Source organism: Haliotis asinina, chromosome 8, assembly GCF_037392515.1.
Source record: "Haliotis asinina isolate JCU_RB_2024 chromosome 8, JCU_Hal_asi_v2, whole genome shotgun sequence".
Taxonomy (NCBI): domain Eukaryota; kingdom Metazoa; phylum Mollusca; class Gastropoda; order Lepetellida; family Haliotidae; genus Haliotis; species Haliotis asinina.
Genome location: NC_090287.1, coordinates 63949741 through 64238098, shown reverse-complemented (window position 1 = coordinate 64238098; position 288358 = coordinate 63949741). Strand labels below are relative to the sequence as shown.

General features: G+C 40.1%; 7 protein-coding genes across 18 annotated transcripts; 3 read left to right on the top strand and 4 right to left on the bottom strand.

Moving 5' to 3' along the window:
• Nucleotides 1-25753: 25753 nt before the first annotated feature.
• LOC137294899 (interferon-induced protein 44-like) lies at nt 25754-80495 on the bottom strand. Its single transcript, XM_067826067.1, has 8 exons — nt 80434-80495; nt 70738-70860; nt 56282-56865; nt 37612-37667; nt 33548-33736; nt 28436-28582; nt 27554-27725; nt 25754-27156 (listed from the first exon to the last, which is right to left on the bottom strand). The coding sequence occupies exons 2-8, from the start codon at nt 70791-70793 to the stop codon at nt 26759-26761; spliced, it is 1602 nt and encodes a 533-aa protein (XP_067682168.1). The 5' UTR covers nt 70794-70860; nt 80434-80495; the 3' UTR covers nt 25754-26758.
• An 8907-nt stretch (nt 80496-89402) lies between these two features.
• LOC137294977 (ras-related protein Rab-32B-like) lies at nt 89403-111231 on the top strand. Of its 2 annotated transcripts, XM_067826212.1 has the most exons (9): nt 89403-89517; nt 90505-90537; nt 103135-103231; nt 103805-103861; nt 104171-104203; nt 104347-104374; nt 104686-104760; nt 106368-106476; nt 107691-111231. In XM_067826212.1, exons 1-9 carry the CDS (start codon nt 89412-89414, stop codon nt 107849-107851), a joined length of 699 nt encoding a protein of 232 aa, XP_067682313.1. In that variant the 5' UTR covers nt 89403-89411; the 3' UTR covers nt 107852-111231. The 2 variants fall into 2 exon arrangements, with proteins under 2 accessions (XP_067682313.1, XP_067682314.1); XM_067826213.1 differs by lacking the exons at nt 89403-89517; nt 90505-90537 and adding an exon at nt 100021-100341.
• Nucleotides 111232-112037: 806 nt separating this feature from the next.
• LOC137294398 (uncharacterized protein C1orf198 homolog) lies at nt 112038-119166 on the bottom strand. Of its 2 annotated transcripts, none has more exons than XM_067825401.1 (5): nt 118865-119166; nt 116878-116928; nt 115195-115789; nt 114450-114676; nt 112038-114108 (listed from the first exon to the last, which is right to left on the bottom strand). In XM_067825401.1, exons 1-5 carry the CDS (start codon nt 119132-119134, stop codon nt 114058-114060), a joined length of 1194 nt encoding a protein of 397 aa, XP_067681502.1. In that variant the 5' UTR covers nt 119135-119166; the 3' UTR covers nt 112038-114057. The 2 variants fall into 2 exon arrangements, with proteins under 2 accessions (XP_067681502.1, XP_067681503.1); XM_067825402.1 differs by having other exon boundaries at nt 114450-114625; nt 118865-119151.
• Nucleotides 119167-122254: 3088 nt separating this feature from the next.
• On the top strand, nt 122255-209672 carry LOC137295380 (ral GTPase-activating protein subunit alpha-1-like). Of its 9 annotated transcripts, XM_067826714.1 has the most exons (52): nt 122255-122486; nt 123057-123167; nt 150574-150623; nt 154679-154736; nt 155066-155109; nt 155283-155442; nt 156852-156884; nt 159425-159546; nt 159676-159811; nt 160144-160282; nt 160980-161235; nt 161579-161650; nt 162918-163052; nt 163761-164003; nt 164358-164431; nt 164551-164662; nt 165159-165281; nt 165675-165795; nt 166803-166943; nt 167351-167521; nt 167980-168003; nt 170690-170776; nt 171976-172161; nt 172715-172885; nt 173309-173493; nt 174130-174228; nt 174577-174732; nt 175655-175786; nt 176584-176709; nt 177086-177144; nt 177631-177739; nt 179442-179501; nt 181781-181891; nt 182253-182321; nt 182580-182690; nt 183295-183534; nt 183917-184066; nt 184723-184776; nt 185155-185302; nt 185906-186066; nt 186944-187125; nt 188524-188541; nt 189717-189824; nt 190348-190419; nt 190729-190852; nt 191320-191475; nt 191839-191997; nt 192590-192717; nt 194972-195087; nt 195569-195685; nt 202353-202443; nt 204467-204554. In XM_067826714.1, coding segments are annotated over exons 1-52 (6135 nt in total). In that variant the 5' UTR covers nt 122255-122362; the 3' UTR covers nt 204468-204554. The 9 variants fall into 9 exon arrangements, with proteins under 9 accessions (XP_067682815.1, XP_067682810.1, XP_067682808.1 ...); XM_067826709.1 differs by lacking the exon at nt 202353-202443 and having other exon boundaries at nt 171988-172161; nt 204467-209672; XM_067826707.1 differs by lacking the exon at nt 202353-202443 and having other exon boundaries at nt 204467-209672.
• A 903-nt stretch (nt 209673-210575) lies between these two features.
• On the bottom strand, nt 210576-211640 carry LOC137295350 (adenosine receptor A3-like). Its single transcript, XM_067826664.1, has one exon. It carries the CDS (start codon nt 211638-211640, stop codon nt 210576-210578), a length of 1065 nt encoding a protein of 354 aa, XP_067682765.1.
• A 6473-nt stretch (nt 211641-218113) lies between these two features.
• On the top strand, nt 218114-237962 carry LOC137294649 (uncharacterized). Its single transcript, XM_067825711.1, has 8 exons — nt 218114-218273; nt 223290-223795; nt 226423-226763; nt 228855-229058; nt 229661-229826; nt 230091-230204; nt 231066-231225; nt 237551-237962. Exons 2-8 carry the CDS (start codon nt 223479-223481, stop codon nt 237773-237775), a joined length of 1527 nt encoding a protein of 508 aa, XP_067681812.1. The 5' UTR covers nt 218114-218273; nt 223290-223478; the 3' UTR covers nt 237776-237962.
• Nucleotides 237963-251595: 13633 nt separating this feature from the next.
• LOC137294280 (spastin-like) lies at nt 251596-278583 on the bottom strand. Of its 2 annotated transcripts, XM_067825285.1 has the most exons (16): nt 278187-278583; nt 262416-262499; nt 261258-261341; nt 260405-260542; nt 258827-258984; nt 257703-257832; nt 256812-256876; nt 255741-255815; nt 255096-255167; nt 254597-254672; nt 253736-253827; nt 253099-253178; nt 252882-253004; nt 252521-252591; nt 251917-251957; nt 251596-251800 (listed from the first exon to the last, which is right to left on the bottom strand). In XM_067825285.1, the coding sequence occupies exons 1-16, from the start codon at nt 278581-278583 to the stop codon at nt 251678-251680; spliced, it is 1809 nt and encodes a 602-aa protein (XP_067681386.1). In that variant the 3' UTR covers nt 251596-251677. The 2 variants fall into 2 exon arrangements, with proteins under 2 accessions (XP_067681386.1, XP_067681387.1); XM_067825286.1 differs by lacking the exon at nt 260405-260542.
• Between the last annotated feature and the right edge of the window lie 9775 nt (nt 278584-288358).

Genomic DNA, 288358 nt, shown 5'->3' with positions numbered 1-288358 from the left:
TCATTCTGTACATTATTAAATGGCCTTTGATATGACATCGCAAGGTGTCTGTCTGCAACCTGCAGCCATGTTGACTCAGGGTCACGTGATATAGGTGGGAGGCGGATACACGCCTCAAATCTGACAGCAAATCGAATATCCTGTCATGCGCGGCGACTGTGCCTGCCAACTGCTACCCGTGAGGTGTATGTAAAAATCGTGAGCAAACAGCCTTCGGCCGAATCAATGCAAGTTCTGACCTTGGCTAGACCGCACAATTTAGTTAGAATGGTTTGTCGGGTCACCTAAAGTTGACCATTAAGCCCAACAATGCAGAGATATATACCAAGAGAAAGTCATTATGAGCTTAATGTGTCTACAACCATTGAAGAGTTGGTTCAGTTCAATCACCATTCAGACAGAGAAATCAACGACTTGCACTTGTAGATATTACACTGTAACCGTTACATGCCTGCATGACGGATAATGGGCTGTTCTAGGACCCATGTTTGTACGAGAAGGGTCTGTGGACAATCTCATTACTCATGTACAATACCAGAGCTGTATGAGTGAGTCTGGTTTTACGCCGTCTTCAATATTTCAGCAAACATCACGACGGGGAACACCGGAAATTGGTTTCAAACATTGCACCCATGTTTGGAATCGAACCGCGGACTACGGCATGAAGGTCGAACGCCTTAACCACTAGGCCACAAATCAAACCATGTGACTGAGTGAGTGGATCTGACATCGGTTTGAACACACGTCTAGTTATCTAAGGGCCTGACAGCTAACCTCGTGTGTGTGTGTGTGTGTGTGTGTGTGTGTGTGTGTGTGTGTGTGTTCGGTGTGCGTGTGTTCGGTGTGCGTGTGTGTGTTGGGGGAGGAGGTGGGAGAGAGGCATGGGTGTGGTACAGACAAACCTAGAACGGGGATTCGAACTCGCGATCCTGTGTTTCTGCCCTGCCTTAGGTACGCATGCAGCGACATGCGCTGTCTTAGACGACCTGTCATGCGAGTCCCAACAGGTGTTACTGGTACGAATTCGGTCCATAATATTTTTGACAAATCATTATGTATTATCCCATGTACGATGACACAACATCGGCAGAATCTGGCCTGATAAATCTTTCACCACTTAACATCTACAACACGATGAAGCTGATGAGGTTCTTCCACCTACTGCCTCTGTCTAAATGAAAGAAAATCTATATGCCTTGTTCGATTTACAGAATTGCGAGCGGTGAAGTCAATATGGCAGTCTCAGCAGACAAAAATAAGGGCTGCGCCACTGTGAATCTAAATCAAACGAGTACTCAGGATAATAATTTACCTTCTTTAGCCACAGAACAATATTGTATCTTATATAAGGGAATTATCGCACTTCTGTACAGTATAAGAGGGTAGTGTTTGTAATCTGGTAGTTCATGCCTTGGAAGAAACGAGCCGTGTCACATAGGGAAATACCATCAGGAATAACTCGAAATTAAACTTTTTTTTGATTTCACGTTATTCTTGAATCTTCAAAACGTCGAAAGATGCATTGATATGGACACCAGGATCACGAATTGTTGCTGACTGCCACTACCACTATCAAAACATCCGATGAAAGTTCAATTTCCTAAACAAATTCCGTACAAGGGAGCAGGGTGGTGAAACATGAAGAGAAGAGGACGACGTGGGCCGAAATGAAATCAAACGTGCTCGACTTCATTTTGTGTTGTTGTTGACGTTGTTGTTGTTTTCCTATCTACGCAAACCACTGGTTAAATTTATCACGGGGACCACATAAAAATCGTTTCCTGCCTTTCTCACCAAAAGGTTTAGGATATTAATTGTAATAATTTCTTGAATATTAGTCATGGTTTCCACTGAAATATGGTGATAGCTCGGCGTAACGGAATGATCCACCTCCACCATCTGTTCTCAGCGCAATCCCATCTTTTATGCCATCGTATTTTTCAATCAACTCTTAAACGATATACCAAATGCTGCTCAAGAGGTCTAATCCCAAATAATGTGATTCTGCACTGAAGTAATGCGTATTTCACCAACACAACATTCGTGTTGTTAAAGTGAAAGATCTTTTCTTAGCGGTCGTTAACTTTTCACAGAAAGTGTGTAAATTAATTCGTTAATCCTGAAAGTTTTTTATCGATTTATTTTCAGTGTTAAGTGTTCTGTTTACGGATGACCATTGGTCAGTGTGAGAACCCTCACTTTTGAGGGTTTGGGGGTTTGTAACCAGGAATCAGTGCAATGTATGTCTTCATTTCCAACCCTAAAACCACGTCCGGTCATAAAATGCACTTCTACGTTTGTGATGTGACTAAGGCACCTACCAGCTAGAGTTTAAGAATCAATATGCTATGTTCTTCCGAACCGGAAATAAGACACGTGATTGTCCATCAGGCATCGCGGACAACCGGAAAAGGAAATCAATGGCCTCCATTTTGACCAATAGTAACTATGACCATGGTCAGTGGACTGCTTTGTCAATTTAGTGACCGGCGTGGAGCAGCAGTTGAATGAATTAGGGTAAGGAAATTTGTAGTTTGATTGAGGCCTGATCTCTTGAGTTTGACAGATCAGGGTTGAGGGACAGGAGCTTGGGATGACCTCCGACAATTAAACCCTAACTCGCTTTACTTCCGGTCACTAGTTACCATACACGCAGAGTGTTTAGTCTGTCTTAACGAGAGGTGGGTGGGTTGGGGGGAGGCGATGGAGAGAGAAAGCAAGACTGAGAGGGATGGAGAGAGGATAGGAGAGGAAGAGGGGGGAGAGAGAGAGATAAATTCATGTATTTGTTTGTTACTTATTCTGTCTGTTTTGCAAACCTTTAGATGATGGGTAATTTTGTACGTGGTACTTGTACTAGTACCGATTGGTAACTAATCTGGATGGTACCTATTCTTTTCCTTTTCTGTTTCATATTATTTGTTTCATGTCTCACACTTCCGGTTTTAAAAGTTTCCCCGAAACGTGTAGTGATTTACATTGTTCAGCTTCCCACACAGTTCCCCCACCGTACAGGTTTGTCTCTTTCAACTAGGATTACAGATAAACCTCGTTGGGCATGAGTAGGCACACCAACCAATGAGGAAGCTGATTATGTCATTGCCAGAGCCAATATTTACGGCCATCTTGGCAGCATTGTACACGACCATGGCGCGCCCCTGTGCTCTGAGCGCAATGTCTGGTATGCAAAGTGTTAATAACTACCTTGAGATAAAATCAGGAAGGTGGCTACATCGGCAAATTGATGACACCCATTTTGGACTAGTGCCTTGGGTCTGGTCCTAGACATACTGTAGAATACAAAAGGCATCTCCGAGCCCAGTCTCATCAAATGAGGCCAGTTTTACACAGAACCTGGGATTGGTCCCTGTAGATCGGCTCCGACGCCTCAGTAATATATATAACAACAAGTTAAAGCCTTACTGGTTTCCGGTGAGACATTTGTGAGTCTATCTCGAGTGATCAGAGTTGCGTCCTACGCTACTCAATTGACCCTCGTCTCCAGGCCTGGGGGTCATGATCTCCGGAGCCAGGGATGGTAACTTTTAGCCAGCTTGGAACCCCCAGTCTTTTCATGATTGTGTATATTATCAGACACAGACTTCTTTCGTGTTAGGACAAAAACTAGTAAGCTTCCAGACAAAGAATCTACATATCTAACGCCAGTTTCCTTAACTGTAAAGCCTGCTGCAGACTGTTCAAAATAAACGCCTTTGTTGAATGTCCCCCATACATAAAACATAGATCCAGAACGTAGTTTCTGTATTGCATCGACAGTCATGTTGAGCTTTTATGTCTTCATTCAGAAACCATTTCTACTCAGCATCCTTATTGCACGAGAACCTACTTACAATGAGTGTCCGACATGAATATAACACGCGCCAGCAGTCTATAGATGTTTGTTGACAATGTGATTAACAGTTGAGGAACTGTTGTTTATGCTTGTGCCAAACCCCTGAGATGCTTTAATGAAACCACATAAACAGACAACGACGAGGTAACAAGGAAACAGTGTGATGTTTCCCTTCTCCAGGCTGGTCTCGTGCGCGTGGAATTACGATGCGACGAGTAGATCACGTGTTCCGGTGCCATATCGTTTAGCATTTAATAAAACGTTTCACTGCTCAAAACACATTCGCGCCTAAGGCCATTACCTTCTGAAAATAATGTAAAATTTATAAATAATATCCATTTGGCTATCCAACCACTTCAAATGCTATTGCAAATACACTGTTTGTTTTTGTTTTTTTTCTTTTTCTAGGTGATTCGTGTGTTATCACTCTCATTTAAGTAGGTTTTCAAAGACTTGGGACATTCTTCTGTAGATTTAGACACATATGTTTCAGACATTTTTTAAATGGCGGCTATATTGTGTTTATGGTTAACACGTATGTAATGACATTCATTGTCTATCAATTTTACATTTCCGTGTATTTTAACACCACACTTTCACCACTAACGCACTCGCCCACTCACTCTCCCACCCACTCACTCACTCACTCACTCACTCCAGTCTCTGTTGTGACAGTAGCAGTAAGGGGTGACGTGGTGATATCCTATCAGGTGTCATGACGCCCCGTGTAGGTGAGCAGTGCAGCTGTTTTAGCATCTACTGGTAACATACTGCCTGTAGCATATATTTGCATAAGCAGTCGACAGCTAGTGTCGGATTTATTTCTGTCTGTCGAATACTGTTCCAAGTAGCGTTAAGGCCTTACCCACCGAGTCTGTTATATCATATGTCGAAGTATTAAACAGAACATGTAGTACATGTATGTAAATATTGGCGAAATCAGGATGGAAAAATCGAGAGAATGTCGATTTGGAGACTTCAAAATATCTACAACATATGATGTGTGGCAGAAGTCAATATTCGGGCGATAACAGTTGTCTTTGTGTCACGTTGTCATTGCCACACACCACCAGTCACATTCAGAAGTCAGTGATGCATGTATTCAGTGACGTATGTGTTCAATTATGTATGAATTCAGTGATGTACGTGTTCAGTGATGTGCGTGTTCAGTGGTGTATGAATTCAGTGATGTATGTGTTCAGTGGTGTATGTGTTCAGTGATGTATGTGTTCAGTGATGTACGTATTCAGTGATGTATGTGTTCAGTGATGTATGTGTTCAGTGGTGTGCGTGTTCAGTGATGTATGTGTTCAGTGGTGTATGTGTTCAGTGATGTACGTGTTCAGTGATGTATGAATTCAGTGATGTATGTGTTCAGTGGTGTATGTGTTCAGTGGTGTATGTGTTCAGTGATGTACGTGTTCAGTGGTGTATGTGTTCAGTGATGTACGTGTTCAGTGGTGTGCGTGTTCAGTGATGTACGTGTTCAGTGATGTATGAATTCAGTGATGTATGTGTTCAGTGGTGTATGTGTTCAGTGGTGTATGTGTTCAGTGATGTACGTTTTCAGTGGTGTATGTGTTCAGTGATGTACGTGTTCAGTGATGTATGTGTTCAGTGATGCATGTGTTCAATGATGTACGTGTTCAGTGATGTACGTGTTCATTGATGCATGTGTTCAATAATGCATCTGTTCAATGATGTACGTGGTCAGTGATGTATGAATTCAGTGACGTACGTGTTCAGTGATGTATGTGTTCAGTGATGTGCGTGTTCAGTGATGTACGTGTTCAGTGATCTGCGTGTTCAGTGATGTATGTGTCCAGTGATGTACGTGTTCAGTGATGTATGTGTTCAATAATGCAGGTGTTCAATGATGTACGTGTTCAGTGATGTACGTGTTCAGTGATGTATCTGTTCAGTGATGTATGTGTTCAGTGGTGTATGTGTTCAGTGATGTATGTGTTCAGTGGTGTATGTGTTCAGTGATGTACGTGTTCAGTGATGTATGTGTTCAATGATGTACGTGTTCAGTGATGTACGTGTTCAGTGATGTATGTGTTCAGTGATGTATGTGTTCAATGATGCACGTGTTCAGTGATGTACGTGTTCAGTGATGTACGTGTTCAGTGATGTATGTGTTCAGTGGTGTATGTGTTCAGTGATGTATGTGTTCAGTGATGTATGTGTTCAGTGATGTACGTGTTCAGTGGTGCATGTGTTCAGTGATGTACGTGTTCAGTGGTGTGCGTGTTCAGTGATGTATGTGTTCAATAATGCATGTGTTCAGTGGTGTATGTGGTCAATGATGTACGTGTTCAGTGATGTATGTGTTCATTCATGCATGTGTTCAGTGATGTATGTGTTCAGTGGTGTATGTGTTCAGTGATGTATGTGTTCAATAATGCATGTGTTCAATGATGCACGTGTTCAGTGATGTATGAATTCAGTGATGTACGTGTTCAGTGATGTATGAATTCAGTGATGTATGTGTTCAGTGACGTATGTGTTCATTGATGTATGTGTTCAATAATGCATGTGTTCAATGATGTACGTGTTCAGTGAAGTATGAATTCAGTGATGTACGTGTTCATTGATGCATGTGTTCAATAATGCATCTGTTCAATGATGTACGTGTTCAGTGATGTATGTGTTCAGTGATGTATGAATTCAGTGACGTACGTGTTCAGTGATGTACGTTTTCAGTGGTGTATGTGTTCAGTGATGTACGTGTTCAGTGATGTATGTGTTCAATAATGCATGTGTTCAATGATGTACGTGTTCAGTGATGTACGTGTTCAGTGATGTACGTGTTCAGTGATGTATGTGTTCAGTGATGTATGTGTTCAGTGATGTATGTGTTCAGTGATGTACGTACGTGTTCATTGATGTATGTGTTCATTGATGTATGTGTTCAGTGATGTATGTGTTCAGTGATGTATGTGTTCAGTGATGTACGTGTTCAGTGATGTACGTGTTCAGTGATGTATGTGTTCAGTGATGTATGTGTTCAGTGATGTACGTGTTCAGTGATGTATGTGTTCAGTGATGTATGTGTTCAGTGATGTACGTGTTCAGTGATGTATGTGTTCAGTGATGTATGTGTTCAGTGATGTATGTGTTCAGTGATGTACGTCTTCAGTGAAGTACGTGTTCAGTGATGTATGTGTTCAGTGGTGTATGTGTTCAGTGATGTACAGTGATGTATGTGTTCAGTGATGTATGTGTTCAGTGATGTATGTGTTCAGTGATGTATGTGTTCAGTGATGTACGTGTTCAGTGATGTATGTGTTCTGTGATGTATGTGTTCAGTGATGTACGTGTTCAGTGATGTATGTGTTCAGTGATGTATGTGTTCAGTGATGTATGTGTTCAGTGATGTACGTGTTCAGTGATGTATGTGTTCTGTGATGTATGTGTTCAGTGATGTACGTGTTCAGTGATGTATGTGTTCAGTGATGTATGTGTTCAGTGATGTATGTGTTCAGTGATGTACGTGTTCAGTGATGTATGTGTTCAGTGATGTATGTGTTCAGTGATGTATGTGTTCAGTGGTGTATGTGTTCAGTGATGTATGTGTTCAGTGATGTACGTGTTCAGTGATGTATGTGTTCAGTGATGTACGTGTTCAGTGATGTACGTGTTCAGTGATGTATGTGTTCAGTGCTGTATGTGTTCAGTGATGTACGTGTTCAGTGATGTATGTGTTCAGTGATGTATGTGTTCAGTGGTGTATGTGTTCAGTGATGCATGTGTTCAGTGGTGTATGTGTTCAGTGATGTATGTGTTCAGTGATGTACGTGTTCAGTGATGTATGTGTTCAGTGATGTATGTGTTCAGTGATGTACGTGTTCAGTGATGTATGTGTTCAGTGATGTACGTACGTGTTCATTGATGTATGTGTTCATTGATGTATGTGTTCAGTGATGTATGTGTTCAGTGATGTATGTGTTCAGTGGTGTACGTGTTCAGTGATGTACGTGTTCAGTGATGTACGTGTTCAGTGATGTATGTGTTCAGTGATGTATGTGTTCAGTGATGTACGTGTTCAGTGATGTACGTGTTCAGTGATGTACGTGTTCAGTGATGTATGTGTTCAGTGATGTATGTGTTCAGTGATGTATGTGTTCAGTGATGTACGTATTCCGTGAAATATGTGTCACACAGGGAAGCGTGAAGCTGATTTTCGTACACTTGTACCTATATATACAAATACACAACTACAACAGATGGGTGAAGTGGTCCTGTGCTTGGCAGCTCTTCGAATGCTCTACCACTGGAAATCAGAAATTGTCCCTCTAAAGATTATTTTCTAATTGAATTAATCAATCAATCTCTCTATCACTCACCCACATTTGTGTATGACCTCAAGAACACAGTGGTCGTGTTCATGGTATTTTACGGCTTGCGTAAACAGATTACTGAAAAGATGCATCTAACTTAACTGATACACTGCCCAGTTATATAACTACGTGTTCTATAGTTTGTATTAACCGGTCAGTGGACATGTTTCCATCATGTAGGAATGAGTCCGTGTCCTCACGGCTAGGACGAGGTGCTGCCAAGTCATGTCACTTATGTTTAATGACATGCCACGCCAAGTTACTGACATGTAAGTAATACTCAGGGGCAATACGGACATTATCCTAGACATATCGATATATGCAAACCCACGTGCGTCAACAATATAGAATAATCCATTTCATTTTTCACAGCTGACTACTATCTTAACGGATCATTCTCAATCAAGAAACATCGACTGGTTCCAATGAAATGGGTCTGTGGCGAGAGGACAGAAGGCCGTTGCGGGGGCGAGACATTGGTGTTTTATTCTGACACCCCAACAAGTGCCAGGCAGCTTGCATAATCTTCCCCTAGTGTGTTGATTTAGTATCTGTCTTCCCCAGCACAGGTTGCTGCAGACTGGGGTATCTCATGCCCGCCATATGTACAGGATATCAGCTCGCCCGTGGGAAAATGTTTTTCTTAAAGGGACATACAGAGAATCTCAGCCCAGTGTCTTCCAAGATCAAGTATATCGGGTTGATAACAGCTACAAATATCAGAAGCTTGCTTAGGAAAATTTCGCTTTTTCGACGAATTTTGCTTAAACTGAGCTTGGTAGGCAGGAGGTAGACTAACACTCAGTCTCTGACTATGTATAATGTTCATAGTAAGATACAAACCCTTCAAATTTGAAATGGAGATCCAGTCAGATGGGAAACACAAAATCTGAACCTGAGGAAATCAAGACTTGCTTCATTTAGGGCCTTAGCATTATAGAGAGGATTGTGCGGTAGGGAAAACAACGTGGTTTAAGGATTTTGAGACTCACTGGGCACGACGGTGATTCTCGGATGACATCATGAAGGTCTCCAAAGCCTTATGATGCAGTTTCACTGCAGGCATGTCTTGAGGAAATGTCATTTGATGCTAACCAATCTCGATCTCAACTAAGCGAAGCGAGTTTTAGATGATACAACATTTAAACAAACTTCATGCAGAACGTGACATTCGACTGTTGACGACTCTTGGTTGCTACAGTACGGAAATAGTACAGTGCAGTAAACACTGTGATGGGGATCACAGGTGGCCCTATTATTTAACACTTTGTGCAGACCTGACTCACTCTTATAGACCCTACATCATTTTCCCCATTACCTTGCCCACCCTGCAATGCGAAAGCCCTAAATGAAGCAAGTCTACTTTTCCTCAGGTTCTGAATCAGACTGCGATTCAGATTCATTTCATTCAGTATTTCGGGACTACAGGCCTAGAGCACAAATGCACTTGGTGGTGACATTTCTTGCATTGAAAACATGTTTCAAATAAATTGCAAGAGATTTGAAGACATGAATATTTTTAGAATAAAAAGACGGGACAATACAACCCCTGTAGGGGTTGATGGAAATGATAGATACTTACTTCGTAAATCTAAATACTTGGTACACATAACCATTACATGAAATTCACTTTCGGTATTACCATATTACCGATATTACACGTTTTACAAATGGTTCGTTATCATCACTGAGAGTTCATTTCGATTTGCGTGAATAGTGAATTCTAAAATCATGAAAACCAATTCTAAATTTACATAACGCCCGAATTAAAGATTTATCTAGTACATTCATGATATAAGACTCCGGTTCTATCAAAGATTTATCTAGTACATTCATGATATAAGACTCCGGTTCTATCAAAGATTTATGTGAATAATCGTATTCGGTATCACCCGTGTCAAACGTGGTTCCTTTTTCACGTTCAGAGAATAAGCCTTAGCATACGTGACTCTGGTGTTTAGCGGGTGTTCGAACACCCTTGATCACGGCTTCTAATCAAATATTCGATCTATTTATGGTTCACGGTTTGCCAGCATTCTAATCATGACATTGCGTTTCAACGAAGTTCTAAAATGCTAACATCTTCATCACTTAGCATTTCCTGCTACATGACACCCGGTGGTTTAACGGAGCAGTGTTTCGAGCATTGATGAATCAATCTCACCGTGCTATCGACGTTCAGTTGTCGCGATGGTAGCGGTTGGCTGTTGTTTAACTCCGGACTACAAAATAATCAAGTTATATGACGACGATCTGTAAAGATCTAATAAGACCCAGACAATCCAGTGATGGATATCGTGAGAGTTGCAAAATTCGGATACGAGAATCTGTATCAAATGAGTAAGCGAGTCTGTCCACCCGATCCCGTTAGTCGCCTCTTACGACAAGCCCGTTTTGCTGAACACTAGTACTACGGGAATCTCCACCGGGGTTTGCATGTTTAGATCCTCGCAAATCCTCTTCACAAAACGTATATATCAGTCGTTTGCTTCTTACTGTAATCTAAATGTACTACTGAGGTTGAAGGTTTGGTCAATGGCGCTTGCAACGTCATCGTATCGGTTATTGCAGATGACACTGAACCTCATTCAGTTTAGCAAACCCGATTCTGAACGCTCTGGTCGAGATTCTTTATTTGTTACACATCTTTGGGTGTGTGAATGATATTACGTATATGTGAGAGGTCAAATTAACGCTCCATGACGACTGGTCCCTCTCATTGATGACTAAACGACGGACTAATTCATTGATAAGTTTCACTATCCTCTGACATCTTCACCTGTGCAGTTTTCGAGAGTTGATAGAAGCTTTGAGTCGTACCCAAAGTGCATTATTGTCATTGACTTGTTAGTTTACGTGGAAACCTTCTTGGGGCAAGATCTCACCAGATATGCGTGAAGCAGATGGTCTGGTGGCCGTTACGTTAATTTCAACTGTCTACAGTGATAATGAGTATAGACAAAATTTTCTTTGATTCGATGCAAAAATGTTTCGATTTTAGGGTGTGTAAGATACAGGTTACAACAGTCGTCAGGTAGATGGTATCAAATAGTATCTGACACTCGTGTTGTAATTACTAGATACTGCCAACCAAGGCCGCCTTTCACGGCAGATAAAGCGTGGGCGATATCGAACGATATGTCACAGGAGAAACTGCATCATTATGTCGTGCTGACCATTGTGGTGTCATCGTTACCATGATGTCACATTCAAATGCCGTCACCTTTCTATATATAACCTATAGATGTAGCTTCAACTGTTTTGGACGATGAATAGAACTTCGCCCGAGTGTTTGTCTTTTGTTGTTTGTTTGTTGTTCAAACGAACACTCAGCAGTAGTCCAGATGAATGGGGTTGGTCTGTAAGTAATGTAGTCTGGCCCAGACAATGTAGTGATCAACAGCATTAGTATGGGGTTCGTCTGATATTGCTATAGTTGATATCGGACAGTTGGTTACGATTTACACTCGACCCATGTCCTCCGAAACAAAGACAAACGAATGGTAAGCTTGCGTCGCGTTACGAAGTGTCTCTATATTTCTCATTCAAACGAAGTGGATACAGCAGTGTCCCCGTTAATAGGGTCACGTTCTGTATGCCCCACGTTTTGTATGCCCCACCTTTTGTATGCCCCACGTTCTGTATGCCCCATGGCGTGCTGCTCTATGTTGTTTGCAACATAATAAAACCTTTCTATTAATCAACCATGTCCTGGTCTAGGTAGACTGGTTCTGGATGGCCCCGGTGATTTGATGGAACACCCTGTGCTTTATCCGTCAGTTATTCGGTGGAGACTTCATGTCCTCACTTATATGTACTTAAAGGGTTAACATTAAAACCAGGATCTTATGTTAGGGAAGATTAAATGAGTTTACACCGGTCAGACGATTTCCTTGCGATAAACCGAGTTGTTGAGTTGATTTGCATCCCACAATAAACATGGCACGGGGAATGTAATGCGTTTATTTACTGTAAGAAAAGAGAAATTTATTCATAAAACGTTCAGACATCGGGTCATCATGTTCAATGAAAGTGCTCGTCTTTCCCACGCCATCTTGTATACTTTACCCGGTGATGCAGATTGTAGATACCGCTGCGGTCTCATTTAGTCGGTGACCCCCTACAACCACAGTCTCCGGCGTGATTCGCACGTCGGGGGTACAGAACGACATTGGCACATCGATGTAAACAAACATATTTATATTCATTTATTTCTGTAATCAAACAAAGATGTCTCAGATTCTTCAAACCGGCTCTTGTGACAGTGTCGTCATACAACAGGGTTTTGTTTGTTTGTTTGTTTGTTTGTTTGTTTGTTTGTTTGTTTGTTTGTTTAACGCAACACTCAATATTCCAGATGCAGTGAAACGCCTTTGTATTGTGGTGTATCGAACTCTTGTCTGTCTTGAAGAAAATGGTTGGTCCGTTACTTCATTTTCAGAGCAGTTGTTTCGAACCCTGTATAAGTCAAAGTACTGTACTTTGTCCATTCCACGGTGTTGTACTGTTTGTGACGAGAGGCTATAATTCACTGATGTGAATCACAGAAGTGATCAGTATTGCAAGCAACAATCCACGCACCTGGGGCATAATGACACGCCCACCATGCTGCCGCTTCTGACCATCCAATCCACTCAGTTGCGTCTATCGAGTATCAGTAGCAATGGTTGCTGGAGAGAAATTGTAACGCGGCATATCGGCAATACCGTTAGGAAAATGCATCTGTATCGGAGACGGAACCATCTGATCGGTTGTAGACATGCAGTCCACAGTGTGAAACGGGCATTGCGAAATTGTTTCCCTTACCCTGTTACGATCCACAGACCGTGTGTTTAAATCCCAACCTCCACACGGTGGATATGATGTTTGATCTGAGGGCTCAGCAGTTGCTTGGCAATTTTGTGTCAGATTTCAGTTACGAGGGCTTGTCAAAAAGTTCTAGGCCTCCATAACTTCTACACAGGTGATACCAACTTATCTTATCAGAGTTGTTGGACAGTGTTCTTCATCAGCATTTCCAGTTATTTTACTCAAATAGATCAACTAGTTCGAAAGCAACAGGCTATTGAAGCATATTTGGGTATACAGTACAGTACAGCAGATTTGAGTTCGTCGTTACCGGCATAGCGTTTACCATGGAGATGTTCCTTCAGTTTTGGATATAGGTGAAAGTCGCCTGGGGCCAGGTCAGGTGAATATTGATGTACTGCAGACTTTGCCAATCGAGAGGTGTGAGACGAAGCATTGTCGTGTAAAATCAGCCCTCAACATCTCTCACGTTGGACTCGTATGTACACCCCAGTATGTTTCAATGACCTGTTGCTTTCGAACTATTTGAGTAAAATAACAGGAAATGCCGATGAAGAACACCGTCCAACAACACTCCAAAGATCGGTTGGTGTCACAAGTCAAGAAGTTGTGTAGGCCTAGAAGTTTTTAATCGGCTCTTGTACTAGTTGACAGAGGCCTCGGCGGCTCATTGAAAGGTAGATGACCCATATATTCGAAGCACGTAAATTACCCTTGAAAAAATTGTTTTCGGAAATGTTTTAGGCAAATACATGGCTATCAGTTTATTGTCAGACGCTTTATGCCAGCATGGTCCCATGCAATATCTGTTGTGGTAAGCGATGTTCGAGAAGAGATTATTCGTGGTCTGTTTGTATAAACTCACAAGAACGTAGGGCTTTTTATACCCCACATTAAATCTGAGAAACCTTTGAAGGTTTTCCCGCAGTTAATATTTCTTCGACAGTACATGGGTGTTGCCAGACTCCAGGGGTGGTTGTCATGGCTTGTCTCTCTAACAGAACCATGCTTATCCAACATCTCTCATAACATTTTCAGCTCAAGGAAGTTGAGATATGCTTTGTATTTATAAGTGGGTTCCTTAATATTGCACGAACAGTACGGCATGAGTCTCTCACTTTTGGTCGCCTGTTTAAGCGCATTGTCGGGAGTCAGGTGCATGCCGTTGTACCACGGACAGGCCACAGGCAAGTTGACGGTACCAGAGTTGACACAGTGACGGTATCGCGTCATGGTTGATGGTGTACCAGAGAGTTGACAAGGTGACGGTATCGCGTCATGTTTTGATGGCGTACCAGAGTTGACAAGGTGACGGTATCGCGTCATGGTTGATGGTGTACCAGAGAGTTGACAAGGTGACGGTATCGCGTCATGGTTGATGGTGTACCAGAGAGTTGACAAGGTGACGGTATCGCGTCATGGTTGATGGTGTACCAGAGAGTTGACAAAGTGTATCGCGTCATGTTTTGATGGCGTACCAGAGTTGACACAGTGACAGTATCACGTCATGTTTGATAGTGTACCAGAGTTGAAATGGTGACAGTATGACGTTATGACTGATGGTGTACCAGAGTTGACACAGTGACAGTATGAAGACATGTTTGATAGTGTTCCAGAGTTGAAATGGTGACAGTATGACGTTATGGCTGATGGTGTACCAGAGTTGACACAGTTACAGTATGAAGACATGTTTGATGGTGTACCAGAGTTGACAAGGTGACAGTATGGCGTCATTTTTCATAGTGTACTAGAGTTGACACAGTGACAGTATGAAGACATGTTTGATAGTGTACCAGAGTTGAAATGGTGACAGTATGACGTTATGACTGATGGTGTACCAGAGTTGACACAGTTACAGTATGAAGACATGTTTGATGGTGTACCAGAGTTGACACAGTGACAGTATGAAGACATGTTTGATGGTGTACCAGAGTTGACAAGGTGACAGTATGAAGACATGTTTGATAGTGTACCAGAGTTGAAATGGTGACAGTATGACGTTATGACTGATGGTGTACCAGAGTTGACAAGGTGGCAGTATTACGTCATGTTTGATGGTGTACTAGAGTTGACAAGATGGCAGTATTACGTCATGTTTGATGGTGTACCAGAGTTGACATGGTGGCAGTATTACGTCATGTTTGATGGTGTACCAGAGTTGACAAGATGGCAGTATTACGTCATGTTTGATGGTGTACTAGAGTTGACAAGGTGGCAGTATTACGTCATGTTTGATGGTGTACCAGAGTTGACAAGGTGACGGTATGGCGTCATTTTTCATAGTGTACTAGAGTTGACACAGTGACAGTATGAAGACATGTTTGATAGTGTACCAGAGTTGAAATGGTGACAGTATGACGTTATGACTGATGGTGTACCAGAGTTGACACAGTTACAGTATGAAGACATGTTTGATGGTGTACCAGAGTTGACACAGTGACAGTATGAAGACATGTTTGATGGTGTACCAGAGTTGACACAGTGACAGTATGAAGACATGTTTGATAGTGTACCAGACTTGAAATGGTGACAGTATGACGTTATGACTGATGGTGTACCAGAGTTGACACAGTGACAGTATGAAGACATGTTTGATGGTGTACCAGAGTTGACAAGGTGACAGTATGGCGTCATTTTTCATAGTGTACTAGAGTTGACACAGTGACAGTATGAAGACATGTTTGATGGTGTACCAGAGTCGACAAGATGGCAGTATTACGTCATGTTTGATGGTGTACCAGAGTTGACAAGGTGGCAGTATTACGTCATGTTTGATGGTGTACCAGAGTTGACAAGATGGCAGTATTACGTCATGTTTGATGGTGTACTAGAGTTGACAAGATGGCAGTATTACGTCATGTTTGATGGTGTACTAGAGTTGACAAGGTGGCAGTATTACGTCATGTTTGATGGTGTACCAGAGTTGACATGGTGGCAGTATTGCGTCATGTTTGATGGTATACCAGAATTGACAAGGTGGCAGTATTACCTCATGTTTGATGGTGTACTAGAGTTGACAAGGTGGCAGTATTACGTCATGTTTGATGGTGTACCAGAGTTGACAAGATGGCAGTATTACGTCATGTTTGATGGTGTACCAGAGTTGACAAGATGGCAGTATTACGTCATGTTTGATGGTGTACCAGAGGTGACAAGGTGGCAGTATTACGTCATGTTTGATGGTGTACTAGAGTTGACAAGGTGGCAGTATTACGTCATGTTTGATGGTGTACTAGAGTTGACAAGATGGCAGTATTGCGTCATGTTTGATGGTGTACCAGAGTTGACAAGATGGCAGTATTACGTCATGTTTAATGGTGTACTAGAGTTGACAAGGTGGCAGTATTACGTCATGTTTGATGGTGTACTAGAGTTGACAAGGTGGCAGTATTACGTCATGTTTGATGGTGTACCAGAGTTGACCAGAGTTGACAAGGTGGCAGTATTACGTCATGTTTGATGGTGTACCAGAGTTGACAAGGTGGCAGTATTACGTCATGTTTGATGGTGTACTAGAGTTGACAAGGTGGCAGTATTACGTCATGTTTGATGGTGTACTAGAGTTGACAAGGCAGTATTACGTCATGTTTAATGGTGTACTAGAGTTGACAAGGTCACATCATCACGTCATTTTTTATGGCGTTCCAGAGTTGACAGTTGCTATCTAGTCGGTATGAGTGAAATCAGTAATATATGTAATCTGTGTTTCCTAAATATTCGCTATTCGAAGTGTACGTATTTCTGTGTATAGATATATTGTCCTGTATGTCATCTGCTTCTCACATTTGATGATTGCCTTTCTGTCCACTGAACAGTCAGTGACCTGTTGATAATCTTTCTTTTATGGGTCTTCCATTGGACTTCCTTGACATTCCGGGAGAGAGGCAAGTGTTCGTCTTGATTATGTTGAGCCTTACAACGAGATGAGATACAAACAAACACCGTCACGCTGCCTTTGTGCTGACGAGGCGGAGTTGTTAGAACAGGCTTTCTATATTCCACTCACGTGCAGCGGGAAGCCTTAGTTCATTTCCTGTCCCTTCTTCACAAGCTATAAACTGTATATGAATAATACCCCCATATCTCAATATATCATACGCCAGGCAGGTGCTCGGTGGCCTGCCAATTCACTCGGAGCCACTGCACCAAAGTGAAATGTATTAGTGTGCAGTAAGTCCACTAAACAGACACGTTGTATTGTCCGACGCATCCCTGTAGTGTGTGTTTATTCCAGGGGAATTACTTATAACTGGATAAGGAGCTACAAGTATGTACTCTAGTGTGTCCCACAGTCCCTGAACCACATTTCCCCCCTACTTCCAAGTCCTCCCTGCAATGCAAAGCCTTAAATGAAGCAAGTCTAGATTTCCTCAGTTTCATATTCTGAACTGAATGTCTGGTTTCCCTGGGGCTTCTTTACAAATTATATGGGATAGTTTGTTACTATCAAAATGATATATTTCCAGAGACTAAGCATTAGTCCAGTGCACTGACTTCATTATCCTGCCTAAACTGGAACACGTAAATTTTTATGTCCATTCACCGAATCTGTAAACTATGAGGCAGTTGACGACCGGCGACAATAGTTAAACACGTAGTGCAATGATTCTCGGGGAGAGCGTGGTGAAAAATATTTGTAGCCTTCACCTTACTTGTTATTCTGTCCTACCCCTGTCGCTCGGGGCCTGGATCAGCAGTCCCCAAGGCCGGAGGTTGCTGAGTCAGTCCTCCAGGTTGGTGTTAACTAAGTCAGTCCATGCTGGTGTTAACATTCATTCAGTCCTCCAGGTCGGTGTTAACTAAGTCAGACCTCCATTTCGGTGTTGACTAAGTCAGTTCTCCAGGTCGGTGTTGACTAAGTCAGTCCTCCAGGTCGGTGTTAACTAAGTCAGTCCTCCAGGTCGGTGTTAACTAAGTCAGTCCTCCAGGTCGGTGTTAAGTAAGTCAGTCCTCCAGGTCGGTGTTAACTAAGTCAGTCCTCCATGCTGGTGTTAACAGTCATTCAGTCCTCCATATCGGTGTTAACTAAGTCAGCCCTCCATGATGGTGTTGACTAAGTCAGGCCTCCAGGTCGGTGTTGACTAAGTCAGGCCTCCAGGTCGGTGTTAAATAAGCCAGGCCTCAATGATGGTGTTAACTATGTCACTTCTCCATGTCGGTGTTAAATATGTCAGCCCTTCATGATGTTGTTAACTATGTCAGTTCTCCATGTCGGTGTTAACTAAGTCAGCCCTTCATGGTGGTGTTAAATAAGTCACTCCTCCGGGTCGGTGTTTGCTAAGTCAGCCCTTTATGATGGTGTTAACTACGTCAGTTCTCCATGTCGGTGTTGACTAAGTCAGTTCTCCATGTCGGTGTTGATTAACTCAGTCCTCGAGGTAGGCGTTGACTAAGTCAGTCCTCCATGATGGTGTTAACTAAGTCAGTTCTCCATGTTGGTGTTGACTAAGTCAGTCCTCCAGGTCAGTGTTGATTAAGTCAGTCCTCAGGGTCGGTGTTGACTAGGCCAGTGCTCCATGTTGGTTTTGACTAAGTTCTGCATGTAGATGTTGACTGAGTCAGTCTAACATGTGAAAGAATTCGCACGAAGCACAGACACTAGTGAGGCATCACAGAGACCGGCGTTAATCACATGCCATGGGTGTGACAGGGTGGTGGAGTGGCCTAGTGGTAGAAACTTCCTCACTAGAGACCCGGGTTCCATTCTCCACATGGATACAATGTGTGAAACCCGTTTCTGGTGTCCCCAGCCGTTCTATTGCTCTACTAATATTCATATTTCCCCATTCCCTCTTACTCACTCACTCACTCACTCACTCACTCACTCACTCACTATGCGTGTGACTGTAAGTAGGACGCGACCTCCAACACTGATATCCACCTCGTCTACTTTTGTTTTGTTTTTATGTTTTTACCTTGGTCTAAGGATCACCAGTTTAAACGCATGGACATGTTGACGAGTTGAAATCGGTTGGTCCACAAATATAGCGTTAGGAAAACAGTACGATATTGTATTGTTAGTGCCCATGTAAACGCTTTACTCTCTGTTAATAGCCCCTACACGCTCGTCGACTCGTGTTGATTAAAGAGTCGCTACCTAAACGGTAACAGCCGGAGTTTAAGCCCAGAATAGGTCGGTGAGGGCAGAAACATGCAAATATGCTGTTAATGACATGGTACAGCATGTCTGATTGGCGTGAGTGAGTGAGTGAGTGAGTGAGTGAGTGAGTGAGTGAGTGAGTGGTCGAGTGGCTGGGTGGGGGGTAAATGATTGTGTTCTGTTTGTTTATCCCTTTACGTACCGCTCAGCAGTAGTCCAGCTTTTTGACGGCGGTTTGAAAATGATCGTAAAGCGAGAATTGTTGATTACTAATTCTAACCCGGATCTTCTTGGGTGAAGGGGCTGGCGGATGGCTGAAGGAATGAGGTCATTGTGACGCAAGTCCGTGGACAAACACCGCACGCTGTGTCGAATCTCACGGCCATTGTTACGCAGCGTAACGAGCGACGACTTGTGTTGAAGATTTAACGAGTGCTTCAATGAACGTTTGGAATATGCTTTTGTCACAAGCTGCTGTTTTTCCTTAGTATCTCGCAGGCATTACTAGATGACTGTGTCGTATAAATATTACTCTCTCTCTCTCTCTCTCTCTCTCTCTCTCTCTCTCTCTCTCTCTCTCTTCCTCTCTGTTTGTTTCTGTTTTTGTTTGTTTGTTTGTTCTTATTGTTTGTTAGTTGTTCTTTTATTATGCTACAATATGCGTTATTAATTATTATTATCACTGCGCGGGAATTCAAACCGGCGGGGGATTCGATGGGTTTACGATCGAAGGGAAGCAACTCTTATTCAGGTGAGGCTGCTTAAGAGCGTCCATAAAATCATTGTACAGTTCTCTCCCTTGGGTTAAAAAGGTCAGCAATGTCCCCAGACACAAATGTTGGTATGTTGTTAAATAATTCACTGATGCATGAACTGAGGCAGTATCGAATATTCATTAAGGTGAAATATATCAGATATAGTGGAATAATAATTGCAGTCTTTATGTTTCAGGTGGAATATATCAGATATGGTGGGGTAATAATTGCAGTCTTTATGTCTCAGGTGGAATATATCAGATATAGTGGAATAATAATTGCAGTCTTTATGTTTCAGGTGGAATAAATCAGATATGGTGGGGTAATAGTTGCAGTCTTTATATTTCAGGTGGTATATATCAGATATGGCTGAATAATCAATACAGTCTTTATGTTTCAGGTGGAATATATCAGATATAGTGGAATAATAATTGCAGTCTTTATGTTTCAGGTGGACTATATCAGATATAGTTGAATAGTAATTGCAGGTTTCAGGTGGAATATAGCAGATATAGTTGAATAATAGTTGCAGTCTTTATGTTTCAGGTGAAATATAGCAGATATAGTTGGATAATAATCGCAGTCTTTATGTTTCAGATGGAATATATCAGATATAATTGAATAATAGTTGCAGTCTTTATGTTTCAGGTGGACTATATCAGATATAGTTGAAGAGTAATTGCAGGTTTCAGATGGAATATATCAGATATAGTTGAATAATAGTTGCAGTCTTTATGTTTCAGGTGAAATATAGCAGATATAGTTGGATAATAATCGCAGTCTTTATGTTTCAGATGGAATATATCAGATATAATTGAATAATAGTTGCAGTCTTTATGTTTCAGGTGAAATATAGCAGATATAGTTGGATAATAATCGCAGTCTTTATGTTTCAGGTGGACTATATCAGATATAGTTGAATAGTAATTGCAGGTTTCAGGTGGAATATATCAGATATAATTGAATAATAGTTGCAGTCTTTATGTTTCAGGTGAAATATATCAGATATAATTGAATAATAGTTGCAGTCTTTATGTTTCAGGTGAAATATAGCAGATATAGTTGGATAATAATCGCAGTCTTTATGTTTCAGATGGAATATATCAGATATAATTGAATAATAGTTGCAGTCTTTATGTTTCAGGTGAAATATAGCAGATATAGTTGGATAATAATCGCAGTCTTTATGTTTCAGGTGGACTATATCAGATATAGTTGAATAGTAATTGCAGGTTTCAGGTGGAATATATCAGATATAATTGAATAATAGTTGCAGTCTTTATGTTTCAGGTGGACTATATCAGATATAGTTGAATAGTAATTGCAGGTTTCAGATGGAATATATCAGATATAGTTGAATAATAGTTGCAGTCTTTATGTTTCAGGTGAAATATAGCAGATATAGTTGGATAATAATCGCAGTCTTTATGTTTCAGATGGAATATATCAGATATAATTGAATAATAGTTGCAGTCTTTATGTTTCAGGTGGAATATATCAGATATAGTTGAATAGTAATTGCAGGTTTCAGGTGGAATATATCAGATATAGTTGAATAATAGTTGCAGCCTTTATGTTTCAGGTGGAATGTATCAGATATAGTTGAATAGTAATTGCAGGTTTCAGATGGAATATATCAGATATAGTTGAATAATCAATACAGTCTTCATGTTTCAGGTGGAATATATCAGATATAGCTGAATAATCAATACAGTCTTTATGTTTCAGCTGCTACAGTTAAATACTGGTCAGGGCATATTTTGCAACATCTAACAGCGAGTCAGAAGACTTGAAGGCGTTCAGTTGAAGTCCAGTTTATCCTTGTCAAGGTCAAGATTGAATAGGTGTGTCCATCTTTAACATTGTGTGTGATTGAGTTTGGTTTCACTCGCCGCTTTTAACATTATTTCAGCCGTGTCTCGGCGAAGGACATCAGAAATGGGCCTGACACATTGTGTCCATGTGGCAAGAGAGCGTTTAACTGCTAGGCTATCCCATCGTCTGTTTAACATCGTAATCATGTTGATCACGTGTATAGCACTGACAAAAATATGTCATAATAATTTGGGATAATCTGGAATTTGAACCTACAGACCCTGACTCAGTTAAGGATCGTAGCATGGCGACCACTAGGTATGGCTATGAGACCTTGGTGAAAGGATAACAATTCACAGTTCATAAGTAATAACAGCTATAGTTTATTTCATAAATGTATCAACCGTGCACCTTGAACACGTCTATGACATCCCATCATTGTTACAACGTTAACAGAACAACACTCCTAGGTCCTAGTCTCTAACAACATAACGTCATCTACACTGCCCGGCGGCGTCTCCTGTGACGCTGCGAGACGTCACCTTACACGACGTCACCGTGTTCGACGTCACACTCCTAGTAGCTGCCTTTATCATGTACCATGTTATGGAAGATGTTAAAAGTTCATAATGCCACTGACACAATTTCAAATATGAAAGCATGAATGCCAAAATATATAAATGCTCGAGTTAAGTTGTAAATAAAATATAGTCATAATCGGTTTGAATTAAGGCTGGAAAAATTGCTTGAGACAGTTGTTAAAATCGCACAGGTAAAATGATGATAATCCAGATTCGATCCTAATACAGTATGCATCTCGAGGCATTCCCATGGAAATAATGGATTGCTATTCTCATGCTTTGATATTTGTCTGAAACATTTTAGAGCAACCTTAAATTTGAGTGAGTGTTGTTTTGCGCCGCTATCAGCAATAGTCCAGCAGCACCACGGCGGAGAACACCAGAAATGGGCTTCACACAATGTACCCGTGTGGGAAATCGAACCCGGGTCTTCGGCGTGACGAGCGAACGCTTGAACCACTGGGCTACCCAACGACCGCTGAATAAAGACACGCGGAGCTGACACATAACGTCTGTGCAAATAGACAATCTACCCGCACAAAAAAACTTTGATATTTATACCATCACACGAACCTGTATGGTGACCTTGACCTTGTGTCATACATCCTCTAAGCTAATATCAACAACTAGTAATAATTGATGAAGAAGTCTGAGATTAATTTTATACCATATATACATATCCTCTTTGGCAACAGTGGACATCTTGTCTGACGTCACTCTGAAGAGGAATCTCTGTGGAACCAGGGGGAAGTAAACACTATGTCACTTTCTAAGTATTAAACAAGAAATATCAATAGTAGATCGATGAAGTAACAAAACAGTTCTATCAAACCAAACTAGATGTCATTAAACTCATCAGCTGTACAATGGAATCGTTCGGTGATCGGTTTAACTCACACGTTATTTTTCTTGCGAAAAAGTACGTGCAGAATAATCATACATATTTCCTGATGACTATGAACGTCATGTATTACACCGAAACAGTTTCTAATTTCAAGTTAAAACAGAAGTAAATATACATGAAAAAACATTGTATTATTACTTCACAGGTAGGTGCCTATCTCTCTCGGAAACAGTTTCACGGTAATAGACACAATACCAAATGTGTAACCAAGGTAACGGGAGGGTTGTTTATACATCTGTGGTTTCCCTTGCACACACCGTCGCAGGCTGTCAATATAGCTCCGTTCGAAATGTCTGGGTAAATCTTGGTAAGGATTTAAAAGGCAAATATTAACATATTAACTGGGAGATACACCATCAAAGAGAAATTGTTTGTCATGTAATATGAGTTTCATTTTATATTGATTTTTAATGATAGGTTTGAGTGACATCTAATAGACTAGACATTGTTCATTTTGGTGTTTACGGATTTTGCTAGGGAAACATTTGGTAGGGAGGTCGATAATATATACAAAACAATATGCATTATACGTTTTTTTTAAAAAAGATCTTTGATTATATCCGTAGGTGTAATTCAGACAGTGGATGCCGTTGCCAATCTAATTGTATAAAACAAGTCATGTCATTTTGATTAATTTAGTTTAAGTATTCTATTTTCAAGATTAGTGGCTCAGTAGACTAACAGCGCCCTGATATGCGATGCTAAAAGTCTGTATCGCCAAAACACGGAACTTAAGTAGCGCCGGGACATTTGGACCGGACCTACACTACGCCCTGTTACGTCATGGTATCAGACATGACATCAGGTTCACTTTCACACACGATGAAGGTGAATTATAGACAAAATGGCGATGATGAATTGATGAGATATACGCTTCAAATAGCTTGTTACATTACAGTCATTAAACTCACTGACAAAACCACGGGATCACACATACTGGACTTTTCAAACCGTTCAGACTTATGACGTACGTATAGACCCATGACATTCAGAATTGAAACGTACGTTTAGACCCATGACGTTCTGAATTGAGATGTACGTATAGACCCATGACGTTCAGAATTGTGACGTACGTTTAGACCCATGACGCTCAGAATTGTGACGTACGTATAGATCTGTGACGTTCGTTCAGAATTGTGACGTACTTAGAGACCCGTGGTATTTGCTCAATACGTACGGCGTACGACGTACCCTCCGACCTTTCAGGCCTGTGGTGTACATTGAGACGTGCCCTGGCAGTCTGCGATGTTCTGAGAATGAGAATGTTCATGTCATTTATGACATTATGAGACTAATGCTCGCATAATGCCGATACCAGAGGGCTATGATATCCTATATGTAAACTTTGTAAAACAAGTTATATTTCACGCAAATTACGTATATAACAAGAATATAGTGTGGATATAGGGATTATAACAATGTGACGGTAACGTTATATGACGTTAAAATGTCGTGATAGGAGACTGTCAGTTTTCCCCAGGTACTCCTGATCAACAATATCGGTGATGAAATAAGAGAGGCGGATGTACCACTGGCTGCCATTGTTCGAAAGGTACCACATTAATACACATCCCAGGCTAACAAAGATATATCCTAACAGTACGATTTGTCAAAACAGTAGTCGCTTCAATCAAGGCGGAGATCGATCGCCATTTAATTGATCTGCAATCATTACTAACAACATATCCGATGTGAATAACAACAATTCAGATTTGGAAATGAAACATTTTCGAGCAAATCTTCATCTGCTGGTTGCGGCAGACTAAGATATGTATGTGTACAGTAAAGTATATTTCACTTCCTGAAGTTGCATATGATGGCAAGTTGATATAATACTGACTTGGGTGGAGAAGCACCTAGATCATCCCTGAAAGATAACTGTACGCCATTTGTCTCGTCAACCTCTTTGGCTTCAACGCACAGCTGCTGGTGAACAGTTTATGCTGCGATATTTGGCTGCAATATTTGGCACTGGCGTCGCGATAACAGTTTAGCCCATATCCAATTTTGCGACGTAATTTAAATCAATCTTAAGCATTGCTGTGAATGAATTTAACATTGCAATGTTGCCTAGCTGCATTTCAGTTTACAGTCTTTGGATTGTTGCAGTTGGAATAGTGTCTCTGAAAGGTCATCGAATGACAGCTCGTAACGGATAAATATTAAAACGGTTTTAATACGAAGTGACATTAAATGTTAGCGCGACACGTCAGAACCCAAGACAATAATCCGGCGCGAAAAGCGTTATTGCTATTCTCCACAGTTGTTGACAGCGCATGTGGCAGTACACTTGCCCTACTTCATCTACAACGAATCGGCACTGAAAGATATCATTGCGGTTTATTGAGCAGAAATGATGAAAGATTCACTGGTCATAGACGATTATATAGGCGACCTAGAGGACTGAGCAAGAACAGGTTTCCGTATGATTGCGTTTCAATTAAAAGGTCTATTGGCAATGACAGGAATCAAGTCACCAAATTGTCACGTTACCATGGTTACGTATATATCTCATCAAGTGCAAGGGGCAGAAAAATTGTCAAGAGATCCGACCTAAGCTTATTTACGGACCGGAAATAACACGACCGCCATCTTGACTTGGTTTCTCTTTTACATGCTGCACTGATCGCGCTGTATTTAAGTATAGATATAAAAAATTGTTCGATGAATATTTATTTTAAAAAAGTTGTGCTTAGCCACTATGGAAACAAGTTCAACAAAAACAGATACACATCTATCGAAGACTAATTAACCGTAACACGAAGGGCCACCCAGACGTTACACAGACATGGAGCTAATGTCTAAATGCTGTAGCAGCAATGTTTAAACAGCCAACTATAAACACATCTATTGCGAGAGGGGACTTGCTGACACCACTTGGAATAAGGGGAGATAAGGTGAGCTATATATGTAAGTCACACTATGTACAACCGTACAGCACAACCTCTGTGCAGCCTGTCAACCGTCATTATTGTAAATATTGTACATCAAACATTGTGGCACTAGACACCCGGTGCTCTCATTGTCAGTGGGCGGTGTTTCAAGGAGTTTTCCCCACCACCGCCTAGTGGTGTCAGGTTATTGTAACAGATCAGTGTTTATGCGTGATATGTGTGGTGTTAATGCTTGCATTTACCACCCGAGTTCTTAAGACGAGGGACTATGGTACCAAGGACTTGGGATGTATTACTATTGTGTGCAAGAAACAGTGTATCTGTATGTTTCGTGACCAGGCTCTGAGGACGAGGAATTATGGTACCAAATACCTGGGGATGTAATACCATTGTGTGCTTGAAAAGAGGCTCTGAAAACTTGTGAGACTACGGTACCCCGTCTGTCTAAAAGAATAGACATAAGTTTGGCATGATATATTAGAAAAGGTTATTAAATCGTTCCATCGAGAAGCATTCGTGTACGTGGGTATTCAGCGATGTCAGCGATTTCAACCCCTTAGCATATGTAACAGCTGACTGTTAAGCCAGTAGGTAGAAAGAGGATGCACCCAATATTAAAGTTGAATTCACTGTACGTCAACCTTATTGTATAATCCCCTTGATCGCCAAAAAGCCGGTGTCGTGAACGAGGATGCCGATGGGGGTTAGGTGTGACAATTGGCCCTGGAACTCCTTCGAGGTGACCCCTTCCAGCAGTTGTAGTTGACGGATTCTTCGGACAGACACCTGTTGCCCCTGTATGCCTGGCTGAACAGGTGGATCTTGCCCTCGTGTTGGTCAAGGTAGTTATATAAGTAGTCGTCGGCAAACCTCAGCATCTGCCTCAAACTGAGCAACGCGGGGATGTCCACGTTCTGGTCCAGCTCCATCTCCTTCTCGTAGTTCTTTACGGGAAGCACGTGCGCACGTGGCAAGCCGACCAACTGTGCGACCTGGTCCACGAGTTCCCCGACGGTGGCGCTGCGGAAGATCTGGGAGAGGTCGCTCTCTACCAACAAACACGCCCTGTCGACTTTCGTAAGAAGAACAACCTGGGGTATACCTGTAATGAAAAATGCATTAAACATTTTGTACATTTAAAAGACGAAGCCCCACAAGATTGTACTTTAAAGATTAAAGTAACTGGGCAGTCGTAAGATCACTCTGCTACTAGTTGTAAGAAGCGATTTAACGGAACAGGGGTAAGGCTTTGATGACCATTGGCTACGTAGTAACATGCCCCGACTGATTAGATCCTGGCTCTAAATACCAACCACCTTTGATCTTTACAGGTTGGTATATCTGGAATATTGTTGACGCGACACTGATCATCTTACACTATCTCCCCAAATATCACAAAATGATGTATAAAGACATGGCACAATCCTGACCACACGACAATAGCGCCAAATTACTGCATTAACGGTTCCTCCATCAACGTCAGGGCAACGTCAACGTACCTCTCTGGTTGGCCCGCTGCTGTATTGACTTGATGGTTTGGAGAATCTTGTCGGGGAAGACATCCACGGTGCAGCCGTCAAGAACGAAGGCGATACAGTGGATCTTGTCGGCAAGGATGGGGCTCTTCTTGTAGCCAGCCGAGTCCGGAGAGATCGGCACGGCAGGGTTGAACTGAAGACAGAGCACCAGAGGAGATGAACGAATGGGTTTCATCTCAGCACAGGGATGTCTGGTTGGATACATAATTGGTTTGTTGTGGGAGAGGTTGGGTGGGAGAGTGGTAGCTTTGTTGCTTATGTACCAGAGTTTGAAAACGATTTTCTAAATCGCGTTTAGACTTCGTTCAGGAGTAACAAGGCAAAGATATCCCACCAAGAACAGAGTGACCACTCATGATTGAGGGGAAGGCCCGGTTGTTACACGTGAAGAAGGAACGCCTTACCGACTACATGTAACAATATTCAAGGTTGAAATGCAGTAATCTCCGTATGGAGTCTGTTTTGTCTTTTCACCCAGACACAACGTTTAGTCTTGCTTTGACAGCACTCTGACCTCAACGATCGTTGATATACCATTCTATATTTTGACGCCATAGTCATAGACCGCACCGCACACAAACACAGACACACAGACACGCACACACAGACACACACGACACACACACAGACACACACACACATATTCTCTCTCTCTCTCACTCACTCTCTCTCTCTCTCTCACACACACACACACACACACACACACACACACACACACACTGGATCCGCCAATGGTACCATTGCAAACACTTACACTATCTTTAAAATCATACATATTTGAGATGGTGTGTACAATAGTGAGTGCTAAGGTGACTACATCTTGAGCTAAATGGTTGAACTGACCTGGTATCTGTCTGGCAGATGACCATCCAAGATGGCGACCAGGTCACTGTCGTCCATCCCCTGACCCTCTTCCAGCCCTCGTGTGTCACACAGCCGGAACTTGAGGGGCATACACGACTCCGAGGAACGCACCTTGTACATCCGGAACTGGAAATCATAGGAACTGAATATTTCATATATTCCCTATAGCAACTGATCGTATATTTACTGTCTTGTTTGGACGCAACAAGGTTAAATTAAAATCACCACAATAAATCATACACTTCCTTTATAATTTGCTAGAAACATAAAACACACCATGGTACATGGTAAACATCCATTCAAATTACACAACGGATATGATTCTATTGCAGAAACCCTTTACAATGACACATTTTCTGACGGATAACATCTGTTGAATAAATTCAGCATCGACGCTGCCATAAGGTCCAAGGAAATGTTTCATTTACTGGCACCACCAAACATGACCAGTGTTCATTACTACTAAATGCCACTCAAAGAACTTAAAGAAACAACATGGCTGTACAGTTTCCATTGCCAGGCAATTTATTCTCTTAAATGCCCTGTAAGATACAATCTTGCCAAAACATGAGAAGGTATGTAGAGTTTGTGGAACAACACCCTTTTAAGGATATCTGGCTAGCTGGAACATATGTATGCGGTGATGGTGGGTTGAAGGGGTAGGCGTGGTCGGTTGTGGGTGGGGTGTCGGAGAGACGTACAGTATTGTACCTCAGTTGGAGGAGGAGGAAGGATGTCGCCATGTTACTAATTCATATCTTCACAGCAGCCGGGAGCCGGGAGCAGTTTCAAGGACTATTAGCAACGACAAACCATGCTAAAGTATTAAATCTCAAGATATAGCATATGCAGTTCGGGTTTCGCAGCAAAATGCGGATATTGATACCAAATTTCGTTACCAAAATGTGCAGGCGATCACCAGAACGCTGGTACTGCCACGGACGCGAAAGGAGTATTGTGGGTGTTAGTCATCATCCATTTTGTTCTGTTTTCTTTCCACTCTACTCCTACTCCAGAACCCCGAGAACAATCATGCTATCATTGAGCAGAGTCATTGATCAACTCTTACGTTCATGCTGCTCTTTTGGATCTGACATTTATGAAGGATTCCCTTCACCCACTGCCAACACGACCGAGGTTTGGTTTTGTTGCAAATTACATGAAACCAATAGAGAAAGATGTACGAAAGCGTGCATGGTTTCTGGTAAAGCGCGATTACACTGCTGGTATTGATTGTAGCTGTTTCCATCTCCTGTGGCGCTGGACATCGCCATCAGATAGGATATACATCGTGGGAGATATTCCCAGCGGGTATCAGCGAGTACATAGCCTGTCATTACCACTGAAAACGGACAGGCGGTCGGTTAACTACTTTAAAGCACAGATCCGCTTGTAGATTGTACACTCTAGGAAAAGGTCTGCAGCCGACGGAACTACGGAAGTAGGCGGAAGTCAGGTCCCCATTTCTTGAAACAAACTTAAGTGTGAGTTTTGACCTAAGATAGGGCTTTAACGCAAATTTTAGAAAACAGAGAAAAATGTATTTCCCATAATCAACTGAAAAAGATATCAAACTCAAACATAGTAAACAATTTGAGTTTGGACGGTGGGTTACTGTTGTGCTCTTTTTATTTTTAAAATGCAGTTGAGATAAACGTTCAGCAGTTTCAAATTGTCAAACTCAATCGGGACCAGAGGCCGAAGTACAAATCTGTATACATAGTAGAATAAATACAGAAAATATTATTGATTGTTTACCTCTTGCGTTATCGTTTCTTACTTTCAGTGCACTTATTTGATGTATTTCAAACGTCTTCATCACCACATCTTATCGAGATGCTGATAAATTTGTTTGCTTCAGTATTCAATATACGTGATGCTCATCTACACCTGGAAACTGTAGTTCTTTATGCATTTCCGTAAACTACACAGTTGTGTTAACGTTCATCTGTTGGAGACCCACTTAATGCATTACAGGGAGACCCTTGAAGACTCGGGTTAGGATTCATCTTCAGTAGCCCATGCTTGTCATAAAAGGCATATATCTCCAGGGTATACGTTCAGATAAATCTCCACCATACCCTGGCTCGCTGGCGTGGTTGACACAGTTGCGTAGATTGATGCACATGCTGTTGATCACATGATTGTTTGGTCCAGGTTTGAATATTTACAGACCATAGTCATGTAGCTGGAAAACTGTCATCACTTCATCACAAGCCTACATTGTTTTCCTTCATTATCATATCACAGCCTACACTGAGGTATCATATCGACCTGCCTACTTAGCTTTATACTTTTATCAGCCTGCCAACATTGTATTAAAAATCAAACTGCTTTCCTATCACAAAGGTCTGACTACGTTTTGTATCTTCATTTTCTTATCAAGCCTACCGTGTGTCACATTGTGATCATATACATCTGCCCACGCTGTGCAGCTGTATTTTCTTATAAACCTGCCTTTATTGTGCACCTAGTTTATCATATACACCCGCCAGCGTTGTATCAACCAGTTCACCTGGAGTGGGATCAATATTAACCTCGTATTTTGATCTTAGTTTTCATGTTATCAATCCCCACACCGCACTTACTTATCCCCCGATGATCCCGCTAATCCCAGAAGTAGCATACGTTCTCGCGGCACGGTCACAGTGAGTGAGTGAGTGAGTTAATGTTTAACGTCACATCGGCAATATCTCAGCCATATCGTGACGAGAACATTTAAATTAAATATATGCATATGGAAAAATCTGTCAACGGAGGACAGTAAAACAACTAGCATATCACAGTTTTAAGTAAAACTAGTATGGAAAGTTAAAACTAATAGCACTATTTAGACAATACATAATAAAAACAGACTATAGATCGCCAACAACTGAAGGTAGATCACCACACTAGGGACCATGGGGACTTACAGTACCTTTGCTACCTGCATGGACCCTAGTTGGATTTACATCATCCCCTCAGCTGCTGGCGATTGTACGAAAGGTTAGCCAAAATTAAAACAACATGAATACTACGATTAAAAACCTGGCAGACTTAAATTTACTGTGAATGTTTGTGGACTTACGTACCCTCTCAGGAGGACAATAATTTTACAATACTTCAACCCCCTTTGAGGGTACAGCCACCAACAATTCAAGTTACTAATTCAAACTACCAATCATTAAAATACATCTATTTACAGAAACATACTATTCAAAATTCACCCAAAAAATCAATTTCTTTTAAAAAACCTATAATAAAATGAGAATTAACGTTGGTAAAAAAATCCTTCATTGTTTTAACTGTAAAATATTTATCCCTTGTGACGGAGAATTCAACACAGTCAAGCAGAATATGCTTGACCGTGACTCTCTCATCACAAGGGATGCAAAATCGAGGATCCTCACCTTTCAACAGGTATGCATGAGTATATCTAGTGTGGCCAACACGACATCGTCGTAGTATGACCTCTTCAAATCTGGATTGACAACCCAAGTGGGTATAACCAATGTAAGGTTTTATCTCATGTAATTTATTTATACCCACTTGGGTGTCCCACTTCTTTTGCATCAGATCACGGATGTAAGATCTAATGGTGGCTTTGTAATCACTGTAGGGAATAAGAAGCGGTGTCACAGATTTGTTGAGTGCTGCCTTGGCAGCAAGATCGGCCATTGTGTTCCCTGAAATGCCTACATGGCTGGGTAACCAACAAAAGACGATGTCGTATTGGCCAGTAGCAAGATTATTATACAATTCAATAATGTCAATTAAAAGTGGATGTTTACATGATAAATTTTTAATCGCCTGGAGACAAGAAAGAGAGTCTGAATAGATTATATATTGTTTACGTTTAGGGTGTCTTTGAATATATTTGAGAGCTGTTAATATGGCGTTAGCTTCAGCTGTAAAAATAGAACTACTAACTGGTAATCTAGAAGATATTGTTCTGGATCCAATGACAGTGGCACAAGCCACAGCGCCACCATCCTTGGACCCATCTGTAAATAAGGATTTATAATTGCTATATTTATGTTTTAATTGATTATATTTTTGCTTATATTGTAATTCATTAGTCTCTGATTTTTTAAATGTGGTCAATGTTAGGTCTACTTGAGGCCTGACCAACTGCCAGGGAGTAGAAGAAAGAAGACGGGAGGGAGCTATGTTTTCCAGCTGAATCCCAGCAGCAGAAAGAAAAGGTGTAATTCTATGTCCCAGAGGCGGGACAAGAGAAGACTTTTTGTTGTATAAATCCTCATAAAGGGGATTGAAAACACAGTTATATGCAGGGTTAGAATGATTAGAGTATAATTTAGTAATGTATTGTAAAGCTAACTTTATACGGCGCTGCTCAAGAGAAGGTTCATCAGCTTCAACATAGAGACTGTCAATAGGTGAAGTTCTAAAAGATCCAAGACAAAGTCACATCCCAGTCACGCCGATACTAACGCTCCAAGGAAACACACTGTATATATAATCTCTCTAACAAGTAAAAGCCATGAAGATAAATAAACAACATATGAGAAAATATAATGTGATTACTTAATCGATGCTCCAATCAGCGTGACTCATTACCACTACCGCCCGCTGACCCCCATATTGGCAAAAATGAGCAGACAAACAGGTTTATCGTCATCGTCTAATGGCGCTTCTGCCGCCGTACCCATATCTCTGACCGCGTCAATATCCCCAAGCTACAGCCGTCCATGAAGAATGTGGAGACATTTATGAGAACAAAACCTAATGCAAATAAATATGATTTAGTTGTAATCAGGGGGTTTATTATGAGTAGATTCCTCTTGAGGACACTTAGTTTTACATGTTGAGCTGTCTATTACTATGCACATAATAAAAAATGAAATTTTGATGCTGGCGGTTGAAATAATAGTCGCAAGAGACAGCAAAAAGCTTGCGTTGAGATACATTTTCCACAAACGTGCCCCAATAACGTATAAGAGCTGTCAGATTTTTTTCTTTTTGTTAAATCCAGTACCATTTTCTATATGCCAAGAGACTCCTGGCTACAACCATGGGCCATACACGCTCCTGTTAATGTTCCCACTTGTAAAAATGTTGAGTTCGTGTTTCCGATGATTTCGAACTTACCATGGTAGTCAAGCTATGTTCGGCACTTCCGCTGCAGGCCTGACTCGTCACGTGACCTCTAAATATGGAGTTGATGGTGTTGAAGTAGCTGGATTTGCCCGCCCCGACTGCCCCGATCATCAGTATGTTGACATTGTTCACCTTAAGGCCGCCGAGTGGTGCATACAGGTCAATGTAGGACTTCAGTGCCTGGAAACATAAAGAATGAACCCGTGGTGATCGTTGGAATATGGTCATTTTTCCTACCTCACACATAAACGTCTTCTTCTGATTGGCTAAACGTTCTTCTGTTATTTTCAATGTACACACACTTACAAGCCAGGTATATTTCAGATGTATTTGAGCGTTTCCAGCTCAAGGAACATACAGAAATACCGAGGGACTCATTTGGTGACTCTTACTTGGCCTTTAAAAACCAGTGTGTGCGAGTGTGAATGCACATTTGTGTGTCATCGTGTGTTCATCTGCGAGAACCATTGTGTAATACATTTGGTGACCACGTGGAACCAATGTGTGCCATTGGGTCTACCTCTGGGCTCCAGTTTGTATGCATCTGTAAGGCAATGTTTGATGCTTTGCAAATCATGTAACATGTACTATTTTTTGTACTGTTATGGATAAAATTGTATGCTATTGTTGGGAACCATTGTCGGCCATTGTAGGCACCATTGTGTACTCTTGTATGAAGCCATATTTTGAATTGTCAACCTTTGTAGGAACAACTGAGTACTGGTATATGAAGCATCATGTTGACAATTGACAGCCTTTGTAGGAACAATTGAGTACTGGTATATGAAGCATCATGTTGACAATTGTCAACCTTTGTAGGAACAATTGAGTACTGGTATATGAAGCATCATGTTGACAATTGTCAACCTTTGTAGGAACCATTATGGACTCGTGCATGAAGCATTATGTTCACCACTGTCAACTGTAGGGATCATTGTGCGTGAGCCTTATATAAGCATGCAGTCCATGTAATGCCGTCAAAACTCGTGCTAAGCCTCTGCTTTTGCCACTGCAGAGTTGATCGTAGTCCTGTGGTGCACGATACACATGTAAGGTAGGTGTGTAGCGTCTGTAAATACAGTAGCTCCCAGATTCGATGTAAGACTACAGTGATGAAAGACGCTTTCATTCTGTTTCCCTGTTAAATACAATGGCTTAGCGAAACAGTCACTGTTGACATGAGCAGTAAACATGGTAATAGGAGTGGCATTGACACAGAACTTATAACTGGAAACTGAATATATGTTAGTGATCTTGAGGAAAGTAGCACGCCGTCTGATTGATTAGTCTTTGAGTTTTGTCCCATATACAACAAGAGCAAGGTGATCAAATCGATATCATTCCAAGGCTGAAAGGATGGTGCATGCTCTGAAAGCCTGGAAAGAATATGGTTTGAGAGGGATCTTTGAATGACACATGGTCCGTCGGACTGAGGCCCAGTTTGTCTGACTGGTACATCGTTTGGCAAATTGGAAGCTCTGTCCTCTGAATGGTAGACTGAAGAGTACATCGACTAAGGTTTTCGGCTTGATAGTAATGGATACATCAATAAAGTACACGCTGTCTAAAACCTGGCAAGGCACATCGATTTGTAAGGAGCTGGAAGAGCGAGATAGACCATCAATGATCTACTCATTGGGTCGGTGAGCACGTTTCACTGATTAGCAGCATACGCACTGGCGGCTCCATCAGTTCCACTGGCTCCACAGAGACTATGGGTATGTGGACCATGTTATTTAGGTTAGCCTGGACATACAGGAGGTGTTTTAGAACGTGTAGTCTAATCGTGGTGACTGCAGTTGCTGCTGTCCGTTCACATGACGTACCTGTGTTGTAACAGTTTCCAATATGACGTTCACGTGTTGAAACACCATCTCATCCCACTAATATGACGTTCACGTGTTGAAACACCATCTCATCCCACTAATATGACGTCCACGTGTTGAAACACCATCGGATGTCATTAATATGACGTCCACGTGTTGAAACACCATCGGATCTTACTAATATGACGTCAATGTGTTGTAACATCACCTGATCTCACTTATATGACGTCAATATGTTGTAACATCACCTCATCTCACTAATATGACGTCAATATGTTGTAACATCACCTGATCACACTAATATGACGTCCTCGTGTTGCTACGCCACCTGATCTGCTGATATCATTTGTACGTGATGCAGCATCAAATAATCTAACAAGTTGTCAAGGTCACACCACTGATATCACCACATGTCCATATTATGCAACAACTCCAAATTTCTTCTTGTCATCCTGGATGATTTTGTTATGAATCGTTCTATTTGAACTATTCTACATTTTCCCAAATAGCCATCACCGATAATGCATCAGTCACGTCTTGCATTAAGTAAGGTATTTGTTTTCTCTAACCATAATTACATTACTTCCAGTTCGGTGGTTAGTCAGTCACTCCATAAAACATTCTTACCGATAAAAGAGAAACCTAATGTTGCTGTTCTTCTTATGGTGGTAAATCAGCACTTTCAGAACTCAATTTATATCCTCATTAAGGGTCGACGTCCGTAATATCATGGAACCAATCGGTCATATTTCGCATATATAATATTTGAGCTATATAACAGTTCTCCTAATGGAAGGGTCGGTGACATTTAGCTGCGTAGCTGCATTCAGCGGAACAGCCATTCGCACACATATACACGACTGGGTTTCATTGCCAAGATTCATAGCTTGCAAATGAAAGTGGATTCATTCGGAACGGCAGTGACGGGATAACGATGTTGGGAGGGGTAAACGTATTTAGCCCGGTCAAACATCATGGATCTCTCTCAGCACACAGACCCGGCGGATTACACAGAACATTGCGCAATCAGCACCGTTTTCCCCAACTGTGTATCGATCATTTTATCCCCAATTTAGAACTTAGGAATTTATTCAATTATCAACGAGAATATTTATAGCTAATTTGGAAACTCATAATCAGACATACCAATTATTTAGATCATCTGTATATTAATCGATATATTCTGGGAATGTCATATTTCATTGAGTGAGGGAATTGGCCAGCTACAGGTCGGCGCTATATGTCGACTTCAGCGTGCTTTATTGTGTAACCCAAGTCATTCTGGGTGCTCATTATGGTCGCTGCTTCCCACAACGAGTTGATTATTGTACTCTGAAGGAAATATATTACATTATTGCCACAAACAGGCAATCTTCCGGTAATGATCATGAAGATTGGCTATACTCGCTCCATGTACCAGTACGTGTGTTAAGGCTATCCAGTCAATTATATCCGCTTTGTCTGCCATGGCCTCTGTCATGGCATAATGCAGCTTGTTTCAGACGTCGTGTTCATGCGACGTTTTCATGCAAGCAAAACCGCACATGCCCGTGTGTGTTTGTGTCTGTGTGTTTGTCTGACCGCCTGTCTGTGTGCCTAACTGTTTGTCCGTCTGTCTGTCTGCTTGTACGTGTGCAGGTGTACAATGGTTGTATACTGCTATCCCACTGAGATACAACACTGCAGTTTAACATGGATACCCCTCAGAGCTAGTGAGTGAGTTAAGATTTAACATCAAATCGGTTATATATCAGCCATATTGTGACGAAGACAATGTGTACAACATTTCGAAGAAACAAACCCTTGTCGACGATGGACAATAAAATACAGACTATCCCAGATATGAATGTAGAACAAGCATGTCAACATAAATAGTTTAATTCAAGAAGACAATGCAGTATAAAATACAGGCTAGAGATCGTCAATAGCTAATTACAAATCACCATACTGGGAACTACAACCCTAAGATATTCCACTCAAGCTCTGCCCTACCATGTCCTACCATGTCCTACCATCTCAGACAAGGTAACAAGCCACCATCTTTTTACGTCTTTTTGTATGACGTATCACCGGCTTTCCATTATCAATTCATAATGACCAATGTTGCTCTCTATACCACTATCACACAAAGTCTGTATATTACTATGCATGCGCAGATGATTATTTGTCTCAGCTCCCTGGTGAGTATGCTACTTGCTGATAACTATCTGGGATACAGTGTCGGCTTACCTTGGTGCTCAGTTCCGGTAACTTTCTCCACGGCTCCTCGCTTAGATCATTGCCGTCTGAAATAGAAGAAAAAGACGTCATTGCCGGCAGCACCATCGCCTACGCGTCAGCATGCATGTCCATTTGTGGCCAGTAGTCGAGGAATAAGCCAAAGCTCTGATCTTGTTTGAAGTGGGTGGCAATTTAAGACAAGGACCTCTCAGTGAAACGTTTCAAAGAAACTACTCAGTAAGACTGTAGCGAACCTCGTGACCTTTGCTGTGCCTTTGAATAAATAGCTAAGTACGTGGCTTGCTGAAAAGCGGATCAAAGTAGTACATCTTGCAAACAACAGCCGATATCACATATGTGGTGAATGCATCTATGATCACTGGAACAGACATCCGAAAATATTTCAGCATGAACACCCCTTTCACGATAAGTAAAGAATCATTGAAGTGGCTAGTTCAGGATAGTTTATCGTTCAGGGTAACCACTAGACCAGGATAGTCGCTTGTTGTTTAGAGTAAGCATTAGGTCAGGATAGTCGCTTGTTGTTCAGGGTAAGCACTAGACCAGGATAGTCGCTTGCTGTTCAGGGTAAGCACCAGGTCAAGAAATTCGCTTGCTGTTCTGGGTAAGCACTAAGTCAAGGTATTCGCTTGTTGTTCAGGGTAAGCACTAGATCAGGATAGTCACTTGTTGACAAGATAGTCGCTTGTTGTTCAGGGTAAGCATTAGGTCAGGATTGTCGCTTGCTGCTCAGAGTAAGCATTGGCGAAGAGAGTCGCTTGTTGTTCAGGGTAAGCACTAGGTCAAGATAGTCACTTGTTGACAAGATAGTCGCTTGTTGTTCAGGGTAAGCAATAGGTCAAGATAGTCGATAGCTTTTCAGGGTAAGCACTAGGTCAAGATTGTCGCTTGTTGTTAAGGGTAAAGACTAGGTCAAGATAGTCGCTTGTTCTTGGTAAGCATTAAGTCAAGATAGTCGCTTGTTGTTAAGGATAAGCATTAGGTCAAGATAGGCCACTGCTGTTCAGGGAAAGCACTAGGTCAAGATTGTCGCTTGTGGTTAAGGGTAAGGACTAGGTTAGGATAGTCGCTTGGGAGAGCAAGTGTATTTTCATGAAAAATACTACAAACGCACTGAGACGCTCCCCCACGAAGCTTCACATTGATCAGGACGTAATGATCACTGTTGATCGAAGGTAAATCGGTGAAACGTTTAATCTGGTGTTTATATATGGACGTATCTTCCTTCAGGGCCCACTTGCACAAAGCGATCTTAGCGCTAGGACTATCCAAAGCCTATGTTGGAGCATGGGAGTTACAATCATTGTAGCACTAAGATCGCTTTGTGCAAGTGGCCCAGGTTCCGAGTACTGAATGCACTAGGAATTACTGAAAACGATCCTTTAATCTAATGAGAGTAGATCAGCCCTAAACATAGAAACAGACAAGGTCATACAGAGCAATAGAGAAGACGGGTGTGATGCTGAATGTATCTAGTCTATCACAACCAGAAACACTTTAGACACCCAGAATAAATTAACACAACTCGAGGCTCCGGGTTTCTTTCGTCCTCGTCCTCTCTACATTATTGCATTATTACTGTTACATAGTATCTGAAAGTAATCAAGCCAGGACCAGACAATCCAGTGACCGATATCATGAGCATAGATCTACGTAACTGGGTTAACATGACATGCCTCAAAACCAAGTCAGTGAACCTGACCCCACTAGCGAGTGCAATACATGTATTTGGCAGGTGGCCATCGGGGCCCGCTGCCGACTGTAGGCTCTAAATTTAAAGCCCTGGATGAAATCTGCAGCCCTATATGTTACATTCAAACAATAAAATCAAAACAGACTACACAGTTTCTCACTGTGTCTAGAAAAGTAATAAGCGAAAAAAGCCAATGGCGTCGAGATCCTCGAAGTTTTGTTTGTTTTTAAAGACTGGTGTTGACATTCCTTTGCGGAAAGGGCTGAAATACCAGGAAGTGAAACTGAGTTATCGTAACATGACTGATCATGGATGATTCGCAAACGTTAATAAAGAAATAGATGTATGGAAAAGGTTCCAGTTTTAAAAAAAGATGACAGATAATTTACTGAAGGCCACAAGAGGCTCTCAGATATTTGAAACTGCTGGCCGGAGACAATAGCAACCGGCGCTGGGCCAGCGGTTATTTTGACTGGTGCCATTACCCCGTTACGACTGTCGCAAATTGCTGAAAACCACTTCCTAGTCAGATCCTCATTGGTTCATGACTGCAAGTGAAAATAAATCGTACGGAGGAGACCCGATACGCTTGGTAATAGCCTAGGACGCCAATAGATCCTTTGAACCGAGACTATGGTCATAACAGACTGACACAATGACCACTCAACTACCCACTGGTTAATATCTATGATACCACATACCCCTCAGACAGCGACACCAGACTGGTTATACAACAGTCTATACAGGACAATTACCGCCTTTGTTTTCATTGCAACACGCGGGTGAACTATTATTGTCCCTTTAACACAGTTTAAAGACTGTACTGAATAACTCCCCCTCAGCTCCAGGACTAAGACCGGCGCACGCAACTCGGGCAAATGGTTTGCAGCGTTTCTTGCAGTAACTAAACTGGAGGCAATTATTCTGTGGAATAATAATGGCCGTTTTGTCCCCGAAGACAAGCCAACAACTGCATTACCTAATCTGAATATTCTCCTGAGCTGCCGACCGCACCATCAGCTATGATATCAGTCCAGGGCATACTAATGTAAGATCGTAGGAATGTTCGACGGAGACACCTTTGCCATTGCCTGGAGGTTCCAGAGAGTTAATGTGAGTAATGGCACACGACTTGTATGGTAATAAGCAGCTGTATGCGATGCCAGGTCGGCCTACCTTCCGCTGCAACACCAGCACATAATGTAGGGCACCCTCTCGCTCTCGCCTTGGTTTATCTCACCGCTTCATCCTTCCAAGCCAATGGTAACTAACACAACATGACATTTTCCACGAAGATTAATATCCCATCGGAGCACTGGTAGTAAGTCACTATGCATTTGCCTACAGGGGAAATGGCCATATTCAACAACATGTTTTCGGGGGGTTGTTTTAAAATTACATTTCCCGTGTTTTGTAGCTATAACATTTGTTGACTGGTGGCAGTGGTTCTGAAAGAAACCGTTCTGACCTTCTAGAACAGAGCCACGCCCTCCAGGGGTGGGTTTCTGGAGATAAATCTCATGTATGGTGTCAGACATAATCGACGTCATGGCGAAGCCATAAAAAGCCCCATAGTGTGATTACATAGCTTAGGTATAGTCACATTGAGTTCCGTTGATGACAGCTAATACCTCAGTTCTGACGTATTGTCACAGGTGAGTAATATGATGAAGCTTCGGTGTCAATTTTAATGCTATGATTTGTCTTCGGTGCTAATATTGCCATGAATCCCTTGACAACTATGTTACATTTATACGATATGACGGGTCTTTACTATACCAATCCCTTACAAATGCAGAATAGAATAGGAGAGTATACACGTCAGAAATCACACTAAAGGGATTAATAAAAGTGTCAGGTTTATGGTAGGACCATATATTCAACGTATAGAAACACTTCATTGTCAACCACTTCTCGCATGAGATACATAAATCAAACGGGAATGATTTTCCTCCGAAGATAGCTATCTTTCCACGATTGGTTTGCCCAACAAGTGCATTCGGCTTGTGTCAAGCTTCAGCCATCAATCTACATTATGCATCTCCTCTGTCAGACTTTTTCAACATATCCTCTCCGTGTAGTAGTGAATGTCAGCCGCGTTGTCACAACATCACCGACGGGTCTGGAGAAAAGTTTGGCCGTTGGGGTGTAGCCACAAGGAACGCCCGTGTCCCTTTGATGTGACTGACCCGCGGGAGACACCACCAGTGAAGGTAGGGTCGCATCTGAGGGAGAGTTTAGGGGAGGAGCATGGTGCAGGCCTAATAAAGGGTCGGGCTAGAGCAGGGGGGTGAAGCTTGATTGAACTGGAAATGATAAAGGACTGAAGAGTGGATTTAGGCAGAGGTACAGACAGGCTGTGTCGGATGGGGTGAGGACTGTGTTCAGGGAGACTGGGGTCAGGGACACTGGGATCAGGGAGGGGGATTGGACAAAGGACGCGTTACCGAAAGAGCAGGTTATATATCACAACGACCTCCACCAAGGTCGAGAGGGGGGGGGGGGGGGGGGGGGGGCTAACGATCAGTGTATTGACAGGACAGGTCTGTGAGCAGACAAACACATGTAATCACATCTAGTCACATCTACTCACTGATGTTCTGTTTCAAGATTTACAGGCGCTGGAGATCAAAGACTTAAACGTGGTGGAAGTTTGACAGAGAATAGCATAGAAATGGCAACGGGAAACCAATTGATCTGACCTATTTGGCAATACTTTGCGTCTTTAGCATGCGAATTGAGGCGATATATGTACTCTCGTCTTCTCAACGAAGGCAGATCTACTGGCATCTATCACCTTGTGTACAAGTCTACTGGTTTCCTATTCTTGACCTTTGTACAAAGTGGAGGCCTCAACACTGACAGAATGGTGGTTAAAGTGATACCGTGTCTCATGTACACATTATACGTGTGCAGTATCGATGTTACTTCGTTAGATTAAGGTAAATGGAATGAGAGGCCAAATCATCATCAAGGAGCTTGTACATATATATTTATTACAACTTTTTCAGTGTTTAGGAACAAACGGTCCGAGTGTCCCCAAGTACTTTCATGTATATGAATGATCGGAAATGTTGTATGCACTAACATGAGCAAGTTTAAAACATTTTGTATGGAATCATTGTCCTCTCAGAAATCTGCTGAGGTTGTCAGGTTACGCACACGGGTTTATGCGTACTACTGACAATCATTATATCATATCAGTGGTAAAATCTGGGATTCGTACCCAGGATCAACAAATCCAGAAGACCTAATTTTGTTTAAAAGGTTAATGCCAGAGATAGCAATATTCCAGTAAGACGACTGTGGTCTGTGAAAACAAAAAACATTGCAGGATGATATTGGGCACTGCGAGTAGAAACTAGAGTTATTCCCCTTGATAAACGTGTCTGATGTCGACATGGAATGACTGGGCAAAGCAGTTCGGTACATCCGTGACCACTCTCAACAGATCTACTCACGCTGTGGCTGTAGAAATACGTCTCACTGTCAAGAGACGGAATTCTGAACACACTTGTGAGCATTTCATTAACACGGCACACGCTAATTGCATTAATGGAGGCTACACATCGACTTGGCACCTTCTCCATTGATCGCATCATTTACGCTGGTTGCACTACAGTAGGAACACTGTACCAGAACCAGCCGTATCAGACATGCAGACAAGCAGGCACAATTTGCAGGGTACCACGTGCAGACAGGGTAGAGTGATGTTAACAGGAAAAATGGGAGCAGAATGGGTCATCTGCAGACAACTCGGGGTCATTTACATATAGAATGTGAACATATATAGACAGGGTGGGCACACTACTTCCGGGGACTGATAAAGGGCAATCTACTTCCGCGAACTGATAAAGGGCACACTACATCCGGGGACTGATAAAGGGCACACTTCTTTCGGGTACTGATAAAGGGCACACAACATGCGGGGACTGATGAACGGAAAAGTTAATCTTCCGGGCAGTAAAAAAGGACAAGCATCTTACGGCTGTGACATAGGAAACCATCATTCCGGAGAATAATAATGATCACTCTACTTCCGGGCAATGACAAGATCACACTACTTCCAAGCAGTGATAAAGAATACGCCACTTCCGGGCAATGATAAAATCACGCTACTTCCGGGAAGTGATAAAGCATACGCTACTTCCGGGCAATGATAAGATCACGCTACTTCCGGGAAGTGATAAAGGATACGCTACTTCCGTGTAAGATCACGCTACTTACGGGCAGTGATAAAGGATACGCTACTTCGGGGGAGTGATAAAGATCACGCTACTTCCGGGCAGTACTAAAGGATACGCTACCGCGGGGAAGTGATGAAAGGAAACTATTCTGGGATAGTGAAAAAGAAACCTCCAGTCTAGAGACAATTATTCATTAGTAAATTTGAGATAGGACGTCCATGTCTTACACAGGAAATACACATGGCACAGTTAAGCAGACAGGGAAAACGTGTATTGATGGGAAGGAAGGTGACTACAAAACACCAGGAAGAGGAAGTGGACGTTCATACGCAAGAGAGTTGCTCCGACATACATACCGCTATAGAGATGCTCCATGACAATAGCCGTCATACACGCCAGCACGTAAATGTGCTCATTGATCGAGCTGCGTCTGTGACATGGGGATTAGGACATGCCTTCTGTCAGCTTCAGTACAGGCAAGGAAGGTCCCGCGTGAAGGAAACACCTGGATCGAAACACAGGCAAATGCCATAGCAACGGAGCCCATTGAAGCCGAGGCAACAAACTGTCCGTATTGACACAAGGATTCGTATTATTCGGAGATGTCCAAGCGTCCATTGTGATCGGCTCAATCCTATTTATTGGCTTTTTATTCGGCCACGTTAATGACAATTAACAATTGTGAGCCTCAACTGACTAGGTAGCGGCGTAACTGAACGCCAACAGTAAGCGTCATGTTACAACCGTAGAAGTGAATTGGGAGGTTTTCAAGTCGCATTCTAGATTACTGTACTTATGTACCTACGTGCGGGTACTGTTGACGGGGATGAGACATACAAAATTATGTGCAAAGGTTGAATAATTATTAATAAGTTTTACTATAGTTTTATTCAACATGACAAATGACTTACATTTTAGACTTGATTTCTGGTATGTTCCACGAATACGTCATTGTTTGGGATCGGGAATTAATGGTATTTACAGTAATAAGTAAGGTCGTCAGTAAAGCTTTATTCGTACATGTTGGCATATCTTCAACAGGTGATAGTCTTCGTCCCAGCAATATTACATGGCGATATGGCGTGAAGGTGACAATTGTGCACTCAATGAGTCTAGCTGAACAGTATTTCGGGTATATCGTTGTGCTCTACGTTAATGTCGAAAAGAAACTCAAGTGACACGAGCCTTAGATGTGTACTAGTTCTATACGCATCTTCCACAAGCATTGTATGGACTAACAGACAAATTAATGTTAATCATGCGGAATTTGGGATTCGAACCTCGATCCAAGATCTCGTCCCGAATGACACTCTATGTGGCTTAAGTTGCTAAAGCCTTTAATGCATGGATTCAGGAGGCAACATTGCAACACTGAAAGGGTGAGACTATTCACATCGATAGAGACGGAAATACAAACATGACGTCGCTGAGATTCGGAATCAGAACCATTGAGCAAAACCTTCACGTAAACATTTGCCGCGGAGATTTCCCAGTACTTCTAAGTCTGTTTGATGTTCCCGTGGAATTAAATCACTTTGAAGCAAATTTACTTGTTTACATTGATGCTTGACTGTGAAGCAATTGATAGCTTTGAAACATTAGAATACTTTGCCTGTTGCTTGTTAAACGCGAATCTCTGCTTCACAAATGCGGTTTAGTTGGGATAAATGGGATTCGCCTGCTATCTAAAAGCCAGGACATTAAATAAGCTCAGATCAGATTCACCTTCCCATCCCGACAGCCGTTACAAGGAAGTGTCAAAGCAAACTGTTTTTCATTTCTCGAATGTTCCGACCGCTCAATTTATCGCCTTTTATTGATTCTCGTTCCGTTTTTGTGTTCCCAGCAGGAGGTTCTGTGATTGGCGAGTTACCCGTCATTAGCAGTGGACATGGCCACTCTCCTGATCTCAAGCCCTCTTCTCTGTCCTCATGGCGAGTGTGGCAGAAATACTGCAATTATTGTAGCAGCCATGACCGAGCATTAAACCCCGCGCAACTGAAGGCTATATCAATATACTGTGTTATTAAGGATAGTCGTCAGGAAAGTAACACGTGTTTCCCATTCTTCCTTCTTCAAAAGATCATTACATGAAAACGACGATATTCATTATATAGTATCAAGAAAGTGAGATTTCATAGTAATGCTCTCAGAAAACTGCTGATTGGAGGCACTGGATCAATATGACGAAAGGAAAGCCAGAGTTCATCATTGCGTATCCTAAATGAGGAGATAAATATTACATGATAAGATCTTAATGAAATTAAGGATGAAATCAATAAGTTGTGTCTCAGCCCTGAAATCTCTGAAACCTTGTATACATTGGCTTATGTTTATCAATCGGCCAGAATAATACAGCGATTCTCCAAGTAAATAACTTGTTTCAGACAACAGCCACCTCCTCCTGTCATGCCTCCTACATACACATGTGTTTATACGTGGATGCTTGCGTTCGTGTGGGTGTTTGGGGTGGAGGTCTCCCCGTGGAAGGATGGTGGGTGCGGGGGGAGGCCTTAAAAGTATCTTACGTGAATGAGTCATGACTCACAGGTTTATGATAAAACCTGGTCGTTTAGGAGAGAATCCTCTGACATACTTGGCGTTACATTGATGTAACCACAGTTTTCTCTTCTGTAGTGGGTTTTGCAGATTTCCTATCGATCGCTTTGATGAGCGGCAGCATCTGGTTTGCATCAGCCTGATGAAGATATTCTTGAAACAAGATGTGTGAAAAAGCGAGACTAGCTATTAAGATACCTATTTTGCATGGGCGATGGTATTGTGAATAGAATGTCTTTCTTGGGAATAAAACATTTAAATCAGAAGAGAGTGAAAAAAGAAATGTGATCGTTTAGATTAGCGCCTGCTCAAGAACGGTCGTTCAGCAGCGTCAGTTCCAGAAGTGCGGGAATTACCGTCCATATCTTTACCATCATGGGTGGTATAATAGGCAGTACAGAAACACCACGAATCTAAATGGGCCTGCCTTCAAAGTAAAAGGCATATGTTTCAGGGTGAAGGCAATCTGGCTGGTGCAGACGTCGAGATAGGGAAACTGCTCCGAATTGACGAGTAGTTCCCGTGAGTCCTCGTTGACGGCCGCCGTCCTTTAACATGGCGGAGTCCATCTCGGTCTTACTGGGCGTTATATAAGCAGCTAGCAGTGTCATTACCTTGAGTGAGTCACCGTGTGGTCAATACACGGATCTGTATGAGTTATTGTGAAGTTGGAAGATGTGATTGAATAAGGAAGGAGAAGTCCTTAATGGTAAATTAATCAGGAAGCCGGCCACATTGATTGGTAGAGTTGTGCCTGTGTTGACCTTTTCAATCCCGCGGCCCAAGATGACCACTGACCAGATATTAAATACGATCCCGACTGAGATGATTGTAGGAGGACATATCCTGAGATGCGTCAGTTTGTCGATAACATGAGAAAGGAAATGACAGAGACCTAAATGGTAACTCCTAACAGAGGTTCAAGTACCTGCCCTGCGAGGCCTATCTGGCACCACGGGCTCAAGATGTTGACTGAAACAGTGCCCAACCCAGGTCGTCAGCTAATTCAACTGATTTGGTTTACAATGACTTTGATAATGATGAATGGATGCTGATGAATGTCTGGCAGGCTCGCATGTGGACACAAACCTTCATGTTCCTGAATCATATTAGAGTAAATCAACAGTCACAGCCTACAAGGCAGGCAGATGAGAAGACTTGCGGTACCCTTGCTGGATCGTAGGTCCAGTGAGAGTCACACTTCCAAGCTGAGGTATGACAGTACGACTGTCTTTATGCCAAGACTGCTCTGTGGAAAGGATTTGTGCACAATTATCAAAGCGGAGATTTTCCAAAACAGTGATTGTTGTTAATGATGAAATGCACCATGAAACAGGAATGAGAGAGTATCTGACTGACTGTCCGACTGTCTGTCTGACTGTCTGTCTGACTGTCTGTCTGACTGTCTGTCTGACTGTCTCTGTGTTGTGAGTAAGCACGAACCAGTTGATAAATGCTCCTTGTGTCAATAGTGAAAGCCACTAGTATCTGTCAATCAGTGCTGAATATACACCTAAAGTTTGCAAGAATTAGTCAACCTTCAATTAAAGGCTACACTAGGGTACACTAGGGTAGACAAGGGAACTGAGGTGGCAATGTATTACTTTGACAAATCGGAAATGATAGATTCCTTAAACGTCTAAATCTTGAGGATGAAAACACGTTCATCATGGCTTCATTATAAATGGCCCATTTGGTTTGGAATGGAACAGGTGGTGGACTTAATGACACAAATCTGAAGAACTCATTTACATAAGTACATAAGAGCCCGTGTAGGCACCTTGGAAGGTATTTCCGATTTGACTAATATCCCAAGCAAAGATAGAGTAACATAAGAAGATAAATCAGTTACACAGCAGGACACAGCTTGACATTATAAATTGGGACGAAGTGACACGCCCACCCAGTTTGAGATGCAGTGTTCCCCATCATCCCTGACATCAAACCTTTGATTTTCTTCATCTCCAATAACTGGAGGAACGTCTATCTGACATTTATTGCAGGGGGAGTGTGATCATATCTCATGATGTTCTACCTCGTGAGGTCTGCAAGGAAACGCGCTTCATCTGACGATGTTGAGAACATGAAAGAGTATTCAGTTATTGTTTTATTGCCACTCCGCTTTCGGCTTGTCTTGTGTTCAGGCCAGAGGGTGGATTGCTATTTACATGTGCATCTCAAGATCGAGCTCATCCAGTTTGAAGATGTTTGTACAGAACAAGAGGTTTACACACAATTAGAACAAAAATATGCCCATTGATAAATCAATTGGCTTCCAATATATGTGTTTGTTCTGCAGAAAGGAGATAACTTGGCGTTGAAACTGTAATTGATTTGGGAGTTAAAAAAACACACACGTTATCAGCCAGTGCGTCCGTTTAATCCAACCAAACGCCCAAGCGTATTTGATCAACGCATTTGAAAACTCATTAACTACGTGAAATCATATGCTTTTGAAAGAGAAAGGCACAAGCCTAAAATATCATGGTCAGACGGATCATTATACCATGGATCCTATAAGTATCCAGTCCTTGTATTTCCTTTCAACCAACACTTTGTGTCATCTCTGATTTCCAATTATTTAGTCATGTTATTTTAACTGTTACCAGTTTTGCCTTTTGCGTCCAAAATAATCTGTTTGTTCGGATAATCGAGACTGGTTATTCTTTGGAGTTGAAACTTTATATCTAACAACCAATGAAGTGTAATTGATGAAATATACACAACACAGCATAAACAGCTCCGATAACGGAAGCAACAGAAATGGTTCTTCTCTCTTGGAATCGATGACTTATGCAGTTCATCAAGACTCGTAGTCAAGACTCAACCTTCTCATAATGGTGACAAGTTGTTCTGAACAATGGCGTCATCTGGTGGCCCGCTGAGTGTTTGGGTGGTCAGTCAGAGTGGACACGGTCGATACCTCATCAAGGAGTGTACACAACGTCCTCTACATCCATCATCATGCTCTCCATCACCACCAACATCCGTTGCATACGCGAACATGCGACTCCGCACCAGTACGTGGTTGACCGGAAGTCTACCGGAAGTAGTGGCGCACAGACTTAGTGAGAATGTTTGGCCACACGTTGAGAGGATGACAGTCACCGTACTCAACAACCAAATCATTGGTTTATTGTGTGGAGGTATATCGGAAGTGTTGATGCACAGACTTAGTGGTTATGTTGAGACGATGACAACTCAGCAACAAGACAGAATATGATGACGTGGATACTAAGGATGCAGATCTACTAATAAATATTATATAGTGTCTGTATACCAATTAAAAATGCAATGTAGAAAAGAAATATTTTTGTCATTGCAATCCAGAGTCGTAATGTTTGATAGAGGCGGTTTTCCGACAGATGTTTTCCGCAAGTCGATGGGGACACTCGCTGTGCAGATTTGGGTCCCTTGGGTATTCCAGGCACATATGATCGTGATTTCGAGTGCCATTTCGTGCCGATTATCTTTCTATGTTTGTGAGCATGTATATATATCTGCATTACTTCTGGTTTTCACCCCATCGCCCCATTGTACGCAGACACACAGTCCAATAACCAGAATACGACTGAAGGCAGGCTTAAGCACAACTCACCCACTCTACCTATGATACATGTAGAGTACATTATGACAAATGCGACTGTTGTGTATTCACTCGAACCGTCAGTTCCCTAACAACTGGCATAGAAATAGCTAGTGTAGACTGGCCAATTGAACGCTACTTAACTAAATCAAAATTAATCCAATCTGGAACTTTTGAACGGCCTCAAACACATGAGTCCCTAAATCTCATTCACGTTCACAAGGATGTTGACGTTACAGGGCGACTGTGATCGGCGTCTCTTATCCCCGTACAAGTTAATTCCCCGTGAGAAACGATGAATTGTCTCCATTCAGTTAGGGTAACCAGTTAGATTGATTTACGTCATGTGGTTAACGGACAAACAGAGTGGCGTGTAAACAAATTCAAATTGCTGGGACGACCAGTTTATGCAATCCTACTCTCCACATGATTAATTTATGAACAGAAATTTAAAAAGGATATCCCACAAAGGACTGTTTCTGATAATTTGCCTATGTCATAACTATCTGATCATGCAAGGTCGCAGAGACGGATTTACTTTTTAAAAAGCGCAATGCATCCATGTGATGTTAAAATGCTGAATTTTATCCATGGGCGTCCAAATGTCTGTGCTTAGCGTAATTTTCATATAATAAACTGGACAGTTACTTGTACATCCTTAAATTGTAGTCATACATTGTTTCTGTAGTTACGTCAGTGAGTGAAAACGGGTCATTGTTTTGTGTATGACTTGCTGAACTTCAAACGAACCGTGTATATTTATTTCTAGAAAACATCGTTCCTTGGTCACGAACCAAACGCAATTTTAATAAACCTTATAACTTGGTTTAGTATACATAAACAAACATTGTTAATAATTCTATCGCTCAGTCAGTCATTAGTATAAACATCAAGACTATCAGCCATCTTCCGTCCTCCTCTGTCTGTGCTGGCGACAATACATCACCTCAGACTTCGAGTGACACACATTTCCAGCCATCGTTTCAACAATCTTATCCCGTTGAAAAATGTCAAAATGTCACATGGGGTTGATGTGTGACTTTCATCATCAACAATGAAGCTTAAGCCGAGTATGGACTTCAGAGATTTATCGACTAGTATAGACTGGTTGAGTTTCCCTGAAGAGGCTTGTTACTCTCGAGACCAGATGGGTCAGAAAGTGGAGAATCACGCCGTCAAAAACCAGTTTGAAAACACATGGAATCCCCATCATGGTAATAGCTTTGTCTGCTACGGTCGATACTCCGAAGGAAAAAGGATAATGGCTTCCAATTGACAGCAGCGTTAAGAGGAAGTAATATTTTATTTAAGTTATTTCTACCATTAAAAACCGGCCATACAGTGCTGGATGTGTGTGCTGATCTCTGGAGACAGCTATGCACAATGGGTTTTAATCAGCCGCATTAAGTTGAAGTGACGTTGACCCGTTTATGCACAATATTAGCACCAAAGGATGCTTCTGACCTATGGCATTTAAGCCTGGAAGCAGAAGCTCAAGACGCTGATTGGGGCTATGTCCTTCTCATAAATCTAAAACATAAAATAGTTACCCATAAAATAATTCCAGGGGACTTAGATCAGCCATGTGCAGATTTCGAAATGCCTGGTTCAAACATAATTTTGAGGATTTTTTTGTGATTAAAGAGTAATGCTGAATGAAATGGCGCAACCATCAGTGACAGGTACGTGCTGAGAATTCATCAGCCACGTTGTTTATGAAGCTTGGGTCAGAGTCGTAAAACACAATGTACCATGTAGCCATTTTGACAGAATTAGGGGTTGTTGCTTGGGGTAGGGGGTTCGGAGAAAGAGACAATACGTTCAAATTCTCAACCGAGATGAGATCAAGTTGGCAATTATGTGAAAATTAGATTTCTGGATCATCCGATTAATTGTCCTTCATTTGACGACAGTCGGTAAGCGCTGACGTTTCCAAATCCTAGAATGAAATTTGAAATATTCAGAAACTCGGAGCTGAGGTGAAGTTTAACAGGTTTTGATTTGAATGGTTTGCTTGTTTAATATCTCAATCAGCACATTCCCATGTATATCAATCCTGTGTGTAAAGTGTGTGTGGACCAGACAAACCATCACCTTATATAATAAGAACTGTTTATCAACTGTGCAGACAGCTAAATCCAATCACACCATTCCATCACAGTACTAGCAGCCGCAGACGACATGAACCAGCCGGAATTCCTGACGTCAGTTATAGTAAGATTGGTGACTGAGGGCCAGCCCAACCCACATGTTGTGAACATCTTTATGTATTAGGAAGTCTGGCTTCATAACTGATTGCTGGTCCTCATACTGATGACGCAAGGCATTGCTGCATGTGTCAACCACAGGTCTGTCCACTACAAACTCACCGCAGGCTTTCCGCTAGAATTTACTGCAGTGTTATTGAAAAGACTTTTCTAAAAAAACTTTAATATCCGCAAAAGAAGCATTGGCGTAAACCCCGTTGCAGACTTTAACTTTCTCAGGCCAGTAAATACAGGATGGCCGCTAAGTGGAGAGAAAATAACATTACATAAAACAAACTTTCTAAAATCATAAGATATTTTTCCTGAAAGCATTGCCCACTGTAAGATTCCTTTTCTACCATATGTATGTGTTTATGAGTCGCTAACAAATAGCGATACTACATGGTGTTCGCAAGAAGGTGGGCGTATCTTGCCTCCCGTATCACAAACACATGCAAGAGGAAACCAAGTGATCACCTGGTACATATAATAGCAAGTTCAGTAGTGACTTGAATTGGTTAATCTTTGAGACAGGTATATTTCTCTTAGTATGTACCTCTAAGGAGCTTTAGATTATAGCCCCAAAAGGGGAAAAGACATATTCTAGGGTATTAGGAAGTGAATACTTTTCACGCCACATTAACAGTTTTTCAGTGGCGAGAAATGGCTTCAGTTTAGTCAGAAAACTGTATGAAGTTGTATGACATGAAATCTGCAGAATTTCAGGCACACGTCACATTAAGGGGAAGAAACCGGCTGTTCTGATAAAAAAACACAAATATATTTTGTTAAAGAATATTTAACTTATCATCCAAAACTGTGTTCCACTGGAGGTATCGCTTGTGTGAGATCAGATAATATCTCCTAGGAGATATCGTTTGTACAGTTGATTTTGCACAATACGCTGGCAATGCTATAACGTCATGAACTTGATGACGTCACATGCTATGATACGGCTGCATTGCAAACCTAACGGCAGTACTGTGTTCAGAGATGTGCATGTTTCATTGAAAACTAATGAAGAATGATTTTGGATGATAAATAAAATCTCACCCTCGTCTCTACTGATATCAATTATATGAACACGCGTTGATAAAGGTAAACATGTCCTCGGCAAGCCTCGGATATCTTATACTTTATCAACTCCTGTTGATATATTTGATATCAGTAAACACTTCCGTAAGATTCTTTATTTCCTTTACAGATGCTAAACTGTAAGGGATCTTAAAGGGAGTATTTCCACCCTACAGCAGAAATGATTGTGTGATAATTGAGGCCACGCTGTAACTTCATCATGACGTTACGGGCCGAAAATGGGATGACCTCTAGCTGGACAGCTTTGAGCTATTTGACCCCTTTGTATTTCAGCTTTGATGCCAATCACCTAACACAATGTCTAATGAAAGTTACGGGAAGTTAGTGTTGGAAGATGGCTTATTCAGACCTGTTTTGAGATGTCTGATTTGCAGTTACCACGGAGCCAGCGCGACCGGGCTGACAACAAAATGTGACATGTTTTCGATAAAGGACGAACTGGTGTGATACTCTAAGATTGCAACTGAGAATAGATGATCCTATTTCCATGTTTTGATTGGCTTTAAACCAGATAGACTGTCAGAAAATGTGATGTATCTGCTTTGGTAAGAACTGCCAATACACCGAAAAAGGAATAGATGACCCGACTCTCTGCCACATAAACAGAGTTTGCACCATTTAGTCATATGGACTGAACGTTGTTGGTAGAGTCATGTCAGACATTGATGTTACTGATGCCTGGTTGAGTCCTCAGTTAACATGCAGGCATTATATGTGGGGCTTTAATCAACGCCCAACAACAGCGGGGGTAAGCAGACATCACTGCAACACACAGCATTCAGGCGTCACAGTTAGACGTGCTAGATACGCCAGCTCAGAGCGGTGTTTAGCGCCGTTACGTGCCGACCACGCATCTATTACCATCTGCCAATACCTGACAATGATGCCTCGAACAGTATACCTCACTTTACACACTTTACGAGCTGTGTGACAGTCATGATGGACGGCGGGATGTCACGATCCACGCAACAGCTACCAGAACACGAAAGAAGCAAAACTCCAAAACCTTCTACAATATATAGACATTTGATTTGCTAGTCGTGTTTTCAGTGACAAAAACTGCTAATGTAACAACCTGATTTACTTCTAACACATTTAACACACCAAGCGCGTTAAAGTGCAGAGCATAAGAAAGTATATGTTGTTGTTTGTTTGTTTGTTGGTGGCTAAAAGAGAAACAAACAGGTAGTATTCCGATGGTGATATATTTGACAAGGGAATCAAGGGGTTTTTTTTAAAGTTTCACGTTGCAATGTTTCAACGAGTTTTCCATTTGTAACGCCCAGTTTTCACATTTTTATATTAAATTACTAATTTCTCAATCTTCGACTGGACATGTCGCAGTTAACGTTATTTGTTTATCTCAGTTTCATTGGATAGTTAGATTTACCTTGATCAATGACGTAGGCACGTACTGTACACCTAGGATTATCGCTGAACAATGGTACTGCCAGATTTTGATACCCATGTCTCACAAAATCAAATTTCCCACACAGTGAAGGTCAAGGTCACACGGCAGAAACACCCCAATCATGTCCCCGAAATTGAATGTTACATTTGTTTCAGATTTGTAGAAGTCATGGCCTTGCTTAATCCGAAAATCACAGTCGACATCAATTGTCCAGGATACGTTAAAGTAATAAGTGTCCAAACATGTCTTATTCCTGATGTCTTGAACGTACCAAGCGTCGAAGCAGAGAATAGCCAGTCCCGATTATTGACAGATACAAATCCCAGTGTGAGTATCAGACTGAACAGACAGTGGTGAACATGGTCTTATAGACTGACCACTAAAATCAGTTATGGCCCCAGGCAATACACATGTAGTCATGAACCTCAATTGCATGATATTGACATCTTTCCGAATAACAAAAGTGATGTTATGAAACTATCACTGTGTTGAGGACACAAACAGTGTACTTTACAACGTACAGAAAAAAAACTATGAAATTCAAAAAGACGACAAGATAAAAAGACTATTTACGACCAAGACTAAAGTCCAATATAATAGATTCCAGAAATAAGCGCACGGTGGTGAGCTAAATCTCGTAAAGAAGTCATTTGAGGTCAAGGATATGCTGAAATCTTAGAGACCTTCCTTGTGCTTTAAACCGACAAAACTGTAAGGTTCACATGGGAAAAACATCTACTTTTCAGTCATATACGCACGTTGAAACATTTAAAAGAACTGTTTTTCAATCTGAAACTTTGGCGCTTGCATTTGGTTAGACGATAATTGCCTTATTATCATACTCTTCCACAAAAAGAGGGATGGGGTCACATCGAGTGACTCCTGTTATAGTCTGTTTGCAGTGAAAATGTAGCAATGAATTTCATTTTAAACCAAAAACTAAACCAAATAAAGTGAAATTAATATTGCGAATCCTAATAATTTTATCTTGCCTGTAGGAAATTTAAGTATTCAGAATTTTTTTCAACTTAGGATAAAATTTGTTTAATGAACAATCCTAGTTTAAAATCGTTATTATTGGTTTGTATTACAAGGGGGTAAGCGCAGAAAGTGTAAACAGCGAAACAAATGCACGTTCAGTACGTGATGAGCGTTCACGTAGACCAACCCAATTTGTTCTGGGTGTTTCATTTAAAATGCATACCCCTTGTAATGCAAAAAAATAATAATGAAACGATTTGAGACTATAATCATTTGGTAAACATTTTTTTATTCTGAGTTGAATAAAATTCTCAGATATAAATGTTCAATCGGCAATGTAAATTTATGAATATCCGCAATCTTAATTTTACTTTATTCGCTTTATTTTATTTTATTTTATTTATTTATTTATTTTTGTTCAACGTGAAATTAATCGGTACGTTTTCTCTGCATACAGGCTATAAATGGGATACATCTGTCCTTCCATACCGCCTATATCCACGGTCAATAAACCTGTGATGATAATGGTCACGAACAGTGAAAAATCACTCTCTGAAATAAACATATGATATGTATGTTTCAGGTTTAACCTGATTAAAGATGATGAATTGGTCGCAGTCACCGTGTTTTGTCACGAGATAGGCAGCATCTAACTACCTTCAGTCATCTGTAAAGACGTTTTTCTTTACTTATAAGTAAAGGAATATCTTCACTTCGACACAAGCGATGTAATTCATGATGGGCGCCACCAGCAGGACATGCTTGCCCGAAAGCACACAGTGTCATCATTAAATTCCAATGACAGTTCATATAATTCATATTCTGGAATTTGTTTCTCATGGTGGTCAAAATATAGTATTATTTAGCTCGACGTTCAATTATGTTCAAAATGTTGCCTACCTGTAATCTGGTAGACTTCCACATCGACAAGCTGGAGGTTGTCCGCCGTCACTGTTGTGGCGGTATCTCCCTGCATGTGGAAACTGGTGCCGAAGTTGGTACTCCCGTTTACCTGGAAATATTGGCCATTCTTTGGAATTGACCCACTGAACGCGAATAAGTCATGGCCACCTCCAAACGTTGGGCCGTACGACCCCAGACAGTATATTGCATTGGATCCGTTTTTGGCGGGATACTTTTGGGGATCAAACTTCCCCTTGAAGTATAACCGGAATAGGAACGCACTCTGATCTGTCAGCCACATGCCGCTGACGTTGGAGGTCCAGCTGAGAGCGGTGTAGCCTCCGAAGACGCAGTCCAAGGCGTTGTACAGTACAGTGACTGTGGGCCCTTTGTTGTCACACTTCTGATGGAAGAGTTGAGCACTGCATCCATCTCTTGAGGCTTTGTACAGCAGGTTAAAACCCTTGTTATCACCAAGCCACGCCGTCAACTGCTTCTTGTCACTCTTCTGAAGTACCTTAGGCACTTTACTACTGCTGGACGTCTTCATTGCACTCTTCTTCTTCGGGCTAGCAGCACATCTGGAACAGCGGGACACGTGAAATGTATATGTATAACAGGGCAGGAGTTAAGAAAGACATGTAAAACAGGGCTTGGAGTAAGTGAAGGCACTACAACAGGGCAGGAGTTAATGAGGACATGTAAAACAGGGCTTGGAGTAAGTGAAGGCACTACAACAGGGCAGGAGTTATGGAAGACATGTACATCAGGGTTTGGAGTAAGTCAAGGCACTTCAACAGGGCAAGAGTTAATGAAGAAATGTACATCAGGGTTTGGAGTAAGTCAAGGCACTTCAACAGGGCAGGAGTTAATGAAGACATGTGCAACAGGACTTGGAGTAAGTCGGGGCACTTCAACAGTACAGCAGGGCATGAAGTAAAGGGGATGTATGAACAAGCACCGGAGGCCTACATATCAAAGCGTCTAGTTTCTCAAGGACCATGATTGGTCTTCATTCTGTGAAATGGTTCAGTAAAGACGACAGTTGTCACAAGGTGTATTACAAAGACAAGAAGAACATTCATGTGTCAGGGATTCGCTTCACCCAAGACTGGTTAAATGAATAATGACTAACCACTATTATGTTTAAGCGTGAATTACAATCTGACAAAATAACCTTCACGTTCCACTCCAGTGCAGCAGCATGCTATTTAGAAAACGTCCATGTTCAGCTGCTATCGTTCTGTCATACCGAACAATGGTATACAGGTCAGAGATCTTTAAGAGAACCAGTAAAAATACGTTCCTGTCTTTTCTTGTCACTTAACATGTTGATCTCATTCCAGACCTAGAAAAAGGGCAACATTTTTAATCACGCTTGCGCCATTACTGTCAGCGTGATCAGCATACATTGCATGAGCTATACCAGGAAAACCACGTGTCACCCATCTCGCACATTCACGCACGCACGCACGCACGCACGCACACGTACAAGCACACACACACACACTTGAATCGTCCAACTGTCTCTGTCGTTCAAATCAACTTAACATGTTTGCAGATAAGTTACTAGTATAAAGAACAGTCTGTATGTCCCGTATTCTGTATTGGGTGCTCAGCAAAACAGCCTTGAAATAGCCCATGAAATGTGAGTTACGCCAAAGTCATATCGAGTGAACCGTTATTAATGCAGTTCTACCAAAATATCCTTTTCAATATGCGTAGGATATGGTGAAGAAATAGGAATTAATGTTGACTACATTTCATAGACAAAATTGAAAAGTGTCAAGATGTTTATTCTCAGGTCAATTTGTCCACAGCTTCAAAGAAATGTCGATTTCAGTTCATCCTCTAGAGTCTTTGATTCGACGGTTGGTGACCAAGGTTGTAAATATACCCACACAATATCCCACTTGGTATGCAACACTCATAACCATTTACTCTGAAAGCAATGTGTAATTACCTAACTGACGTCCAGGAACCTCAATAGTTTATTATGAACGTGCATGGAATGTATTGACCATTTCTACCTTGATATTGAGACTCGTGGAATTAGGACTGCCCATCTGGGAGAGCATCATGCAACCTCCGTGATGACTCATTCTACTGATTATCTACATTACTGGGAGTGGGTTTGTAAGTGGCCATCTGACAGCACGGAACAATGTTGAGTTGTGCAAGCTGCAAGTCCAGTAAATGTCACACCGCTGGAATGAAGAGGAAGAAGAATACGGTCAAGGACGGACTGGAACTAATGCCGAGTGAGTATTCCGGTCTCAGAAATCCCGATATAATACGTCTGTAAACGTGAAAAGACGGATTATAATACAAATGATTTCTCCTTCGCCATCAGTGGCCGATGAATGCAAAAAAGATAACAGAGTAAAGCAGCTGCGAAATGTTGATATCAACGTTTTCAACAATCGCTTTGAGGAGCTAAACCGTAAATACACTGGAGTATTCGTGAATCGTGGAAATAACACTATCGTAAAAATGTCCTGACTTCCTGTAGCGCGAGTGAAGTTCAGGGCCATTGTTTGGATGGCAAATAAACATGACGCGTGATTTTGACTAAAAACTATTACTGGACAGGATCGATCTAATCTCGAATCACCAGGAATAAGTGAGTATTTCAGCAACATTCCAGCTATGTCAATTCGTCGGCGCCAACTTCACGTGCAACTGTAGGAAGATACGTTTATTTGTATTCAAAGTAGACGACTTGAAATACGTAGAATATTTCATAAGATATTTGAACTTTCATGGCATTGACTGTCCTGAAATACATTTCAAAGGTGTGGCACTTATTTTCTTAAATACAGTCTCCAGATAAGCTGATGCACGAGCTCTTCATTAAATCCTTAAAAGGGATCATTAAAGAGACTTTAATCGGATCGAACGAGATAAGAGGGCGATCCACTGACTTGGCCGGAGAAGTCAAATATAACACTGACAGAGGGAGAACGTGGCCCGTGTATCGGAGTGAACACTTTCACAGAGGATCAAATACAGGAGAGGGGACATGTTGGATGTGACGATGAGCTCGGTTTGCTATATCACCGATAGACAAGCGATGTTAACACTGTCAAGATTGGCCTCTCAACCGAGCGACAGGTCAATTAGCCAATTAGAACGCCTCATAAAGTCCCCAATTACGCAACACCGTTTGCAGACACGTGGACAAATCAGCGATGAAGTTAGACTGCATTCATTAAAACAACTGCAAGTAATACGACGTCATGATTAGCATACGAATTTTCCATGTCAGATGATGATGATGATGATGATGATGATGATGATGATGATGATGATGATGATGATGATGATGTGGGTGGTGGAAGTGGGTTTTTCCCGGTAATGTTGTCTTCGGGCATTCGTTTTCCAAAACCCCAAAATACCTCCAGCTGTGACAGAGAATCAGAGACAAAGATATCGACAATATTAAATCCTCCCAGCATCCCTTGTTTTGAGTCTAAGGATGTAATGTTCGTGTGAAAGTGTGGACGTGGGTAAGGTGCCAAGAAGACCAGGTTCATTATGGACATTTAAATTGGTTTTAGTTGTTCAATCATTTTACACGTGACAGGAATACGTGCAACGTATTTTCTTGATGGTACTTAAATGTCCCTCTGACCATGATAGATCGTGGAACCTTCCACAACAATAGACTCTGAGATTAACACGTACCACTACTTTGACGACAGGTTACATCAGGATTTTAATTACACAATTTATCAACATTCAACGCAATTTAACAAGTGATCTGTCACTTACTAAAACCGCGGTAATAGTTTTTCCCTTGGGATGAACGAGGCCATGGTAACAGGCGCGTGTAGGGGTGGGTAACTAAATGTGCAGTCGGGTTTAATGGCGTGATCCTGACAGCATGTAATAGCTGAACTAAGCCACGGTAAACAGCATTAGAAAGGAGAAACCCTAACTGAGCTCGTTAAAATGTTTGTCTTCTTGATCCAGCAGCAGGGGCGGCTTCCAGCGTTCACACGTTCCCGTCTCTGCGGAGGAGCAACCTTTGATGAAGTAAGGCGGTGTTTGGGAATCTAATCGCCCTTAAGTCCACCAAGCTCGGATCTCCTGCTTGAGGATGGATCAATGGCGCTGACATTTCCATGCTGTTTGATACAACAATTGGCTTCGCACTAAGTGCATATAATATCTTTTAGATGTTGAGTCACGGTGGGTCATCTGAAGCGATGAAGCCCATAGTGAGAATTTGGGCGAAAGAAAGGTCAGATATGACTAGATGACATCCAAAGCTGTAATTATACAACCCAATAAATGCTTCTCATATCATGACGTATAGATGATTGGGCTGCCCTTGGCGTATCTCTGTTTGGCCATCTTGTGTTGTCCTGGTAGTTTTGTCCAGTATGAACCAGGCTGGTTGACCAGATATATTTGTCCAATTTCCAGTGAGCACATCTAATTACCGGTGACGGTGCTGGGAGCGACGTGACTATTGACCCTTGCACAGCGTCGCCTTCAATATCGGTAAATCAAATTATTTGGTATTGGCCTGGTGTTAACGACTTGTCAAATATTAGTCCAGGAATCAGATATTTAACATAAATAAAGGCAAGCTGACATCTCCATATTGCAAGATGTCAACGCGTTAGGATTAATAACTCTCCAGCTTTCCTCGTAAACACACGCTTTAGGAGATTACCAAGAATAGCTTTACCTTCCTTGAAGGTGTTGTTGAGCACATCCCCAGCGCCATCATTTTGTCGGGGTGTGTCTGTAAAGCAGATATCTATTTTTTTTCTCCTGTGTGATTTGAAGCTCGAAGGCTGGATAAGACAGGAGAGACCGACCAGTCAATCTCTACGTTTAGTACCAGGACTCTATACCTGTACCAATGATTGGGTCGATATTTCCTCATGGTACAGAGTACAAGCTAGCGGTCTGGCTTATTTACAAATTATTCCGCCGACCCGTACGGATAAATATTACCATCCATCTGTAGTTGGTTTGTTTATTCAGGAAACACTAACAATACTCGCCCGTTTCATCAACGGAATGTTTGCAGAGTGAGCCTTTACACTCTCAAAGGTCTTTTAGAAGCAGACAGGCATATTTACCACAAACAGAATGACATGTGACACAACCAGGTGTGTGTGAGAGTATATACAGAACAGTTAACACAGCCAGGTGTGTGAGAGAGTATATACAGGACAGTTTACACAACCAGGCCATGTAAGAGAGTATACACAGAACAGTTAACACAACCGGGTGTGTGAGAGAGTATATTCAGAACTGTTAACACAACCAGGTGTGTCAAGCTGAAATATTGTAAATGACAGTGGGCTGAAATACCGTCATATAATAGTAGGCTGAAATGCCCTCAGATGACTGTAGGCTGAAATACCGTCACATGACAGTAGGCTGAAATGTCACATGACGGTAGGCTGAAATACCGTCACATGACGGTAGGCTGAAATATCGCCACAGGACAAAAAGTTGAAATACCGTCACATGACAGTAGGCTGAAATGTCGCCATATAATAGTAGGTTGACATACCATCATATGACAGTAGGCTGAAATATCGTCATATAATAGTAGGCTGAAATACCATCACATAACAGTAGGTTGAAACGCAGCTGAGTTCATAAAGTAAAATACACATGAAATAGGATTATCATATTTATGTTAGAATTTTATCAGGATCTCAAACAAGAGCAAGACTCAAAGCCTGCACTAAGGGGTAGAAAATCGGCCATCTCGCGAGAGTCTCGAGAGAGTGTATCCAGCTCAGGCACACAGACGAGGGCCACTTCTAAGCGGGTCTGCAGGGCATTCTACGTGAGAGTGTTTTCTGCGTACACGAATATATTAGTCGACCAAGTGATGCCTTAACCCAAGGACATTATACTCAATACATTTTACACCAACGGCACGAACCAAATGCGTATTTTTCAGCAAATGTGGATTAAAGGTACGAATGAAACAATGCTTAACAGTACCTTGTTTGTCAATACATTCATCACAGTCTTCAAGAATTAAATAGAATCAACATCCTTGCAATTCGCCAGAATGTCTTGTTCAAACAAAAAAAGCCCTTGATGACAACAACAAAACTACCTCCAACGCTGTAGTGTAGCAAAGGACATCACAATCGCGATCGGAGACATTTTAGTCATAAATCGAAAGTGACTGAGAACAGCAGCAGGTCTACATACACCGGGGCTACATACACCACTGATACCAGGGACTACACACACCAGGGGGTGCTGACACCAAGGGCGTCATACACCAGGATGTACTGATACCAGGGACTACATACACCAGGGGGTGCTGCCACCAAGGGCTTCATACACCAGGATGTACTGATACCAGGGACTACACACACCAGGGGGTGCTGACACCAAGGGCTTCATACACCAGGATGTACTGATACCAGGGACTACACACACCAGGGGGTGCTGACACCAAGGGCGTCATACACCAGGATGTACTGATACCAGGGACTACACACACCAGGGGGTGCTGACACCAAGGGCTTCATACACCAGGATGTACTGATACCAGGGACTACACACACCAGGGGGTGCTGACACCAAGGGCTTCATACACCAGGATGTACTGATACCAGGGACTACATACACCAGGGGGTGCTGACACCAAGGGCGTCATACACCAGGATGTACTGATACCAGGGACTACACACACCAGGGGGTGCTGACACCAAGGGCGTCATACACCAGGATGTACTGATACCAGGGACTACACACACCAGGGGGTGCTGACACCAAGGGCGTCATACACCAGGATGTACTGATACCAATGACTACATACGCCAGGAGGTGCAGGCACGGGGTACCAGGGGTTACAGGTACCAAAGGTTACAGGCCAAGTAGACCGGTCAACCGGTCAGTGTGCAATCCGCATAGTGATCCGCATAGTGGTGACTACAAGACCATGTTTGTTATACGTGGGACACTATTTTCAGTGTGAGACAAATAATTCACACTGACTGAAATCCTACATTGCTGTGCGTACCTTTTCGCTTTTCCTAACTACAGTCTTTTCAAAAAGTTGATACATTCTAATCTTCAACCAACAAAAAATATTTCCAATTAAGATTTCCTTTGATAGCGCATTCTCTCCGGGTAGTCCTCTTTCTAAAACAGACTGAATGAAAAAAGCAAGTAATAAGCCGATTAGGTTCTTTTAAGCCCTCTGACATTTCCACATGACTTTTGCTCATCCCAACAGTGACTAGCAAATAATGTTTTGGGGCAAAATGACCTGAAACTTCTAATTACTCCAACACAGTGTGGTTGTTGGTTGAATCTCTGAACCAGGCTACAGATCATCAAGACAGCAGTGGCGATGACGCCGTTGGCTATACTTGATCCCGAATACTTCATCGACATCTAAAAACGAAGTGGAATGATGGTGTCGAGTCACCACCCCCTACGGGTCTCCTCCCCCTGTAGGTACCTCGGTACTTAGACATTCGTCTTTACAGATGTTCCCCTTTGCTGTCTCTTCTGCAGAGTCGCCAGACCGTCTACAACCAGACCTCGCAATAGGTTCAAAGACAAACCCATCCTGATATTGCATTGCCTTACCGAAAACGGTATCGTAGAACCCCGTAACAAGGAGAGAGATCTCTGTCCTCCAGGATACAGCCTAGCCTAATGAAATCGCCAAAGCACCATTGTGAAAACACCCTAAGCTTCCAGATACCAACCAATTTAGAGCAATCAAAGTCGGGGGTTAGTTTGAAGTTATTGTGTATGTACTGCATCACAGCCAAGGTGGTGGGATGGTAGGGGCTTCAGGAACAGCGTGTTATAGGCTGAGACTGACCTGATGAAGGAGGCAGACCCGCTGATCTCTAGAAATCTCAGTTTGCCCCTGTAATCACTGTCCTGCCTTCTTAATCAACCCCCGGAGTGAGAAACCAAACCGTCTGTAATCAATAGAACAATAGTGTTCAGTGATAGACACAACTGCGGAAGTCAGTCTCCAGCCAGCAGCCTATCGTCTCACTGTGCACACTTTACCCTGCCAATATTGCAGTAATGGCTTGGGAATGAAAACGAGATTGGACACTTTCATCTCAACACCGGAGAAGCAATAGATACTTTTTCATCTAGGTATTATGGAGATAATGAACGTGGTTAAGTTGTTACGAAACATGCCTTCTGCTTGGCTTTACCAGCCGATTGCCCGTATATTACGGTCAGCTTCGTTGGGGCTCATACCACGACACTGAAGAGAGTGTGAGCGAGTGATTTTACTCTACAGCACGGCAGCCAGTAAACACCAGAGAAACCAGAACTTTAGCACACCTCATGGGAACGATGGCAACAAACATCCATTGTAACCATCCAATCCTCCATTACCTCTTACAAGCAGGTATGAAGGCCTGATCTTCAGTGCTGTTCCCATGGAGATCATTGCATGTCAGGTCTCGAATAACACAATTATATATGAAGAACAGACTTATGATTAGTTTCTGGCAGCATCGCAGGAGAAAAACGGACTCTTTATACAGGGTGTTAAGAAAGAGATACTGAAGTTTTTGCAAACAGCATTGTGTGTGAAGAACAAGCTGTTGAGGTTTTCACACTTGCGCCACTGTGTATAAAGGAGTGAAGACCAACCCGTCCAAGATTAAACTAACAACCCTGGATGTGAAGACAAAGGATATGAGGGGAGATTACGCGCTCAACTGTCTATCACAAAACGAATATTCTGCTGTGCATAACCAAAACCAGTTGAACACTGGAATGTTAGAATGTCTGGGTCTTAACATGAAAGTATAACCTATTTTCTGTATAGCAAATAATACAGAAATATATATCTGCAAATAATATCACAATAGATGTAGAGTTGGAATAAAAATCTCTGTATTCCTTCAAAAACAAACCAGGATAAGATCGCTTCCGGTTCTGTGAACATGGACTTGTCTCAGGAGCAACTCTTAAAGCCGATTAAATACATTTCTCTTTTGTAATGTATTCATTTTTTATAAACTAATTCAAGTTAACCTCGTTCTACAAGTTGTTTTTGTAATTCTTTCAGCGGTTGTAAATGTCACCTGACACGTCCAATGGGTTACTGAGGCTATGACAGGAATACATTTCCAGGCATCAATCTCTTGTACAACAATGACATTTCCCTGGATCGCCTTGAGTAATGCTTCTTAAATGTGACGAAACCACGCAAAATGATGCGGTTCGGCAACAAATTCATCCAAGAACGCAATCTTCCGACAGCTTATTTCTTTTTGAAAAAAAATTTTGTTCAATAACGTTTCACGGTAACTGTCGGCATATTCCGTCCCACTTTGGCGATGAGGAGCACTCAAAGTGATCGCTATTTTATCATCATTTGCTAGATGGTCAGAGAGACGTGAAGACCCAAAACTTGAGTATAGATTGACGCCTTTGTGTCATGGAAAGAAAGAAGACAGCTGGAGAAAAAAGTTCCTTCCTTTTATATTAATTTTCTCCGTAGTTTTCTGACAGCCATGGAGACTTTTCTGCGCTGCACTGAACCAAAACCCAATAAGTGAAAAGCAGTTGTCTTTTCACTTTCAGAAGAAAGAAGACAGTTGGAATTGTCGGGGGAGGATTTTATGGGATTCCTGTCTGGTTAATCCGTTCGGATTTCAGAATCATATCCTTCCATGGGGATGTCAGCAGGCATATTTATCAACATGATTTATTAAGTCGTACAAGGGTTCCTGAGTTGCACCTCCGAATTTCAAAGCAAATACGATCTTATTTATGTCACATCCCAGCTCTAGCTTCCTGAGGCGACAGCTATCCTTCACTCGTCATCGATCCAGTGAAACTTTCAGCCAGTGATTATGTAATTTGTCTGGCGATAATCATAATAGATTAGCTTCCAACGTGTCCTGAAGTTCCAATAAGCCTGTCTTTTGTCAAGAATGTAAATTAGATGATTCTAGTTGCAATGATCTTTAAGAGATCGTTATCCTTTATCAAAACTGCCTCTGAAGCTATAAGCAATGGGATAGTGAACAGTTCTACTCGAGATACACAGAATAGGGTCTCATACACTACGTAATATAGTACACGCTGGGGTCATTAGTTTGACTACAATGTTCATTAGGATTGAATCTTAAGTAACAGTTTTGGAATTATTCCACCATAACACTCACAACATCATTAGGCAGTCTTGAAATTTTTAGGATTCTTCAGTAAAATTTGTTTATATTGATACTGTACTGATATGCGAGGAGTAAGCATTAATGTTCTAGACATGGGCAAGAGTTGTTATCATGTTATCATGCCTCGTCAATTATCTAGCTATCGTTCCAGTGGTTCTAAAACCTGATACAGATCGGTTGACTACAGATGTCACAGCAATACGATATTGCATGCCTCTCGCGTAACAAATTGATTCTATTAAGATTCATATCGCCGTAAAATAACAAAACACCGATGGTGGTCACGAGAGAGGCCTGTTTGTTATGCCCGAACATTTCAAACAGATTAAGTCTTTGATATTGTGTCAGTCGAAGAGTGTATAACTCCTCTTCCCTTGGGTCATGCAAGGATTATTGCCCATCGGAAGTTCTGGTTAGAATCGGACCACAGCAGCGTGTGAGGCGGCCATATGGATAGAGTGGTCAATCTGGTTGAACTGCATGCCATCGAACCCCATGATGTGGCGTATTGCTCACTATATCAGTCACTAGATTCGTTTGAAGGGCCCGACAATAAACAAATATAATGCATTTCTGGAAACAATACTGGCTGATAATTAAAAGATGGCCACATCAAATCAAAGAGATGATGACTCGAGTAGAACTATTTCTTTGCATGTGAGACAACCACGGGACATGAAGATCCGAAGCTAGTGGTCCAACATAACTTATACAGATGCAGCCATGTCCATTGACCTTGTCCCAAGGTCACGCTAAAGCAAGACCCTATAAAATTCTGCTTATTGTTTCTTTGATATTATAATAACATAAAGACCAGATAATTACCAGTTAGAACAGTTCAATTTTTTCAATTAAGCATGTACGTCTATCAATCGTTAAATTAACTTGCTATGGTCAGCGCATCTTGATATGACCCGTATGCGATGACGGCGTGGTGTTGGCTGTCGTCGATGCAGATGAAGACAGTAGGTTAGAGAACCTATAGCCTGTGGCGGTGGTCTGTCCACCTGCCAATCTGCTCTAATGAACTGAGACATTGTAGAGGATGTGGTATTGGTTGCACTACCTGGTCACGTGCCAGGACGATGCGTCATCTGGAACAAGCGGGTCCAGACATATGCTTCCATGCTGTTCCCGAGTACACTGTTATTACTCCCAAGTTAACTGATGGCCCTGGTCGTGGGCTTATGTTGCTTCTTTGATCAGGTGATATAACCAGTATCCATCTATAAAAGCTACCACGGTTTAATGTGACCTTTATTCAGTCTATAGCGATCAAGAACGTCTGTCCGTGTTTAATGCACGCGTGTCTGACACAAGACCTTTCATGGTCAACTGAACATCAGATGTTACCATGACACCATTGCAACTTCGCCATGTTTCATCGCCGTTGGTATTTTGACGTGGGTTGCGTAAGACGTTGTTAAATTTGTATCCCTGTAAACATCGCATGAACTGTTCAGTGAGTAGATTGGGTTGACATCTGTTCTACACCAATAAGCACCATGCGGTAACTGTTTCTACGGCAACAACTACCTACACCCACGTCACTCTTCAAATATAGCTTCCTCCCGCTATTGGCAGACTCGTCGTGATGTAGGGGAAATGCTGTTGAAAATAGGGCAGACCCCAATAGCACAACCTGTACATTAATCCTGGTATTCCCAAGATCTCCTCTGGTGAAACGTAGGTAGAAACAAAAAAAGGCCTAAGGTTAATTACGCCAAGTATCTTTTCCTTGAAAAGTCGTTTCAGTGCATGTCCCTGGAGTATCCAGTGCCGTCGCTTTTAAAGAACATTCATTAACCTCCATCATCTCGTCTGACCTGTAGTTTCCCCCGGCCAGTACACTTCACTTCTTCTGCTCACCATCCTGACCTGTGAGCTTCACCGTAAATTTCCCTCTTCCCCGCCCCTTCAACCTCGACATGAAGTGTCCCTGCTCCCTCGACCTGTAGGCTTCATCCCTTCTCGTCCCTCCATTTGATCACAACTCCCCAACCTCCAAACCAGGAACTACAGATAGTCTCCTGTAACCTTCAAGGTCGACCCCATGGCCTCACCCTTTCCTCTAACCCCGACCTGTAAGCTCTGACGTAACACCTGAAACCACAAGGCTCCTCGCTCTCCTGCTCTCAATCATCCAGCCGTCAAGCCCGAGCGTGTATCTTACCCCTTCTCCCGAGCCCCAACGTAAAGGTTCCACTAACATCCCATCCTCAACCCCGACTCGTAGACACCCGTCCCAACCTGTGTTCTCCATCGTACTCCTCCTTCGTATCCCACCTGTAGGTTCCACCGCCATCCCACCCTCAACACCGACCAGTGCACACCCCGCCATGCAGGCCTTATACTCCTCGGTGAATTGACAAGAAAGGGGAGGGAGTGTTTTGGGGGGCAATAGGAGGAAGATGGATGGGATATTGATCTCAAACTTCCCGTGCTGGCCTCAGCTGGCGACGCAGACCCAACTTGGAGTGTATCTCACCCGTCTCTTGCAGTCCAGCATCCATCTAGTTGAGGATTAAAATCGATATTTTGTGAAACTGTGGGGTACGTCTATATCAGAGGAGGATCATGGTAGTAATATGTCTCCACAATCAGACTGGTGGCAGTTTGGTGTGGTGATAGATGAACCTGGCGGAGCGCGTCTAATGATTATCCTGTATGTATATCGGCAGTCTGGCGTTGACGTACACAAAGGAGCGTTTTTGTGTGCACTGACCAAACATGAAATTTCATCTTCAAAATGATTGTATCATGGATCGGTTCACATGGGATCCCACGACCAAGGCGCTACAAGTTAATGATCCTCAATCACAGGTCACAAGTGTAATAATAAGTAACATACTGCACTCCTTCAAAGCTGAGATATAGATTTAATGCAACTTAGTCCCTAAATATTCAGATTTATGTACATGTATATCAACCAAACAATAGATAAAAGTGACAAATCCCTTTACACGTTTACAAGAAATCCGACTGTACAATTCTAACAAAATCATGAGTCTGTGTATATCTATGTCAGCATCAATGATGGTATCAGGAGTTTGGTTAAATGTAACCTATGCCGGTTTGTCTGTGGCACTCGTCACAAGCACATGCTAAGACAAGTCAATTGTTCACCTGAAAAAACACGGGAACACATGGTTGAAGACCATACAGCGGACTGTCCACGTCTATAACGTGCATATGTATGAAACTTTCGAAAGGTATGACTTTGTAAGGGCATGTGTTCACAACTGGACAGGTCTTTGTTGTATGACTTTGTAAGGGCATGTGTTAACAGTTGGACACTTCTTTGTTGTGTGTCTTTGCAAGGGCATGTGTTCACAACTGGACACGTCTTTGTTGTGTGACTTTGTAAGGGCACGTGTTCACAGTTGGACACTTCTTTGTTGTGTGTCTTTGTAAGGGCATGTGTTCACAACTGGACACTTCTTTGTTGTGTGTCTTTGTAAGGGCATGTGTTCACAACTGGACACTTCTTTGTTGTGTGACTTTGTAAGGGCACGTGTTCACAGTTGGACTCTTCCTTGTTGTGTGACCTTATAAGGGCATGTGTTCACAGTTGGACACTTCTTTGTTGTGTGTCTTTGTATGGGCATGTGTTCACAACTGGACTCTTCTTTGTTGTGTGACCTTATAAGGGCATGTTCACAGTTGGACACTTCTTTGTTGTGTGTCTTTGTAAGGGCATGTGTTCACAATTGGACACTTCTTTGTTGTGTGACTTTGTAAGGGCATGCGTTCACAGTTGGACACTTCTTTGTTGTATGACTTTGTAAGGGCATGTGTTCACAACTGGACACGTCTTCGTTGTGTGTCTTTGTAAGGGCACGTGTTCACAGTCTCGTGAAAACTGGCTTAGTGAGCTATCAAATAGTAGTGATACGTACACTCATGCTTATATATTCGGAACTGTAGAGCTGACATTTGACAAGGAAAGTGGGCTAAAATATAATGCGACATTTGCAGTATTGTATTTCAGCCTTATAGTGGCATCTTAAAAGTCTGCCGCCTTTTTATCATGCTGAAATACTGAAAAGAACACATGAGTATAGACAACTGCTGAACGATCGATATGCACGTGTAGGTGATTGTGATTGATAGATATCTATAAAAACACAACTGACGTGTGAATTTCAACTTGTACATTCAACCAGGTGAAGTCTCGCTACAGGTATGATGACCCGCACGAAACATCGCATTGAAAGAATCAAGTTAAAATCCATCCGTCAGCCTTGTGTTGGTGATGAAGAACTGTGGAAGGCATGTTATTACCCCGGATTACTGTCAGTTGTTTTCGAGCAATTGTTGACCTTTGCCGGACTCTGCATGACGTAGGTGTGTCCTCTCTGTCGACATATCTTTAGCTTACCATTGTGAGGCAGGCAACACAGCAGACTGAAACAAACAATACAATCAGTAAATGGCTTCATACAAATGTCACAGAGTCAGACAGGGACGATATACTCACAGACAGAAATAGCGCAACAATGAGTAGGATAACCAATATCGTGGGTATCCGAGCATATGTTTGACTTCTTCTTTCAGAGAGAGATGTATGCTCTTAAAAATGAACGCATGACCATCTTTAAAAAAACTACTGTCTTCAATTATCTGAGCATATGTCATACATTTTGATTGATACAAGAATGAAACCTGCTATGCATGTTCCATGATGGCAAAAATGACAATACTGACAGTAAACTCAGGCCACGTCTGATCAGTACCACCTGTGTGGCCTGTGTTCAGATATGACCTTTCTACATATCCTTTGCTCAGAGAATATTGAAATGTTGTACGAACAAGGACTCTCCAACACCCAGACGTCCAGTGGAGATGTCGCGAGCGGCAGCGTTCGCCATTTCCCACTCCAAGCAATTGGACAAGAGTATGGCAAAGTAACTGACAGCCATCGTTACTTCACGTGACCTTGCACATATATGATGCTTTTAAGTTCTTTTTAGTGAAATCCTTGTGCAGTCTTAGAAAATGCTTGTATAATGCTCTAAAATTTTAAATTATTGCATGTGTTCTACCCCAGTTAATGAACACGTGACTGACATCATTCAATTGATTATATTGCATGTGCATTCTGTGTTTCATGTATAAACATCGTTATTGCCTCGTATGCTTTCCTTTCTTGTGAAGAGTATATCATTTCCTGTCTGACAGCTGTGTACCCCATTTCACATTGCACTCTGTGTGACGCAAAGTATGTGAGAACGAATGATTGTTTTCCAGTCCATGTTTCATAAGACGAAGCCTGTGATTGGCATGACAAGCATCGAACAACCAAATTAGACACGCTTTACTAATCAAGTGACAGGTCCAGTTAGTTGCCTGTACAAGTGTAGGCTCCCAAGAACTTGTATTCCTCACCCTCCAGACTGACACGGTATGGTGTTGCATTAATGTGTAAAGAGAACATGTTGTGTTTTGCTCTATATCCAAACAATGCGTCGTCGCTTTCCTCAGCCACTCGTGAGGTCGTGAATTCAGAATAAGAAACGTCCAGGATCTCATTATACTGATTAATACACTAAATGGATTGTCAATCTGTATTCGTTGCTATATGGCTGAAATACCGCCAATTTATACGCAGACACTCTATTTGCATTCCTTATCGGGTAAATCAAACCTATACCATCAAAGGCATGAAAGGGAAATAGCGAGAAGCAGTATCCATCTTGAAAGAATATGTCAGATGCCAGCCATTAATGACTCTTCTCCAGAACGTTTATGTCTGGCAGTCAGAAATACTACTCCATGGTTTCAGGCTCTGTTCAAGGGTGTGTGTGATTTATTGAAAATAGGGCATATGACATCATTCACAAATGCGACGTGTACAATCACAACACAAAACACAATGCTGAGTCGAGCCGGACACAGGGTCATTACCAAGTCCTAGAAGGCTAATCCAATATATTCCCTATGGATTAATAGATGTCGCGCAGGGAGGGTCATCTAGCACAAGCATTAGTCTTTCATTGATAACCAATGTACATTAGACGACCTGGTAAGGGGATATAATCCACGTTGATTGGTCTCAGGGATGAGGATTAGGAGACTCTCTGTTTTGTAGACTCATAAAAGTACTTGTGTCCCGGATTCTGTCTTAGACACAAGAATAGATATATTATTAAAGGGTATATGTAGATCTTGAATAAAGGATGAGGAAACTATATATTGGTATGACGCATAGTTCTTAACAAGGAAGGCGACCTCCTTTCATCTGACAGTGTGTTAGAATGTATGACTATAGATTAGTGGCAGGACTGGACAACAAATTTCATGGCGAGAAAAAGACAAAAGACCATTCGTCCCACGAACTTTCCACGCTCATCTGACAAGGTTACATAACTCTCAGTACATCCAACTACGATCTAGCCCTGATATTTTATATTTGGTCACCACTTGACAGGGATCACACTGCAACTACCCCCTCGCGAAGCTCCTGCAACAATAATTAGCTTGGAAAATCTTGTGGTCACCTTAAGGACAAACCTTTTTCTTCATCGTTCTTACCTCAGTAATCGATCATCGAATGACGAATGTCGATCACCTTTTAAACATCTTGCAATTACCTCATTACAAAACGTCTCCTTCGGAGCACACCTTGCAGTCAACAGGCGTCACCAGGAGTAAGCATTCTCCTCAGTCATTGCCTTAACTATGAAGATCATTGTACTCTGAACCACTGATTATCTCATTAAAAGTACAGGCCTCAGTCATTGCCTTAACTATGAAGATCATTGTACTCTGAACCACTGATTATCTCATTAAAAGTACAGGCCTCAGTCATTGCCTTAACTATGAAGATCATTGTACTCTGAACCACTGATTATCTCATTAAAAGTACAGGCCTCAGTCATTGCCTTAACTATGAAGATCATTGTACTCTGAACCACTGATTTTCTCATTAAAAGTACAGGCCTCAGTCATTGTCTTAACTATAAACATCACTGTACTCTGAACCACTGATTATCTCATTAAAAGTACAGGCCTCAGTCATTGTCTTAACTATGAAGATCATTGTACTCTGAACCACTGATTATCTCATTAAAAGTACAGGCCTCAGTCATTGTCTTAACTATAAACATCACTGTACTCTGAACCACTGATTTACATATATCTCATTATGAATATAGGCCTCAATCATTGCCTTAACTATACGCATCACTTAACATTTACTCCCTAAACCACTGCCTTACAAGTATCTCATTATAAATATAGACTTCGCTCATCGCCTGGAATATAAATATCACGTAACATTTACGCTCTTGACCACTGCCTTACCAACATCTTACTATAAATATAGACCTTACCCCTAGCCTGGAATATAAAGCGTACATCACATTTACACTATCAACCACTGCCTGACAAACATATCATTATAAATACAGACTACACCAACTGCATGGAATACAAACATCACTTGACATTTACACACTCAACCACTACCTTACAAACACCTGCTGCTAAGGATCCTCCTCAATCTTTTGTCTTCCTTCTATTCGATACAGGTAAACAAGGCAGATATCAAGCCCACTAGGGTAAGAATAAGAAGTATCTTTATTAACGTGGCATTAATGCCACATTCAAGAAAATTCTCTTCTAAACGGCGCAGGGGCATCAATTATGTATCAACTATTTTCAGAGCATATCTGATCTTTGTTAGCATTGAAACTGTCTGCAGCATCTGCTGACTCCAGAAGTAACATGTAGTCACGCCTCGGCCTCCTCTTGACAGGCATTTTCCATTTAAGTCTGTCACTCCGTGTAAGGTTCAGTCAAGTCATAAGTCGACCAAAATGTAATCTATTTGTCGTGATAATCATAACGAATATTCTCCAACCAATTTGTCGTTCGTTTAATCTGTCTATTGAAGCGAGGCTTGCGATCTGCTAATTACGTGCAAGTTCAATTTGGGCCTCTCTCGTCCCTTTATTAGCAACGTTGACGTTTATCGGATGCTATAATTGAACGCTTGCTGTAAGAAAGTATCGAGGATCTGTCCCCAATGAAACATGATTGTAGGTCAGCAACAGGTCAGTTTTAAAATACAACTCATACAACCTTCCAATTTGCTGAGATAATACAGAGGGTATCGCCATGACTCACCCTCTGCACAGGCCTAGCCGCAGGTATATAGAGCTTACAATCAATACCACAATTATTTTTCTGGGGATCTAGTGGGGTTTTGTGGAAACATAATTCAAGACAAAAAATACATGGAATGGAGGTCTTGAGAGGGTTACATTACGGCTTCCGTGAGAATTTCAAGCCTCAAAGGGCAAAATTCAAGATGGCGCTTGTCAAAGAGCAGCAGACGATTAATCGGTCAAGTACTAAGCCAGTAGCACAGATGTCCGAGTTTGAAGAATGGGGTCGTTTGTCAGCTCACTGCATCATAACGCATTGCAAAATTTCTACCCTCAAGGTAGATGTTCGTAAAAACAAGTCGGTGCAGTTATAGCAAAGCCACCATTTACATGCGCGATCCATTTCGTTTCACCATGTACGTTCAGGTTTTTAAGTATGTTTTTTCGTCAATGCTGTGGCAATGCACATATAAACCATGCGATGCCCATGTCTGAAACTGGATTAAACGACATTAAACAGATTGTCGACAGCAACTCGAAAATGAGTATACACAGATTCACAGGTATAAGGTTCGAATACAGATAAATAGCACCACGTTCCTCCATTGCCTCGAGTTATAAAAGCCAAACGTACTCTCCAACTTACTCATTTTCAGTATCATTTTCAAATTGCCATATTATGCACACTGAAGATTAAGAATCATAAAACGAGAAAGGCGTTGCGAAAGCATGGTTACCTTCACCGCCATGAAGGATGTATTAAAGTCAGATGAGTTTGGTTATCAATCATAAAAATTAAAACACACATTGCAACTATGCAAACATCAATTATCAACAAATATATTTTCATTTCATGCATTCAAGGAAAAGTAATCCACCGAAAGATGTGTCGCTTCTTTATATATTTATACATTCCGAGACTATTAAAGCTTTGTTTAAGCGAATACTTGTTATTCAGTCTGCGATCCCTATTGAAGAAGCAAACAAAACAAGTTTTGAAACATGCTGGCTCTCTACATGCACTTTTTGAAATGGAGTCATTAAGGAATCATTATCAGCAAAACACATTCCTCTAAGTGTCCCAGCAGACTCGAACTGTGTGCCCGTGCTCCTCGGATGAGGCAAGATTATATTTAACCCAACGTTTGAAGATGGCTATTTTACAAGGATGCGTCTACTACTGGTTTCGCCAATTATGCTATTAAACAGGAACGAGTTCCAAAGAAACGGACAAATCTTTACATTGTTTTGCATGTCGATATTGAAGTTGCTCTGGACAATCCATCACCCTAACACAAGAGGCCAATGAGCACGGTTTTATCTGTGCCAGTGAGACGAGTGAGATTGAAGGAGAGTGTTGACGCAAGTAATCTGATAAGTTTCACACGATTCAATGACACCTGTAAAATGTTTTTTTTCTACTCGATTCTATTCGGCACTGAAAACATCATCCTGCTTAAGGCCACATAGAAGCAGCAGAATTCAGAGGTCGGATAGGATTAAATTTCTCTGCAGACCAAGGACTTCTTCATGCGTTGAGCAACATGTTGAGATGACTAAGAACGACTCGACTGGAATAGATATCGTGGGGTTTATCAAGTTCATTTAGCTCAGGCCTTCTTGAAGCTAGTTGAGACAGAAGTGAAGAAGTTTTTAAAATGTTGTCTTTCAAAACAGAAGTCATCAAACATTCTTGGTCTCAAATTACACTTCATGCGGGGCCTCTGAAACAACCATTAATAATTCCTCTGAGCAGTTTGAGTTTTTTGTGGTATTTGGGAATAAAGTCTTGACAGCAATCACAGGGTTGGAATCAGGGCGATATGACAGACGTGGAAGGATACAAGGAATAATTACAAGAATAGTTCCTGTTCGGGTATTGATCGTCGCAGCGTCTACCTGACATCACATATTACTGCAACTGATCCCGTGTGCAGCAGTGACAGCATGAGACGACGACTACGACTACGGTTGGGGCTGCTCGGGCGTGGCATGGACGTATTATGATGTACGGTTCTTGATGCATCACAGATTAGTGTGTAATGACGCTGACACGTGCACTTGGAGACTACCACGTTTTATCATGAATGTATAATTATGACAGATGGATTGCCATAAATCTCGTTGTTTGAACCCTCTTATCGTGAATGCCAAGCATGGGACGCTGGCGCTATTTATCCGCATGCGTCCTAAGGTATGATCCATATAGATTGACAGAAGCACTCAGTGTTCGTAAAGCCACAACATTACCATGTCTCATGGATCTCAAGTACAATGCGTTCCAAATTACAGGGCCATTTATCTAGGTCTGTAGCACACTTATGTACTTGTAGGGTAAGTTTGAATTGTTCCCCCTGAAAAGTAGTGATATAAACCGTCGAGGATGAGCTTGATTGTTGGCGTTTGTTTTTAAGCTCCATTCAGCAATATTTCAGCAGTATGACACCGACCCATAATTACTTTGATCACTTTATGCAGTGAACAAAACGCGATCCCTTGGGTCACAATGGGTGACAATGACAAGTGCGTCCCCGAGACTGACCAACCCATCCATTTGGTCCCCATGTCGGACCAGAATTTGTTGTGGGGACTACTTCCATTCCGGAATGGGGCAATGGGGTAGCCTAATGGTTAACGTGTTCGCTCGTCACGCTGAAGACCCGAGTTCGATTCCCTACGTGGGTACAATGTGTGAAACCCATTTCTGGCGTCCCCCGATGTGACTTTGCAGGAACATTGCTAAAAGCGGCGTAAAACTCAGCTAACTTACTCCAGAACCCCCTTGGTCGTTCTTGAAGATGAGAGAACACTTCATCAGTAGGACCTAGTTGCAGTGTTTACAGCTGAATCGTAATCTGGATATGAGCCGTTAATAGTTCTGACCTAGGGGCTGTGGTTTTGAAAGTCAAGAGGCCTCAATCTACCAGAAGACCAGGCTAAGGTTATGATGAACTTTCTATCACAAACAGTTATGGATAACTCAATTTAATGGCTGACTTTATTGTATCCGACGTTCGAATGCTGGAACCTGTATGTGCTGATTGCATGACGGAACGAGTCACGAACACACGGCGATATGTGAGATTGGAAGAGCTGGTAGTCAGCAATTAGATTGATGACATTATGAATTTGTTGCATGAGAAAGGGACATTACTGTGGGCTTGCCAGCTCCCCCGATGAGGGTGTGTGCGTTTGTTGGCTGTACTGACTGGCGAGTATCACCACTGGCGGGGGAGAAATTAACAGCTGTTTTCACGTGCTTGTATCATCTGCTTTGCCATCGTTTCTGATGTAACCAACGGATTATTCTAACAGTCCTTAGTTCAAATGTCTTTTGATGTAGTGGTCAAAAGTGGAGATTTAAGGCAGCTAACACTTGATGTCTGTTTCATCATGCATCTATACAATCAGGTGGCTGCATCAGATAGCTACTAAGTACGTGTTGATGACTGCTGATTTAGTAATTAGCACAGTTCCGTATTCTTGAGGGTTTTAAGGTCTTTGAAACATTTGTTGTGATTTGTAATATTTGATTTGTACTGATGACTGCATTCACACAGGAAATTACTGAAATGTAATAGATTCTGCATGTCTCGTGTGTTTCACGCTATCGAAAATAAACTTCACTGCTTGCCATATCATAACAGTACATGAATTAGTTAAATATATAATCAAGAATTTAACTAATTATTCAAGTTAAGGCGAAAACGTTAAATCTCATTTGGCTACCGATCATGCGCCATTCGGGGTAAGACGTGAAGCCATAACAGTGCATGAAACAGTTAAATATATAAATCAAACATTTTACTAATTATTAGAGTTAAGGCAAAACATAAAATCATTTGGCTACCGATCATGCGCCATTCGACTTAAGGCGGGTTGTGGCAAGCTTATTGTAAGAAACAATATGCTGAGTCAACCATTCGAGCTAAACCAGTTTTCGTATTGAAACTTGAGCCGATGGAAAGATTTTCTCATACGACATGGTCCTTGCCTTTTGATCGGCGCCTCAAGTAGACGCCTTCTCATAAGCACACACTGCTGAGTCGATCTATGACGTATTCAAACACACCACATTAAAAGTAATCCTACAAAAGTAAAGTCTAGTTACCTATTGAACCCCATGGATGGCCGCAGTGGGCAGACTGTTCGAGGGACAGGGGCCTAGCCTATAAGACAAGAACAGCATTGTAAGGTGCGGCTCTAGAGCTGCCATTTACACAGACGCGAAAAATATTGTTTCCCGTTCAGGATTATTTATATTAAATACATTGGAAAGTGACGCTTATAAGCGAGTACTGACTACAGTGACATGTACGTTCATGTCATGGCTACGGCAATCAACGTCGTGACCACAGACGGCTCTTCTAAACTGCCGGGCAAAAGAAGGAATGATTTGTAATCCTAGTTGATGTTGGATAAAAGTAAATGACAAATGGATAGGAGTATTCTATGGCAATGTATTGATACGGTATCGTAGATGTGCTTTAGACTGGAGCCAATTTTGTATGTATACTTTAATTTGCCTGGCAGTTTATCATCTCTGTACTTCACGAGCAGACAAGATGCTACACACGGAGACACGCGAGGTCAATAGTAACATATCATCGTATGAAGATTAATAGGGAAGGATGCAGACTCCATGGCATCAATAACAGGAAGCTGCATCAGCGTGTTTCCACCCGGAATCCGTGAGGCACAGCTTTGATATATAACAGTAGATGATTGCAATCAAAAGTATGGATCCCAGTACGTGACTTTGTTATTATTCCACCAATACCACAACAAACGGAGCTCTATATGGGCCGCACCATATAACGCTGACTATAACGTTAAGGCTGAGCTACAGACAAGCCCTAGAACCAGATAATGGAAACACAATATATTGCTTTCTCGTTCGACAGAAAATAGCCATCAGCGTAAAAAATACTTATCATTGTTTACAAAACTCAATTATCGGAGAAAGAAGCGAGTCGGCTTCCTAACCCTGAAATAAATTAATTACTGGATGGCTCTTACATCACTTTCAATTATAAGGTAAATGCCCTTACTCCTGCATCTTAGAGTTCCTAGTGGCACCTTAAAGCACATCTCCAAAGACAAGTCCAAGAACATGAATTGATCACAGTTCAAACTGAGCAAGGAATTGCCCTACTGTCGGCACCAATTCCAATTTTCTCCTCCCTTATAACCACACCGCGCCATGTTCTCTTGGAGAAACCATTTCCTTCATTTATAACACCGCGCTCTCTAAACCAAGGCAATAAAACAAACGAAGCATCCCTTCACCACAATGCCACGAAATTGAGAGCGCGTCCTTACAACCTGTAGCGCCGGACTACAACGGAATGTTGGGGGAGGAGAAGGCGATTGTGAGCCCTCCGTCAATCCATCGCGAGGCAGACTCACTTTCAGGGTATAAGGAAGCGCTCAGCAGATGAATCCGAATTAGTTAGCATTAAGTACTTCGGCCGCACGCTTGACCAAACACGTTGAACTGTCCAGGGATCGATACAGTCGTAGGTTAACTCCCTTGGGCATGTCATCCAAGGTTAGTGAGAAGTGGACGTTGGTTGTAAAGGAATTCAGAAGACGCGATATGAAAATTACATACACAACACGCTTATTTCGTCCTAAAAGTTATTTACTAACCTTCAGATAACAAGAATGAGAAATCGAAACCGAACTGAAACATCCTCGGTATCTTCTTCATGTCTAAAAGAGCTCATCGTTGACCATTTTCGGATACATCAAATCCTATAGATAAGACTCTTGAATGACGACGAGCGTGGAAATCACGCTCGACACACGCTCCTATCACAGCAAAACATCAGCAGATATGTGTATTAGAGAATATAGTTACACTTACCCTGTGTTTGATCGGGCAGTTGACGGAGGTGTTTTGATCGCTCCTACAGGTCAGTCTTTTCCATGTAAATACACGGTTAGAATAGCAGTACCAGGGTCACGTGACTCGGTGGACCCGGAATTATCGATTTCTACCAATTCTCTGACATACATTCATTCCGACAGCAGTTACCTCCCTTACGTCCTTGGCACTGGTTGTGGGAGTTATTGATCTAGTAATTAGAGCGAGTATCCAGGTTTTATAGTAAAGCGTTTACGCTGAGAATTTATGAGCATTTGATTAAGAGATCGAACGTTTTTTGTTTGTTTCATATGTGATGTCCTCATCAGTGGCAGAGAGGCACATGTCCCGGTAATTTTATCGTTTTTCACGCAGTTGGAATATTGTCGTATTTGAAGGGTTTTGTACAATAAGTGTTTACGTCTTCGGGAAGCAGAAATCCAACAGTGTATGGAAACCAGTTATCGACCGGCCACGTAAAAGCATATGCGAATTTCAGATATTTTCGAAGAACATGGCATACAAAAACGGCGTGGGCAAACGTGCTATGGGCGAGAACGATAGGATCGACAGATTCTTTGATGCTGGAACCAATGGCGGTACCGAGTCGCGCTGCGGCCTCCCTTTAATGGTATTGACCGCGTGAAGTGACGTCATCGACGCTTCAGTGACAGTACAGAAATTAGGATTGTGAATATAAGGCTTACGTTGCCGTATTTAGCTGACAGAAGCTTTTGGGTCACGTAAGCCGCTGTACACAGACCCATTCAGAGAAAAGATGGGTTAGATGGGTATCTGACAATGCCATTTACTGCCGGAACTCGGGAACATTTCAACCCACTGACTTGCTTCTAAATTAATTTACATCATACAAATTGGCTTTGAAACTTAAAACCTTGAAACACATCTGGCAATCTGTTTCCGACGAAGTTGAGAAAACAATGGGTGTCTTGTATTGGGGTTTTATGCCAATATGGATTTCATTTCTGATAGTTTCTTTTGAGGAACCGTGTCCTTCTTGATTTATTGATGGTCCTAATGAGTGTGATGTAAAACGTAATTTGCGTGTTTAAGTTGATTGTCGGTTTAATAGAGCCGATAATGTGGTGGTTGCTGAACGCTGAATTACCGTCTCTTGAACACTGAGTGTAATCATCGTTATGAGGGTGTGCAACAAGAGGGTCATTTCCGTGAAATTTAGCCATATGCATCCAATTGCACTCCTGATCTTGTTAGACTAGCTTCAGTACTAGAACCGTCTTTTATTACACAGTTGGACACAGTACGTTCTTTCGTCACATGATCTATCATAAACGCTACGGTTGTATCTCTCTATTTTCACTCTACTCTACACTCGATGTCAGTAGGTAATGATAAAATATGACCACGGTATGGATAAAGTAGCTTAAATTGAGGGATCCTTTGTTTTGTTTTTGTTTACTGTTTGTATGAAAAATATTGATTTATCTTGAAGCTGAGATGGCCTTGTTTGATGGTATTGTGAAAACTCGGGGTCGTGCAGCTTTGTTAATACGTTACCTGTCACAGTGAAAGGTTTTGGTGGATTTGAATGTTTCATTTTATCGTATTATTAAAACTGTTTTGATCACTACGATGAAAAACTGAGGGAACGAGTGACTACATTAACTGGATTTACGCTTCTATGAACACTATTTTCGTTCCTTCACTGTGTGACAATTTATTTTGGGAGGAAAATTTGAATTTCAAAGGAAGTAAAACATGACACAGGTCATAGGCGTTTAACACATTCATTCAAATGGTTATAGTTGATTATAAAAGCTTGATTATAATGAGCAGATCCTGTCACCATTATGGGACGCAACTGTGACGCTCGGGACTACTGTTTTACCAGGTCCTACAGCAGTGACGTCACTGATAGAGAAACATATGCCCCTGAGAGCGATGCTTTTCTGCTTTTGTTTTAGAATGGCCGATATACGTACAATCAAAACAAACGTTCAAGTTTGGGTAGTTAAACAAGCTGTGAGGATAAGTAATCAGCTGCTAATGAGAGAAATGTGGGTATGTGACAAAAAATGGCGACAAACAGAATGACAGAATGACCAGATCAGCGATCCGTCAGTCCCGATTTTAGTGGCTACTCTGAAGGTCAGCTAGCGGAGACATTGGTTGGATGTATTCACAGGGGACCTGTATTAATACCGGGGTCTGCACAACGCTAAAACCCTCGCAGTAATTACTCCAAAACATAACGGGTTACTGTGTCGGAATGCGCGGCCGCCTGTCGTATGCAAGACACTGGTAGACGGTCGTCCAGCCTCCATGAAACTCTTGACAAGGATCAGCCTAGTTCCCTGGGCCTGTTGGGCAAGAGTCCACACTCACTTGTCGGGCCTAGTCTGGCATGAAGCCACCACGTAGGGTTATCCGTTGCGGTAGCCACCTCTATTCCTGCCCTGTTTTATAAGTGTTGTATGCTTGGGGACCCAAAGTGGTCATTCCTTATTTGGAGTGCTATATCGTGTACTCTCCAGTTAGTACAGTTTCTATTAGATTTTTATTTCACCACAACATGTTTGTTTCTTAACGCTCATGGCAGAAGAGTGCACTAACACCCTATATGGGAGTATAGTAAGAACGTAATGGTAGTATACCGGTACATTATCCCTGAAGTTACAATACGAAGTGCGCATTATTTTTCGTCTAACATATCACTACACATTTTGAATAGTGCAGTCAAAGGTTATATTTGAGATTTGGTATTTATGTTGTTTAAAGCCGCACTCACCAATGTTTACTTGTGTTGTTTAAAGCCACACTCACCAATGTTTATCTGTGTTGTTTAAAGCCACACTCACCAATGTTTATTTGTGTTGTTTAAAGCCACACTCACCAATGTTTATCTGTGTTGTTTAAAGCCACACTCACCATGTTTATTTGTGTTGTTTACAGCCACACTCACCAATGTTTATCTGTGTTGTTTAAAGCCGCACTCACCAATGTTTATTTGTGTTGTTTAAAGCCACACTCACCAATGTTTATCTGTGTTGTTTAAAGCCGCACTCACCAATGTTTATCTGTGTTGTTTAAAGCCACACTCACCAATGTTTATCTGTGTTGTTTAAAGCCGCACTCACCAATGTTTATTTGTGTTGTTTAAAGCCACACTCACCAATGTTTATCTGTGTTGTTTAAAGCCGCACTCACCAATGTTTATCTGTGCTGTTTAAAGCCACACTCACCAATGTTTATTTGTGTTGTTTAAAGCCGCACTCACCAATATTTATTTGTGTTGTTTTCTACCTACGAATTTCTCATACGATGCCAGCATGAACCAACTCGGCGAGCATTGCCACCCAAATCACGCCTGTCACCTCTCACGACAAGAATGGACTTCTGAATTCTAACCCGGGTATTTTTCATAACATGATTCTGCCTTCAACAACGAGGACAGCATTAACCAGTGGGTTTCACGTAGCATCATCTTCAGATAGTCGAACCCGGGTCTTGGGAGTTACGAATCAAAGTGTGATCCACAAAGCTCCCCTTCCACACCTTTCACTTGTACATGACTAAACTTAAAGATCAGTTTGTTAATGGGTGATCATAACATTTAGGAGAAGAGAGATCCAAGAGTATGGTTCTCCTCCTTATAAGAGGCGAATTCTTAGGCGCAATAGAGTCATTGGTAGACTGACAAATTATATCTGAACTGACCTTAATACTTAATTATGTGTACACAAAAAAATTGAAATACAAATGGATCCAAGAAACAATGTCTACTTCCTGGAGCTGAGGTAATCTTAATTTGCAAAACAAATCTACACATGCGCTGGATTCAGGTTTAATCTATTCTCCGAAGGCTAGCACACAACTTAAGCAGAAGGTCTGTCTATTCAACTGAAGTGTGATATGTACCGCTCGGGACTAACTGTTTTCGCCTTCAGATCATTGCTTTCCGACTGCTGTTCTCTACGAAATGTGATGGAATCGTTCCCAAGACTGCCAGGATTCCTCCACAGACCCAGCTGGTGTTGCACCATTATCGTGGCCATTCAGCCTTTACTGATAAGTCGTATACTTGATAGACAGCACTTCCTCAATCTTGAAAAAGCCCTCAGATCATAATCAAATTTCATACCCTTTGCCAATAGTGATGACAACAATACAACAGTGAGTTGCAGTTGTGGAAAAGTGGTTCTCGGTAAAGTGCCCCTCCATTTCCTGGCTGGCAATGTTACCGGGTTTGTACAGACTGTAATCATTCCATTGCAGTGGTTCACTGACTAGTGGACCATTGTACCCCACTGTGAACTCTCGGTGCAGTTGATATCGCGGCTGTAGTAATTTATCGCGGTACAGATCTGCAGCTACACCATGTCTCTTGGAACAGCGGGAGCGGGATGTGACTTCCTCGGTCGGGAACGTCGCCGTCGAAGACGCATTGTGTTCGGGGTCGGCCATTCCCATCTGAGTTGACGTGGCTAATAGACGCAGGCCTTTCAGACTAAACTCCGAAGTAAACGAAGACGTTTCTGTGAATGTCAAAGCCAATCATTCTATCAATTATAGCTATTTCCGTCCTCGATGCTTTTGAGATTTCAGATTTGAATTTCACTCCATCAGCTGCCGTTTGGCGATGAGAACAGGAAATTGGCAATATGAAGTTCAATTAATATCAGTTCTGTTATTTCACACAGCTGCCTTGTGTAGTCACTATATTAATAAACGTTTAATAAAAAACCGACTGACGAGTTGCTAGTAACGATGAAAAATCTTAAACAGAATTAAATAAATGAAGCAAGAAAAAACACTTTCCATATTCATAAGACATGTCAGCTTAAAGCATGTGTTTATGAACCACTTTCAAATGGTGACGATACCAAGTGATTGCGAAAAGGTGAATCAGTCCTACACCACCGGTGGCAGCGCAAAAGATATCACAAATACAAAAACAGGTACATATAGCCGGTATGTAACAGTTGCCAAAACATTTCTTACAGTTCTAGCATTCTAGTTCTGCAGGGGACATATACTTGTAGTAACATAGTAGCCAAATGGTTTTGTAACGGGAAGATATACTTGTAGTAACATAGTAGCCAAATGGTTCTAGCGGGAAGATATACTTGTAGTAACATAGAAGCCAACTGGTTCTAGCGGGAAGATATACTTGTAGTAACATAGTAGTCAAATGGTTCTAGCAGGAAGATATCCTTGTAGTAACATAGTAGCATGCTGGTTCTAGCGGGAAGATATCCTTGTAGTAACATAGTAGCATGCTGGTTCTAGCGGGAAGATATCCTTGTAGTAACATAGTAGCATGCTAGTTCTAGCGGGAAGATATACTTGTAGTAACATAGAAGCCAACTGGTTCTAGCGGGAAGATATACTTGTAGTAACATAGTAGCCAAATGGTTCTAGCAGGAAGATATACTTGTAGTAACATAGTAGCCAAATGGTTCTAGCGGGAAGATATACTTGTAGTAACATAGTAGCCAAATGGTTCTAGCAGGAAGATATCCTTGTAGTAACATAGTAGCATGCTGGTTCTAGCAGGAAGATATCCTTGTAGTAACATAGAAGCCAACTGGTTCTAGCGGGAAGATATACTTGTAGTAACATAGTAGTCAAATGGTTCTAGCGGGAAGATATCCTTGTAGTAACATAGTAGCATGCTGGTTCTAGCGGGAAGATATACTTGTAGTAACATAGTAGCATGCTGGTTCTAGCAGGAAGATATCCTTGTAGTAACATAGTAGCATGCTAGTTCTAGCGGGAAGATATACTTGTAGTAACATAGTAGTCAAATGGTTCTAGCGGGAAGATATCCTTGTAGTAACATAGTAGCATGCTGGTTCTAGCGGGAAGATATACTTGTAGTAACATAGTAGCATGCTGGTTCTAGCGGGAAGATATACTTGTAGTAACATAGTAGCATGCTGGTTCTAGCGGGAAGATATACTTGTAGTAACATAGTAGTCAAATGGTTCTAGCAGGAAGATATCCTTGTAGTAACATAATAGCATGCTGGTTCTAGCGGGAAGATATACTTGTAGTAACATAGTAGCCAAATGGTTCTAGCGGGAAGATATACTTGTAGTAACATAGTAGCCAAATGGTTCTAGCGGGAAGATATACTTGTAGTAACATAGTAGCCAAATGGTTCTAGCGGGAAGATATCCTTGTAGTAACATAGTAGCCAAATGGTTCTAGCGGGAAGATATACTTGTAGTAACATAGTAGTCAAATGGTTCTAGCGGGAAGATATACTATTAGTAACATAGTAGTCAAATGGTTCTAGCAGGAAGATATCCTTGTAGTAACATAGTAGCCAAATGGTTCTAGCGGTAAGATATACTTGTAGTAACATAGTAGGATGCTGGTTCTAGCGGGAAGATATACTTGTAGTAACATAGAAGCCAACTGGTTCTAGCAGGAAGATATCCTTATAGTAACATAGTAGCATGCTGGTTCTAGCGGGAAGATATACTTGTAGTAACATAGAAGCCAAATGGTTCTAGCGGGAAGATATACTTGTAGTAACATAGTAGCCAAATGGTTCTAGCGGGAAGATATCCTTGTAGTAACATAGTAGCATGCTGGTTCTAGCGGGAAGATATACTTGTAGTAACATAGAAGCCAACTGGTTCTAGCGGGAAGATATACTTGTAGTAACATAGAAGCCAACTGGTTCTAGCGGGAAGATATACTTGTAGTAACATAGTAGCCAAATGGTCCTAGCAGGAAAATATCAGTGTACTGAACCTTCAAGCAGTGTTCCATCCCGCCTCTCCAATGTGCATTGTAATGTGTATAAAGAGTCTAATATCATTAGATATCAATATCTGCTTTTCAAATAGATCAACGTGTTATATAATAATTGCCATAATCCCCCAATATATCTAATCATACTGACATTGACGGATGTCCAATCAAGTCTCCCGTGGGGGCCTACTCGCATTGTAGAATACACTAATGCAATTGTTACTTTTATTGGCCATGTTGCCCGGGAAACAGCTCCCAATTGATCCCTTGTTCATGAAACGTTGTCTCAAGAATGGATAAGGCGACAGAAACCTACAAAAAAAAAGGAACTGGAAACAGTGTAAGGCTCTTCGTTGTGTTAAGTGATATGTTGAGACGTGTTGGTTTCTGCTTTCGCTGATGAAGTCAGATCTGTCTTTATAACCGGGGTTTCTGAAAAGCGTGTCCATGACTGAACAGCAGAACTGACGGAAGCGCCTGTAAAATCATATATAAGTGGTGGTGCACACAAAGTATTTCAACCGTTGACGTCGGGGGTCTGAACTCGAACGGTACATACAATCAGTAACAAATACTATAAAGCCGACAAACCTTTCATACAGACGCATATCCCCAGATCAGGTTGATGAAGGATCCAAACATAGCAAATATATATACACGTGGACACACATGTCGCAACACATGTGCCTTACAACCGTCATCTGCATAGCCCTCATATATTCAGTTTGTTTGTGTGGTTATATTGATCCTTGGGGTGCTCCATATACACTGCTTATAAAAACATGCGTGTCAGTATCAAAAGCGAGCAACACATTGAATACGGGTATCTGCCATTAAGCAAGTATGAAGTTTCAGTCAACTCTTCTAAATCTAGGGAAAATTAATTGAATTTGTTGTTGATAGGCAAATAAAGTCAGTGCCAAATTGCTCAACAGACATGTCACTTAGGGGTGATACAAGAGATTTTGTTCGACATCTATCGACTATCAGCCGACTCTCCAGAAACTGAAAACATCAGCTAACTAGTGATAAGTACCGCCAGCGTTCAGGTCAACCACGAGTGACGTTTACATGAAGGGGAGGGTTGGGAAGAGGGGGGGGGGGGGGGCAAAAGTGGCGGGAAGTCCTTCTTCGAATCACAAAACTTCAGCCGTCAAACTTTAGAGTCAAGGGGGTCAAGGTCGGCGTCACGGGAAAGGGTCCACTGATCGGACGAAAGTCGATGTCTTTTGTTCTTTACAACGGGATATCTTGAGCAGGTACGGTTCGGCGGGGTACATTGATCACCGTGTGGTGGTGCTTTTCACGTAACTGGCGTCCTAGACACAGTTGTTGTGCCATATTTAGATGACCATCCTCTGAACGCAAGGCCAGTTTTCATTGGCGACAATGCTGAGACACACGGTAATCGCCGTTGATGTTGTCAAGTACTACGTCAAGAGGAGGTAGTTCTGTACCATGGCTCGCCAAGAGTCCAGATCGCAATCGTGTGAAGCATGTTGTCGGCAATGTGGTTCGCAGCTAGGATATGTCATTTGAGCTCTTTTGAACAAACTACTGTTTTCGTTCTTTCAGCTTTCAAATTTGCCATTTTATAACTCCGTGATGGTCTGTTCACCCAGTCAGCAAGTTTTGCGTTTGGATAAGCTCTTTTCCAGTGGTTAACAGTTGATGAGGAGCTGCGAAACGTTTTCCATGTGTTTTTGTGCGTGTGTGCTCGGGCGCTTGCGTGCGTGTGTGCTCGGGCGCTTGCGTGCGTGTGTGCTCGGGCGCTTGCGTGCGTGTGTACTCTTATTCAGCTGCGATTTTTTAAAAGTGTCATTAGCCATAGAGAAACAAACAAATTATAATGTATAATTCAAGGTTATTCTGATATTATGATTGATTGGAAATCTGACACAAACTTCAAACTTCAACTTCGCTTATATCTTTTTTTATCATCATTGCAGCTACTCAAATTATATAGAAACATATTTTACAAAATATGTTTGAGTAAGTATTTGTTTACAACATTGATAACGTTTGAGATACCAACTGTTCCAACCTAAATAGTGTTCACAGAAATCCGAAACTTTATGCAGATATACATTTCAAACCATTTTCCAGTCATATATATCATCCCATGTTCTATTTTCTTTCCACATGTTATAAACATTCCTGAATAAGGTCTGTAAGTGGGCGTGGTCTGTTGGTTGTATTTGAATCACGTGAGCAGCACATGACCGTGCAAAATGGCGGCGGCCACAGCCGCTGACTCGGACGAAAAGTCGGCATCGGCCTCAGGTGGCGTTCAAGAACATTTGTATAAAATACTCGTAATCGGAGAGTTTGGTGTAGGTAAGACAACCCTTCAACTGTGCCGTGAAGTTCCACAACTTGATTCATTCATGACAGTCCATCATGGACAATGTCTACCCCGGTCGAGCAATCACTGTAGCTCAACTGGACTCCCCAGTCCCGTGAGTTCGACATGTCATGGCTAACAAATAGAAACCGCAAGTTGAAATACTTTTCCTCTATCAGGAGCTTAAACTATGCAAATAGTTTTTGTGGGAACATTTTGAAATCTGTACGATCAACGCTTTATCGAACTCTTTCATCAGCTGAAGGAAAACACATGGGTCATTCAATCGATAAAATCCACAGAAAAAGGTTTTCACCACAAACCACAAACGATGCGTGAATGTAGAACAGGACAATTTCTGATACACGTGAGCTTGTATTCTAGAAATATCATTATTCTAGCTGGTGTTATGAATGTATTCTGTCCTGAAAACTATTGAAACTGTACCTGGTTCACTTAAGTTTACATAATGAACACTGTCACTGATCTTGAAATACTACGACCTCATCGCTTACATGCTTGTTGTGTTTGCTGTATGTATTTCCTGTGTATGTTCCATGCTATCAGGTTTCTTCCTCTACCAGCAATACACCAACACACATCAATCACAATATTCAACAACCTTTTGTTTGACCAACACTATTTGTAATAACAATCTAGTATATGTCAACAACTCAGGCAATATTTTATGATAACAGTCTTTTCATGCAACAGGTGGGGATTTTTATTACTAGTTAAATTGACTCAAAAAGTGCCTCCAATCCTGTGGATCAAGATTTTATCTTTTCCAGGAAGTGTCATTAAAAAACTGCACAATGACTATGAGAGGTCATCAAAATTATAACGAGTAACAGGAAAGTGTTATTATTTTCATCACATTAAAACATCAAAAACCTGTGATTCCCTTCTTGTAATAAATGACGAATTGCTTCCAGAATAACTCTATTCAGTCACTCTATTTCAACATTTTATTTCCACAGGGAAAACATCAATCATCAGAAGGTATACTGAAGGTAAGATGGCAGGAAAATCTGTCCTTAGTTTATAATTGTTTTGCTTCTTTCAGTCCCATTTTACATACCAACTGAATCATTCTTTCATACATGCACACACTTTCAAACATCCATTCACATACATTAACCCACTTTCTTACACACATTAACACACACTGTCACACACTCTAACTCAGTTTCACATTCTCATACTGACATGATCTCACTTTCACACAGAGAGAAAGAAAACATGAGGGAGGGAGAGAGAGATCCACACAGATTCACACACACCACACCACACCACACAAAGACACATTCATGCTCACCCACTATCACTCACATGGTCTTGTCATATATTTACCAAGGATCTGTTTATAGACATTTATTTTTTTCAAAGAGCCCAGAGAGACAGGAGAGTCGTCAGGAATGGAACACTAAAAACAACAGAGATTCCTCCTTGGTGTAAACCTGACATGATGCATTGTCACCATGACGACACCACCTTCCGCAGACTTGTTAATGGCATTCACAAGCAGACCTCAATGTCTGAGTGTATACTATACCCATGAAGATCTGGGTTAGAACTGGTCTTCAGTAACCCATTCTTGTTGTATGAGGCTATTGACGGGACCAGGTGGTCAGACTCAATGGCTTGGTTGACATATTTATTCCAACTGCATGTATTGATGTTCATGCTTTTGAATGTCTGGTCCTGACTCAGTTATTTACAGACTGCCACCATATAGCTGGAATATTGCTGAGTGCAGCATTAAACAACAAACTAAACCAAAATTAGTGCATCGTGTTCCGCATCTCGAGACTTCAAGAATATGTTCAGTATGAAGTCAATGATCTCCTTGCAAGCTTTAAGTTAGGTTCTTTGCTTCCTGAAGATATGAACTCAGTAAATTATTTAGTGATATGATTTATTCCTCCACAATGTCTGATTCAGAATCCTACAATGCCTGTACTGTAGGTTTTCACATTGTGCAAATGAAAACTTACACTAGTTAAAAAACACTGTAAGTATGGCTTCATCATCTTTGTATGTTTACATATTTGATGCAGCGCTGTTGGAGTAATTACACATAATATAACATCTTTTCAAATAGCAATGTTTGATTCAATTTTTCTATGTAGAACAATGTATTTCCATAACTAGAGTGGCGCTTCTGACAAACAACAGCTGTAGAATCAATAGGGATGGGAGATAACTGATACATTGCAATTTGAACTACGCAATACGATATACAGTCGTGCCCCGTTTATCCGAACGCTTGTGTTTTTATTCAAATCGTCCAGATAAGCGAATTTTCGGATATCTGAATCACGGGTCAAATGTACAAGAAACGTACAAATAAATGAACATAGTAGGCATCAGACATAATCTTTATTGATTACACAGTGCATTGTATCAGTGCACACAAATTACAGTGTCTCATACCTGTTCATGCTCACTTGAAAAAGTCTGTCATAGCCTTCTGAACTGGCTTTGTAGAATAGCGAGCGGACTTTACTTTAAGTAACAGTTCAAGGTTCTCACCGTCGCCTGCACACTCGTAATAGCTAATTGTTGACTTGCCAGTGGTGTGACCGAATTCTGTGCCGAAGTGTCTACTAAGGGTTTCTAGGCTTGCTGAGGGATACTGCTCCTTGTATCTACAAATTTCTCTCTTTTCCCCCGCTGAAATGGCATGCCGTTTACGTTTGTTTGGTTGACTTGTCATTTTGATCGACTGACCCAAAAATGTTTCTCAGAGTAATTATAGTGACCTACAAATTGACACGCCTCAAAATGAACTCAGTGTCACCCTGCTACTCAGAGGTTGACTAATCTTCTCACGCTTCAAAGACTGCCGACTTCTTTCATGTTATGTCACGCGTTTCCCTCGGTAATCGCGTATGTAAACATACAGTGCTCAGCCATACGTATATACGAGACAGACAATGTACATAAGTTGGTGGTTTGTTTGTGAAAATGACCATACGGTTACGGAAACCGGATTTCCGGATAACTGAGTAATTTTACAACGTTGTGAATTCGTTTTAAGGAATTTTCGTTCGGAAGGCGAGTTTTCCGGATATCTGAGGTTCGGATATACGGGGCACGACTGTATTGAGGTACACCTCTCGTGAACTGCTTCACCTGATGATGTTGTATTTCCTTTACATTATTACACAGGAAAAGTTTACAGAATGGTTTTTGGTCCTAGAATTGCATTTTCATGACATTTAAACCATATAAATAACAGAAATAGATTGGTGCCGGCTGCAGACTCTCTTTTCGAGTTCCAAACTTTAGAGTGAAGTCTTCAGTTTGGAAACATTATCAGTTGCTCACTTCCAAAATCTGGCTCGTGGCATTGTTTCAAAAGAAAGAAAACAGTACTCTCATGACCATAGCTTTGTGTCATACTTTCACAACATACTGGACTACATATTGCAATATGCCAGGTGAACACATATCTTAGAACAGGCCTTCAGCAACCCATGCTTGCCATAAAAGGCAACTATGCTTGTCGTAAGAGGTGACTAACAGGATCAGGTGGTAAGGCTCGCTGACTTGGTTGACACATGTCATTGGTTCCCAATTGCGCAGATCGATGCTCATGTTGTTGATCACTGGATTGTCTGGTCCAGACTCGACTATTTACAGACCGCTGCCATATAGCTGGAATATTGCATAGTGCGGCGTAAAACTAAACTCACTCACTCACTCACTCACTGAACATATATCATAATATAACACAATACAAAAAATTTTGGCAATACCCCACACTAAGAATCACATGTGTGGCTCCATGACAGTCATTCAGATCATATATAGTCTGTAACAGAAATTCATCACAGACAAAAGATTGTTCATAGTGCCACTACAAAGTCAAAAGATTACAGACTATCATAAAACAGCCAATCTAAATAGATTGTTTCTCATAATCCTTTTATGTAGTAAAAAAGAAATCTATTTATCAACACTTGTGACATGTTGTCACTTAAATTACCCAGATGACCTAGAGTCATGGCTGTCGAAAGCTAACATTAGACGAAATTTTAGAAAATTTCTGCTTGCATTTAAAGATGAAACAACAACCATGTTAGTGCAGTCATGAAGCATGTCTTTCGTGAATGTATGTTCAGAACAATAATGCATTACATCAAATCCATTCTAAAAGATATTGCGACATATAATGATAGAACAAAATATATCAATCATACAACGTACAATTTTTATTTTTTATTAAATGTTATTTTTTATACTCACCTGTTAGAAAGCCAACATTGCCCATTTGACTGGCGCTTACTCAGTTTCTCCCATAACACAGTCTACACAAAGTAGAGACACAGGCTGTAGGTCACCCAGGTCATGAGATGACCTATACATGTCATTCCCTTGTCCAGCGAGGCAGGCAATGAAACCCTCAGGTGGGAAGGCTGGGCAGGAACTCCCGACTGTTGGGTTTCTACCAGGTAACTATAAAAAATGACATTTAATCAAAATTGTTATACTGTAAATCATTAAATTTTTGCGAGCATGATATTTTTGCGAAAATTGTGAATGACTTAAGCTCACAAAAATATCATGACGCAATTTGCTGGTAGAATGCAATGAATAATCAGCAAACAACCTGTCCTATTTTCGCTTTATTATTTATCTCTTATAAATCAACAATAGATCTAGACAATACATATATTAAGCAATGACAACAACGCGAAGAATGACTAATTACTAGCATTACTCACGTGTCACATGTCAAACAATGGATACCAGGGGCCCGTTTCACAAAACTCTCGTAGCCTAAGATCTTGTAAGTTTTCTCGTAGCCAATGTACCTCCTATACTGTAACACAGGAGCTACGGATGCTACGAGAAAAGTTACGAGATCTTAGGCTTACGAGAGTTTTGTGAACCGGGGCCCTGAACAAAAGTCACTCAATCTGTACGTCCGATACTCCAGACAGGCAGCAACCATGCAACACACATTTCTTGGAGACTGTTTGAAAGGCCGAGACCATCCAGCGGGCGTGGATAGCTTTCATGACACTTATCTGGAGATCAACAGCTTCGCCGACACTGACTAAACTGGTCCATAATCTGTGCCAATTTATTAGAGTCAGTCCATTTAATTTAATCCCTTTGAACTGTTTTAAGCTTATATGGCCTATGCAGCAAGTGTTGTTTTTAGGAAAACATCACTGATTGCATACATGCAGAAGTACTCCACTAAATGTTCAAGATTAGCGGCAAACTTTAATATGTGATTGGATTTACTTCAGATAAAACTTTCAGAGGCAAGTAAGCTTTGAAACTGTCAAACTGAACTATGTTTTGAGAATTAGGCAAGTCGCAAAAGTATCGTGAGGCAAAAACGTCTGTTGGTCACCACTCGCAAAAATATCATGACGCAAAAATTTCATGATTTACAGTATTTTGAACATACTTATCAGGTAAGAAAGCCAATATTGCCCAGAATGGCACAGAGGCGAAGGGCTGAGAGTGTGGATGCGAGACCTCGCCCGTACGTCTCTACATTAAGAAGAACCAATAAACCCTGAGGGGAGTGACCTTGCGGAAGCATCCGTCTCCGCACTAGAGGGCGGGTAGGACACAAACTGCTGCCCGGACACCTCCGCTAAGGAGTGGGGAGCAGACGGCAACCCTGGAAGGGAAACCCAACACAATAAAAGACAGCTCAACACCAAAGGAGAGGTGAGAAGCAACAGACATGTTTATTTAACACAAAAATGGTGGGGCGCTGAGGACCCCAGCTTAAGCCAAGGTGGACGAGACAGCCCTAATCTCATGTGGGTTAGTCTGAGCCAGAAGTGGCCTGTCCTGACACTTGTAGGCCTCTATGATGGCGGACCGAAGGTAGACCCCAAGAGCTCTCCTGTCAATCTCCCGTTTGCTCCTCTGGGAATGAGTCATGAGGGTGCTGGCCTTGTCATCCGCTCCTTAGGTACGAAGGCCTTGAAGGTTTCCGTATCCAGTATGGCACCTAGGTATTGGAGAGAGGTGGATGGTACTAGATCCACTAACCACCCTAGGCATCAAAGGAGGTGGATGACGAGGTCCCGTTGCACCTCGAGAATGGAGGGCAAAGGGTGTAAGCAAAGCCGTCATCCAGGTACATGAGGAATTGTACCAGGAGTTCGTGGAGGAACTGGACGATGGGTTGGGTCACGCAAGGGAACAGCCAGGGGTCGGAGGAAATCCCAAACAGGAGGACTTTCCATTGAAAGTGCCTGCCCCCCAGGATGAAACAGAGGTACCTGCGATCCGCCAAGTGAATGGGGATGTGCATGTACGCATCCGGGAGGTCGAGGGACACCATGTAGTCTGAAGGCTCCAGCAACTGCATGACTGATGGAAAGGTCAAAAGTCGAAAATATGGCGGCTGTTCGAGGTAAGAGGAGTTGAACTCATTCAAGTCATGAATCCGCGAGTTGCATTTGGGCCTGACAGAAACTGGGGAATAGAATCCGGGAGTCAGATCCTGAAGGGGGATTTTCTGAACTGCACCCTTGGAGACAAGAGACTCCACCTGTTCTAAGGTGAGTTGGAACCTGAGTGAGTACATCGGACGTTCCACTGGAGAGCAGGTTAGAGTGGGTGGAGAGGAGATCGGGATGCAGAAACCCTGCTCCAGGATTCGACACACGAACGGGTCTAGTCATAGCTGTTCAGGACAAAGAGGCTCAGGCTCGCAAACAGGCCCGTCAAGCGGAGGAATGATAGGTGGTAGAAGGACTGGTGGGCACGAAGAGTCAATTCTACTTGGGGGTCCACTTACCCTTGGTTCGCTTCCGGGGAGTGCCCTTGCTGGGTGTTTGGAACCAGTGGTTAGCCTGGCTGGGCTGGTTAGACTGGTTCGTGGGTCTTTGGCCACGACCATCCGAACAGAAAGTCCACCTTGCCCGTCCGCTTTCTAGGAGTGGACTGGTCCGGACCTGCCTGACGCTTATGGGGGATGGAGCCTGCAGAAGGTCTGCCACATGTCATGATCCGATTGGATAGATCCTGCTGCTGGATCTCATGGCAAGTGCGGTGGGCTTCTGGGATCTCCCCCACAAACAAAGTGTCTGACGGAGGGAGTCCCTAATCTCGAGAGGGAGATTAGTGCACCCCAGGAAGCCTTCCTGTCTAAGCGTCTAAGGTTGATAATGGCGACTGAAATCCTAGCAGCCGACAGGGTGACTCCGCCAGCTACAGCTCCACATGCCCTATACAGAGGCTCCTCGCCCTGCATCATCCCAGCCTTTTTGGCGTAAGTGGCCATAGCTTGGCAGACGTGAGCCACAAAGTTGGATCTTGCCTCCGTGTCCAAATGGATGAGGTGATTGTCTGACACCTTGTGGGGTATGCCTGCAGACGCATCTCGAGGGATGTCCGCATCCAAGGAGGGAGGATCTAGCAGAATGGGCAAGTTCGCCTCTGTTTGTCCGAGAGGAGGAGCTGAGGGATAAGGCGACCTGGTCCGGCGGAGACAACAGCCTCCTTCAATTCCTTGGCAGTTTCTTCTTCGTTTAAGCAGTGCCGAGGGAGGACCTTCTGAAGGGGGAGAACAGAGTCTTCAGGGCAGAAAGACTCTCCTCTTGCCCTAGAAGCAGCTGAAGGTTGGTCCTCTGCCAACACCACGTCAGTGTATTCGGCAATAGCCTCCAGCCTAGAAACTGTCAGAGACTGGAGTGTTAGGTTCCGGAAGGATAGGGTCGTTGTCATCCCCCACCTCCTCTGGAAGGATGGGAATAAGAGGAGGGTCTCTTGTGTCAATGAATACCATGGTGGAACGGACGAAAGGGTTCACTACTAAGGGGTGACATCCATTTAAGCTCCAATCCGAGGAGGAGAGACATCACAGAAAAAGGGTCTGATCAGACGGAAGGTCCGTCTATCCTCCTCTACTCTGCACAGGGGGTGGAGGGGAATGACAGAAGAAATGCCTAACAAAAGGTCCACCTAGGCAGAGGGTTCGTCTGTCCTCCACTACGCCGCACAGAGGCAGAGGGGTACAATAATAAATGGAACTAATGAAGGGTCCGCCCAGGCAAAGGGGTTGTCTGTCCTCTGTCTCTCTGCACAGAGGCGGACGGGGTTCGATAGTTACGGGAACTAACAAAGGGTTCGCGGAGGGGAAACGACAGTCAACTGACGGAGGGTTCATCAAGGTCCGTCTGTCCGCCTATCCGTCCGAGCACATGAGCTACACAAGTGCGAGAGTCCCGTGTAGCAAGAGGAGCACTGGCTGACTAGTGAATCGACAGCATGCCTAACAAACAACAATTACACGAAAGAGAAAACTTCCTAGTCACAAGTAACTAACAGCACTCGACACCGACTAGATAGGGGATAGTACAGAGAGAGACAAAAAGCAACTTTACTAATATCCAGCGCACAAGATAAAGCGGCCAAACAACACATCTTGACTCGCGTGTCTCTAGTAAGTGTACGTGTATAGGTGACCTACCACCCGTATGTTGACCTCGCATCTCTACTTTGTGTAGACTGTGTTATGAGAGAAATTGAGTAAGGGCCACTCCAGTGGGCAATGTTGGCTTTCTTACCTGAGAAGTATGTTAAACATATATATATTTGTCACTGGCCATCTGTACAAATGGTTTTCAAGGATTTTGTGGATAGGTAATATATGTAACATAAACTGTTGATAATATATACAAGGCTTATTAGTGTATCAGGACATCTTTACCAATACAGCAAAAACAGAATTTTGTAAATAGCTTCTATGTGTGACATGGCATGGTATGTGATGTGATGAACTTGTACATTGCATGCAGTGATGATGCATCTCCAGATGTTTTCTGTACCATGTAAACTTGTGTAAAATGGAAAGTAGTAACCAAAATATTAATAACAAAACTTCCATTGAAACACAAAACAATATAGATGTTTAATTAAAAGTGAATCTGCTTCCTGCTTGTCAAGGTTGACAGTATTGCCTGACTGAGGTTTACAATGCAGGTAAACATCAGTCTCTTGTCAAATACATGGCAGTATCACAGCTGCTGCTTCTATCAATCTGGAACATTAGTTACCATGGCAACCAAATTTTCCATTGTTGTTTTTAGTGTATTTAATTCTTTGCCTGAAATATCAGTTTTTTTGGCTGTGTGTTCCGCTAGGACAATGTAACCCTTTGCCAAGCATGTGATACCAGTTTCATCACTTTTAACAAAATGGCAAAATAAATGCAATTAAAGAGGACTGAACACTGTATATTCTTCCCAAAACAGAAACTGTTCACATTGTACAACAAAATATGTATTTGAACTACACAAAAATGAAAACAAGCCCAGAAATTAGTGAATTGAATTCATGAACACATGCAACTCATCTGAGCATCATGAAAAACTGCATGTAGGAAACATATGTCAAAAAGTGCTTTCATGTTGGGAAGCTTAATTGTTTGATGTTTGATCATTCGAAAAATTAAACGGCTGATGAAACACATCATGCCACGACTCACAACATTATGAGGCTACTGGGATTGTCCATTGGGGGCATGTCTCAACATCAGGTGGTTGTGCTATTCCACTGCCATAATATTACCAGTGTTGAGACTTTTATAAAATTGCTGATTGACATCGCCATGTCACAAAGCCACCATTACCGGATATAACCACATCGTTCCGTCATACAACCGATGCTGACATAATGTCATCAAGTAAACTGTCATAGGTTCTAACAATATAATGTCCATCTATTTTGGTTGTAGTGGAGGGGTTTTGATTTATATGATATATTGGCAAACCTAGTTATTGAACAAGATATAACAGTGAAATTATGGGGAATGTTATGCTCAAGCCTTTGTTATGGAAAAGAATCATGATGATTTTTGATGGGATAAGTGCACAACAGAGAACCTATTTAGTTGTTGTTCAGGGCAATGTGACAATAGTATTCTTGGATCAGTGGCAGTTCTGTTTCCTAAACATCATAGTCAGGTAACTTGGCTCCTTTTCAATTTCATGGGGTTATTTCTTTCCATCAAAATTCTAAATTTTCAGAAACTAAGTGTTGTCATATTGTTGTGTTATATCCATCTGATTTCATTAATTAAGAAATGAGAATACACAATAACGAATATACCACTTGCAGTTAGGTGAACTACATACGGCTTCAGTTTTGGGTTGTGGGATATGGTCTCATTCCCCACTTAAGGTACTGAGTGTGTTATGTATTTTGACTTTGTGTCAAGTATATTTCTCACAGAAATGCCCATTGGTACATACCTGTAGTACCTGTGCCAACAATGACCCCTTCCGCCCTAGTTGTCTAAAGTGCTACAGTTGGCCATTACCAGAATTACTTCAAACTTTCCGCATGAACCTGACATAATGTATTGTAACTGGAATACTGTTCGATGCAGTGTTAAACTCACTCACTCAGAACTATGTGAACAAGTTGAGTTGACTAAGGGTCTTCAAATAAAGTTAGTGATAGGTTTATATTGGAACATGAACCAAGCTGTCACAGACCTGTCCTGCTCATTTGCCAGGCAGATAGCGCAACGACAAGATAGCACTGCGCCAGACTCCCACAGTGTCGGGTGACACTGATGAAGTGGTGTAAATCAGAATGGCTAATTAACGTCCATTATTGCCACAATGGTATATTAGCTTGTCGCAGCTGTTGCAGCACTGATGCAAGATTACAAGCGCCATGCTTGTTTGAAGAATAACTGTAAAGTCATACACTGCCTTTCCTGACCTGGGACTGGACAGTCTCATCAGGGCATGGTACCATGGACACCTGAACATGTGTCAGGTGTCGGATGGTTGTGTTGGGAGTCTGGTCAGGATACACAGGTAAATCTGAGACATCATTACAGTCTGTTTATAACTGAGTCAGGCACGTAGCAAGTCAGTTTTTTCGTGTAAGCCCGATAGGTTGCAAAGCTTCATATTTAGATGATGTTGAGTTGTGGCCAAACTTTTTAGCAACAATCAAGTGTAAGAGTACTAAGACCTGCCTTTTTCACATGGTAGCTATGCCCCTGTGAGTCATTGTGAGGCTATTGAACTTTTGTTGTAGTTTCTGTCACTTACCACATTTTCACTTTCAAGTTTTTCAGTTGACATGAGTTTATGAGTGGGTTTAAAGTGTTCTATGTATGTTAGGGCTTCTCAGCTTGAGGTGATGCAGATCGTAGAGGTTTTATACCCATAAGGTCTTACCCCATTATCACTTTCAACCTTTGATTAAACCAACTTATATATGAGGTAGTTTGAGATGTGAGGTGTTTGTAGAGGTTGAGCACTGAGCAGTCATGTGAATAAATGAGAAAATCTAGACTTGCACATTTACTACAAGGCGATGGTGGGGTAGTCTAATGGTTAAAGCATTTGTTCATCGTGCTTAAGCCCTGGTGATTTACCATATGGGTACCATGAGTGAAGTGCATTTCTGGTATCCCTCACCGTTCACTGTGATATTGCTAAGACTGAGGTAAAGCCATACTCACTTACTCTCTCTTTCTCATTTACAGTAGGATTAGGTTGAACACAAAATTTTAAGGTACAGGAACTATGCAACAGACTTAGGATGTGGACCCTGACGACTGACCGCTCCATGATTGGTCCAGGAGTGTTGGAGTATTGGATGGGTCAGTCTATCTGTTGGTCATCCCTGCCATCAAAGGCCTTGCCCATCTACTGAATATTGGTATCAAGGCCTCAGTGCTAATAAAGTCCTTGCAACAAATGATGGATATCAACTGCTTCATCAATGTCTTCTCTGTAATACATAGTTTGTAGTCAAATAATTTTTTTTCACTCTCTCATGAGGTATTTTTTTTCAGTTTTCATTTCAGGTTTCAATATTCTTTTTACATTAAGATGTAATAAGCAATTCTTTCTGGCAGCCTCAGTGTGTGTCTAAACTGCTGGCTTAAAAAGACAAGGCTAAGAGATCTGTAGCCTCAGTTAATGACACTGTGATAAGATTGATCTGACAGTAATCAGTGGTGAGGAAAGTATCATGGTCATTAGTGGGCGGGACAATCTCTCTCGCAGTCCAGCTTCCTGCTGGGAGGATGAAACAATGACTGGAGAGCTGGGGGCATCAGCTAGTTTCAACTTGATATGTTTGATTTTTTTTATCATGTCTATAATGAACTGCATCAACTTTAAAGTGAAGACAGATCGTTGCTACGATACTAGCTTCAGGGCACTTGCTATCATCTTTGCTGAAATACTGAATTGAAAAAATGAAACAAAATCTGAAATCCATTTACAGTTCTGTCTCCTTTGATAATACAGCTTCTAAAATGATACACAGATGTTGCAATATATTGTTCATTTGTATGTAAATTGCAGTACCCTTGGACAGTTCTATAAGGCCAGACAATTTTATTTCTTGTTTTACAGATTTTTGTCCTCAGAAAACCTAAAGGCAGGAAGGGAGAAAAAATGAAAAAAGAAAAAGCCAATGAATGTAATATCCCTTTTAAATACTAAAAGTGTCTTACTTTTAGCAATTTATGAAGTTTGTTTTGGGCAAAAAGCAATGAAAATATAGATATTTTTAAGTTGACATTTTTGGCCAATAAAAACATCAAGATGTTATATTTTTGACTGGGAAACTTACTTTTTTTCCAGTGAATCCGTACAACAAGAAATTAAATCGGTCTCGCCTAAGATGAGAAAACTGTCAACATTATGATGGACATGTTGTATTCTGCAGAAATGGATTATCATTTTTGTTGAAGAGTGAACTGTACAAAATTCCGCAAGACAGCTGTGCAGGGGCGGATACAGCTTTTTGAGAAGTGGGAAGGTGCACACTTCTTTTGCACCCGAGTTTCAAGTGTCATATAACCAAATTTCATGGCAAAGGGGTGGTGCACACCCCTGCACACCCCCTCTGGATCAGCCCATGGCAGCGTGGTGGAGTCTGCCATGATTAGTTGTCCTGGGGAGTACAGTCTCGTAGTGGATGTCACACAAGATGCAGATGCTGTCAGCTGCTAAAATGACCGCTGTCCCTAGTGGCCGGAACATGACTTTATCAGTTCCGAGGTCGCTTGTGCACTGACATATCATTCATTGCTTCAGTGAATTATTCATAACATTTATTCATGTATGTCAGTGACTGTAAGCGTTGGTCAGATTGTATGCCAGATTACAAAAATTTCAGATTAAGCCTATTCCGAGCTTTAGGTATTGTCTGTTCTTTGTCCTTCTTTGTCCCTTACAACCTGTTAAGATCCGGGTTACAGAAACCGGTCTTCAGTAACCCATTCTTGTCATAGACGCAACTTACAGGATCGGGTGGTCAGACTCACTGACTTATATGTCATCATATCCCAGTTGCGTAGATTGATACTTATGGTATGTTAATCACCGGATTCTCTCATCCAGATTTGATTATTTACAGACCTCATCCATATGGCTGAAATATTGTCGAGCGTGGTGTCAAACAACAAACAAACCAACCAAATCTTTGCCTCTTACAAATCTAAGAATAAATAGTAATTAGCAACAAAGCTGTTTGTGTCTAATCAAGCTTCAGTTACTGCGGATCAGTTTTCCTGATGTGTGATGTAGTTCATGTACTTGCAAACAGATGGATTGTACTACATTGGATTGAATTTCTTGCAGGATTTTTCTCACCCAACTATAAACTGACCATTGGGGTGGACTTTGCTCTGAAGACAGTAGACTGGGACAAGAACACCAAGGTCAACTTACAGCTGTGGTAGGTCAGCTTACAAGTGTGATAGGTCAACATGCAACTGTGGTGGGTCAACTTACAAATGTGGTAGGTCGCCGTACAACTGGGGTAGGTCAGCTTTCAACTGTGGGAGGTCTATGTACAATTGTGATAAGTCAACTTACCACTGGGATAGGTCAACTTACAACTGTGATAGGTCAACTTACAACTGCGATAGGTCAGCTTACAACTGTGATATGTCAACTTACAACTGTAGTAGGTCAATGTACAACTGTGATAGGTCAGCTTACAACAGCGATAGGTCAGCTTACAACAGCGATAGGTCAGCTTACAACTGTAGTAGGTCAATGTACAACTGGGATATGTCAACTTACAACTGTGGTAGGTCAGTGTACAACTGGGATAGGTCAGCTTACAACTGTGGTAGGTCACCTTACAAGTGGGATAGGTCAATGTACAACTGGGATAGGTCAACTTACAACTGTAACAGGTAATCTAAAATCTGTGGTAGGTCAATTTAGACATCATACATACATTATTATTACTTTTTAAAACTTACATTTAGTTGTTTTAGAATTTTGCTGTGGTATGTTCCAGGGACATTGCTGGCCATGAGAGGTTTGGTCACATGACCCGAGTGTATTACAAATATGCGTAAGTCATCTGGCATTTCTGTAAAAAGCAAGTGACAAACTACTCACATGTCTGAAAAGTCAAATTATTATTATGCAGGATCTATTTGAACTTCATGGAAGTTCATTTTTTAAAAATAATTTGATTGTCCAGAAATGAAAAGTTTGCTGACAGTCTTGAAATCTCGTACAGTTTGCTTCATACAAAAATACACAAAATCTTTCATTTGTTATGTAAATGAATAAGTAGTTTGATAAAAATAATCCACCCACATAACACTAACAGAAATTTACCACTTCTGAACAATAATTTTTGTCATTTCATTTTCAGAATTGCAGCAATCATATGCTTTGACTTGTCCAGGTAATTATGTGTTTGAGTTGTACAATGTTTAACTGGCAACTGTTCTCATTTATGCTTCATTTTTGCTTGACATTTTAAATTGGCCAGATTTGATTGATTTCTCATGTCAAAAACATATTTGATTTTGAAACATTTCATTTCAGACCAGCCACATTTGATTCCGTTCTAAAAGTAAGTTGAATGTTTAATCAATATGCCATGCTCTGTTCAAACATCATTAACAGTTGGTGTTCAGCATGACTCTGCGACAGTCCTTGCAAATTATTTCTTTTTCAAAAATTCGCTGAAAAAACTCCAGAAGTACAAGCATTCCTTCTACTTTAAATCCCTTTTTGCCTTAAAACAACCCTTTTTCCATGTATTTTTAACGTATATGAGCTATAATTGTTGCTTCTTTCACACTTCGATACAATTATTTTTGAAGTTCATCTTGACATTTCTGTGGATGTTTTCTTCATTCAACTTTTTCTTTGGGTTTCTAGTGGCTGAATGATGTAAATTCCAAAGTGATGCTGGCCAATGAACAGCCTGTGCCAATAATGCTGCTGGCGAATAAGGTGAGGAGGATTGAACTAAGGCTGCTGCCATGATAGTCATGCCTCTTCCATCCCAAGGTGTAGCTGAGTATACTTAGGGCAGGTGACTCTGTACTTACCTGTTGGATTCCGCTCACTGAGTGTTTTATCATTATAAAGATCAGCGCTTATTTCTGATCACACACCCCTGCCAATCAAACACACCTGTATGATATACATTACTTTGCACATGTTTGTTCATTATACCTGTTTTCACACCTGTCACACTGTTCCCATTAGTACATGCATGTGTTCCCAGTTTTCCATGTGCCACACTGTTCCACATTTTACACCTGTTAGACTGTTTACACTTTTACACCTACCTCACCATTCCCAGTTTTATCATTCCAAGTTTTACATCTGACATTCTGCTCCAAGTCTTACACCTGGGACTGTTTACAGTTTCCACTTATAAGACTTCTTAGTTTTACACTTGTGAGACTATTTTTAATGGTACACCTATGAGACAGTTTACCGTTATTCACCTGTGAGACTGTTTACAATAAAACACCTGTGAGACTGTTTACAATATAACACCTGTGAGACTGTTAACAGTTTTACATTTTCCACACTGTTCTCAGTACTTTCTGAAATTCAGTGAAATTACCTGAAAACACGAAACTGCTTTAAAGTAAAACAGAGCTATAGTTTTTTTAAATACACAGTTACAGTACAGTCACACATGGAGCTGATGGGGCTGGGCGTGACAGCTGCCTGGTTACGCATGGCAACAGGCTATTACTGGATGGCAGCCACAAACACATGCCTTCACTTGTCTCACACTTAGTTCTGCCTCCCCTTCAGCCAAAATGGCAGGTTGTCATGTACTTGGTCTTCTGTATTCAGAATATGAATGCATAAGTATTAGTTTAATTCAGTTTGCTTTTATATCTGTATAAGATGAAATTATTAATTCAATAAGTATACGTCAGTTCTTGTGTTGCCTTGTGAGATTGTGGGAATATATTGGATTTGTGCTATGTCTTCAAGTCTTAGCTGACGTGATGCAATTTGAAGGTGTGATCTGTTTGTTGTACCAGTGGTCTCTGGGATCTGTTAGTTTTATCAGTGATCTCTGAGATCCATTATTTGTACCAGTGGCCTCTGGGATCTGTTAATTGTACCAGTGGCCTCTGGGATCTGTTAATTGTACCAGTGGCCTCTGGGATCTGTTAGTTGTACCAGTGATATCTAGGATCTGTTAGTTGTACCAGTGATCTCTGGGATCTGTTTTGTTGAACCAGTGGTCTCTGGGATCTGTTAATTGTACCAGTGAACCCTGGGATCTCTTTGTTGCACCAGTGATCTCTGAGATCTGTTAATTGTACCATTATTCCCTGGGATCTGTTTCTATGAGTGAAACATCTAACAAAATGGCAGACAACTACAAAGTTGTAAACAATGTGGGTTTCTTAAATGTTAGTTCTTAACAAATTATGATGAAGTATGTAATCACAATACTTGAATAAATATAGTAACACAAATGCTACGCAGATGGGTATTATTCATGATTTGGATGGATGACATATATTATGAATGTGCGATCTGTTTGTGTAGCTTGTGTTCTATACGGGCTTGATCTGTTGCAGTGTGACATTGAGGATGTAAATGCAGATGAAGACATCCTCAACAAGTTCTGCAGGGACTACAACTTTATAGGCTGGTTTCAGACATCAGCCAAGTCTGACATCAATATAGGTAGGTTTCAGACATCAGCCAAGTCTGACATCAATATAGGTAGGTTTCAGACATCAGCCACGTCTGACATCAATATTGGTAGGTTTCAGACATCAGTCAAGTCTGACATCAACGTAGGTAGGTTTCTGAAGATAGAAAAGGCTCTATCAAAAGTGTATAGATATGAGATACACTGCAGTTTGTTGATGAGGTCTGTTTAATCACAGGTACAGTATGTTAGAAATAGGTCAGAGCTGATAACATCAGCACTGATAAGATAAGAACATATCTGAGGTTGTTGTAATCAGTTACACTATTTATAAATAATACATTAGGCTGCCATAACATTTTCCCATGCTTGTAGAAAGATATTCTGATTTCTAGTTTGTATATGAGTAGTTTCCTGAATGTGTCATTGATTGGGCATGTTGAAAGTTAAGGAAATTGTGACCAGGCTCAGAAATATATACTTGAATATATACATGTGTAATCACAAGCATGGACTAGCCAGAATGTAAGAGAAGCTCCACTACAGCCAATGCTGCATTTGTAATGCTGTAAGTTGGGATAGGTGTATTGCTGTACACAGGTCGATTGAGAGTTACTTATACCGACCAGTGTCATGCATTAGTGAGTGAGACTATGTATTTAACCTTTGTTGCAAAATTTTTTCTGAATGTTTTTAAAACATATGTCCTCAGTAACAGAAATTTGTCTTCACAAGACAACTTCTTTATTGAAATATAGTGAGACTTTTAAATGTAATTGCTGACATCATCATCTAGCTGGTAATGGTGCTAGTGTCAACACCAAAACATTGCAAAAACATCTATTGCAATAGAGAAATTGTCTAGCCATGAAAATTACCATAACATAATGCATGAACATATCTTATAAAAATAGATTTGGTTGGTTTGTTGGTGTTTAATGCTACACTCAGCAATATTCCAACTATATGGCATACATCTGTAGATAAATGAATCTTGACCAGACAATCCAGTGATGAACAACATGAGCATCAATATATGCAGTCTGGATACAATGACATGTGTGAACTTAGTCAGTGAGCCTAACCACCCGATCCCACTAGTCGCCTCATATGACAAGCATGGGTTGCTGAAGATCAATTCTAACCCAGGTCTTCATGGTTAGAAAAACATAGGACACTGTGAATGCAGTTCTGACATTTCACGTATAGAAATGTAGAAACTCAGTGATATTTAATTTTCCTTCAGACAAATCAATGAACTTCCTTGTGGAGCATATCTTGTCCCTTCCCACGGAGAGCCAGCAGCCTAGCGAGCACGTCACCTTACAGTCCTCTGTCTCATCTAGAGATGACTCCCCTGAACATGCCCGAATTCAGCCCAGACAGGAGAATGGGTGCTGCAGTTAACAATGGCTGTATATTGTAGACACCACCAACAAGGGTCACCACTCAGCAGTCGAGGGGTGGTGGTCGTCAGTGACAGGTCAGATGTCAGTGGGGATACAGTACAGGTCATGATGGGGGTCATGGGGTAAACAAGATTTCCGGAAGTTTCAAGAAAATTGATATATGTGTAAATTTGATTTAGAATAGATTTTGGTATATAACAACGTAGGTGAGAGAAGGATACCTGCTTAACCTGGGTACCCACAAGATCCAGGAATCAAAAGTGGAAGGGCAGTAGCTGGTCATAAGGGGATAGTTTACCTTCTGCAATAAAAACGTGTTTTTCATTGTGTTGACCAAGTTTGGAAACAAATGGACTGGTTTGAATGGAGAAAACCACTGTTAGAGACATCATATTGAAATTAATCTGGTATTGTTTCAAATATTATTGTTTCATTACTATTAAGAAATCCACAATGTGATATGTAACATCCTGTTTGTAATTAGTTTTGAAAATAACAGGTAAGGTGATCATGCTGCTTACAAGATGTATCCTGAGCTCAATAGATGTACCACAGGTGTTGTAGTGATTCTGCTTGCTCATGTATATCTTATTTGTGATACCTTGTATGAAATTATAAGCAATTATATATGAGTTTTCAAAATGTGACAGATGTGCTGAAAGGTCAGTTATAGTTGAAACTTTTATGACATCTTTCAACATTATTCTGTTACATGCCCTAAATCACAGTTTTAATTTTTATCTTTTTATTTTCAACCTTGATGAATACCTCATAATGTTTTTCTTTCAAATCCAAATGACTTTGACATTTTAACTGTCATTATAGGAATTGACAAATAAGGTGGTGGGATTTACCTCCCTTGGTGGAGCTGGTGTGTGTACATGCTTGTGTGCATGTTTTGCAGAACATGTTCTAAGGCTGTTCAAATTGGTGAAATGTTTCTCAGGCATGAATGGGGTTTCATAGTTTAAAATGTCAAAAATAATATTGGATTGTCCTTATATCAAGTGTCCCTTTTTCATATAGTAATCATCTGCTTGAACAAGAAAGGCAGACTTTTTGATGATTTTTAATTGTTCCTGAAAACCACATGCCGATGAAACAATTAGTTAATTCATGAAGTCTTAGACATAATGGCCTGTGGCACTACCTACTTGACAAAGTGTTTTAACCACATATATATTAACCTGAGATCACAAAGGCTTGTAATGCAAAACAGTGGCAGCAAGGTATATATTGTTACGGACAGTTCTTAGCACCAAACGAAGTCCTAAGATGACATCACTCACAATGTATAAGTTGATGCCAATTGTTAGTGTTAGTTTTGTTAGTGACAAAACACTTTTAGCAATACAAGTCCCTGTGACTGAGAGAAAAAAAAAATTTTCTCTATAAAACTATTCACCTTTGCAGGTTAAGCATGTTATACGTTGTATTTAAATTTGTTTAGTGTTATTTAAATATATATTTTCCAGTCTAAGTACATGTTTGTATTACATATTTTTATGTTTGCCAGTGTATGAACTGTGTTGATTGTCATGCTTGACAAACTTATTGTTTTAGTTTCAAATTATTTTCAAAATAACTAAATTTTTATATAAGAATACAGTTTATTTTGTTATGAAATCATACCTGTTATTATGTGTATATTTTAAAGAAGCCTTTTTTTGTAATGTACATGTTGATAAGTGTTAATGTTAATGTTTCAGATGTAATAATTTATATTTAGGGGAGATAACTCTGTGATTTGTTTTACATATCCTGGTTGAAGTATGAGTAATATGTATGAAGCACCATTTCAGCCATCAAGTACTTTTTTCATTTTGTTTCATTTTTTTTTTTTTCTAGTTATATGTGGATCATTTGCACAGAATCTGGTAAGGGCAAGGGAGTTAAATTCTGATCAGTATTAGGTTTTACATTGTGGGAGGAAAGCCAAAGTGATGTCGGACAAAGTTTTTTGCAGTTTAGTGAACCTCACAAGCATGAGTATTATGCTGCCTGCTCAGAGTATAGATTTGTTTATCCTAGAGGCTAATGTGTCAGACTGGCATGATAAAGGCACAGATTTGGTTTCCTACATGGGGATCATGTATGAATCTTTTATTTGGTGCTTCCTCTGTGATATTCCTGAATAGAGATAAAAGCAGTGGAAAGCCCACTTCAGTCGTTAAGGGAATATGAGTGTGTCAGTAAATGCTATTACTTGTCTCTGTCCACAAAATATTTTAGCTACACCACGTGATTAGGTCATGACGAAAAGCAGCTACAGAACATGACCACACATTCTGACCAGTAAGGATAACCAGGAACAATAATATGGTTTGTGCTTCTCACATACTGATGGGGTATTTTAAAGGGAAATTTAAAGTAACATTGAAGATTGTTCAAGCATGTGTGCCTGCATGCATGCAGAGTATAGGTTTCACATGGTTACCCCACTCGGACAAGGTATGCAGACTCTGAGCTGACCAGTCGTTGTTTCACCACCTATATGCCAATCACCAGGCAGGGAAACAACAAGTATCACCTCTCCCTGTGGCATGGGCCTGAGCCATATGCTCTGTCCACCAGACTACAAAGATGGTCTCACATGATGTTTACAGGTATGTTTTGTTGTTTTACAGTCTTATCAGACATTTAATCTAAATATAATCCTGTTGTCTTGACACACTGGTCATATCAGTGATAGTGTCACTATCTGAACTGATCTCTCATTCAGTAATATGAAATACATGTTATATGGAAGCAGTTTCATCATTATAAAACTTACAGATAAACAATCAATTAAAATTAAGCCTAACTTCTTGTTTCACAAGAAGCAAGCGTGTTTGATGTCAGTGTGGTCAAGCTAAATATGTCTTCTAAACTCATGCATGATGACTGATCCCTAGCATGGCAAATATATATATTACCTCACCAAAGTGAATAATGATGGCATATTTGTAGGACCAATTTTTCAGATAAAAATCAAGTGGTTTTGTCTTCCATGACCATAACCAAAAGTGAATAAGAAATATATTGTCAGTATATTAATATATTATATTGTCAGTCTTCGGAGGTGTTTTTATGAGGAGCCAGTGGAAATCACATTATGACACAGTACAAGCTGTATATAATATGGTAAAAGTAAACCAAATACCTGACTCAAGATGTGATCATGTATTTCAGGTGCTTCACTGTAATACCATATATACACCAGTGTTCATCCATATACCCTGGTTTGTAAAGTTCACTGGGAAGACTGTTTTAGCCATTTGTATCCTATTTTGAATGTGATATCATAGACATATTAACTGATTTTGACAAGTAAAGATTTTTTATTACAAATAATTGTACTTGCTAGACTTTTTGCTTAATAAAGAGCTTGGCACATTTGTGGGTATGTTGTCTATGTGGAGTTGAAACAACTCGAAAGAAGTTGATAAAAATTCAACTTTTTTTCAGTTAAAATGTCATGACAGCAAAGATTAACTATAATCGCAGAAATAAATTGGATGTTCAGATGTACTCCTACGTTTTTATAATATACTCAAACATTAAGTCAAGGGCCCTTGCACACAATGTTCAACAAATACATGAAGAGTTCACATCTCTATATCAAATGAGTTGTCTCTCTTCCTCCATTACATGGTCAGTGAATGAATTGTGTGCAAGTTCTTCCGGAGCAGACTTTTCATCATAACTTCATTGATTATAGCAAAGAACATATAATAAATTCATCATATGGTTTAAGTCAGTATGTTTATGTTACTCCTGAGTTGGACAAGCAGTTGGCAACATATATATGGATGCTATGAATCTGTGCAGGTGAGTACTATTTGTACCTGTCACAAATACTGCAGCTATGAACTTTCATTGTTGTTACAACACACTCTGTAATATTCCAGTTAGGGCTGGGACAGGTCTTAATTTTCTACCCTGGTACTCACCCCGTTACCCTTCCCTACACAAATACCAGTTACGTTAACTCCTGACATCAAATTTGCTAGTAATGGCAATATATTCTCCAGCCTGTAGGTTAAAATCTCTGACTGTAAATTATATCTAAATCTTCAAAGACAATACAACCTTTTAACTATGAAAGAATAACATATTACATTGTTTAATCTATTAGTCACATGATAATAGTGTGGGACTGGGTACTAATCTACTTTTCATGATAAAAAACAAAACATGTCTCGGACTGATATACATATATTTATTGTTTGACAAAATCATAAATAGTGTCAATAATTGTGACCCAGATTCCAATCGTGTTAGAGGTATACATAAATGTATGTTTCTAAATAAATCACACACAAGATGTTTTCTCACAGCTCATAGAACAATGCTTCCCATTTGCCAGTATAATATTCCTGTCCATCTACAAAGACTAACTACTTCAGTGACATAATATTACATATTGTGTGCCATTTTTATTAAGTATGTTAAGATCAGATATTTCACTTCAGTATGACCCCTCCATGCATAAAAGGCCAGAGGACGGCTCCAGAGAAGGTGTTGTGTATGGTGAACCCTCAGGGAACTGAGGACAAATCAGTTGTCAGTTTCCAAGAGGAAGATTCTTATATCTGAATATTTCCATCTTGATCAAAGAAAACCAACACAGTTACACTCCTACAGTACTGCAATCTGGGTGAAGGTGTCAAGTCTGCTCACAGAGACAAACAACCAACCACCACAATATAATTACACAGCTCTGTTTGACAGTCTATTGTATTTGTTTTCTATCAATGAGTGAGACTTTAGAAACTGTAGTATCAATGACAACAGAGTTGACCAACTTCAATATCTCCATTCTTGCAATGCAACTTTTCAGTACTCAACCATCAATATAACCATTAATATTCTTTTTCAAAAGGGAAACTATTTGTGTACTTCACTCTATACAGATGTTAAAAGCTCAAATGCTGATGACTCACACAAAGTCAATGGCAACCTTCAGTGGAGATGTCAGAGAGGTATACTGAATTAACAGATCTTAATGAGATTGGTTATTACCATAGTGGTTAGTTAATTGTGCCAAACACAGCAAGAGGCAACAAAGACTAACCACACAGTAACTTGGTAATAAGTACATTTCAAGTAATATATGGATGAAAAATATCACATTTATGGTTCGCTGTTCTTTGGCCAAAAACCAAGCACAGTCTGTTTAGGGTGTATGATCGGCCTTGGCTCACAGTGAGAGATATCATAAGAAACAGATATTGTGGAGGTGAGGCAGCACCCAGACTGATTTCAAGATCCTGTTCATACTAAATATTTCAACTTGAATACCAAACATACCACAACAGAGTCCAGTATATCTCCCTGACAGTTCCGCATTAACATATTCAACACCTTAACCCACTCTATCCAAATGACTTGTGTGTTGAATTGACATGATTTCAGATCCTAAATTCTATATGTACAACAGTATTATGATAACAATCTGTACCTGCACAGTGTGAATTAACTGATACTGATACATCAGGATAACAAAATGAATTCTATAACTTCAAGGGTGACAGTGTAAATGGACTCTCATATTCAGAACACACATATCCATTGCTGAACCTTCACCGGGTAATTAACCCAGTGTCACAACAATTAACATGTATGTACCACAGTATATATATAAATCATTTTGATGGTTACCTCAACACAGACATATTGCACATACAGTCAACAACATGTTTCATAAAAACCATGGGTACAAGTTGTGGAAATCTCATCATGTGAGTAAGCAAGGCACAACATCAATGGTTCCAATGGTGGAAGGTTAAACATCATTGCATAAACAAGCTTGGGTATAAGTGTCGTAACCACCAGGAAGTGATGCCTTTGTCTCAAGCTATTATATCTTCAGTCACCAGAGATGATCCTTCTTTATCAAAACATGAAGTCTGTATTTAATCAAATCGCATCCAAGCCACACTTTTCAACAACAATAAGCACATAGCCTAATAATAAATGCTGTAAGTCCTTTATATTGTGAATATTCAGAATACAAATACTGTCAAAATTGACAAATTCAGATAGCTTTTCAGAACTCCTAAAAATTAGCTGATACCAGTGTTGAATCAAAGTTTCATTTCAAACATGTTTCATCTTAGTTTGTGTAAAAGATGGCTTTGAAGTGATTTGTACATTTCAAGTTAACAGTAATAATGGTAGTATCTGATCTGGGTATTCATTTTTCAGATGAGAGTTGTCACGTTACCAGTTGTCAAGGAAGTCAAATCCACTCTTCCTCAGGTCAGAGGCACTCTGAAATGATACCAATACATCATTCTACCCGATTATGATGACATTTGTTAAGCTACAACTCAACATTTGACCCTTTCTCTCCAACAAATTACCTCCTCATATGACGTTTACAACAATGGTTACAACCATTCCATCAAAATTGATTTAGAATCTATACAGGTTAATTATTTGTGAATGTGGGAGTACATTGTCATATCTTAAACATTGCAGATCTCTGCGAAAAAAAGCATTTCTCATCCAATTAATGACAATAGTTTTAGTTTTGAATATGTTCAAGTTTAAAGTCAATTACATAAACAATTGCTGCTGTAGAATTCAGATATTATTTCTCGATAACGTACCATCTCATTTGAGGTTTCCACTGCCACAAACAGCACCTCTTCCTGTTCCACTTCAGAAAGGTCTGGCTGATTGGGCAAAAGTTTGGCTGTGTGGTCAGGTGTGCTTTCAACAGAATGGTCGGAACTTTCCATACCACGGTCCATTGTCATTGCTGGGGGTTCCTCTGTCACCGGCTCTTGATGAGAAGCGTTTATTAAATCACTTGCTAGCTCTTCTTGAATAGATTCTAAAGAACACATCAGAAACATTTTCAGCTAATGTATTATGTAACAACCCATCAACTTCATTTTTTCTCTTTAACTCTTAATCACCTCATGCTTTCATCAAGTTTGAGGATATTAGCCAATTGGCATGATGAGGTACATAGAATTCCTGATTATCTGTCCCTAAATGTTAATCCTGAGTCTTTGGTGAAAGGATTCTAATATTTATTCATGAGGCACACAAAATATGTAATTCCTGAGAGTTTATTCTACATGTTACTCATTGATATTTAATTAGGCATGGCTGAAAAGACAATTAATTGAAGGGATCACCAATGAGAAGAAAACATAACAATTTTCTCTTCCAAAATTGTTTCACCAATGATCTCTTACAAAAACACTTCTCAAACAATGAAGCACTATGATTTAGTCTTTAACTGATCAATTTGTACTGAGACAATGTCAGACATTTATTACATACAATCACTCTACCATATTCTTATCTTATGGGTCCTATTCACTGATATAACAATTAACATACCTTCTTGCATGTCCTGTGATTCCTGACCAACAAATGTTGACCATTCGTTTGCCATTACTGGATTACTGAAAGCATTGTTGGCCTCGTCTGCTGTCTCTTTGATGATTAGTTTTTCTGTGGTCTCAATGTCAATTTCTGACTTGGAAAATGTGACTTTCTTTGGAATTGGAGATTTTGTCTTCTTAGCCTTTTCTGAGGTTTCTGAATGTGCTACAGATTCACTAATGACGCTACCGGAGCGTTCCGAGCGACTCTGATCACTGATGATACTCCCTGAACACTCCGACGTTCCATGTCTAGGTGTTTCTCGTACATCCTGCACACTTCCCTCAAAAGCTGGATTGTCTTCTTCGAGGGGACTGCTGGCCCTTGATGGGGGTTTGCTGGTCCGAGTGTCCAGGTAAGTTTGGTATTCAGACAGTAATTCACTTGTCCACTTCTCCTCAATATAAACAAACTGAGCTGGAGCAAGATTCTCTGGAACAGTCTCTTCAGCTTCAGTTTCAGTACTGCCAGATTTAGGTTTTTTACCTTTTGTTGGTGGTTTGTACAGATTCTCAGGTTCAAAATCTGACAGAGTCAGATCCTGCTGGCTCTGTAAAATTGAATTTAAAAATGCACCAGCGGTGAGATATTTAACAAACCAAATGAGTAACTTTGCCAAAATAAGGATTTGGAAATACAGTATGTACAGTTGATGCTAAGCCCCTTTTCAATCCAATAGCCTGATTTTGTACCTATATATTCCTTCTAGTTCTATATACTTTCCATACCTTTTGGTGTCAATGTGGGGATTATGATTACGATGATGACCTGCTCCACCAAGAAGACATTACATACAACTTGGGCTTCTGACATATGTCAAAAGTTACAGGCTAGATATAGCTACTTCTATAATAACATTCATTTCATGATCAAAATATTAATGATTATTCATGCCTTAAAAAATGAACTAAGCTACCAGTAGTTACTTCACACACTCTTAAGTCACTTCACTTGTCATGCTCAAGTGATTTTAAAAGGTTGATGAAGTATGTCATTATTCAAACATGCCTAATAAGGTAATGCTTCATTTGGCATCTCAACCAATATAAACATAAAAGTGTGTATACATTACCATTGATTACAGACTTCTTTTACAAAAGCAGAACAACAGAAAGGGCATGTAATTGTCTAGTTACTATTATAAAAGAGGTTTACAATTCAGTGATATCGGAAATACTTTCATCACTGCAGATCACTGCAAAAACGATTGACATGTTTTTTATAGATTTCATAAGCATTCTAATTTGTGTGTTTATAACAACAAATGAAGAATAATATCAGACTATGGGCAATACAAAAAAGCATCATTGCTGACAAGTGATATATTATTCATTCAGACACTGGACGTGTTAGACCATGTATATACATGATGAGGACGACAATATCAACTCCCATTAATCATTGCTAAGGGAAATTTAGTGGACTTTACAAACAGAATGCAGATTAAAATTACCTCCATAGAAAATGTATTGTGAAGCAGACTTTATGGTAAAAGTGACTCTGATTCATAATGGTTTAGCAATAAATCTAGAACTAGTAATTCAATCACAGCCCCACTATAAAAGCATGTCCAGAAAATTATGTTCAAATATTAAGTTAACAGTTATGTTTTGATATGATAATGAATGAAACACTCACCTTGCTCTTCCAAGAAAAAGGTCCTGAGTGAGCATCTCTCCATGTTCGCAACTACAAAACACAAAAGGAGAATAAACACTAAAGACAGCAAATGGTATTATTCATGCAGATTACACATAAAGAGAATAACGGGGTTCGATCTTATGAACTCACCACCCTTCGATTCTCACCACCCTCTGTTCCTCAGAGCCACTGAGACTTCTGAAATGAGCTCGTCAATTAATACAGTACAACCCACATGTAAACCTACAAACCAGCGTCTAAATACAATAAGTTCCGCTCTGTCAGTCACCAATCTCAGTAGCACTGAGGTAAGACGGAGGACTCTTGACCAGACGACCCGGGTTCAGCTCCCAGAAGCGACGTCATTTCTTTCAGACTTAGTTAGATTCTTAGTTAAAATCGTTAGTTATTTAGTTCACTTGAATGCTTACACCACTAACATTAGATGTATGAAAGTAGTATGTTAATTCACAGGAAGTTGCAGGTGACGAGAAGAGATGGACAGAGCAAAGTCGGAAGAAGAAACACGGACACAAAGTAGAAGGACAAAAAGGTGTTTTATTTTTATCACCGCCTCTCCCACCACTTTTTGAACATTACCCTCAAACTTCTAAACCCCCACTAAACGCTTTAACCCCCCAAAAATTTATGCCTGTGGCCCATTTAGAATACTACATCGGGGAATAAATCCCCCGGACCGCATTTCTTACTAAAACAAGAGGGGGCGTACAGGTGGAACTCTTTCCCACTACTATTACCACAAGCAATCAGAGGGCACCCCATTAACCCCAATCTTGTCTGCGTTTCTGTACCTCCAAAATCTTCAATTCGACTTTGTAAAATCTTATTAGGCTATTGGTAATGATTATTCTACTACCAGTGATGTTGACATTTTCAGTCCATTTAGTGATAAAGCCTGCCACTGCTATATACGATATGAGTATATGACTGGGCAGGTCTACATCACATTGTTTTTGATTTTCAGTTCCAATCAATGCCATAGGGTTAGATATCATTATCAGTTTCAAACCAGGTGAAGCACCTGAGTATATCATCTTGTGTTTTAGCTAATGCTTTACTAATGAACCATCAACACTAGAGAGTGATCATTTCCATGCAGACTACCATTTATCATTTCACATGTGTACAAATATGAACAATTATATGTCTGTTAGTCATATTCTTTTTCCAAAAGTTTGGAACTTCATAAACAAGAACTGGTTTCCCTAAAAAATATCTAACATAGGACCATCATTGGAAGTATGGGCTAATCACAATTTACTCATTTGGAGACTTTGTTTAGACAAATTTGTTCAAACTTATTGCCTGAAAGCGGTCAGGCAGCAGATGCAAATCCTATGAATTGGAGAGGTGTTGCCTAAACAAGTCTGAAAACATAATGGTCAAAAGGAGGTGGTACATCTAGAAATGGATCCAAAGACTCAGTAAAGTGTCAGTGATCATCTGGTATGCCAAACTCTAAATCAGTGATCAAATGGCTACAATCAGCATAACTGCTCAACTAAAAACTTCATATGAGCTTTGTTTTACCTCTGTTACATGCGTATGTGACTTAGGGACACACAAATGGACCCTTATAAATGTGTTAGCAAAAACAAAGTAGGAGCCGTTTGAAAATGCCATCGAAATCTAATTTCATCATGACCATCTGAACAATGGTGGAAAGAGAAAGAAGAATTTAGGTGCAGCACTAATAAATTATTGCTGCATATGTTAGTTTTGAACAGATTGACAATACAAGAAAAATTATAAATATATATTCATCCTGATAGGTGTTGTCTTTAACATTAGAATCTACACCCAAGCAATATTTCGATACTGAAAAAGTGAGCAGTTTAGCGGCCTTTTTTGCTTTATCATGTTTATAGATGTGGGCAAGTGGCCGACAAGAGCACCAAGGGGCCGCACCACTATTTGATTTGATCATCAGGTGAAAAGACTGCACAATTCCAGTTCTACTTACGTCGTTTTCATCGACCATGATCTTCTCCCCATTGGGAATCATAAGTTTGGGAAAAGATGGTGGAAACTCGGAAGCAGACGCCTCATTACGATAATGGTGTCTTATTTCAGAGTCCACAAAGTAGTCATCGATAATTTCTTCTTGTTCATCAATGGACAGGTTATTCCATCTATCGCCTAGATAAGATTTTAAACTCTCAGTCTGTCTATATGTGCGATTTCCAGGAAATTTATGCCAAGCAAAATATGCTGTCACCTCTGAGGTCGCCATTTTCCTTTTTTACTTATGGGTTGTTTCCCTTTGATCATGGTGTTTATAAAATATGGAATAGTCTTGTTTACGAAAAATGATCCTTATGTCCACTTTCGCAAAATAAATGTTAAGAAGCTATGATAAATGGTTATCGTTTGATATTTGATGTTCTGATAAGGAACTAGTTGGCATTGACGAAATATATTTGTTGTTTTTTTAAACAAATAGTTTATATCAGTAAACTTTTAAGCGAGAACAGAAGGACGTTATAGAGCCCTTAAATCAACTCACGTGTAATACTTGTTGGAAGTTGTCTTTCAAACGTTGCAATAGCATAGTAAATAAGGGTACTTTGCTGTTTGATTCTGAGAATTAAACATGACCGAATTCGTGAGAGAACTGTTGTAATACTTGTAACCTAATTTGTCTTCCCTTGATCATCATATAAGTATATCATGCAACACTATATGGGTAAATGTGTACTCTACATATACACTGGACGTAGACAATATTTAAAAGCTTTCATCACTGCATTCACATGTAAAGAGGATCTGCCGCGCAAGATTATTTAGCATTTGACATCCAACGAATTTTCTTAACTTTTTCCATTTGATGGAATGCCGATATTGCAGTTCCGTACACTAATAATGGTGACATTTTTAGTCAAATAAGATGACAATAACCTTTGGCGAATAAGGTTGTGTACGATTAATGTTTGATAAAGGTTGCTTAAACCATAACCGTATAACGTATTAAACCTGCTGCTTAAAAACACACTCGGCAATTTATACACTCTTTAAGTTGTACAAGTTTTCCTTTCAAATACCATATATTATTCAGCCGCAGACTTATCCTACAAGTTTCAATTATCTTTCTTTTTCAAAAACATTTTAACAACTCCTCACAAGGTGTCCGACTCAGTCTTGAATGATAGTGCAAGTCCAGACTGCCTCTGAGAAATTTTCCGGGTTGTTTTCTCTTAGTGTTTGTTAGAAAATGCTACAAAAGATAACAACTTTCCTTCCTCCCCTGGGGATGACACAGCTTTTTGAGAAAGATGGGTGGGCGGGGGTGTGTGTGGAGAGAGGGGGGTGTCACCCTACTGAGAAAAGTGTGAGTGTACACTTTCACTCAACTTGCAATGCAATATTGAATAACATTTCCAGCCTGGATCCGCTGATGCCTCTGACGGGACGAAACCGCCAGTCTACTTCTTCCCCCATCCACGCATATTTCGAGACGTTTTTGTGATTTTCGCATTACCAAACCTGTGGTTAAATATAATGTTACCGTTAGATGAACCATGAAGTGCGCTGTGGCATGAAAAAGTCATGCTCGTGCAGCATGGCGTAGAGCCGATTCACCGGGCGCGTGTTTTTCGTGATCTACATGTTCCTTTCCCCGCTGGCCAGTGCTGATTTGTCTTCGCCTGTGACGTGTTTTACTGTTCAAATGCAGTGAGTCAATAAACAGACGAGTATTTCAGACAAGACTCGAAGGGGAAAGTTTTGACAGTATTTGAGAAACGGTGCTGCATCCACATGCCTCTCAGATTTGTGGTGGAACATACAAGACAACTGGACACTCATTAGAGTAACTATCAACGATATGAGAACCAATCAACAGAAATGGCTGATGACTGATTTGTCCAGGGAGGCTATATATAGATTGTAGATTATCCCTGATTTGACCAGGGAGACTATATATAGATTGAAGATTATCCCTGATTTGTCAAACAGGCAAGTAACATGCCAATCTTGTTTCTTTAAGCCCAGTAGGCTGCAAAGCTATATGTGTAGATACTGTTGAGGGCTTGTCCGACCCTTTTTTTCGCGAAAAAGCTCTGGCTTTTCCTACAAAACTAGCTACGCCCCTGATAAATTACCGGAACAATGAAGTAAAATGATTTTGGATGTGTATGGTCAGAGGACAATCGGTAAAGAGAGTAAACTCTATCGGCTCAATGAAAGCAACATGATAAAACGGGAACAACAGTTTTGGTTATTGAGTCCATACTCAAGAGACAAGTTGTAACCGACGATGAAATCGATTGAAATTCTGTTATAATGGATATTTATGAACATGAACCAACCACTGGGCTTACGCAGACACAGAACATACTTGAGGGAAGAATACAATGTCAGACTGATACTGAAGTTGCGTCGAACATCGAATGAAGTCATGAACATCGATTTCGGAACGGGGAAACGATGACATTAATCAAGTCAGCGAGCCTCAGGTCTCGTATTTCGTCATTTCCAACTTGGCGGTTTGCTGAAGATCAATCCATAGCACATCTCTAAATAATGATAACACTTTTGATAATCTTAGTATGCTATAATTCATTTTATTGAGACTTAGGCTAAGTCATTGGATTTTTTAAATATAATTAAGTGCCCACGGGGGCTAGCTTTGTGGTCAAAGCGTTCGCTCGTCACGCCCAAGGCCCGGGTGAATGAAGGCGTTCCACAACCAGTGAAGCCCACTTCCACCGATTTTGGTGAAATATTGCTAAAAGAAGGCAAAACACAGTTCACTCCCATATTTCCGTGTGCATATTACCTTAAATACTTTCGGTAGCAGCGTACTCGTCTATTCCCGACACTCATAAGAGCGTCCGTATGGGTTTAGGTCCACGTCCTCAGCAACCTAGCTATGCTTGTGAGAACTTGTGAGTGAGTTCATTTGTACGCCGCTCTATATTCCCTGGTCTTCGGTGTGACGAGTGAACGCGTTAAGCATTATATGATATGCCCCTGGTAAGAGCTGTGAATGTTTGATTGATCACATGACCAATTTAAATGCTAGTGCCGAGGACTCTTCTACAGAAATTATTCTTAGCTGCATGTGTGTTGCCTCTTTGGGGACGGGTTCATTTCGCGGTTATTTGTAATGTGTTTCAAGGAAATCCAGCATGTTGCCAGTCAATTCTTTTTCTGTTTATTTTCCCGTTCACATAAAATAAAACCCTTCAGTTATATAACATATTGAAAACATTATAAATCTTTCAGTGTACTCGAAACGTTTAAACATAAATAGATACAGTCACAGGATTTCGATCCAACGTCAATGCCATATGAGTTCAAATGTCGCGCACTTGCGAACTTGGGAGAATTACCTCCCTTTCCACACGCATGCGCATTCAAGCGGAATCTCGCCATTTGTGAAAGGAGAAATTTGTTTATCAAACAGGTTGAATTTGCAAAATGGATATAGATCTTAAACGGATGAGATCCAAATAGCTAAATGACTTCGGCATTGTTCTTCAGGAAGACAGCCAGTCATGGCGATATTAAGAAATCAGCGCAGAAAGTCGCAGACCCGAAGAAAGATACCGTTACACGATTGAAACACCTTCGATCTGTTTTGGGTAGGTTGTTTTCTTCATCAACTGTCAAAAGTCAGTCATTTCTATCACTAGTTTAATTTCCGAGCTTGGGTCGTAGTTCCTAAATATAAGTATGTAGTAACGCAAAAATCCAGAAATGGCAACATTTCTTGACGCAAATAAATGTTTGCACATTTAAACAATTTCCTTTTGATACACAACAATCTGACAGTGATGTCAGTGGTGTAGTTCATATTGAAGGATTGAAAATTTCCAAGATAATGTGTGTCATGCAGTTTACTGGTGATACAGGGGAATGCTGCAGATCTCCAAGAATTACACATGAAATATTATAAAACCAGGGTTTCCCTTCAATTGTTTTCACTTTCATGACAATGCGGCTAGATACCAGAATACAAGACACCTTCTGCCATCTTTGAAAGCAAGCTACTGTAGTTAACGTTTGGTTAGGGTGACTTGACATCCGGTATTCTGTAACTGTACCGAATCACTAGACTTAAAGCACCAAAACCTGAATTAGTTAATAGAGATGTTATACAATGATGTTACATATGAAACTTTTGTCAACAACTTCTTGTACTTTTGTTCCAGAAAACTATGACTGTGTGGAAGGAAAGAAATTTTTCCAAGAAAACTACTCACACATTTACTACATCTTTTACGACAACTTTGGAGTTGTGGAGAATGATCTGAAACAGAGAGGTAGGAATCTTAATATTGTTAATAATGTCTTTTTCAGTTGCTCATCAAAGACATTTCAATATAGCCTGTGATGGCCATGGATGCAGTTATGTTCTTTAGTACAATCCAGCAGTCCTGTTTACTTTCTTATAAGTTGCCATTAAAAAACATAACAAGAAGACTACTAAATGCAGAGGAATAAATTTTGTCTGAAACATACCAAATCACAGGGCTGTGTATTGACAGATAAATTGTTTCACAAAATATTGTGATTCAGGTACTAGTATTGCTATACATATTGTGATACTTATGGCAATATTTTGGGAACTTAGTGTTTGACACTATGTGACATTAATTGTATGTGTCATTCATATTTTCTGCATTATACATCCCTGAAGATATATGTTATAGTTCTGATAACAGTAGTCTCAAAATTAAGTAGCATAGTCACTGATTCTAGTGTCTTTTTCTTTTTATTAATATGGTGTTAGTACTGTTACAGTATCCTGTAACAGTCATTAAATGACTCAGGAAAATGCTTTTTGTGAATGAAGTCTGTGTATATTTTTATTTAAGCCATAGAGATGATCACAAAAACATACCCAACATAAGGATTTACCTTGAGTCCTTTATTTGGAGGCCCTTGGGACTCTTAATTTTCAGGGGTCCTTGACTACAAATATGGGGTCCCAGACACTTAAATATTATTATCAATACAGCGTTATAATATTGTTGAATATTTCAGTCACTGTTATTGTATTATGTATCATGTTCATCACCATAATTAAACTACAAAAATATCATAACCTCGCTAGTGGCAGACTCAGTGATATCTGTTGTTACTTGATCATCATATGACAGAAAAGTATTTGGACTTTTTCTGCATCTGTGGGGATTGTGGCATCCTTTGTCAATTGTTACATGTGTAGGACGCAGGAATTTGTGTCCTGTAAATCCCTGGGTTCTCAGAAAAAGTATTACAATATGTATCATTTGAAAAGCATGTTGTGGTATACCAGTAATTGTGTGCATTCATACTAAATTAGTTTAAAAAATTGAACATGGAATGTGAAAATGAACATGCATGCTACTTGCATGCTATTGCATGCGCATGTTGAAGTTGGGATTGGGAGATTACTTGTATCCACTGTGCAGTGCTGAGTTCCAGACTTTGATTTAAGCATTTAGAATTCACACTGGTGCAACCTGAAACTACAGAGTACATCCTCATAGTTATTCCAACTTGCACCCAGTATATGTAGATATTTTGCTGTCCAAGAGCACAGACTGAAGTTGTAACAGAATGAAAAGGAACTGACTGGAGTAGTGGCTCTATTGTCAACAGAAATGTGATTGATTGACTGCCAGACTGTTCTTGTCGTTACAGTCAGATAAAATGTACTTATCAGACCCCTGAATTATTTTGTTGTGATGTTCTTATGTCTAATTCTGTGTTAAGCAGTTGGGAGCAACCAGCTTTTGTCTGGTACAACTATATTGTTACCTCCAGTTGCACCTGTTCAAGTAGGTTTAATTTCATTCAATCTGTAGACAGAATTTGTTAGCTTGCCAAACCTTGGTGCATATGACTGGTGGCAGTGAACCAATGTTGTCTCATGGGTTTGGGGTGTTTTTGAGAGAAGAATTTGGCATCCATGAAGTCAAGTTTATGGTCAGTACATGTCATATTGTAATGATGTAAACAATAGGAAAACTAGTATACTTCATTAGATAAAAACAGTGTTCAATAAGTTATGATTAATAATGGATACATTAATCAATAATTGTCTCGTGCCAGTGTTATGCATACTGTCAACATCAGCAAGTAAAGCACTGATGTATTGAAGCTTACCATTTTAAAGTACCCATATGTTTCTCACTTCTTCTGGCGCAGGATTTATTTATGACTAATTGTCATATTTACTGATAATATAATAAAAAGCGATATGATCCTTTGAAAACTTATCAATTGCGTTATATACAAAAAGATTTGAAAATACAAGAAATTAAGACAATAAACATGATAGATGTGTTTTTCTTCCCCAGTCATGAAACTTAGTTAGAGGGCATCTGATTTTCTACTAAATATGGTACCTTCTCCACCATTTGTGTTACCAGCAGCATGGAACTGGAAGTGCATGTAGCCTTCATACTAAGGTGGTACAGGCATTTAACCTCCTGGGATCATGTTGTATTGCATCAATAATGTGGTACAGTCAGGCCGCATTAGTCCGGACCCCGACAATCCGATTCCCACTATATCCGAACAATAGCTAACTGTAACCAATCTTGTTTACTATGTAAACTCATTACCTGTTGATTCAGTAATCAGGTGCTTCACTCTCCGTATCCGAACGTTAATCAGCGGTAACAGATTAGCTAATTACACATAGGTTTGCTTTATTAATCCGGCAGCACATCAAAAAGGTTGGGATAATCCCTTCACACCATGAGCCCCATTCAGTGGTAAGTGTTAAGTGACACTTGCAAGTTGAAGATGTCGTTAGTTTGTGATTTTGATCAATTAGTAGGTCTCATTTTTGGTTAGTTGGAGTAATACCTGTCATGCTTACTTCCTGTATAAAACACTGATCGTGTCAAAATGAGATCAAGTGACACTTGTCAGTCATAATGGCAAGTCCTGCCCCTAGGCGTAAAAGATGTGAAATTACTGCCACACAAGAAAAAAGAGAAAACCCTAAAGCCAATTTTGATCTTATGTGTAAACATTTTGGTCAAGAATTCAGACAGTCTATCGGCAAGAGCACAATTTCGGACATCGGATATGTTTTGTGATTGGTATGATCATTTGACAGAGAGATGCAATCACGTGGTTGACACGTGATCTCACTTCGTAACAATGCTGCCAGTCACATGTATGCCAATGTCAAACTGACCAACGTGAAAGTTGATTTCTTGCCCCCAAACACCACATCGCACATTCAGCCAACTTGTATATGTTCGTATGTTTTTGTATTGCCATGTCAAAGGGAAGTAACCCTACTGTAGTTGTGTTCATAAAAGTTCGTTTCAGTAGTCCGTACGCTTCACTATCCGAACGTTTTTGATGAAAAACAGACGTGTTCGGATTAACGCGGCCTGACTGTATCCAAAACCAGAAAAAGATTCTCTTTAATTTGCCTAATTGGAGGCCATTACTAATCATGGTGATGGATTTTTGTTTACAAAAATGTTAGTAGCTTTCTTCTGATTAGCATCGAGTAGCTTATTATCCCCCAAAGTGGTGCCTTTTGCTATTTACAAGTTTTTGTGATTTACTATTTTCTAGGTTAAACGTATCAGACATAGTCTCAAAAGTGAGAGGTGTGAGAACAAACTCTGTTCTATATTTTTCTGCAAAACTTGGTAGATATATCAATCAGAACCTGAACTGGTGCCTTTTGCTATATACAGGTTTTTGTGATATATTATTTTCTCTGTTTCCATGGAAAAGTTTCGGACTTACTCTCAAAAGTGAGAGGTGTGTTCTGTTTCCGGAGCAGAACTCAAAAACTTCTTAATATATGTCAGCGTTACTTGGTAGATATGTGTGACAGACCCCAAATTGGTGCCTTTTGCTATTTACAGGTTTTTATGATGTATAATTTTCTCGGTTCCATGAACACGCTGCTGACTTAATTTCCGGAGCACAACTCGAAAACCATTTCATATCTTTCAAAAGATCTTGGCAGATACATGAGACAGATCTTGAAATGGTGGCTGTTTTTATTACAGATATGTGGCATTTTTATTTTTCATGAATTCCATGGAAACAATTCAGACTTGGTCTAGAAACACATTAAGTGACTGTCAGATGATTTGTCCTTTCAAATATGTGGGGGCCGGGGAGATGTGTCATCTTCTGATGACACTTGTTTTACATTTGCTGCCAAAACATCAGTATTGTGTTTTCGCCTTTACATAAGTGATGTACTCAAGTAACAAGTATTTTGAATGTTTTGACAGAGTATTAATTCTGCCTTTTTAAACTATTTCCTATACTATAGAGTACTGAACACAAGGTAGTATGTTGCACTGTCCTATTCTGAGCAAAGCTATAGCTTTTCGTAGTTCTTATTCACTTTCAGGAGACCCTTCAGATAAACAGGATATAACAAACATTATGTAAATGTGAATCTGAGATAAACATGACTAAACATGACTAGACATGATGATAATTTCCTGATTCTAGTTATGCTGGGCACTATTTTGGATGCCAAGATAAAGCTTGTGTGACTGTGTAATAGTTTGTAAGCTTACCCTACATAACAATTAGCTTAGCACATTTATTTTTGGTTTGAAATATAATATGATACGATATAATAATTGAAAAGTTCTGACTATTTTTGCCTTATGATATTTTTTGAAGTTGACAATAATATATTGACTCATAATAGTTGAACAAGAACATAATTAACTTCACTGCAGACAGGAACGCTTAATTTATGGATAGACAACATCTTTATCGCAATAGATGCAAAAGATGCAATAAAGAAGTTTTCTGTCCATAAAAGGTATTCCTTTTCATCATACAATCTTCTAAATGTCACTTGAAGGAGTTGCACTGCAGCCAGTTTAATTGTTTTGCTCAGTCAGATCATCTCAACACTTCATAGAAACTCGACATTTACATAGATGATAAGCATGGTTACACAGGAGTGTAAGTAAACTTAATCTCAGTATTATTTGTTACACTCCTCTACTGAGTCTATCAAACGCTAGTAGGAGGTCACGTGAGGTAACCTTTGGGACTGGCCTATCTGATTACCAAATCGCGAAAGTGGACATTCAAACATACCTTTTGAACTTTACTTCAAAAGGTTTGTACCCGAATGATTTTGAATTTTGTAAGTCCCGTCAAACCCAAAGCAGTATCTGTTGTCTGATTGGTTAAATCCTTTCGTTCGTCTCGTGGTTGATCGGACTGTCATAGGTCACTCACAGGTTACCTGACGCGACCTCCTACTAGGGTTTGTTAGACTCCGTAGAGGAGTGTAATGAATAATACTGAGACAGAGTTTACTTAGACTGGGTTATACAAGTTACAGTCAGGGAACTGAGTATCAAGAAAATCGTCAGTTAGTACAATACACACCATTCCCTCTACTGAAAATTTTTATCCCCCTGGCATGTAATGCGGGGTGATATAGTTGACGCCTCGTCCGTCCGCCCATAATCATTTTGTTTCTGGAGCATAACTCCGAAACCGTTCAATATTTTTAGACCAAACTTGATAGTTATAGTAATTTCAGCCTATGGTTGTGCCTTTTGCTATTTACAGATGTTTGGCATTTATATTTTTTTTTGTTTTTTCATGGAACATTTTGGTTCTAGTCTTATGGTGGGGTGGGCTTCGTTTCCGGAATAGAACCCAAAACCCATTCAATATTTTTCTTTAAAACTTGGTAGATATATTAATCGGAACCTATAGTGGTGCCTTTTGCTATGTACATTATCTTGTGATTTATTATTTTCTTGGTTTCCATGGAAACGTTTTAGACTTAGTCTGAAAAGTAAGAGGTGTGTTTCATTTCCAGAGCAGAACTCAAAAACTTTTTAATATCTGTCAGAAAAACTAGGCAGATATGTGTGGCAGACCCCAAAGTGGTGCCTTTTTGTTTTTAAAGGTTTTTCTGATGTATTATTTTCTCGTTTCCATGGAAACATTTCGGACTTAGTCTCAAAATGGAGGGATGGGCTTCTTTCCCAGAGCACAACTCGAAAATAATTTCATATCTTTCAACAGATCTTGGCAGATATATGAGACAGATCTTGAAATTGTGACTTTGCCAATTACAGATATATGTCATTTATATTTTTCATGAAATCCATGGAAACAATTCAAACTTAGTCTAAACATAACAGTGAGTAACTCCTTTCAATGATGTTGGGGCCGAGGGGATATGTCATCTTCTGATGACTCTTGTTTTTAAATGTGCATATTTTAAAGTGAAGATAAACAGTGTTCATGAATGAGGTAACAGGACATTGGGTCCTGTAAGTTTCAGATGTCTGTCTGACTCACTGATTCACAGGACCCAAAGAGTAAAATTAGACACACATTTCAGATATAACATTTCTCATAATTGGCAATGAAATTACTAACATTACATAAAGACAAACGTCATAAACATAAATTTATAAACAGTGAACAAGTGTCACATGCCACAGATAACAACTTCAAACAAAGTTATTGTGATATATTCAGTCAGACACTGGGGCCAGCCGGTTGGGGGCTTCTGTCTGACAGTTTGCAAATCTGCAGGATTTGTCAGAGGGTCAGACACTATTTGTGAACACTGGATAAAGTTTTCATGAATTTACACATTCATATTGTGAAACATTTGCCGTAACAATAAATGCTCATAATATTTGGAACTTTGTGTATTCATTAAAGCCTAGGTTCTTATTACCAGAAACACAAATATGTTTTTTGTTGGACTGAAAACTTGATGATGAAATTACACAGCAGTATGTATCTACTCCTTTGGTTAGACTTATGAATGTTTTGTTTCATTACAAGCGTATCAGCCAGTTTTTATTGTGCTCACAGTGCTTCAGTTACAGTGATATGTTAACAAATTCCTATTATGATATTCAATGATTATTAAATCTGTGGAAGACAAACATGATGTGTGTGATGAGATTTAATTATGCAGATAGTGACTTGAACTACCATCTGTGGAAAACATTTAGTCTTGCATGAATTCATGAGGCCTCTTGACTGTGTAAACATCACATGCTATTAAATTTAATCATTTTTATCAAACTTCCTTCTCTCTGTACAAGGAAGTCTCTTGCTGTTTAGGGTTTTGCTTATTGACTGAATGCCTCTTTTGTTCTGTTTAGATATGAATTAGACTGCCAACTGTATGAATCCTTATAGTCTGCTTTGGTTAGTGTTGGTCATATGGTACATTCATTTGGAAATGAAGGCAATTACAGCGTTCGAAATACCTGCCTGTCCAACCATCCATGACAGTTTTTTTTAATAAGGACTTCCAGATTCTCAAATTCACCTGTCCAACAGTTGGGTTAAAATTTAAATCATTATTATTTTACAAGTTTTAATTTTATTAAACTAATAAATTAGTGTGTTTAGTGGGCAGGAAAGTTTTCATCAGGGCTGGCAAGTTTTACATTAAAACAGCCCTGTGGTCTGGCTGAAATTTTTGTAAGTTTCATACTGTGGCAATAGGCGTGATATTGATAACACATGGTCAGCATGCTCAGGAAGACAATGACCACAACAAAAATCTGTTTGTATGTGTGTACACCATCTCAGTGGCTTAGGAATCCCATCTTATTTGTAAATGATCTGTGATATGTTAGTTGTTATCTGTCTTAATACTCTATAACCCACATGAAATAGGACTACTTCAAATAAAGGTTTGTTTGAAATTGACCCACAAGTTATGTGCATGAAGTTTAATGGTGAAGGATTATGACAGACATTTAACTTCTATTGACATCAGACAATATCCTTTTATTGATCATAATTAGGATGATGACATCAGTCAGTATTCATCCAGACATAGCATTATTCTTCAGTTGACTTTCATTGTTAATTTTTTTTTTCTGTTGACTTCAGACATTTGTCTTTTGTTGACCTAATATTTTTCCACTGAGATGAAATTATTCTTCAGTTGATGCTCTTCATTACTCCAAAGGCTTATGAAAAGTTCAGAGTCACAAATGTGTACACCCCACCAAAGAAGTGAGTGAGTTGAGTTTTACGCCGCACTCAGCAATATTCCAGCTATATGGCAGCGGTCTGTAAATAATCGAGTCTGGACCAGACGATCCAGTGATCAACAACATGAGCATCGATCTGCGCAATTGGGAACCGATGACATGTGTCAACCAAGTCAGCGAGCCTGACCACCTGATCCAGGTAGTCTCCTCTTACGACAAGCTGAGTCGCCTCCTATGGCAAGCATGGGTTGCTGAAGGCCTATTCTACGCCAGGACCTTCACGGGTCCCACCAAAGAAGAAATGTTCAGTGTGATAGTAGTTAGTTTGACTCACTAACATTGTTTTTCATGGATATGCATTGTATATTGTATTTGTAAAAGAACCATTGTTTCAAATTCAGTAAATGTCAGCATAGTCAGCCCTGTCAGAGAATACCCATTTTGAAGGTTTATTAAGTTACCAATACTGTGCAGTGAGTCCATTCAACCAAGTGTCAGGTGGACTAGAAAGCTGTCTGTATAAACTGAAAAGATGTCTTCAAAGGATTGACGTCAGTTGGGCCTAATGTTAATATGAGATGATATCTTGTCACTTACGGATACACTATGCATGAACAGTGGACAAGTGCTGAAGGATTGCATTGAATATATTGTAATTAGTCTTCCTATTGATCATTGTGCAGTCAACAATGTGGGATGGTTGAAGGGGAATTATCAGTGCTGTTAGGGAGTGATTTGTAGATGTAAGTTCTACCCCCACACAGGCATTTTGAGGCTAAAGGAAGATTATCATGATAATTATTAATGAGAGTCTGAGTCATGTAGGTGCTGAGTTTGCTGTATTGGCCAGTTGGTGGGTCGGACAGCCAGGTTTCATGCTGAGTAATCCTATCACATGTCTGTCATTATTCATGGCATTGTACATGCAGTCTGATCCCTACTGAGTATATACTGTTAAGTAGTAATGATTCGTGAAGACATATATGTGCATTGTGATACTTACCACTACCCTAATTCACATAGCAGCATTAGTATTGCTGGACAAAATTTTATATAAGACTTATGAGTGAACTAGTGGAAGCCTTTCACTCATCCTCTAAGTATGGAGCTTGGCCTAGAGGACTGGACAAGAAAAGCCTGTTATCCCTTGCCATGGGTGTATTACAGAGTGTGGAATGTAGTATTAGGCTCTGTTCGTCTGTTCATAAATGTGGACGTACTTACGTATGAATTGGAATATCTTCACAACTGTTAACTAAATTCTTTTCGTATCTGGTAACTAGGTTCATCAAACAATGAGAAAGATCTCAGTCAGGTTTGGTGACTTAGACCTTCATTTCAAGGTCACAATTAACTTTACCTTTCACCCTTTTCTTCATATTCAACACAAAGCTTCATTTCGGGTAGGTGCAGGGCCCAGTTGATTTTGGTGACCTTCACTTAATTTCAAGGTCACAAAGACACTATGAAGACTTCAGCATGTTAGCCTGCCTTGTCAGTGGGATTCCTCAAGAACGGTTCACTGGAGTTTCTTTGTAAACTTTCAAGACTTCTCTTTATTACTATTTTGGTATATTTCATACACCAAAGTATGTGTTGAAAATATTTGTGTGTTTGAACAGCTACAGAACAATATATTGAGAGAGGTTGACAGGTCATGTTTTTGTTGACATTTAACTTATTTAATGACTTTCACGTTCTTTTTTAAGTTTAATTAGATACTTTGAGGCAGAGGATGATGTCATCTCAGTGACAATGCTTGTTGAATTTACATTTCTTATCATTTCAGTTCAAATTTGTACCGAAATTGAAACATTGAGATACCTTTGAAGGTCCCGGGGTAGAATAGGCCTTCAGCAACCCATGCTTGCTATAAAAGGCAGCTGTGCTTGTCGTAAGAGGCGACTACCGGGATCAGGTGGTCAGGCTCGTTAGCTTGGTTGACACATCATCGGTTTCCAGTTGCACAGATCGATGCTCATGTTGTTGATCACTGAGTAGTATAGGGAATGGGGGTTCTGGCTCACTTTCAAGAAATGTCTCTACAAAGCCTTATTTACTAAATAAGGCTTTGGTTGGGTCATTAACTCTTGCTACTATTACCCCTACTACAAAAAAGTTGGCGGTAATTACTGTGCCTTGGTAGGAGGTAACACTGTGCCGTACAGAGATAATTCTTCTCTTACAAATCCCCTACCCGGCCCATCCCTCAAGTAGTACAAGTTAGGTTCCTCACTTTGGCGGCCTATGTTATGTTTATATCAATGAAACAGTTTAATGTGAACCGCCTATGATCTCTTTGGTGTTCGTAATAAAGGCTTGCTGGGCTTTTTGTATTCCCTGTGCTATGTACTTTTTTTTCTCGTCCTCGCTGATAGCAGACTTACGAGACTTGGACCGAATATCTTGTTTCATTCCGTTATATTTTGTGAGTTCAGAGAGGATTGAACGAAACTCCTCTTCTGAGATCTTACTGTCAGAGAGTGCCGTGGAAATACGCTCACTCACTGTGTTGAGCTTTGCTTCGGCCAGAACCCTGATCTCGTCGTGTTTCAATGCCTTACGATACAGTCTGCGTGATATCAACTTAAGCGCCAATCCTGCCAACCCTGCCACCCCAGCTGTTATTTCAAAACCTAGCACTATAGGTGCAGCCACGATGGTGGTTAACAACCCAACGCCTGCCGCCCCTAGTCCCATGCTGGTTGCCATAAGGGCAGTGTCAGCCCCGTCCACGATATTGAAAGCTCTATTGTACTTTTTACATAATGCTTTTCGCGTGTCACGGTCTTGTTCTAGTTGACGTTTCACATCACATAACTGCCTCAAGCGGAACCCATCTACGGTTTCCAACGTCTTCGCTACTTCCTCTACGACTGGGTACAGACCCATCCTATAATATATATTTTGAAAGATATTTTAATTGGGTTTCAGTTAAAAATCTATCAATGAATTTGAAGTCTACAAGTTCTAGACCATCAGTTATGGTAATAGGTAAGAGGCTAATAGACTTTTCTGTTGTAATATAAACTCCATTACGGAGGCTTATTAAGTGGTTTATAGGGCCCGTGGGGGTATCCCGTTGTATAACAATACGACAATATTTGTGTGCGTGTACGGCATGCCAGCGTATTGACACCCCGGGTAAAATTTGGTGTACTATTGCGATGTTTTCCTGGTTAAAGAAGACTTCTATGATGAGTGTGAAAGAGGAGTATATTCTATCAACAAGATCTTTACCATAAGGATTATTGCTAAATGTTATTTTAGTTTTTAATACAGTCATTAACCTATTTTTCCCGTTACTTCTTATGGATAATAATACCTCCGGAATGAAATCCCCGACCCAGATACCGTTGTTCCTAATCTTAGAGACAAACCTATTTTCGTTTAATATGATATAAGGTGAGGCGATTGTTAAGTTGAGCAGCCATTCAGGCTCTTTTAAATCTGATAACGACACCCGTCTGTACACGTTGTCTTTGAAGTGCAGGATATATAATTCATCTTCCTCACCAGGCTGATCGAATCCCTCCGTGTCTCCTAGGTCGTTAAGTGTAGTGTTGGGATGATGACTGGTCATTATTATATTATTACGATATAATTTCCAACTGGTTTTCTGATAATAATTCAGGGGTTAACTTCATACCCATGAAGTGTATGTTGTCAGGCAGGAAGATATTGATTAGTGATATCTTGTTTTCCACGATCACGTTGACCCCCTGCAGACTGGTCTTGGAGCCGACACCCACCCGCACGTAAACGTTGCAAACTTGATACTGGTGTCGTTTCACCCAGCCGAGTTTGATCCCCTTCACGATCTCGACCTCATTCACCGATGGTTCCCCTAGGTAGACTTTGATGAACAATGTTGAGTTTGCTGGTAGACTCTCTAGTATCTTGATCACGCCTTCGAATTCAGACACCAACTGCAATTTCACGTTTTGTATGGTCGGTTTACTCGATAGCATGTGGGCTGCTATAGTGTTGACTGGGCTGACGACTATGCTACGTCTCTGAGTTGGGACGTAAGCCACGAGCAGGGTTCCATTGTTCACGACTTTGTTTAGGTGGTTGTCTTTGTTATCAGTGAACACGTAGGGGGAGACGAGTCTAATATTGAGAAACCAGTCGTTCTCGGGTAACAACACCCACTTGTCATCTTCGGTGAAGACGAGCATATATGGTTTGTTTTTGACGACGGTAGTGCTCTCAACATCGTTTAAGTCGAACAGTTTACCTCCGAACGATGGGTATATTACCCAATTATTATCACCGGTGTTGACAAGGGTGTACTTAGTGTTGACTGTTGCTCTTGTGGTATCTATCATATCACTTAGGGTTCCACCGGAGGGGATTTCAACGCGTTTGTAAATGTTGTTTTTCAGTTGCAAGGCGTACGATTTACCATCTACTCCGGGAGCGTCGAAACCGCGTGTGTCTCCGAGGTCGGAGATCCCGATATTGACGCATTTTTTCACTCCGGGCCCTTGTGCGCTGGTCATGTTACGTGAAGCGTTAAGCTGAGGTATCCTATATTTACAGGATTATGATTTATATCTAACACCGATATTGTCAGCTCAGGTATGTTGCCCTGGGTTAATCTCTTATACTGCCGTGGTGAAAACGACTCGGTTCTACCGTCGTTGAATTTCTCAGTTTTCACCGGCACTGCTCTCAGTATAGTGGAAGGGTGACCTCCTTGAATGTTGTACGTTGTGCTCACCTGATCGAGATGAATGTACAGCTCTCGGTACGGTACTAGATCGGGTAACTTCGTGCCTGTGACGGTTGTTGTTGGTTTTATCTCGTCTGGAGACATACCGAGTATCCTCGCTAATGGTCGGCCTAGCCTCAAGGAGGTTCTTCCGTTGTTGATTAACACCACTGTACCGTTTGAGTCGTTCATCTTGAGTTCGGCTCCCAGGGGTTTGAAGACCTCGTCGTTTAGAGAGCACACGCTGTAGTAGCCGTCAGTTATCTGACTGCGAGTTCCACTGACGAACAGCTTATTGTTGCTGATATTAATGTTAGTCCATTGCGGTAGGTAGGTGATATCGCAGAGTGCGACTTCGAGTTGACCTGACGTGTTATCGATCGCGTGCGTCAGCTGAACGGCCTCACCGCTCGTTATTCCTGGAAGTGTTATGTACATATTATAATATATAATTTATATATTATAATATGGATTTAGCACACTTGAAAATCGTGGTGAATGCAGATGGTACGGGGTTTAAAACAACCTTTATTAATATCTTTGAAAAATATATCGTGTCCGTTAATAACGCGCAGGCGGTGGTAAACTGGAATCAAAACCCAATGCAGTTTTGGCAGAACCAACTAAACTTTGCTGTGTGGTGTGCGACGACAGGGTCGGGTGTGACACCAGACTACGGTATAGACAAACTGAGTAAGGCGGTTATTTTGTTTCATATTTATTATCAAACGAGACGAATACTGAAGGAAATAAGTGCTCCTATCCCCCAAGATAAAGCGTGGAGTATGACGAATAACCCCTATGATAGACGCGCTTATGAACGTATTTGTGGGGAGTTTGAGATTCCAACGAATAAAGACTTTCGCCTTCCTGGTGTGAACCATGGTCTCGGTATAGTTCTCGTGTACTTCTACAGGTCCGGAACATATCAGGCCGGTTCTAAAGATGGTTCATACAACCCAAACCGTCATACATTTACAGGCCCCACAACGAATGAAAAGATCCATGTCAGCTGTATAAAGCAAACCAATCCTGATGCAGCCACAGCCTGGACTAAAATGATCTCAAAAACATCGAAAGAATTCACTCGTGCTGGTACAATACGCTTGAACGACTCGATTCGAACGTACGTGTGGGCGCTGTTGGGTGCGCAGGCGCAAACGCGTTTCAACATCATCGGTTCGGGAGCTGCTTTCGACACTCAGAAACAGTTCGTTGCCAACGTTGATGATACTATTAATTCTCCAGTTGATCTCCCGGGGGCCATCGACCGCTACCAAAAAATGTTAGAAAACGCCAGATCGAAAGTTAATTACGTGTTCGGCGTGGGGTTGTATATGGCTCCGAGTGATATGCAACTGAGAATAAAAAAAGTGTTGAATTATAACAACAAAATAGTCATAGCCACGAAGGATCAAAAGTTGGGTATCAACCCCGATATTAACGCCCACCATATCCCACACACCCAACCACGTGAAAAGGGTATAGTGGCGCCACCCCCAGAGCCTAAAGTTCATGTGTCCCCCACACACCCCTATATTCATGTGGGGGTACCCCCCTATCAGCAGCATATTGATAATAAAACAGCCCTAGTGGTTGGTGGGGTAGCTTTGGGACTTATTTGGTTAAAGATTTCTTAGCCGCTACGTACACCAGACCCGCCACGGCGACGATGGCTGCCCACAGGTTTTGACTGAGCCACATGGCAGTTTTAGACAGAGCGCTCAACAACCACGAGACGATGCTACCCAGGATGCCGGGAAGGGCTTCGGCGGCTTTACCAGCCAGTTTAGCTAGGCGTTCCCCGAGTTTTTTAATCCAGTCTTTAACACCACCGCCAGGGGGTGTGGGGGTAACTCCCCCCACAGGGGTTCCCCCCGTCAGTGACACCACCAGGGTTGATATGATGAAACCCAATGCAGTTAGAATGCTGACGATGGTGATCCCTTGCTCCCGGAACAATATCCGAATCCTGTTGGCTAAAGTTGTATCCTCATTCAGTATTCTATCGATTGTTTCCCGAATACGACTGATCTGGGATCGAAGCTGTTCACGATTCGAGGAAGCGGATTCCAATCGTGTACGTCTCTCGTCTTCTAAATCGCGTAGTCGTTCATTGATACGACGCTTCATATCATCGTTTTCAGTTTCGTTGAGTTTGGTTTTTTCCCTAGCGATGTGCTCGTCGATTTCGTTCAGTTTCCCCATGTTGTTCACGAGTTCTCCACGCACGCGTTTCACGGCTTCGTCTAAGCCGCGCAGTTCCCTTACCGGAAAGTCAAACCCCGGTAACGGTTTGTCCCAGTAGGTGCTCAACAGTTTTTCTATGCTGTCTGAGGCTTCTGTAGCACGCTGTGGTGTTATTTCATCTCTAGTGGTGAGGTGGGATCTGGTAGCTTGCAGATCTTCAACAACGGCCTTAGGTATTGTGCCAACGTAATCATGCATGTTTAGATGTTCACGGATAAATTCGACACCATGGCGTCTGGCTAGAGTTGACAAGGCCAGTGGTTTTTTATTGCGCTTGTTAACGAGGTCAACCCCTGGGTTAGACTTAAGACGTAGAACACCCTTTGTATCAATAAAAAAATTATCAAGGTATCGGCCCTGTGGATTAACGTAGTTTTTATCACTTCTTAAACTTTCGTAATAATCATCTACCGTTGTTGCCAAGAGTTCTTGGTTCAATGGTGAACTAGTAAATGAGGTCTCCTGCTCATCATCGAATGTCTGGGCACTAGCGCCCGGTATCTCATCCATAGGTATGTCTTCATCCATTAGTATTTAAATATATTTTATTTATATATAACAATGTACGGCAGAAAATTAGATCCTTTCAGAAGATTGAGAGAGCCATTAGGCGCCAGAGCCGTGCGACAGTCGGTGACCATCACCAACAACCCCAGCAAGATAGACCAGAATCAAACTCTGCTGGTTAGATTTCCAAACCTTGGTGAGAATGACCTCATTGTACCAGGCACTGTTAGACTGGCGTTCAATATCACGTTGACCTCCGACAACGACAAACGCGAGCTAGTGCGGAACGTGGGTCGAGCTATCATCAAGAAAACGACCGTCAAGATAAGCGGTAACGAGGTACTGAGCATCGACGACAGCGACGTGTTTCACTGCTACAAGGATCTCTGGAAAAGCGAGAGAGAACGAGTCAATGATGTGTACCAGGGTATCAGCAAATCAACCCGGGCGCGCATAGGGTATGTCTTCACGACAGACCAGCAAGACAAGCTATCGGACGGTGAAAAGGCTATCGCTCTAGCATACGGGAATCGATTCTGCGTGCCGCTCGACTTCGAGTTGCTCACGGGACACGCGCCGTTTTACCAGGCCGCGCTGGGTGATAGGCTAGAATACGAGCTCACGTTTAACGACTATAGCAAAGTAGTGCGTACGCCGAACGGTGATGAGGCTAGTTATGCCATAGACAACATCTCTCTGGAGTTCGACATGGTCACTAGCCCGGAGCTGGCCAGGCAGGTTCGAAGCCAGTACTCTGGGAAGATGGCTATCCTGTACGATCGCGTACTGAGACATAGATCAGTCGTGCGAGATAAGAGCGACACTGTGTGGAATATCAACCTGAACGTGCCGGCGCGATCGATGAAAGGTATCCTGGTCGTCCCCGTGGAGGATTACGATCCATTCCGGAGGGACAGCGAGAAGTTTTTCAACCCCGAGATTGAAAAGGTGGAAGTGACCATTGAGGGCGTGCCCAACCAGCTGTTCAGTCATGGTATGAGGCCACACCAGCAGTGGGATGAGATAAAAAAGCTACCAGTGGGGGATTACATAACAAAGGACCTGGACCTCGGCTCCGTGCAGATCGGTGAATACCTGACCACCAAGTACGCCCTATGGTTGGACATGCGATCCACGGATGATGATAAACTGCACGGTAGCGGGCGCCGTATAGATAACGGCAGCGAAGGGATAACCATCCAGATTACTAAGAAGGCTCAAACCGCTGGTAAGTTGAAATTATATCTGTACGTTATTATGGACGCGCAACTTAATATAGACAATGGGAGATTCGTGCAAGCCATCTACTGATGGGGGGTACCCCCCACTACCCACTGACCCACACTGCGCTATTATATGCGGGCAGACTGGCTGTGGGAAGACCGTTTTCGTCTTGGATATGTTGGAGGGTTACTACAAGGATGTGTTCGATAACATCGTTATCATGTGCCCTACTCTGAGCATGAATAAAACGTACGCGCGACCTTGGGTGATGACGGACCCGGACGTACACAAAATCGACCCTGGAACACGCCTGCAGGACTGGTTGAAAGCTCTTCACGAGAAATTTAAAGGGGAACCGACGCTGTTTATACTGGACGACTGCAGTGCTAATCGCGAGATAACAAAAAAGAGAGACATGCTATCGTACCTGGCCTTCTCCGGCCGGCATGCAAATCACAGCGTCTGGGTGCTAACGCAGAAGTTCAACTCGGTGTTGAAAGACCTCAGGGAGCAGACGCAATGGGTGGCCTTATTTCACTGCAAGGACAGGGATTCGTTTGAGGAGTGTTTGAGAGAGAACGATGTGATGAGTAAATTAGAACGGGAACGGGTGAAGAAACAGCTCGCTGAAACTAAACACGCTAAGCTCGTTCTAAAAACCGACCAACCAGTAGCATATATAGTATGCTAAGCAAAGCTAAGCAAAGCTAAGCAAAGCTAAGCAAAGCTAAGCAAAGCTAAGCATAGCTATGATATTTGAAGTATTTGTCGTGTGCAACTTAACCTTCATTTCTCTGTGTTTTGCCTGTATCGGGTATTATATAGTTAAAACTAAATCTTACTTGTTATATTATAAGATGGAGTGTGAGGAATTGCTCGAACAGTTGGGGGGTACCCCCAGTGGGGGTGTGGGGGATTCCCCCATGCGAGAGAAACTGGTGGCGTTGGCTGTTGGCGGCAAAGCCAAACATTACTTTGGAGACTACACCCCGGATAAAATTCACAAAATGTCAGCCGAAGAAATCGATAAGCTATACGCTAGATACGAGTCCCGGCTCGGAGCAGAAATGACAAAGACAATAGGATCGGCTATGACCCAGATATACACCGGTATTGTATCACACTTCCTTCCCATTCCACCAGAGCGCCGACTTTACCTGTGGGAGGACCTAGATAAAGACCCTTTTATCGAACACGCCGTGAGCTCTATCAGCTGCGGGCTGTACCACAAATATGGTATGTTGTTGGCTCCAGTGACGGCGGCGATTATCACGGCAAAACATTGTCAATTTGAGAGAAAGAATAATAATAATAGTATAGATGTCCGAGGTGACGGAACCAGTGAGTCCCGAGGTGACGGTGGAGACCCCAGTGGTGGTACCCCCCACACCCCAAACAGTGAGTTCACAGGAACCAGTGACGGTGGAGACCACTTCAACAGTAACCAGGCAGAAGAATCCTAAGAGAGTAGCTGCCGGTAAAAAACGGTGGTGTAACCAACATAAAGTGACCAACCCAACCCGACTGTTGTTGGCTGTAGGTGTAACTGCTGCCGTGGTTATAACATGGTTATACGTGGGGGTACCCTCCCACAGTGAGCCACCACCCACCCACAACAGTGGGGGTATGGGGGTATCCCCCATGGTAGACCCGCATATCATGTTATAATTTTAATATTTTTATATCATATACATAATGTCTGAGGGGAAAACGTTCGTCAACGACGCATACCACGCCACAGTGGTAGCCAGTCTAGCTGTAGGGTACGCTCGGTTGACTAAAATGGTGCTTAAACAACCAACTATCAAGCTAGATTTCAACCTGCAGGATATGGGTATGCTCATAATGAACCTTGGTATGGCGATGGCCACAAAAGACATCCTAGTAAAACAAGGAATAATACCTGATAATATAATGAAATAAATATAGGGATGGCCACGATAGCTATGATGGTCGGTGGGGCGTTAGTGAATGCCCTGGCATTTTCCGGGAGTAATTTCCTCTTCTCGAAACTACGAGATGATCACGCGGCTGAAATACAGGAAGAAAGGAAGCGGCACGATCTCGCTACTGAGAACTTACAAAAGGCACAGGACGAGTACGTTAAAAAACGCCTCCAGAGGATCGATTTTATTAATGAACAGCTCAAGCGTGAAAACCATGCCATTAAAACATTCTACGATGTCGATGAAGCAATGAAAGAATACTATCTACTAACTGGTAAACAATTGGAACCGCTCAATAAACCCACACTCGCTCAGTACTACACACCATCCAAGGGACAAATGAATCGTGAACTGGGCTTCATAGTGTTGGGTATAGCAGCTACTGCGTTGGTTGCGAAGCAATTAAACTAAAATACCTTTATAAGTAAACATGAGACCCGCTCCATACCGATGCGAATACATACGTATGGGGAAGACCGAGGCCTGTGGTAGGAAATGCAGGAATCAGGGGTTCTGTTGTTTCCATATGGGAAGTCCTAACTACACGTGTTCTGTGTGTGGTATCGGGGTTAAAGGACACTACTGTCTATGTAAAGCTCACGGAGCGAACGTAGTCAGACATCAACTCATCTACGAGAATAAAAAAGGCTATATAAAAGAACGTAGGCGACTGCTCAAGATAGCCACTTAAGAGTTACCTCCCCTTACTGTGAACCAATTAGACATTAGTTCTCTTAGGTGTAAACACGATGTCTACTGTAAGCGAGCTCAAGCGGGTCGCAAAACAGAGAGGTGTCATCGGGTATTCTCGAATGCGGAAGTCAGCATTGTTGAGATTACTAGGTTTAGAAGCCCCTCCTACGGTAAAACAATTAAAAGCTCAAGCAAAACAGCTTGGACACACGGGTTATTCAAACCTGGGAAGAGCCGGGTTAACCGCATTGTTATCACATGCCCCCGTAGCACGTCCCACTGTAAAACAACTGAAAGCCGAGGCACACGATTTGGGTTTAGGCGGGTATTCCCGTATGAGAAAACCACAGCTTTTAGAATTATTACGGCAGAATAGAGCTATTGACCTACAGTTCGTGAGCACTGAGCGCGCTGTAGGTAACTATTTGAGAGGTTGGCGCATGCACGTTGATAGAAACATAGACATTATAGATATCAAGCCTCTGATAGCTGATAAGGTCAACCAGGAACTAAATAATCTAGGAAGTATCAAGTTTCAGATCACAGTGAAAATGTCGCTCGATAAGCAGGTTGGGAGTACCACTGAGTATGTTCAGCCTTACTTCCGAGGTCAACAAGAGGTCGTCACACATGCAGAGACCATTGACGCATCAATCGATACAAGTTTTCAGCAGATACGAGAATACCTAGAACGCTATACACACTTGGGGTCCGGGTGGGCTGTAGATAAAATCGATAATGTCTATCTAGACATAGCTAACTACGTGCCGTTCAGAGGCGGGTCATACCTAGCCTTGCCTCCCTACTCTAGGAACAAACATGCCATAGTAAACGTTAAGAATAGAGGAAACGATTGCCTGAGGTTAGCTATCAGGTCAGCCTTATTTCCAGCTGGCAAGAATTCAGATAGGCTTTCTAGCTATCCCCAAGATGATGGGCTTAATTGGGATGGTATAGATGAACCCACCCCAATATCCCAGATCACTAAAGTAGAAAAACAGAATAATCTGGCTATAAATGTCTTTGGGCACGAAGGTAACACAACAATAGTACACAGGGTCAGCCCGGTGAAGGATCGTCAAGTTATCAATATATTCATGATCCAGCGAGGTGAAAAGTATCACTACACATGGATAAAACATCTCAGCCGGTTGTTGCACGACCAATCGGCACACAGAGAAAAGACCCACTTCTGTGAACGATGCCTACACGGTTTCAGTCGAGCTGATTTATTAGAATCCCACCGGGATGATTGTCAAGGTGTGGGGCAGACGGCCATACGAGTCGACATGCCTAAGGAAGGTGAAAATATCCTAAAATTCAGTAACCACAAGAACCAAATGTCTGTACCTTATATTATATACGCCGACTTCGAAGCCTTAGTTGTGGGTGGGGATTCCCCCACACCCCCTAGTGGGGGTAGCTTCACCCACAAGACACAAGAGCATAAAGCCTGTTCGTTTGGATACATTGTCGTCCGTTGTGACGGGGAAACGAAAGCTCCGGTAGTGTATAGGGGCCCTGACGCGGCTGAAAAGTTTCTAAAGTGTTTGCAGGAGGAAGAAAAAATTATTAGGAATGCATTGTATAAAATCGCTCCCATGCGTATGACCCTAGCCGAAGGCTAGCTCACGCTAGTAGCACTAACTGTCACGTGTGCGACTCACCACTTAACGGTGATTCGGTGAGAGATCACTGTCACATAACTGGTAAGTATAGAGGCGCCGCTCACAACGCGTGCAACCTCAAGCTTAAAATCAACCCTAAGACAATAAACATCCCCGTTGTCTTTCACAACTTGAGAGGGTACGACTCACACTTGATCATGCAGGCCATCGCGAAAATCGATGGTAATATAACGTGCATCCCCAACAACATGGAGAGATACATCTCCTTCAGCTTAAATGGACTTAGGTTCATTGACTCGTTTCAGTTCCTCCTGTCGTCACTCGACAGTCTGGTCAAGGCCAACAATACCTTCCCTATCACCGATCGATACACAGACGCCGAGACTCGACCCCTGCTTATGAGGAAGGGTGTGTACCCCTATGAGTACATGGATAGTTGGGCCAAGTTCACCGAGACCAGACTACCCCCTATTGACTGCTTTTATAGCAAGCTGAATGAGGCGTCCGTCTCACGAGATGATTACTCGCACGCGACTAACGTATGGAATAAACTGGGTTGTAAGAACCCAGTACTGCTGTTAGCCGACGTGTTTGAAACGTTCAGGCGGACCTGTTTAAAGCAGTATAAACTCGACCCCGCATGGTATTACACCAGCCCAGGTCTGTCGTGGGACGCCTTGCTTAAAAAGACCGGAGTTAATTTGGAATTGCTCACAGATTACGACATGCACCTATTCATTGAGAAAGGCTTGCGAGGTGGGATTTCCATGGCATCCAAACGATACGCGAAAGCAAATAATCAATACGTGAAAGGTTACGATCCTAACAAACCAACCAATCACATTCTCTACCTCGACGCAAACAACCTGTACGGCTGGGCCATGAGTCAGTATCTACCTACAGGGGGATTCGAATGGGTACCCCACGTTGATGTTATAGAGGTTGCACCAGATTCGAACAAAGGGTATATCCTCGAAGTTGACTTAGAGTATCCCAAGGAATTACACACATCGCACAACAGCTATCCCCTTGCACCCGAACGTATGAGGGTTAACCCAGACTGGATGTCTGAGTACCAACATAACTTGTCAGGTGGGCGTGTGACAGACGTTGAAAAACTCGTGCCTAACTTAATGAATAAGACCAAGTACATCGTTCACTATCGCAACCTACAGCTGTACCTGTCGTTGGGTATGAGGCTGACCAAAATACACAGGGTGCTCATGTTCGACCAGAGTCCATGGATGGAGCCCTACATCAGAATGAACACAGACCTACGAAAAAAAGCCACCAGTGATTTTGAGAAAAATCTCTACAAGCTCATGAATAACTCGGTGTTTGGTAAGACTATGGAAAACCTGAGGAAACGCGTAACCGTGAAGCTGGTTAGATCTAGTGAGGAAGACAAGCTCAGGAAATTGATAGCCAGTCCGGCATTCAACCGTAGTAAGATATTCACAGACAACCTGGTTGCCCTACACATGAAGAAAAGCCACATAAAATTCAACCGGCCTGTTTACGTGGGGATGAGCATCCTCGATTTATCCAAACACCTGATGTACGACTTTTACTACAACGAGCTCAAGAAACAGTACGGCGACAGGTGTGAAGTGCTGTACACTGACACGGATTCCCTGCTGATGGAGATTCGAACCGAGGACGTGTACGAGGACATGAAAAAACACCTTGATTTATACGACACCAGCGATTACCCTAAGACCCATACCCTACACAGCACGGTAAATAAAAAGGTCCTAGGTAAGATGAAGGACGAGTGTGCTGGCACGCCCATAGCCGAGTACATAGGTTTGAGACCTAAGATGTACTCCATACTGAAAGCCGACAATAGTGAGATCCGGAAGGCTAAGGGGGTTAAGAAGTATGTGGTGAAACAACACATCAAACACGCCAGATTCAAGGAAGCCCTGTTCAAGACCCGTACCTTTAGACATAAAATGAACACACTTAGAAGTGATGGACATAAGATATACGGACTTACTATAAACAAGACGTCCCTATCGCCTATGGACACGAAACGTTGGATAGCTATTGATGGTATAAACATATATATATATATATATTTACTACAGCCCGCGTGGGTACTGGAAAGGAGCTAGCGCAGTAGATAAGCTAGCTAAAATAGCGCGAGTACCCCCGGAGGAAGCCAAAGCGTGGCTTGAAAAACAAGCCCTGTGGCAGATCTATTTACCGGCACCACGCTACGTGCCTAGAAGGAGGTTCGGTATTAACATACCTAATAGCATTCACCAGGCAGACCTACTGTTCCTACCCCACGATAAGAGGTACAAGTATGCCTTAACCGTAGTGGACGTAGCCAGTCGTTACAAGGAAGCCGAACCCTTGACCACGAAAGATTCGGCCCAGGTAGCCAGAGGATTCGAACGCATATACAAACGCAGTCCGCTGACGTGGCCAACAGAGCTGCAAGTTGACCCCGGACGGGAGTTCATGGGTGCCGTGTCACAACTGCTAGCCAAACACGATACAAAGGTCAGGCGTGGCACGGCCGGAGCCCATCGCAGCCAAGCCATAGTTGAGAGATTTAATAGGACTTTGGCTGAGCGCTTGTTCGGCTATCAGTATGCTAGGGAGATGGCCACCCCTGGAAAACGATCGACTGAATGGGTCACGAGGTTACCCAAGGTGGTGTCGGCAATCAACCATGAAGTCACCCGTCTCACCGGTAAGAAACCGGCAGACGCTATCAAACTAAAATCAATAGTTGCAGAGTCGGCCGCTCCATTGCGTGGGAAGGAGAAACAGATACCAGATAGGGCCCTAGTGAGGTATCTATACCAGCCGGGGGAACACGAGGGCGATAGCCGTAAGCGAGCCACCGATCCTATATGGTCAGTCAAAACTTACAACATAGATAAAGTGGATATGAAAGCCGACGAACCTAACTTGTACTACTTGAGGGATGGGCCGGGTAGGGGATTTGTAAGAGAAGAATTATTGATCGTACCGTACGGCACAGTATTACCTCCTACCAAGGCACAGTAATTACCGCCAACTTTTTTGTAGTAGGGGTAATAGTAGCAAGAGCTAATGACCCAACCAAAGCCTTATTTAGTAAATAAGGCTTTGTAGAGACATTTCTTGAAAGTGAGCCAGAACCCCCATTCCCTATACTACTCACTGGATTGTCTGGTCCAGACTCGATTATTTACAGACCGCCCAATATGGCTGGAATATTGCTGAGTGCGGCGTAGAACTAAACTCACCCTCACCCTCACCCTCACCCTCACCCTCACCCTCACCCTGAAACATTGAGAACTGGTTAAGATTTACATTATCTATTTTCCACTTATTGAATTTGACTCTCCCAGACCCCAGATTATCTAGCAATTCGGCAGCTTTTACAGTACGCTAAATGGATGATCCTGGCTGTATGCATATGATTACAATTACTTTTGTTTCATGTCACAGGAACTTGTGTTACATTTTATAAATATTCTGTTAAGATTATTTAGGGGTGTGTGGTAGCCTTGTCAAAGTGCTTGAATCCCATGCCTGGGGTCCTCTGCTGTGATATTTGCCGGAATAGTGCTACTGGTGCCATTAAAAGGAACCTTTCTCACTATGAATATTTACATTGGCCAGTCCCTCTGTCATAACAAAGATCTTCTGCTAGGCCACAAGATGACCGGGAAACAACTGTGTGCTTGGAAACAACTTTGTCCTGGGAAACAACAGTTACTGTGTGCTAGGAAACAACAGTTACTGTGTGCTAGGAAACAGCTGTGTGCTAGTTCAGGTTTTCATTATTATGCATTTAGTGACAGTACACAACACGCTTCAACAGTGGAGTTCATTGACCAAAACAGATTTCATGGTACCCCTAACTAATAGCCTCAGCAACAGATAGTTCAACACAAAGTGAAGGTCTATTTCAGCACAAACAGTTGTCTAGCTGTCCTTAGTTAAATGTTGATGATGTCAGAATGTAGGTGTTCAGAATTGTGTATCAAAACACAAAAGCATCTACTTCACTGACCATTGGTGCTGATTCCAACATCGGGAGAAACTCTCTGATATGTCATACTATTAGTAAAGAACAACTAGAGGCTGTATGTGCCAAAAGCATGAAGTCTGAATTTGCTCAAGCATGGAGTAATGATGTTTTCAAGGACGGAATGCATTGGTTGAAGCACTGACAACTGTTCTGGCTCACACGAGAGTATATTCCTTTGGATAAATAATGATGTTGGATCTTGATGGAAGCCCTCACATTGACAATCAATCAGATGCATCAGAAACTACAGCCACTGACATGTTATAATCCCATGCAGAAATGCTCATCAGAACACTCGTTATCAGCATACAGTTGTGGGAACGCAGAAAAAATTATAGGTGCTTGAATGGTTAATTTGGATACAAATGAACCAAGCTGAGATTGGCTTGAATTGCAAGTGGAAAAGGAACAGTAGTATGTCAAGCCATACTTCTCTGTGAGTCTAGAAAGGGGTCAGAGGTATAGAAAAGCATGCCAGAGCGAAAACTCTTTCTGCAAAAGTGTCCAAGATCATTTGATTTGTAAATGCGAAAGAAATACTTTTAAATATCAGTGTAATTGATTTTGATTCCACACCTTGAAAGGTTCCCTGCAGAGATGAAAGCGTCATGTTTGCTCTTTGGCTAATGGGGATGACCTGTTAGCAGCAGCCGAATTCGTATAACAAGCAAATGGACTTACTCATTGATCATTTTGGACTAGAACAGTCACATGTGTACAAAGGTCAAACTTCCATGTAGAGAAGCCCTGATAGATCCAGAAACAAATGGAGAATGGTCTAAGGTTAATGCTCTTGTTTGTAATGAAGGCTTCCCAAAGGACAAACGTAGTGTTCTGTGGAGTGCTAACTGCTAGTGTGAATTTCCAAATCAGACCAAACATGCTGCATTACCCCCTGCACCCACAGGCCCTCATGTTATTGCGAGGATTTTAAAAAAAATAATATAAACATTTTGAGATGACTCCGACATGAAATGCTTCTCAGTACAATATATCTAGACAAGGCTGGACACTTTGGTGTACCCCACCTGCCTGCTTTGCCAATCGCTATGGTACTATCACATGCAATCAATTAAAACTTCATCTAAACATAATCACGTGTGATTGGCCTATTGACTCATGAAACTTACCAGTTTTTTTATTGTTATTTCTATAAGTCAATTGAAAGCTGATTTTGACCCTCAGCTAAATGATCTTGACACAAATGGCGGACAACTGGTTGTGTTAGTGAGGTCAGTAGACATAACCCTGTCCAAGTCAATTCTAAGACAGAAAATGGTGTCTTGACTAGATGATGTCCTGCTTGTCACTGCTAAACAGTTGAATGGATCTTCATTTTCCCAAATAACTGTGCAGATCTTTGTTTGTGGAGAGGTCTGTGTCAGTGACCTCAATATTTTGAAAGTCCCTCCGATCCCTAAATAGTAGCTGTTGTCAGATTGGTTTAATCTACGTGACCTTCTTGCATTTGATTGGACTGTCAATTGGTCACTCAAAGGTTACCTGACGCGACCTTCTACTAGGTTTTGTTAGACTCAGTGGTGGAGTGTAACGAAATACACGGAGACTAAGTTTCCTTTGACTGCTCAAGAACTACTCCACTGGGCCAAATTTGGTGTGAATTTGATGACCATGAAAGTATGTAAGTTTACTTAAGTTAATGACAATGACTATCAGCACTTGACTTTGTTCTGTTTAATTTTGTTGGAAAAACTTTAATAATGGTTGTTTTAATAATGATCATTTATGAATCAAAGATTTGTGGATCTTTTTTTCAATTTTGATATTTTGGCTAGACAAGACTTGCTAGATGAGATGAAAGTGCTTGCTTTGAACCATCTCTAAACTGTAGACTGTAAAGTCATAAAATGATCATGATTAAACACTATTTATCCAGTTACTTCAGTTTACTTCAACTAAGAGTGTTTTGAACTGCATGATAGCCTTAACTCACATAATGATCTGTCTCTGGGATATCTGGAAGTGGGGGCATGGCACCTCAATGGCAACGGTGCCGCATCTTCTTCATTATTGTATTTAGAACTCATCAGTAGGAGACACTGAAACTGATGCCTCAGTTCCCAAGATGAGAGGATGAATATGTATGAGGTTATCCCTGATATTATTTGCAAAGGGTTCATCTTAGGAATGTCAATGTTGGGAGCTGGTATTACTTTTCTTTAGTTAATTGAATACTGATTGCTGGACAGTCTGCTTTGGTTGATTAACTGGTCACTGAAATACGAATGTGTGTTTGGAACTGCTGAATGAACATTCAATCCTGTCAGTGCTCACTGAACAAATATATAAAATATTCTATAGACAATTATTGATATGAATTGAGGCTATTTCATCAAATTGAAATTGAAAAGCCTAATACCAGCCTCCTTACACATAACAGAATGGAACATCACAGACATCTATCATTTCCATTCAAAAGAGATGGTCCTCTAATTCAACCTTCCTTTTTCAAGGGTTTCCCTATTTCCCGGTTTCCTGACTGCCACACTGGAATAGAAAGTAGTATAGAGCACACATGCTTATAATATATGGATATTCCATGCATTTTTTATCAGTCCATATGCATATTACCAACTATGACTATATCAAAATGAAGTGAGTGATCCCACTGAGTTTGTAGTTAAATACATTTTTGTTGATAATGTTTATGTTGTGTGAAAGATTTGCAAATTTCTGTTATTTTCTAAGTATTTTCATTTTCTTTTGACAGCAAGCAAGGCCCATAGAGAAGAACTGGAGGCAATCTTGCATATATTTGAAGTAAGTGATCAGCATGCTCAGAATGTTCCTGAAAACATCACACTCAGTGTGTTCAATAGATAATCTGTTTTGATGTAAGAGATTCTCTTCAAGGATGATGAGATCACCATCAGTAATCAATAGACTTGACAGACCAGGTTTTCAAGCATGCTGGAGTGCATGTATTGTAAGTTTATTGACATGCATGTGATTTGTTCAGAATGATGGGATATTGCACACAAGATCCTGATAACCCATAAACGGATACCAAACATTATTTGCAGAACATGGATGACAGTACATCAAAATTATTCAGTGAAAGTGGTATTTGACATTTGTAAAGGCATTTTACACAACATTGATGTCATTTGCTGTCCAAAGATTTCTCTCTTAAGATATTTTTTGCTTAGTTTGCACTGAAATTATCAGCAATCCAGTTATCCCAATTAAATTTCACAGACTTAACAGCATTAAATTTCTAAATTTAACTCTTAAGTTTTGGAGAGATTTGATGACAGACTTTGTGTGCACCGTGTTGGTTGTCTATGATCCTCCTTCATGGGAGGCCATCATACATATATGGTAAACAGTAACATGGGCTCTATACTTAGAATCTGATGCATGCTATCGATTGTGTGAGGCTGTCAGCGGTCAACCTCGCTTCCTCTTCCCTGCTGATGTAGCTAACTACATCGTCTCACTCCATGACCTTCTGATAGCCTGCAGGCAAGAAGCAGGCACAAATCGGGCTCAAATTCAATAAATTTTCTGATTCAGTACACAGATTTTTCACCCTTGAAAAGATATGAGGTGATGTGTTGAAGTGATTTTTTCTTATTTAAGAAAAAATTGATGAGCATTTTCATGGGACTGAAATCAAGATGTGTACTTTGAGAGTTCATTCACAGGCCCATTATCATGATTATTGTAGCTGAACAAATACAGGTTCATGTCCGATGGGAGATTTTGTTGATATTATTCAGCCCGCCGTACATCTACCTAATCAATAGCCATCAGATTGATGAGCATTGGGGAACCATTGAACCAACCTTGGGTTTTGTGGGATTTCCAGATGAAATGGTTCATGGAGATATGATTTACAAATATATACAGAAAAGAACACATTGCACACGACCACTTATGAATTATGCTCATGTTCAGTTGTCTTCAGAACCTGAAGTTGCCACTGTTACAGGAAGCCATGTTGTTTGTAAGCATGGCAAACAAGTTTGGCTTGTCATGGTGTATTATGGGTCAACTTCTCAATCAAATAATTATCATAGTGGTTATCAATATCATGGTAATAACAATGTTGATATGACATTCTTTTAAGCAGAGATGCCAAGCTCTACGATTTCATCGTCTCTACAAATTTTAACTTCTAACTACGCCAATATGATTCCACTAGAAATCCTATGAAATTTGAATAAAATTCATTAAAATTTGCATTTATAGGCATAAACATCTATTTTCAACGATGAAATACATTTTCAGAGTTCACATACTTCCATTCATCAAATTTAATGACATATTGGCACTGCAATAGATGATTGCAAGTAACAAACGTAATTGTAGCAAAGCTGATTTCAATACCTTTGCAATTTGATACATTTAGTTCTGGCTCAAACAATTTAACTACATGACTGTAATATTTTTTTCTCAGAATCCATCATGATATTGTTTATTTAGTTAACTACTAATTTTATGGTCAAGCTACTAATTTTGAACGTGGAAACTATTATTTGCAATAATATGGTGTTGGCATCTCTGTTTTAAGCATAATTTCTGAAATGGATCATTACTTTCTGCCATTGATGACTGTTCTCTAAATCCACCATTATGATAATACAGGTAACACTCCCTAAAACTCTAAACAGAGCTATCACAATCAGTAATATTTCATCATGTCAAAATATATATGACCACAACTCCAAATGAAGATAGGGACCTAGGATATCAAATAATCCTTGTCTCAAAAAGATTGATATCTTAAGAAAATCTTGCCTAAAGGCGAAATGTGACACATTCATCACAGACTTACGTATTGAATACCATTCATGTACAATCTGAATTGGAGTGCTTAGTTGGTGTGCCCCACCCATCAGCCGATAGGCTGATTATTGTGTAGGACAGCCTACCTGTGGGAGATCTCCAGTCCAGCTATTCTGTGCGATCAACATGCAATGGAGGAAATTCTGATGCTGGCATCCCTGTTCACCCATCAGTGAAGGATCTTAAAGTCTCATTAAATGACTTTGTAGGTTTAACTCGTTAGTATAGGAGAAAACATGCATCTGAGGTTTTGATAGACAATGTAAAACCGGAGGTAGGGGGGGAACCCCTTGGGATTTCCCAACCCTGATGGTTTTACATTGTCTACCAAAATCGAGGAGAAATGTTTTCTCTAACATATATACCGTCAGTGATGAGTAATTACAATTTAGATAATCATTTAATGAAGCTGCATAGCAATAACTGAAGCACGCATAAAATCAATTTAATGGCAGTAACTATAAGTAGATAAATTAAAAACCCCACCTTCGTCGGCCCGGTGACCATGCGGTAGAGCATCTGCATATGGATGAGAGAATTGCGGTTCCAATCCTGTTTCAGAAACCTTTGTATTGTGAGTTTAATCTTGAATGATATTGATTTCAAACTCTCATGTATCATTTGTATGTTGATGTTCATGTAAAGTTAAGAAAAATAAAACCGGGGAAGCGGTCTGACTAACGAAAAGTAAAACCTGGGAAGCAGTCTGACTAACGAAAAGTAAAACCTGTCCCTCCAAAACAAAAACCTCAAATGCGGTTATTCTGGGAAAACAAGAGATGACCTAATATATAGTGAAAAGCACACTTTAGGTTTATATGATACAAATAAGCCCCGAGGGATCTCCAGCCCATGATGATTTTACTTTGTCTGCCAAACCTGAGAAGTGCTTTCTCTAACATATATACTGTCAATGATGGATAATTTACAATATAGATGATGATTTAATGAATCTGCCTACAATCTGAAAGTTGCAGTTCCAGTCTTGCATGGGAAAACATTTGCACTTTGAACTTAATCTTGAACAATATTTTTTCAGTTGACTTCAAACTATATGTCATTTGAATGTTGATGTACATATGGAGTTAGGAAAAGACAATTACAAAAAGTAAAAGGGAAGAGGTCTTACTGAAAAAACAAAAACCTCAAATGCAGTTATTCTGGGAAAACAAGAGATGACCTAATATTTAGTGAGAAGCAGACTTCAGGTTTATGTAAGTGAGACATGTCTCATTCCAGTCTTTCTTGAATTAAGTGATGACAGAGAGGACACATGTTTATTTGTTTGTATTTGAAAAATTAAATGCCAGTATAAAGTCAGCTAAACAGGAAAGGATAGGTTGATGAAGTACTTGCAAATATGTTAGAAACCACATGTCAGAATATTGCAATGGTATACAATTACACACTGGTGATGAGGTCAGTACCTGTTTTTATGGTAAAAAATAATATTGAGTGAGAAATAAGTCTGTGGTTAATATTGCTTTTCACGGGTAAAAAAACAACAGATATTGACTGAATTCACCAGTCTGTAACTGTTTTATTGTGTAATTACAGAAAAAATGCTTCTGAAAACCAAAACATGTCCATTTCATCAAGAAAAGTAATTTTATGTTCACTACATACCAATAGCATTATGTCAACAATACTGTGACATGTAAACAATGAAAATAGCCTCATATCTTGATGTCATAGTGCTCTCAGGTCTATGACACATATGGTCGAACCAGGGTTGGTCATGGTTTATGTATTGACAATCTGTCAATTTCATCACTGGTCTAAATCTTATGTTAGTTAATTATTTGCTCTTGAGTATTCCAACCATTACACAGAATTTGGGGAAATCCAGTTAAAGGAAATATTTTCTATTCAGAGAAAAATAGTATACATGTATTTCAGACTATTTCAAATTATTTGTGAATAGGTCTCTGAAGTATTGTGAAGTAATCCCCATGCTGTTTTGACTTTCATATGTGTTAACTGTGAACTATGCTGTGATAATGTTTTCCTGATCTTTCTTTCAGAAAATTCTCTTTTTCTTACCTGAGTTGATTCACAAGCGATGGATGTTCCACAGTATAGGTGTGTACTGGTTCACTTAGATGGAAGGGATCTTGAGTATATTCATTGAGTTAATAAGTCTGTGTTCACATTCTGAAAGTTTGAAGTATGTGTTCATTTGGGATTGAAACTTTAGTAGTTCTATTTCTGGATATATTTCAGATGATTTATGTTTATAGTCACCTAAAATTGTTGACAATCTCACAGTGTAAGATTTAAAGGTCCCAGAGGCCAGTTTCATAAATCCATTGTAGACTTGTATGTCATCAAATCTTTTTAACATGGTTCAACTTACAAACATATCACTGTGTGTGCAACTTGGTGACACTCATGTCTTACATCTCTTGTAGGCCGCGTCATGAAGAAGCTGCTTCATCCTGCCAATTCTATAAAGGTGAATACTTGGTGAAAGGTGTACTGTATACCTGTAGATGGAGTCCATCCTTCTTATTCAAACACTCAACAAACACCTCAAGAACATATACACATGGTAATTTATGTGCCAAAGTTCACCAAAAACTGTAGTGGTTTATGTCATCTGCAACAAGCATATATTTCTGCTTGCAGCTAAGAAGGGAGGGAATGCGTCTCTTCATCGTGTGGTACCAGATCCTGCAGGACAATGCTTCGGAGGAGTGTCATCGCATCTTCCTGCAGCTGGTGCCTGATATTGGAGATGGTGTGCACCAGGACATCCTCAACAACAAGGTGCCCCAACCTCCTGACAGTAAGTGTTGCCGGTAGCAGCTGGTGGGAGATGGTTGGGATCAGAAGGGAATACCTCATGTGGAAGTCAGTTATCATGGTGTGATGTTGCTGAATCACTCTCTAAGTATGTACTGCTTTATGTCCTGCACTTGAAGCATACAAGCGTTTCCACTGGCTTGTGGTTGTACTAATCAAGGGTTAGATATTCCACTTCAAAAGCAGTGTTGATTAACCTTGGTAGCCCTATATTAGGTTTCTAGCAGACATTGTGTGGAGTGATGACGGAGGATTGATTCACCTCACTCAAATGAACAGTGAGAAATGTATGAAGATTTTTAACAAGCTTTTTTTTTACTTTGAAGACTGCACATAATTTTGCATTGCTTAATTATTATGAAAAACCTGATGGTTGATATTACCAGTAATTACGTTGACCTTTCTGTACTGTCCACCAGTGGACACTTTTACCCTGGACTAGTCACAGATTGTGTTCAGTAATGTTGTGAATACCTATGTGGGGGAATAGATTCATATTACTCAATGTCATCATGTTTTTGTTGTCACCAGCTCTCTAGTTTGCATGCATGCTGTTTGACGAGGTTATATAAGAGGCACAATATGGTTCATATGTAATGTTATCTCATGACACGACCTGACACAACATTTCCTGAAATATTTGTCTTTGATATATGAATGCAGTACCTTGCTGACATGCACTGGATGCTGATAGGGGTCAATGGGTACATTCAAGAAATGTAGCAACAGCAGGATTGAAGTGCTGAATATGATGTATGACATAGGGAAGGATCATTCTGTCACACTATGTTACCTGCAAATAGCTCACAACAGCTAAACACTTATTGGTTTAACACTGCTTCAAAATGTATTCCAGCAACAGAAATTGATGTTTGCTCTATAGTCCTTCCCAAATATGTCCAATGGTGAAGGTATTATGGGAACTAGTTTTTTGACAATGTTATCCCCACCTGGACCCGTGGACAAGATAGTTTCTGTGCCTGTCTTGGTGTATTGGCTGAAAGTTGGAGGGTACCCTCCAGTGATGCAGTCTTAGACTTGTACAACCTAGGTAATGTTCTGACATACATAGAAACGCAACAGGGATGTGCGCAGGAGAAATATCTCTGCACATCGAACTGCAGTGCCTTAGTTGCCTGAGCCCCCCTATGCCCCAGACAGTGTAAACATGGTGATAATTATGAATGGTTGTTCAATTTGGTCAGTTGTCTGTAATAAAACAGTGTAATTGGAGGTACCACAATGAACATGTTAGCACCAAGTTACTGGAGTCATGCTTATAAGGATGTTAGTTATTGTGTGCTACATACAGCTAGTGAACATGTCTGGCTTGTCACAGAAGCATGGTGTATGACATGGTGTATGACGACACACTGTTTTCTGTCAATTTAGTTAATCACCAGTCTGGGTCCCTGCGGCCACTGTGTAAGTCTGTTTTGCTTCACTGCAATGTGCCACTGCATGAGAAGGGTTCTTGCAGAGTGTCACATATACCACTACTGACATATGCATGTTTTGTGTATTTTAAATACTTTCATAAAGAACTAAAGTGTTGATGTTTTCTCAAAATTAGTATAGATTACAATTTATATTATATCTGTATTCGTTAATTAACTAACTCATAATATCTTACATTCTATGAAACCTTGTCCATGCTTCTCAGCATATGAAAGGGAAGTTCTGTTACCGTCTATAACCTGTGATTGCCCTTTGAACTGATGAATATTTTATGTAAGCACTTTCTCTCTCAGTTGTCCTGGCAATATGAGCAGTAATTCGCTTCCTATTTATGCACCATTTTCAATGTGTATTGTCAGTTGAAATTATAAAATTTGTAGTTGTCACCTTTCTGGAGATATATATTCAGGCTTTCTGGCTATATTCAGTGCTGTGGTATCTTGTAGCATCTCCTCTGAAGTGATGCTTCATTCACTGTAGCTGCTGTGCAGTGTTTGGCTTGCAGTTGATAGTTTTGAGCATGTTGAGTGTAATTGTAGAAAAATATTTACCCTGGGTAAATAGTAAAGACGTGTGTTCACATCCCTTTCATGTGTTAAAGCACTGGAGTATCTGCCTAAGTCCAGTATGAAATACTCATTGGATTCCACCCCAACCCTGCTTCCTAACCTTGTTTTATATGTGTTTTTGTTTTAAGTGATTTGTTAACTCATTCATGAAAATGTGTGTCAGCTAATTAGATCGCCATGTTTCTTATTTGAGTAAATCTAGGCTAATATTTGCTTTTTGCCAGTCTTAATGTTAGGCACAACTATTGTTCAATACATTAAAGTAACATCGACAGAAGCTTCTGTTCTGTTGGCCTGTGGAAGTGCTTTCAAAGGAGGCCCCTGAAAAGTAAGACTAAAGACAAACTCTTGGTTCAAGCCATATTACATCCAAACTTGATTAGATTCAAATATTTTTTGTCAAGTGTGGACAACATTGAAAATACAAAGGTTTGAGTCCTCATACAAAGACATCTGCTTTTCATGAACTCAACAAGCTTAAACTTCAATTGTCATGTGTCTTTTCATGTACTTGTCACTTTGAGGAAACAGTTTCCTAATGTCTTTAAGTGTTTGACACCTGTTGCCGTTATTTTGAATGAGTGCCAACCTACATGATCCTACAACTTACATGATCCAACAGCCTTTTTCACAGCCCATTTTCCTGAAGTTGTTACATGTGGTACAAGGCTATGCAGCCAAGCTCCTCACAGCCACACCTCATTGCCTGCACATGACGTGGAAGACCTAATGCAGGAGTCACGCTCTGTGATGGAGCTTGCTTTGAAACACTGCACATTGCTTATTTCTGGTTGAAGCTCCACATCAATAATCAAATGTTAACTTCATTAAGTAATCTATGTTATACAGTATTAATAATATAAGTTTATTGACGTTAATTCTCACATTTATGATGTGTCATTACAAGTTTCTTAAAACACTCAAATGGTCTGTTGATTTTAAGTGACACAAAGTTTTGTAACTATTTCATTGTAACATCTTTTATCCAAGTTTAAGATACAGACAGGTAATAGGACATAAACACCACTTTTGTAGTGCTTATTAGCATTCCTTTGTCACATTCATCATGACATTTGACATGGCTGATTTATCATTAATGTGACATTACATGTTGACCCCGTTACTCTCTACATTGTCACAAACAGGATGTTCTTCCTGATTTCAGGCATCAATACATGTATTGCATGTGCAATAGAAATATATGCAGTTATTGTCATGTATAAGATTAATATATTCATTGAATAGATAAAGATATACAACGATTAATCAGAAGGTTTGCTATTCACACTAATGTCAGCATGATTGTTCCCACCCTTAAAACGTACCTTGGATTAATCTTTCAATTATTTAAATATTGGCTTTTGATATATACTTATATTCATTTGCATAAATGTGCTGTGTTTTTTGTGTGAGCACATGGCAGGATGCCTGCATTTTATACACAAACGAATATCAAACATAAATCTGTTCCAATAAAACTCTCGTTAATGTGTCCAAATCATCTTGATCGATGTAGAAATTGTTACCTAGCTGTAAATACTTTGTTAAATGTTTGTGGAACTAATTGAATTTTGCCAACATCTTCACTATTATGAGCTGTACTTTCCCACTATTTGTAACCTTAACTGTAGTGTGTTTGTCCTATCTGTGTATTACATTAATACAGGTGTTTTCCATACCATTCTTAACAAAGTAAGGACAACATGATCCTTTTTATTTCTGTAGTCATAAGAGTGAGTTGGAAGTGGTCAGCAATGTTGAACATGAAATTTAAGTTGAGGGGTGAGGATGGGATGTGTGTTTGTCATTGGGGGGTCACTTTGTACTTAAATTTAGGAATTATGGGGGTGTTATTCACATTAAAATGCCTCTCTGTAAAAATCGTCATAACAGCACTAGCCATTATGAACGGTCCCTAAAGTTGCACTTCACTTTCAGCCTGCAGTGGAGTGATTGCATCAGGGGAGGTAACTGCAATACTACCTGGAGCTGGTGAAAAGATTCCTGAGAATGTGACCAAGTACTTCCTTGATGCCCTACTTACAGTCATGGTATCTGAGGTGAGTCCATGTTTTCTAATATTCTTAAGACAGACATTTGCTTTGGTACATCATACAGGAGCATCATTTTAGCAGTTTCAGTGTTCACTGGTTGTTGGTTTGAAATCATCAATCATGCCTGTGTTCCAGGTGATCAAAATAGAGTGGATGAATAAGGACATGCGTGAGACCAGCTTCGTGTTCCTCTTTAATAAATTCAAGGACAGCTATCTACATTGGTTATTGCCTGAGTTTGAGATGAGGGACATCTACGAACCAGTATTAGGTGAGACACTAGCTCCACAGGGATCAGTCTAGTACTGCTTGCACTTATCAGTTAATCTTTTAGTTATTTATGAATCAGCAGACTGGGGTTGCTAGGGGCACTTATTACTTTAGTCCCTTGTAATTTATATGAGCTAACAGGAAAAATACTGTTGAATTTGTACAACCTTGGTGATTAGCATTTGGTAACCTGAAAGAAATTTATGAGATGATTGTTCTTGATCAGTGAACGTTTTCCGCAATATATAATTGATCACAAGTGCCTCAGATTCTCCAGGGTTGTAATCATAAGTAGTTTCTGGAAAGTTTACTTGGACAAACATGATGTTACAGACCTACCTCGAGTACGTACAATCCCTGAGATGATGGCGAAGGATGAGCCTGTCAACGTCACTGAGTGCCGGGACTCTTTCATAAAGTGGTTGGCAAACTTTACCCTCTCCACCAAGAAACCAGACAACAATCTTGTCAAGTAAGGCACATCAATTCAACATTCACATTACTCCTCACAACTGACCCATGAAGATTCAGGTTAGAATTAATATTCATTGACTCGTGCTTGTCGTGGGAGATGATTAATAGGATCAGGTGGTCAAGCTCACTGACTTGGTTGACATATGTCAGCATATCTGAATTGCGTAGATCTATGCTCATGTGGGTGATCACTGGATTGTCTGGTTCAGACAGTTATTTACAGACCGCCAGCATATGTGGAGTAAAACTAAACTCACTCACTCTTCACGACTGATCCTGATTCAGGAAAATTTGACATGTGTCATCACCATTTAAAGAGTCTTTATTTTACCAATCATGGCCACCACTGCAAGAGAACACCTGTTTGCCTGGTACATGATAGTCATAATATTGCTGGGAGATCCTGGTTGTTCGTTTTATGACATTCATTCACATATATCAGGTGTAGAATGTGAGAGACTTTAAATTATTTTGGTCTTAATTTCTGCATCTGCAAGTCAACACACAGAGACACAGTGTAATACACTAATCAGTTTCTAAAATATCTGCACTTTTGACCTTTTGGGATCTGCATTTTTGCCTCACATATTTCTCAGGAATTTGATGAAACATCATTTTTAAATTTTTAAAGAATATACAAAAGTCCATCCTGATCCTGGTAATGCACTGTGTAACGACTGTTGGATGTTTTTCAGAGGGCTATCATGTTCAGCTCTTGCTGAGGGTGGCACAGATGATGTGCCTGATTCATCAGAGGTCAAGGCCACCAACATGGAACCTATCCCAGGGAGCAATGCGAGCACATTGTCAGGTTCCAACTTCACTGAGAAGGACTCTGCTAACTCTAGTCAGTGCAGTGATGACCATAGTCTTTCAGAGTACGAGATAGTTCGCACAGTTCTCTACTCAACACGGGAAAATGTCAATATTGTACATGAATGCTTCAGACAGGTGAGCTTTGCATATGTCACAATTCTATTCTTTTTAGATGATGTTTAGTCATAGATTCATCATGCATAATCATATGATGTTTTTATCAGGACAACCAACTAATTGTTGATGAAACGTGTCACCATTATACATGTCATGTAACTGATGGAATGCAACTCGATAAATTATCTAGCTGTTATCACCTTGTATTGCCATAGTTCAGATGTCTCTCTCTTTGTAGTATTCAGTATACAACAGATTCAGATCAAGAAGTACTGGGTTTGGTAGGATTATACTTAGGTGTTTGCACCATGGACCTGTTTATTGTGTGATGAGGAATTATAGGTGCTTCTCTTCGCTGCAGGCTCTGTTGTTCTCGTTCCGCCATGCTGCAGCCATGAGGAAGGTGATTACAGTGTACAAGGAGTGGTTCCAGGTAGGTTGTTCACTGTCTGCCCCACCCACAGCATGCATGTTTAGTTGCATCGTTCTTACAGTTCTGTATCTGGGAGGGAGAGTCACAGGCTTTCATTTAAAACATCATTAAACAGGGGGTGGAGAGTTTGCATCATTGGGGTTGGTTCAGAAAGATTATTCAAATATACATTTTGTTGTGCTTATTTTATGTTACAAAAACCTGCGACTCTTCCAAGACTTCATTGAGTGTATGTTTATGTTAGAACATTACTCTTTTCTTGAACAGCAATTTTTATCTGTTTATTAGCGGTTTAAATGTTTGAATTTCATATGTAATGTCACATGATTCAAATTGCTGTCATACTAGTTTTCAAAGAGAATTGCCAAAGATGTGTCATAGATTAAGCTGTATAACCTGTAATAATGAAGCTAGTTGTCTTCATAGAGTAATAAAGCATGATGTCATAATGTAACAGATTGCATGAATATAAGTTTTACAAACTCTAGTATCTTAGCATGTCAGATATAAGAATTGTGTGTGTCAGTGGTGATTAGTAATTTCATTAAAACAAAATCATTAACTGTTCCTATTTTACAAGTTATGTCTACATACTAATTTCCCATTGAAATACTAGCATTTTACCTGGTGACATGGATTTTGTGCAATGTTTGAGTTAGTGTTAGTTTTCTCAAGGCATTGGCTGCATTATCATGGGTTGCACTTGACAAACCCTGATGATGCCGATGTGTCCGGATGTGATCCTTAGTGGAACGTAGGGGTCTTTTCTTGACTTGTAGGAATGAAATGCATCTGAGGCAAAAACTTTGGAGTATAGTAGTCCAGTCTTGGCTAAAAGAAAACCCCAAATGTGTAGATTTTTATGTACTTTGACCTTACTTGACAGAACAGAAGCTGATGATTTCGTGAAAGACTGTTCTTGTGATCAAGACGTGTGTAAGTGACACCTGGTCCCGGGCATATATTTGGGGTTGGATGGAGCGTAATTTCAAGAAACTGAAATTGGTGCATCATAATTTGAACTTCTGTCTTCTTCTGTTTTCGTTTTAACAAGCACTTGTGGTAGATATGTTTTCAAATTGAGTTTTTCGGATCAATCACCAGATGTGCATCCATTGTAAATATTTTAGAACACTCGCAGGGCAGGGCAGAGCAGGGCAGGGCAGGGCAAGACAAGGGCAGGGCAGCTTCTTGTAAGGATCACTCCAATGTTGACTACTTCTTGCTACCATTGTGCATGCTGCATGCTGTTTTTGTTTGTTACTAGCATGTGGACCAGCGGCCCATCTTCATGCAAGAGCCGTGCTCAGAGACGGGGCAGGCCCTCGACTCACAGAGAAACACTCCTGAGTTTCATCATAGTAGTCTATCTGACATCGTCGAGGAGGATATCTCCTCAGATGTACGTATTTAACAGAGAGTCTTATGGCAGGCATAGGTCTGATTACATGTTTTTAAACTCCTTCTAACGAAATAAACAGCAGTTTTCTGTTGTAACTGTCCAGGGTAAGGTAGTGAATTTCACTTTTGTAGTAGCTGAGGAAAACATACTGTATATTGTCATTTGCTTTACTGTGAAAGAACATCTTGTTGAATTTATTGACAGAAAAATGAAGAGAATAAAGTCTGAATCGTTTGAAAGACATACCACCCATGTGTATATTTTGTCAACTCAGCATGAGTGATTGGGTCGGAGACATGGAGAGTTCCTTTTGTTTTATCTAACTGCATGTTTTGTACTCATTGGTTAGTTAGAGTTACTCCGCTTTCCCATATTAACAGCTTCCATGATTATTTAGAGCAAACGTTTGTTTCATGTATCATCATGGTGTTTGTAGAAGGTTATTTCTCATTCGTGTTCTCTCAGTCTTCTCACTGAAGCAAGTTAAAAGTATCACAAACAAAATGAAACATTACAGTAGAGGAATTATGCTTTTAAAAACATTAATCATAGATTATATTTTGTAACATTATCTTGCTTTTCACATTAAAAGAAATGTATTTACATGGTAATATGTTGAAGCATGAAAGTTTTGTATTTATTCATCTTAAATTTGTAAATGTTGTAACCAGTAGATAACAACTCTATCATCAATGTCACTTTCCCCAGGATTCTCTAAGTGCTAGTGCATCATCCATCCCACGGCAGTCATTCTTGACTGACGGCCTGGAGAAACCGAAGTACATCCGTAATGCATCCTACCTAGGGGCGGTGCAGGACCTGGCTGACCAAGGGGAACAACAACAACTGGAGGTGCGCGCTGGGATGCAGAAGGTGCTGCAGGTCTTCATCACCAATGCTGCCAACATCTTCCTCCTTGACACCGACGATGACAGCTCACTGCAGGAACAGGTGCTTTGTTATTCCTGTGTGTAGTAAATATTAACCTAAGCCCTGAGCAATATGGGTATATTGGTATATTTTAGTACGATATCGCCCTAAAGGTGTGATATCAATCCCTGATGACGTCACCTTAGGTCACCAATATGGCTGATGAATGTTTGTCCACTAAGCAGACCATATTATCCAGAGGTGTACATACAGAATGTGCTCCTCGGTATCATTGGTTAATGCAGACACAACTCATTGCAGGAACAGGTGCCCTCTCCCCTTCAAAATATACTTAGAAGATACTATGGCAGTTGTATTTCCTTCAACCAGAAAGATTGTGTGCATGTCTAATAGTTTCCTTGCGGTGTGTTGCAGGTTGACCTATGTAAGAGAGTGCTCAACATCTACAGACATGTGGTCATGAATGTTCAGCTGCACCAGAAGACATGGTAGGTACTAAAGATTGTGTCACCATCTGCCATGATTCCTCTGTAGGGAGACTCCATACTCAAATGGTTGTTATGTAACTTATAGAAGTGTGTTGTTGATGGAGGGCATCTGTTTCCAGGGAGCAGATACTGGTGGTGCTGCTGCGAGTCACATCAGGCGTTCTCCAGACCAAGCCTCCAACAGAGAGGTACAGGACCATTGGTGGGAGGCTGGCTCAGCCCATCTTCCAGGTAGCACTTCATTCCAGAAACTTTAACCTTTTCATGTTGACTGTTGTACTTCACAGAGCAACTTTCTTACGGGCACTTGGCAGTTGTGAGTGATTTTGGTCCATTTCAGATATACTGGAGGTTAAGTAGTTCAGGAAGAGTATTCCATTAGGTTATATAGGTTATAGGTTTCCACCACTATTACTTGTCTGTAAGGTAACATTGAGGGTGAACTCCAAGAACTTGCAGCATGTGATAAGGTATTACTGTTGCTAAGATGCATCACCCTATAGCAACTGACTTTGCCTCGATGTGACAGAGAGATGTTTGTCATGTCGGCCGAGGGGTCAAACAGGTTTTCACTGACTTATTGCTATTCAAAATATTCCAGATTCATCCACCAATGTGGAATGCTTTATGCGTTCACATAGATTGGAAACACTGTCTTTTTCAATTTCACTCTTGAGACAAGGAAATAATTTGAGCATAATAATGTTTCTGTGTAACTTGATTACAGACGCTAATTGTTACTTGGATCAAGGCTAACCTAAATGTACTCATCAGCCCGGAACTGTGGGATGAGTTTTTAGGAGTGCTGTCCTCGCTGACATCGTGGATGGAGCTTGTCAAGGAGTGGGCGGTATGGTTCCTATCTCTTTTAAAGCTTCATATAAATGGTTGAATTGTTCATAATTCTTAGCAGGGGACTGTATGTTGATGGTTTTTGTAGAAATTCTCTCTCTCTCTCTCTCTCTCTCTCTCTCTCTCTCTCTCTCTCTCTCTCTCTCTCTCTCTCTCTCTCTCTCTCTCTCTCTCTCTCTCTCTCTCTCTCTCTCTCTCTCTCTCTCTCTCTCTCTCTCACAAACACACTCACAAACACACACACACGACTTTATGCTATTTAGTCTTCATATTGCAAACAAGATCAATTCACTTTTTAAAAGCAAGAAAAGTACATTTGTTTAAAATGAACTTTTTCATGTTGGTATAAAATTGATTTGCTCACTTGGGTTATGTTGATTCTGTTTGACAGAAAACAATGGAGACACTAACTCGAGTGTTAGCTCGACAGGTGTATGGCCTTGACCTCCTTGACCTGCCACTGGTTCGACTCAGCGAACAGAAGGAAAAAAGGAGACGAGGGCGATCACAAGGTAGAGGGACAATAAAACAGTGCTGATACACAATTCACGTTAAATAACACCCTTAGGTGGAAAACTGTGCATTGCAATAGCAACAACCAGCAGTGACACATTAATTAGTACAGGTGTTCTTTAACTCTTTTCAGTTGAACATATTTGCTGTATTTGATGTTTCTGTAAATAGCTGCTGACGTGTGATGATCCATGGTAGAACAGGTCTGCAGCAACCCATGCTGGCCATCTAAGGCGACTGTGCTTGTCGTAAGAGGCGACTAACGGGATCAGGTGGTCAGACTTGCTGACTTGGTTGATTCATGTCATCGGTTCCCAGATCAATGCTCATGCTGTTGATCTCTGGATTGTCTTGTCCAGATTTGATTATTTACAGACCGCTGCCATATGGCTGGAATATTGCTGAGTGCGGCATAAGACTCACTCACTCACTCCTTAAATTGCTGCAACATTGCTGATCTGTCATTGAGCCATATTTACTCACTGTGTTTGATGACATGGTATAACAGTGATCCCAAAATGTGAGACTAATGACAGTGAACCTAGTTTTACAGCTATATCATCCTGGTTATTGCGTCTAACGGAGAACTGAAGGTTGTGGGTTATCCCAGACCGCATTATACCAAAAGTAATTAATATATGGTCCTTGTTGGTCCCTGCCTGGCATTTGGCATTATTAGGTACAAGAAGGACTGGTCAGCTCAGAGTGTAATGAGAATGAGTGAGATATTCCTGTTTTACTGCGGCATGGTATCTCCATGAACTAGCTCTATAAAACCAGCTGAAGTCTGGACTAGTACAATCAGCCATACATACAAAGGCATGCAAAAGCTCAAGTCAGGGCTGGTACAGACAGACACATTACACGCATGCATATCATCATACGAGCAATATATTCCTTCATGGGGTGTTAAATCCCACCTCACCTCACCTCACCTCACCTCACCTCACCTCACCTCACCTCACCTCACCTCACCTCATTAAATATTCCTTTACTTCATTTTCAGATGGTGCTAAGGCAAAGGCTGCTGCTGAGAAGAGCTTCTCAAGGGGCTGGAGTCGAGGCGATGGGCATGTGAACCTCCGAGGATCTACCAATAGCGCCAGCTCAGACTCAAATTTTGAAAGGGCCAAGAACAAGAGCGATGGTAACATTTCACATGTATTGCTTACACCATACTTTCCATGCACTATAGAGTTTAATAATTAAATGTGTTTAAGTTCCAGTTATATTTAAATGTAGTATTTGAGTATTGTATTACAAAAGCATTAGATTGAGGACAACAAGTGTTTTTACTGTCAAGAATGTAGTTGCTGTTGTTTCCTGACATCTGTAATGTACTATGACTGCTTCCTCTGGAAGGTCAGAATTCAGAAATTTGACATTAACGTAGGAGCATCGTGATGGTTTAGTGTTAGAATTCTGTTCGTAACAATCCAAATACGTCAGTCAAGGAAAGCAGCAGTAGATTTACTCACCAGTCAATCACAGCCAGAGTAAAATCATCTTTGTTCCCACTTGGGAGGTTGTTAAATTGATTTTGCCCTCAAACAGGAGCTGGAGGATCTCGACCTCGACCAGACCTGCACAAGCAACGATCTCTCAGTGGGGAGCCATCTCCAGACCACTCCAGGTCAGGCTCCACAGCATCAGACAATCTGATAGTGCGCAGCAGCAGTGAGGGAAACATAGCCGACCCCAAGGAGTTGATCGAGAAGCTACGAGGTGCATAGTGACTCAGCTCTGTCTCATGTCTTGTTGGATGCTGTTTGCAAATGTGTTGTGAGGTGGTGTGCTCTTTACGGGGTGAATCTGAAAATTATGGAATTTAGCTCTAACCCTAGGTCTGAATTTGTTGTCAACATCCTGTAGTATTTCCAGAAAAGGGGAGTTTTGCTGCATCAAGTCGTTCCTTCAATAATAAGTCATTTTGAATGAGTGCCTATGTTGCAATTTGCCTATCACAAGTTATTTACACACTCTTTCATTCAAAAATTCAGAATGCTATGATTTTTTTTTCTGCACTTTGAATTTGAAATGTGTTAAATGATTTGACCTGGTTAAAGAGTTTTTGTAAAAGTCCTGTTTTCTCCTGTTTTGGTAAACAGCTTGTTGTGGGGAGATGATGAAACATTACACATATGATTTTTCTAACTTTACTTTGTGTCTGTTTTGGATCCAAGCAATCGCCCAAACAGGCACCCAAGGTAGTGTGTTTTGTAACAAAGCATGATTGTCGCAGTTTACTGGCATGTTTGAACTCATTTCTCTACATTCTGCATGACATATTTTTATCACATGGCTTACACTAAGTTCACATTTTATCCACCTTTAGTGGTGTAGGTGCTCAGGTGTACAGGCATTTATACAGTAGGCAGACTTACGAATGTAGCACCATTAGGAGCACTATGTAGGCAGTACAGGTTTTTTTATTGTTAAAACCAAATTAGTATGGGTATTTTTTTTGTCTGTACTTTAATTTCTTGATAAAGATTTTTTGGAATTATGTAAAATATAATTTTTTCTTATCCTGACTCCAGCTTATTTGCTTGTCTCCCTCTTCTATCCGAAGCATTAGTGGAGCACTTAGAATCCCATGAAGTTCCCTTCTTCAAAAGAATACGTAAAATCTTACTCACACCCTCCCTTTTCTCCATATTTTGGTGCAAGTATTGGTCACATGACCAGCCATGTTTGTCAGTCTCTCCTTCACCCAACAGGAAGGTTGTGTGGGTGACTTGCGTTCCCTATACAGCACTTTTCTCTTGTTTATTTCATTTCTTCAATCCAGAGTTTGCTGGATATGGTTTTCAGTCTCTATATTTAATTGTATGATGTAAAATTAAGGACAAGGTAAGACAGTATCCATCAGTCATGTCGGGTAAGGCAAATGATTGTGCTAAGAACCGTATGCTGATTACTACAGCTGATATTTGTAATTGTAGTGAGATGTCAGGTGTGTCTGTCATGTGTGACTCTCATTTGGTGCCTGACTCTACACCAGCTAAGAAGAGATCTGTGTTGAGGGAATCATCTGTATCACAGAGTAAGTGATCTTTGTCACAGAAGGAGATGTCATTGTCTACTACTGCCAAGGCTCGTTCCTTCACACAGGATATTGTGCCTCCAGGTGAAACTGGAATTTTTGACAAAATATGTCCATCAGAAGTACCTCTCACCAACAAATCCCAACCTGCCACAAAGGCAAGGACTGTTACTGCAACTATTAGGCAACATAAGTCATTGGATGATTTACATTGGCGCAGAGTCCTGCACCGAAGGATGGCAGCTCTGCCAATACCGTGCACCTACATTGTAGGTCAGAAGAGACGTGAGTATTCTCAGAAAAATACTCACCTTCATGAAGGTCTGCACATTCGATCCTTCATGGAACAGCTCACGCAACACACGTTTTTAATGCCTTGACGCTTCACGGAAGAGAGTGCTGCCCAGAAGTCCTCTGCCATTACTCATGAAGGCAGAACCTATTCTCAAACCCAGTTGAATGTTGAAGAGGACCTGCATGAATGTTTACGTTCTCATAGATCATCCCCATAACTTCTGCATCATGGAATCTGGATATATTCACGAATGTCAGTTCAGCAGTAATTCTCCAAGGAGGAGACTCTTCTAGCTTTCAACATCACAGTAGAAAGGATTCTCCCTTCAGAAGATCTCATTGTCATCAATGTTATGTATTATCTTCACCCTCTGATTTGGAAACGCATACACCTGCATGTAGGTACCCTTCACCGCTGTAGGATTTCTCAATGAAGTATCAGTCTTTGTGCAGATATAGGAAGCCTTCGCCTAGTACGTTCAAAGATTACCGATTTGAAGATTCATGCTGGTTAGATATTACACGAAGGAACATAAGCGTAGAAGATGAACATAAGGAATTCCACTGAGGACTCTCGCTTGGATCAGTTTTCACGAAGATATAGGAGGCCAATTGCACGCAGGAATTATTGGCTTGAAGATTTGTGCAGGATGGAAGGTGATACCAGTTGGACAAGAGGATTGCAGTGCCATCATAGTTCCCAAGGGGTGATATTCAGGACGTTTTGCAGGAAGTATCTAAGAAGTGGCATGACCCACCACCTTTTCCGGCAGATACTGTAAGCAAATCAGCATGAGTCAGGAGGCGGAAAAATATGTAATTTTCTAAATAAAATTCATATTTTATTCTTAGCCTGACTCATGAGGTCAACCCTTCCAACCTCCCCTTCATGTCACTAGGATTTCCCTGCAAATCCTTGTGTTTGGGCTACAAAAATTGTGAAGAGAGTGACAAATATATCCAGTCATGTGACCAATATTTGTGCCAAAATATGGAAGAAAGGGAGGGTACTCGTGGCTGAGTATGATTTTAGATCCTCTTTTGAAGCAGCGAACTTCAAGGGATTTCAGGTGTTCCCCTAAAGCTTAGAAGAAGGAGACAAGCAAATAATCATGAGTCAGGATAAGTATAAAGTATCAATTTCATTCAGAAAATTACATTTTCACATTTTTTTATAATTATATGAGTGTTCTGCTTGAGTATGCAGTATTCTTATCACTCTCTTTGATGAATCTTTCTTCGACATCACTTTCTCAAATGCTCACATTTTGTAAATATGTACTTGTGTTCCCTTGCATCTAAATAATACAGAAGTACCAATATTTATGCAAGAGCTCAGTTGGCAGTATGACTGTTGTGTTCTAATCATAATCACAGTTCTACAGTTACCAACATACAAAGGCCTCATGATCTTTAAAGGAAATAATACTACAACATGTTTTCAAAGCCAAATATTGAGATGGTTAGTGACTAAATGACTAGCATCTCTTCTCCTGTTTTTGTTCCTGCATGTGTTTGCCTGCCTGTCTGCTGTGTCTGACTGATGCCTCCAGGAGCCGGCTTTACTAGTGAATCTAGCAGGAAGTCCAGCATAACAGCATGTGCGGCCCCAGCTAATGGGGGTGTTGCAGACCCTGTAGGTATGTCGCAGACAAGGACAGATGGACACAGAAACATCACAGTTCATGGTCATTGTTAAACATGTGGCTTCAGATTGCTGGGATCCATTTCAATGTTGAACAATATGTCTTTTTGTTATTTCTCTTATACCAGATGTTTCATTCTCACTAGTAAAGGGTTACCTTCATTTCAGTGTGAAGTGTTTGTATTCAGTAGTGGCATTAGGCCAGTTTCAGTCCCGGATATCTTAGTTCTATCATATCATGCATGATTGTGTTTTGCAACTTCTGTGGACTTGAAGGGAACTTAAAGACTTACAATGAAGTTGATACCACCTACAGATGTGTCTTTTAATATGGGACTTTATTAAAAGGTATTGTCACTGATAGAGCATCAGAAGATTGTCTGAACTATCTGTTCTCTGAGGGCAGTAGCTTTGTAGGAGGTTTCAAGCCTGTAGCTACTCAGTAGGTGTCTGTCCTTCTGTACAGCATTGAGGAAACAGCTATAGTATAAGGCTGACAGTTTCTTTCAGAGCCTGAGGCGTGTTCATAACCACGAACGCTGGTGAGCGTGCGATCCTGAAAGCCTGTGCTTGGACAAGCACCCACAAGCGCATGTAAACCTTCCTCACAGCTACCTTTCCAACTGAACCAATATGGTGCCCATATGTAATGTTATTGAAAAGCAAGATTTATGGATGTTTTTGTGAATAACGTGACAGTTCTAAGCGTGTGCATGCTCCTTCATCATGTGCTATAATGTCATTCGTCACCACTCACCCCTTTCCGCAACCGCCAACAAGTATTTGGCTTGTCCTGAAATAACACGAATTGTTCACAAATAGTTTAATGTAACCAAGCGCTCGACTCCGTTCACTCCTCATACAAGCACTCATGGTTCTGAACACGCCTCCAGTTATACAGTAAAAGAGTTAAGGGCAAGGGACGTAACTCATGTTGATTGTCATATTGAGTTAACATTCAGTTAGAGTTTCGTTTTTAACTCTTCATTGATCTGTTACTCCTTTTGAATAGATTTTTTTTTAAAATTATGTCTGTTTACTGGTGTAGATTAAAGGATACATTTATCATCATGACACAAATACCACAGTGCATGTTACTTGAAGCCTAGGAGGTGCAAGCAATCAGTACACCACTGTTTTGCCGACAAATGCTCAGAGTATTAACAGTGACTTTAAATGCTTTTTATGATTCAGTCTCACTTTCAGGAGCCTCTGCCGCTATAGAGGACCACGAGGTTGCAGACATCACAGCCACGTGTACAGCGGAACTAGCCAGTGTTGCCAGTGGTTTCAGCAACTTCAGTCAGGAGAATGGAGTCTCTGATCTCAGCGCTGACAGCATCAGTCTGGAGAAGTCTGACTCAGAGACAGTAGTTCGGCGTAAGTTTCTCTCTCACAGCTGGATATTTTGGTTGTACGCGTCAAAGATTTGAACTGTGGAACTCAGTGGCTGGACACACAATCAAAGAAGTTAAATCAGCTGACAAGGTGTGTAAGCCATCTGTGGGATGCCTCCATATCTTAATGTAAATCCATGAGGATCTGGGGTTTAAATTCCTGGTTCTTGATCCAAGTGATTGGCATCTACAGTCTGTTCAACACAAGGTGGATGTATAAACAGTGCAGTTGAACTTTCCTTCGGGTTCAGTATCAAGTTAGTTTTGCTGCAACCACTGTATTGATTGATCTGTTTCAATAACATGATTGATTGAATGCCATTGTACCTCAAGGATCATTGATGTTACTCATGATGTCGGTTAGTAGTCCATTCTTTATTATTTACAAGTCATTGTGGCGTAATGCTTAGTGCAGCATTAATATGAAACAACCTAATCTTTGCAGAGAGAGTATCTTGAGCAGGATCTTGTGAGCACATTCAGTATTTGTTCTGTCAACATGAATCAATAGCATATTCTATTCTATTCATGTTAAGCATCAAGAACACCCTCCCCTGTATCTGTACGGTCCAAGTCTGGTTCTCGAACACCGTCACCTTCTGTGGAGTTGATCTCAGACAGCCAACATAAAGACAGTCCCACACCTGACCGGGACAGTCTCCACATCGACATGGTGGCAGGGCCGGAAGACACCTCCCTCAGTCGAGGTAACCAACACCAGACTTGGCACCATGTAGTTACACTGTCTTATGTTAACATAAATTCCCTTTTGCAGTTAGATAAAGACCAACATCCCCTCAATCACCATCACCAACCGTTCATTTGAAAAAACCCACATCTATTTTTGACCAGTGTCAGTAAAACAATAGTTACAGACACAGTTGTCAACTATTCATTCTGTGTCCATTTAAAGTTTGTCAGGATGATGTTAGGTTTCATAATTAGTTTGCCAGTGTGACAACATTTTGGAATTGCGGGTAATGGTTTTGTAAACCACTGGGATTGTTTTCAACCCAGTTACACTGTGCTGAGTTCTGACAGCTGTATCTACAAGTTCAGTTTTGACTAAGTTAGCCTTGATGGCATTGTGGAAGAGGATAATGACAGATGGTGTTGGTGTTGTGTTTCAGATTCCCTGAATGAGTTAAAGAGTGTGATGGCAGGGGGCGCTATGTCTGGCTGGATGCCAGATGTCGCAGTGGTGTTGTGGCGGAGGATGCTGGGATGCCTTGGTGATGTCAACCAGATACAGGACCCTGTCATACACGAATACGTCTTCGACTATCTGTGTGATCTAGCAGAGACGCTTATACGGGTGAGTCAGTCTGGGGAGCTGCCCTGATGAGATATGTCCCCATTAACTCAACATCTCACAGAAGGTGCACATTGAGGATTAGTTACAGATGTCACCAGACATAGATGATAGATGAAATAGAACAATACTCAATCACTATCTGAAAGAATTTCATAAAACAATGAAAACCTTTGTCTTATATGTATCACAATGAATATTTCCTGGCTAAGGGAGCCTAGTTTACTTAATGTGAACATGTGTAAAAACACATCTGAATTGTCCGTGATTTAGTCGGATGCTGAAAATTTCTTGCAATGCAAGGTTAGTTAATTCTAGCTGTATGTACTGGATGGATATTTATCTTGTTTAGTTGATAACAACTAGGAATCATAGCAAGGGAATCAGGACTAACAATTGTCAACCACCAGGAATTCCCAATTAATCCTCATGATGTACAAGACAGTGTGACACTTTATAACAAGGATTTTTATATATTGTACTGTGGTATTTATTTATGTCATGTTCTACATAAACTATTTTGTTCACTCTGCATTAAAGTAGTATTTTTGTTCACAGTAATTTATAAAACTGAAGCTTTTATAATGATCATGAACGATCCTAACTATTCTGTAAGAGCATTGTTGATACCCTTCACAGATGCGTGAAAACCTGGGTGTGACTCAGGACAACACCTCCTCACCTCCTCCACCAGAGTTGATACCACCCCACCACATCTTTGCTACATGGTTGTTTGAGGTAGGTTCAGAGTCATCTTCTGAATGTTTGAGAGGAAACACGCTAACCATGTAACTTCAGTTAACTTCAAGTCTTTCTTGTTCCAGTCAGTAAGTTCCTTCAGAGCTTACATATCATCATTAAACATTCTCATTAAATGATATATCACATACTGGTATGTATATCATACACCAAACTTGTCATCTTTAAGGTTTATGCTGTAGAATTGCCACCCCTTGAATGTATTTTAGGGTCTTTAACATTTGATCTGCCATGTGTTTGTGTATTAACATCACTGTGAGATGTCTGTAGCCTATTGCTTGCATACTTGCCTGGACATAAGCCTACATTGCGTGAGATGTGTTCCAGTGCCTTACTCTGAACAACAAGTACAAGAAGGGCAAGTTGCTGGCATATCAGCTCATCTGTCAGATGCTGGTGCGTCATCACGATGTGACACCATCCCAGGAGATCTTGTCTCACTTCTACTATGTGCTGCACCATGGGCTAGTGGCTGTTGACCAGGTTGGTAACATCTTTCCCCAAGTCATGCTTCTCCCACCCAAATGGGTTAGGCTATAGCCTGCATCACAGACAGGTCACTTTTGACCAGCTTACAGTCTAAGTAAACTTAGTCTCAGTACTTTTCATTACACTCCACTACTCAGTCTAACAATACCTAGTAAGAGTTCAAAAGGTATATATGAATGTCCACTTTCACAATTTGTAATCTGTGTTCTGATTGGTCAATCTCTCAAAGTTTACCTGACGAGACATCCTACTAGGTTATATTAGACTCAGTAGTGTAGTGTTACGAAAAGTACTGAAACTAAGTTTACTTCGACTGGACCAGCTAAGTGACCCACTCCCAGATCTCCTTTCTCCAACAACATGTCCTACGACACAGTCTGTTGCCTGTTGTTCACATTTGAACACCGCTTCCCCTCTACCCTTCAAAGTATGGAAAAAGATTTAATAAATACATGTATTGCATTCGTTAACATATTATATGAATGTCCATGTCTTACTATGTTTACAACACTAGTGTCTAAATGTTGGTATTTCCCAAGTGAGAGCGAGGGATATGCTGATATTTCGGCACAAGTGTCATAGCCATACTATGTCATGGGAATGAATATAATATTCTGTTCACTACCGAAGCCGTTAAATTGATGCAAATAAACCCAAATCTACTTTCAAGCACGGGCTGGCTACCTGCCATTGCCACATGTAGAACGCAACGTCACAGAAGAACCGTGACATCCTGGCATAGTTCATTTTGCCATGACAGTGATAATTTGCGCAAGGGCATCATGTGAAAAATATGAACCCTGATATGTTCACCCACATAAGTAATAAAAAGGTAATTTCTGATGTATATTTGCATTTGATCACCAGCAGCTCTGGCTAATAGTTGAATGATTTTTAAATTTTTTTTTTATTTCAGGATGTAATAAATGTATTAGTACGAAATAGCGGACCCAAGTATTTTTCTCTTCCACTTCCCGGCAACCTACTGCTCATGATGGATTTTGTACATGCAGCAGGGACCATCATTTCAGCTGTTGATGTCAAAGCAGTGAGTTTACCTACCTTCAGGGGAACATTTGGTGCAGCCATTCACAAGGATAGAGTCATCAGTCTAAGTGGCTTTGTTGAAAGCATGACCGCACGCCTCAATGATGTGGATCGATGCTCAAAGCATTGATCACTGGATACTTTGGTCCAGATTTATTTTGTACCTTCAGAAAGCTGGAATATTGCTGAGTGTGGCTTTTAAGTGTTTTCAGGACAGGTACAGAGCTTGTAAAAGCAACCTGTATTACTGACACTAAAATGTGAAAAGTGAAACACATCAGACACTGATGTTTCAGCTGTGATCATTAATTGATCATTAGCCAGCTGATTGTCGGTTCAGATCCATGATTCTGGGCCCAACAGATCCCTAGGTGTCAAAAACCTGATCCCAAGATCTTGACCCATAGGGATCCGCACTAGAATAGGTCTTCAGCAACCCATGCTTGCCACAAAAGGCGTCGTAACGGGATCAGGTGGTCAGGCTCACTGAATTGGTTGATACATTCATTGGTTCCCAGTTGCACAGATCAATGCTCATGCTGTTGATCTCTGGATTGTCTTGTCCAGATTTGATTACTTACAGACCACAGCCATATAGCTGGAATATTGCTGAGTGCAGTGTAAAATTAAACTCAGTCACTCACTCACCAAAGGTTTTCTATTTAAAGAGAGACAAATTACAGATTTCATTGCAAAATTTAGATGTCAGTAAGATTTTATGTGTGTGAACTATCTACTCCAATGAAAGATGTATAACAGTATGTTTCCTTACAGTGTGGTTCTGTTGTGTACTTTCAGCCCCCGCGTTCTGAGGCTGTGTCTGTACTTGGTGCTCTGTTGTGCTTTCCTAATCATTTCCTAGAGTTGCCAGTATTAAAGCCAAACTCTGTAGATATTTCTGTTTTAAAGTGCAATGAAATGAAGGTGAGTCCAAGACACAAAAACTGTTTCCATGAACATTAGTTCATTAGTTATGTATTCTCAAAAGAAGCTTGCATTCTAAATTTTTCTAAATTTATCTAAATTTAACAAAGGCGTTTACACTCTTCATGATGTAATGAGTACAGTAAAGAGAACAGTACATGAACTTTTCAGTTTCTCTGTTATGTTGTCATGCTTTCGATGATAGCAGTCATTTTCCATGTTTCTGAGAATATACACTCAGGAATGACATAAGTAATTTAGAGGCATCCAGAGCTTCCTTGTTGTGCCTTTACAGTAAAGCTATGTGTATGACAGTAAGTGAAACACTTTCATATCGCTGGACATGGACTGTAACTGTTGAGTTGCTTTATTTCAGGATACAGTTGTTAATTTATTGTTGAAGGCAGGGAAGAGGGAGCCAGCTGGTCTGGCCAGGTAAGCACCCTAATTACTGTTTTTGCTATGGAAAGGATATGGTTTAGATGCAGTACAAGTGTAACATTACTGACAAACTCCAAACCCTTAATTTGAATGACCCTCAAGCTTTCATTGCACTGAGAATGTGTTGTCTTAAAATATCAAACTAAACACTACTGTTTCTTTTCCATTTGATCGTGTTACTCTTCTTATAAAGGTGCCAGTATCAGAAGCATTCCTTGTGCTAAGATGACCTTAACTCCTATTGCTAACAAAAGTCATAATGCTGAGGTTGTTTTGTACAACAGCTGCTACAGGTACAGGTTTATGTTTATGTGAATATTTCTAGATCAGTAAACCATTGCCATGTTTCCATAATATCAGGGGACCCATTTGCCAAATAAAGAACGTAATTTATCAACTTTCTCCAAATGTCTGCAGGCAGTGATGATGATGATGACGATGATGATGATGATGATGATGATGATGATGATGATGTTTCAGATGTATCGCTGTCAGTAGTGTTGGTATATACTTGTATGAGGAGCTCACCCACGGCACACAGCACTCCAAGGTCAAGGAAGGAGTCCAGGTTCTGCTCACTGCATTAAAGGTAATGCCTTTGATTCTTCACCTGTAGTTGTCACGGTTCAGGACTAACTATGCATCGTTTATCCTATCAGCAGGCTCTTGCATATATCCAAGTCACAAACACAAGTTGAGGCACTCTTAGCACTGTGACAGGTGATTCCATATTGTCTTAGTCATCTGTAAGTTCTTGAGAGGCATGTAGAAGATGGTATTCAGGAATAAGACAAAATGTTATGGATGTCAACTTCATTTACTTTTCACTGTTTCTGGCCTATTCCTTGCCCTTTCGTCAGGTGGATGACGAAGGGACAAGGAATATCCCAGAAGTGTGTGAACATAACAAAGAAGTTGACATCCATAACATATTGTCCTATTCCTTGTCATCTGTTGTTCATGAAATCTCAAGATCAGGTTTGTCTCTTTATCAATGTTCCTTTGAAACAGATGTTGCATTGTTACATCATATTTAAAACCATCTAGGTAGTGGACGTTTTGGGATGATATGATGATTTATGGAGAGAATATTTCTGTGACAATATCTGTTTCACTGTAATATTCAATCTATGGACAACAGAGGTACATATGACATTTTATAGTTTATGGGTAAAGTACAATGAAACCTAATGAAGATGAAAACTGTTCTGTTAAATTTGGTGTTGCCATGGTAACTAAATGATCATTGCAAAGTTCTTTTTTATTCTGTGATCTAGCTAATATTGTCCATTCAGTTTTCTTGAACTATAGATAACTTTAAATATGTTCCATGTTCAGAAATATTTCAGCGGAATGTTATGTGAATGACAGAATTACCCTTTCAGTTTGTGAAACATATTTCTAACCAACAACTATTCACCGTCAGTTATGAAATGGTTTTCCAGTCCATTGACAGAAATTAGTTTGATTCAGTGTTGAATCATTAAATGACATCTTGACATTGACATGTACAGGGATGGAAATAAACAAAAAAAAGTCTAACAAGCTCACATTGTTACAGAGATATTTTTATTCCTCGCTAGACCTACAAAGGGTTAGTAGTTCTTATATATGCTAGACGATTTCCATCTCTGATGTGACATTAATACACTGAAATAGAGACTGAATGAGAAATAAATCAAACATTGGAAACTTTGTAAGAGCCAAGTGGTTTCAAATGGAAGTGAGAAAATGAGACAGTATGCAGAAAGTGTCAAATGATTTACAGACAAGACATGCAGCAGTTAAATGTCTACACCTGAATTTCCACAAGCCATGGGCCTACAATCAAACATTTATTTCTATCCCTGCATGTTGTATCACTGAAAACCAGGCTGAATTGCTTCATAATATTTGTTGTATGTGATAAAGTACTGTCTGCATGGTAAGCATTGTTCATACAGTGCTCCTCATGTAAAAAAATCATTCTAAATTTTACACTTACACTCTATTGGACTTTCAAATTTATTCATTTCTCTCTAAATTGATTTATATGGATAAATGATTAGATTTCTGTTAATGTCATCAAAATGTAAAATAAAATGTTTTCTTGAAAGCTGATTGACAAGATTGATACTTTTATGAAAATGACCTTACCTTATTTGACTTACATTTTTGTTTGATATTTATCGTTTGATAATAATATTTATAACTGCACATATTTCCAAACGAAACTGTACAGAAACTAGCATCCTGAAGTTGTGTCCCACAAAGTATTGAGAACGTTAAAGACACTGCAGTAATTTCTTCAGGAGTGTGAGAAACCACACGTGTCAAAAGGCTACCATCAAAAGAATGATGTGAATAGCAAGGTAACAGCATCTCTCCTCCCAGTCCACACTGCACCGTGTCAGTCATTGCATGACAGTCAACAGCACATCAAGCTTTCCTTTCTATAGACCTACCTGCACATCAACAGTTACATTGTACACAAGTGTTTTGCTTCCCAGTTAAAAACCTGTGAATCTATTATAAGCCTGAGTTATAAGTTGCATGTGTCCATACCAGTGTGTACAGTATTTTAGGAGCTGGAAGACCCTGTGTTATTGCCAGGTAAGCTTGTAAAGGTCCGTACACACTTGTATGTTAAAAAGACATGTAACACATTTATGATTATGTGTTTATGTTACAAGACATGTTATCATTTATTTGTATCAGATCCACCTCATGACTGTCATGGAACTTGTTATTATGATGTGACAAACTTTGAGCATCATGTCAAACATGTCATCCAATGAGCATGGTATACAACATGGGTTCAGACAAATCTGATACCTATGTTTGTGGATACAACACTGTTTGACAGTTTGTTCCCACTGTATGGGTATGACAAGTGTTGGTGACTACAGACTAATTTACTGACAGGAAACTTGTGAAATGTTCTTGTGCACATGCACCACCCAGCACTGCATCCTCACTGTTGCAGCAGCGGTCCACTGATGCGAACATTATCTTCCCTGTTCTTTCGCAAAACACTGTATTATATCCCTTTGACCTCATTGCAACTTATCCAATTGTACCTCTTCCACCCACGTGGTGTCAGACCAAAGGCAGGCTATTCAGGTTAGTATTTGCTCACATGATTTAAAGTCATGTGAGTTTATATTGCTGCCTTTTTGTCTGTCATGCCTCATCTTCTCAGAACCACAGGACCAATCAAGTTGAATCTTTGTGTTTACTCCAGCCGATGAATACATGTCTCTTCCCTCCTTCAGCATAGCTTTCTCATGTTTGACAACGTATTTATTAACAGTACTCTAGAGAAAGATATTTGCCATCTTTATGTATATTTACAATGACTTGCCAAACATTCTTTTTTCAAAATAGTCCTTGTTTTCCTTTATTTGATCTATGCCTTTTAACAATAGAGTTACCTGAAACCACCTATGCCTAACACTGAAGCCATTTTATTCAAAGTGTAATAAAATTTGATTTCTTTGTAATTAGTAGTTGGGCACAATATATTTTATGCTTAGCTGTATCTCAGTTGTTGACACAGTTTTGACCATGCTTTCATATGACTTAAAATGCATATTTGGCTGTCAGATACCACTGTTTCCCCTCATGATGGCACCATGTATTCTGTAAATCATTGTCAATGCACAATATATTTAACTATCAACACTTATGGCAACTTTGGTAAAGTGGTTGCCATTGTTGACTACAAAGAAATTTCTTGACATATCTTACAGAGCCTTTTTTAGGTTTAATGATTGTGCCTGATCAGAGATAAGCCAAGGTTCGCTTCTCCCTTGAGGGTAGTGTCACCAGGCATGGATGGATTTGGAATAAAGAGTCACCTTCATGACAAAATTGATATAGAGCCAAAGCACAATGGGGAGTTGACATATGTGATTTTCAAGACATTTCTGCACATGTTCCTAAATGTTGAGGTAGAGGTTGTAGTGAAGCACGTGGATCTCAACACTGTTGTGTACATAGATAAATATATTCATAGATAAATGGGCGTGGCTTCTGTACCAATGTCAGCATATCCCATCACTCCGTGCTTACTGTGACTGCATTTGGTTATGTTCATCAATTAATAATCAACCTTTATGTGAAATAACCATTTCAGCTGCTATATTAAGATGTTGTGATGCTGTATAAGGAACTTAAGTCTTAACATCATCTTTCTTTGGCTGAGATCTGCATTCCTTCTGGCCATCATGGGGCAGTGGGGTAACCTAGCCTAGCAGTTATAGCATTGGCCTGTCAGTTTCAATTCCCCACATGGGTCCCCTGCCATGATATTGCTGGAATGTTGCTAAAAGCAGCGTAAAGCCATACACTCAGGCCATCATGCTTGGAGACTGACATGCCATCATATAACTGCCTGCTCTAACCCTGATCCAGGGACATTATACCCCAAACCCACCTCATACTGTTGGGGTTTCAAGAATTCATATTGTAAATCAAACTGAACCAGGTATGTAACAGATGACAATTGATGTAAGTGATTGTTGCTGGTTTCTGAGCCAGATTAGATGTTCTTGTAGTTAATTTCCTACTGCTAGGGGCATGTCGTTGTTGGGGTCATGTCGGGGATATTTAGGCCATGTGTCTGACGTGTGGGTGTGTCTTGTTCCAGTGTGGGTACAGGAAGGTGGCCAAGGTGGGCTCGGACATGCTACTGTTGCTGTGTGATCACTGTGAGGTGTTGCTGACACACTACCCCTCACTACCCAGGACCATTGTGGAGGTATGTTGTGTCACATGACCACTGCCCTGTTGTAAAGGACCAGCAACCACATTCATTCCATGTTCTGTCAAATTGAGGGATTTAAACAGGTACATGGTGAAATGTTTTACTAGTTCATTGCACCATAGTGGATTGTTAGAGGCATCAGGAAACCAGATAGCTAGGTTTCACCTTCAACCAGTGCACTCCTTTCCTTCCAGAACAATTCACAAGGCAGTATGTCATGGCATTGAATGTGTTGTTTTATAAATGACTGTTTATACGAAGTGATGAAAGAAGTTCATCAAGCTTCATCAGTGTTGTCAGGTGACGAATGTGTCAGCATCAGTATCCATGACTATGTTACTTCACTTGTTTTCAGTTCATTGCTCAGACCATCTCTTCCTTGCTACAAGCTCAAGAAACATCCAGTGTAGAAGAGGAGAAGAGAGTCAGTGCTTTACATTCCCTCATTCCTGTTCTGTGACTTACATGCTGGCAATTGAAATGTTCATGCACATTGTCCACCATATTTAAAAAAACGAGTCCCTCCTGCCAGAATATTGCTGGAATATTGCTATAAGTGGCAGAAATCTAAACTCACTCATTCAGTTACATAATAATGTGTTTTATCATATAATGGATAGTATGACTGACGCCTACATGCTGTTAAATCACTTGTGCATGTTTGTTTACTGTATTTCTGCAGCTGATAGTGGCCATGATGTTCTGTATGGTGGAGTGGTGCCTGAAGATCCCCATGCAACTACTGATGGAGACCACAGATTCAGAGAGAAGCTGTATATACAAGGTCTTCAGGGTAGGTACCAGACTCAGTATAGTTGTTATCAAGGTTTATTGAGTGATTAATGCATTTAGTTTGTTGAAAAAGTATCATTAGGTACACTGCGGTAAAGTTTTCAAAAACTATGTATTACAACATATTTCTGTGTTCTGGTATTTTTAGTAGAAAATCTGTATATTGAGTGGGAAAGTTCTGCTATTAATTTTTTTTTAACCTAATATATACACAGAAATTCATTCATGCTTCGCCTCAAAATTGATTGACAAAGGAAAGGCAAGGACAGTTTTGCTGTTTCATTGAAATGTTGCCTCTTTCCATGACTTCATGAGGTATTTTGGTTTTTTCCTGTCAGGATTCTCACCTTTAAAGGGAATATTTATTTACTTGTTGACTCAGAGAAAGTGCTTTTTATCTTAATGGGATATCAAAGTTAAATTGTGGCTTAGTGGCTCAATGGGCGAGCATTAGGAAACTATCATTAGAATAGACTGCACATGCAGCCACAGCTTGTTTGCAATTTTGTTCAAGCACAGTTCAACTCAACTCCCTTCATTAACCTCACATCATCTCACCGTTACTTCACCTTACTTCACCTCACCTCACTTCACCTTTGATTCAGGTTCTCCACAGCGCGGTGACTGGCCACAGTGCAGCCTCTTTGTCCCGGACGAGTAAGTCCCTGGCGGATTTCATCCAGGATCTTGATACAGACAACATTGTGGACAGCCAGAGCACCAGCAGTGGTGGCTCTCCAAAAATGACATACGATGGGCCAACAGAACCAGTCACAGATCAGCCAAAGACCACAGATGCTCCCAGGAAGCCTGAGACTGACATTGTCAAATTGGCAGCAAGAACGGTAAGGCTTATAAGTACATCTTGAAGCTCCCATGTCCCTTGTAAATAGTATGAAGAATCTATTTAGGTTATGTCATGGACTGTTAATTTCGTTGTTGCCAAACATACCTTGTAGTATCATCATAAGTAACATCTCCTGTTGGTAAATTAATATTTACCAATTATAGCACTAAAGTCTGTTGGAAGTGTCATACTCAAACTGTATATAGTTTACCATTTGAGATTTGATCTTGACAACAGATACAAATGACAACCAACAATTCATTCCATTAAACAGTGGAATGAATGGTATCTGCGAGACAGTCAGCAAGCAGTGAAGCTGTACTGTCAGCTGTTACTGATGTGTACGACAATCAGTGATTCTTGTGACTCCTTGACTCCAGATGATGACCCACCTTGTGAACCACTTGAACCACTTCCCTATGGGTTCTGGCGCCGCTCGCCTCAACTCCAACGTCCAGGAACACCATGACATCCCCAACTATGTGGACGAAGAGCTGAAGCCAGACATCTTCTCTGCTCCTAATGTACAGGTAGGAACTCACCTAATGTCTAACTCACAACATGTTCTATGTGGTTGTGCCCTTACCTTTGTCACGATCTGTGGTAATTACAACACCAGATATTCCCAGGTATTTATAGTCTTTGATCTGACAGCAGCCTCTTTCCCTGCATCCCATATCTCGGGCCCATTTTACAAAGTGATTGTTGTGCTAAGACTGTCATAAGTCTTTGCTGATAACACACTAATATATTCACTGTCTGTATTATGATTTTATTAAGGATCATGTACCACCTTGATGGATTGCTGGAATAAATATTGAATTTATTTGTTAAAGCATACTTACGATCACTGCATGATCGATTTGTGAAATTGAGTCCAGTACCCAAGTTATATTTGGCTGACATGCTGCGATTTAGTAGAAGTACTGTCTGGAGCTGTCTCACAGCTTGTTGCTGTCTGGTTGCTGAATAATTTATTATCAGTATTGCATTCTTGTCAAAAGAGATGATGAAAGAGGACTGGCTTGGCAGACTTGGTGACCGTGGTATAGCTCAACTTTTGCTGACTATAGCGATAAAGTGTATTTACTTCTTAAGAAACATACTGCATTCTTTAAGAGATGATTAGTTATTGTGATTGTTTTTGGATGGTTTCCAAAGTGACTCATTTTTTATTATGTTTCAGTTCTTTGTTGTGAACCACAGAGCTTTGATCTCATTTGTTGAACTCCCAGCAGTGGTAAGACATCTTCAGATCTTTGTCACAGCTTTAGGAAGATATGCTGCTCTTCTTTGGTTAGGATATTGTGATGGTCCAGGTGTAGACTGATTGCTTTGGGTAGTCCCAAGACACATGGATAGCTGTTGCTGGCTCTGTGATCTCTCTGCCCAGTCAAGACACTTACGAAATAACTTCTTATTAAAGAAATGAGTCACATGCGTAAGAAATTATTGGGCATCAAGTCAGTTTTCATTTTAGAAAGGGCTATAAAAGATTTTGGATGCTTTATAGGACACAAACAGTTTGCCATGGACGCTCTGGACTTGTCTGCTAGTTGTTAATGGTGTTTATTGTTGTGTGTGGACATTGTTTGACTTGATGCTGTCACTGCCCCAGGATGCCCCAGGGGGTGGAGTGACAGCTGGTCTGTCAACAGCGCGCACAGTGTGTCGGGTGGTCATCAGGGATCTGAGTGGCAAGTACTGCTGGGAGAGCTCGGTTCTCTACAGCCCTCCATGGTGTAAGAAGGGTTCATCTCTACACAGTAAGTGCGGTCTCCATTTTGACATGTACACTTCCTTTTTAGGTGCAGAATGAGGGATCTTTGGGGATAAGAAGGGATTATTGTCATGGGTTACAATTTGCATCATGTTCATTGCTCAGACCATCTCTTCCTTGCTACAAGCTCAAGAAACATCCAGTATAGAAGAGGAGAAGAGAGTCAGTGCTTTACATTCCCTCATTCCTGTTCTGTGACTTACATGCTGGCAATTGAAATGTTCATGCACATAAGTGATTCACAAATTAGATAGTACAGCACTCAAATAATCAGTAGATTAATTTATTTTAGAAGTGTTAATGATAATCAACATTTGACGAACACAATGACTCAGCTATTCCTGTACCAGTGAATCTGATGGGTCACATGTCACAAATATATGGCAAGAGGATAGATAAGGGATCAGTAAAACAGTTTAACCTTGTCAATGCAGATAGCAGCATCCCAGGTGAAAGCATGTCACAAATTCTTGATAAACATGTCATTGTGATGGTGCGTGGTCAGGTGTAAATAGACATGATTAATATGATGACTCAAATTAATGTTTTGTTTTCCTGGATGACACCGACTGCTTTGTTATGGCTTCAGATGCTCAGACGCTGCTGACGATGACCACAGATATGGAGCTGGAACCCCTCATCATCCAGGAAGACTCTGACATCCATGTGCCGGAGGTCAGACCGAGACGTCCTCCAACTGACCTCCCTCATGCAGAAGACATGGGCAGAACGGAGAACTGTCTGGATGATGTGAGTCTACCTTGTCTTGGAAGATGTCCATTTTCCTACACACTTTTGACATTTGAAATTGATAAGCTGTATGAGTTCCGTAGTTTATTCAGTCTTTGTTTATTAACACATTAGTATATTGTTACGGTTAAAAATTTGCCGCGACAAAAAGTGTAAGAAATCCCCACAAAACCAGCAAAATATATCACTGGCAAATCTAAAATTTTCAATATTTCTGTATTCAGCAAAAAAAAAAGGTAAGATACAAAGCAAAATACACAGATTCACAGTAGAGGTTCTATGTACAATACAACTGAGTCAATTCGAAAGTAATGGGTCATGATATAATGTCAACTCACCAAAGTCTTGATGTGAGAGTGAGAAACAGTTTAGCGGAATGGAACACAGTGAACAGTCAGGCAGCCGTTATGTAGATCAAGCGTTAATGGAAATAGGCAGATATGTACTCCAGTTAATCTGTATCTGTGTCGACAACACAGCAGCTAGTCTTTATATCTACAGTCAATATTTCCTGAAAGTTCAAGCACTTATGACCATCACCACTAACATGGAATTCTCTAGGCCATCCTCTGGAAGTCAACAATTAATCAAGGGAGGCAACTCTAGAGCACTTCCTTAAAGGCCTTCAGTCAAAATACGAAACATACTGAACATTCATGATACAAAATGTGACCCATAATAGCTATCACTTAGAACACCAAACGTTGTGACCCAATAATAATTATTACTTAATTAATAATACAATTTACAGAAAGTACACTCTCACAAAAATATCATTGGCACTGTTGAAAGACTTCATTTAAAACTATGCTGGCTTTATGTTTATCTTTGTCATCTTCTCTGCAGTGTCATGACTTTATATATGGTTTGCTTTCAGCTGTTACGGTATATTGGTCATACCAGTCCTGAGTGTTTGCTTCGACTGGGAAACGCTCTGAATATCTCTGCACCAATCCCAGAAGATCTTGGTGAGCAGGCCGAGACAATGATGACAGACATGGTATTGCAGCAGAAAATTGCTGAGTTGGAGTACTACAACAAACACAAGTCTGACATGAGGTGAGTTCAGGCTACCTTGGGGTCTGTGATGATAGTTGTGTAGAGACTGTGTTGATCTGTGATGAGGGATTGGTTGGAGTCTGTGATGAGACTTAGGTTGAGGTCTGTAATGGGAGTTTGGTTGGGGTCTGTGATAGGAGTTTGGTTGGTGTCTGTGATGGGAGTCTGTGATGTTGGTCTGTGATGAGACTTACTAAGTACAAGTGCTGGTGGTAGTTTGTCTGTAATGTTGGTGATGATAGTGATCTTAGGTGTGTGGAAGTATGGATAGTTTTAACAAACTTTTATTTGAAACGAATTGATGATGAACAAGACTCGATTACAGACATAGAGTTCAGGTGTCTTTCAGCTTTGCTGACAAAGTGTATTTCACCTGCCAGGCATGCATTATTGAGACTGTAGAAAGAACAGGCACTGAAAACCTTTGAGTATCAGGACCAATGAGGAGCAGTGGTGACTCATTGGAACATATGGAAACTACTGCAGTTAGTGACTGTATTCTGGGAAGGGAGAGAGGTCTGGGACATTTTTAATGAAATAACCAAAAAACAAAAACCTTGAAAATATTCAGTTCCACAACAAAATGCATTGTTAATTTTCTTGTCTAGCACAATTTCACATTTCACTAAACAGCAGCCCTAAGAGATTCACTGATTGATCAGGGCAGTCCATGGTTTCACACTTCACTAAACATTTTTTAATTGATTCAACAACTCAACATAGTCTAACTCTTCAGACACATGTCCACAGTTTCCTGAATGTCAGTACCATATGAATGATATATAACTAATTGTTTTCACTTTCCACTGATGTGTGTTTGACTTGAAGCACATGTAGCAACACTCACTTGATGTCAACTACCAGGGACTACAGTTGGCTGAGTCGGATGAAACTGATAACTGTCTATAGAAACATGGACTAGTTTACATGTTCTACTGCCACTGAATACTCTTAAACATTTCCTGTTTTGATCTTGGTATATACATTTCCACAATGACTTCTGATAATCTCCTTTCTAAATTGTTGCTTGCAGCAAATACTTCTGCGGATATGCTGTTGTAACCTTAGTACATGCCAGGGTTCGTACAATCTTGAAAAAGCCAGGAATTGGGCGTTTAGCCTTAAAGAGCCTGGAAAATCTATTTTTGCCTTAAAAAAGTAAAGGTGTAAAAGCCTTGAAAAAACCTTCAATTTTGGTCTTGAAATTCTGTACAGACCCTGCATGCAAATCCACTGCTTTTATCTTAATGGCTGTACCAATCCCCTGAAAAGTCTGTGTTGTTTTACCCATAGTATGTCCAACCCAAGTTGCACTCAAAGCAGCTGTTTTCTTAGTTCTACTGAATGCCTGCCTGTTTCATGAGTTTACTAACAGCACGATTGGTTGCTCTTGTTCAGGCAGCTGGAGTCGGGACAGTAAGTGAAGTAGCCCCAGCCTCTCAGTGTGTCTCTCAGCTTACAAAATCATGGAAACCAAAACCAGTAGGGCTCATGGGATAAGGTAGTTGAGACCATCATTAAACTACTCTCTTACAACATTCCTTACATAGCAAAAGGATCATAACGTTAGATCCTGTGTAGCTAAGGTGAGTATTTATGTCATATACTTACTGGTGTTTATTATTTGAGAATTAAGATCTTATGGGTAGGTATCTGCGTTGCCCATGAGCCTTGCTGTGTGATATATTTTGTTCATTATTAATCTCTCACACACACTTCATAGGAAGGAAGGAACTCAAGTGTCACATTTAATGTCCACATTTATTTTAACCTACTAATTTTAAACACATCTCCATACCCGTGCAACGTTTTAGACACATGAACAGTTTTCCATTATTTTGTTAGTCTATTCAATGATAGGACCTGTGATATTTCTTCACCTCTTTTCTGTTATTTTTAAATCAGATTTTTTTAATGGGACTAATTTTTTTAGGCAGTTTTAGTCTAATGTTTATGATTTTGTACTAGATTTGTTAAAGAGACACTTTTTTTTTTTTATATAATGCACTCTATGTTATCAGCTTATGCACTGGTTGGTACTTCTTTAAAGTGATGTGCTTAGTTTTCTTTTCAACCTTTCTATTTATTTTTTGTACATTTCTATTGAAGACAACTGTATTAAGTATTGTAATACCTGAGATGTTGTCATGTTTTGTGTCTTACCTTGGTTATGGTGGATTTGATAACAAGACATCGTAATTCACTGTAATTTTGTCGTACATATCATTGATTGTTTCACCTGAGCTGGCTCTGAACCTGACCAGCTTGCACAACATATAATCATCATTAAAAGGAATACAAGTTCGTTATGCCTATTGTCTATAGCCAATATATATTATGTATACACTGTTGATTTCAGTAATAACCAGTTTGAATGTTAAAAGCAGAGAGTTATAGCTTTTGGCTGTGTTTTTCAATTTAAAATTTTATTTAATTTAAAATTTTATTTGGTCACAACCGTGACCAACATAATGATCTTTCGAAAGCCTACTTACATTTGAAAATATTGTTGTGTATATTATGTGCTGAAATGAGTTGTTAGGTGAATGTGATGCGAACAGACATGATAATATGCACCTTTGCCTCCTCAGCATGCTTGCTAAGCCCCAGCTACCAGCAGACATCCAGGACCCTGTCTCTCCCTTCCAAATGTGCCGCCTTGTCCTCAACCAGATGGGACTTCTCTCCTGGGAGAAAAGGTTTGGTTTTCGAATGTGAATTAAATTTATTCTGACTTTCACAGTTTGTGAAGTTCGTAGAAAATAATACAAATGAACATAATAGGTGTAAATTACAGTATTTAGTATGGGAAAGTCTTTTGTGTTGATAATGACAGTGCTGCTTTTCTTGTCTTTAGTGATTTACATATTTCTGGTCAGTGGAATTGAAGAAACACAACTTTTCACATGTTTTGTTTATTTACTTGGTTATTATCAGTCTGCAGATTCATAAGCCAAGTGTTTTAATAAGTGAGATCAGATTCTTGTGTATATAGAGCAGGAGGCCACTGGTTGTCATTGTGCCATGTCGTACTCCTATCAAAGGTTTTAGATGTTTAAGGTAGGGACATATACTTCTGTTAGTGTATGTCACCCAGATAGGGCAGATCAGATCAGTTGGCTCTCGTGAATATTACGTTAACTATAGTTATATGAATGAATGAGATGGTCTTAATCTGTTTTTTATATGTTTATATGTGTATGAAGTAGTGAGTGTTTTCAGATGTCACTTTGACCTGATGAAGAAGAGTGACAAGTTACTTCGAGAACTCAAGAACCTGGATAATCAAATGTGGTAAGTGTCATGAACAAGTGTTCATGTATACAGTCATGAGAAAGACTAGATAGCTGGGACTTTTGGTTGTGTGTGTCTTGGACAGGGGTTGCCATCATTCACTAGAACATGAATACTTACATGTGTACAGTTGTGAGACAGACAAGATGGCTGGGGCTGGTGGTTGTGTGAGTCATAGACAGGGTCGTCCTCAGTCACTCTAACATAAACACTTGTACATGCATGCAGTCATTAGACTGACACACAAGATAGCTGTTGACCTTTTATAAGATAGCTGTTGACCTTTATTGATGACATCTTTCTTCCCAGTCGCGAGACACACAAGATAGCTGTGATCTATGTGGCAGAGGGCCAGGAAGACAAGATATCCATTCTCTCCAACTCGAGTGCCAGCAAGGCATTTGAGGAGTTCGTAGCTGGCCTCGGATGGGAGGTAAGTAAATTAGCTTCAAACAAATTTTCTTTAATTGTCTATTTTTCTCCCTGCAAGTACGATGAGATAATACAAATCAGTTTGTCATTAATCCACTGCTGATCCACTGTTGGAAGTCAGATATGTTTAGTTGGTTAAGTTGGGATATTGTTTTCTGTATGCACATTGCGAGTTCAAATAACATGCCTTTGTGTACAATACATAACAATATCAGGTGAAGACAAAACAACAGTGATTGCAGATGCACACATTTCAATGCATGAGTGTATGCATACAATTCTTCATTGCCACTGTTAGTGTACATGACAGTGTTATTGTACATGCCAGTGTTAGTGTATGTGCCACTGTTTGTGTTCATGCCGATGTTAGTGTACATGCCAATGCTAGTGTTCTTGACAGTGTTAGTATACATGACGGTGTTAGTGTACATGCCATTGTGAATATGACAGTGTTTGTGCCTGTGTCAGGTGGACTTAGAGACACACCAGGGTTTCCGAGGTGGGTTGCAGGCCAACAAGACCACAGGGGACACAGCACCATACTATGCAAACTCTACGTGTGAGGTGGTGTTCCATGTGTCCACTCGGATACCTTCAGGCACCGACGAGTCCAGACATATCAAGGTCAGTCCTTTACAGCGAAACACCAAGTAATTGACAATTCTAAACATTCATGTCTGATGTGCTGTGGAGAAGTACACGATGTCTGTAAAGGAATGTGCTTCATCTTTCTCTGATGAATAGTTGAAAGTCACTGCTTTATGTGTTAAGAAATATTTAAACTCACACACATATAGTGAAAGTATCCAGTAATTCTGTTCATATTCCCTTACCCATAAGTTATGGTTATTTTCCATTTAGTTCATTATTACCCATTGCAAGTCACATTGTATTACAGTGTCACATTAAAACTGTATGTGTGTACAATTGAATACAATATCCAGTATGATTCCACTCCTATCTCAATCCAGCTGGATTTTTTTTCAGATGCGTCACTTAGGGAATGATGAGGTTCACATTATCTGGTCGGAGCATGTCCGGGAGTACCGGCGTGGCATTATCCCCACAGAGTTTGGGGATGTTATAATTGTGATATACCCCCTTCCTAATGGTCTGTACAGGATACAGATCAACAGGAAACAAGAGGTGGGACTCGACCTGTGTACACATTCCTTCCTTACTCATAGTGCTCTTGAACTCTGATTTACCTTCATGATACTGAAAGGGAACGAACTTGTGGTGATGTTAAAGTTGGTTATTTATTTATGCCTGTTGGTGTGTCCATTGGAATAAGTATGTATATATTTTTATATGCTCAGCTGTTTATAGTGACCTAAAGCAGCTTCTTTAAAGAATGCAAGTATTGCCTGTAACCCTGAGTGAGATGGGAAGTATTGGATATGATTGTAGATGAGGTGGGAAGTATTGGATATCATCCTGAATGAGGTGGGATGTATTGGATATGATCATGGATGAGGTTGGAAGTATTGGATATGATCTTGAATGAGGTGCGAAAGTACTGGATATGATCGTGGATGATATGGGAAGTATTGGATATGATCCTTAATGAGGTGGGAAGTATTGGATATGATCCTGGATGAGGTTGGAAGTATTGGATGTGATCATGAGATGGGAAGGATTCAATATGATCCAGAAGTAAGGGTAAAATATTTAAAGTGATGCAGAATAGGGTGGAAAGTACAGATATCCAGAACATGTATTGGGTATAATGTTGCAGGTTGGCTACTTTGGACCTCTGTTTGATGGTGCAATAGTGGACCACTTGGTCCTCCCAGGTCTAGTCCGAGCCACAGCAATCAACGCCAGTCGGGTCAAACGCTCACAACTGCCTTTCTTTCACTCATTGTATCCTTTCCTAGCCCTTGTACATAGCCAAGTCACGTATCTCTTATTGTTGTTCATCTTATGTACGTGCGAGTGCGCTCATTATAATGTCTATCTCTCTAAGAGCTTGTGACTTACTTTTGTATGTTTTCTATAGATTTTTGTAAGGTAAACAAGCAAGTAGTAACATTAATAGGGTTTCAAGGTTCCCCAGTACTTAAAGGTCACATATACTCAATGGGGTTACTGATCCTTAAATCATTTATTGACATCATTATAAATGAGACCCCGTCATTGAAACTATTCTTTTCGACATGTAATTACCTTAGATCAACCTTTTAACAACAGTGCACAATTCTCTCCCTTGAACGAAATTTCAACCAATCAGACAAGCATGCCTTCATGACGTGATATGAGGTAGATACCAATGTGGGTTGCTGTAGTATTCATCTACATTTCCTAGCATAGATTGCCGTGTTTATAGGTTTGTCTAAACCAGCAATTGTGACAGTTATTTTGAAAAATGAAATCTCTCTGTTTTCACAATCTACTGCCAATTAATCTTGTCACCCACTTTGCCTATTTTCCGAGATACGACTTGTTTTCATAGACAATTGTGTAAAATTTGTCACAATTCCCTTGTCATAATTCATAATGTTTATAAATCGTTCTTATAGTTCTGTTACAAACAGTGTTTTGCAAAATCTTTTTGATCATGATTCAAAAGCATCTTTAACTACGATTAGGAAGTAGTTTTGATCCTTAAACTTGATGAAAACAAACTATAATCTAATTGATTCTCAAACAGACTTTAGACTGTGACCCCTCGATTTTAAAAAATGGCACCGCCCAGTTGTGAACATCCTGCAGTCTTAGTATAAATGCTATTTAGAATTGTTTTCAACAAGTTAAAAAATCTAAGCTACTTTGTACTGGTAGTAAAATATGTATTTGATTGATGGATATAAGAATTTTGTATGATATTGCTTATAACATAACAATTTCACTCTTGGAAGTGAGGTGGAGGTCAATGCTTATAACATAACAATTTCACTCTTGGAAGTGAGGTGGAGGTCAATGCTTATAACATAACAATTTCACTCTTGGAAGTGAGGTGGAGGTCAATGCTTATAACATAACAATTTCACTCTTGGAAGTGAGGTGGAGGTCAATGCTTATAACATAACAATTTCACTCTTGGAAGTGAGGTGGAGGTCAATGCTTATAACATAACAATTTCACTCTTGGAAGTGAGGTGGAGGTCAATGCTTATAACATAACAATTTCACTCTTGGAAGTGAGGTGGAGGTCAATGCTTATAACATAACAATTTCACTCTTGGAAGTGAGGTGGAGGTCAATGCTTATAACATAACAATTTCACTCTTGGAAGTGAGGTGGAGGTCAATGCTTATAACATAACAATTTCACTCTTGGAAGTGAGGTGGAGGTCAATGCTTATAACATAACAATTTCACTCTTGGAAGTGAGGTGGAGGTCAATGCTTATAACATAACAATTTCACTCTTGGAAGCAAGATGGATGCCAGTATTATTGTCACTTGGACCACAACCTTGCTCCCAGGGGGGAAATTGTTCTGTTACAAATTGTATCAAGTGTGGTAGGTGTGGAACCACCCTATTTAATACATACAGGCTTCACACTCACCATCTACATATTTAGCACAAACTGTATGGTCCAGTGGAAATCTATGCATGGTAACACCATCACCCTACACCCCATAGTATCTGACAACAACACAGCGATTGAGCATGTCTTTGTTGATGTAAGGAAATAAGCAAATTGACAAGCTTATTAAACATTTTCCATGCAACTCACTGAAAATCCTCACATGATGTCACTGCAGGCGAGAGAGTTACATAACCTGTCTGTGGTTTCATTGGCAGGCGAGAGTGAAGCAGACGACTTTGTGGCAACTTTTAATCACTTGGTATTTATTAACCACGTTTTTTAAGAATGAATTTGGTGTTCCGCTGAAGACTAACCTTAAGTCTTTCATATGTAATGGTTAAAAGAGTCCAAAAAATGTTGGTATATGCATTCTTTATGGTGTATTTGAGAAACATCTAGAATGGGGGGTCAGGCACCGTCACTGTTTTGCATATGGTTTTTTTATTAGTAGTACCAGCTACAGTTATAGAATGGGAATATCGCTGACTTAGTGTTAAACAAAATTCACTGATGCATGCTGAAGTGGAGGGTGAACTATAGTATCAGGTGTAGACTGCCGTACATGCTTCCTTGACAGAGGTAAGTTATGAGGAACGTGCCAAGTGCCTTGAGACAATCATACAACAACACACGGAACACAGCACATTTGAGGACTTTGCTGCCCATGTCTTTGCTCCTGTGTTGCCAAATAACGGAACAAGTAAGTTTACTGTTGCTCTGAATTGTATCTGTTTTGGGAATTAAAATTTTTCATATGATATGAATGTCTATTTTTATAAACACAAAAATTTTCTCGTCTGTATTAATTTTACTGCATATATTTAGAACCCAAGTCATTGCGTTTATTATCAAATGCAGTAGACTTCCTCTATCTGAAATAGAAAGGACCAACCCTTCAGTCTTGAGCTATCATGTGATACGGTTTACAGATACAAAATATGAAAGCAAGGTTTCTTTCAGTTCTTTTTTTTTCGTCTTGGCTCTTCATGCCATCATTCTTTCTTGGAGTGAATACCGTCTTCTTCATCACAGTAATTTGTTATGACAGTACTACAAAGATAGGTGAAGAAGTCATGGGGTGTAGATGTCGTGCAAGAGACAGTTATTTCCTGTTAAAGAGATTATTTCCCATGTATGTGTGTGGAGTCATCTTTGATAAGTTCCATGTTGCCTGGTTTCAGTTTTGGACAACCAAATTCCTTCTGAGACCAGCAACACAAGCCTGACTGAACTGACGAGTCCTGAGCCATCAGTGCCAGTAGGCCAGGTGTCGCCTACAGGGATGAAGCACAGCCGAGGTAGGAAGGCACAGTCTGCCCTCTGGCAAAAGGGAATAGATAACCTCATATTCTTATAGCTACTTAGTTTACAGCAACACTTGCCATCCAGTTCTCCAAGCTGTACCCAGTTAAGTAGCAGCTTCACAGACTGTGAGAACATCATGCTGCTAACAAGCAGATACAGCAACATTGTGGAGGAGCTCTGATGTCCTCTGTATAATACTGAAGGGTACTTGGGATGGCCCTGTATGGGCTGGTCTGTTTTGTCATCTATTCCGCAGGTGATAACTTGTCCACCTACATGGAAATGTCTTGTCGACCTACATGGATGGCATGTTCCATACACATTGGTTCTCTATGCAGACATTGAAACAGGTTTTAGAAAACAGTCCTCTTGATACCTCGTGGTACGAACTGCCCTGATACACTGATGCACGTGTTCTGTTTGCCTCAAGGATCTCAATAGCAGAACAGCTTGAAGAGGAATGACTTCAAGGAATGCAGCTTCAACAGAATGGCTTCAAGGGCATAGCTTGAAGCAAAGCTGCATGTAGAGAAGTGGCTTCAAGAGGAGGCAGCTATCTCGACTGTCTAGGTTTTCTACAAGCAACATCTATGTGAATATTTGCCCTGTGTAAACTGTAGACCAATAAGACATCATCAGAGGGACCTTACTTTGTTTCTACCACAAACTCGGCTTCCTCAGCTTAATTTTGCAGGTGTCCTGTTTCTATTTCTGCTTGGGGTAAAGCTGTAATAATTCACCATTGTGATTCCATGCAACCACCATGGCATCTTGGAGGGAACATTGACAGTTTCAGTAATTTCAGAATTATCTTAAAAATAAATTGTCAGGGATTTATGAATCTGTATGACATGTATAATTGTCTCTTTTTGAAGGAAAAAATATCATTAATTTACTGACTTGTGTAGGTATTTTTAAATGTTAGAAACCAAGACAACCAAGTAAGCCACACATCCAGTACACACAACCGGGTTAAGATAATATTAAATAAGGTAAACATTTGTCAGGTCTGGAGACGCAGTCAGTGAGTCCACACATCGGAGTTCTAGAATTTAGCTTTATCCTGAAAGTAGAACCAGTATATTTTCTTACAGAACTCCCACAGAAGCTACAGCAATCAAGATAAAATAGGTGAATTATTACAACTGAAATTAACCAGTTGAACACCAAAGAAACAGGCAAAACAGGTTGAAATAGACAGTTAATGGAAGCGGAATGGAAATAATTCATGTTCCTCTAGTATAATTTGTCCCCTCTTTGGTCTCTGATGTTAATACACGTTTTATGGTGACAATAGTCATTATGATGAATAGAATAAGGATGTAATTAGTTAGATAAATGGTGCATGTTTTCAATGAAAATCATCAGGTGGTAGAAATTAGCTCTTTAAATGATTGAAAAGTGCTGATTCAGCATTATGTGCAATATCCATTTCTTCATCCATCCATCCTCTTAGGCATTACGTTGTCACTTTGTTTACAGGTGCAGAGTAACGTCAGAGATGTAGGAAACCTCTATTCTGCTTTAGATCTGGGATGAGCGTGGTCAGGGAACATTGATTAGGCTCATATCAATTTGTGTTTCACACTATTATAATCTCACTGGCTATTACGAACAGTATTGTGTTTCAGTTGTGTCACAGATCAAGACCCTAGTTTGTCAGAGCTATGTGTCCCATGTCTCATTTGAGTCTTGTGAGACCATTGGTTTTATCATGTTGAAAATATTTGTTTTTGTTTTCCTTGGATTAAAACACAACTGTTCACACAAAATCACATCTGTCTCATCTGTTGTGGATCAGTATTCAGAATGGAAGCTATAAAAAGGACTGCCTTCATATCCATTCTTTGAGTTCAATCACTTGCATGTGGGAGTATGTCATACTGATCACAGATATTTGTCAGACTTTGCAGTAGTTTATGGAAATGATACTCCAGTCACAGGATATATATGTTAAGATAAACAGAAGGGTCAGTTGTATGGTGATTTCTAATTAGGACAAAAGGTGAAAAAGCAAAAACAAATTGTCATACTGGGTTTTGTATGTACCACCCAGTGATACTGAGTTCAGGCTTTTCAGTGCACTGTGTTGAGTTGTGTCCCTTTCACAATGACGGGAGTAATGACTTGATTTAAACATATTTTATTCATTAAGAAAAGGATTGGGCACAAGTTATCCAACTTAGAAAAGTCCTCTCCAGCCAGTAATTCCTGTAGTCACCGTGGTAATGATCATTGGTTTGGCTGTACCCAGCCTGCCTGTATGTTTAACCACATTTTTTATTATGTAAGACCTTAATGTCACTTTGGACATTTCTCTGACTTTACTTGACATGCTGTGATACAACTGAAACACTGATCTGTGTGGCATTTCTTACACATTAACATACAGTTACACGTCCATTGTTTGTGTTTCTTAGAGAACTCTTACTTCAATGTGCAATGTATTTTCTGAACAGTCAACCTCTGTGAAAAAAACAGTGATTATAAGCAGTTTGTCTCTTTAGAACCATACTCATTTTATTCATTTTGTAGAACATTTTCTAAAACAACCTCACAAGTTACAGCTGTGCCATTTTCAAAGAAAGAGACAAGAAATGATATCAGGATGACAGTATGGAATCAACTTTATAATGTATGAACATAACATACCTACTTAGTACATATTTGACAGAGTGTCGTAGACAGGTTTCCTGTGGACATTGAGAGTAGCCTGACCTGCTCAACTTAGGGAAGAGTGATACCTGGAGTCGGGGAGAAGTACGTAGATTTGTGGACACCTGAAAAAGGAGCAATCACATTTGTTTGGTTTAGGGTCAAGAACCAGTGAGAACATTGTTTAGCGTATAAGAAGTACACTGTGTTTCTGTGGTTTCTCTTTAGTTGTAGATATGTACAACTCTAGACAGTTGTCATGAAAGTATGATGTCAGACATTTACTGTTTGGTTTAATGCATTATTGATTTATTTATGATTATTTATCATTTACACCTGCCATACGTGACCGAAACCTATGTTGTGTGAGTGTGTGTGTACGTACAATTTCAAGAGTACTCACCTCCCTTACTTAAGTCACAATGTACATGGCACTGTGCCAGAAGTGTTGCAAGAAAAATTACCACTGCTCTAAGTAAAGGTTAAAACCTGAATTGTTTTTGCTATTTTTTTTTTATTATTTTTTTTTTTTTTAGTGGTCTGTCTTGACATACGGGGTGTGACATTGTCATTTTGGAAAATAATTCACAACAGGCTCACAACTTCGGTGAGTTCCTCAAACACCACACCATCTTTCGTAATGCACCCCCAACACATACATCTAATCTGAGCTGGTACCTTCTGTGCGTTTAACACTCGGTTCTCCACTTGCCATCAGATTTTCTCCAAACATATACAGACATGTTCTTTCCCATCAAGTCAAGTAGAAAATGTCTCTTACTCCTACACCAAGCAATCTTCTTTGTTCTATTCACCTTAGATATTGATAGTTTTCCAATAGTGTATTTTCAAAATCATTGAAATGGAATCTTCTTTGAGCCATTCCTTCAGATAGTACGTGATTGTATACATTATTGAATTCATGAGTCTAATCAGTCAAAGACTACTGTTTGTTACGTTGCACTACACAAACAAGTCAGCGAAGAATTCTCTGGTCAGACAGTTAAGGCCAGCCACTTCTGGTCTTGTTTTCTACTTAAGCAAAGGCAGAAAATTTCTTCCTGGCTCTTGAGATGGAAGATTCATGTATCTGCAAAATCTTAGCTCTTTTTCAAAAATACTAACCTTTCTTTCAGCCTGGTTGTCATTTTATCTTCTAACAACAGCAATGATTTCATCTTTCATCAATGTAAACAGGATGCCGACTACTACTGTAGGTGCCAGGTGAAAAAGTGACCCCTAAAATATCTTATACCAAAATGTTATTTGGATGTAAACAGTGTAGAGTTTTTAGTCCAAATACATAACCGCCATCTCGGCTCAACACAACATCAGTCATGTTTCTTGCAACACTTTTGGCATGATAATATATATGAAGTAAAAACAGCTTGTCAAAAACAATTTGCAAGACTTAAAGTGTATAGGTAGTGCTCTGTGTTTCACACATTGGAGCCTTGAAAGAGGAGACATTCTGTAATTTTGTTCTCTAAAAAATATAGTGGATTTTGTCCAGAAAGTTCTCAAATATTTTTTGCTTTCAAAATTGTGTTAGATTATGTTGTCAGGGTATTCAAACCCTGTGTTGCCCCACATTACACTAATTCATCAGCTTGTTACTTGATGCCACAGGCAGCTATGTTGGATCTGATTGTGAGATGACTTGAGTGGTCGTGAGTGATTGTACTTAATCTGATACAGTACTCATATCAACTAGCAGTTGCTCTGGTCCACATTCACTTGTTGAAAGCCATGTTGGCTTTGGTATGAATATAGCAACAAACAGTTCAGACAAACTAGAGATGATTGAGAATATTGCCAGCCTAGGACCTTGGCTCAGTAGATATTTGCCCTAGGTTTTTATTGCTGTCACACACATGATTTACGCACATGGCAGGAATAGTGGACACACACAGATGATCCATACACGGCATGCACAGTGAAATTTGAGGTGGTCTGTCAGCGATCAAGAGTTATCTTCAACACCATCTATGCACAGTTAATCTTGTTATAGTTGTAATTTTTGTTAATGATTCTTTCATGAAATTAATTATTCAGTATGAAATCATTCATGAAATAACACAGCAGCCAAATAAGACAAGTACGTCTCAGCTGATGTTCATGTGAACCATTACCAGGAGGGGTGACTTCAGGCTTGTAATGCTGATAGTAATATCGTCAATGTGCATTTCAAGGGTGAATTTGAGAAGGAAGAATTGACCTTTGTAAACTCTACTCAGTTCTGACGTTTCTCTGAGAACATCAACTAGTGAGTGCATGTGTCAGTATGAATGTTTTACATTTCACAACCATATTGTAAGCATATATCTTAAGTTACATATCTTTACATTTTGTGACAGGTTGTAATTGACTCAATTAAGAATAATCCTTGTCTGGATGAGTCGAGAACCCTGGTCCATGTGAATGTATTTTAAGAACGTATGAGTGTTAAAATACCAAACTTTATCTGTGATTTTGATTGTGAGATTTTATATAAATCTTGTATGATAACATTAACCTTTGCACAGTGCTTATGTGGCTTTGTATCAATAATGGTTATTACTGGGATTTTTGTAAGAAAACAGTGATATAAAATAAAATATTCCATATGCAACAAGTCTTGTTTTTCACCATTGGAGTGCTGAGTTGGGTTTCTTCCAACCCGGTTATTCAAATATTATTTTGCTGGCACTGTTTCTACTTCAGTGATAATAAGTAGTAGGGAAACTCTTTTTAATTGAAACTAGATAAATGCTCTTAAGCTGTTACCAGTCCATGAGCTTATCATACAATCTTAGAAGAAAACCTTTTTGAAAACATGAAAATTTACCATTCATTTTTAACTTTAACTTTGTCAGTGTTATTGTTGTAAACACTATCCTTGTCAAAGATGTATAAAAGCACGAAATGAAGGTACAGTTGTGTGCAGGGGTAGGAGAACTGGTCACATCCAACAAAGTGTTCGTTGAATTACAGGACATAGTATAGTAACAATTAGCTGTTATCAGGATAGTTGCTGAAACCAACTCTTGCCTACTATGTTATAACTGCTGCATACCATTGATATTGACTAGCATTTATTGATTTGTAGCTCATCATCACCACACGGCACCAGGTGCCATATTCTGGCCATCTGGTTTCCGACGGCAACGCTCCAACAGCAATGACTTTGATACATTGTAGTGAGGAGGTAGTTTGTCCTAATTGAGCAAGTGTGGATGACGGGATGCTATTTACCGGCCTGTCCCTAGCTAGACTTTGGTTGTCACCGTTTGATCAATTGTTGTCAGTCTTGCGTCAAGTGCCAGAGTGGAGCTTTGTTTTGTTTCACAGCCATTTTTATTTGTTGATTATTGTTGTTTTTCTTCCATTTTGTAGTTGCTGCATCAAAGTGATGGTGGTTTAGATTGGGTTCTTTTGACTGTATGCCACTTCTCCCCTAGAAACAGACTATGGACAAAAGTACCTGTCTAGTATTGGATTCAGATAGAAACATGCCGGAAGGATTAGCAAGTAACCACACCTGTTTTCAGTCATCTATTCAAAGGATAAACAGCAAACAATATTCCATGATACTGAGTATTACATATAGTTTGTCTTTGAAGTGTAAATTACAAATTTCAGTTTTTCATGTGAAGTTGTTTCTGAGGAGAAGTGTGTAGACAGTGGATTGTTGCACCGTTCAGATATCATGCTTACTACTGTTTAACAACTGCTTAATAATGTCATAACATGTTTGTTTTTTTTTAAATCAGTTTGGAGACTTTGTGTTAGTGATGTCTGTGCCAGGTTCTTATTGTACTTTAAACATGCCACAAATTCACTGAGATCTTAAATTTCGAGAAACGAAAACATTTCAGTGCTATTTGTGTAATCCATTGAAACAGAAAGTGTTGGCATCAGATCCCCTGAATCGCTCCCAAACACGCCACTAGAACCCTCCATGCATGGCGTAGTTAGTTGTCATCCTCAGTTGTGTTTATTTGTTTTATGTTATGTTTGACACAGGGCTAGGTGCTCCCTCCTCTACATTTCCACGCGCTTCTTTATATAGTTCATGGATTCGACATATTCCTCGAGTTGGGGATTTGTTTACATAGTGAGTCCTGGAGGATTTCAAACTGTTTGATTCATTGCCTAAGCCCTGCGACCTGTTTGAGTTGTCTCTACACTCATCACAGTCCATGAACTGCTTGTTGAAATGAATGATCCTTGATCAGTGAGATCACTGTGCCTCTGGGTGTATGATTCGACAGTGCTGTGCCAGAACTTGTTAACCCAATGCACACAGAATGACAACATGTTATGCCACTTATTCTAGCCTAGCTAACGCCATTTGCAGTTTCATCTTTTGGGGAGACACAAGCTGTCTATTAGGAAATATGTTACGTAGTTTATTAATCACTTTTGACCTTTGACACACCACATACATAATTTGAAGGAAAAACCTGAAGCTTGAGTAAATGACAGATACAAAATCTGTTCCATTTGGTGGAGAAGAGACCTTAATATTTAGAATTATTACTGAGATTTGAAATTATTTCTTAAAATTCAGGTATTATCTTGACAATTTTTTTTTTTAAATTGTCAGTCCAAGATGTGAATTTTTAGTCTTTTCAGAGTTTTTTTTTTTTTTTTTGAGTCATGTCTTGAGCAGTTCACATATGGGGAAGTAAGTCAGTATTGACAAACATCTGGTTTCTGGAGGTGGTTGTCCTGAATATGCAGCACATCATATCTCCATCCAGCATAAATACATGTTCTCACCACTCTCTTATGGTTTCAGTCAGCTCCACCTATTGTACTGACATTTTGGCACATAGCATATATATACATAAAACACGTTATTAACATGAGCATAACACATAACCGTTATAAAAAATCACAGCCAAGCTGGACTAAGCATACTAACATGTAACAGTTTTGAGTAAACATTCCTAGCAATAAAAATTATACGAAATTAAATCGTGTTTTAGGCATTTCATTATGTTTAAGATGCATATCCTCCAAAATATTTGTCGTAAGAACAAATTTTGTCACTGTGACAAGGTGGGAATATAAATCAAGGTGTGTGACATTTTGAAAAGGACAAACATGAGGAAAGTATAATGTATTTTAGGGCCGCTTGTTTGAGTATTAATGAGTATTGGGAGACTTGACTTTATCACTTTGAAAACTCTTCTGAATTAGCAAGTGGGTAATATATCAGAGAAGAACTGAGTTACAATATGCTGGATAGGTATTCTTTGTTGACAAATGAAAGGTTTCTGCATGTCACGTATGGGGTTGTTTATCAGTATTGACAGCCAGGTTTCTGCAAGTGGTGTTGGTTGAGCAAAAGTCTCCTTTTTTCCCCTGAATCATGCTTTCACTTTGGGATGGCCATGGTAAGTCATAATTACCTTGAATTTTCAACAGTTTGCTTTGTTTTCAGTTTCTCTGCATTAGTTTATCATTTGACTCTTGTTCTCCGTTGAAGTTGCACATCTTTGAGAATGTAACAATCACATGCATGTATACGTGTTACTTTTAGTTGTGTTTCTTTATTATTGCATATTTTAGTTGTAGCTGGTGATGTTTCTGTTTCGATGGCATTGTAGATAATAGGTATTTGTGAAGTGACTTTTTCTCCAGTAACGTACAAGTCACTCTCCATGGTATTCCCAAGCAGAAACACGAAGTCAGGGACACTTTTCAGGCTCAGTTTTTGGCATGCAGCGTTTGACTAGTTTCAACTTTAAGTTTAGTTTGATTTTGTTTGACAGCATGTTTACTCACATCTGACTGCTGCTGAAGCATGCTTGTTATGGTATCCTTAAACTTTGTTCATTGAATTTATTCAGCAAATATTTGAATTATTAAATACAGTAATAAAACATTATCTGTTTATTGTGACAGTTTAATTGTTTGAAAAGAAATCTGTTGTAAAGCCAATCATTGATAAACTGGTTTACGAGGCCAATATTCAAATTAATAATTCATAAAAGAACTGCTGTTGACAGCCTGGGTAAAATTGTCTTTGTTTCTGGTGTAACTTAACCATTTATATTGGGGGCAGTGTAGTATACCAGTAGCTATTATTGCTGATTAGGGTGTAGTATAACCATTATTGCTTGTTGCAGGAAGCGAGTCTGGAACTGACATGGATGAGACTGACTCCAAGATGGTGCGGTCGTCTCGACGATGGTCTATGAGGAATAGGAAATCTTCAGCCTCGAAATCCAGCACCCCAAACCCCACCATCTTCACTCCTCCAGGAAGCCCTAAGTCAAAGAATAAGAAGTGATATCTTATATTTTCTGACCCTCATAACCATCGTGTTGGAAGTGGATCACAACTTCCCTTCTGGGGCATCTGTGAGAAGACATGTTATTTATTTCTAATCATATATACTCTTCCTGATAGTTGTGTTCAAGACGTTCTCTGAAGCTCACGGCATGGTTGTAGACTGTTGTCCTATTTAACAACACCTGACTGTATCTTGTTTGTGTACCTAATATGACATCTAAGAGACATTTTACCAGGAAAATATTAATACAGTCAACTTCAGATATGTTACAGTAAAGAAAATAATGAGCCAGTTCTTACCATCAAGCAGAAAATGTTTGATGGTGAGTAACAAGCTGCAAGTCACAGTTATTGAAGTCTGGAGTTTAGAGTAGCCATGTTTCCGAGTTAGTGTCCATTTTCTCAGGTGTTGTACATTGTGTAGCTAGAGCAATATTTATTTTGTTTTGCATATCGCCTAGAACTACTGCATATATCCCACGGTAGTAACCACAAATAAGACACGTTTAATCATATCAACATAAATTACTCCAAGATGATGACTGATATATGTCACAGTGACTTAAGTCATCAGTTACTTCAGTCGGTTCGTCATGAACATATATTTTTAATAGCATTACCTTGTCTTGTTGGTTGAAAGACATCCAGTATATAAACTACCTATAAAAAGCATACCTACAAAACATTGTTACACTGTATCTGTGCTTGAAGGTTAAATACAATTTGATCTGTTGAACATATTGCATTAAAATCTTTTAGATTAATTAGGAATAATGATGAATTATTTTTTTTTGTTGTGGAACTTGGTAATGTATAAGAATGTGTGCTTTGGAATATCATCTGTGTTTGTTATAGTTAGTTTAATGATATTACTGTGACAAATAGTTACATTTCATTAGTTTGACTATCAGTTGTTTTTCGTGCCAAATCTAATAGTGTCATCCTATTTTTCATATTGTTTTCTTTCAAATTTTTACATCCTTGTTTCGCTTGGTCACATTGTCTACCTGTCATTGACGACAGATAAGTCCATGCCATGTAGTACTACATGAAATAATTTTTTCATCATAAGATTTATATTTTGATATATTAGAATATTTAATGTTTTCAATTACAACTTCCATATCAATTTTCTATTTATACTTCATTAGGATTAGTCAAATTCAACAGTGTCAGGTACTATATTTTTTAGGGTATTGTTCAGACAGATAGCGCAGAGATATCAGATGATCAAGAAAGGGAACAACAAGGTGTGCTCTATGAATGAAGCACTACTAATACATACTTTTCCTGCACCTGATTTAGTGTGTCGTCAATCCTGATATTCATCTATATGTAGTCGCATCAAAGTCTATTTGACAAACATGTCAGTGTTTAGATGTAAGTAGTATATTGCGGAAGAATGCTTGTGGTTAATTTGGGTGTATTTGTGGCACTCTGTTGTTCAAATCCCAGATTCTGCCTGTGATGAAAGTTGGTATTTTAGTACTGTTAATATACTTTTGAGTTCACTTAGTAGATTCAGATTTCACGTTCGACAAACTGACAGCATCATTGAACCAGGAAGAGTCAAGGCCAGCCTTGGATGTCATGGCCACAAAGAGAATGCTTTAACGTACTTATGTTGCTACTTATGTTCTCAGATGGAGTGCTAGTCGGAAGATAATTTATATGCCATCATATCTTTCATATGTGCAATTATGCTTTGAGAATAGATATTGAAGACAGGTTAGTATGGAATATGGTTCACATCTGCAAAGGTATAAAAGTCTCTTGATGGAAGGTGTTCAAGCTGATATTCTCATACTTTTTAATCAATCTATGCAATTTGTAATTGTGTCATTGCTTTGTATTGCCTTAGCATTCTTGTATATATATACACATGGTCATGAGACATTTATGTTATGTAGTGTTAGACTGGAGCTTTAATATATCTATAGTAAGTTTAAAGGATTCCTGATTCTTCAAACAGCTGTTTCAGTTTAGATGCTTCTAGTAGAAATATCAGCTTACATATGCATTAAATGGTTCAAATACTGACATGCCATAATTGAACCATTTTGCATGTGTCCTACTAATGTATCTGTTTGATTATATTTATTTTACCAAATGATATAGGTGTCCTATACATCATGATAGAAGGTGTTCTGTACTTCTTATTGCATGGTGTCAGCCATAACAATGTATGTGTTATGTACAACAACAGTATTACAACAAAGATTTTTACCAAAAATTACGTACAGAGGATCCTAAAGACATGTTAGGTGGTACAGGTGGATGGTGCAATGTTTCCCTCAGGTCCCACTCAGTATGCTGTTGCATGTATTGTAGAGAAAAATCTGACTTGGCCAAGCTAGTTATTCTTGGCTCAAAATTATTATCGCTTTTTGGTTAGGTATGAATAGGGTGTCTAAGAACGCTTGACTGACTCGCCAGGATCTTGATCAGTGATGATGATGATGATGATGATGATGATGACAATTTGAGCAATGATACCTTGAAGACAAAATTGTACCAAAAAGGGAAAGATGAAAATGCAGATTTATTCATTGTACCCCTTAATACTGCTCCTCAAAAAAACGGATTTAGAGTTTTCCTTTTCAGAAGAAGTTGGTTTGTATATGTTTTATCTGGGTTTTTTTTTTTTTTTGTTTGTGTGTTTGGGGGTTTTTTTTAAATCATTTTCACGAGATCCTTGTCAGTTGAGTGTTCAAACAGTGGTAAGTTGGAGTTGAGACATTTTGGCAGTTGAGCATAGGCTTGCTTTTGATAACATGTCTATTTAATGCATGCAGTCATTTGTTATGACATTTCTTAATAGAAGTTGTTAGAATAGGACAAACAGTATATATACAATTTGATATTTATTTTTGGCTGTAGCTGAATTGTTTGAGGTAGGTGTAGTATTCGTTTTATTGAAGCTGAGGGGAACTTCTTTGTGTTGATAATGAAGAAACTGCCTCATGCCAGTGACCAGTATTTGACACATCAGCCATCTTTGGTCTTTTACATCAGCATTATGGCAATACTGATCTTTGACAGGCCTGTTGTTGCCATCAGAATTCCTCAATACAAAACACTAGTTTTCATATTAGCATTCGTGAAGTGTTATAAGAAATACCTTGGAAATCTGATTGTGGTGTTGATAAAGCGAGGGGAGATTCTCTACAGAACAGCTGATGTATGTGTGTGTATGTGTTTGTCTTCCTGTTGTGTTCAGATTGTACGCAGCCCTTGACGTTGACTCCAATCACACAGAGACTGATTAGATCACACACTAGGTGCTATATATGTCTGCTATCTACATTGTGCAAACATTGTATATTTTAATGCCACAATTTGACGAAAATAGCTCATCTGTACCTTTAAAAAAATCTAAAGAGTGAGGTCTGTGTGGGGTTAATGGGTCTGTTTTGCAGATGAAAAGGTCTGGGGTTTGGGGGGTTTTTTTTAAGAGTAATGTCGAGTTAAAATGTATTTTAGTGAATATCCAGTTGCAGAAACAACTGCTATGACTTGTACCCAGGACTGGAATGTTACTGTTCATACAGATCCCAGGTCCATCATTACACACAGCAACACTGTCACAACAGATAATAAGGCAGTTCTTTTTTGCACAAGAGAATTTTCTATAAAGTGTAGTAATAGGGTTGGGTGGTATACCTATGTTTGGATTTATCGTTGTGTTATATGCTGGTTTTCGGGGACACTTCAACTCATTTACCTCTAGAAATCAATCTACCCTCTATACTTGGGACACTGGAACGTTTCACACAAGAACACACCGTAGTAGACAATAGCTCAAGGGCTGTACACAGCTGTATGTTATTGCTTATGTTATAATGGTTAGCTTTTAAGTTTCTCCGTTAAAGGAAACTCAAAGTGATCAATTGCATTACACAATTCCCCATTCTCTTACTGTGACCATTGTATCATAACCCTTTTGTTATTTATTCAATCAAGATTCTGCTGTGAAATATATGGGATGTACTGCAACAATTTGTGTATGTTCAAGCTCACTTATTGCTCACATTATTATGAGAGTGACTGTTCACAGGGATGAATGAATGTTGGTAAGGTACTTTTTGTAGCCCTAGCATCTGGAGGGGAAGCACCATACTTGCAACATATGTCAAATTTGTTGGTTTTAACAGTGCAAAAGCTAGTTTTACATTTATCGAAAGTATTTTATTGTTGACGGTTCATTGCAGATTTAGTCAGTGGATGTGGAATGTCCATTTAGAAAAAGACTCTGTACTTCACATGCTAAACATTGTAGCTACCTTTAGGTTTCTGATGCCACTCAATACCTACATACACAGAAGCCACACATGCACAATACCACATACAGAAAATACAGAAAAGCCACACACTCAGTACCTACATATACAGAAGCCACATACTCAATACCTACATACAAAGAATCCTCACATGCTCAATAATACATACACACAAGCCACATGCTCAATACCTACATACACAGAAGCCACACACTCAATATCTACATGCATTTTTGTAGTAGCACTTCCTAGTTTTTACAACAGTGAAGTGATATTGAAGATACTAGCAGGAATCTTGCAGTAAGCTGCTGTGTATGTTCTGTCCATGTTGATATACCTCCAGTCCGTGTCTATGGTTCAGATCAAGTGCTGATATTATACGTTTTCTTTGTTTGTGTTGACCACATATCAATGTTTACTAGTGCAATATTCTCCCAGCAAAGAAGCAAACAAATGTCTTGCATGATCAATATAAATCACCTGCTCCAGTGTTACGTTGATAAGAATTTTATTTATGTCAGTACAATAATACTATTGTAGTTATGAGAAATGTGAACATTTAACCATGATTTCATATATACTCAAAAGGCACTGAAAAATTATTTAAATAATCAAGGGAATTACATGATTGTGTATCTTAAACATCAAGCAGTCGACAATATTCAATGTTAATTAACATAGGAACATACCAACATGTCTGATTGCTAACATGGAGCATTTGGCCATTTTCATTGTTCGAGAATAAATGTTTTGTTTTTTACACAAATGTTTTTCCTGTTGTTAGTATGTGCACATTGAAGTGATCACAAAGACGTATTGTTGTTGGAGGAGACATAAACAACCAGGTTGTGGGAAATTTACAATGTCACAGTTTACAGTGAAGAGTTGTTCCACATGATATGCCAGAACCCCTTGACCACAGGTTTTAATCCCAGACGTGTCCTGACCAGGGGCAGATACAGCTTTTTCAGAGGAGGGAGTATGCACACTTCATTTTCACCCGGACTTTAATGGTCATGTAACAAAATTTCTGAACAAAAGGTGGGTGGACACAACTGCACCCCGCCTCTGCATCTGCCTATGGCCCTGGTTTATCAGCCCTGTACCTACATTCACCACTCACCCTTGTGTCCTCCGGCTTTCTTACTACACCAAGCTGCCACATCATGTTATTGAGGGGATTATATATGTCCTGAGGAAAAGTTTTATCCTCCTCTCTGCTGGTTGTTAGAGGCAGCCAGTCAGTCTTGTAGTAAGAGATAACTGTTGTAATCCATATTCTGGCTCTTTCATCACTGTATGGAAGGGACGACATATTTTAACTACAGAAAGGTTTACATTGTTTACGGGTTTTCAGAGACAATGTTTCAGAGCTCTATGCCAGGCCTGCCCGGTTTCCTAAAAGTCACAGTATGTCTTGGTCATATATTCATTGAGTACAAACTATACGTTCACCATATGCTTATGTTCTTGGCTGGTGCATTGAGATGTCAGCTAAAAAGCCATCAGAAATGTTCAAGGACAAAACAACGCTGACAACATCGAAGAAATACGTAGAAAACATAGCAGGGTTGTAATTCTTGGATCTGCTGGATAACCAGCGCGAATTGACCAAACCGCACACTCATACCAGCCAATCCTTCGCCTCAGTCCTCACGGATAACTATTCACTGTGTCCAGTTAGTTGTGTTTCTGCTGTACGTTGATTAGAGGTGTACACTTTCATTTCATTGATGTCGTGGACTCGTCTTTTGGAACAGCAGATAATCTGGGCGACAGATTCCCTGTACGACCTGAACAGGCCGAAGAACAAGGGCAGTTTCAGGGCCATGTAGGTGTAGTTGATGAACAAGGCTGTGAGGCTGATGACACTGTCAACGTAGCTGGCTGCAGTGCGAGACTTGAGGACCATCTGGGTGACAACTACCGGAAGGAACGTTAGCATGTATATGATTCCGATGATGAGTATACTCATAGCCTGGCGGATGTACCTGGTAGTACGACAGTTGACATTCTTCAAGTTGCCAAACTTGCGAGCATATTGAAAAATCTTAACGAAACTGAAAATAGCAACACCTAGAGGTATTGCCAGAAGTGTTGTCAGGTCTAATGCTATAATCCACCAATCCGAAGACTTTTGGTCTGCTAAGAACATATGGGGCAGTGCTTTTGAGTCCTTAAATGTATCTGCTGTGACATCCAACAAAGAAAGGGCAATGTTGAACGCCCATGTCAGGGAAATGAAAACAGACACTCGTCTAATTGTAATATGCATCGCGTAGTCATGTGCCCGGCAGATCGCTAAACAAAGGTTGCACGCTATGGAAGCAAGCATTTGCATCGATTCACTGTAAAAGATGAACGCGAACATCCTCATCCACCCCAGAGCAAGAAACATCTTATAACCATGATACTTTGACGCGTCAGCGCAGCTGTATACCAAGAAGGTCACACCGACACCAATATCAGCAAGTGCCTGGTTACATATTAGCACACCCGCTATCTCTCTGACGCCTGTTATCTTGTAGGTGACGAATATGATGATGACGTTGTTGAGAATGGTGAGGATGTCAGCAAGGACACAGACGATAACGACAACGTAGGTGTTGATGCCATGCAGTTCCGGGTCTGTGGCGTTACCTTCCATCGATGATTCGGAATCACTTTTCTGATTTCCGAACTGGCAGAGACGTAATGTCCGACGTCGTGCGATCCATCTGACTGGCATCCATAACCACAATCGTAGATTCAGGTTTATGTCCAAGCATCAACAATGTGTCCCACTGTGCAAATGTCACTGGGCGTCGGTATCCATATCACACATTTCGAGTCCAACACTTAGACTCATAATGGTGCCGGATGCCTGAAACCCATGTTGTCTTCTTCATTTATGTGCTTCCTAAAGTGCCAACCGCTCTGCGCGGTAATCCCACAGTGACTAATGAACAATAAAGCTTCATATGAATATTTCCTCCGTTATCTGTGTGAGCAGGTGCGTGTTCCCCATCATTGTTCGTGTTTGTCATATAGAGCACCAAGATCTAAGAAGGGTCCATTTCGTCAGCAAGTGTAATGTGCTTAAATCATTTCAGTCTTTCGTGCCACAATAGGCGCCTATCAGCTCTGGATAGGATTTCTGATAATGGTCTCAAACCAAGCACTTGCAAATAAACGATAAGCAATTTTGTCCTTGTAGTCTCTCTCCCCCTCATTATAAGCACCACTGAATGTTTGTTTCTACCCGTAACGACCTGCCTGCCCACATCGAATGTAATTAAGCAGATGGAAACATTTCCCCAGCTGCTCCTATAATGGTTGCTGGTATAACGCACAACAGCGTCCTGAAACTTCAAACATTTGATAGGATGTATATATTCATTTGAGACAAGATATATCTTCATCTGAAACAATCACAATAATAGTTCATTCCAAACACTTATGAATTAGAAAGTGATACAGTAACATTTAACTGATTTTATTGTCAATATGACCTGGAATCGATTGCCAAACTGTCCGCCTTTGTATTGGTGCGATTTTGTCTACAGTGATGTGGATGGGAACATGTGATGTGATGTTTCATGGACGTGTTGTGTGAGTAAGGCTCGTATAGTAATCACCCAGCCCGGAAGTGGGTTGTACACCCTGTACTCATTTGGGAAATCGAACCGGAACCTTTGACTAAGGAACGCTCTCAGCATCAAGCTACCTACCGCTCAGGGTCAGGTGGAGCACAGGCCACACGGGATGGAGTTGAATCATGTTGGTATAGGGTTAGCTGGATGCTGAACTTCCTAGGCAATCCTAACTCCGGACTGTTTGTAGGACTTCAGTCTATTACAGAATTAATTGGTATATGTGATGTTTCCCGACACAATGTTGGAAATATGCCGTTGTTTGTAAGTAAATGTTTACCATGTAAGACGGTGTAATGGGACCATAAACCTTCTGTTGTCTTGCAGCATAGCATTTCTGAAGTAAATACTCCCCAGGAGATCTGCCAGCTCACAATGACCCACCGACCGAAAACTTACGCCCTGAGCATTCATTTGTGCTCTGGAATAACGCAGTAGTTTGGAAACAGTTGTTCATGGTCATGTCGGGGTTAAACTTCAGTGTTCACTGTGTCTATTTGTCAGTCAGTGTTGAAATGGACACATTCACACAAATGCATTTGCATCCGTTTCTTTATGCGTTAGTCGTGGATATCAGTCATTTACGTGACTTGTCTCCCTTTCGTGCTGACGGTATGACTTCTTGACGACCCTGGCATGTAAAAACACCGCAGATACGATCTACGATAGCTCATCTGTGCATAGTTACCATGGTGTAATCACCAGGACGACAACTCCACACCTCCGTTGTCAGGAAGAGACAGGTTATAAGTTTTTTGTGGCATTCCTGGCAACTAACCAATTTTTGAATGATTACTTTGTGAACATAGGCCTTTAAGATACAGAAATTCACATGGTACAGCTCATTCGATGCGCTGCTGTGCGACGTCACAAATTAGATGAAGTGAAGATACGATGGCTGCGGAGAGTAGTTGGATGGGGAATAAGACCGTGGTGACTCATGAGAAATTCTCGGATTTCAGGTTGCACCCACTGAAGCATATGTATGTATTTGTTTGTTTGTTTGTTGTTAAACGCCACACTCAGCAATATTCCAGCTATATGACGGCGGTCTGTAAATACTCGAGTCTGGAAGAGACCACCCAGTAATTATTAGCTTGAACATCGACTGCTACGTCATTGGGGTACGATGACATGTGTCAGTGAAGTCAGCGAGCTTGACACCGCTACCTATCCTGATAGTCGCCTCTTGCGACAAGGATAGGTTACTGAAGACCAATTCTAACCCGGACGTCCTTCACGATTAAATGGAACACATTTAGGACAAGTCGTGCTTCCCTTCTCCACCTTTGGCAAGTGACTCTGTTCACCCAGGGGTAATGTGACTGTTGAACTTCTACATCACGGTTCTTTTCAGGTTGCATATTCCCCATGGAGCTGATAATGAAAATCGGATGCACACTAAATGAGGCATTTGGAAACAGGACTTCACACAGTGTATCCACATGAGGATAATTGGCAATACAGGATTGTGAAGACATAGATGTAGCGTTGTCCTGACAGATGTATGTGGATTGTGACGACATAGATGTAGCGTTGTCCTGACAGATGTATGTGGATTGTGACGACATAGATGTAGCGTTGTCCTGACAGATGTATATGGATTGTGACGACATAGATGTAGCGTTGTCCTGACAGATGTATATGGATTGTGACGACATTGATGTAGCGTTGTCCTGACAGATGTATATGGATTGTGACGACATAGATGTAGCATTGTCCTGACAGATGTATATGGATTGTGACGACATAGATGTAGCGTTGTCCTGACAGATGTATGTGGATTGTGACGACATAGATGTAGCGTTGTCCTGACAGATGTATGTGGATTGTGACGACATAGATGTAGCGTTGTCCTGACAGATGTATGTGGATTGTGACGACATAGATGTAGCGTTGTCCTGACAGATGTATATGGATTGTGACGACATAGATGTAGCGTTGTCCTGACAGATGTATATGGATTGTGACGACATAGATGTAGCGTTGTCCTGACAGATGTATATGGATTGTGACGACATAGATGTAGCATTGTCCTGACAGATGTATCTGGATTGTGACGACATAGATGTAGCGTTGTCCTGACAGATGTATCTGGATTGTGACGACATAGATGTAGCATTGTCCTGACAGATGTATATGGATTGTGACGACATAGATGTAGCGTTGTCCTGACAGATGTATATGGATTGTGACGACATAGATGTAGCGTTGTCCTGACAGATGTATATGGATTGTGACGACATAGATGTAGCATTGTCCTGACAGATGTATATGGATTGTGACGACATAGATGTAGCATTGTCCTGACAGATGTATATGGATTGTGACGACATAGATGTAGCGTTGTCCTGACAGATGTATATGGATTGTGACGACATAGATGTAGCGTTGTCCTGACAGATGTATATGGATTGTGACGACATAGATGTAGCATTGTCCTGACAGATGTATGTGGATTGTGACGACATAGATGTAGCGTTGTCCTGACAGATGTATGTGGATTGTGACGACATAGATGTAGCGTTGTCCTGACAGATGTATATGGATTGTGACGACACAGATGTGGCTTTGTCCATATAGCTGTATGTGGATTGTGACGTCATATTTGCTATACATGTGTGTATATATGTATATAAGTGTGTTGCTATACATTCCAAACATGGATATTTGCCATAGTGTTTGCCTCAGTATTCAAAAATATTCCTCCCGTGTTGTTACTAGCGCTAACCCCTGAAGATCCGTGTATGAATAGATCTTCAGTGATTCATACTTGTCGTAATATTTGACTAACGGGTTCGGGTGGTAAGGCTCGCTGACTTGGTTGACATATGCCATTGTAAGCCTGTTGCGTAGATCGATGCTCATGCTGTTGATAACTGGACTGTCCAGTCCAGGCTCGATTGTTTACAGATCACCGCCATATAGCTGGAATATTACTGAATGTAGCGAAAAACTAAACAATGGAGTGAGTGGGTTTTGTGCCTCTTCAGGTAACATTCCTTCTAAGTCTCGGCGGGAGAGAGTATACACAACATGCTAGTGTGCATACAGGTTTCAAGATGATAAAATGCCGATTCCATAAACTGAGTCACTTTTATATCGGTAAACATGGGAATCAATGATACAACTGGAAATAAGGAACTGCATCGGACACCATTTTTTGTCACAGGCGTCAGTTCGGGAAATGAGTGAGTGAGTGAGTGAGTTTAGTTTTTACGCCGGACTCAGCAATATTCCAACCATATGGCGGCAGTCTGTAAATAATCGAGTCTGGACCAGACAACCCAGTGGTCAACAACATGAGTATCGATCTGCGCAATTGGGTACCGCTGACATGTGTCAACCAAGTCAGCGAGCCTGACCACCCGATTCTGTTAGTCGCCTCTTACGACAAGCATAGTCGCATTTTATGGCCTATTCTACCCCGGAACCTTCACGGGTCAGTTCGGGAAATGTCCCGTACATGTCTACTGTGATGTTTTTTCAAAGCTGTTCTCAGGTCTTGGCTGTTAATACGTGCAGCCATAATACGTACTCCATGCGAGTGAGTTTAGTTTTACACCGCTCTTAGCAATATTCCAGCAATGTCACAGCGGATGACACCAGAAGTGGGCTTAACACATTGTACCCACATGGGGAATTGTACCCCGGGTATTGGGTGAACGCTGTAGCACGAGGCTTCCCCACTGCCCCTACTTCATATGACGTCACAGTACTTCCACATACCATCATTATCAGACTGAGAGGGGGAAGAAAAATGGTGTTTGTCTCGGAAAGTGACGACATGCACACGTGGATTGTTAAACAACAAAAATACAACATATTATACAAGTCAGGTGATTTGGTTTTACTTCGGGACTGTCTGCAGAGGTCATGTCACCTGTTATCTGCCGGCATATTGCCCGTGATACAGCAACATTGTTCACAAACCTGAGAAAGTACCGGTGCAGAGTGAAGAAAATTGTTAAAGAACTGTAGGTTGGCCACGTAGTTAAGAGGTTCGCTTTTCACACCAAAAGCCTTTAAAGGTTCAGTCTTTAAAAAGGTGTAATGAGTCGAGTTTATTGACTGTGTCTCCTGATATTGCTAAAATGGTGTTAAATTGATCATAAAACAAAACTCACTTGGTTGACACGCGTGTCATCAAATCGCAACTCCGTAGATGCAGCCATGTTCGTGATGCCAGTCACTGGATGTTCTAGTCCACACTCCAGTAATTACAGATTGTTGTCATGAAGCTAAGTTAAAATTGCTAACTATGTGAGCAAGTAAGTTAACATTTACGACCCACTCAACATTATTCCAGCTATATGACGGCGGTCTGTAAATAATCAAGACTTGATCAATCAATCCAGTGATCAACAGTATGAGCATCAATCGACACATTTTTGATACGATGACATGTGTCAACCAAGGCAGTGAGTCTGTTCACCCGATCCCGAACGTCGCCTCTTACGACAAGCATGGATTACTGAAGATCAGTTCTAACCCGGATCTTTAATTGCAGTCGCAGCAAGCAAACAAACTGTCCACGGTTATGGCCGACAGCAGCTCATTGCAGTCATTCACTATGGCGTCCAACGACAATATGAGATTCCACAACCGAAGGGCTGTGAATTTCAGTTTAACTGTTAATGATGTTGCTGAAAAGATTTATTTTTCTGTTAAGATTGATGACACCCACCCCCTGGGTCGCCCCAGGTTCTTCCATGGGGATAGTGTGCTATGATCCCGGGTTCCAGTTTCACATTTTCAGTGGTTGTGATTTGCCAACACCAAATCTACAACAGACCAACAAGAATACAACTGACTGCGCGCTAACTCAGTGTTTTGGGGGGTTTTTTTCAATATTTTCTAGCGTGTAACATTTGACTCAGCGTAACTGCATGCTATCTGAAATCAATTCATGTTTATACAGATCGATTCTGTCACAACTGGCCATCAATTAAATAGTTCGGTGTCTGTATGCATTACACTCCAGTTACACTACAGCAAATTTTAATTTATTTAAGGCAAAACAATTAAATTCAATGGACATCATGTCTTTTGTAATGACAAAGAACACTGTCAGTTCCCCAAGGGGCGGGCCGTTTCAATTACAATAAACATCAACTGCTGTTTGTCTGTAATTTCATATTTATTGTTTAAATGTATTGTTAAGGTGTATTGTCTAGATTTATTATTCGCAATGTTATTCAGATGTACTCGTCATAATACTATTTATTTGTCATATGTACGTCATAATATTATGTATTCATCATATGCGTTGTTCAAATCAGAGAATGTCTCTGTTCAAATGTATTTTTCAGAGTTATGGATTAAATGTACTGTTTAACTAAGTTCGGGAAAATTGTCAAAAATGAATACAGATTTTTGTAGTTTACCGAAAACGTGAAATTCATCGGAATGATGAATCCTGTTTTCCTGACACCCATTCCCCGACTTCCACACTGAGTAACACTGTTGCACTGTTGTTGTTCACAGGCTGGTGTGCTACTGTTCCTTATATTGCTGTGCAATTTCCATTTCATTCCGGATCCCTCTTTTATGCACTTCAATCTGTTTCATGTCTCCCTTAGCGAAGAGTTCTTCCGGTTGAAAATGTCGACCCTGTCATAGTTGTAAATCAGAACAAAAGTAGATGCTTCTTTTAACTCTTGACGACACAATACCACAGGAAGACCTGTGTCTTTTAAGAAGACAGAAGAGTGTGATGTGTTGCAAAGGTACGGTGCTAAAACCGAACTAGATCGCTGCGTGTTACACTGTGATATCTGTTGATCCGCTATACGAAAATCAGGTTGGGTGTCGAATATCTTTAGTCAGTAACATGAATACGACTACAACTTTTATAGACTTTGGAGTGTACGCGGGATAACTTACATCATTGCTACGTTAGCTGTTATCTATAGTCACTAAACCGTTGCTTAAAAGTTTTATTGCGCTTGGCTTATTCTTTTGTTGCAGGTTAAAACTTACATACTGTAGAATCAGTAGAATCACAGTAGCCATTATGGAAGTTCGGGAAATGTTTTTAGTCGGAATGGAATGGTTCATGCACCTGTTTATATTTCACATATCTGTTGGTTAAAACGAGAGAATGTCTGGAGCAATTTTTTCAGTTAAATTCATTATGGATAACATCAAGAATAAGCTGCTCAATATCTTCACAGTATTTTGAGTCAGGGAATGGATTTATGAAGTGGTTTAAATGATAAGTCTTGATTTATACACTCTAACAGAGCTAGACATTACTTTTTGGGTCACTGAGTTATGTACCTGCTTGTGTGAACCTCTATTGTTTATCCTAATTTTCCTTTGCATAACCTAATAAACTGTACTCACCATGTACCAGACATTGCCAGCACCTAGCGGTAGCGCTTGCACAGCTTTACCTGTACTTCCGTTGTATTTCACACATTGACACTTACAAAAACAATAGGTTACAAAAGTTAAAATTACTGTGAGTATTTTAGATTGTAGACGTTACAAATATGGAAGATGAGGCCCAACACGTCTAGGTATTTTACATGACCATTAGTGTGGTGACATGAAATTTTCAGTCCATAAAAAATGCAGATTTTAATTTGCCTGAACATACCCATAATGCCAACACTCGATCACTTAACTTTGAATTCACCCAAATTTTCATCTCCATTTTATGGACTTGACAGATACCATGCAGATGATGCTGACAGAATATAACTGTCAGTTTTCACCTTTATCTTTAAGTTTTTTCTCCCAGAAAAGAAACATTTCCAAAATTGCAAACAACTACTCAAAATGTCAACTTTGATAAGTTCATCCTTGCTTTTTACATCTTCATATTCCCGTTAGCTTATACATGTATCAGCATCCATCAACATCCACAATGAGAGTGAATTTTGTTCTTTTGAATTTCTTTGTTTTAAACAAAATCCAATTATGAAATTTCGTCAATATGTCAAGGTTTGAAACACAATAATTTTATTACCAAATTTATGTCAAATTAGGTGAATGACAAAAAAAAAAATTGAAAAATGACGACAAGTGCACTTGGGAAGTTGTTGGGAAAGCACAATCTATGCCACTCCGCTTCCATGTTGACAGCGTTTCGGAGAAACATGATCGGCAACTGTAGACAAGCAGGAAATGTCGGTGAATAGCTAATCTATCATCAAGATGAATTTTATTTCATTATGTTAAGAAATAGTGGAGCAAATCGTTAAAAAACACTCAAAGATGGCAATAACTGGTCACTAGCCAGAACCCACCTCACTCAGTCTCATTTGGGTATTCTGCTATTTTCCATTATCTGTAAAAAATACAATAAGTTTTAATGTTGATTTTGGAGTTTTTTAGTTTATATTTAGTTTGTAATATGAGAAACATTTAGAAAGACAGCAAGTTGTCAGGTTCATGTGTTGAACCTCTCAATATACCTCTGTTATTTACCTGTCTACCACCACACAAACTAAGATTTGACATTTTTGTGTGTATGTGTCAGGGTAGAGATTGCGATCTGGTAGAATCGCAGATTCTGCCAGTAGAGATAGTGATCAGAGTACGTACCAGTAGAGATTGCGATCGTAGTCTCTGCTGGTAGAGACTGATTACATAAAATAACCTATACAGTCACAATCCCTACCAGTAGAAGCTCAAATCTGTCAAGGTAGAGTTTGCAATTCTACAGTTATGCAAGCCAGTGGATATTTAGAAAAACAAAATTTATTTTCATATATTGTAAAATGTAAACATGAAACAATATGTCACACCTTCTTTATATGTTGGTGTTGGTTGTAGGAAAATACAGTTTCTTAGGTCGTTGTTTGATCTTGTAGTTGCCAGGAAAAACTTAGTGACTTACTATTTTCTTATTGTAAACAATAAAAAAGTGAGATGGTTAAATGCATGCTGTTTTTAATCCCCCAACTCTTACGTCTCAGAGTCTCAGTTAAATGTAGGAAGTTCGAATGCATTCAGATGTAATTCAACTAATAATCAGTAATCATTATAGAAACACTGCTTTCCAGCGAGGTGGGGAAATGACCAGGCAATAATATTCTTAGGTGGGTAATGTCCAAGTAGGGAATTGCCCAACACCTACTCCTCCCAGAATGGACACAAGGGTCAAATATATGTGCTTGTATGGGCAGCTGCGTAAGTAACAGGTGTTGTCGTAAAAATCAAGGAGTAAAATGTTCTACAAAGTGTCACGCAGCCACAACTAACGTACGTCAAAATAAAGTTTAGTACTATTGCTATCTTCATTGTTAGCTGTTTTATAAGAAAGATTTGTGAATATTGTAATAAATGTATCTGTAACTGGAAACCTATAACTGAGTAAAATGCGTATGTTTCTTCAGCTGCTATCTTCATTGTTACCTGTTTTGTAAGTAAGATGTGTTTGTTGTAATAAATGTATCTGAAACTGGAAACAGTCTATACCTAAGTTAAATGCATATTATTATCCCCACAGATAAATCATGTCAATAAGTGTTTTACATTGTGTACACTTCTAACATGTGGAAAGGGTGCTTATCCTACAAGAATGGCCAAAATAACAAGACAGAAGGTTATTTAGACTTACAGCCTGGCCCACACTGCATCTTGAGTTTTCGTGAAATGACACAATACTAGACTTGGATATTGCCAAAATTTTCAAATTGTGCTATATTACAATATTTTTTGGTTTATTGCAATATGTATTGTGATATGTTGTGAAAGTGTAAGACATGATTTAGGTAATTATTGTTTCCTTTCTTTGAAACAATGCCACTAGCCACTGTTTCCAAATTGAACACTGTAAAGTTTGAAACTCGAGGAAAATAGCGTCTGCAACGGCCTCAGCCATTTTGGTTTGTTTATCAGCAGTGCCGATACCAATCTATTTTTTTATTTGTATGGTTTAAAAGTCACATAAATGCAGTTGTATGACCAATAAACATTCTCAAAACTATTAATATATAATAATAAAAAGGAAATACATCATCACACAAATTGCTGATCATGGTCTCAGAAATTGCCAATTGTAACGGGTGAACCGGATCGCGAAAAGTGTATCTCAATATATCATATGGTGAAGTTCATATTGCAACATACCGGTAGACTGGTATTATCACCCACCCCTACTCGATATGCAATACTCTTTTTTCAGGATCAATTCAGGACAGTGATTTGCTAAAATACTTTTTACTGCAATATTTTGTCCGTCAAACATCATAAAATGAATTCAAACAGTCATTTCAATTAACTGAAAAATCCCTGATGAACTTGCGTCTACAGGTTAGAATTGGTCTTCCGTAAACTATGCTTGTCATTAGAGGTAACTAATGAGATAAGAGGTGACCAATGTGATAAGAGGTGACTAATGTGATAAGAGGTGACTAATGTGATAAGAAGTGACTAATGTGATAAGAGGTGACCAATGTGATAAGAGGTGACTAATGTGATAAGAGGTGACCAATGTGATAAGAGGTGACTAATGTGATAAGAGGTGACTAATGTGATAAGAGGTGACTAATGTGATAAGGTGACTAATGTGATGAGAGGTGACCAATGTGATAAGAGGTGACTAATGTGATAAGGTGACTAATGTGATGAGAGGTGACCAATGTGATAAGAAGTGACTAATGTGATAAGAGGTGACCAATGTGATAAGAGGTGACTAATGTGATAAGGTGACCAATGTGATGAAAGGTGACTATGTCATAGTATCACAGTTATATAAATTCATGTTCATGGTGTTGATCACTGGATTATTTGGTTCACAATAATAGACAACAATCGTATTGTGTCCTGTGTATCATATTGATCATATTGATTATTTCTCCCCCAAATTTGGAGTTATATTTCAGCATGACATAACGTCATCATGCTATTATTTCTATCGTTATTGTTCAAAGGATCCTCTATTTCAATTTGTAATAAGTAAAGTGTTATGGAAATATGTTGCCGAGGAAACAGAAATCACCCTGCACCTGAATTTCTGTCACCTGTGGATGTAAAAGAGCTAAATTGGAAGCTCACATGTAAATTATACAAGATACCTTCAGCGATGCCAGTGTACAAGTGCCATCGTAAGTGGATTCATTTTCAGCATGTAAACAGTCATGTCAGTAACAGAAAACCCTTCCATGTTGAAACTTATGACTATATGAGATGGTTTTGTAAAATGTTGAATCAATAATCTATTTTGGGTAAATTTACAATAAAAGTCCTTTGATTTTAATGTGTATACTATATACCAGGTATTTTAACTAACATCATGTTATATTTTTGGTTCTAATCTTGCAAACCAAATTTGGTGTATTTTAAACTGGTCTCAGTGTGGTGTGGTACTTTGCCTGATCCTTTTAAAAAAACAAAATATTTAATGCAAGTTTTAGTGCATGTAGAACGTTCCACTATATGTTCAGGTGACATTTTAAGATCAGTGCTTCCAATGATAATATTGAAGCTTGTATAACTTCTGTAATGTTTTCAAAGAAAAGCGTAAAAGCCCTGACAGCATAAGAAACAGATTAAGGGGTTTCCTGAATTCTGTTGTTTATTCTTACTGGTAAAGTGTTTGCCTGTTTATGAAAGTGTGGTAGCCTGAAAGTCTTGTATATTATTATAAAACACGGTTGAGATTTGCCACATGGGTACACATTATAAAGCCCCTGTAGGTGCACACCCTCCAAGAAGTTTCTGGAATGTGTCAGAAAGTGACACAAAACCCACGATCATTATGCTTGAACTCCTTGTTCTTTCCTTTTCAGATGGATGGCTATTTCTCATGACACAGCCAGTATTAAAGGAATACATCATAGCACTTCCCAAATAACAACATGTTATCATCAAAATAAAGAAAAATAGATGTTCAGGAGTTGCTTCTGTCATCCCATTAGTTTGCCCACGACAGCTGGTAGGGCTTACAGCTGCTTATAAAGGACAACTACACTTCATAAATGCCAAATTGGCCTCTTCGAGTGATCAAAATGTCAATAAACAAGAGGAAGAAGACTCTCTTCTCTGGCTTCCTCCTGATAGGATTGGTGTACACAATTGTGCAGCTGACATATTACCAACAGGCCTACAGTCCATTACGGGTGTTGGCTAATGCAGAGAGTGAGGCAAGACGTTTACTCAAGTTCATCACTCTCTATCACTATCAGTGTAACTCCACAATCGGCAGTGGGAATGGCACGGCATGGAGGTTGTGTGCAGAACCTGATGTTGGTGTAAATGTTGATTCCACACTGCCAAAGATAGCTTATTCCATAGGGTAAGTCTTTATTGTATGTAGCTGATATGCATGTTTATAGATGTGTAAGTCATTTCACAAATGTATCTTGAGTCAAGAAAGTTATGACATGGATTCTTAGCAGTATGGTTTGCAATGACTGAAGCAGAAGTGACTTTGTGTCAGTTGATTGCGTGTGTCATTGCTCGCAGTGTCCACCATGGTAACCTGTTGTTGTTCAGACTCCATTATTTAAGGCCATCATAGAACGTCTTCGTATGGCAGTTTTATGATACACAGAAATAGTGTTGGGAATCCAAAACCAAATCCACTATCAATTATTGGAGGACTTGTGAACAATTATTGATTATATTTATATACATGTTCAATGTAATGACCAGTTTTAATTTTTTTTTCACCACTTGTTTTCTAATTAATGTTTGGGGACTTTTAGAACTAATAGTAATACTGTAATGCAATAGATGGAAAAGTTATTCATAGACTGGTTACAGTAATATTTACTGTAGTGCTGAATGCGAAACTATGAATAGAATGCGAATAGCTTCACGCTGTTGAACTTATGTTTGTTGGCAGATATTCCTCAAATTTAATGGTTAGTTTTCTTTATACAAGTGTCTTATAGTAAAACAACAAAATTTTTATTAATCCCAAGTATGATTTTTACAGTCGATAATTATTTTTAATCCTTATTGCAATAGATTTTTTATTATTTTCAATCATTGGAACACCAGTACACAGAAAGGAGGAAATTTATGGCTGACAATTTCTGTAATATGATTATGTGACGGACACAAAGTTTTGGAGTGTGTTCGTACTCTTATCAGGTGAATGAAACGTAAGAAGCTAGATACGTATCATGTATATGTACTTGTGAAACATCAAAGGTAACAAAGATGGGCACTTTAGAAGGAAAGCCAGTAGGTAATTGCCATCATATTTTCGGACAATTACTGATGTTAGGGAGTTTTAACAAAATACGCATCTCATTCAGTTAGTGTTTATGGAATAAACAAACATTCGTAGGAACACATCCATTACGCTCATTCCACAGACACTGACTGCACAAGATTTACATGCGAGTGAACTTACAGGTTCCCAGATTCAATGTTAAACGTTTTTAGTTGGTTTTTCAACATCGCAGATTACACACGTTTTGAGTTAGGTTAGGTTTATATTTTAGTTTAGACAATCAGTTGGGTTTTTTTAGTAAAGAAAGTTAGAAGTTAGACATTTCGAGGTTAGATTAGTGTGATATTAGTCGGGTGTAGAACATTAGCAGAGTTAGCATTTAGATACTAGGAGTTAGTAAATTTAGCTAAACCCCTAGAAATTCATCAACAAAAAATTTGAACATTTAAGCAGTACTTCACACATTCCTTTTTACGCATTGGTGTTATCATATTTAGTTCTTCAGTTGCTCATTAGACATAACTGTTATCACGTTTAGTTCCTCACAGACAATAAGTGTTATCACGTTTAGTTGATTAGATATATTCACACAAGAACCTTCAGAACAACTGATTTGTCAGTAAACATATAACACAACACTGTAATACAAGGGTCTCATTAAGCTGAGAAGGCTCGGGAAGCCATGCAGGATATGCATCAAATAGTTTTGTTCCAAATCTCATATCTTTGTTTTATCCTTGAATGTCTGCCATCATGGAAATATTTCATTCTTGATCATGACAAATGTCACTATTTCAGTACTAGCATGTCTGCTGTCGTTTTTCAGGTCATGGTTTAGTGATTGAATATTTGATATGTTCAATCTGAAATAACAGATGATTCTGTAGCTCAGTATGTATGTTTTTGTAGATAATGTTAACATGATGATGCATGTTATTAATTGTTAATATAGGAATGCACAGTATTATCAGTATTCTGCTGCTTACTACAACAGGCTTTTCAAATGATGCATGCCAGTGTGTACGTTTAGCGATGAGCTCCATATTGACACCACAAAGTCATAATGATATGCCTTGGGTACATTTGTGATATACAGCGAGGTACAGAACATTGACACCAACAGCCTTGTTCAGTTGAGTGATAAACAGATTCTAGTTCTGTGTAAATATCAAGACAAATACTGTTGTATTTTTCAAAAGTAAAACGTGAAAAGGAGACAATATTTCAGTGTCATACAGACCCAGAAACAATACCTCCATCATCAAGATCAAATAGCTGGTATCTTTTGAAGTTGCTTAGTGTGCACGACCTCAGTTGGACAAAGACTCTCCTCACATTCATTTTGCACAACATATTTTAGAATGTCAAAGTATAGTGGAAGCTGTCAAAACTGGCATTTGTCCAATCTGGCAAGTTATCAGCACCATAAAATCTCAGTCCCATCCGTGGCTTGTACATTTATCATCAGCTCTACAATCCAGCACATTGTCTAAACCAGATTATTTCTTCAGTCCCAATGAGTGCTGGTTTGGACAGCTTCCTCTGTATGTAATTCACTGATAGATATATAGACACTCAGTTCTGTTTGCACACAAGGTCAAATCAATACCATCTTCATGCAAACTGTTACAGAAATGAGTGAATTACAGTAAAATGTTTGTGTTTTGTCATGTTAATGGATTTAAGAACAGATAATGCTGTATATCATTGTCATAATCACAATATTTGATTTGTTTCAGACCAATGTGGGACTATGGATTTGAGACCCTTCTATCCAGAAACTATTCTTTCCAACAGTATATATTTTTGCATTACTCCATTCCCGTGGCATTAAGAAAATTAAATGGCACTCACATATTCAAGACAGTCATTGTTCCAAATGATCCAGCGGACTTTGGTCGCAACTCATATGAGACCCAGACACTGAACAGTATAACCAAGAAACTAGGCCATGGGCACATTGACATCATCAAACTGGAGGCCTACCTGGACATGAGTGATTCACACGAAGTCTTGTTCTTCCTAGTCAAAGATAAACTTCTCAGGGACGTGCAGCAGCTCCACATTGTTCTAGATATAGGTGAGTTGAGTGCTGAGTTCAGCAGCTAGGTGATGATGAGGCTTAGATTGGTCACAGATGACAGATGTACGCTTGTCTACACAGTTCTGTAACACAGTAGTGTCAAAGTTGAAGTGAGCCTTGTAATAATTTCCAGTTATTCCAAGGCTGGACACAAAATGACAACTAAACAAGGAATAAGCAGAATCCAAGTTTTTACTTCAAGACAACAGAAGTTTTACACAATAGTGTTTGGCTGTATCTGATAAAATTGCTGTGAAGGGATCCTAGGGTGGCCACATCGTCAAGGCACCCTCCCTTCGGCACCCTTCTTTTGCATTCTTCTTTAAGCCCCATCCCCTTGGAACCCTCCATTTGGTACACTATGATTGGAGATTGAAACCAGTTTGTCCCGATTGTGTTACTTGATTTGCTAACTTCATGCTTGCTAACTTTCATCATGTCAAGGCTCTGATGATATGACCATGATAACATTCAAACCACTCTAGGGAAGATTTGGTCACCAGTTACAGTCAGGATTGCTGACTTGGTTCTTAGGGTTTCGTCATAACCCAATGTTGGGGTTACAAAGACCACATCACTGCCCTCCCAGACCCAGATATTTCCAACCATTAGGATACTGCTTGACTATACTAGACTGGAAGTAAAGGACCAACTGAGATATGTTTCAACCTGAATATTCTTCTAACTGCGATAAGTATGGCTGATCATGTTTATTTTTTCTGTTGTTGTTATGGTTATTAAGATACAATAATGCCTACTTTGTCATCATATTGTATGACATTATTGTATCCCCTCCTGTACCATATTTGTCTACTGCCCTTGTCTTGCCCTGACACTAGTGACAGTGCCCTTTTTCTAGCCCTAGTGCACTTGTCCTTTCATCACAGTTCTCTTGTCTAGCCCTGACAGTGCTCGTCTTGCCCTGGTAGTGCACTTGTCCTGCCATCACCGTGCTCTTGTCTTTCCTTGACAGTGCTCTTGTCTTGCCCTGACAGAGCTCTTGTCTTGCCCTGACAGTGCTCTTGTGTTGTCCTGACAGTGCTTTAGTCACACCTGACAGTGCTCTTGTCTTGCCCTGACAGAGCTCTTGTGTTGTCCTGACAGTGCTTTAGTCACACCTGACAGTGCTCTTGTCTTGCCCTGACAGTGCTTTAGTCACACCTGACAGTGATCTTGTGTTGTCCTGACAGTGCTTTAGTCACACCTGACAGTGCTCTTGTCATGTCTGACAGTGTTCTTGTCCTGCCCTAGTGGTGGCCTTGTCCTGCCCTGGCAGTGCTTTTTTACAGCTCTGGTGGAGCCCTTGTACTCCCTGCGCTGTGCCCTTGTCCACCCAAAATAGTGCCTTGTCCTCCCAGATAGTGCCTTGTTCACCCCTGTTAATGCCCTGTCTTCCCAAGACAGTACCTTGTGTATTTTTAGTTAGTACCTTGTCATGAAATCTAGCTGAAACTCTTATTCCCTGAGATCAAATATTTTAGTCAGAAATCATGATACATATGTGAGAAATGTGTAAGGAAGAAGAATCCTGTTTCTACTCAAACAGTTGACATGACCAGCTGACACCCATTATATTGAATATGTGTTATACAGTGGAGATATTTTATCAATAATCATTCAGTGTAATACCTCTGACTTACATACACACTAACACTCTGTCTAGTGCAGCATATGTATATCATTGTTCACTGATTCAACACAGGTGATACCCAGCAGCTAAATTCGAAACAGCTAAATTTTTAACTCAACTGCATTTTTAAAATACAGAAGTCCAAACAATTAAAGAAATCAGTCCACCAAACTCAGTTTGTCTACTAAGTTTGAGTTTGATACCGATTTTCGTTCATTCCGGAAAAAGGATGTTCCTACATTTTCTCAAATTTGAGCTAAAACTTGAACTTAAGTCAAAACTCAGACTTAAGTTGGTTTCGAGAAATCGGGGCCAGAGCTTAAGAGCTTGTGTGGGGAAGAATAGAATTCTGGGTGGGAAGGGTAGAACACAGACAGGAATTGTTACTGTCAAGGTTTACAGGCGTGGAATGTATAAAAGACAGCTGTTATGGATGGAGTCTGGTGTTTTTATTTCAGACAAGATAGATGATGACTACTTGTACAACTGGTATCGCAGCCTGTATGTGCTGTTCCACGAGGCTGGCTTCCGTCTGTACCACACATCTGCATCTGATCACCTGTGTCTCCAAGTCACCATGATGGAGTCCTGTCGTTACTTTATGTCCTGGGTGAAGAACCCTGGACCCAGAACATTTATACTTTACCCCCCAGCCATTGATGGTGAGCCATAGCACTTGGTGGTAGGACACTTGAAGAGGGTTGATTGTCAGAAACTTGAAGAGGGTTGGTTGTAGGAAACTTGAAGAGCGTTGGTTGTAGGAAACTTGAAGAGGTTTGGTTGTTGGAAACTTGAAGAGGGTTGGTCGTAAGAAATGTGAAGAGGGTTGGTCATAAGAAACAAAAAGAGCTTTGGTTGTAGGGAACTTGAAGATGGTTGGGTGTAGTACTTGAAGAAGTTTTATGTCACTGTAATTGTTTGTAGAGGTGAGGTAGCTGAGTGGTTAAAGCATTTGCTCGTCATGCCGAAGACCCGGGTTCGGTTCCCCGCATGGGTACATTGTGTGAAGCCCATTTTCTGGTGTTCCCACCTTGATATTGCTGGAATATTGGTAAAAGTGGCGTAAAACTGAACTCACTGGCTCACTCACTGTAATTGTTTGTAATAGATATTTAAAGCCTGTTTTATTTGAATTCAGTTAAGCCATCAAGTACAGCGTCATGCTAGTTCTACATTGTTGTGGACATGTAGACATCTGATATCCCTTAACACAGTGGGGATATGATGTTTCACAGCATTTGAGGGATGGAAAATATCATTTCAGGATCATACGAACTGGAAGAAAAGCGGATTTTGGACTTCCTTGAACCCAGGGAACCCAATTGCCATGACAACTCAGAGTTTATGGTGACAGGCACTAATGGTATTTCTCTCTGTGATGACATGATTCAGAAGAAATCTCAGGAGCCATGCAACATTTTCATTTTTGGGTAATCACTATCATTATGAGATCTTCAAGTACTGTTTCCAATGTGTTAGATGTAATTATGGTCCTGGAGTCTTTTTCTATGGTATTTTAATCTAAGTCTTTAATTTTTAGCATCAGTGTTTTCTCAAGGATCTCTTATGATGTAATAGGGTGTAATCTATGTCAAATTCTGTTGTATTGATTGAGAATAGAGATCTGTGGATGTCACTGTTTCATTGACAGTTCATAGAGGAGAGTGTAATTATCAATGTGTTTATTGTTACAGTGACAAGCCAGTTGCCCCACCCTCCTCACTGTCTAACTTCAAGTCATGTACAGTTACCACCATTTTGCCAATCAAAATGCACGACAGTTTTGACTTCAAAGTCAGATCACACAGGTGAAAGATATGAAGATTTAGCTTTTTTTTGATGTTTTGAATAAATGATCCTGACCTAATTTGCATCCTTAACTTAAAAAAGCCTTTGTAGATACAACAATCTCTCTCACAATTAGCCAGAGGCATGATAGGCACCTGCTTCCTCGCAAACTAGGTAAGTATTAGTGTTGGGGATCAGAGGTCAATTATCAGAGGTATTGTGGTGAATGATTATCAAAATTAATTGAAGTAAATACATTTTTAAAGTAATCACCAATTTTAAGGGTTTTTCCCAAAGTTTTTGTCTAATTTGTTTTTTATTACTAGTACTGTCATTCTGTTAATTTATTGAACACACATTTATCAGTATATCCTATTATGTTCACTATAGATGTAAAATTTATTCATTCACAGGTTACAGTAACATTTACTGTAGTGCTGAATGTGAAACTATGAATAGAATGCGAATAGCCTTATGCTATTTAGTGCATGTTTGTTGGTGAATATTTGTCAAATTTAATGGTTGGTTTAGTTCATTCAAGTGTGTTATACTACAACAACAAAATTCTGATTAACCCGAACTATGTTTTTCACAATCAGTAGTTATTTTGAATCCTTCTTTCGATCAATTTTCAATTATTTTCAATCATTGGAACACTACTAGTAAGTATTCTATCAAAATAGGCAAATTAGGTCTGGATCTAAAATATACACTCTTGATATTTGTTCAATTAATTATTTGGGGGGAAAATACTTTTTCCTCTTGAAATTTTCAGTTGTTTAACGTATTGATGGAATGATCTTATTGGCCTTTTAGTTTTGTTTATCTTACACACAGCTTATCAGGCACTTGTCATATTATTGTCACAACTGTACTTACAGTCCTCGGGACAAATCATCTTCCCAGACCGAGGTGACTGTGTCTCTATCTGACCTGGTGTCACAACATCTACTTGCCAAGCACATCAATATCATCTATATCTCCCTCCCACACCTGTTCTGGGACATCATCACCCCCATGCTGGATATGGGAGCTCTGGAGGTGGGTCACTGTCAAGATGCAATAAGTAACCGGTGTTACCATGTTTACAGTTCAGTCATTTCTTCATAAGTGAATGAGGTCCAATCCTGAACACAGTTGTTATGAACACTATGTCACGTGACATCAACTGAAATTATGACACAAATTATTAGGCAGGTGACCTCTATAAAAGATCCATTTTAGTTTATGTTAATTTTATGATCATTACAGTTTTTTTGTTATGAAATGAATACAGTGAGAGCCCCCAGTCCCCAAATATCTGAAAAACTTGCTTTTCTTCTTTCATGTTATAAAAGTGACTATTTTTCCTTATCCTGACTCATGCTTAATTGCTTATCTCCTCTTCCTGGCGAAGGTAGTGGAACACCTGAAATCCCTTGAGGTTCCCTTCTAAAAGAAGCGGGCATAAAAATACACTCACCCACGAGTAGCCTCCCCTCCCGCACAGCTTATTGGCCACGATTATCACTCTCTTCCTAGCGTCCAACAAGGGTGGCTGGAGGCCCCTGGGGTCCCGTATATGGCGATAAGTTTTTCATTTCTTTGGTCCTTCAACTAAATTTGTGTTGTATGCAGTATTTGGCTTTTATATATGCATCATTATTATAAATTTTGTGATTATTGTGTCTTTATTTAACATGACTTAGTCTCAGTTGATGAAATCGTGTCTACAGTGTAGATTACGGCTGTTGGTAGTACAGCACTTTGTCCGGCATGTAAGCCCTTATGTTCTTCTGATACTCATTGTGAATTTTGTATAAATTTATCTGAATCAGAATTTATTTTATACATACGGTCTGTTCACAGATGTGTGAGAGACAGGCAACATCGACTCGCATTAGCCATGTAAAAATCTGGTGAGATAAATTTACGTAATCGTTTATTCATTGCTGCTGAGATTCATTCCAGTGATAAGTCAGCTGTATTCCCTAGGTTATGTCCAGGGTAGGGCAACTTGTCTTCTAAAACTCAGAAGAAACTGTCTACAGAGGCAGGGCCATCATAGTCAAAGAAATCCAAGTCATCAAAGTCAAAGTCCTCATCTTCCAGATCATCGCAGAATCAACATTCTTCGGTGAAGAAATCATTTGGGGAAGAGTTCGTCAGGATCATCGGCATTCAGTGAATATTTCTCACTCTAGGAGGGATAAAGTTAGACACCACCGAGAGTCATCATCGGCATTCAGTGAATATTTCTCACTCTAGGAGGGATAAAGTTAGACACCACCGAGAGTCATCATCGGCATTCAGTGAATATTTCTCACTCTAGGAGGGATAAAGTTAGACACCACCGAGAGTCATCATCGGCGTTCAGTGAATATTTCTCACTCTAGGAGGGATAAAGTTAGACACCACCGAGAGTCATCATCGGCGTTCAGTGAATATTTCTCACTCTAGGAGGGATAAAGTTAGACACCACCGAGAGTCGTCATCGGCGTTCAGTGAATATTTCTCACTCTAGGAGGGATAAAGTTAGACACCACCGAGAGTCGTCATCGGCGTTCAGTGAATATTTCTCACTCTAGGAGGGATAAAGTTAGACACCACCGAGAGTCGTCATCGGCGTTCAGTGAATATTTCTCACTCTAGGAGGGATAAAGTTAGACACCACCGAGAGTCGTCATCGGAGTTCAGTGAATATTTCTCACTCTAGGAGGGATAAAGTTAGACACCACCGAGAGTCATCATCGGTGTTCAGTGAATATTTCTCACTCTAGGAGGGATAAAGTTAGACACCACCGAGAGTCATCATCGGCGTTCAGTGAATATTTCTCACTCTAGGAGGGATAAAGTTAGACACCACCGAGAGTCATCATCGGCGTTCAGTGAATATTTCTCACTCTAGGAGGGATAAAGTTAGACACCACTGAGAGTCGTCATCGGCGTTCAGTGAATATTTCTCACTCTAGGAGGGATAAAGTTAGACACCACCGAGAGTCGTCATCGGCGTTCAGTGAATATTTCTCACTCTAGGATTGATAAAGTTAGACACCACTGAGAGTCATCATCGGCGTTCAGTGAATATTTCTCACTCTAGGAGGGATAAAGTTAGACACCACCGAGAGTCGTCATCGGCGTTCAGTGAATATTTCTCACTCTAGGAGGGATAAAGTTAGACACCACCGAGAGTCGTCGCTGGAGGAAGCCCTCGTCTCAAATTCAGAAGTCACATTGTGGATCATGGATGGCTTAAATTTAGTCTCACCATCTAAGGATTCCAATGAACTTAGTATGTACAAGATAAAGAATGATGACATCGATACGTTAACGTTCCTGCCAATAGCTCCCATATCTACGAACCCTGAGGCGTTGTCTACAGCATTTAAATCAGCAACCAAGTTTCAACAACAACATGCGCCACCATTCAATGCGCGTTGCTTACCTCTTCATCACATGGAGCCATTCATTAGAGCACCTGCTGTAGACGAAGGTTACAAGGTAATGCAGCAGATCCTACAAGGTAGAGGCTTGCTCAACTTGACACTACTACGAACATTTGTTGGACTAGCTCAATGTAGAGCCATCAACAAGACTCATTACAGAGTTCAGCAATCCTGCCAATGGGGAAGAGAGAATGATCCTGTCAGCACTTATTACTCAGAAGAAGGATCAACAGTTTATGTCCAAACATCTAGCCTCTACTACTGTGTCAACAAGGGCTTTTGTCTCCCTCGTCATGGAGTGAGAACTTCACAAAGTCTTTGTGTCAAGCCCCATGGTCTGCACCTACTGTGTTTGATGGGAAGATTGAAGACGGTTGCTCAAGATTCCAGGGAAGTCATGATGATCAAATCCATTGACACTTTGACTTCAGTACTTAAGCAGACAAATCTGTGTTACACTAGCAAGTCCAAGTTCTCCAGGGTACAAAGAGCGAGGGGTACAAAGAGCTCAAGGGGAGAAGTTATCGGAATGACTAGTCTTCCACCCCCAGCCATTCCTGTACATCCGTCTCAAGTGGGTGGACGTCTTCAACTCTACTGGAAGAATTTGGGAGGCCTCAGCGTCGACTGCATCATGAAAATTCTGTGAGATGGCTACAAGATTCCATTGCAAGATACACCACCGCTCACAAAACTACCAACTCCCATCATCTTTGCAGACAATCAACTAGACAAGTTAACTGATGCTATATCAACACTGTTGCAGAAGGGAGTGGTAGAAGTAATACAGCCACAGAGTCTAATGCCTGGCTTTTACTCCCCAATCTTCTTAGTACCGATGAAGAATTCCAGAGAGAAATTCCAACTTATTCCTCCAACAAGAAGGAATTCAACAAAAAGTTTCTACGGAAACCAGAACTCTTCAAGGTGTTACATCTTCCTCAGCTAAGACTCCTCATCCGACCGACAGACTGTCTAGCCAGCATATATCTGCAAGATGTGTACCTACATATCCCGATTCATCAAGAATCCAGGAAATATCTGTTCCTTTTCAGCGGTCAGCACTACCAGTGGACGGTCCTACCATTTGGAATATCTTCGGCCCCGTGGCTATTTACTCAGGTAATCAAACCCATCGTCATCTATCTACACCTCCGGGGGCTACACATTGCTTTTTACCTGGACGATGGCATAGAAGCACATAAAAGAGAAAAGTCAACTGAGACTACAGTTAGACTTCACAATCAGGCTACTAACACAACTGGGATGGTTAGTAAATCACCTAAAGTCGGAATGCAAACCTCAACAAGATCTCAAATTCCTCGGGATTCGTTTCATCACTACATTGAATCAGATTGTAGTCCCAGAGGACGGAAGGGTCAAGATTAAAAAAAATGATAAAGCAAGCGCTACCCTCTCCATTAACAATGGCAGTGTCTAGTAGGTCTCCTCACATCAGCACAAGATATGACCAGAAGAGGAAGACTGCAGCTGCGTCCATTACAACGTCTCTTCAATCTTCATCTCAGATTCCGCTCCCAGACAGAGTGAAGCCCTTTCTGCTTTGGTGGACTCTATGTTAGAGTCGGTATTCAACAACCATCTCTACATAGACGCATCTCTGCAAGGATGTTGAGCTCATCTAGAGAAAGAGGTAGCAGCAGGAATCGAGGCTCTTCACAGCAACCAGTTGGAAATGAAAACGGTCATTCATGTCATCCACCACTGGTCGATATCACTGAGAGACAAGCTATTGATGATCCACATGGACACCTCAACAGTGGCTTTCTACTTAAACAAACAAGGGTCAACGAGATCACCATCTGTACTTCACCTGACGTTTCAACTCTTCAATCTAGTCAATTGTTTGAACCTCCAAGTAAAAGCATACCATACCATACCAGGAGCCTGCAACATCATGGCAGATGCCCTGTCTCTTCCTCTTCATCCATCACCAACAGAATGGATGCTGCATTGAGAAGCGTTTCAAGTAATTAGTCAGGCATTCAGATTGCCGCAAATAGACTTATTTGCAACAAGGTTCAACAAACAGACAACAACCTTTGTGTCACTGGTACCAGATCCCTTAACCTGGGCAACAGACCCTCTCAGCATCCCGTGGGAAGGATTAAACGCATATGCGTTTCACACTCCAGTGCTTCTACCAAAGTCATTGAGAAAATCAGACAAACGAAGGGGTTACAACTGATTTTGGTCGCGCCTTACTGGCCAACGAGAGATTGGTTTCCAACACTTAAACAAGAGTTAGGACTACCAGTATTACAACTGCAAGGTCAACCAGACAGACAGTTCCGCATACCAGCCTTGTCTTCAATCCTGGGACCTCATGATACGCAAGACATACATTGCATGTACCAAGTCTAGAGGACAACGTTTCAGGCACCTATTTAAACCAATATCTACTGAGACACATAAGGAAGTATCCCACAACACTATCTCAGTGTGGATCAGAGCTGTTATACTATGAGCATATAAAGCAGCAGGATTGGAACCTCCGAGAGCCTCCAACCCGCTTGAAGTCAGAGCCCTAGCCTCTACACTAGCGCTACATGGGAATTGCTCGCTATCAACGGAGGGCTGCTTTTGGAAGTCAAAAACTGTGTTTGCCAAACATTACCTACAAGTCATAGCCACGGAGGACATCACTAGCATTCATCAGTTTGGGCCTTTCGTTGTTGCTCAGCAACTAACAGTTCCCCGAAGGTGCTGAGTTCACTCACCCGATTTATCACGTGACTTGTTGAAGCCAGACGCTTTGCGGAATATAATGGTGGAAAGTCCATGCGCACGTCTTGAACAGACTAGCATGAGTGATTATGACCCTGTACTCGTAATGAAGATACTTGTACATGAAGAAGTGTCGCAACTAGTCTCGATTGCAGTATCTTGACATTTAGTTGCATCAGAAACGAGCAGGATGTAAGGTACTTTTGATGTCATCACGTGTCAGTCAACGAAGACTTCTGCAGAAGACAAGTTCGACTGGATGTGATCCCCCAAGAATCTGCAATGAATAATAGAAGAACAGGACCGAATTATCACTGTTACAAGTTCCCAAAGGGGGGAAAATTTGGACATAATATTAGCAGACAGACAGCAAAATCCAGCATGGTGTGACCCACCGCCATTTCCGTGGGATTTTGTAAGCAATTAAGCATGAGGCAGGATAAGGAAAAATATTTAATTTTCTTAATAGAATTGATATTTTATACTTATCCTGACTCATGACAAAAGCCCTCCCAGCTGCCTCTCACAGACACACTGAATTCCTATATTCTCATGTCGGGCTATTTTTAGGAGAAAGTGATAATCACTACCCACTACCTTCGCCAGGGAGAGGAGATAAGCAATTAAGCATGAATCAGGATAAGTATAAAATATCAATTTTATTGAGAAAATTACGTTTCTATAATGGATATACAGTTTCCATTTCCGGACAGTAAATAATTTTACAAACCAACCGACTGAATGAACACAAACTTGACTAACCCGCACAAAGCTTTGATCTTAATCTGACCATATGATGTAAAGCGCAGTTGTCCCATGTGTCTTGACACGAGGCAGAGTCTGCCAATGATGATGCAAGGTCGGCTACCATTTCAACACCAAAGCCTGGATAATAGAAATCCAGATATCTCAATATTAGTTACCCATACAATTTGCTCAAATTCAAAATGAATGTGTCCAGATATACAAGGTCTCTCTGTATATTCCTTCAGATTTGAAATTCACCGCTGAACTTGTTTAAGAAATACATGCAAAAGAAATAATATTTCAAGATATGAAATATATTTGATTTACCTGATTATTGATTATTTTTATCACTTCGGGTGAACAAACAAATGAGAAATTTGTGATACAATTGTTCCTCAGATGTGAATGGTGTCTCTTTTAACATGTGCTTTCTCTTGTTTCCCCAGTTTGTGGATCAAATCACTGCTGATATTGTGGTGTTCGACTCTCTCATGGAAAGTAGTCCCATGGATATCCGCAGAAAGTACAGTGAACTCAGGAGAATAGAAGCCTACAAATTCCAACTGTACGAGATCACAAAGTTTACTACTAAGACTCTCCACTTCCAGCAACAGAAGTCACTATTTGGAGAGTGTTGCTACAGAGTAGCCTTCATCAAGTCCAACTTTTGAAACATGCATAGAAACACCAGGAAGATGGATGATTCCTGTGACATTGCAAACTATTTATTGATATCATCTGATCAGACATTTGTTTTCCGTCATAATTTCTTGCCTAAATATTCCATTATTGCAGCATCCACTGTTCTCATAATGAACAAGAGACATTGACAGTAGTAAAGATGATTCTGATTGGGAAGGAGAACTTATGTCAATCACACGCTGACTTTAGTTTCATCTGCTAATCTCATATATTCCCAACTTCCCCAATGCCTGCATGTCACTTGGACCTCGACAGTGACCCCAACACAAGCTTGCACTTGCAGTAACAACAATCTGTAGGGCAAGTAGCCCACAAAGCACCTGCAGGTAATACGCCCTCCACAGTGGTTCATAGAGCATATACAGTTTACATCCCCCACGGTGGTTTGCAGAGCACCTACAATTCATATGAACGCAAAATATGGCCACAGTAGCAAGTACTTATAAAGTGAATCCCATCAGGTGTGTCCAGAGCACCTGCAGATGCGTTAGTCTTGTGGTAGAGCAGGGTTACAAATCTATGTCATCTAATAGTAGGGGTCAACCATGCAGATGACATGCGGAAACCCCAGTCATACAAGATTGGGGTTTATTCTCTACTTGAGCTGTAAATGTTTCCAATGTTGAGTTCTCAGTAACACTGGTACTCCTTGCGGCTGTTCTCACAATTTCCACCTAAAGCATCATGACCATCAGCATGTAACCATGGTTACCCAGGCAGCTACCATATCTATGAAGTAGACAGCTTCCTGCCAGAGGGTTGATTTGGCAGTGCTTATGTTTGAGTAACGACTGCAAGTTAGAAAATGATTACTTTATAACATAAGTCATAGAGGGTTCCTTATATCTGTCCAGGCCCTTGCTTTGTGATGTTCTGTAGCATAAGCTTAGAAGGGTTTACAGGTACATTTAGTAACCACACAGCCAGCAGGGACCTTGAGTTCTAACAGTCAGTGATGTAAGCCTGGAAGAGATGATAAATATGTTTTTTTCCATCATCTTTTTAGTCTCACTTTTAGGTATTTGAGGGAATTGCTCAATTTTAAAATTTTGCTTTAAATAATCGTCCTGTGCATTGCATTTTGAAACTGTAGATATATTTCTGTCGTAAACAGTCCTGATTCTTCATCATCATGGCTGGCATCTGATGATCATTTGATTGAATACATCAGGCTAACAATAAGGAACAGTTCATAATTTATGGCTAGAGGGGTCACCCATTTTGTTCTGGGGAGGTACTGTGGAGGGGGTGTCATCACTTTTGTACACTTTTTGGGTGGATGTCATCGATTTTAAACATGACAAGCATGGGGGGTCACTTACTTCATAAATGAATTTTAGGGAGGATTATTCACATTGTGAAATTACAACTCCATAAAAATTATCATCACCCCCAACACCCAACTCCAGCCATAAATTGCAAATGGTCCCTAAGGAGAATATTTGTTGCCCAGTGACACTGAATGCTGAGTGTCTCCATGGTAACACACAAATATCAAAGGATATTCTGTTGGTACTCATGCTAGATACATGGTTCCTCCCAAGACAATCCAGTACACATTTCTCCCACAGTGACAGTGCGAAGATCATTCAAGGGAAACAACTCTCTGTCTTTGTTGATGTGCAGTAATTGGGTTGTATGCCCACTTCACTGACAATGGTTTGTGTGTGCCATGTTATGTTGGAGTATGTTGCTGATTTCATTGATTAACCTCATTCATTCATTCATTCATTCATTCATTCATTCATTCATTCATTCACTTACTCACTTGACTGATATGTTCGTTTCATAACATCAGCATTATTTCATGAATCACCTCATTTGTAAACTCCTTGTAGGGCAGTAGACAGAGGTCAGTGTGTGAAGTTAACCACTTCTTGACCTCCATATTGCTTGCTCGTGATAGTGTAAGTGTTTTTATTCCAGTTGTCAGTATGGTGTTTCCATTGCTTCTGTATGTGTGTTTAGTTTTGTGAATATGGATGAGCAACACACTGGCACCAAGTCCATGACTTGTTTGTGGAAACTGAATGTGTTCGCTATGACTATCTGGAATCTTTGTACCTTGTGTATAAGTGGAGGATGATCTCAGATACTTTCTCATGGTCATGTGACAGGATGATATACCATAACACCTACTCTACTGGCAAATGAGAATAAGTTGGACCAGTGCAGAAAAGGCATTTTTCGGAAGTAGGCGACGCATGGCAGGGAGCAAACCATTTGGTTTGTGAAAAGTAGAGCAGATGGAAGCTAGTTCATGTGTAGTGCCTGACAATGAAACTGATTCTTGACATAAGACTCCTTGCTCATAAGACTTACATGTGGTCGGTGTAGCACTTGATTGTGCAGAACGTGGGACCCCTTCCCTCACAAACGACAGTGTGCAGCACTCATACATGCTAATATACATCAGTTGTCAGGACGGTGCTCAGCTTATCCTTGTTTGTGAATAGATAACATGAGACCAGGGTAAGGCAAGGTGTTCATGTGGAACAAGTTTTTAAAAAGGCTGAATGTTGTTGGTACCCATGTGAGAGAGTCGTGATGTGGAGACCACATGGGATGAATAGCTGCAAAACCTTCCATACATTATGTACTTTATGTTGTGAGAAATGGCCAGCTGACCACTGTAGACGTATGTCAGGTTGTTATATCTGTACTGGTTGTTTCAATGCTGCTGCTGTTGCTGCTACTGTTGCTGCTACTACTGCTGCTGTTACCAGCACATGGAGGTCACACCAGCACTTCTGTGTTTGTGTCAGAGAAAACCTCTGATTACTTTCTGTTCCTTTCTCCTTTTCACTGAAAGGATGATGAAAATCTTTATATTATGCTGTAACTTTAGTTTTCTTCTGTTACAACTTTCATTTATAAGAGCTATTGCAAATTTAAATTTAGTCTGAGAACATATTTGTTATTTGCATGCTTCATTTTGGATCATCAGAAATACATCAGGACTGTTGGTGTGACTTCAGAAAGTTAACATTGTTGTGTTTAAACTGTATCCATGTCTGATTGATTGGTGTATTTTGAGGTATTGCGGTGATTATGCATCTCTTCATAATGGAATCAGTCTGAAAGAGGAAAACTGGATGTTGCTCTGTGCTGGAGAGGCTTCATGGCTTGCTGGCTCAGTTACTGTTGGGGCATTCACCATCATATTTTGTACATGGGATGATCTAGAAACACAGGATAAGTCATATTACTAACAGGCATTAGTGTCACTGGAATAGCAGTGTGAAGTAACACTTGGAAATATTCTATCTTTAGTATTACTATAAATAATATCAACTTACACCAAAGTGAAATATTCTGTAGGCTGTGCGTCACTAATGCAGCAATGCTTTTACATTGTTACTGGGAATAATGCTACATGAATTCACAGTGCCATTCAAAAACAGTCAGATGTGTTTTAGGTTGTTAGGTTGAGTCCCATTCGGGATTTGAACCCATGCTCGGAGTCTTGGGTAAGCTGTGGTGGCTGAGTGGGTCAGGTCACTGGCTTTGCTGGTGGCAGTTTGGTGCCAGCCTTTTGAGTGGGTTCAAATCCTTTATGAGATCTGTTCATAATATTGTGAGATCCAGCGAGACTGGTCATAAGATGTTTATATATGATTATTAACAGGTTCAGTGGATCAGAGTGCACTTGATTTCATACTCAGCTACTGGGAAGTATGCAAATCAGTATTTTCTGTGAAAGGTTAACATTCTCATAATTATCATATTCTACCTGGTACCCATATACTGCTGGGTGAACAGGAGCATGTTTCTAAGTGACTTGCCCAGGGAAGCACTATATGCACTTCAATATGAGGCACAGTAGTTGTAGAAACTCGACTTGAGGATTTACATTGTCATGCATCAGATTCTCCACAACCAAAGATGGTACCATTTGGATGAACAGTACACATGTAAGCAGGTTTTGAAGGTATATGTGTTTAGTCATCTCCTGTGCAACAAGATATGTGTCTTGTCCCAAGTACTGCTGTTGTCAGTGTGTATCAGAAAATTATGTTGGCAGTTGGTGACGTAAGCTGGATGAAAAACAACTGTTTTTCATTGAATTGTTGAGATTGTTGGTGATGCAAGCTGGGATGATTTTTTTTAGTCGAAACATGTTTTAGTGTATCAGTAGTTTTTGAACGGGGCAAGTATGTTTTATATTTTCCTTTCTTGTACAAGTACAAGAATTTGGTCTGTCAGTTGCATTTGTTCCCAATGTGTATACAGCAGCTGCCTGTTTGCATAGGAATACATTGTTTAATCAAGCCATTGTCAAGGCATTAGAAAACATCCTAGTAATATTACAGTGAATCCTGGTTAGGTCAGACCAATTTTATTTTTTGTTTTACGGATCCATCTTCCATATTTCTTCAAGACTAAGAAGAAAAAGTGAAAAGTATTTTTTTCCCACTCAAAAAATTAAATTCTAAAAATATTTTTTGATCCTTTTTTGCCACATATTCACTTCAAAAAATGCCAAAAGTAAAATACTTTGATTTTTAGAAGGAATATTACTTTGATTGATGATTTTATTTTTAAACCCTCCTGCCTGTAGGTTTTCAGAGGACAAAAATCCATAAAACAAGAAATATAATTGGTCTGACCTAAACTTGAAATCTTCAGGGCTGTCCAAAACAGATGGAATTATCTAAGACAAGGGAATATTGTCTGCATGAAGATTTATAGTTTTTGGGTTTGAAACATGTAACACATCCTGAGGCATTCTGCAGAGTTATCCCCCCTTGGCAGTTGGAGCTGCACCACAGTCTAGTTCAGAGTTGTGGCCCTTGATTGTACAAGGATGCATGCCAGTGTAGGATGATATTCTTTTCCAATGAAATGCTTACATGCTGTGATGTGAAACCTGATTCACTCCAAACCATAGCAATTCTGTGTCAGGAGCCATCCATTCAGTTTAGGGGCTAGGTTTACCTCTAGAACATTAGAATGTTAGATATGATAAAAGATGTGAAAACCAATCACATAATTATCTCCCACTGGATATTCAGAACATTCTGTAGCCCAGTTTCACTAGATACTATTACCCTACGACTGGTTATAATACTCTGCAAGTGTTTAACATCAACTTTTGACAGTTGTTTGTTTCATTGTAAGAATCAATTTCAAAAGAAACATTTTTGAGGTTGTGTTTTGTTGAGCAACTTGTGTATTTGTGAACAATTTTATTTTGCAATGGGTACTAGTATACAAGTATTTTATAGTAATCATCCTTTATTTATATGCTGATCTGTGCTTTTATCTGTCCTAAGGTTGAGCCAGTGGTGATGCATTAGTGTGGCTGGTAGGACCATATGTGTTACTGTGTCAGTGTGTCCGCAAACAGCTATTATCATTGTCTCTGATAAAGCAGGTTCTTGAAAAAAACAGCTGAAAAACCTCTCTTGCTCTGATTGTATTTGATTACCGAGATAATACAAAATGAAAACAGTCACAAAATGTGAAAACTTCAGCTGTGGTTCATGAAAAGATGTTTCCTCTTGGAACCAGTGACAATATTAATCCTGTATTCATGATAACACATTTCCCGGTCATATTTTTTACCCTAAAGTTGAGATCATGTAAACTATCTCCAAGATTCTGAGGTTTTCTTACCAGAAAGTGAAAATGGAGACTGAGAATCTGTGTAGCAGTCCCTCATCATGTTTGTTTTTACAGGAACCTTCTTCAAAACATTGATCATTCGTAGTGATGAAGTAATAAATTGATATACAACACAGGTGTTCGTGTCATAACAGATTTCTCTCTGCCACTAGTGTCAAGACTTGCTACTGGAAAAAGACTGGAGACAATACCCGACACTAGATACAACAGGGATGTCCCGTCCACCAGATATGGATAAGGAACATCCCTGCAATTAGATACTGATGTCCCAGCAACTACATATGTACATGTGGAATCAGGAACGTCCCAGCTACTAGATACAGACAGGGATGTACTGGAGACACCCCTGGTATCACATACAGATGCCCCTGCAGATGGTCAGCTAGGTAGAGAAGTCCCGGGGAATGTCCACTACACAGACAGTGGACAAGTCTGTCCAGATGACATTAGAACAGCAAATGTTATACATGTTTCTTGTATGTTGCTGCTATGAATTCTCCCTCTCACTCCCCTGCTGTGTCAGACAGACTACACTGACAAATGTTCCTCTGTGAAGATTTTATTTAGTTCAGGCTCTCATAAGCTTGTATTTCAGATGAGAGAAGGACATGACAAACTGTGGGACTACACATAAATGAAATGAAACCACTTAAAGCTCACAAGACAAACTGGCCTGCTGGTAGAAATATGCACAATGTATAACATCCTGTGACATAATGGAATTCTTCAATGTTGAATACAACATATGTGTAGTTTCAGCTGGTTATCTCCCTTGTTTGGTCCCACTCTCCAGTAGAAGTCTGGATAGACATATTTACAGACCCAGCAGAAGTACTTGAATAATGTTCTCATCCTCAACCCAACTGAGTACAGAAACAGACGTCACTCCAACATGAGCATACATGGAAAATGTTTCACAAATTCCGATGTACTTGGAACACTTAGGGTGTATTAAAGCCTTTGTAATCTAAACACCTGGCCAATTAAATACAGGTTTCCCCTAATAAATCTGTCAATGGCTGAAACTGAAATATATACTGAACTGCAAAATCATTTTATCTCAACCTAGCTATTTTAGTCCACATTTGTGTAACCTGGATATATGAAAAGTCAAAATGGAGTCAGTTTCATGTGTAAAGCTGATTAAAGGTCCACACTTGCTTGAATTTGGGTACAACTCAGATTTCTACAGCTTAGGTAGACTCTGTTTTACTTATTCCTTACGTGGTTCTCTATTCAGGGTTGGATTCTGCAGATTAGTCCTATTAATGCCCCTTCTTCGAAATCCGAAATGATTCTGAATCTCACACAGGTGGGATCTGTAACCTGTACAAAGCACATAGCATAGTCAGCAGTGCAAAGTTTTCAGCGCCATATTCCTCACAGTGTTCTTCCTGCTTGACTGTCACTTGTAATTCCTAAACATCAGCATTTACAACGGTCTTCACACAAAGACAACTTCATGAAACAGGGTCCTGGTCTTGAGTTTGGGCAATATGCAATCAACAAAGCTTTCAGGCAATTAATACATCCAAACATCAATACAAAACTAGTGGAGATAACAAATGAAGAAATCTTAATAGCTGTAAAATTGCAAATGTAACCTAAAAGCATTACCTACTAACAAGAATACTAGTAATCCATTAATTCTCAATGGGCCAACCATTTTACTTCACTTCGATCCAGGATCTGATTTGTTTAATTTGATACAATTTCAATACAATGGATCTAATGTAAGTGTCTTTTGTATTTTTCTACTTGGGGGAAAAACTTGAGTTGCCAGGTTCAGCAACACTTGACAGTATATATTTAATTGTAACAGTTGAAACAGCCACCATGATTCAGATGCAGATGTCCTATCAAAATAAAACACGATAAATGGAGTCCAAGCTCTACCAGAAGGTTGGCTCTGCTACTGCTAGACATGGAACCGGGGATGAGACGGCACGAGTAGCAAGGCACATGATAGCAGTCCAGGAGCTGTACTTTAAATACTGTCACGCCTTGTCTTGTCATAAGTTCATCTCAAAACTTACACTTAGCAGAATAAATAAAATACAAAATCAAGCACTTGAGAAACAATACAGAAACCTGCTGGATGGATTATGTATTTCACCTTCCACATATCACTAACTACATCAGGGAAGTCTGAACCTCGTCCTTCATTACATTGCCAAATTGATTTTCTAACAAAGATCCAAATTAATTTACAATATACATGTATTTAGTTTTACACTTCAAGCAGGCATGTTTAGCCTGCCTGAATTAAAGTCTATTATCTCTAAAATGGTATGTAAAATTTGATTACAATGCACAAATACAAGCTATCAATAATTATTTCAGTAAATAATGTGTACATTTTTTCAGTACATTCTTGTGATTTAGTAAAAAAAGACTGTCTGACCCAAAACTAATATATAACTCTTCCTGATAAAAGCAACTATTTTAATAGAGATATTAACTCTTGTATTTTAAATAGATGAGCTTATGAGCTTAAAAAAATAAATATAAAACTCAAATAGCACTAAATGATGAGAACACAGCACCTGCTGGTGAAGGAGAGTAAAATGGCAACTGGTGGTCACAGGGACAATATTACGCCACCTGGTGGCAACTGGAAGTGTTACTGTGTGAAGATGATGATGATTAAACAAAACATCCTCAATGTTTGGCGATAACCCACAGAAAGATGACACGCACCACACAACAAGAGTTAGATATGAAAACAGCAATGAATGTGCGTCTCACAAAATAAACACGAGCACCAAGATTTCATTGCGCAACACCCTACAAACCATTTGGAATGAATTTAAATACAAATATCACAATGTTAAATAAAGAGATTTGGTATAAAAATATACAAAAATGTACAAATCAAATATACATTCTAGACATAATACAAATAATTCCACAGAAATCTGAAATGAAAGACCATTTCATCGTAACTACATAAGTTTTCCTGCACAAAGTATGGCCAGGTGGTTGCTAGTCCTGCAACAATGAAATCTATGAAGCAAGAATTAACCATGCTGACATCAGTGCACAGTCACAAGGATACATCATTAAGTATTTGGTTTTTACCCAAACATAACTTTTTATTGAGTTGAAACAAATAATTAAGACATTCGACCCATGCAACAAAACATTAGGTAAAACGTTGCTGTCAAATCAGTGAAATACATTTTTTATTTTTGTTCCGACAAATGGTTTAATCATAATTTTATTTAGAAAGAAATCTGGGTCAGTATAAAAGCAAGTGGCAAATGTTCAAACAAATGATCACAACACGAACAGTTGAACATAACTACTGCAGCTAATGGAAACAGATGGCACGTCCATGCTGGTTCTCACAAAGACATAGTCCATGAAGCAATCAGTATCACGTTTACCTGACAGACCTATCGATAACTAAACATGACAAACTAGAATATGTCCTTTAACCTGTACCGTATTATACACAGAGCATCTGAGATCAGGTGTGAATAAGTACCGGTAAACAGTGTCAGCTAAATAACTCAAAGCCTGTCTTCATATGTACACTACTCAAATCTTGATAGAGATATCCGACATGTCAAGGTGGAAATTGAGAGGATTGTGAATAGTTGTCATGTGAACACTATCTAATACTGCCTGGCACTGTTCTCAGCTTTATTTCCAGTTGAATTTACAATTGTTGACATTTTCAGATAGGTCTGAGGTTGCATCCTTGCCAAGCATTGAGTAGTATATAACATGCAAACTCAACCAGAATATAATACACCATGAAGTTTAAAAACCCCGTTATTTCACGTGACTATTGGTAAATGACAAGACACAGTTTTTTGCTTCTGAGGAGGACACGAAATGGCAACAGAAGATATTTACATTATTAAAGTATCATCAAGATATTGTCACAGTTTGTTCAGGTATTGACATATACCAGTTCAGGGGCACTTGTCACTTTGATTGAATGGATTCAAGTTGGTGCCTTGAAAACCAAAATGGAAAACACATAAATACAAACAAACATCTACACATACAATTCATGCAGTACGACACCATCAGCCTCCCTGTCAGTCAACATCACAGATACACGTTAAGCAGACATGATAGCCAGGCAACCTCACTTGGTGATCCTGTACAGACACAAGTGCAACACCGACACAACACTGACATGGGAAGGGCCAGGTCTTCAACACAACACCGACATGGGAAGGGCCGGGTCTCCACCACAACACCAATATGGGAAGGGCTGGGTCTCCGGGTGATGTAGAATGTAAGGCAAACCATGCTGGTCCCAAGGGTCTCGCTCATTTTCACAAACAGCCTGCACTGCATCAATAATGGTTGAGCTGTTGTCTAAGAATTAGCACAAGCCTGTGATACGTTTTGAAGTGTTAACTATTTCTATGGTTATAAATTCAAGTAATTTATGAATCCAGATATTCGGTGGGATGTCTGTTGCTAAGTAAATCAAATCAGATTTACATCAACATATTACACTGCACATTGTTGCTTTAAGTAGGCCATTGTGGAATTTCACTGATGAGCTGAATCACAAACGTAAGATTAATGGGTGCACTGACTTCATGGTTTAAAACTGGGCATTACAAGCCTAACGCCACCCTACCCCACTCCACCCCACTCCCTACCCACAGATGCAACAGTAATAGTCCAGCTGATGTTCATGAGTGTGTCGCACGTTTGATCACACATCTGCTCCTGAGCTGATAATATATTTCCACACACCTGTTATCACCATCATTAGGAAATACTTGACCCCTCCCAACATCAAGCAGCAATACTTCCGTTACAACTACTGTCACAAAGGCTAATATTCAATTTATTTGGGTGTTATCTTTTACATGACTCTTACAGAAAAATGGATATACTTGTACACCATCTTAATCGTCAAAATCAGTTATTTTCCTGAGAATACAAATGATCAAATACTTACACGAGTGGTTCGATTGGCACATCAGTCCCCTCCTTAATTGTTAGGTTGTTGTAGGGGAGTAGCGCAGAAGTAATATCAACGTGAGACCACTCTAAATAAAGACTGCCATGAACAATAATGGAACACATTAAGTAGATTACTTGTCCCATGCTGCCAAAGAGAAACGCCATACATCTTGTCGTCAACCATGAACACAATATTATATCTACATCGCCTAAAATCACATTCTACTTCAATACAAAGCTCTCACCACTAAACACACACAAAACCTCACAAACATTGAAAATGAACTCAACATTTTTAAAATCTTCGATAACATCCTACAAGTTATTAACAATCATGCACATACACTTGAGTTTCATGAACAAAAACATCTCCTCGCCCTGTGCACAATAAATGAGGTATGAATATTTGTAATGGACCATGTTCTTGATGCCTTTAAACTTTACAAATCAACAGATTCAGGGTTATCAGAGAAGAGCAATCCAAACTTTAATGTCAATAGTTACTGATAGATTACTGAATTTTGAATGCTGTACTTGGCAATATTCCAGCCGTCTGTAACCAATCAACACTCTACCACTGAATCCAGTGAACTGACATCAATGTGAGCAGAGGTCAAGGTCAACGAACCTGATCATATGATCCCTATCTAACGAACGACACAGGTTCCTGGGGATCTGTATCTTTACAAAATTCCCAACTAAGAGACAAATGAGTGGAAGCTGAATCACAGCAGAACATACCAATAACTACTCATAATAAAGCCAAACTTTTGAGTTTTTGGCTTGACTTGAATTTTTGGCTAATTATTCCAAAGCTTCAGGTTGCAAAAATAGACAGCAAAATATTCCAATTTCAAATCAAGATTCTGATTTCCTTGAAATATTGAGAACGAGGGAAATATAAAGTAGGTGAGCAGGAGGTTTATGACAAATATTCAACAGGTTTATATTTTAGAATTTTATAAATATGTGTGAAAGATTTAGGTGTTTCAGAAACATTAATTATTACTAGTCAGCAGGAAGCATAACCGACTTTTCATTTTGGACTGTTCCTGTTTTTCACACTTTGACATTATTTTGTAATTTTCCGAACTACATGTATGTGCTTCATTCCTACAGTGTGAAGCCTGTTCTCTGTAGTTACCCTGAACTGCTCAAGTGACAGACACATGGAGGAAAACACTGAAACACAAATATTGTTGACTTCCTAGCGCATAGATTGCAAGACAAATGGTGCATCCTCTTTCACACCTATTGCTTGAAATAATAATCATAATACTATTAGAAATAATACACAAATATTGGCCTGTACACCTTAAAAAGGTGAAGGTCAAGTACACTTAAAAAAGGTGAAGGTCATGTCCTCCCAGTGAATTTAATGACTGAAGGTGAAGGTCGCCTGTATCATCTGCACACACTTGACCTTTATGTAACATGTATTGGAAATCGCTTCTACTAATAAGAACACAAAACTGAGCTACTGTTATGGATAGTACATAGTCACAATCCAGAACCTAATGCAGATAAAATTTGGCAAATTATTCGTAACTCATGACTGACTTGTCTCTTGGTAACATTTCAAGAAAGGTCTTGAGACAGTGTCTGCAATCATTTATTGCTGGACTGATTGAAAAAAGACCTGGTTAGCTATTCTCAATACGTTCTTAGCGCAACAAAATTCTTAAGCCCATTCTTAACACAATGGGTATGATCAAAGTTAAGGGGCCAGTACATTCCATCAGGGAGGTCCCTCAGTCACCTTGAAACCCTAATGTTAGTGTTGACACCAGGGGGCAGGACTTACAGCACCTTCTGTTGACACTTAGCAGCACCCCAATTCTAACAATGTTTATTTCTGACCAATTCAAAACTGATACAACTGAACTGCATCCTGCGATACAGCATGCTGGATAATCCCAGCATAAAGTATCTTCTCCCTGTGACAAACTGCCTAGTTGAGTAGTGTTGCTCTACAGACTCGCATCTACAAAAGGGACTAGGAACACTACCATGAAAGCACAATAATCCAGACTAGGACTAAAGGACATTTACGACTGATTAACATGTGTGCCCTCATAAAATATGCTCTGATTCAGCATTGCCACTTGTAATATACAGGTGAAGTCATAGAGAAAGAGTTGAAGTTTTAAAGCACAACCTTGTAATGTATAGGCGGCTATGGTGATATGGCTTGTATGTCCTAGCTTGGACTAAAACTGGTGAGATATAGAGGAACAGATGGTGTAAATATGGTTCATAACACCATAACCAGTAGTGAGGTATCACACACAAAATATGGTTTTAATAATTTAGACATCATATTCAGCATTAACACAAATCAGTTTTGGAATTGCAAAATTATCATATTGGTACAGGATGTCATGATATCTACTGATTTTCTAATAAGCAATTTACCATATAGCAAATAAATTTCATGATGCAAAATGTACCATATCTGTTATCTGCTTACTGCATAACACATGTGTATCACTGACAGCATGATGTAGTATATATTGCAAATTTACTAGATTTCATAGCAAGGAATGTACCATACTGGTAATCGATTTCATGATACACAACATACCATACTGTCAACTGATTACATAACACAATGTACCATATTCATGACAGTCTCCTCTACATACAGCACAGCAATACTTAGAATGTTACTTTCAACCACACTGTGTCCTTTACAACTAGAAGAGGCACCGGTTTTCCCCTTTCCACATCTATTGTTAATTATCAATTATCTTGGACTCAAATCAAAATGTCAGACATGTTTATCGAAGAGTTAACAAATGATAATATCAGGTAATTTGGAGTCACACAGTGTAATTTGGGTGTAATTTGGAATGCCTCATAGCTTGATGTTTGTAGATATTCAGCAGATGAATAGTCTCCAGTGTAAATCTCCAGTCTCCACTGCAGCACCCCTCACTGGATCCTTCGACACAGTGTCTGATTTTGTGTAGACAACAGTCTATGAAACATACCTCTCACCCATAAAATTTTTGGTATCACACATATAAATTATTTGTGCCTGTCTTTGTTTCTCCAAACCGTACCTGTCATAACAACAAAATTGTCTTTAGTTTTTACTACAAAATACAGAAAGTTCAAATGACTGACGTAAAGATATGCATTTCAAATATCATTCAGGTTACAACATAATTTGTTTCCAACACCTCGTGGCCCATGAATACTCTGTTGCCATAGACATAAACACACTGCATGCAGCTTTCATTGGTCTCTACACATACCAATCAGCCAATGACAAGGCTCCATGCTGTCATGTGACAATATCATGTGGTAATATCCCCGTATTCCCCGTTCCATCGCTCGTACTTTTCCAAGGTATCCAGTGGAACACTCCTTCGTATTCTCTTCAAGGCATCACCAAAATCTGACAACTGGATATTTCTCACCTATTAAGATACAAAAGGTATCAAATAGCATTTCTTATCACCATTAGCCCATATTTTAACCTATTTCAAGAACATTATCATCAAACCTTTTCTCGAGATGTAAAAATATCACATACCTTATTTGCATCTAAATTTTTCACTTCACTTATGCTCAGCTCTGCAAAAGAGATAAAAAAAACATTAAAGATTTTAGACACTCACTTTGCCATACATATAATACTAGTAATTACATTCTATCCAAAATATCACCTTCACTGTTAAAATATTATGACTTTCTTTTACTTATTCACATTTACTAATTTGCAAACAACAGACATCATTCCTAGTATCACTTATTTATTTCTTGTGTTTGTAGTCTCAGGCTGCTGTATGAGGTCTGTAAATAATCAAGTTAACCAGTGATTGACATCATGAGCATCACTGTGCACTTAGTCAACTTGTTACCTTATTAGGTTAAACACAACACATGCTTGCATTAATTATTACAGCTGCAACAAGTACAGACAGTGTTTTTGCATTACATGCACAACAGGAGCAGTCCTTTCACAAACTTTTCACTGAACGCCACAAATCCTTAAGATAATGAATTTTGAACTTTAACATGTGCCAAGTTTCACTGATACATGTTATTTGGCTCTTGTGGTACCATCTTGATAAACGTTCTTTATATGTAGAAACCAAAATAATTCTATAATGTGCATGTTGTAGACTAGTACTAACCTCTGATTGGCCCTAAAGCTGCATCTTTGGCCACAGCAGTTAGATCACTTCCAGAGTATCCATCTGTCAATCTGGACACACAGAAAGTGAAAAAGGAATCAGTATTCTAAACTCTGCTGTCAGAGAACAACCACTGAAGATGGCAGGTAAAAAATGGAATGTAATTGCCATAGCCTGTGAGATCATACATTATTCAGGTTAAGCCTGATATAGATGATTGTCATACTGTAACTGACCAAGAACATACTCCATAGATGAATTTGTACAATAAATAATGCTCATTTAGCAATTCTCACCACCTATATAGGCCCTGCCCTACACATAATTCTGTCATATAAGATGTTGATGGAGGTCTACTTACCTGGACAGATGATCAAGCTCTTTGGACGTGAGAGGATTGTCGTGTTTGACAAGCAGGTGACTCAACATCGTGCGTCGTGTGTCAAGGTCAGGCATTGTCACATACACACGCTTTGGGAAACGCCTGCATGGTGGAAAACGTGGACATGATGACATGAAACCTCAAAGAGTTACATGACCTGACAGAAACTAACTGGTACTGAGAGTTTTTAGCCCACCTGAGCACAGCGTCGTCCAGTTCCTGAGGTCTGTTGGTGGCTCCCATCACCAGCACCTTCTCCTCGACTCCACTCGCAACCTGCACACAGAATCACCGACCCTTAAGGGGTAAATAACAGGATAGGAAGTGTATGTGTTCTGCCTTAATATGGACAAATCCTCAAAATTGAGAACTGTGGCCTCAGTCTACCAGATGTAATACTTTGAAATATAATTGCTCAGCTAACAAACCAACTTACAGCTAAATTCACAAAAAACTGGACTAACACAAGTATATGTCTGAACAACGCACATATTATCATCCCAGCATTCTTAACTATTTAATCAAATTTGTCTGATAGACAATTTCTATGTTCTGAACACAGGACTGAATTTCAAGGCCAAAAAGCCAGTTTATCCCTCTCTAGACTTCATCCATGGGAAGTGTCTCTCGCTGGAACATGATAAATTTCATTGCCAAAGCTTGGTTCTACATTTTCCAATGAACGGTTATACACAAGACACCAAAATACACTGTTACCTGTTCCCCACAAACTAGTACACCATGAGAACGAGGGATTACGACTTGCTATGTATAGCCATATTTAAGTGTTCTGCATAGGTTGATATGCCAGATAACAGAATATTAGAACTTACACCATCAAACTGGACCAGGAATTCAGTTTTGAGTCTGCGACTGGCATCATTCTCTCCCTCTCTCCTCTCACACAACAAGGAGTCGATCTCATCTGAAACAGCCATGCCACACATACTGAAGGGAACAACAAGGGAACAGCTCTCAGCTAATGTCTTATCTAAAATATGATAGTTAGTACAAGGATGACTGTCTTAGACACTGAATAAACTTGCCTGTCTGTCTGTATACGAAGTAGCAGGAGAGCTTAAAGATATTTCCAAATTACAGTAACTTAGCATGTTTTTATCTGGCCTGTAATACTGTTTGGTTTCCTATGTCTTTGTCAGCAAATAAATCAGCTTACTATGTTCTACAGCAGAGAAAACATAACAACCAGAAAAACGTAATTCTTCATTTCAGTTTAAATATAAGCTTCAATACACTGTTCATCACATGAAGGACAAGCTCAGTACACTGTCACAAGAGACAAGCTCCCTACACTACTTTTCACATGACAGACAAGCTCACTACATCATTTGTCACATCAGAGACAAGCTCCTTTCACTGAAAGTCATATGAGAGACAGGTTCCCAGTACTGTTTGTCACATGAGAGACAAGCTCCGTACACTGTCACATGAAAGACAAGTTCCCTACACTGTGGGTCACATGAAACTCAAGTTCCCTACACTGTCACATTAAAGACAAGTTCCCCACACTGTGGATCACATGAGAGATAAGTTCCCTACAGTCTTTATCACATGTGAAACAAGCTCCCTACACTGTTTGTCACATCATAGACAAGTTCCCTACATCATTTGTCACATGAGAGACAAGCTTCAGAAACTGACTGTCATGTGACAGACAAGCTCCCTACACTGACCCATGAAGATGATGCTTGGCTGGAGTTCCCGGGCGGCAGCGAACAGTGTGCGGACAAGCTTCTCACCCTCTCCAACCTGTACAAATAAACAGACATCAGGCACAATATCGCGGCAAATTTCTCATTTTTCTCAACCAACTAATGTGTTATTAGTATCATCTTTTTCTGACTGGACGATACCTTGTGCCCACTTTCACGATATCTTTTCAGTATTTTATTTGTGTGAGATGCTGGCTTGCATGTCACGAAATTTCACTCAAGTGATAGAGTAAGGGAAGGACGGAGATTTTCAAACCTTATAACTAGTAGTCCCTAGCTGGGAAAGGGGATCAGTAGAACATGATCCAATATACATTGGTATGCCTCCTTGACCAGAGTTTTGTCAAATCAGCATTGGCAAAGGAGAGTCATTTCAAAGTACCTTAAGTAAACAAATCATATTGACATCTGAAAGAATGTGAAAAGTCTTTAATTTTCAAAACTCTGTAAAATCATATACCCATTTGGAAGTAAGACTTGAAGCAGAAATGTTGAAAAACACAGCATTGGACTCATTTGCCACAGCTTTAGCCTGAAACAAGATAATGATGTCATTTCAATTACACTCACTCCATGTATTATGCACACACTTAACATGAAAGAACCACCTGCTACCCCCAAGTTGCATCTTTGTCATCATTTTCAGTAGATTCTGGTGTTACTATAGTAACAACAATTAGCTACTACTTCTACAGGGCACCATCATCGTACATTATATTTAGGATTACACTTTCTCAGTAAAGCACAGATACTTTTGTTAGGTTGACCACATCTGGGATTCAAACTCACAGAGGCATCTAAGTGCCAGCTCACAAAGCCAGCAATCTAACCTGCTCAGCCAGCATAATAACAGACGTAGTGTCTGCTTAGGAATGAGCTTATTTTACCTCTGGAGTCACCAGAATCAAGTGATCTCTCCATCTTAATCTATATTTTGAGGTTAATCAAAATGTTCTCCATTATTTTACATAATGATCTATAGTTGTGTCAGATTTTTACCCAGAATATATGTTAAAAATGGCCACTATCTAGCACAGAATCCTTATGAGCTAACTGACTGTAACATGAAGATCACAAATGAATAAAACCTGGCTCCCGAACCTACCAGCATAGTTTTGCCGTTCCCCGGGGGCCCAAACAGAAGCAGTCCCCTGGCAGGAGCCCTCAACCCAGTGAACAGCTGGAAAAAACAAACACCCCCTCACTTACATATCTACCAGCACTTTCTGCTTGGCGCTGCAGACACTGGCACTAAACTGTTGCAATTATTGAAGTATTGTAGAAGCAAATGGAATACTGACTGATATGTATTTAGGCACTGCATTGATGCCATTTTATTCAAAACGCTGAAATGGAAACATTATTCCAACTACATTCAGCCATACTGTCGGTGAGGATGTTTGATGTAATGAGTTATATTTGGGATTACACTTTCTGGTACAAATTGTAGTACTTTTTTGAGTTGAGTCCCATCTGCGATTCGAACCCACACTCTCAGAGTCAGGCACCTAATCGCAGGGACACAGAGTCTGCCACCTAACCTGCTCAGCCACTGTGACTTCAACAAAGCCTGCAGTCTAGACTACCAGTTGTCTGACTTTCAGTAGTGGAAGTCGTCGTGGCTGAGCAGGATATGCAGGATTTTGAGTGCTGGTGATTAGAAGCCTGACTCTGAAGGTGTGACTTCGAATCCCAGATGGGGCTCAGCTAAAAAAGTACTAGTATTTGTTCTAGAAAATGTAATCCCAAATGTAACATATGTTACATCTGACCACTTTCTAAATGACATTATAGGATGTTATGATGACAAAATGAGAAAGCAGGAGAAACCTTCTGGAACTTTGCCAAAAGCTGTGTTTACAACCATACTCACTCACTCACTCACTCACTCACTCACTCACTCACTCACTCACTCACTCACTCACTAATATTTCAACAGTATCTGGGCTTCACATACTGTAGACACGTATGGGCATGAACACAGATCTGTGGCATTATAAGGAAATACTTTAACCACTGTGCCACCTACCGCCCCAGTTGCCAGACCAAGACTGCTGGCTAGACAGATGTAAAATGTCATACAAAGTCCTTGTACTTGTCAACTGGTAATGCTGAATTGTGTACTGCAGTCAGAAGCAAGTGTACATGGCTGAACATTACGAAACACTGCACCTACCTCTGGGCGGAGAGCAGGAAGAATGACTATTTCTTGTAAGGCTTGTTTTGCTATATGCTGACCAGCTGAAACAGACGGACATCAGCATGTTTCTTATTTCTCTAATTGGAGTCCTTGAGTCATCGATGACCTTGGCCTTCACCTGCCCCACACTGGCAAATGCCAGTGATCTGATTGGCTAGTACCAAAATTTGTTCTGTAAGATTGCTGACTCTAATCAATGTGGGGTAGGTCAGGCCAAGGTTATCACTGGTGAAAAATGAATTGCTGCATGCTTCTTTGTGATGAACAAATGTACTTACAACACATTATGACAGTTGGGTGAATGGTAAGTGTCTCCGAAAGTATGGCGATTGCCATCAGTTCAACATATCGTTTGTGTGTACGATGAAATAAACAAGAACATCAGTAGCTTAACAGTACAAATTCTGAGCAGGGATAATGGGTAAGAATCAATAAATACCAAATTTTAGGGCTCCCAAAGGTACTAGCTCACAGAGCTTTGATTCTTATAAAGTATGACTCATTTTGTAGGTAAACCTATTGGCTTGAAATGTATGCATGATTTTAATTGGATATATACCATGAGCGTGAGCGTCTCATCATGTATTTGTACCCATAAATATAATCATAAAACATATTTCAACCTGTAAGAGTCTATGCACTTTTGTATTGTTTTGGTTGCATAACACTGGACAAAACAATATCCAAGGTATATGACAAATGATCAAGTCTACACCAGACAATCCAATGATCAATACTGACAGCAACAAACCACTAAGGGACAACCCATTTGATCTGGTCGCGCCTGACAACAAGGGTAGGTTGTTGGGGCAATACTGCAGCTCCAAACCCACAGGCTGACTGCTTGGACAACACCGTTGGTCTTACCTATGTCACTGAAGGAGACTGTAGGTCCCTGATCGATGACCTCATTCAGAATCATATTGGCCAGCTTTTTATCGACATTCTTCAGACCTGCTAAAGACACTTCTCTTTTTCCCTTTGTAGCACCACGAGCCTAAAACAGTTTCAGTGGAACAGATCAATCAACCGACCAGTGTGTGGTTTGTGCAGGAATGAATGGCTGGTGTAGCATGATTTGTTTGTTATTGTGTATCACTACTCTCAACAATCCATATGATGACAGTCTGTAAACAATCACCTGGACCACATAATCCAGTGACAATGCTGTGGGCATGTCTGGTCTGGCCACCTGACACATTTAGAGGACTCTCTGCTAAGATTACTGGGAACCATTTTTAACCCAGGATCTCCATTGAGTAACAGGCATCAGTTTTATTGAACAAAACAAGTCAGGAGTTATGGGGAGACACCATAGCAGTAATTAAGGTCATACCACCTAACTATGACTTAGTAAGTTTTTCCATTTTTCTGTATGCAGAGATGCCGATCCCAAAGTGTTGCAAATAGTAGTTTCAATGCTCAAAATTAGTAGTATGACCATAAAATTAGTAGTTAACTAAATAAACAAAATCATGATGGATTCTGAGAAAAAAATAAATATTACGGTCACATGGTCAAATTATTTCCACCAGAACTAAATGTGTCAAATTGCAAAGGTACTGAAATCAGTTTTGCAATTATTACATTTGTTACTTGCAATCATTCCAGTTCAAATATGTCATTAAATATGATGAATGGAAGGTACATGAAGTCCGAAATGAATATCATCATTGAAAATATGTGTTTTTGTCTATACATCAGAATTTTAATGCATCTCATTCAAATATAGTAGGATTTCTTGTGGAATTGTACTGGCGAAGTTTGAAGCTACAATTCGTAGCGACTACGATAAAATCGTAGAAGTTGGCATCTCTGTGTATGTGTCTGTGTCACAGGAATAAGGCAACCATAATCCAGAAGAAATGTCTACAACAAAAATTCAAGTTTACAGCTTCAAGTTTACCAGCTCTATCATATCTGTACATGAAATTAGAGTCAATGAAGCACTATGTGACTATTAGTGTCAGTTAGTGGAGTGGGCTACTCACATCACCCTGTGACAGATTCCTATGATGGAGGGACGCTTTCCTGGCTGCCCGGGGAGATGCCCCTGGTCCTGATGGTTCCCGAGTGGCACTATGGGATCGAGGCAGTGTATTGCACTTGTGCACGGCCATCTTCATTGGCTTCAGAGGTTTACTTGTGACTGCAAGTATAGAACCTGACAGTGGAATCTTGCCTGCCATCTTACATCTGTAATACATGACTGTCCATCTTGCTCATAATACATGGTTCACAAATACTCCACAAACTGAGTGATATAACAACCACTCTGTTATAAAAAGGCAATTATTACTCTAAGCATCAGAACAATGCCACTGGTCAATCATACAAGTTTAATAGGGTCTGTAGCTCACCTCCAGCAAGAAGTCAACACACCTACATAAACTATAGACATATTAGGAGACACTGTGTATAATGTGTATTCATCATAAATGAAGTATTATATCTGAAACAAAATTGGGAAAACCACAGGGTAATGAATGAGATGCAGCATGATATTCTGGTGTTCTGAACACGATACTCAATACCAATAGTCACTGTCAAGTTTACAGTAAGAACATTCACAAAATGACTGACATGGTCACTGAACCTACACTACATATTTACTATTTCTCATCTGGTGAGACGACAACAGCAAACATGAACACAATCTATGGTACAGGCAGGCATGCTTTCACATACATCATGATATGGTATAAACTTCATACACACACACCCCAATATCACAATGTCTGACCAAAGATACAATACATACCACAATGTCTAACCAGTGACAAAATTCATAGCACAATGTTTAACCAGTGATACAAAATATACCACAACATTTAACCGATGACACAAATATACCAAGATGGCTAATCAATAATACAATACAAACCACAATATTTAACTGATGATACACATTACCAAAATGTGTGAAAATGATACCAATGTACCACAATGTCTGATTGATCATACAAATGTACCATTATGTCTAACCAATGACACAGTATGCAAAATAATGCCTAGGCAATGATACAATCCTACTGAAAGAGCAGATTACTGATATAATACATATGATACACACCACTATGTCTAACCAATGACACAGTATGCAAAATAATGCCTAGGCAATGATACAATCCTACTGAAAGAGCAGATGAATCATATAATACATATGCAAGTCTCAACAGTATCAAGTCCTAACAAGTGACTAAAGCGTCACGTCTCACTCACTCACCCAACTCTGGAGATATCAAGGATGAGAACATGAAACAATTTTCATCCTCAGTTTTCCCATAAACTAAACATCCCATCAATATTAAAAGGCCAATTCATTTTGATTATCAAACACATTACACACAAATAATATTCATGCCAATATGAAAAAAATAAAATGCTTTGAAAACTTTGCCATCACAAGACCATTCCATGATGTTGTCGAGCACATGCTGCCAGCCATGCAGTGTTGTAACGAGCACATGCTGCTGTAACGAGAGGAACAATCTAACTACTGCATCCTGCAATGAAGCCAATCAACCGTTAGGCAGAGTGAAGCATGTGAAGCATAACCAGCCAGGTACCTGGAGTCTTCTTGCCAGGGGCCACAACTCTTGTATTCTTATCAGTGACATGTGATTTGGGGGGTTGCCTCCCCTTACTGTCTCTGTGATCTCTCTCCTCAGCAATGGCGTCTAATCTTATGTCTTGTAAGACTTTCTCTGTGTGCAGAGTGAACAAAATATAAAAAGCAAATTAAAGGGACTGTACAAAAAGCATGCAATGTAAAGCCAGCGGTACAACAAAATCACAACATGTACCACAGATGTTGTAATGACAATGAATAAACATCAACATCATGTTAACACATAAGGCATGGAGAAATACATGAACTCAAGTAATAATCACAAAAACATTGGTTTTAATGATTTAATGAAGAGAATCACTTAACTAACAGAATAACCAATTTCCATGGTTAATCTAGTAAACAGGCCAATAATGATAGGAATCTGAACTTATGTGCATTTCGAGATTAAACAGAAACAAATTATCAGAACTAAATGCAAGATGGCAAAGTGCTCAGGAACAGAGCAGACATTACTGATGATGGGCTCTGTATGATCCCGAAATGTTGTGTGGGAAAGAACAAAGACGCTAAATCCAGAAAATGTCATAGTCAAGAAACACACTGTTCAGCAAAATCTATTCCTTAAAAATTTGATTTACAAGTTACAAATGGCTTCATGATACATGAGCGTTAACCATATTGACAAAGATGATGTGGTTTTCGCGTGACAGGGGCAGAGTGTTGCATGTGTGTACTGGGGTCAGACCTTAAGATATGATGGAAAGGAATAAAGTCTGCAAGTAAAATAGTAACAACACAGGCACAGGGATCTCTAAATCAAATTCTAGAGCATCCAAACATCAGCTCACCAAGAACATCCAGTCTATCCTTGGCCATAACCATATTGGTGAGCATCTTCTCCTTGAGGCGTCGGGCTCTCTCATATGATTCACCTTGAAATAAAAGTAACTTGAGTACAAACAGCTCTACAATGGCCATATACCTTTAGTGAACTAAAACACACTCTGGAGAAAACATCAAGAATTCTTCAAGACATCTAGAAATACAGTAGTATCACCGCCCAATGCTGCTGTTCAGTAATAGTGATATAAAACTTAACTTTGCTGTATAGCTTGTGTAATGTTATAGTGTCTACTTCAGGTCAGCCATGTCCAAATATTTCTACAGACCAAAAACTATGTAGCCAGGCTATATGATATTTAGTTATTATTATTCAATCTACAATCTTGATCTTTATCACTACCGCAGAGTACATTGTTTTGTCAGCTACCTTGTTCCTCTTTGTCACTTCCATTAATTACTGTATATGACATTTATGGCCTTGGCTGTGTCTGTCATCACATCAACTGTAGAAGGAAGTGCTATTGTTTCTCTATCTGTCCATTGTTGAATCTTTTACTGTACGTGAGATGTGAGTGTGGAGTCCAGCATTCCGACTGTCTTTATAGGGATGACCCCAATCAGGATTATAGGAAATAGGAAAGGCCCTGGGTTTGAACTGGAAGTCCGCACACCTCATTCATGTATACATGTTTGTCACGTCTTGTGAAACCAACTAAAGAAGTTTGTACAACTAAACTATGCCTTCGTCTTCATCCACATATTCATTTGTCTTCGTCAACATAATGTTCATCAAAATCGTGAGCTAATTCTCCAGTCACCGTATCTGCCCATTAACAGTAATATCACAAGCTTCAGCTGTATAGCCTTTGTGATATCACAAGGTTCGGCTGTATAGCCTTTGTGATGTCACAAGGTTCTGCTGTATAGCCTTTGTGATGTCACAAGGTTCTGCTGTATAGCCTTTGTGATGTCACAAGGTTCTGCTGTATAGCCTTGTGATGTCACAAGGTTCTGCTGTATAGCCTTTGTGATGTCACAAGGTTCTGCTATATTGCCTTTGTGATCTCACAAGGTTCTGCTGTATAGCCTTTGTGATGTCACATGGTTCAGCTGTATAACCTTTATAGTACTACACCATTCACAGCTGACAGACCCCAGCCTACCTTGTCCGCTGACCTCAACTGAGATGCCCTTCTCCAGCTCTGTGATGCCTTTCTTGTACAGGTCAATGGCTTGTTCCTTTCGACCTGGAACACAACAAGACAGTCAGGCTCATCACACAAACCACTGCAAACAAGAATAATTCCTACTTTCAACCTGTATTTTCTGTTTACATAAAGTATGTTTGTGCATTTTTAGAACTGATTTGGAATGTTCATGCATTAAATGGGCGGGTGGATAGTAGTGGTTGGTGTCAGTTGAAGATGGTAGTGGTTGGTGTTAGTTGTAAACGGTAGTGGTTGGTATTAGTTGTGAATGGTAGGGTTGGTGTCAGTTGTGGATGGTAGTGCTGGATGGTAGTGGTTAGTGTCAATTGTGGATGGTAGTGCTGGATGGTAGTGGTTGGTGCCAGTTGAGGATGGTAGTGCTGGACGGTAGTGGCTGGTGTCAACTGGGGATGGTAGCGGTTGGTGTCAGTTGAGGATGGTAGTGGTTCGTGTTAGTTGCAAATGGTAGTGGTGGATGGTAGTCGTAGATGGTAGTGGTTGGTGTCACTTGTGAATCGTAGTGATTGCTTTCAGCTGAGGATGGTAGTGGTTGGTGTCAGTAGAGGATGATACTGGTGGGTTAATACTCTGTACACTTCAATAATAAGGCCATCACAGTATTGCAGCTACATCAAAGGATCAGTTCACAATATCAGAACAATATCAACATGGATGCACCATGCCATACAGCCACAGAGATGTCTACTAGAGTAGTGATTAGCTAGCAGCTTTCAGTGCAAGGAAACTTGCCACTGCATGCAATGGTAAATTCTTGATATGAACACTCTGCACAGAAACCCATTGGTTTTCAAACTGTCCATTGACTACTGTCTAACAAGCCTGAATCAGTTATACGATTAAATGCCTTGAAATGAGCATTCCTGTGTACAAGTGTCAACAGCAGTTCACATGACTATTGAGAGATCACATGACTATTGGTATGATCATGAAAAGGAAAAAACTATTTTATGATTAACCCATGTGGCCCATCACGTTCACATCATTGTAAGGTTTGAATCAATATGACAAGCACTGCAGAGAGTTTTTCTTGGCAAGAATCAATATGGATGCGTTGATCATCATGTTTGTAATTGGACTGGCTGGCTGTGTTACTGAGGGAGACGGGCTGGCGATATGGCAAGGTAGAGTGAGTGAGTGAGTGAGTGAGTGAGTGAGTGAGTGAGTGAGTGAGTGAGTGAGTGAGTGAGTGAGTGAGTGAGTGAGTGAGTGAGTGAGTGAGTGAGTGAACATCTACTGCAACTGTATTTTATTTCTGTCATCATGTTTAAGTTTGAGAATGTAATGAATGCACATTTCTCAACATTCCTAACATAGTACACCAGTGTTCGAAAGGGCTGAGGGTGGAGAATATGAATCAGTATTTGTTTTCTTTCTTATCTGAAACAAATGAAATATGTCCAGATTCATAATTAGTTGCCATGAAAACAGTGATCTGGAAGTCCACAAACCAAGGATGGAACATCTGTATTGCATTTCCGCAGTAACCTGATGCACAGGACAACACAACACTCCTGTCAACAATAGTTGATGATTTGTAACTCATTATCACCTGGCCTAACCTTCTCACCTGGTCAACGTCTCACAGATGGGATCTCCAGAATACTTTATTGATCAGATAGTGAGTGAGTAAGTACTGTACATCAACATCACTAGTCTGTCTCAGTCCCTGAACCACATTGTTTCCCTACTGCCAAGCCTTCTATGCAATGCTTAAGTCCTAAATGAAGCAAGTCTAGATTTCCTCAGGTTCAGGCTGAATCTCTCGTTTCCTTTTCAATTTGCACGGGTTTCTTTGTTGCTATCAAAATTACATAAATTCTATATAAAGACTAAGCATTAGTCTCGCTCATCACAGCCATCTCTAATGATAAATCAGAATCAGACAGCATGACATCTCAAACAGACAGCCTTGTTCAAACTGAAATCTCTTTTCACCCTTAGTACAAACATCATATCCTACAGTAGTGGTTTTCTAGAAGGAAATAGAGGGTTTGACAGAATCTGATTTTGTAAATGCTACAAACTCACAATATCATCAGAATGATTTAACCAATGGTTTCAACAATACCAGTTACATCAGTACAGCAATTTCAAGGCAAATCTGTATTCTGAAAAACATCAAAGTGTAAAGGTAAAATCTCAGTCACTGAAAAAAGGCTGAAATAATTTGAACATTTATGATGACCCCAAATCTAAGGATGAATAGTATGCAGTTTTATTAAATTTTCATAGAAATGGCCTAATCAGCTTGAAAACGTCTGAACACACAGGGCATCTATAGATTCAAATAACTTTATTTTAAACAGAAGCATAATCCCCATGAAGGTGTCTCTTGACAAAGCAACCTAATAATTCAATCAGTTCCTGCCAGAATGGCACTACAATGACATACGGTCAAACCACAGACAAAAAGTATAAGATTGCCTCATCTACAGTAATTAATATACAATTAAAAAAAGTAGGGGATATTCTATTTTGAGAGCAAATCACTAGCTAATGCTAGAGCATATGAGAAATGGTATTAAATATCCATAATGATGAAAGATTTCCTAAAGAATGGAATAAATTGTCACATTTTCCTATAACATCTTGTCATCAGATCTGTTTCCTCCTAGGCTTCATTATCTGCACTTAATCAATCTTCATGTAAGAATGTCCAGTTTTGATTGGTCCACGTGACTCTGATAAAATACCATGTACATCCATCACGATCCGTGAGCGGGAGTATAAAAGCTGTGTACTCCCGCTACGAAAGTCATATCACCCCGCTACGCCTTGGTGATGACGTGAAGTGAGAAAAGCGTGCATCGACAAGCCTTTAGTAACATGCGGTGCATTGAGGTCAAACAATCAGCTGGTGTCAACATGGCAGCAAGCAGATTCGATGCATGTTGTTTTTTTTTATTTAGTGAAAACATTGAGCTAGATAAATGCGTTATCACATCGTGTCTCGGGAAATACGGGGTTTTATCAGTCCCTTGTAAGGTCGTATTCCCCTCCTGCTAAAACCTCGTATTTCCCTCGAGGCGAGGGGAATACAACCTTACGAGGGACTGATAAAACCCCATATTTCCCAAGACACGATGTAATAACATATATTGTAAATCCAATATCCCGTATTTTTTCTGGAATGATATAATTCTTGTTGCGTTCATTTCAAACACATGCACAAGTTTGTAAAAATATATTATTTATAGTAGCTTTATTTCTAATATTAACTGTTAGTGTACTGAGGAAAAAGATATAACTAAATCATCAATAGGAGCACTACGCGCAGTTCACACAAAATGGACAACAAACAAACCACTATGGACAACATAACTTTAGTACAGAACCTATGTTAACCTCCGGACAAAGTCACTATGATATACAACCCACATCTATCTGTGGACATTATCACTTTAGCACAAAAACCATGTAAACTTACTAGCATCACTATAATGTATAACCCATATTATCAACAGATAATATCACTATGGTATAAAACCCATACTATCAAAGGACAACATCACTAAAGATTATAACCCATATCATATATGGACATCACTATGATATTAGCCCAGATTATCAATGGACATCATCACTATGGCAGTGTTCACGAATAGTGTATGACCCTCTGACAAATCTGGCAGATTCGCCAGTGGTCAGATAGAAATCACCAACTGGCCAGTCCCAGTGTCTGACTGAATATTTCACAATGTCTTTGTGTGAAGTTGTTATTTGTGGCATGTGACACTTGTTTGCTATTTATAAATCTTATGTTTGTTTTCATATAATGTTAAAAATTTCAATGCCAATTATAAGACATGTTAAATCTGAAATGTTTGTTTAACTTTATTCTGTGGGTCCTGTTAAGTTTCAGTGGGTCAGACAGACATCTGAAACTCACAGGACCCAATGTCCTTAATGTTACTTTGAAACAGGATCGTGAACACTGGCTATGATATATAACCCATGTTAACCAATGCACAACATCACTAGGGTAGAGAACTGACATTCAGTGTTTGCCTTGATGCAGAAAACCTGCTCATTTGACTCACAAATTATCACAAATACACAATGAATTTTGAATCTTGTGTCATTGTTGACACAATGCTATTGGGCCCTTAGTTCCAGTAATCTAAACTTGTAATTTGCTGTTGTTTAAAACTAATTAGTTAAATGTTTGCTAAATACCAGACCTGCTTTACTTACCCATATCTTCTACGGACCACATTACCATGGCATATAACCCACATTATAAATGGACAAGATTACCATGGTATATAACCCACATTGATAATGGACAACATTGCCATGGTATATAACCCACATTACAAATGGACAAGATTACCATGGCATATAACCCACATTATAAATGGCCAACATTACCATGGCATATAACCCACATTATAATGGACAACATTGCCATGGTATATAACCCACATTATCAATGACCAACACTGCCATGGTATATAACCCACATTATCAATGGACATTACCGCCATGGTATATGTTAACCTATGACCAACATCACTAGGTATATAACCATTATTTTCCACTGAAAACATCATAAAGATACTTCCTCAACATAAAACCATGACTGCTAATTGGCAGCAGTGTGATGCCAGGCTGAGATTGTAGCTGTATGTCCCTTTGCAAACACCTGGTGAATCTGCCAATCCCCGACTTTCTGGCCCTCCACACCAGGAGGAGGCAGATCAATCTCAGCTGTCACACCTCACTCCGGTCTGAGAGGAGTGCCACGTGTAGACCCTAATTGGTTCTATTGTAATGTGGAGATGTAGCTGTTTTATTACCACCCAGTTCTACTGCAACATCACTGACCTTGGGTGTTGATCAATGACATCATCTGATTCCAGGCATATATATACTTATAGGACCATAACTTATTCAGTGGTCACAAATGATGATGACCTATCTCAAATATTTTGAGATTATTGTGCACAAGGGACTGTCAGTGAATGTCTGAGCTAGATTTTGAAAGTAACTAAAGACAGTTCCTCCAAATACACAACCTCCACAAATATAACACAAACATGCTAAAAACATTGATTTCACCTTCAGGTCAAACAGAGACAACGATCTTTCTTAGAGAATTGATTTAGCATTTTTTTGGTCAGCTGAAAAACCAGTCATAATCCAAAGCAAGGTCGGAACAAGATATCTGTCACAGCAAATTCCAGACACGTACAAATCATGTAGTTGTGCCTGATTACCGCAAACAAAAGCCAAAGAGTTAATCTTCCAGCTTTAAAGAGGAAGACAAAGTCATCAATATCCCACACAATGGCAAAATACTCTTCATGATTATGTCTACTAGTTATTATAATTGAAAGGTTTTTAAGTTCTGCTTTTGAAAGGAACACTAGCATCAAATTCAGTTGAAACCAAACTTGGAAGCACAAAAAACATTTTATTCAGAAATCCAAAACAGCTACCAGTACACCTCCAGACCTATCTTTGTGTCAAGTTTGCCGAAGAAATAGTGCTCCAAAAAAGAACAGTACCACAAATTTCCGTCAAAGTCATACCTCCAGACCTATCTTTGTGCCAAGTTTGGCGAAGAAATAGTGCTCCGTAAAAGAACAATACCACAAATTTCCATCAAAGTCAAGATTGTTGCTATGAAAACACAAAAAAATTTTTAATCTGAATTCCAAAAGTACCAAATGGCACCAGTACACCACCAGATCTATCTATGTGCCAAGTTTGGTGAAGAAATATAGAACAGTTCTGTTCCAGGAAAGATGAATGTGCTCAGACAGACAGCGCATTTTAATACCCCCTGGAAACGCGTTGCAGGGGATAACAATACTTTGACATAGAAAGAAGATTATCCATGAAAGACTCTGATGGAATGACACCCATGGGGTACCTGCTTGAGACACCTGCCCCCAAAGACACCCACTGCCACGGAGGGTAATCTGCTTGATACACCTGCTCCCCATGACACCCACAGCCACAAGGAGGGGGGTAATCTGCTTCAGATGCCTGTCCCCCAAGACATCCACAGCCGCGAATGGTAATCTGCTAGTCGAGCGGTAAGACTGAATGAAATAATGGATAAAACAAGATGCCAGAAAATGTTAACACAAGTTCAAGGTTCGAGTACCTCCTGAGCACACTGATTAAGGACATTTTCTTTAAGTGTCCTCGGCTCTATGTTGACAAATCTTTCAAAACTTTAACATGATTGAAGCTTAGTAAAACATTTCAAACAGTATCGTGTCATTCCACTGACAAATAGTGCTGTGCCAAGTTCAGACAAAACTACATGTGTGCGTATAGAGGGATTTTGTTCCTTGCTGTTTTGTGGGATGGATTTTGTTCCTTGATTTATGAGAATGTTTGTTTTTCCTCTTGTTGGGGGGAGCAATTTTTCTTCTTTTTTCTTAGTTTGTTTCTTGTTCTTCTGTACCAAAGTCAGCAAGATTCCAGCTACATGATGGTGGCAAGACAATGTAACAAGTGACCATCCTGCCAACATAATCCTGTCCAGTCACCTCTTGAATCTAAGTGAGTGAGTATCTTTTCCATTCTTTTAGCAATATTTCAGCAAATACTACAGTGGGGTCATCACATATGGACTTCACAAATTGCACCCATGTGGGGAATTGAACCCTGGTTTTCGGCATCCAACAAGAATATGAAGGACAGGGATCAATTTTACTTGACAGGGACCTGCCAGAGACAAGGGTAGTCAAATAAAGTTCTATCTTTTTAACCCATAATTTTTTAAATTTCATGATTTTTTTCCACACTGATGTTAACTGAGCTGGGAGTTTATTCCTCAGCACCAGGAGATTACATCACTTAACGTCACTTCAGTAATCCTTGACTTAAAGTTGATTCTCCACCTCGCATGTGACCAAGATAAGCTCCATCTTCTGAATTTAAACAGTTTAAAATTCATTTCCTCCAGTGCTGCTCCATTACAAGTCGGATTTCTGGAACAAGGCATGTGGGCATCTCCGTATCAGAGGCCTGCTGTGTACAGTTACCTTTCACCTGCTGCTATCAGGAAGTGGCAGTCTGATGAACACAGACAGGCAGTCACTGGCACAGCTATACAAACCCATCACGTCCATCACATCTTCCTTGGTGAATGGGGTAATGAAGACTGGAGAAACAGGCCTGTCCCTACTCGTCTGAAATAGGCTGTTTTTGGTTCACTCTCTGAATCACTCACAAGAATGGTTTTACACAACACATAATTCCTGCACATGTCTAAGTGAGTGAGTGAGTTTTGTTTTTGGCTTCACTCATTGTACTCAAGTTCCGAATCAAACCTGGATTAACATCAAACACTTAAACCATCAGGCTAGCCCATATCCCTTCAAATATGACTTGTCAATAAAGGACTACAAGTACAAGAATGGATGTTCACTTGTCCTCGAAGCAAGTTGGTAGTTTCGGGCTTACGGACCAGAATGAATTTCAAAGACTGCCATGACATACCATTTAAGTTTACTTTTCACAAGTTTACATTTAATATTATGCTTCTCCAAATGAACTTTTATTTAAAAGTCTCATTAATATTTGTCATCAGTGCTCTAACATGGCTTTTCTGCTAACTTATCCTTGATGCAATGCTGCTTCGAGTGGTACCAAGAGCTGGCACAAGATGCAGGCTAGACTTGCACAAGTCTTTAAGGTAATAAAAAAACAGTTGGAAATTTGTGAAAAAATATAAATAACCAACTGGTCTCCTAAGAGACTTGTCAAATCCAGACGTACTGTCCTCTTATGTAGACAATGTTCTTTACAGCGTAGATACTGTACATCCATGGGTTTAACATTCACTAAAGCCTTGTAGCAAGACTAAATGCAGGCAAATTACTACTGTATTAATACACTTATTTGAAGCTGACATTTCCCCCACTGAAATGATTCCACTTGTCACAGAATCAGTTACATTGTTCACACTGTATATTCTGACAGGTGAGTGTTCTGACTCCTGAGACAACAAGCAGCTACCCAACCAGGAAGATGGCATCACAGGGCATTACAAGTGATAGCATCATCAGTCATGGTGCTGGTCCATTTAGGCAGTGGAAACATGTGATAAGAGATTTATGCCCTGTGTCTGCATCAGGAAATGCCTACAGGGAAGTGACTTAGTTGTATGAAATAAAAACAGGCAAAAAATACCCAATTAACACCATTACACTGAATTCTCAGTAGGCAATCTCAGTTGTTATGAGATGCTATTATACCCAGCATAGTCATACTGCTGCTTTCAGCTATATGGTAGAGTTAACGAGCCTTCAAAGACTATTATAACAACCACAGTACCACTGGAGAAGCCAATGTCTGATTTGATAATTAACATGAATAACCACCTTTCCTGGCTACCTGTCTCTGTCAGGTATGGCATGTGACTTGGTGGTATATTCACCCAAGTTAGGACTGAAATACACCTTTGGTTGCCATGGTTTCACCATACCCCTGCTGTATGGGTGCATGGGCAATGTAAGTACACACATTGTTACAAAGAGTACCTGATAATGGAAGTCAGCTTTATGAAAGAAGAGTTAATTAAGACATCATGGAAACAGTGATGGGTTAAAACAAGGAGCTGATGAGGGGTAACAACAACCAAGGTTTTATCTGGGAGATCATCATTATTGGGTGTTAATTGGGATGTCATTTCTGGGTGGTACCCTCAAGGTCACCATATCTGGGTGTTAAAAACAACTGGGAGGTGATCATTACTGCTTATTTCTTTAATATTTTAATACTAAAACCAGTCGCTTATTTTAAACAATCCACTCAGATCACCTTGGTCACTGGATCAGAGTGCACTGCTTTGCATTCTCACTCTCTTGGGAGCATACAATCCATTCTGCTTGTGAGACACTACAAGGTTAATAATGTCAGTTTCACCTCATCCTACTGGTACCCATTCACTACTGGGTGAGGTATACTCACCCTGCTGGTACCCATTCACTGCTGGGTGAGGTATACTCACCCTACTGGTACCCATTCACTGCTGGGTGAGGTATACTTCAAACAAAGTCACATGGCACAAAGGCCACAACTCTGATCAGCAAGACAACTGGGCCACCAGAGTTGTATACTGATTGATGGGGGGAAAGTAGCAGGGTACAACTAAGTTTACTTTATCCTAACTACATAACTTTAAAAGAGTACAGGAAATTAAACAAGTCAATAACAACATGTTGTAAACATCTGGGAAACATCAGATGTTGACATGAATTAACTAATTGCACATTTTAACTAATGACAATCCAAACAAATTCTTAAATCACATTTTCCCGTCACCATTTAAGATTGTAACATTACCACATTTGGAGAGACGCTTTTGATAAAAAAATCCACTTTGAGCTAATAAATCTAGGTTATGTTTTTTCTGTAGGCGATGAGAGCAAACATTTCTATGGGCAGGAATTGGAACCGAACTCACAGCGTGAGGTTTCAACTGTAATATTTAGTCACCATCAATTCAGTACAGCGTGTCTCTGATTTTCAAACACAGTAGGTTTATCTCCATTCTACCATGACACTTTTAAAATCGAACTTCCTCGCTCTGCGGAAGACACTGCATGATCCGGCAAGGGATGAGAGGTGAGTTAATCTTCTCTGTGAAGGGAGTGGTTGGTGCCTTTCATATTTTTGAAACATTCCAACATAAAAAATATTGTCTAAAGAAAAACAAACAACTGTTTATTCAATGCAATAATGTAATGCCCAAGAGCTTGTCTTTATCATCCCAACTCTACATGACTGAAACCAGCCTATTGTTGTGTTTCCCGTGATACCCTACCCCATTGGTTACACAATAATGGAATCATCTGACCTACTTATTTTCATGGAAGTAAAGTTACGCAACAGTTTGAAATGGCGGACGAGACAGTGTTCACATTTTGCAAAAATTTTAAATTGGACGTGAAAGTGGAAAAGACTTGACTGGATGTCGCATCAGAACCCTCTAGAATCGAAGACATGGTCCTTTTGTGATAGACCTACGATCTGTATCTCATCAAAAACTGTTGATTTTTATGCTCGGCGCGTGTCGATTGTGCTTTCATGTACTTGCCTCCATCCCAGCATGTGGCAAAAAGAGTGACAGTGCCATTTTGTCAAAATGCGTGTACGTGCAACTAACTTGGGATTCCTGGAAACTTTGTTTACATCATGGATGTATTGAGGCCAAGCTTTTCTCAAAGTGTACGAACATAACAGTGTCAGCCTTGCGGGATGATGGCAGAGCAGAACTCCTGTGGTTCAATTTTTTACATAGATCTATAGATAGATTATTGTGACATGATGGAGTATAAGTAGCATAAATTTGGTGTTTCGCCAGAACCGTTATCTTGCAAATTTCCCATTCTAAATGGAAACAAATATACCATATTCCAGGTGGGTAAATGTTTACTAATGTTTTGCAGCACAACTTTGTATAGATAGGGGTGTGATTTGGCAAGGCATTCTGATTTATGTGTTAGATATTGTTTATGTTAGGGGCTGCGTATTATAATTGAATGTTTTTATAATAGAGAGTAATATGATAGTGAAATTCCCATAGAATTGTGGAGGAAATATCATATAATTGTATTTTTTTAGTTTGGATAAATGTTTCCATCACGTCTGTTGTATTGATATCAGTCATGTTGGTGGTCAAGCTGAAGTAGTGCGGCAATGTTGTATATACATGCATAGTGAAGCGCCGTTAAATCACACACATGTTCAGTCCAAAATTTCGAACTGCATATATCTAAGTGGCAAATTCCCGAGTCAGCATCAAAATCCATGGAGTTGTTATTGTTATGACATCACTGTGGTCAAATGGAAGTAGTTTTCACAATAAGACTTGTTAATGTGAGGTTAAATGGACTAAAATCAGATAGGGTCAATCCAGAATTGATGCCGTCTGATTTTTCTGAGCAAACAATCAGAATCCAGTATTTTCTTGAGTCATGGCAGAATTATGAATGAACAATGACTGAACCAGTTAGTACTGGGAATGTTGTTTTCACAAAGACAAGTGATTATTTAAGTGAGACCAGGAATTGTGTAAGTAAGACTGTTATTGGTCTCCATTAAACTGGGTACAGTCTCTGATAGAATCAGATGTTTCAACTTGATCAGGGATAGTCTTCACTAGACCAAGGATAGTCTCCACTTGACCAGGAATAGACCCCATTTGGTCAGGGACAGTCTCCATTAGACCAAAGATAGTCGTCACTAGGCCAGGAGTAGTCTCCACTTGACCAGCGATAGTCCCAGTTTGATCAAGGATAGTCTCCATTGGATCAGAGATAGTCCCCACTTGACCAGAGATAGTTGCCACAAGACCAGGGACAGTCTCCACTTGACCAGGAATAGTCTCTACCTGACCAAGAATAGTCACCACTGGACCAGAGATAGCTGTCACAAGACCTGGTATAGTCTCCACTTGACCATGGACAGTCTCCATTTGACGAAGATAATCCCCTCTTGACAGGGACAGTCTCCATTTGACGAAGATAATCCCCACTTGACAGGGACAGTCTCCATTTGATCAGCGATAGTCTCCATTTGACGAAGATAGTCCCCACTTGACAGGGACAGTCTCCATTTGATCAGCGATAGTCTCCATTTGACGAAGATAGTCCCCACTTGACAGGGACAGTCTCCATTTGATCAGCGATAGTCTCCATTTGACGAAGATAGTCCCCACTTGACAGGGACAGTCTCCATTTGATCAGCGATAGTCTCCATTTGATGAAGATAGTCCCCACTTGACAGGGACAGTCTCCATTTGATCAGCGATAGTCTCCACTTGACCACCGAGATGGTATTTTTAGTGTTTATAATATTGTCATAGTAAAGATATAAAGGCAGTGGAGGGTCTCTGTTGACTATGGGATGGTCTGAGTTAGGCCAAGGATTGGCTCAGTTATATTGCACATGTTCTCAGTAAGACAATATCAAGACTCAACAGAGAAAGATCTCACAAAGACCACTGACTATCTGCAAATGGTCTCCATAATCAGATATCAGTAGTCGATCAATAAAAATTGTAATCGTAAACCTCTCCATAACACTCAATAACGGTCAATAACAGGACACAATCATAACACTGTGCTAACGAAACCAGCACTAACTAACACTACGATCAAGAAGATTGAGAATACTTCAAGCGATGATGTTGTTGACACTGCAGTTTTACAGTCAGATGACAGCATCAATTGTTCATGTCTTGATCAAACAACATAACGATCACAAACACACTCTCTAAAGTTTAATTTCAGGCTTCACTTTTATGGTCTCCTAAACCAATCAATAATCGCTCACCGAGATCAACTGATCAACCAATTATTTCATCAATTTCTCCAGCACTAGTTGTTATGCTGTAATATATGCAGGTATGATGTTGCACACTTTGAGATGTAGCTGCACACTTTGAGATGTACATTTCATTCCATTTCAAAACACACCTGCCCCTTGCAACATGTTTGAAGCAGTTTGTAAACAAAGCTAGCAGTGAACTCCTTAACCTAATGAAAATCTATGTTCAACTCCAACAACAACTCAAACAAGCACTTGGGCATTGTGTTCTACACTGAGTTCATTCAACAGTCATTCTTTAGGGCAACATTATACACATCAATGTGCAATAAGCATGTTATCCCTGGGACAAGTGAATACAGATGGACACCATGATAGCATGTGCAAGTTGTTTAGATATTTGTTTGGTACTGATTTTGATCAACAAAGAAGTTTTATTTTTGCACATGCAATCTGAGCAGTTAAAAACTGAATCAGCAAAACAAAACTGGAGAAATTTCGTGAGGTGAAAATGACTGAAGACTTTTATTCTTTCAACACCAAATAAACATGGCATTTGGTAAATGTGCATGAGCTTGAGAGTGCATGTGCTTGTGTGTGCATATGTTCATGATTTCTAGGTTATATCTTACAAGCTGTTTCTTGTAAAATGTCTACACTTGAAGATCCAGATTAGAACTGGTCTCCAGCAACCAGTGCTTGCTCTTGGGAGCAACTAACAGGATCAAATGTTCAAGTTTGCACACTTGGATGATGCATGTCACTGTATCCCAACTGCCAATCAAGGCTCATGAAGGACCATCACCAGATTGTCTGGTGGGGTGTTAAACAAAGGTTAAACAAAGATGCAAACCATCACTATGTCACTGTATACCAACTCACATCGAGATGAATAGGTGCATATGTACCATGACAAGGTACTGATACTGCTATATATGTACCATGACAAGGTCCTGATCCTGCCACATATGTACCATGACAAGGTCCTGATACTGCTACATGTGTACCATGACAAGGCACTGATCCTGCCACATATGTACCATGACAAGGTACTGATACTGCTACATATGTACCATGACAAGGTCCTGATCCTGCCACATATGTACCATGACAAGGTACTGATACTGCTACATGTGTACCATGACAAGGCACTGATCCTGCCACATATGTACCATGACAAGGTCCTGATACTGCTACATGTGTACCATGACAAGGTACTGATACTGCTACATATGTACCATGACAAGGTCCTGATCCTGCCACATATGTACCATGACAAGGTACTGATACTGCTACATGTGTACCATGACAAGGTACTGATACTGCCACATATGTACCATGACAAGGTACTGATACTGCTACATGTGTACCATGACAAGGTACTGATACTGCTACATATGTACCATGACAAGGTCCTGATACTGCTACATGTGTACCATGACAAGGTCCTGATACTGCTACATATGTACCATGACAAGGTACTGATACTGCTACATGTGTACCATGACAAGGTCCTGATACTGCTACATATGTACCATGACAAGGTACTGATACTGCTACATGTGTACCATGACAAGGTCCTGATACTGCTACATATGTACCATGACAAGGTACTGATACTGCTACATGTGTACCATGACAAGGTCCTAATACTGCTACATGTGTACCATGACAAGGCACTGATCCTGCCACATATGTACCATGACAAGGTACTGATACTGCTACATGTGTACCATGACAAGGTCCTGATACTGCCACATATGTACCATGACAAGGTCCTGATACTGCCACATGTGTACCATGACAAGGTACTGATACTGCTACATGTGTACCTTACAAGGTCCTGATACTGCTACATGTGTACCATGACAAGGTACTGATACTGCTACATGTGTACCATGACAAGGTACTGATACTGCTACATGTGTACCATGACAAGGCACTGATCCTGCCACATATGTACCATGACAAGGTACTGATACTGCTACATGTGTACCATGACAAGGTCCTGATACTGCCACATATGTACCATGACAAGGTCCTGATACTGCTACATGTGTACCATGACAAGGTCCTGATACTGCTACATGTGTACCATGACAAGGTCCTGATACTGCTACATGTGTACCATGACAAGGTCCTGATACTGCTACATGTGTACCATGACAAGGTCCTGATACTGCTACATGTGTACCATGACAAGGTCCTGATACTGCTACATGTGTACCATGACAAGGTACTGATCCTGCCACATATGCACCATGACAAGGCACTGATCCTGCCACATATGTACCATGACAAGGTACTGATCCTGCCCATCTCATCTGCACACTGTTTTTGTCTGCCAGAAACTGTGGTTGCAACACGGGCAGTTTGCGCTTGAGCATTGTCCTGTTGGTATGTGTGGAGATCTTGATATTAGTTAAAGAAGGGAACGACATTGTTCTGAAGAATGGTGCCATGGTAGTATAGGGCATTCACTCTGCCATGTCAAACTACCACAGTGGTTTTGTGATGATAACTGATCCCTGTCCACACCATAATGCTGGCCCCACCCAACCAATGTGTTTGCACAGCACAGTCCTGATGGTATCATTCTCCCAGTAGACACCATACCCCTACATACCCGTCAGCATGTCACAAGTGAAACCGTGACTCATCTGAGGACACAACACCATGTCAACGTCATAACAACCACAATGTTGTTCACCCCATCATCGTTGTTCACAGCAAGTCAGTCTGGATGGCCCAACATAGGGGCGTTGACACCACAATTCTGCAGCATCACCGAATTACCACATTTCAAAATTTACAGGCGGTGTGTTTTCAATGATGGTCTGTATATCATAAAGTTTAAATGTTGATTTATGTGTTATTTATATTTGATCTGTAATATAAGAAATGATAATTTACCAATAAAATTTGATTTTTTTTCTGTAAACACATAAAAATCAAATTTATTTAGCATTTACAAAAATTCATGCCTCCTTGTACACAACAGTTTTAATACCAATTGAGTTTTCACATAAATATATTGGTGTAATTTACATAATTACGCCGCTTATCTGTACTGCTGTGTCTACGAAAAACAACTGTAGCTTCAGGCTGTACTGTTTGTTGTTTAACAACACACTCCACAATATTCCAGCTACAAGGCAGTGGTCTGTAAATAATCACGTCTGTACCAGACAATCTAGTGATCAACAAAATGAGCATCGATCTACAAAACTGGGATACAATAACAGCAACGAAGTAAGAGATCTATGGGATCTACCCTGAACTATAAAAGTATAATCCTCACCTGGTTAATCACTAATTAATAATAATGCAACGTAATGAAAAAGTCAATATAGCGCTGTCAAATGCAATGAAAATAACATTATTTCATCATGCACCAAAATATCTTACCTGCATCTTCCTCGTCCAACTTCAGGGCTTTTGAGATGTACTCGAACGCTTTCCTGTGGTGGTGCTTCTGTTGTGCTAAGGCGGGCTCCCCCGGGCCGACGTTGCTCTTACCCCTCGGGCTGTCGGACATCATGAGACAACCCTCCTCTTCGTCACTTTTTCTGTTATGATATCGGTCTGGAATGGCTCGTCGACTTTTACAAGCAATTAAAATGACAACAATCCATAGTTGATACACGAACGTTCGAAGTAAGGCAAAAACAAACAAAAGGGGTGCGGCGACTATGCGGAAATTTCGGCTATGAATTGATTCATATCCCCTGGCGTTCGGACGGCCCCTCCCTTCCCCCTTTCTACGCCCAGACCCCCGTCCTGACCCAGGCCCCTTCCGATGCATATTTCTCGCTATCCGCCATATTTTGAACAAACAAAATTAGAAAATGCTATTTGTGTTACGAGAACCGTTTATCATAACGGTACTTCGCGAACCCCTAAATGAACCTAACGGTACAATGTCAGAACCGTGTCAGATACCAAGCCAAACAGGACAATATTTTGAATATGAAAAAAAAAAGACATATAAATGGTATAAGATAAGATATACATATTTTTGGTGCAGAAAACTATTAGCTCGTAAGAAAACAAATTTCGTAAATAAAACAACGTAACCCAATGACAGGTTTTATAACGTCCAAATTAATGTCACATTCATATTTGTGCTTACAATGTGGTTATTAGTTTACAGGCCTATTGGGCGCGCACCCTGTTTTAAATCCTTTTAAATGACCTATGAAACTCGGGTAAAATTGAGGTGTGCTTCTCTAAAAGCTATATCCACCACTGGGTTTTTCTTTACACAATGCTCCAATGCTCTTGTGTAACACACCAAACTACTGCGTAACACAGCTTGACGTTATTTAGCCCGCGTCGTTGTTTGTTACTTCACACATGCTGTCACCATCTCCCAGGCGCTACTGTTTCATCTGACACAATGTCAGATCACAGACAGCATTGTTAACAGTGTTTCACAGACAGTACTGTTATTAAGCTCAAAACGTATTCTGCAGCATTGCGCTTTCGATTATATTGTTTTTCACAGACAAATATGCCATTTTACAAACAATGACATTGCATAGAGGGCTATTTCACATGCAGTCGTGTTGTCAAATATATATATATATATATGTGTGTGTGTGTGTGTGTGTGTGTGTGTGTGTGTGTGTGTGTGTGTGTGTGTATCGATATATCACTGGCTTCCATCTTTCAACATACACATTAATTCGGACGTTTAGTTAGCATTCTACTCTATTCTGCGAGAACGTCACTGGTCCGAATGACGCAACTCCATGTCAACTTTATTCAGTTTTGACCCAAACTCGACATCCCTAAAAGTCCACGTTCTATCCGTTTCGAGTTTTCTCTCTTTGGTGGTCTCTGTGTGAGTATCACATCTGACTAAGATAATTGAACTTTTCTTAGTGAAATATCTTTGCTTCAGGGACTAGAAACATTTCCGCTTTTGAATAACTTGGTAAGGCATCCTGTGAAAACTGAAGGCCAGTGGTAGTTTGCCTTACTATCCCGAGCAAATATTAAACAACTCTGGATAAGACAGGTGGCACAAATTCTGATACAAAAACATCGTGGCGTTCTTGTTGTGGTGAACAGTTCCTTTTATTTATATTATATTTTACTTGTTTATTTATTTTCTATTAATTTGTATTGTTTAAATTTCTGACGACTTTAGGTAACGAGCAAGATATTAAAGTCGTCACAAACTCTGAAAAGGAAATACGATTTTTTGAATATTTCTGACGCAAAAGCTTAAAAATGTTTACCACAACAGGAAACGGCATAATACTTTGGTCATAGTGGAAAGGAAATGCTTTCATGAAAGATTAACCAATGATAGTTGTTTGGGATATGTGATGCATCGTTTTGACAACCAACAAGGGAAATCCCCACATTAACTCGATAATCCATTCGTATAAATGCCATTGCAATTACAGCTTCTGTATGAACGGGGCAACTGCTCTCTATAAGGAAATGATGACGTTACGAGGATAACCTACCACGCGCGGTTTGATTGGCGAGTGAGTGTTGCATATTCATGAGGTCAAAACCTTCCCGTTCATAAGCAAATGACGGGGACAGAACATGATTGTGAGCGTTGGGGCGTGCCGCGCCCACGACGTGTTTATACATTCCCCATGAAGACGGCATCGGAACCGGGCGGGGACGAGAGGGACATGTCGCGACCTCGACAGATAGCCAGTTTGCAAGAGCAGTGCAGAAGGAGTATTCTAGCGAGGATATCGATCAGGCATGTGCAACAAGTTGCTCGACTCCCTTTGCCCTGTGTTGTCAAAGATTTCCTCACGACGTTCCGAATCACGGAGGATTTTGACATAAGCGGTATGTACATCGATTATAACTTTAACTTCCCTCACCACGCGCATCATCGTACCCACCAAGTTCACCCTGGGGTTTGTGCTGTGGACGACTCGCAAGTTCTCCTCAAGTGCCTCTCAGACCAGCCTTGCGAACTGTGTGGAACTACCCGTGAGGACTTTAGACTCACCCGGAAAGAGCGGGAAATATGGGAATCGCTCAGGCATACGAATCTACAAAACTGTTTATTATCAAATGTTAAAAATGAACACAACATGACATGCTATGTCCTTGAGTTCCCACTGATGAATATCCAGGAATATGCCTACAAAGTGTTCATGTCTGGGAATGTCGTGCCTGAGTTTCTTGTATGGGAAACCCTATTGAAATTGACATCGGTCTTTCTATATTTAGAAACCGAAAAAGTGGAAGCGTGGGATCTTTGCCAACCTGAACACATCGTCATTGACAACAGAGGGGAGATTAAACTCGAGAACCTTTTGTTATACTTGCCGGCCCGTAACCTCATTAAACCGCGTCGGAATGTGGGAGCGAGATCGCCCTTTCAATGTGCAGCCGACATAATCACCGCAAGTACTATTGTTGCGGCTATTGGGAACATAATTTCACATCTGATTTCACCCGTCCCGTCAGTACTCCTCAAAGATAAGATCACCTCTACGTTCATCAACCACCCGCATATCTCCGACTGGGTATATATGGCCCGTTATTCACAAAAACTTCGAGGGACTGTCGCTCACTGCATGCGACACTCCCCCAGACCGTTGTTGAGCAAGCTGAACTCTACAGCTAGAGCGATGGTGAAACTCTTACGGCCGATGTATAAAGGCCCCTACAATCTGCTGGAACTTATCAGGGAGAACAAGATGTGAATATGGATTATATCCACACAGTCTACAGGTGTGTTCAGTGGGTACATATAGGTGATAACACTCGTAACAGTCAGAAACATGAACATCTATAACAAAATGTATTTTTGCATTCCAAAGTTTGCCTTCCATAGCCATGCTGACATGGTTTTGTAAAGGCCTTATTCACTTGTACATTCAGGATCTAATTGTGAAGAGGTATGTAGACATATTTTTTCTATTCCACAAGCCAAAGAGCCGATTTGCCATGTGACTACAGTTTAGATAGACTTAGTTTTAAACATTATGTATTGACCACGTACATGAAAATGTGTCACAACATGCCAGTGCCTATGGAATAATTGATTAAACAGCACATTTCATTCAGTGTTAATCAGGTTTATCACAGATGTAATACAAATGGGACACAATGTTGATTCATCATAGGAATTTCAGAGTGGTTAGATATTTTAATTTTATGTACTTGTTTTCACAAAGTAGCTGTGCACTGCTTTCACTGATGACTATTGACATTTATTATGTTTTGCTGTTTACAGGCATCGAAAAATGGTCCATTTGTTTCCCAAGTATATGTGCCTTTACATTATATTTTTGTGAGTACATGTGCCTTTATATAGAAATTTAGTAGCCTTGCAAATGTATTTTTTTATGTTTTATCTTATGCATTGAAGGCCGGTCACAATATTCCACAAACGTCAAAATAGTGCATTTATAGAACTGTATGGATGTTCTTATAGCCAGATATTATGGATCATAGATATTCCTTGTCAGTTCATTGTAGTGTATGTGATACGTCAGGAGTGTGCGTCTGGTGTATCTGTTGAAAGGGGACAGCTACAGTCCTGTCAGACCTCAGTCAGGTAGCAGAACGAAATTGCCAAAGAACCTGTCTTGGAAATATTTTGTGCAGATAAATATTGAAAAGTATATGATGTGGATTAAAGAATCAAGGATTTTCATTTACAAAAGACTCAGGTCTACTGTCTAAGATGTCAAGGGACATATTTGAGCAAGCAGACTTTAAAGGTTTTGGCACAGACTGTGTAAATAATTGATATGGAACTACCCATTTTAAACCAACAGGAAGTAATTGTAGATCATCAAACAGAAATAATACCAATCAAACATGAATAAAATCAATCAAACATGAATAAAAGAGGTAGCCACTTGTACAACCCCTGAACAATGACTGTTATTTCAAATGCCATGGGAAACAGCTAAGGAGGAATTACGAAAATTTATTGCGTTCTCCAACAGTAATTATTCTTCATCATTCCAATGATTGGAAGCATTTAGGGGAAGTACAAGTGGTATCATGTAGATTGCTGTTGTTAGGTTTGGCATTTGGCAGTTCCAGTCAGCCTGGTTATCACTGACAATTAGCCTTTGGCGCCATCACATGTAAGCTGATAACACATGTTTCTGCTCTGTGTATGGAATGTAGACATCTTCTGTAAACTTGACCAAACTATCCTGCTGTCAAAGACAATTCATCCCATATGGGCTGAGATGGTGGCTGCCAGTCTAAACTGAGCAGACACTCAGCTGATTGGGGTGTTCAACAGAGTTAGCAGAAACTGCTTTCTGTGAAAATTCTGATTAAACTGAAGCAAGGATGTTTTTAACAGCTACTGTTAAAGGCTATCATTTGCCTCGCATCTAATCATCAGTTAGATAACTGTTCTGAAAGTTGTAATGCTTTGTTTGCAAAGAAATGAGTTTTTAAAACTTGGAAATGAAATGCTTGATAATAGTATTTTTACCATGGTTACATAATTACTTCAACATTTAACATTTAACATGAGAATCTATTGTTTCCCATAATGTACAAAGAATATACATAAAATTGTTTTTGACACAATGTTTTGCTGATTTACAAGATATACACAGTTGAAAAGAAATAGTATTTACAGCTGCAAGGTATTGTTGGATTAATTATTTTTATTATTTGATTATTATTATTATTCTGATTACATTTCTTATCATCTTAGTATGTTGATTTAAAACATGGATGTGAATATGTTGTGTTTGTATTACTGTAAGTACTTTATATATATATCATATATAATTTAAAGTTCCTGCTTAGGACATTCTGGGGAGTGAGGCAATTGTAGGTTAGGGGCAAGAAGGACAACTTATTTCTTCACTTCCTCCAAACATCTTGTCAGAGCGAGGGCCTGTGTAGCATCACACTGCTACTGGAGGAGGGGTAAGCACACAAACAGCGCTGGGGAAAGGGTTCTGTCTTGTGGAGGGGAGTAGGCACGGCAACACCACATGGCCTGTTTAAACAGTAAGTGGAACAAAGCATTATCTAGCAACGTATCCTCAGACCTAGCCTTGCTCCTAGGCTGTACTGAACGCTGAGATAATGCATGTTTATTATTTCTATCCTTCAAAGAGGCAAGTCTAGATAAGCAGACAGGACCAAAGAAACTTGTTCCAACTTTCCCGAGACCTTCAGCATTCTTGTTGGAGCTGGTCACCTTTTCACTTCCTCTGACCTCTAACATATCTCCACAGGACCTAATGTACAGTGAAAATTTAATTTTCACTAATACAGGGGGTCAAATTTTTACTTTAGAAGCCACAGAGCAAGTGACTTTAGGAAAGTAACTTGTCCTGACTAATTTTTGCTTGCCCTGCTTTTATGACATACTCATGATGATGTAATTATGGAAGAATAAATCAACATGGTATTTGATTTTAATGTGTAGTGAAAATTTGATTTTCAATCATAATAATCATATTCATATTCACATTAATGCTGAAAGATGAAAATCCTTTTGTCCCCAAAATAACATAATATGGGCAATTGACTTGGAATATATGCAACTGGAAATATTCCTGTACATTGTATTTTAACAAAGCCTTGCCTCTGTTCCCTTTACAAGGGGTGTGGCCAAACATTACATGACGACATGGTTCCACAGCTACAGATATAAACAGCAGAAGGTAGACTAATGCTTAGTCCCTGAATATATATTATTTTGACAGTAACAAATGAACTCATTTAGACTGAAAAGGAACCCCAGTGAGTTAAGAGATTCCTGAACCTTGTAAATCTAGACTTGCTTCATTTGGTATTTGCAGGGAGGGCTAGGCAGTAGGGAGAGTAATGTAGGGACTGTGAGACAGATAAGAAAGTTGGATGTTAGATGCAGTTTAGATTAAACCCTTAGTGAGACATTTCATATTTTGTATTGAAAGTATTAGGCTCGTAGGCATGGGTTTGCTTGATTGAGGGGTCAAGGTATTTGGAGCATTTATCACAACCTTTATTACTGGCAAACAAGGACAAGGTGAGCACCAACCTAAAAATAGACCCATATTAGCATTTATGAGTGCCACAAGCTGGCGCTTGCCATTGTAAGCAAAGGGGTCCCTGGTTGTCCATGATTAAGTGTGATCACATGAGTCTTGTGAGCAAGAATTCAATTTCATCGTCATACACTGCACATGCACTAACCTACATCTGCTGTCCCATTCATAAACCAAATTTGTTTGCTCATTGCCATGTAAACACAGTTCCAGTCCAACTTGTCCTTGTTTGCCAGTAGGATTAGTTAAGTAGCCCAGAGGTAAAACAGTTAGCTGAAGACCTGGCTTTGATTCCCAACCTATCTGCAATGTGTGACGCCTATGTATGGTGTTTCCTTGATGTGAACTGGGTGGATGAGTGTGTGTATATACCTTTACTCACTTACTTAGTGTTTATTTCAATGATTTAAGTATGTACATAACTGGTTCTTCATTTGAATAGTCTTCCCACCAATTGTGCAAGCTTTTTCGTTGTTAACTTTATCTTTTCATGGTGTTGGTGTCATTTTTGAAATTTTATATATTTTTATTGAAACGTTTATTTCACTTCTATATTCTATTAAAGTGTTTTTGAATTTACTTTAAGAATATATTATTCATAGAAAATAACTGCATGGGTGAAAATGATTCCATTACAAATATTTTTATTCATAGCAAATTCGTGATTGTCTCAAGAGGTTTAAATTTTACCTGACTATACTATGTGATTCAGATTCCCAAAATGATAAAAGAATAAATTCATATATATACCATAAAGTGATGTTTTACCCATCTCAAGTGAGGAGAAATTCATATTCTGACTGAGAACAGTGATAAGGGTAATAGTAATTTGTATATGGTGACACCCTGTTTCACAGAGTGGTTCTATTTTAGTGTTATTGTAACCTCAAGCCTATGTTAAACCATAGGTCATTTGGATCATTTTAGAGCTGTGATGACCCCGTGGAATGAGGCCATGGGTGGTATCATTCCCACCGACTTAAACCAAGGTTCCAGTCTAGAAAGTGTTGATTGAGCTGCAACATTCACAAGCCCATGATAAACCATAGAGTTATGACAGGCAGGTTGTAACTTTACAAACACTTTATGTATCTGGGTGTTGGTTATGGAATGTAAGGAAACTTTAAGATTTGCAGTAGTGTGCCTTTAATAATGGATGATACTTCAAGCCTGTATTACATGAACTTCTGACCTAACAGGGTTTCATGCAGGAGTTGAAAATATTATTCACAAGAGGGATAGAGAAATGAATCTATGTTCACTAATATTCATGTTCAGTCAACTTACTGTTCAGTGTTGTTCTCCCTTTCACTCGGTTTCTTCTCTCTATTCTATCATATTATTTATGTCACAGTGCAGAGATCTATATTTTTAGTTCACAATATTTCAGTTTTGTGTATATTTATTTTGTCTGTGCTAGTCATGTCATTGTTTACATACATATGTATTATTTTTGTTTGCATGTTCATTATATTTAGTTGTTATGTTTTAATTTTGTTTATTTCAAATAAATATCTGATTTTCTATGTTATGTGTACTTATTTCTGTTGTGTGGATTCCATCCCAGAAAAGGTCATCACTACCCCAGCGTGTCCTCTTGCCCTCATCCCTGTGGCTGTGCTCAGTACGTTGGGTTTACTGCATGGCCCCAATGTCCAGAGTGTCTGGACCCAGTGCTCTGTGTTTGTTCTCTGTTAGAGTGAGTGAATATAGTTTTATGCCACATTTAGCAATATTTCAGCAATATCACAATGAGGGAGAATATTCGAACCTGCATGAGGAGGGGATGTTTTAACCATTAGGCTACCCCACTTACTCTCTTCCTAAGGTGTACTCTGTTCCAGTCTCTCGGTCCATAAACCCATAGTTTCCTCTACCACCCAGCCCTTTTGCAGATGTAAAAGTCTTAATGAAGCAGATATTCCTCAGTTCAGTCCAGATCAGTGTTATGTTCTCCTGTTCATATTATCAAACTAACTTTTAGTCTCTGACAACACATAGGTGACTCGACCATCTATAACTCCATGAAAATGCAGAAGGAGCACCACCTAGGCGGTAGATTCAGACATTGGGTCCATCAGGACAGCAAAAGGGTTTGTCAGAAGGGGAATTACATGGTTCAGAGACGGACGTTTGTTCTGTGCCCTACTCTGTGGCAATTCAGCAACTCGGTTGTCTCTACCAATCATCTACACTGGGTTAATTTCCATCAAAGTCACAGATGTTACTCAAGAAAAGGGTTAACTCCCTATTAGAGTCACATATCATATACAGTAGTGTTTACTCTATATCAGAATCACAGGTCTTATACTGTAGGGTTAACTCCCAATGGAATCACAGATATTACACAATGGGGTTAACTCCCTGTCAGAACCACATTTCATACAACAGGGTTAACTTGCATTTGCAATCAGATCTTATACTATAGGGTTAACTTGCTATGGAATCACAGATCTTAAACACTTGGGTTAACTCTCTATCAGAGTCACATATTTTAAACAATGTCACAGATCTTTACAGACAGGGTTACCTCATAGCACAGAGTCACAGATTTTATACAATAGGAGTAACTCCCTAACAGAGTAACTCCCTATCAGTGTCACAGATCTTCAACAACAGGGTAACTCCCTATCAGTGTCACAGATCTTCAATGATAGGGTAACTCCCTATCAGTGTCACAGATCTTCAACAACAGGGTAACTCCCTATCAGTGTCACAGATCTTCAACAACAGGGTAACTCCCTATCAGTGTCACAGATCTTCAACAACAGGGTAACTCCCTATCAGTGTCACAGATCTTCAACATCAGGGTGAAAACTGCACACAGACTTATGCTAAAGCTCAAGTAAGGTGAGAAGTGGGTGTTTTCTCCATGTTTTCTATTGAGAAGTGCATATGATAACAAGGTTCAGACCCACTCCCTCATTCCCTGTAAACACTGACAAGGACAACAGCGCCTGTGGTAAACAGTCATCCTTACAGTAATCTAATCTGACGATCTACTCTCCGACAACACTCATCACCCCCTTAGAATCGCGAAAAATACGTTAACACACAAAATGTCACCACACTAATCGACTAGTTTGTGACAACACAGTTTGCCATAGAAAGTGAAGAAAAATTACTAATGTGACATAATGCGCTTGTACGTACGTGACAGTTTAGCGGCATTGCCCATGCAAAGTTTGAAATAAAAAGGACCCATAGTTTGAAATATTACGTTCAGATAATTATCTATGAAAGAACATGAAAGTCTGTCGGTTCTGGCGTTTACGGTGACAGATAGCTCGACCAGAATGTCGCAATGAGTTACGTTACCCAGACGCAGGCCGCCATGCCAAAGAATAGCGCTAGTGATACCTGTCTTCACATCAGTCAGGGGAAGGCATGTCGCGATCACCACTTACACGAAGACAAAAAATAAAGTTTTTTACATTCATTAAATTCAGTCAATGTGCTTAATTGGATTGGATTGTGCAACTCATAACCCGGTGTGAAAAAAACCCTTTGTAAATAAGTCAGCTGAATTCCCACCATCCGACTGGGCGTCCACGTAAACACGTGTAAAGG

Bases quoted from the DNA above. Each gene is read 5' to 3' on its own strand.
- LOC137294649 (XM_067825711.1), top strand. From the start codon at position 223,479: ATGCCAAATTGGCCTCTTCGAGTGATCAAAATGTCAATAAACAAGAGG. The intron at 226,764-228,854 runs GTGAGTTGAGTG...TTTTTATTTCAG, and splicing joins CCACATTGTTCTAGATATAG to ACAAGATAGATGATGACTAC. The intron at 229,827-230,090 runs GTAATCACTATC...TTATTGTTACAG, and splicing joins TGCAACATTTTCATTTTTGG to TGACAAGCCAGTTGCCCCAC.
- LOC137295380 (XM_067826707.1), top strand. From the start codon at position 122,363: ATGACTTCGGCATTGTTCTTCAGGAAGACAGCCAGTCATGGCGATATT. The intron at 161,236-161,578 runs GTGAGCTTTGCA...TCTTCGCTGCAG, and splicing joins TACATGAATGCTTCAGACAG to GCTCTGTTGTTCTCGTTCCG. The intron at 164,432-164,550 runs GTAGGTACTAAA...ATCTGTTTCCAG, and splicing joins CAGCTGCACCAGAAGACATG to GGAGCAGATACTGGTGGTGC.
- LOC137295350 (XM_067826664.1), bottom strand. From the start codon at position 211,640: ATGCCAGTCAGATGGATCGCACGACGTCGGACATTACGTCTCTGCCAG.
- LOC137294398 (XM_067825401.1), bottom strand. From the start codon at position 119,134: ATGGCGACCTCAGAGGTGACAGCATATTTTGCTTGGCATAAATTTCCT. The intron at 115,790-116,877 runs GTGAGTGTTTCA...TCAATTTTACAG, and splicing joins CTTTTTCTTGGAAGAGCAAG to AGCCAGCAGGATCTGACTCT. The intron at 114,109-114,449 runs GTACGTTATCGA...GTATCATTTCAG, and splicing joins TGGAAACCTCAAATGAGATG to AGTGCCTCTGACCTGAGGAA.
- LOC137294977 (XM_067826212.1), top strand. From the start codon at position 89,412: ATGGCGGCGGCCACAGCCGCTGACTCGGACGAAAAGTCGGCATCGGCC. The intron at 103,232-103,804 runs GTAGGTCAGCTT...GGTATGTTCCAG, and splicing joins AAGGTCAACTTACAGCTGTG to GGACATTGCTGGCCATGAGA. The intron at 104,761-106,367 runs GTGAGGAGGATT...GATCTGTTGCAG, and splicing joins TAATGCTGCTGGCGAATAAG to TGTGACATTGAGGATGTAAA.
- LOC137294899 (XM_067826067.1), bottom strand. From the start codon at position 70,793: ATGCAGAGTCCGGCAAAGGTCAACAATTGCTCGAAAACAACTGACAGT. The intron at 56,866-70,737 runs GTAATAACATGC...CCGCTGTTCCAG, and splicing joins ACAACTGACAGTAATCCGGG to ATGTGCTGCTAGCCCGAAGA. The intron at 28,583-33,547 runs GTAAGTTCGAAA...TATGATTTCCAG, and splicing joins AACATAGCTTGACTACCATG to TTCCGGATGTACAAGGTGCG.
- LOC137294280 (XM_067825285.1), bottom strand. From the start codon at position 278,583: ATGCATCGGAAGGGGCCTGGGTCAGGACGGGGGTCTGGGCGTAGAAAG. The intron at 262,500-278,186 runs GTAAGATATTTT...GTTGTGTTCCAG, and splicing joins GTTGGACGAGGAAGATGCAG to GTCGAAAGGAACAAGCCATT. The intron at 261,342-262,415 runs GTAGGCTGGGGT...TTTTATTTCAAG, and splicing joins AGTTGAGGTCAGCGGACAAG to GTGAATCATATGAGAGAGCC.